Genomic DNA, 288,358 nt, shown 5'->3' on the forward strand with positions numbered 1-288,358 from the left:
TTAAATTTACATGATTTACAATATTTCTGGAAAGCTGGAAACTATAGGCCAGTGATCTTAATATCTGTAGTAATAAAGTTAATGGAACCTCTCCTGAAAAAAAAAACCCCAGGATTAATGAACATTTAAAAGCGCACAACTTGATGGACCCAAAGTAGCACGGCTTTACCAAGTGCATATCGTGTCATACTAATCTGATTGACTTTTAAAACTGTGTCACAAATGTTTTGGATGAGGTGGGTACTGTAGACATAACCGATCTGGATTTTAGCAAAGCATTTGATACAGTCCCATGTAATGTGCTCATAAAAAAAGTTGTATAGGCTTAAGGCTTAACCATTTGATGTTTCAGTGGATAGAAGTTGACTCAGGGATTGATTCCAGTGTGTGATTATTAACGGGGCTCTGTCTGAATAGAGACCAGTAATACTTGGTGTACCACAAGAATCAGTCCTCGATCCTGTTCTGTTCAATGTATTTATTAAGTGATATATTACTTACACTTATATACTACTTCAGAGTGCTTTACAGCTCTCTCTAAGCGGTTTACAGAGCCAACGTGTTGCCCCCAACAAGCTGGGTCCTCATTTTACTGACCTCGGAAAGATGGAAGGCTGAGTCAACCTTGAGCCTGTGATCGAACAGTTGGCAGTCAGCAGAAGTAGCCTGCAATACTGCATTCTAACCACTGTGCCACCATGGTGCATGGATACAACAGAAGGATGGTCTGTAGAGATTCTCAGTCATCCAGATCATGGTTGTCCCAAAGGTGCTTTTTCAGGTGGCACTTTTGGGGCAACAGAGAAAAAGCACCTTTGGGGCAACAGACAGATTGCTAGATAAGGTTTGTCTTCTTGCTGATGACACAAAAGTGTGCAACAGATTTGATGATCCTGGGGGTATTCATAACAGAAAACGATCTGGCACTGCTGGAAAATTAGTCCAACAATGTGGAGACCCTAACCCTCAGTGTTGTCGTTGTGGGGAAAACAAGAGGAGGGAGAAGCATTAATGTATGTTCGCCGCTATGAGTTATTCATACAAAAAATACCCTTAATAAATATATAAATAAAGCTTGGTAAGGTTCTAAAGCAAAACTTTAATAAATTAATAGGCATGCCCAGCAGAAGTACAAAAAGACAACTGAAAACCACAAAGCCATTTTCATTCATTCAGGGTTGCCATCTCTAACAGGAAATACACTCAAAGGCTTTACTTAAAAATGGCAATCAGAATATGTTTCTGGTACATGAACGTGTATTTTCCAGCAGTTAAATAAATGTTATGAAATCCAACAAAAGTTATCCTTCAAGTAGGAAAAGAATGACAGGAGATGTCAATAAACATTTAGAGGTTCTGGTTCTCTGGAGTTTCTTCCCCCCTCCCCCTCTGAAAGACCAATGACAAAACAGAGCAGGAAACCACCACAGATTGACACTGAGAAACATGCTAAATCACAGTCACAGGCTATTGAAGAATTCAGATGCTGACGCCTTCTCCTGTGGCCTTTGTAGGAGAAGCCTCACAAAAGAGGTGAGCAAGAAACAGACCAGGTTAACAGAAACTAGGATGAAATAGCCCACACAGCTATAATCCTGGGAAGTAGAGCTTATGATCACCTCTCCCCAATTTTTTTTTCTGTATGGGCAAAAGCAACATAAGAAACACCTTTCACACAACACAACCTCACAATAAAAATTCAGCCGCAGGAGCCGGCTCAATTATTCACAGTCCTCCGATTTTTCTCGCCATCTGCTAAGAAACCCTTGCACACGTACTCCAAAGTTCAAAATAGAATATCTTCATTTTTTATAAGCATCTCCACCACCAGTCTCTGATAACGGATATCATTCAGGGCAGCCATTGCATCCAGCCCGGGCGCTCGCATAAGGGTTGGTCCAAAAACAATGCCAAGGTTTTCTGCATTCATGAGGTTCTTTTTTTCATGGAGAGTCACCCTGGAACAAGGCAGAATATGATTAAAATGCGAGCCAGCAAAAGCCTGAACGAGCTGTAATCGTGATCTCGTGGACCCAGAAATGAAAAGGGTCACATGACGTACAAATTAAAGGTAGCTTGAACAGACATAATCGCAGCCTTTGTGCAAAACTAAAATTCTCAGTGTTTCCTAGTTAACAGTTATGGAAATGCTCCAATAAGGCTGATAAAAGAATGATGGGTAAGATGACCATGAGACATCCCCCCCCCCCGATATTAGAACCACTAACGACCTCCGCTCCTTCCGACAGAAGCTTAAGACCCACCTGTTCCAATTAGCTGGCTTAGCAGATTTATAGCTCCATCTTTCACCTCCTGGCAAACATCTTATTGTGGAATTTTTAAGGGAATTTTAATTTTATTTGTATTTTTAATTAAATATGGTACAGTATATTTTCTACCTCCTCCGTCTATGTCTAAGTTTATGTATATGTATATTTATGCACATCTATTTTGATATGTATATGGTTTTAATAATGACTGTACACCGCCCCGAGTCCTGTTTAGGAAAGGGTGCGGTTTATAAATAAAAGTTTGATTGATTGATTGATTGATTGATTGATGACAACGATAAGGCAGATTGAAGGGAGGAACAACAAAATAAAATATTAGCTGTCTTGTGAGTAAGGTACTGGAGCTAACAAAGGGTGATTCATTTATTCTCTCCCTCTCCCTCTCTCCCTCTCTCCATCCCTCCCTCTCTCTCTCTCTCCCTCCCTCTCACACACACATACTGTATATCTTAATCTTGAAAATGTTTGATTCCTTGCACATCGCACACCACTGCCAACAAAGCAGAACATTTCTTCAGCTGCCTATTATTTGTAGGTAATAGGAAGTATCATATTTTTCACTCCATAAGATGCACCTGACCAAGGTTCAGAGGAGGAAAACAAGAATAACAAAATCAGGAGGAGCCTGAGAGGACCACAGATAGGTGTCCTCTCATGTGCCAGACATTTCCACCCACTTTTGCGGGGGAGAAGTGTGTCTTATAGAGCGAAAAATATGGTAGTTTGCTTTGGACAAGTCTTTCTTGCATTAATCAGTGTCTCTTAGATCAACCCTAAGTAGAGTTGTCTTAGTAGAGGAGATCTTTCCTCTTCCTCTCATACACTACTACTAGAATTCAGAATCACTGAAGAAAGATGAACGATGAGACATTTCACGATATAAGAAAATATTTCACGCAGCATCTACTGATACTATGGATTGCGCAAATGCATGCCAGATGAGGCTTTTCGTGTCCTTGCAATGCTAAAGTTATCTGTGATTGGAAGCAAAGCAACTCTGAACATCAGATGTTGGTAAAAAATAGCAGACAATTGCTATTGTTCTCTGATTGGCTAGTGGCCGAAAGAGGAGACTGAGCTTTTATCCAACATTACTTTTCCTCTATTTATCTAATCTACCCATCTTGTGCAAGGTTCTTTAACTTTTTGGTTCCAGTTATACCACGGTGCAGGCATTCTCGCAAAACATCAGATACAGTGGTGGGTTCCTACTGGTTTGGACTGGTTCGGCTGAACCGGAAGTAGTTTGGTGGCATGTGCCGCTGGACCCGGCAGCGCCTGTCTTTCAGTTTTGCGCATGCGCAGAACAATTTTAATTGAACTGTGCATGCACGCACAATGCACACATGCGTGAACCGGCAGTAGTGCTTGCCGGAACCCTGGTTAGATGTGTTGCAAACAAACTGCTGGCCTTCAGCACTTACTATTTTAATTCCTAACAATGTTTTTGAGTCTAATACCCAAAGTATTACTAGAAATATTTTATTCTTATGACTGGTGCTATGCTTTGCAGCATGGTAGCTTCCTATTCGTGAAAATTAAAAGAATTTTACAGAATAAAATTAGGCTGAGAGGTTGACAATCACCAAATAAGGCAATGGTCAGTCGATTGCACCCCAATACCACAGCGGGGACTAGACAGACACCCATTTTCTATATGGTCAACTAGACTCTTTAAAGCCATGAACAAAGCAGGGAGAAGCGGGAGGGGGGTCAAGGAGAGAAATGTCCAACTTTTGCCCTTGTTCTGCTTGGAGAATTCTTCCCTCCACAGAGCCATCTACTTCCCGCTACACTTTGGAAAGGATCTTGATGATTCTTTATGGGATGGTGTCATTTAGTTTATTGTGTTTTAAAACATGTATTTGGATGTTACATGTAAACAAGTTTGAAAAGATTTATGTTCGGAAAGTCAACATATAAACAAGTAAAAGCTATTTTGAGACTCGCGTGCCGTTATGAATTCCACAGAGGAAGGATAAAAGTCTAGAAGTGAATAAGACCATGTGCCTTTATAAAAGGTTACCCTGGCCTCTTCTACACTCATGACATAAAGCAGTAAAATGTAATCCAATCGCTTCCAAAGCCACTGCAGAAGACGGACCGCCACAGATCCCACACCTTCTGCATCTAGTTAATGGGTACAGTAGGAACAGCTGCCCCCTCCCTGTTTCTGCTTTAATGGCATAACATACATGCAAACTGCTGCCTTGAGAGGCTATGATTTGCTTTATGGTGGCTAATTGCCTATTTCAGAAAAAAAAAAACCTCACATTTGTAAATTAGTTTTTGAGCAGACTAAACAAAAGCTCTAACGAATATTGCTGATTTACAACTCAAGAGAAATGCCATTAAGGGTTTAGTCGTTAAATAACTAAATTTCCATTATTGGAAAGTTCATGAATTATAAAGAAAACATTAGAAAAACAACCCATCCCAGAGGCTCTGTTTAATGTGGAATTAAATCACGCCAGACACCTATAACGACAGACAGGAGCTGTAAGCTTGGGAACAAAGGGTTCGGAAGTTAGACAACTCTGCCCTGAATTGACTCTCCAAGTTGGTATTTTAAAGGGCCGGAGTCAGAACTGAGAGGTGTTCTGTCCCTCCAACTGCAAACTCAGATAGTGCAATTAAATACCGTATTTTTCAGACTGTAAGACGCACCGGAGTATAAGATGCACCATGATTTTGAAAAGGTACATTAAAAAAAAGTTTTTGCACTCTATAGGCCTTCCAAAACCCTCTATATGTCTCGTTTTTTTTGCAAAAAAAAAAAAAAAAAAAGGCATGCAGAGCTTTGGGAGGCTTGTAGAGTGCTCCTGGGGGCTGTGGGGCAAAAACGGCCCGCTTTCTTCTCGTTTTTGCCCTCCCCAGCCCCCAGGAGCACTTTGCAAGCCTCCCAAACCCTCTGCACGTCCATTTTTGCAAAGGGGGCGGGGTTTCCATAGGCCAAAAATGCTGTATTCAGTGTATAAGATGCAGCCAGATTTTCACCCTCTTTTTTTGGGGAAAAAGGTGCATCTTATACTCCAAAAAATATGGTAATCACAATGAGGAAGACCCAAGACAAAGTTACTTCCAACAATGAAGTGGAACCTGGCCAACACACCAGCTTAACAATAGAGCAGATAGAGATATCTGGTAAAGTAAAATCAGATAGAAAAATTGCAAGTACAGAGATAGATTATTGTATGAAACAAGCTACCGCATTTTTTGGAGTATAAGGCGCACCTTTTTCCCTCAAAAAAGAGGCTGAAAATGTGGGTGCATCTTATACACTGAATACCGCATTTTTCTGCCTCCTGAAACCCCGCCCCTTCACCAAAATGGCCGTGCACAGCTTGTAGGAGGCTTTCAGAGAGCTCCTGGGGGCTGGGGAGGGCAGAAATGAGCAAAAAACACATTTGTTCACATTTTCCCCCTCCCAGCCCCCAGGAGCACTCTATAAGCTTCCTAATGCCCTTTTTTGCTCGTTCTTGCCGCCGCCCCGGAACACTCTACAAGCTTCCTAAAGGCTATTCATGCCTTTTGGGGGGGGGGGGGAACAGGCTTTTTTGGGGGAGGTTTGCAGAGTGCAAAACCTTTAAAAAAAATTTGCCTCTTCAAAACCTTGGTGCGTCTTATACTCCGAAAAATTCGGTAGGTAGATTGTTGGAGATGTTGCATAAACCACCAGAAGGCATTCATCTGGTAATATTTATTTATTTATTGAATTTATTTGATGCCTATCTCACAGTGGGGCTACTCTAGGCAGCCTACAATAGTAAAAAAGAAAATTAAAGGCATGCAAACAGAAGTAGAATAAGTGAACAATAAAATAAACAATGACAAAGGAATAAAATGAGAATAAATGCATTAATATGATAACAAAAAAGGAGGTTTATTTTTTCCCCATTGATATGTGATAATATGAGTGAATTTTAGTCTTCTAGTAGAGTTTCATGAAGACCATGTTGTAATCAACCACATTAAGTTACCAAGCCATGAGTAAATATAGGAAGGGAGTCTGGGCCAGAAAGAGCAACAATTGCATATTAGGTCAATTTGTGTGAAGACCTTCCTGGTGAGGCTGCTACATGCTCATCAAGCACAAGCTATGAGTCTAGGGCAGTGCTTCTCAATTATTTTCTGTCATGCCCCCCCTAGGAAGAAGAAAACATTTCGCGCCCCCCCCCCCCCCCGCGACTGTAAATAGTATCATTTGTCTATAAAATTGTTATAAGTACACCTCTGCATAACATAGCACACCGGTCTTTCCTCGTCTCCCACCGTAGTCACATACTTTCTTTCCTCTTTCCCTCTTACTTGTCTATCCTTCCTTCCACCCTCCCTTCCTCCTTCCCTTCCTTCCTGCCTCCCTTCCAGTTCCCTCCTTCCTCTTTCCCCCTGCCTGCCTGCCTTCTTTCCCTCCTGCTTATCTATGCTTCCTTCCTTCCTTGCACCTCCCTCCCTTCTGCCTGCCTGCCTTCTTTCCTCTTTCCCTATCCTCCTATCCTTCCTTTCTCCCTCCCTCCTTCCCTGCCTCCCTTCCAGTTCCCTCCTTCCTCTTTCCTCCTGCCTGCCTGCCTTCTTTCCCTCCTGCTTATCTATGCTTCCTTCCTTCCTTGCACCTCCCTCCCTTCTGCCTGCCTGCCTTCTTTCCTCTTTCCCTATCCTCCTATCCTTCCTTTCTCCTTCCCTCCTTCCCTGCCTCCCTTCCAGTTCCCTCCTTCCTCTTTCCTCCTGCCTGCCTGCCTTCTTTCCCTCCTGCTTATCTATGCTTCCTTCCTTCCTTGCACCTCCCTCCCTTCTGCCTGCCTGCCTTCTTTCCTCTTTCCCTATCCTCCTATCCTCCTATCCTTCCTTTCTCCCTCCCTCCTTCCCTGCCTCCCTTCCAGTTCCATTCTTCCCTCCTTCCTTCTGCCTCCTTCCTGCCTGCTTGCCTTCTTTCCTCTTTCCCTCCGGCGTGTCTGCTTTTCTTTCCTTCCTTCCACCTCCCTTCTGCCCTTCTTCCCTCCCTCCCTGCCAGCAGCTCCTCCAGCATCCCAGCTGGAAGCAGCAGCACAACAGTCGCCGTTACCAGGGGCGAAGGGGTGGCGGTGGCAAGATCGGGCGACCGCCGCCCCTTTGTCCCTTCCCCAACAGCGGCTGTTGCGGTGGAGCTTCCAGACGGAATGCTGGCGGTGGAGCTGCTAGCGGGGAGGCGAGCTGCGCGGTGGCGAAGACGGGCGGTCCCATGCTTCCCTCCCTCCCACCCCCGCCCGAGCAGGCTTCTTGCACAGCTCCAGCCCGCGGCTCCAATGAAAATCCACAGTCCGAAGTGCTGCCACTTCCAGGCGGCATATATTATGCCTCGCCCACGCCTTCGCCGCCGTTGCACCCAGATGGAAAGGGAGCCTTCGCGCCCCCCTTTACGGAGCCTCGCGCCCCCCCAGGGGGGCGCGTCCCACTATTTGAGAACCGCTGGTCTAGGGGGACCCCTAAGCTAAGAGCATCAACATTTCAGGCACTCTGAAAACCAGTCAGACCTCTCCCTGAAGGATATGATGATTAATGGTATCTAGGGTTGCTGAGAGATCAAGAAAACCTAGGATGGTTGCATTACGCCTACCCTGGCTCAGCAAGAGGTCATATATGTAGAGACCAAAGGACTTTAAAATGGGAGCAGTTAGCACAAGAACCTGGAATAATTGCTTGGTGGGCTTGAATTGAGGACAATCCCTTTCATTTAATACCTTTTTAAATGAGCCATAAGATAGCGTAAGGTTTCACAGTGTGCAGGCGGCAGTAGCTTCAGTGCTTCATGAAGTATTTCCAGCTGTTCATCAGGATCTGTGGTTTCTGAAATTGAAACACCTGATAAACTTTAAGCCCAAAGATACACAAAAGAAAGTTAGAGGAGCCTCCTCTTCTAAGACCCATGTTTCCTGATATAACACATTTTCAATATTGCCTGATTGAATTCCACACCAGGAAAGGAAAAGTAGGAAGCTTCATATTGAGGGTCAAATGAAGGTGGCTTTATTGATGGCTTGAGAGGTCTTCTAGGAACATTTGGTTGGCTTCCATTTCAAGCTAGTAATGACTCATACATGCCCATGCCTAGAAAAATGCTCAATCTGAACACATTCTGGTATTTTAGAGGTATGATTTACCTAAATATGCTGGCATTCGTGAGCAACCTTGTTTAATCCTCTTGCTAACTCAATCTGAATGGCTGGCCTAGATATTAAAAATACTAAAGCTACAAGCATATAGCTACGACAAGAGGACTAGCTGCTCTTCATAAATTGAACTCACCGCCTTCAAGAATGCTGCCACAAAATCTCTGATAATCAATTGTTCAATAATACTGTGTGTACTGGTAACCAACTTGCTATTTCAGAGTATTTTTTTCTAGTACTAAAAAAAGTGCTGATTTCTTCAGAAGTTGCAATATGGCTGAGCTCTTTAAAGATGAGAAAAACTGGCTCTGCAATATACATATATCCCTTGTTTCAAACACGAACAATTTAGACAAATTTCATGGTAATAAAAGTACCCATTTGAGAAATGATGCAATTTAAGGCTTACTTGCAGACTCTATGAATTTGGGGTAGGCATCATATGTGATTAATGGAATTGGCAAGTCCCTGAAGTAAAGTTTAAGTGCACCAGTGATAATGTTGATATCTTCATACATATTCACAGAAATGTCTGCTTTTTCTCCATCTGTACATAAATAAAGAGGGAGGGAGACCCGGAATATAAAATGTACGTAATAGTAACGAATGGATTTGTAATTTGCAATGATATTTAAGACAATACATACACTGTTGTACATACAACACAAAAGAAGAAACAAGGTAAAATGCATTTTCAAATGAAGACACTGTTCTATAAACAGTAGAATTCAAGAATTCTATGGAATTCTTATCTGCAAAGAATAAAATATAAAATAGAGAAAATTGCCTGTGGTCACAATAGCTGGGCTCTGTGATTTAGCTGCAGACTGCATCGCCATTTTAATTTCTATTCTCACAGAATTATAATTGATTTCAATGAAATTTTGGCGGTGTTTTGCGTTTCAAATGCAAGATTATTTTTTAAATAAATAGTGCCATGACGTAGAAAGTCAGACATGAAGCAATAGATTTCTGCTTGTTTTGTTACCCCTACAATGGAATTGGTACAATGAGAGACTATGGCATCCATAATCTCCAACCATTAGACTCAGTGAGAAGCGTAGTCCAACATATATTGAGAATGTCAGATGAGGAAAAGTTGCACAAAATCACATTCCAGGACAACCATCAACTTTTTAAAATTAATAAAAACCAAATTTTAGCCTCGTTAGCAAATTAGCACAGATGAAAAAAAGATAATTACAGTCACCTCCTAGTATTATTCATAAGAGTAAGTGCTACAGTAAGTCAGATGACTATAAGTAATCAGAGCACGGTAGCTCAAGAGGTTAGAAGAGTGGGCTGATGAAGGCTGGGCAGGCTCATGTTTGCGACCTGGTTGCAGCTGCGGGTGAGCTCCCGTCACGCACTCCAGCAGAGCAAAAGTGACCCAGCAGAGCAAAAGTGGGTGAGTATGAGTAGATAAATGGGTACTTTGGTGGGAAACTTATAGGGACACAAAAGGAGCCCTCAACTGGATGTCCCCCAGGAAAGGTGACATCACTAGCAAACACTTTCATCAGGGAAGCACTTTGGCGTTTCCAACATGGAAGCTGTAGTAGTATTAAGTAATCACAAACTGTGTGCTTTGAAAACTTTTTAAAGCCACTCTTTGAACTCAAATCTAATTCTCCATACTTTTTTATTTTGGAGAATGAGCTGTGAAATGGCTGAGATCTAAGCAGCTACTTAAAGCATGCCCAATAATTGAAATACATCTAGTTTGTTTTTAATTCTTTCTTCCCTGGACCACTGATCTAACCTGCCCAGCACTTCATATCACAGCATCCCAAGCTCTTACAGGTTAAAAATTCTTCATATTTGGCACTGCTGAGAGGACTGCTTTCACAGAACCAAATCAACTTCCTACTAGTCATGCAATATTCATTCACCGGATTCTAGCAAATACGATAGAGGCAATTGTTATGGTAAGCACTGGGTAAAGAACATACCTCGATCAAAAGCCATTTTGACATCTTCAATGAGGTCGCTGAATCCTGATACTCGGTAGAGCCCCTCAGAATTGAGTCCTTTTAAATTAAAATCATTACAAGATTAAGCAATAATTGTTTTCTGATAGACACGTACTTTACGGTTAGCAGTACATAAACCAGAGCTCATTTTTTAAAGCTGTAACTTTCTTACTCAGCATAATTTTATAATCAGCTTTCAATTATTCTGTGCAAACATATTTGTGATAATGTTTCCGGAATAAAGAAGATGCCATAGATGCATATGTACATACTCATCATGCTTTTCCTTTTAAGGTAAACAGCTTTACACAAAGTACAGATAAGAAGTAATAAACATTAAGCCCAGGAAATTATGTGCAATTGACGCTAAGATGGGTTCAGGCCCATCTGGTGACATCCATGACATACAAAAGATTGTGATGCAATACAAGATAGAGAATGTTAAAAAACATGAATTAACAAACCACCAAAATGGATATTTGGGGTGTCTTTGAAACTAAGAGAAAAGAAAAAGATGTGATGAAGGCTGTCTCTGCTTGTGAAACAGCTGATAAATACATACAGAGTGAAATTGTAGATTTAATCATGAATAAAAGGGCTAAAATGTACATAAAATATTATTTGATGTCAGCTGGAATTATAGGATTGTAAAAAGGGAGGGTTTTTTAGGCTGCTGAACACACATACAGAGAGAGAGAGAGAGAGAGAGAGAGAGAGGGAGGGAGGGAGAGAGAGAGGGAGGAGGGGAGGGAGGGAGGGAGAGAGGGAGGGAGGGAGAGAGAGAGAGAGAGACAGACAGAGACAGAGACACAGAGAGAGAAACTGGGCCATTTGGAAACCCCAAAATGAATGAGAATATTGACAGTTTGCTCAGAAATAATTGTTTATGTGCAATTCATTATGTACACACAGGAAAAGAATCAATCAAAAAGGATGATTGATCTAATTATTTATGATAAAAGTAAAAGAATGAGTGAAGGATATAAGTTGTCTGAATGCTGGAGAGACCACTCTTGTGTCAAAAGTGGGGCGTGTGGAAAAGGGGTTATGGAAGGAAAAGAAAGAAGTGCAAAAAAAGTACAAGAAGAGCAATGGCTCCTGCATAAAAAAGTATTAGAACAGTGGTTCTCAACCATTTCTTCACTATGGAGCCCCCCCCCCCCCTCTATTTGATTGTCAAATAGAATGAATGAAAAGTAGATGAAAGAATCCGAAAATAACCCTCACATATTGGATACTTACACTGATTTACATATATTTAAACTTATGTAAGTAACAAACAAGCATAGCGAAGAAAGACTTGGGAGGAGGAAATACATTTCTCACAAAAATGATTTCAAAAAAGGAATGTTAGTTCTCAGTAGCATAAACATCATCCAACTATAATGGAACAGTATTTTTCTATCTCGGTACTATCAAAGAAAAGACAGTAATACAGGCTTGCTATTTTCTAAATGAATGGAATTTAGATTTGTTTTTCTCCAAGGCCACTGATAATTTTAGGACCACCCTGGGTAAAACTAGTTAGCGCTAGCCCCCAACTGAGTGCGATCAATTTAGCAGGATGATTAGCAAGGCAACCAAATCAATTAGATATGCTTTACCTCTTGACTCAATTTCCCTAATGCACATGTCTACAACCATTGGTCTCTTTGTTAAGTGTACTTTTACTAGCGTGGTGAGATCACAGCTGTACACTTTCTTAACATGCTTCAAGTCTGGCTTGCAGTCATTCGGGACCATCTTGGAACATTGTTTATGAACATTTAAGCCACAATCTGATGAAAGAAGAAGACAAAAAAGAAACGTTAGCAAGAGATTCAGTGCAATGAAACTATACCTGTAAACTATGCAACGCACCCAAAGACGCGGCTACAGTTGTGTGGATTTATGCAGGATGTGAATCAGGACAGCACAGAATCCATTCTCACGTAATCGCGATGTCAGTCGTTGCAGATAACTAGGTGTGGGATACCTGCCAGTTTAATTTCTTAAATTCTAGCGCACTAAAATTAGGGAACCAGGTCATTCATCACTAGAGCTAGGTGATTTTGCCAGTGGCAAAATACATTTTTAGCTTTGAAAGCCTGGCAGCAGAACAAATAGGTTACATTTCTAGCTACCTACCATAAATTTTGTGGACACATCCAAAAGACACGGGAAGCTATGCTCAGTGAGCTGCCTGAGCATCCTCTAGTTCAGGGGTGTCAAACTCAATTTAATTGAGGACTGCATAAGGGTTATTTTTGATGTTGGGGAGGGGGCAGGGTGGGTGTGGCCAGCATGTCGGGGGCACTTGTGTTGGCCTGAGTGCTCTGCCAGCAAAAACGGGCTGCTGGGCTCCATTTTCGGTTGCAACAGCCTCCTGCAACCCTCTGCCAGTGAAAATGGAACACGGGAGGGCCGCTTGTGGCCCTCCTGAGCTCCAGTTTCGTTGGCAGAGGCACCGCGGGCTGGTCCACTGTTTCCAGGGATGCCCCGCGGGCCATATCTAAGCATCCTGTGGGCCAGATCCGGCCTCTGGGCCTTGAGTTTGACACCCCTGCTCTAGCTCAAGGCAGAGCTTACCCACCGTTACCATAAAGCATGAATAGGTTTTGCAAGGGCACTTTATGAAGAAGTCATCCAATATTGATTTTGGAATGCCCCACCCAAAGAGAGGTCATTCCACATCCTGCTACTGGAACTCCTTTCAGATACTGCAAACCTCCCCCAGTCCTTTCTTGAGGCAAAGGGTATGTTTTATCACCAACCTTTGTTCCCCCACGCCACCCCCGTATGTGTGTGCATGCATCTGAGTCAAAGCAGAAACACTATTATGAAAAGGAATCATCTGAATTCATTGCTACTCTCCTTCAAAGCCTCTAAAACCAGCAATCCTCTTTATCTCATTATCAGGTTACCCAAATGTTTTGTAGTTTTCTCAGACCACCGAGGCAGAGGAGATTAGACCATATTTAATTTTATTAGCTGGCAAAAAGCTTCAAAAACATTGCAAAGTGGATTTTCAGATACATTAAGCTAAAACCTCTCAGCCGAGCTGCTCTTCCTCTTTCATTTCTAGAGCAGCACAGAAAAGGTTTTCTATTTAGGAGTGGGGGGGAGGGGGATCGACTTTAGCATTTCCCAATGAAATTGAAATAATGTGCTTTTATTAATGCATGAGCAAACACAAGAACTATAAGCACTGTATTAAGGCTGCCCCAAGAGGATCTATTTCAAATATTTGCTGAGAGTACAATAAGCAGAGCTGTCACTTTCCCTTCTACTGCTGATTTGATTTTTATCATCCCTAACCTTCAACCTGCTTATAATTCATGAAAATACACAGTTGCCAAGTATGCATTATAGAAATATCAGTGTGTGTTAAATACAGAACCATCATATTTGTAAGTTACGCTAGGGGAGAATAAGTACTGTGTCAGGTTTAAGAACCAACATAAACGAGGAGAGAAAAAAACGAGGAGAAAAAAAAGCTTATATGCTATTCAAAAAGACAGCTAGAGAGGTCTAAGAGTCTAAGAGTTTTGCTCTGAAATCAGAATTGCTGCTCTGAAATCAGAATTGCTGTGAAATCAGAATTGGATTGGAGGTTTAAGTGTATGAAATAAGCTATTTCAGATATGCTGCATTCGGGGCCAATTCAAGGGCAATTTAGGACCTGGGAATACTTATACTTGTTCAGAATACAGGAAAATATGTATTTGTTGTTCTTTATATGAGCTTATCTCAATTCAAGAAAAAAACGCTATGAGAATAATCAAGATGGTACGTTTTGTTTCTTCAGTAGATATAACTGAAAACACAGATTTTCGCCTACATCCCAGTGTTAAGATTGCCATCTTAGAGAAGAATTTTGTTAAGTGAATCATGGCAGGTATTAAGTTAGTAACACAGCTGTAAAGGGAACCTACCTTTTCCATTGACTTTGCTTATCAGAAGCCCTGGGATAGAGCAACTGTCATAAATATGAGCCAGTTGCCAAATATCCGAATTTGATCACATGACCCTAACCCTAAGACTTAAATATTAGCGTAACATTTGTTTAACCCACATTCTCATCCTTTATTTTACTATGGAACCCAAAACATGTATAGTTTACCAACAGACCCACCAAGATGCGTGATAAATCCTAGTGCCCAATTCCATATGCCATCTTTCTCTTTGGCGATTTACAGGATCATTTGGACTTGAATGTTCAGTAGAATAAAAACGCAAATAGATTATTAAGCTATATTGAACTGTGATGGAGCTATTTCATGAAGACAACCAAGTCATTTAACTGAGAAAAAAAGAGTGGGTTTTAGGGCATAGGCAATTTTAATCCACACTTGAATACCCTGAACAAGGAACAGCACTTGTAGAAGACATTCACAATTTGTCCTGCTCGTTTACCTCGATCTTGATGTTTCCTCCTAGAAACAGACCTACAATCTTGGAGACACCAAAAGAACCTTGTGCCCATTCAAGCTCTCCCGTGTGAAAGGATAGCATTTGTGTCTTTTAGTGGTAAAGTAAACTATTTGGACTGTAAGACTTTCATCTAGCTCAACTTCCTTCCAGATCAGTTACAAAGGCTGCCTATGAATCTATCTTTTCAGTGAGGGTTGTTTTTGTCTTTTTTTATAGACTTCTAACTCTAGAGCTCTTTGTGTATGTGAACTGTTCTGGCAATCCTGTTTCCTTGCTCTATCCATCAGAGGTTAGCCTAAAAGCAGCCATATTGTCTTGCAGGCAGTTATGCCTTTTATATCCTTTTTCCAAGAAACCCAGGACACTGTTTTTATGCCACAACTATTCTGTAAAAAAAAAAAAGTGGTTTGCCCAAGCCATTGAACAAATCTCATGAATGAGTATGGGTATGAATCCCTACCTAGATTTAGCCATTATCCGAATCTGAAACTCAAGTCCAAGGCAGGAAATGGCTGCTAATCTCTCCTCTTAAATATTCCCTGATTAGAGATGTGTGTGGTGCTTGGCGGGAGGATAACGTAGGAAGGTGGAAATCCATGAAATGCACTAAGTTACAGAAAAACCTTGATATCCCTCACCACTGTCAAACTATTCACTAAGGCTGCATTACTATTACTATTAGTCTTCTCATCGTTCCTATCACCCATATCCTCCCACTTATGACTGCAGGACTGTGACTTTGTGGCTTGTATCCTTATGATTTATATTGATATTGATTGATTGCTTATTTGTACCCCATGATTATCATTAAGTGTTGTACCTTATGATTCTTGATGAATGCATCTTGTCTTTTTATGTACACTGAGAGCATATGCACCAAAGACCAATTCCTTGTGTGTTCAATCACACTTGCTAATAAAGAATTCAATTCAATTCAATTCAATTCTATTCTATTCTATGAAAAATAGCAGAATTAAATGCACTTGGCCCAACCCTGGAAAATTTAAGTTTGTGATGTAGAAGGATTAGCACATACTTCAAAGTAGCTCATATCCATCAGTTTCTTCCTTCTCCTTAGCTTGCTGGTATTACTGAAAGAAAATCGGTGACCTGGTTGGTATGCTCCATTAGAGGAGATATGTAACAGAGGTCTTACAACTTTGAACATAAGTATGGAGTTTTTGTTCCCGTTTCTCTTCTACTTCCTGAGGAAAAACTGTTTCTCCCAAAAGCAAATCACTAAAAAGTTAAAGGCAATTTTTAAAAAGGAAAAAAAAAAAGAGCTCTAAATTTTTTTCTTTCTTTTGCTCAAAATGTATCAGGGCCTTCAATTTTTCTTCCTCCCACTCAAAGCTTTAGAAAAATCTGCCCCTAAAGAATTATTTTAAGGTAGGTGGCTATATGCATAGAGTGTGAAACTACATTATATAAACCATATTTAAGTAAGAGACAAGCCACCCACATTCCGTGATGGAGAGAAATTGCAGGCTAGTTACCATGGTAGGTTATGCACTGTAGAAAAGATACCTATTACACTAGCTATAAATAAACTTTTATAAAGGACCAGTGCCCTTTTGTGCTATACATCTACCTATACCTTATAAGAAAATCTTCCTACAAGTAGTCCTTGGAACTAGCAGTTGGGGTTGGAACTTCTGTCACTAAGCAATGAGGTCATGCAACACAACCTCAAATGATTGCATTGCTTAGCAACAACAATCCCACAGCCCTGGTGGCTTTTGTAACCCCAGAACCATATTGGCCATTAAGTGGGAAGAAGCCAGAGTCCCAGGAAAACAGGGTGGCACATGTGGGAAGAGGCACTCCAGAGCATGTGCCATTGGAGTTGCCACAAGCAGGCACTTGGGAACACAGATACTGCAGGGGGCATGGGGGAGTGCCACAGGGAGGTGCTACTGAGCATGGCCGGTTCACAGCTGGGCAAAAAAGCAGAGGCAGTAGGAGTGACTTCCAATTTCCTGCTGCCTTTCCCAATGACTTTGCTTGCGGGAAGCTGACAGGAAAAGCACAATCATGTTGTTGCGGGGATGTTGCACTGGCTGCAACTCAGGGGATAAGTTCCCCTTTGTCAATACTGTTGCAATTTTGAACGGCTGATGAATGAATGGTCATGACTTGAGGACTCCCTGTATTATTTCCTCCCCCCCCCACTCTATTTCTGAAGAGATGCAGCATTCTAAACTCAAAGTGCTCCTTCAAATACTCTTCCCGAACCATCAAAAGCTGGATAAAAATGATGCTGATTTTATCTTACTCTTTGTTTCAAGCATTGCTTTTAAGTTGCTAGTGCTTGACATTCTATGCCATCCTACTTTTGCAAATAGAACAGCCGTCTCTTTTTAAGACGGGACATTCAAGCTCAACTAGAAAGGAGAACAGGAAGCCTCAAAGTTCTCTAATCTTAGATTGATTCGAGAGGGAACTGTCCTTCCCATTTTTCAGGCTTGCAGACATGGATCACAAAGCAGCGGTGACCTGATTCCAGCCTGGCTTTTCAGAGGAAATGGCTGAAGCATCGCGTTCACTGCTTTCTGAAACAGCCTGTTCAGCTGCACACATTTGGCTCTGGTTGTGAAATGCACCTCCAGCTGACTCTGACCTTTTGGGCTGACCCGTACATAAATCAAGATAAGCTTTTGGGGCAGGAGTAAAACTGGGTTCAACAACCCGTAGGTAGACCTACTAGCCTACACTTGTCCGTGTACAGTCCTTGAAAATACTTTCTGCTGCTTTATTCTGTAGTCCAACAGTCTTCTTTATTTTATTCCTGCATAGGAGACGTAGGGCACACCAACAACACAAAGAAACAGTTATCAGGTTTAAAACAGCATCTGACTAAAACTGTCTCATTAAGGCATTAAGAATAGGGAGGTTTATATATCAGCCAGAAACCCTAGTTTTCAAGTATCTATTATATTGTATGCTTCCGAAAGCTGGGAAATTTTAGGCTAACTAAACATATTTAGCTTACTTTGCATCCAATATCTGCCAACCTGCCAAAAGAGGTTTTATTCTCTTTTGTACTTTTTATAATTACTACTGGTCTACAAGCTCAAATAAGAAAAGCCAGCTAAATATAAGAACTTTAAGTGCAGTCCATCCATTTTAATAAAAGTGATCAACATTGTTTAAATTTCCCCTCTGACATAAGACATTTCAACACCTGCATTTTCTTCCTGTCGTAACTTAAAAATATTGCAGTGAACTTGAGTGAGTGTGATAAATGTACAAGGCAAGAGTACTCCATTTATGTACTGCTTTCTACAGAAAGATGTTTTCGCTGAAGGAACTAGTAGACTAAGTTATCAGAAATAATTAAATGGGCTAAATTATGGTGGAGTGTTACATGAGCAAATATGGCGAACACTGGCCTTGCAGATGCCCTGTCTTCCTGTCTTGTGTATCAAGAAAAGAAAATCAGATGTCTGATTTTATTCTAGCCACAATCACAGTTAATATCCAATAATCAACATCCAATTGGTTTAAATGTCATCATGTGAACAAGCCAGCCTCAAAATGCACAGTTTCACCTGAGCTTCTCTGATTTAGCTGGAGCTTCATTTAACATGAGTTCCCCAATGACGCATGTATGGGGAAACTGGAAGGTAGTTGCAGCAAAAAAAAATTCATAAGCAACAGGTGGTACTACTACTACTACTACTACTACTAATAATAATAATAAGTAGTAGTAGTAGTAGTAGTAGTAGTAGTAGTAGTCAGTTGGTAGTAACAAACTGACTATTAACAATGCCATGACTGAGTTGCTAAAATCATTCACTGGAAACTGTGCCAGAAGTTTGGATTTGAGTACAGCAAAAACCACTGGGAACATCAGGTTGAGAAGGTTCTAGAGAATGAAAAAGACAAGATCTTGTGGGATTTCAGAATTCAGACTGACAGGCACTTGGCCCATAACACACCTGATATAACAATAGTTGGAAAGAAAAAAAGTTTGCTTCATTGACATTGCAATACCTGGTGATGCGCTAATTGAAGATCAGCAGCAAGAAAAAAAATCACAAAGTACTGGGACTTGCAAATTGAAGTTGAGCGACTGTGGAAAAAGAAATCGTGTGTTGTCCCGATTGTAATTGGAGCCCTTGGAGCAATACCTAAAGGGCTACCTCGCTATTTGGAAATTCTCAATTTATCGGACTTGAACATTCTGACTCTACAAAAAACCACCCTACTTGGAACAACTTATATCCTCCAACATTACATTAACAGTTCCTAGGTCCTTGGTTAGGACTCGAGCTGTTGAGCTACCAACCAGCCCAAAGGCTGTGAATTTCACCAAAGATTAACCTCATAATAATAATAATACAAAATCTTAAGAAGGTACTTGGTTGATACCTAGGACGCTGGCAGCAACTCATATCAACCATTAGCACCACTCAATGGTTGTGAGATGCATTTTTGAATGTTCAGTTGATTGAGTTTCAATAAAGTATATAATAATAATAATAATCTGGAAAAATCATGAATATTCGACCTGGCCATAGAAACTACGTGATCATGGATGAAACATGTAACAGTGATACCCATTATCATCAGAGCACTTGGTGCCATGTCCAAGAATTTTACAAAATACATCAAGAAATTGCAGCTTCCTGCAATAACAACAGTGGAACTGCAAAAAACTGTGCTACTTGGAACACCGTACATTTTAAGAAGATACTTGGTTGATACCTAGGATGCTGGCAGCAACTGTATCAACTATCAGCGCCAGTCAATGATATTTGTGATACATTTTTAAATGTTCAGTTGACTGAGTTTCATGTTTAATGAATAAAAGAATAATAATAATAATAATAATAATAATAATAATAATAACAACAACAACAACAACAACAATAATAATAATAATTCATACATTCCTTGCCTATTTTTCACTTAGATCATAATTAGGAAGAACAATTGTTCCGTGCTCTTGAAAACATGTAACATTTCAGAAGAAGAAGAACTGCTTTTGTTCTTTTTGATATATTATGTGTAGATGTGTCTGCCTGGCGACTGCCTGGACAGGTCCTGCTGTTTTCTCTTGGCAAGTTTTCAGAAGTGATTTGCCCTGGCTTTCCTTCCTAGGACTGACAGGGAGAGTAACTGGCCCAAGGTCATCCAGCTGACTTTGTGCTTAAGGCAAGCCTAGAACTCACAGACTTCCCAGTTTCCCGCCTGATGTCTTAGCCACTACAGTACAACAAACAGAATCTCTTTTTAATATATTACGCTCTATTAAATACTAAACTGCACATTATTCATGCACCAATTACATTGGTTTAAGAAATCAAAAAATATTGAAACGGACAAAATGAACAGAAATTCACTTCAACAATAATGGCTATGTTTCACGGCAATTTCTGCAAGCAAATGATTCCACATGCCAAGTTAAAAGTGTCTTAATTATTGAGACAATTGAAGCGTCTTTAGTTTTGCAGAATGAGATCTGCTTCCCCCTCCGCCCAAGGCCCAGGGAGGTCCCCAACCACTGGGCCCAGGACCAGTACCAGTACCAGACGGTGGCCTTTTAGGAACTGGTCTGTGCAAGCAGCAGGCGAGCAAGTGAAGCTTCATCTAACACATGTGCGGGATCTAGTTTGTGCATGAAACCATCCCTCCTGATATGTGGAAAAATTGTTTTCCATGAAACTGGTCCCTGGTACCAGAAAGGTTGGAGACCACTGTTCTAGACATTTATTTGTTGCATATAGACTATGATGAGGATAAATAGGCTTGATTTGACTGCACCGTATCGTATATCTTTATTTCGATTTTGCAAATTCAGGAGCTTCTATCGCTTCCAACTCTCCTGCATTTTAGCAACTGATAATTATACATTATCTGGGAAAGAGCTAGATTTCAGGATCTTAATCCAGTTTTAATATCTGCCACTTCGGATTCAGTTTAAATATTAAGGCAACACATTCTGTTAATACATTGGGGGGGGGGGGGAAACATCATCTCCAATCTGAGTCATTGTTACCTGCACATTTCACTCCCTGAGCAATGAGGCCCCACATGAAGTTGGCACAATATTCACACCAATGTGGTCCTCTGAAGGTATGAACCTGAAAAACAAAAGCAGAAAACAATAAAAGAGAGAGAGAGAGAGAGATTTTTCAAAAGCACACCAGCTTTCTTCTTTTTTTTAAAGCTATAGCAATAATAAAACAAATTAAACTTGCTGGCACGTGTTGTCTGTTACAGGAAAATATGCCAAAATATAAATTTAAACAGAGATGGTGTCAGGTTAGATTGCTTCAAGCTCCAATAGCAGAAATGGTGGGGAATCATCACCCCGTTAGCCGCATAGTGATTCTTGCCCACTTCCAACTCCCTGTATGAAAGAGAAGCCTGGAGACCAACAGGAGAACCCAAAGCCAGAATATGCCCCATTTCTGTTGATGGGAGAAAAGATGGGGCCAAGCTATTTCTACATCGGAGAGGAAAAGGTCAGCTGATTCAAAGTCATTACAATTCGATCTGGAGGGAACTGCTGTCTCCGTTGTGTTGATGTAAGTTTGTTGTTGTTTTCCTGTGAGTGGGGTTATTCTTATCTTTGACACCTGGAGTTGTGTATTTTTAATTCTTGTAAGCTGGCCAGAGTCACTTATTTAAATCTAGGTCATATAAATAAAAACACATTTACTATTCACTACATGAAAAGAATCAAGACTGATTAAAAGGCAACGCTACCAGCTCTGTGGGCCATGAGGGGAAAAAAATACAAATGTTTGAAAAAGTATCTTTATTATTATAAGACCAACCAATTTTAATAAATTTGCTTGTTTTTGCTTGCTTTCAATTAGTCATCAGGTATTGTGATTAGCAATAGAAAGAGACGAGGTGAGGCTGATCATGAAGCTATGTCTGCACCAGCAGTACATTCTTAAAAGGAGCAATGGAGACCCTTCAGACAGGATAAACAGGCTTTATCAGGTGGTCCCTAGTGTGGACCCTTTTTCTCTGCCTACAGGATTTCAATTGCAGGCTTAAGCATGGCTTCAGACACACAGTACAAATCTTTCCATGCACACCTAGCTTTCTAGTAAAACTTGTTATTCCATGCAGTTTGCAATAATAAAAAGTGCCTAATCAGAGGTGGTATTCAGCAGGTTCTGACCAGTTCTGGAGAACTGTAGCAGAAAAGGTAGCAGAAATTTTGAGTAGTTCGGAGATCCGGTAAATACCATCTCTGACTGCCCCCCCCCCCCCATCTATTCTCTGCCTCCTGAGTCCCAGCTGACGGGGAGGGAATGGGGATTTTGCAGTAACCTTCCCCTGGAGCGGGGAGGGAATGTAGATTTTACAGTATCCTTCCCCCGCCACACCCACCATGCCACGCCCACCAAGTAGTAAAATTTTTTGAAGCCCACCACTGTACCTAATGTAATAAAAGGTTATGGCACTAACTATATTATGGGCCTTGCAGAGAAAATATAAGGTTTAATTCCAGACAGTGTGGATGTTGTTAAAGAATGAGGTCCCATATTTTAAAAAGAACCTTTCGATATGAAATTCACACTTTTTTATGCTCCACAATGATTGATGAAGAAAAAAACAGACCAAAGTAGGCCTATCGTTCTTCCTCAGATCCTAATCTCACATTTTCTGTAGGACAAAATTGCACTCCAGCGAATAAAACTCTGTTTGGGCAAAGTATCCATGGCTAATATAAAAGAAATGAAATCTCTTGCTGGAAGCAACATTTTAAGATGAGATTCTTAAAATTTGTGTTCCAACCAAAATTAACTAATGTGGATTTCATTAGACCAAGTTTCTTGTGGTACCGCAATATTCTTAACACGGAAAGGCATTACTTCGGCTATTTAGTACGTAACCTTTCAGTCTGTACAATTAAAGCTGGGCTTAAATTTCTTCTACCTCTGCTAAATTACTAAATAAAACCAACTGATTCATTCTGACATTCAAGTCAGGTTAACACAGTGGTTCTCAAATAGTGGGGCGCGCCCCCCAGGGGGGGTGCGAGGCTCCGTAAAGGGGGGCGCGAAGGCTTCCTTTCCATCTGGGTGCAACGGCGGCGACAACAGCGCAGCGGCGGCGGCGGACTGGAGTTTCCCGCCAAGGTTGCCTGTCCGACCAGCCCCCGCTGGCTCCTGGCTGAGGGAGGAGCTGCCGCTCCGCCTTCTCCGAGCGGGATCCACGCCCTGCAACTGGCCGTGAGGGGAAGGTTTTGGCCAAAAACCGGGCCATTTTTGCCCATTTGTTGCCAGTAGAATGCTTCTGGGGGTGGGGGAGGTGAAAAATGGGGTGCACAGATGCCCCAGGAGGCACAAAAAATGGGCCCCTTTTCAACCCCCCCCCACCTTCAGAAGATGATAGAGAAAGAGAGAGCTAGTGAGAGGGAGGGAGGGAGAAGTGAGACAGAAAGAGATAGACAGAGAGAGACACACACACAGAGAGAGAGACAGAGAGAGACAGAAGGAGAAAGAGGGACAGAAAGAGAGAGAGAGAGAGGAGAGAGAGACAGAGAAAGACAGAGAGAGAGAAGAGAGAGACAGAAAGAGAGAGTGAGACACAGAGAGACAGAAAGAGACAGAGAGAGAGGAGACAAAGAGAGAGAGACAGAAAGAGACAGAGAGAGTGAGAGAGAGACAGAGAAAGACAGAGAGAGAGAAAGAGAGAGGGAGACAGAAAGACAGACAGAAATAGAAGGAGAGACAGAAAGAGAAAGGCAGAGAGAGAGAGAGAGGGAGAGAGACGAGGGAGAGAGAGAGACAGAGGGAGAGACCACTTGGACTGTCTTCGCATCTGGGATGCATGGGTCTTTCCCATTGAGACGAGCAGGTGTTGTTTCTAGAAATCACTGCATGCAGGAAATATATGTGTGTGTTTGTGTGTGTATGTTACGGTGAAAGACCGAAATTGGTGAATGTCGACGTACGTTTCCCCCCCTCTTTGGGGAGGAGGAGAGCCAGAGGATCGCCTCTCTTTGGGGAGGAAAGTACGTTTCCCCCTCTCTTTGGGGAGGAGGAGAGCCAGAGGATCGCCTCTCTTTGGGGAGGAAAGTACGTTTCCCCCTCTCTTTGGGGAGGAGGAGAGCCAGAGGATCGCCTCTCTTTGGGGAGGAAAGTACGTTTCCCCCTCTCTTTGGGGAGGAGGAGAGCCAGAGGATCGCCTCTCTTTGGGGAGGAAAGTACGTTTCCCCCTCTCTTTGGGGAGGAGGAGAGCCAGAGGATCGCCTCAAAGGATGCCCCAAAGAGAGGCAAAACGTACTTTCCTCCCCAAAGAGAGGCGATCCTCTGGCTCTCCTCCTCCCCAAAGAGAGGCGATCCTCTGGCTCTCCTCCTCCCCAAAGAGAGGGGGAAACGTACTTTCCTCCTCAAAGAGAGGCGATCCTCTGGCTCTCCTCCTCCCCAAAGAGAGGGGGAAACGTACTTTCCTCCCCAAAGAGAGGCGATCCTCTGGCTCTCCTCCTCCCCAAAGAGAGGGGGAAACGTACTTTCCTCCCCAAAGAGAGGCGATCCTCTGGCTCTCCTCCTCCCCAAAGAGAGGGGGAAACGTACTTTCCTCCCCAAAGAGAGGCGATCCTCTGGCTCTCCTCCTCCCCAAAGAGAGGGGGAAACGTACTTTCCTCCCCAAAGAGAGGCGATCCTCTGGCTCTCCTCCTCCCCAAAGAGAGGGGAAAACGTACTTTCCTCCCCAAAGAGAGGCGATCCTCTGGCTCTCCTCCTCCCCAAAGAGAGGCGATCCTCTGGCTCTCCTCCTCCCCAAAGAGAGGGGAAAACGTACTTGGTGAATGTCGACATTCACCGGTGTAAGTCAGAAATAAGGGCATTTAGCAAATATTTCGGACATTCACCAAGCGAGATTGGTGAATGTCGACATTCACCGGTGAATGTCGACATTCACCAGATTTCGGACTTTCACCGTAACATGTATACATGCACATACAAGTGTCATTTCTTCAGTGTTATCACAGAAGTGAGTACACCCCTTAACATTTTGTAAATATTTAAGTATACTTAAATATTTACAAAATGTTAAGGGGTGTACTCACTTCTGTGATACTCTATATATAAATATATGTATATATATGTTCTAGCTGTGCTCCTTTAAATCTTTTCTGCTACAGTTAATAAAGCTATTCTTTGTTGTAAATTGATCCACATTTTTCTTTTTTTATTCTCTTATACGTTAATAAGGATACAGTGTTATGCAGAGGTGTACTTATAACAATTTTATAGACAAATGATACTATTTACAGTCACGCGGGGGGGCGCGAAATGTTTTCTTCTTCCTAGGGGGGGCATGACAGAAAATAATTGAGAAGCACTGGGTTAACATGTTGCAGCAGAAAACAAAAAGAACTCTGGAGTAATCCTATTCAAGGTTAACAATAGTCGTGATTTGGCCAAAACTTAGAAATCTTACATTTTCAGTCCATGCTTTAGAAGGAAAAAAAAGTATATTTGCTGTATATGCTTACATTATTGTTCTAAAAGCCATTTGAATCAATATTCATTTGTGCCATCATCTTTCTTAGGCTACAGTTTATTTTACTGAAGATTAAGGTGTAGTTGGGAATACTGTTCCCTTAGGCCTATTTTGTTCAAACACAAATCTTTTAGAAACTCAGTTGATTCTTTGATTAAAATTAACATAGTTACTTGAATAAGTAAACAATCCAATTTTTTGTTATTACCTGCATGGTAATTGCCTTATAAAACAAAATTACTTCCTAAACAAAGCAAGTTGATTGGAACCTAAGAGAAGGAGGGAGGGAAGGGAAGAGAAGAGATTGAAATAGTTATTTTAAAGGGTTGACAAGGACAAGTGTTGAATTTGAGTTAAGTGACTCTGTGCTTTAAAGAACACAACTCTTTGGAGCAGCTTGTTGGCCTAGCTAGGCATTCCACATGTTTCCCTCTGACAATTGTGACATCCTAGTCTCCCTACATAGGAAGATAAAACTTATTGTTGCTGGATGCTTTCACATGGAAGATAGCAAGCACTGTAGATCTATGCCAACAGCGTATGCCTTATCAGAAAGCCACAGTCCTTCCATTTGCTATTGTGAGTCAAGTAACGATAGGGCAAAATAAGAGTGTAAGAAGGACTTTTATAGCACAAATAGGATGGCAGTTGTATATTTTTTGTTATTAGACCCCAAATGGGTTGACTATTTATAAACATGGAATTGAATTCATGATCCTATTGGTATAGGTTTCAGCAATGTACTTGGGATGTTTAATACTTAGTTTTGCTTTTTAGAAAACTGACTTTTTCCCCCCCAAAAGAAAGTTTGGCATTATATTCAGCATGTGGTAGAATTGTACTGCATTCTTGTGGTACTGCTTGGCCAGTTGAAATTCTTCATATGAAAGAACAGTATTGTTTTACTGTAGTACTTTCCCAGACAAAAATGCAACCCATAATGTTCTGGCAAAGAATCCCATATTCAGAAGCTTTCTGAGTAGACTGAGGCAAATCTTTATCCTTATTATTAATAATAAATTATTTGTAATAAATACAGGACAACGCATATATATATAGAATGAGTACAATATTGTTACTGCAATTTCACAAATCATCTATGCCAGTGAAAATAATTTTCCTAGCCCCTAGCCATAAAGCCCAAGATTACGTGGGTCTTATCATGCATCACTGTTGCACAGATGGAAAGGACTTTTTATTATTAAATATGTGTCACCATTATAAGCCAGAAGAGATATCTGTATTTGTTTAGCATCCTGCCTGACTTTCTGTATGTTTTAGAAATAGGACTGGAGGATTGTTAGAATGGCTCTTTGTTCATCCATAACAAGATGGTGGATAAAGCTTTTCACTCTGCTCTAAGATTCCCTGCTTTTCTGACCTAAGATTATGAATCAGGGGTGCTACATAGTTAACTACTTGAGATTATCTTTGTTCTTATATTACCTAAGGGAATGGAGCGTTTTTCTGTCCTGCATGTGAGGAACTAATTATAGCACAAAAGAACAGAAGCCAAATTAGGCTTGAAAAAAAGAGTGGGGGAATAGGGGGGGCTTGAAAAAAAGAGTGGGGGTTAATATTTCATATTTCATTTGAAAAGCAAAAGATGGTAGAGATCAAGCATTCTTTTCCTAAAACAATAAGGTAAAGGTTCACCTCGCATATATGTGCTAGACGTTCCTGACTCTAGGGAGCGGTGCTCAACTCCATTTCAAAGCCGAAGAGCCAGTGCTGTCCGAATACGTCTCCATGATCATGTGGCCAGCATGACTAAATGCCGAAGGCACAACGCTGTTACCTTCTTTTTTCTACTTTACCCTCTTTTTTCTACTCTACCCTATTTTTCTACTTGCATTTTTATATGCTTTCGAATTGCTAGGTTGGCAGAAGCTGGGAAAAGTAATGGGAGCTCACTCCGTTACACGGCGTTAGGGATTAGAACCACTGAACTGTCAACCTTTCTGATCGACAAGCTCAGCATCTTAGCCACTGAACCACCGCATCCCTAAAACTATACTCAGATATTTTTGGCACGTTGCACAGCATTTACATTGGAAATTGGCTGGCGCACAATTTCTTTCTGAGTTTAGCCCTAGTGAAAATGAAAGGGGAAACCAAGAAGGGGGGAAAATTCTGATTTTTCTCCCCACATCCCAATCTCAGACTCTTTAGGGTGGGAGACCAGCATCCCATATAGTACTAGAGGGCCAAAACTTTTTTCTAGAGTTCATCCTCCTCCAGGATCCTTAAATAGGTTATCTAGTCCATGTTTTCATATTCACCAAATAAATATCTTCAACCTGCCCCTTCCAGTCAGATATAGGGATTTAACACAGCCAACTCTGACATGTACTTGCAACTCCTGAAAAAGGCTTACAGAGATAGTCATTGCTTAAAATACACTATGCACCGATAAACCTGGTCAGCACATCAGAACCCAGTGGTTGCAAACAACAACGTGTTCCTCCTGATAATATCCCAAGATTTCCATCTCCCCAAGGCAGCTATTTTATTAATGCTCCCAGATACAAGTTTTTCTTTCAGCTGTTTAGATAAGATTACTGCACTGCCTTTGCAGCTTTAATCTCCTTCTTATAATCTCTGGGTTATAAAGGAAAGACAAATAATGAGGACAAGAGATGAAAAATTACTCTCACGTGATCTGCAGTTATATATAAAACAAGACTGGTGGCCCTGGATGTCTTTTGGTGTCAGATTCATTGACTGTGTAGCATTAGAACGAGGCCAAAGGAGCATTATAAAAGAAGGTTGAAGGAGAAAGCTAGAAGAGCCAATGGCTAAATAAATATCCTGAGGTACTCAGGAACCAGTGCTACTCTTCTGCCCAAAGCTGTCACAGAGTGGGGTTACATTCATGGCATAAGCTGTAATGCAATACAGAGCATAAGGTGAGTGGGTGAGATTTTTCTCTCTCTCAGCCAGCTCAAAACATGCCAAAATGCTAGAAAACAATCCATTTTCTTCCATGTTCTTCCGTGTTTAATAAAAAGCCAAGCTCCTACCAAACTCCTGGCCTTATTTTCTTCCATGAAAAACAGCACAGAAGTCTCTGTCTAAATCCCAATGCATCATTTATGCTTTTGAAAATGGAGTGCTATCGTTCCTCACATAAATATTTTAGAAATGTTTAAAGCAGAAATAGAACACGTGTAAGTGAATGTTTTGTGAAGAAAACCTTACTCCCATCTCATAAATGAGAAGAGAAAGGAACAAAAGATGAAAAAAATACTTCCCAAATGATTGGCAGAAATGTAAAGATGGATTTTTTATTAAACAGAAACTTGATTAGCGGTGTCAAAGAAGGCGCACAGGGAAAAAACCAACAGGATATCAAAAAATAATTTTTCAGGGGATCTCGATCTAAAACCCGATGCTGAACTTGAAACGACAGAGTTCTGGGTGCCTTTAAAATTTTGGGGATATGACATCCAGAAACTGCTGAACAATGCTGTTAAATTATAATAGAATGAGTAAAACATTATATGTATTGATGACAGCAATAATGCAAGCTGGTCTTTTTAATAATATAGAAATGATATAAAGTCAATTTTGGTATTTCTTCTTGCTTCACCTCTTTTTTTATTTTTTTTTATTTGGAGTCCAGTCCCTGATATGCAGCTCAATGCTCAAATAATGCAGTTCTTGATTCAGAGAAAGGTGCACATTCCTGCTTTAAAACAATCAGCATTTGGTAGTATAGTAAATACTATGTCTAATCTGTTAGAACATGGGTGGTGCTGGAAAGCTCAGCAACACTCTTCTGTTCTCCTTTTTGCTTCTTTCGGGCAAGACTGAGCTTGCCTGCCTCTTGAAGTTGCCCAGAATCGTGGCTAAACAACTTGCTTGGTTCAGGGGACACTGAGGACATTATGCACCTGGCACCCTTCACTGCGGCATGATTATCAGAAAGGAGAGCTGCAGACCTGAATGTCAAATAGTCAAAAGTTTGTTTGCAACTCTAACTCATTCCTGGCCCGAAGCTCTTAATGACTTTCTTGTAGGTACTGAATGTGTCAGCAGGAATTGGAACAAGCGGCAGTTGTATTCCACTGAAGGGACCAAAAAAACTACTACAGGAAATAGAAGACAATGGAAATCCCTCTCCTATCTTTTTAAGGATTAAATGGTGTTTTACTAATGCAGGGTTGAAATGTACAACGTAGCTGAGACACTTGAATTTGCTGGGTTTTTAACGATGCTAATGTTTTCAGATGCACTTTCCAATCTTGAAAAAAACAGGCAACAATAAAGGTAGTCCTCATCTTACAACCACCACTGAGCCCACATTTTCTGCTGTTTAGTGAGACATTCGTTGAGCGAATTTTTCTCTATTTTAAAACCTTTCTTGCCACAGTTGTTCAGTGAATCACTGTAGTTGTTAAATTAGTAAACAGGGTTGTTAAGTGTACCCATTGACTTTGCTTGTCCGAAGGTCGCAAAAGAGGATCACATGACCTGGGGGACACTACTGTTAGATATTAACATATATCGGGATAAGTCTTCCCTCTGGTCCGCTCCTAAAGCGGGAAACAGGTATCCCTCTGATTGGTCGAGGGGCGTGCCCAATCCCTATAAAAGGGGAACCCTCCGACTACCAAACAAGCTGGATCACTATTACTACTAATAAAGAGCTGTTAAGTCACTTCGTGTCCGCAGTCTGTCTCTCGTTGCCCAGATCCAACATTGGCGACGAAGGTGGGATTGAGAGACAGATAGGACGAAGAACGCTACCTCCAGAATCTCCGGATTTGATCCAGCCCAGGAATTCGGCAGCAATTCCGACAGCCATCTCAGATCACCGCAGCGCGGCAAATTCAAACAGAGAAGATGGCGATGCATGCTCCCCCCGCTCCTTTCGACCCAGAAAACGACGAATGGGAAGCCTTCATGATTCGTTTCGAGTGTTTCCTCGAAGCGAACGAATACACGGGGATCACCGATGCGAGGAAGAAAAACATCTTCCTCGGCTACTGCGGAAAAGAAGTCTTCAATACGGCCAGAGACCTCACCGCGCCTACTCCAATACAAGCAGTATCGTGGACAACGTTGCAACAGACTCTGCAAACCCATTACGCGCCAAAACCTTCCCGCCATGTCTGCCGCAAGGAGTTCAACATGAGGACTCAGAAGGCGGGAGAATCCGTTAATCAATATGTTGCAGCCCTACGAAAAGCAGCAGCTCACTGCGAATACAGGGATCTGGAAGAACACATCTTAGAGCGGCTCATCTGTGGGATAAGAGACATTTCGTTGCAAAAGAAGCTGTTGGCAAACCCGAGTTTAACCCTACAGACAGCGTTAAACGAAGCGAGAGCGTCAGAATCAGCGGAGAAATCATCGGTGACCATACAACGAGGGGCCAGCGTAAACCAGCCAGCACCGAGGCAAACCAGAGTTCACTACGAGGACACAAGCCCCGACTACGAGAATCCCGAGTTCGAGGACAGTCACCTAATGCAGAGCAGTCACGTGAGGCCTGGGGGGAGACCCGGATCCCGTTTGCCGCCCTGCGCAAGCTGCGGAGAGAATCACCCCAGGTCTACTTGTAGGTTCAGGAACGTTGTTTGTTCGCATTGCAACAAATTTGGGCACATCGCACGAGTGTGCCGGAGCGGAGTCCCTGCCTCACGGCAGCCACCCATGTACCGCCAACAGAAGCCCAACCCAGGGGCTTGGCGAAATCAAAAAGGGCGCCCAGAGAGAAATCCACAAGTGTTTACCCAGAGAGAAAATTTCCAAAGAGCTGAACGAGCGTATCCCCAGAGAGAATACACACAGAGAGCTGAAAAAGCGTTCTATCAAGACGCTCAACAAGAGTATTTTCAGGATGTTGACGATGAGATAGAGTTGACCCAGAGAGAGGAGTTGCGAACGTATCTCACCACGATACATCAGGTCCGCCCTAAGCGGCCCAAAAGGCTGAAAGTCACAGTCCTCTTGGAGGGCTCACCCTGCGAGCTAGAAGTTGACACAGGATCAACCCTGACGATCATTTCATGGGCATCCATGAAACAGGCTATCCCTAGCCTCAGAAAGAGCCAACTGCGTGCTCCAGACGTCCTGCTACGAGACTACCAGGGGAACCAAGTCCCCATCGTGGGCCAAGGCACATTCCGCATCCGTTTCAAGGACATCGAAGCCCAGCTGCCCGTGACCATCGCCAGCGCGCCATTGCAGAACCTTCTGGGGCTTGATTGGTTTGAAGCCCTGGGATTAGAAGTCACCGGAATCAACGCCGTGAGAAACAGCAGCGCTGAAAAGATTTTTAAGGAGTTCGAGGATGTGTTCAGCCCCGGTCTTGGTAAGTATGTGGGCAAACCAATATCATTTAATTTAGACCCAAATGTGGCGCCAATCCGACTTAAACCGAGACGAGTGCCTTTTGCACTCCGCCCAAAAATAGATAAGGAGATAGATAAGTTAGTGGAACAAGGGATCCTTGAGCCGGTAGATCACGCGCGCTGGGAAACACCTATCGTGACCCCAGTCAAACCAGACGGATCAGTCCGCGTCTGCGCGGACTATAAGTGCACAATTAATGTCGCGCTACAACAGAGCGCATATCCTGTGCCAGTAGTACAGCACTTATTGCACTCGTTGGGGCCAGGAAAGGTATTTGCAAAGTTAGACATGGCACAAGCTTACCAGCAACTGCCAGTTGATAGCGCCACAGCGGAGGCCCAAACGATAGTGACGCATAGAGGAGCATTCAAATGCAACCGGCTACAATTCGGCGTTAGCATTGCCCCAGGATTGTTCCAGAGCGTCATGGAACGACTGTTGCAAGGGATACCAGGAGTCGTCCCCTATTTTGACGACATCTTGGTGTCAGCTGCAAACGAGGAGCAATTAAACAAAAGAGTCAGATCTGTTTTGGCCAGAATCAGAGAAAAGGGTCTCCGCCTTAAAAAAGAAAAATGCCAAATTAACGTGCCTAGCGTAGAATTCCTGGGTTATAGAATCGATGGTCAGGGAATACACCCCACTTCAAAGAAAATTAAGGCGATCCAGGACGCCCCCACACCACGAAATCAGACCGAGTTGCAGGCCTTCCTCGGATTACTTAACTTCTACAGCGTTTTTCTGAGACAGAAGGCGACCGTTGCTGAGCCACTACACCGTCTACTCCAGAGGAACGCACCATGGAAATGGGGACGATCCGAAGCTGCAGCTTTCGCCGGAGTAAAGCGTCTACTCACCACTGACTCATTGCTTGTTCAATACAGCCAGACCCTACCGCTGGTATTGACCTGCGACGCATCACCTTTCGGAGTTGGAGCAGTCCTCAGCCACAGGATGCCCGACGGAAAAGAAGCACCCATCGCGTTCTACTCCAGAACTCTTTCATCGGCCGAAAGAAATTACAGCCAAATGGACAGGGAAGCGCTGGCTGCCGTCGCGGGAGTAAAGCGTTTCCACGAATACCTCTACGGCCGCGATTTTGAACTGATCACAGATCATAAACCGCTGTTGGGACTTTTGGCGGGAAACCGCCCCACTCCGGTCTCCCTTTCTCCTCGCATGACCAGGTGGACTGTTTTCCTGGCTGCATATTCATACAAATTGATACATCGACCGGGCTCCACTCTTGGACACGCAGACGCACTCAGCCGTTGCCCATTACCTGACATTCTGCCAGACCCCACTCCAGAAGTACCGGTATTGCTCATTGACTGTTTGGATTCGGGACCGGTTTCTTCCTACGATGTTGCAAGGTTCTCCTCTAAAGACAATGTAATAAAGCAAGTTCAAACTTGGGTTTGGAGGGGGTGGCCAAAGGGAAATGTGGGCCCGGAATTCAAAATGTTTTGGTCAAAACGAGACGAGCTCTCAGTACTACAAGGATGTTTGTTGTGGGGGGATCGAGTTGTTATTCCGTATGCTTTACGTAAAAATGTATTAGATGCTTTACATATGGGTCATCCGGGGATTGTTAGAATGAAGGCGTTAGCAAGAAGTTACGTGTGGTGGCCAAACATGGACAGAGAAATAGAGGAGTGGGTGGCCACTTGTGACCCATGCCAGGAATCGAGACCAGCACCCCCGGAAGCGCCCGCCACAGAATGGGAGAAACCCAAAGCACCCTGGTCGCGAATACACATCGACTTCGCAGGGCCATTCCAAGGTCAGACTTTCCTTATAGTTGTGGATGCATACTCAAAGTGGCTAGATGTAGTCCTAATGACTTCAACCACGGCAGAGGCAGTCATAAAGGTTCTACGGCGACTCTTCGCCACCCATGGCCTGCCAGATCTCCTCGTATCCGATAACGGGCCCCAATTCACGGCCATGCACTTTGAAACATTTCTAGCAGGGTTGGGAATCCGGCATGCCCTCATCGCGCCATTCCATCCAGCATCAAACGGACAGGCGGAGAGAATGGTGCGATTCGCAAAAGAGGCCCTCGCCAGGATGGGTCCAGGTGATTGGCAAACACGCATTGACCATTACCTCCTCATTCAACACATTACCCCGAGCGCAACGACGGGTAGGAGCCCCGCTGAACTACTCATGGGCCGTCGCCTACGGTCTCACCTAGACCGGCTCCACCCGAATTACTCTGCCACGGCTCCCCCAGACTCTACAAGTAAGGTCCGGTCTTTCAGAGTAGGGGATTCAGTATACGCTCACAACTACACGGGGGGAACATTATGGATGCCGGCAAAGGTCATAGGCATCACGGGTCCACGATCATATTTGCTAGAGCTAGAAGATGGGCGGAATTGGAAAAGGCACATCGATCAACTGCGGGGTCGCCTAACACACTCCAACCTTAGAAATGAAGACGAAAGTTTCCTGTCTACGGAAAGTCAGCCACAAGAAAACCCCAGCATAGGAAACAACGACGCCGGCGAGCCAAGCGTGGAACAAGACTACACACACGTAGCAGAGCAACCCCCAGACAGCGCAGCTGAACAAACTCCTGAACACCCGAGCAACGAAGGCACAAGACCTCCAGAACGGGAAATAGAAAAAGCACCCGATCCTGCAACTACTTCAAACCAACCCGCACCCAGTCCTGCAACCACTTCAAGCCAACCCGAACTACGACGTTCCTCCCGAGCAAGACAAACACCCACCTACCTAAAGGATTATGTTACCTACCGCAACGTCCCATCTAGGAGGGGAGGGGTGTTAGATATTAACATATATCGGGATAAGTCTTCCCTCTGGTCCGCTCCTACAGCGGGAAACAGGTATCCCTCTGATTGGTCGAGGGGCGTGCCCAATCCCTATAAAAGGGGAACCCTCCGACTACCAAACAAGCTGGATCACTATTACTACTAATAAAGAGCTGTTAAGTCACTTCGTGTCCGCAGTCTGTCTCTCGTTGCCCAGATCCAACAACTACAATGGTCATAAATTTGAATCACTTCCCAAGCGTCTGAATTTTGATCACTTGGGACACAGCAAAGATCGTAAGTATGAACCAGCTATCATGCAACTGATTTTTTATCATATAAAAATGGGGATGCTGCAACGGACGTAGGTGTGAAAAAAAGTCATGTCACTTTTTTCACTGCTGTTTTAACTTCAAACGGTCACTAAATGAACTGTTGTAAGTTGAGGACTTCCTGTATAGGCTGCAAATTATTTTAGTCAAGAAAAAAGTGACAGCAAGTAGCAAAATATACAGCTACAGGATACTGCAAAGTTGAATATGAATAGAATGAGCTCGGCTATGATGCTCTAGTTAATCTGGAAAAAAAACCCGCTGAAGATAAGAGGCTGTGACACATCGTATCATATCCTTGAAGCAAGAGCTTTGGCTGCTTCAGTGCAATCTTTCTACACTTTGTCACATGGGAAGCCATGTGCACGCAAAGGCAAGAGACTAGAAAGCATCAATATGTCAAAGCTAGATTTACCATGAAAAATATGGATAAACACAGAAGTTTTAATTAATTGGGGTATGTGTGTGAGTCTATTTCCACAGTTTTGATTATCTTGGAATAGAGGGAAAGCAGTGAATAATGTTTCTTTTGTGTTATACATGAAACTCATGGACTGAAAATAAAGAAATGAAGCGGTAAATAGTGCCATCCTGCCTTACAGCCACTTCCCCAGAAATTGTATATAAAGGCATAAGTATATGCATAAAAAATCTTTATGACATTTCATTTCACAAAGGGCTGTGGAGAATTGTATCTCAAGATTCTAGGAGTTCTTTAATTAACTAATTAATTGAAGAACTGAAATTGTAAGGGACCAAAATAAAGTCTTGCAGATTAAAATGTATAAATGCAAACAATTACAGCTAATAAATACCTTAAAGGTAATTCCAACTATCTGGCATTCAATTTACCCATATGAAAAATGATTGGAAAGAATCTGGACTAAATCACGGACATGTTTAATGGTTTCATCACTCAAATGTAAGATTATCCAAATTGATTGGATCACCTGAATAGCTGGGGCCCAAAATAGCTTGAAATTCAGAAAGAAATAGCTAGCTGAAATCAGACGAAGAACGTTATTGAGTGAAAGAAAATGTAAATTAAGTGACCATAGAGCTTGCTCCAGTGGGAATGTCTGTCCCCCTCACATGTATACTTTTCATGGGGGCCATTACACGTGGAACCTATTACAATGGTCTTGTGCTCTTATTCCCGAGAGTAATAATTAACATTTGCTCTATATGAGACAATTCAGGCCAAAAAGATTGTTGAGACTACTTCCTAAAAGTTAAGACAACAGGAGGGAATTCTGGGTGACAAATGGCTCAAAAAGTGGTTTGAAAAGTCAAACACCCCATCAATACCCACCCTTAAAGTACAGCTTGTGGGTTCATTTGGGGTAATCAAAAGAATGTGTGTGTATGTACCTGGACCTCCATTCAAGGGTTATCAATCTACTTCCCCGTGTTGCTCCAATGGTGTCCGTCCTGCAGAAACTCCTCTGTTTAGTTTCCTGATAAACAAGGATCCTGATAATGCTGATGACAGGCCTGGCTTATGGAAGAACAAATGGAGGAGGAGTTGATACCATTTGAACAATGTGTGGGGGGGGGGGAGCACTTTTGCAAGTTTCTTTGAAAAGAACTGACTTTTAATCCTTTTATGTAGATTGCATCTTGCACACCCACTACTAGGCTTGTGAAAATCACATGATGAGGACCTCTCTGCTTTGCTCCTACCCTAGGAACACATGCATGCACAGGCATGCCCTGAAACCCTGGGAAGCTCACCAAGCAGTTAAGCCTCCAAGCACTTACAGATGCTCCAGTCTTCAAGGAAAGGATGGAGAAACATACTTTGCTCACCAACAAAGGCCTGGCTGAATTGTTTGCACAGGAAATACACACACAGTTATATAACAAACACCACATGCCAAGATCTTTATGGAGTCCTTTGCAGGGCTGTGATTTGATGCTTTCCAAGTGCTTAAACATTACTCTATAATAACTCTTCATGCCAGGGAGCCCAATTTAATCTAAACTGTTTATACCATAAGATCAGGTTATAGAAAAGTGCATTACTGTATTTAAATGAGTTTTGACCTGGTTTTATTTATTTAAGTTCAAATACGTCTTGCTATTTGCTTTTAATTTCTTGCCTTTTTCCCCCCAGAGAAAAGTGGACTGCAATATTCCCAAGAGTGCTGTAACAGAGTCCCCAAACTCCACATATTTAGAGACTCACTCTTCACCATGAATGATCATAATTTGTACAGTTAACCTAGGGCAATTTTTTTGATAATGCCTCCTGTGTATCAGAGGAGTGAGATTCTCTACTGCCTTGAAGATCTGCCAAAGGAAGCATTATTCAAACTGCCATTAAAAATAAATGGAGCAGATTATTTGGTTGCCAGGGAGATTTTAAAAAAAGAGCTGCAGTGTTTCTCTCTAATTTTAGCATTCATTTGAAACAAAACTTTTTGAAATATTAGAAAGCAACCCAAGAGGTTAAAATAGCTTTCACAAATCTAATGCCTTTAATATGAGATGGGTTTCAAAAGACTGGCTGGATATAGGAGGTATAAATCTAATACGTGTGAAGATTACCAGATTGGGGGAAATTGGGTTGTAAGAGGTAAAAGGTAAAGGTTCCCCTCGCATATATGTGCTAGTTGTTCCCAACTCTAGGGGGTGGTGCTCATCTGTTTCAAAGCTGAAGAGCCAGCGCTGTCCGAAGACATCTCCGTGGTCATGTGGTCGGCATGACTAAACGCCAAAGACGCACGGAACATTCTTACCTTCCCACCAAAGGTGGTCGCTATTTTTCTACATGCATTTTTATGTGCTTTCGAACTGCTAGGTTGGCAGAAGCTGAGATAAGTAACGGGAGCTCACTCCGTAACGCAGCGCTAGGGATTCGAACCGCCGAACTGCCAACCTTTCTGATCGACAAGCCACTGAGCCAACAATTATTGAAGGTGATGATACCATGTTTTTAGACTCTGTTGTCTATTCTTTGTATAGTTTTCATAAATTTAACTGTATTAGGAGACTTCTTTGACTATTTTAGCATTAAACTAACAGATTTTTTGTTCAAAAATGTGATCAATTTCATCTTCATTATACTTACTTTGATTTGGAAGTTAATACTGATTGGATTTAACTGATTATAGGATGATGGTGGTATGAGGTGTGGCGAGAGTTTCATAGTAGAAAAGGCCACATTGGCATTAAATCTCTTGAACAGACTGGAGAAATTCAAAGGGCATTAGTCCTAAACTGGATTTTTTTTTGAAGTCAACCTTTTAACTGAAAAGGCAATACACCAACAACATGTGTAATTCTGTCAAGTTTTAAAGCACTCTATATTCAACCTGAAATTACAAATCCTTAAAATAATCCCAAAGCAATATTATTGTCTACATGTTTCCAATTATGATTGTGGGATAAGTAAGATAGTATAACTTAACTAAGGCTACTGAGCAACTTTCTGGTACAGTGAAGATTGAAATCATGAAGCCCTCTAGACCAGGAGTGTCCAACCTTGGAAACTTTAAGGCTTGTGGACTTCAACTCCAGGCATTCTCTAGCCAACAAGGCTGGCTGGAGAATTCTGGGAATTGAAATCTACAGGTTTCAATTTGTTCTCCAAGCTTGCTGTTCAATTCCCAGACATTTCATTCCCACACTAGGTAACATCTTCAGTGGGGTTTAGGGTGAAGTGTCTTGTTCAATTTCCTTCTCTGTTTATACAGGTTCTGTGTGGTTTTGTGGTCAGTAGGTCACATGACTGGTTGTTGCGAGGTGATAAATTCAACTAGTGGTTGGTTCTGTCATTGACTGGTAGTTCGGATGGTCAGTTTTCTTATTGTTTCCTATGCTGGTTCTAATTTGATATGTTTGTGCCAAAATCTACAACGAGCTACAAATATTCTCCACACCTGTGAAGTTTACAGGTCTTAAAGTTGTCAAGGTTGGACACTCCTGCTCTAGACATTAATACAAATGAGGCACTCTTCCCCATTTAAGTTTGTTAGGACACCAAACCTATATTGGCTAGGAATCTGTAACTTTGTAGTCACAATACATCTGGAAGATGCCAGGTTGGGGAAGACATGAAAGTTGAGTCTGAAGCACATCATTAATTTGTAGATCTCTGTATCCTCACGTATGTGTATGTGTTTATTTATATTTCTTGTTCTCTTTTGATAAATTCATGTTACATTATAGAAGGGGGAGTTCTTGTAAACACATTGAAAGGCCCATGGCTAGAACAGGAGTTGGACTTGCAAAATTGAGTGCTGAGCATTTTCAGAAAGAAGGAAAGTAGAGATTTGATTTAACTTAAGATGTTGGCTAAATTGTTACCCTCACATTATGGCCAGTATTGTTAGAACATTAGATTGCTGTGGCATTCCCTCTCCAGTGATAGCTGACTGTTCTATTTATAATAACTTATGCAGGCTAAACAGACACACATTCAATTAAGAGTTAATTAGACGGGTACAACAAATGTTTACAATACCATTAGCTCAATACAAACAGAAACACTAAAAGTGTAGTTTTTGTCAGAGATCTCTCCCTGATAATGGGGAAAATGTCATTTTTTAAAAACAGAAGTAGAATAACAATAGACTACAGAAAAATAAGTAAAGACCAAACAAGCAAAGCCTGTGTTCAGAGAACTGAATGACTCCTTAAGACTTTACCAGATTTAAGAGAACGGTTATAACAATGTGACATTTTCAATATTGATGATTAATTAATAGAGAGGAAAAAATAATTAGTAAGAAGGAAATATACAGATTATATCTTTCAGTACTCAATACTATTTTACAGAAATAAAGGTAATGAAGTGGACTGAATGTTTGATTAAGTATTAGGGGAGAAGTATAAAATCATCAACCAGGAACTCTGCCAAAATATTTCCAAATAGCTTGCATTTATAAGCAAGTGTATATGTATGTACATAGACACTCTCTCTCTCTCTCTCTCTCTCTCTCTCTCTCTCTCTCTCTCACACACACACACACACACACACACACCAGAGCAATATAGAATAGTTGTAGGAAATCAAGCTTGATGCCTTTAACTTAATATTATTTGTAAGACATAATATTAATATGAATTAATATAATTTCTGACTTGAATACTTTGTTCAGCATAGGGACAACACAGAGACATGCAAATACATTACATTTCTTAACAAGATTTCAACATGCGGCTGGCTAGAAACTTAATGATGGAGTTCAGCATCTTACCTTGAAACTGTGAACCTTCTCATATTTGGGAATGTGTTCGTTTTCTTTCAGAGTCGCTCTTCTGACAAGGGATGTCAGCTGCGAATAAGCAAAGAGTTTAAGAGGTTGCCAGATTGTCACAGATGACTTTTGCAAGCCTAGCCGCATTCCCAAGGCTGCTATCAATAAATCTCTTTGACGGCTCTCCTGTTTCAAGTTGTGAACAGCAACTCTATTAGCTTTTTGCCCTGACCAGGACTCTTTGGAGGGCATTTTAAAAGAGGCAGGAGAGAAGAATATCCCACACAGAGGAGGGGGGGAAATCACTGCACAAAACCCTAGCCTCCTTGGTACTTATTTCAAGTAGAACTAAAGCAAAAGAAAAGCAGTATCACCCGCAAGTCAAATTGTAGAGAGTCTTGTAGTGCTGATGCTACAGTTTCTTTTCATTTGCTGTTAGACTTTAAAAAAAAAGAAGCTTTCTAATTTAAGCTGGAAAACTTGTACGTCTGAACAGCAAGAGTCACTGTTAACAAAAGATAGCCCACAGTGTCTTCATCCATTTACAAATTCATGTTGTAATTGTCAAATAAGAAGGACTAGGCTCCCCTCTCTCCTATTCAACCATCCTGATAGTGATTTTGTATCAAAAGATGTTCTCATACTGCATATAATCAGTTTCCAGTTAATAGGTCCTTGCTAACCTCCGTCTAGCAAGGGGGCTGGGGGGAGGAGGTGGGCTTATGCTGGCAGGAATGTATCAGGATTGGTTAGATTAGAAGAATATGTCACCAATGAAAAAGCAGAAGAAGAATTTAAGCAGCATGCCACTCAACTCTCTCATTCCCCCTCCCACAAAAGGCTATCTTGCTCGCTCAAAAGAAAAGGAACAAAAAAAAAAATCATCAGGATGATTATGAGAAATAAATGAGTCATACATCATTAGAAAATGGCATCTCTGCCATTTAAAGACTGAGATCGCAGTACACTTTTTTTTCCAGGCATTAACACTACAGAGCTAGCTGAAAAGCTTTGTATGATGTGGATTTTAAATGAAATGTGATAGAACTATTCTTAGCTTATTCATAGCTTCACACATGAAGTCATCTCCTCTGCTTTGTTTACAGTATACCCATTTTATGACATTCACAGCCCTTTCTTGCACTTCACTTCGTCCTTTTGTTATATAAAAAAAGTACTTCGCCGTGGTTTTCCTAGCCATTTATATAACTATTCTTAATGCATTTGAAAGAATGGGAAAGAAGGAATCCGGCATTACTTGCTATATATTTAGCCAAACTAAATATATAAAAACGACCCTTGACTCAAATTCCCCAGACTTGTCAATAGGTTCCGAGGTACTCAAAGGGAACGCTATATACATTTCCAACGAGCTGAAAAAGAAAGGGTAGCAGCATGATACTTTATTTTGCAAGCAAGCAAAAGAAATTAAAATAGCCTACAAATGGGATGATAATAAAGAAAGGGTTAGATCTTATGGAAGCTGTAATGCACAGAGATCCAAAAGACCAACTGGGCAAACAGAAATGAGTTCTTTTTGTTACAATGTGGTGACTAAATGAAAAAAAAAATCCCCATGTGGTTCTCAGAGCTTTGTCTTGCCAATAGGATTCTTATGTGCAGACACTGATCATGGTCAGTCAGAGGCTTCTAATCATGCAGAGTTAATCTGCTTTTGTCAGATGATACTTTTTTCTCATTGTAAGACGCTGCTCCCAGACTACAAAGCAGAAAATGATGCAATAAATCTCTGTACTCATGTAAACACCAAACACACTCAATTGAGATCACATTTAAATAGCATATCTATCTCTAAATTAATCCTTGTCGCCAAGAATAATTGTAAGTGGAAGTCTAAGGATTTGTCATTCATTAATTCTTCATCTATATCCAAGAATATACTGATAGGCATTTCTGGACCATTTACAACTAATGTGGTATAGTATATAAAGCACAGCAGAGCGAACGAATTTCAAAAAAATGAGCAATAGAGGTAGTTCTTGATTTATGACTGGAATTAAGCATGGGATTATAGTTGTAGGTTGTGGCAGTCATTAAACTGTCACCATGTGATCATGCTTGATTTGATGACATTTTTGTGGCGTCCGTTAAATGAACTCTGCTTGTCATTAAGCAAGCCTGTTTTCCCCAATGGGTATTTTTTGCTGGCAACTGGAATTAAATGCCAGCTTCCAGCAAAAATGGGCCCAAATCAGAGTCATGTGACTATGGGGCACTGCAAACAGCTGTAAATGCAGGCCAGCTCAAAATGTGATGGCATGACCACAAGGGGTATGTGGCCACTGGATCATTGAAACCTAGTCTTAATGGCTCTGGACGTCCATCGTAACTTCAAATGTTTGAAAGGTCTGTATGATTTAATATCTGTGAATTGTGAAATCTCCAATCAGTTCTGCAACAAAATTTCTTTATTTTTACATGATACATGGACAATCAGAAGAATTCAGACCTCCACCATAATAGAAGGGACACTGTCTCTTTTCAGATGGTATTTGTTATCTAACTTTTTTAAAACTTTATTTTTTTCAATTGACCCCTTGATTAATCAAATGCAAATATTAGAAACTTGTATATTTGTATATATAAACTATTTGGGTGCAGCTGAGTGTAGAAGTGTAGAAGCATATTTATGGATTGCATGTGATGCAGACAGAATATCATGGTTAAAATAGAATAACAGAGTTGAAAGGGACCTTGGCGGTCTTCTAGTCCAACCCCTTAGTCCAACTCCTTTCCTGCTTAGGCAGGAAACCCTAACCATTTCAGACAAATGGTTATCCAATTTGAGTTGAGTCTCCAGACACTGTCCCTTAACCTCCACTCATTGTTCAAAACATCTGATTAGCAGCCTATGTGCACATATCCTAATGTCTGATCAATCTGAATGTCCAGTATAGAATTCCTTTTCTGTAAGACGTAAAACTCATCTTTCATCTGTGGTAAAAATAGAGATCAGTTGTAATAATAATTTCTCTATCACTTTCATACTTCTATCCAGCTCCGTACATAGTTTCATAAAATTGCCCTGATTTTTCAGGATAATACACTATTTTCTAATTTGATAAATAGGAACTAGCAAATTATTTTGCTAGGTATTTATGTAATTGGGCTGCATGTTTTAAATTACTTAAAAATATCTTAAGCAACTTTATAAAATATTTTGTTAGGTTCCTTAATTTCCATGGCAAAAATTACGGTATGTTTATATTTTGCTTGTTTTTTCCTTTCTGTTTGTTTAAATATGATTATCTTCAATCATATTTTATCTTATTGGTAGAAAATGTTTTCTGAATTCTGAAAATTAAATATAGAGAATGCTAAAAAAATTAAACTCAACAACACCCAGTAAGGAAAGACTGCTCTTTCATCAATCTAGGAAAGATTGGTCCAAAGCTAACCAGAATTTGCTCCACTTTCTCACAAGAAACATACAAGTTTTGAGTGGAATTTTTCTAAGATGAAGCAATTCACTGTTACCGAGACTTCCCCATGTGTATTACACCATAGCTAAATCAGATTCCTATGAAACAGCATCTGAGCCTATTGAATCTGCAGAACAAATGGTAATTGACAAAAGTCATAATCTTCTCTTCTTTTAGTTAGTAGGGGTCTCTCTTCAAATTTGGTTCCACCCTGAAGCTGAATATGTCATGATAGGCTCAACCTCATGCTGCTAAGTAGATCATGAGAAAATCAAGTTAGAAACCAGAACAATGTGTTGGTGAAAGAGTGTGGAATCTGTGCCCAAGATTTAAAATGTCTGTGACTGCTTCGTGGGGATACTTTTCCTTTCCAGATCCATTTTTCAAACATTTTTGCCCTTGAGCCAATGTTAGGTTCTTAGTAGTTACTCCCAAGATGATCATCTCTATTTATAAACTCTCTTGAAATCTGGTTCAAAAAAAAATGAGATTACACAAGATGTCTGAGGGTAAGCCACAAGGTGTGAACAAGGCTTGGAAATAATTCAGAAATAATTTGACTTTATAGCAAAAGCCATAAACAAGAAAGGAGGTTGTAAGAAAATTCTGGCAGGATGGATGCGTACATGCAAGAGATAGAGAGAGAGACTCTCTCCCGCCTCTGTATGTACAGTATGTACGTACATATATGTGAAGCTTCATTAGTTTGAAACAATAAAAGTGAACAGTTCCTGGTTTTTTTGTGTGTGTGCTATAATTTCAGAAATTGAAGATGATATGAGATGGGCGAGGTTTTTGGACTTTAGAAATAGAAATGCAGCAGTTAGTGCTTTATGTATGTATGCTAGCCCTAGAACAGTAATTCAATCTAGACTCAGTGTAATTTTGAAAAATTAATATTTCATTCAAAAGGAAAATATTCCTTATTACACCTATATAACATGGCAATTTTAACACAATCATCTTTTTTTTTATTAAACAAAGTTTTATTGGTTTTTTTAGGTAATAAAAAAAATGGGATAGTGGAAAGGTTACAAATTTTGGCAGTTGCAGTGTGCGGCAGGTGTCCCCTCCCTCCATACTCATAGTATACATTTACACAAAGTTCAATACTAAATAGCAATATATAATCAGCATGTAAATTCAGTTAATGATTTCAATCAATTTATATCAAGCAGATTTTCTTACTCATTTTTGTGATCTGAGTTTTCTCGGTATTGCCCCTTCTTTCCCCGCCAGCAGAGCTCCGCCCCCCCCCCCCCGTGTCCTGTGTGTCTGTTGTGAGATCATCTGGTTTATCTAGGAGTACTTTATTTTTTTCCATAAAGGCCTGTGCCTCTATGGTTGTATTAATTCTAACTCTTGTGTCCTCCCAGAATATTAACATACCTTCAGGCATCAGCCATCTGAACCACACCCCCTTCTGGTAAAGTTTCTTCGCTAATTGCGAATAGTTTTTCCTTTTCTCCCTCACTTTCTTGGGGATCTGTTTCAGAATGGTTATTTCCCTATCTTGGTATTTCAAAACTTGCCCCCTTTGTGCACTCAGAATTTCATCTCTTGTGGTTTTTCTGAGAAATTTAATGTGTACCTCCCTGGGTACAAACACAATCATCTTGAATGTTCAGAAATCAAGAAAGCCATAGTAATGTCCTCCAGTGAACTCTTACAAATTAAACATGGGAAATGGGCTTATTATTAAAAAATGCCATGAAATTTAACAAATCTAACCGTCATCCTTTCCTGTGAAGGTGCTTCACCCATATCAAATTTTTGTAGTGTTTTTCAAAAGCGTATAACCTTAACTAGGATAACATATTTGTATTGTAATTAAAATGGTTCAGGTAAAATTGTTTTGTCCTTGAATATTTATAATTAGTCAGTTAATTTATCATTTGCTAGTGAGTCTTCCCCAAATAAATGCATAAAATTATCCATTCTGTGTTGTATGAAATTGTCATTACGCTGTCATTTTCATTCTGCAATGAAACGATCTAGTTTTACCAACAGCTGTTGTTTTAAATGATTATATCTTAAGTTGTCATCAACCAACATGATGAAGGATTATGTCCTATTACTTTTTTTATAAACAGCAAGTCAATGATTGCCTTCCATAGACAGATTCTACTGCCTTGTGGGAATGCAGAAGGTCATATGCTCTGAAAAGAATCCTTCCTGTAACATGGGAAACTGATGCACTTCATGTCAATAATATGTTGCCTAGGAAGGACTCACTGGAGAAGAGTCTAATGTTGGGAATGATTGAGGGAAAAAGAAGAAGGGGATGGCAAAGAATGAGATGGCTGGATGGAGTCACTGAAGCAGTCGGCGTGAGCTTAAATGGACTCCAGAGGATGGTAGAGGACAGGAAGGCCTGGAGGAATGTTGTCCATGGGGTCGCGATGGGTCGGACACGACTTTGCAGCTAACAACAAAAATATATGGTACAAGAAGCAACTGCACCAACCATCGTGCCTATTGAGATATCAATATGGAATGGCCACTACCTTCTCTCAAATAATTATCTCTATACTAGAATTTCAAGGGGACCAGGTGAGAGCCCGTATAATATGTTGATAGGCTCTTAAATACCCTTACCTGATGGAGGGGTTAAAACATTTGGCTCTTACGGATGTCTGATATGTAATTGATGGATCAAATACTTTGGTCCCAAAGAGCTTGAAATTATATTGGGAAACTCTGTACGTACAGAAGGTATCCTATTGAAGGGTCATGCAATAGGGCGCTGTTTTTAAAAGAAAAGAGCATGAACAAGAATTGAATGTTGGCCTTTCCTACTCCAGTACTCTGGTTCTATTTGAAAGCTCTATGTTTTTGTAACAAATCAGATTTGGGCAACTGCTTCTTACCCCATCCCACTCTATTCTGGCTTTAATCCTGGAAAACAAGTGATATCAGAAAGGTATTGGCAGCTGAATATTTTTTTTTCCTTCTTAAGTGGCAGCATCCCTTTTGTCCCTCTTATTTCTCTGAATAAGAACCAGCCAGATTAAACTCTACAGGAATCCAGATCCAAGGCGGACTTTTCCTAGGACTCAGCACTATGCTAAACAGGGACACACACACACATACACACACACCTGATCAGCTTCATCCTCCCCCAAAGCCCCGTTTGATGAAGCAGATTTTCTCTTGAAGCAGCTGACAAACAGTGCAAGGCTGATTAGACTGCAAGGTGCTGCAGAGTTGGAATGTAAGTAGCTTCAAAGATAAGGGTGCCTCATAATTAGCTAACAGGGTTGGGCAGAGCTTTGACTGAGTCTTCACTTCGGCAAAGCTTTGACTGAGACATCCCTTTGAAGCAGCTGGCAACGCAACATGCCTTCTGCTTCTAAAGACGGAAGGAAAGATATTATGTGGCTTTGTTTTTGTGATATTTGGATGCTCGAATTGCTAGTCAAAAGAACGCAGCACTTGGGCATCCCCTCTCAAGTTATGCCCCGTTGTCAAGGAGCAATAATTTTAGGGCCAAAGTAGACAGGTGTTGAGAAAATGTAGATAATTTGCAGAAATAAGCAAGCCTGCTTTAAAACACATTTTAAAAAGTTATTTAATAACGGAGAAATTGTTAAAAGTCAATATGCTAGCCAAGTATCCGTGTTATTTATATCTCCCTCATCAGTTAGATTTCTAAACCATCAAAAAGATTTAGTGGTAGTAGTAGAACAAAAGAAAAAGGGCAAGGTCTCTACAACAAGGAGGACCTGCAACAGCTTCCTACAAACAGCATGCTTGAATGTTTCCAAAGCATTTGCTTTGTTCCTGGAAGTACCAGAGAAATAACTAAGACTCTCTCTGTCCCTCCCTCCCGCTCTCTCTGTGCTGTGTGTGTATATTGTGTGTGTGTTATGTGTGCGTGCGTGCGTGTGCGTGCATCATCTCAATGATGCACTGTGTCAGCAGCACCTCTGAAGCGCAAAATTCCTTGTGAAAGCAAATTTTGGGCACTTCCACAGATCTGATTAATTACATCTGCATGATTTTGAAAGATCATCTTCCCAATTATGAAGGTATCCAGATATCCAGTCCAAAAGAGCTTTTTTCTGGTCCATGATGTAAGCCAGGTGTGTCAAACTCATGCTGTCACATTGTCGTCATGTGACGTATTGAGACTCCCCCCCCCTTTCGCTAACCTGGGGGTGGGGATGGCCAGTGTGTGACGCATACAGCCCATGGGCCATGAGTTTGACACCCCTGATGTAAGTCATTTCTTTTGGGTGCTACTCTGGTCTTCTTCCCTTTTTAGTAGAGTAGCCAAAATACAATACAATACAATAGCAGAGTTGGAAGGGACCTTGGAGGTCTTCTAGTCCAATCCCCTGCCTAGGCAGGAAACCCTATACCATTCCAGACAAATGGCTATGCAACATCTTCTTAAAGACTTCCAACGTTGGGGCATTCACAACTTCTGGAGGCAAGCTGTTTCACTGATTAATTGTTCTAACTATCAGGAAATTTCTCCTCAGTTCTAAGTTGCTTCTCTCCTTGATTAGTTTCCACCCATTGCTTCTTGTTCTACCCTCAGGTGCCTTGGAGAATAGTTTGACTCCCTCTTCTTTGTGGCAACCCCTGAGATGCTTCCCTTTCTTTTGTCTTTTAATTGTTTAACCTTAGTTGTAATATCTGGCTAACACTTTTTATTCTGCATGCTGTAGTTTAAATACAGTGGGCAACCTCTGGGTGTTTCATTGAATTGGAAGCAGAATGAAAAGAAAGAAATGCTGGGATGGAAACTGACACTTAACTTAATCTTTTGTCTGGCCTGGGAAGTGGCTCTACTTGTCAACCAGGTTGCTGAACTTATTTATTTATTTGATTTTTATCCCACTTTTATTACATTATAAGTAACTCGAGGTGGCAAACACAGATAATACTTTCCCCTCTGGTTCTGAAGCTCTGCCCCACCCCACCCCCTTGCAGTTGTGCGACATCATTTCATGTGCTCAGCAACCAGCCTGTAATTTACAGCTGTTTGCGGTACCCCACATTTTTTGCCAAAAATGTCCCATAGCAGACACGATGGGTTTGCTTATCAACTGAGAATTCATTTAATAACAATGGTGATTTGTTTAATCACTGCGCAAAAAAAGGTCATAAAACTGGGTCAGTCATGTGATGTCCTGCTTTATGACCATCACGACTCACCACTGTAATGAGCAGACACTATTATGGCTGTTAAAACAAAAGCTACTGTATTTGCAATTTGCTTCTAAAAATTCTTGTTTTGAAGCACCATCCTGTTGCATCTACTGTTCTTTGATGGAAAGCAAATAGCAGTATTAGTTTTCCTTCATGATATTGGACACCTTTACTTCTACTATTTTTTAATAAGTGGTGTTATTAAAGTCAGTTTCTGTCAATATCCTATGCTTTTAATAAAACAGTATTAAAGGGGAAAAAAGAATAAGGAAAACGTAGCTTTTGTGATTAAAAAAGCAGCAGTCAGAATGAACAGGGTTTTTTCACATTCTTTTTATCATCTGATTACATATGTATATCTTTCATCCTCAGTAACCTGCAGGAGAATTTACTGTCTTTCAGATGAATTAAATGATGAAATATTTTTAAGACTTGGAAAAGTATAACTTTAAATGAATTACTTACTCTTTTTTCTACTATGTCATTGTCTCCCGCAGAATCTTTCCCATCAACCATATCTCTCACAGCCACAGGATGCTTCTTGTTTGCTGGCTCTCTGTTTAAAGTTGTATATCCTATGTGTTCATAAATTGGATTTATGGTCATCTTGGCAATGTATTCCGCTGCCTTGGTTTCAATATAAAGGGTGATCAATCCATCTGTCACCAGGTCGTGGATAGACTCAAAACGTTTCTCTCCAACAAAGTGTTTTCCATCATAGTAGAGTCTGAAGTTTCTAGTTTGATTTCCAAATCTGCCTCAATGGAACAGAACAATACATATATACATTAAAAATAGACAACTCTGGGCATATTTTTTTTTAAAAAAAACTAAGGCTAGTACATTCTCTTTATGGTTTTTGTATGCAGGATACAAAATGGTTAGTCATTGCCCTCAATCATCAGCTTCTGCTACTTTGTCCAAATCAGAACCTCATTATAATCATAGCCCTAAAGTCAGAGAGATGTTTGGTTCTGAAAAGACGTGATTTGTTACTTAATGGGCTTGAAGAGAAATTGACATGTGTTTTGTTTTTCAGTAAAGGGAAACACTGCCATAATGGAGATTTCTTTGTTGCAAAATATTAGTGCTAAAAATCTTATGTAGATCTATATGTTTAACCCTGTTGTCTCTTTATAGGAAAAGATCATATAGATGGGGTCACGTTCTGGCAGTGTGTTCAAAAGCAACATGCTGTAACAGACTGTTCGTGGGACAGTCTAGGCCAGCGATGGCGAACCTTTTCAGCACCAAGTACCAAAGAGGGAGAGAGAGCGCACACACGCGCAGGCGCACGTCTGGGACGCAACTTGGAAGAGGAGCTTCCCAGGGGTCATGTGCGTGCCAGAAAATGAACTTCTGGTTAGGCCAACTAATCTTCCAGTTACTGGTCCGCATATGTGCCCGCCGATAAGCTGGCTGGCGCGCATGCTCACGCTAGAAAACAGAAGACCAGCTCTTCCAGTTTCCAGCACTGCCACATGCATGAAGGCCAGCTGTTTGTCGCATGTGCATGTACGCCAGAAACCCGAAAGGGGAGCGGGCGACGTCGTGCATGCCACTTTGGGCATGAGTACGATAGGTTCGCTATCACAAGTCTAGACCTATGTAAGCTTATTGAATAAATTTCTCCATTTGGACATAATATGCTTTTGAAGCTCTATCAAGAAATCTTATTCAGATTTTCATTTGTATTTTAAAAGAATCTGCAATGTCTGTAATACTAAGGCAAATATGATTGAAACTTTCAAGCTGATTTCCAAACCTGAGCTCAGTAAATGTAGCCAACATCCAAATCATGAATGCACAATTTCATCAGCTGTTGATACAGGTGATGTTGTTAACCCATTAAGCTCTGTGTATATCAGTGTGCATGTGCCCCTGTGTTTTCATTAGTTCATCAGCTCAGATCAAACAGTTGTATATTTTCACTGAAAATATATTGGGGAGATGGTTTATATTTCTCCTTAAGAAATAAATCAATATTTTTTAAAAAGAGAGAAACGGGCACACAAATTTGCTGTGATTTTCAGATTAAAGATTTAGATTTTTAAGAAGATAAAAATGGATTTGGTAAAATAAACTATGTCAAACCATTAATCTATTGGAAAAGACATATGTCTTAGAAGACATGGCATTGAAGGACAAGTATTCGACTGTGGTGTTTGGAGACTCTTGTCTCCAAATATGATAGCGTATTTGTTTTGCTATCCATATTGGTTATATCGATACACTTTTGCATATTTGTCTTTATGCTGAGTCACCCAGAGTTAGACTGTGTCCTGGTTGAATAAAATAAAATAATGAAATAATAAAATAGATTGCATTAGCTTCCCAATTTCTCTCAGTTGATGTTTCCACCCACCGATACACTATTGGTTTGCATTAAATTAATTCAATGGATTAGAATCTATGATAAATACACGGACATGTACATATAAGTATATTAAATGTACTATAAAATATAGATTACTACTGGTATTATTGACAAATTTTCAGCATGATTAATACCAATCAGTTTTCATCATATTTTATCTGAATTAATTTAAGAAAGGATTTTTTTGCCACCAAGAAATGTAACTATTCCACATTTAGAAAACTTATGTCACTTAAGAAATGTAGAAGCATTGTGGCAGTTCTATTTATTACACAGAAATGTAAGTATATATACCGGTAATTGTATATACTTTATATAGGTAATAAGGATTGTTAAAAATATCATCGCAGAAACATATCAAAGAGCTTGACATTGTCTTCAAGACATTTTCAATGAACACCTTGTATGTTGATTTCCAAGTTAAAATGAATATCTTAGCTGTATTAAATTTTTCTTTCAATTGCTGTCTGGCTTTTATAGCTAATCAAAAGAATGAACAACTGTCCATAAGTTAGAAAATGGCATTTTGGCTTTAAAAAATTGAGTCCTTGGATCTTGAGTTTCTGATCAAGCAGTGGGAGTCAAAAGGATTTAGAGACCAATAATGTGATTGCCAAATTCCTTTTTATTTCAATAGAAAAGAGCAGAGTGTAGGGTGAAATGACAGCAGAAAAAGCCTGCCAGAAGAACAGAAATGAAATGTTACAGTCTCCTCCCACCAGTGATTCTAACTGGGGAGAAAATTGACCATAGGATGGGAATAAAAGAGAGGAAGTGCTTCGTATTTCTCCTGCAAGATTTTTGTTTTTGTAAGATATGGCTGTAACTTGTATTACTAAATGCCATGAAGACTGGAAAGTAGGAACCTTGAGGTATCCCCCCCCCCACCTCAATATTTCCCTATAACACAATAATTACATCTGAGAGAGGGAGGGAGGGGGGAGGGAGAGACGGAGATGAGAGAGAGGGGAGATGACGTTTTATGGTCTGGTCTCTCAACAGAGTGGCTTAGTCAGGCTAAGAAACAATTTACCCACTCTGGCTGCCCCAGGTATAGATAATGAATAATTACTTGTCGTGCTTTCAACAAGAGGAAGAGTTACTGTTGCTCATTTTAATACTGATGCATCAAAAGGGCTTGGAATGTATTCCATGATTACTAATTGGGGTGCACATAAACATGGATTATATGACATACAAAAACTGACAGATTTAAGTTCACTTTGCTATTTCAAAAATATAAGCTGCATTTTGTATACTTGGGTTTATTCATATAATTATCTTGTTCTACATGTCTAATATATATAAAAGTATAATTTAGACAGTATTTTATGTACTAGTTTACTTTCAGTTGATCATAAATAGAAATATAAACTTTAAGAAACTTATTTGTTGATTTGTCAGTTTGACAATCTGGTGAAAACTAAAACTGAAGACAGAATAAAACAACATGATAATGAGAGAGTTATGTACTGCATTACATTTTTTTCATATTTTATATGATATTGAAGCACAATAGTTAAGAAAGGGGAAAAACTAGACGATTCATTGCACAAAAAGTGTGGTATTTTTATGATGTCTCTTCAGTTTTATTTTCTGAGCTATCCCTACAATCAGCAATTTATTTGGTTCTTTTGGCCAAAATCAACAAACATTAACAGTTGCTGCTGCTTCTGCAACAAGAGACCTTACTTTTATCCCCTTGATAGACTTTTAATACTGATAATCCAAGTACGTATTAGGACAAGTTTCTCTACTCTTTCATATTTTCGTGGCTGTGTACGGTGTTAATGTTTTTATATAAATGCTTCCCTTACAAATGATAAGAAAGCATTTGGGAGGAATAAAGTGGGAGGAATAAAAGCTAGCAACATATGGTAAATTTGTCCTATTATGTTCATTAATGTAAAAGAAAACATTTCATTTGAATGGCATTTATTAGGTATCTGATAATTATCTATTAATTATATTTAAAGCACAAAAGTAGAGAAATTCTCCTGAAAATCTGAAGTACATATATGTGAAAAATGTGGGCTTCTTTTTTTTTGCTAGCTGTAAATGAATTCTACATTTAAAATTACTGCTATACCTAACCTGAGTTCTTACTTGGTACCGAGAAAAAATACAGTGGAACACTATAAAGCTGCTCCCACTAAAAACAATCATTTTGCAATATCAATTAGTACCACGTCAAGGCCTCATACACAGTCAGTTGGAAGAGCAAGAAGCAAGTGTCCAGACCAAGTTAGGTCAAAGTCAGAGAGACCAGAGGCAGACTTGTAGATGAGTAAAGTAGATAGGTTCCAAAAGTTGGCAAACTAGGGGAGAAGAATAGAATGAAGGATGTCACAAAATTCTGTAGAGCTACTCTTGCAAATAACTTAACCAGGCTGAAGATCCAAGCCTGAACCCACAAGTATATGCTGGCAGTCAGTTTCCTGTCGGTAGCCTCAATCACATGCCGTGGCTCAGCTTTGATGCGTTCTACCCAATCTTCCGTTGTGGTATGTCACAGCTGCAAAACAAGTATCCAGCCAATAGGTTTTTCTGCTTGAGAGCTTCCTTAGCAGGCATAAGAAAAAACTGGGGCTCTGTTGCTGGGGTATTCTTTGGTTTGAGTCCCTTGGTGCCTTACAGTCCAATTCTTTTCATTTGTGGGTACTAATTACAGTATTTCCTGGCAAAAATACTAGAGGAAAATGATGTTGCCAAAACCTCATAGCAACCCCACCATTTGAGCTTTCTCTGAGCTATGCAATTCTCTTGAGTTCAGTTGAAGTGGGCAGATAGATGCTTGTTTTGCTGGAATGGATAACTGGATAAAATATGTCCTAAATGTTATGGACATTTGTAAGGAAGCCAGGTAGCTTGTCCTGTATAAAACAAAAGGAAAAAACCCTCAAATGCACGTTCATAAAATGGTCCCAGTGGAGCTAGACAGGAGCAGGAAGGGAAAGACTGTCAAAATGCTTACTAAACGCTTACTGAGATAGAGATTGAAGCCCTTTTCTTCTTTGAAATATTCCTTTTTCTGCAAGTAAGAAAAAAAAACTCAGCAGGAATGAGCCCTGCTGAAATATATTATTCAGCCTCTGAATCTCTTGCTAGTAATTGCTAAAGATGTGGGGGCAGGTGGAAGTATGTTGCTAGCACAACAGCAAAAGATGATGTAGGAGTTCTGGCCGAAACAAGGCAGAAATTATAATAAATGACAGACTGAAGTGGGTGTCAGCAGCAATGGAAAGAAGAACACGAGTCAAATGTGGCAAGAATCACATGTGAAGAAAAAAGAGAAAAAGTAGTCAGAGGGAGATAACTGGACAGGCAATTCATTCTTCATCAACTTTAGAAAATCTTCACAAAAGCAGGCTAAAACACTAGCTATAGTATTAAAGCTCTATATTGCAGAATGGAAGGCACACAAGACTTTCAAAGGCCTTTTAATAGATTACACAGTAGCAAATCTGGGACTGCCACAAATGTGCACTTTTTGTAAGAAAATGCCCCCTAAAAATAGTTAAGCATTTGAAAATATAATTTTATTACATACTGAATTTGTTATGCCGTTGATTAGTGAAGTATTGTGCTGGCGTAGAACAATAAACATCTGACATGTTTAAGTTCTAATGTCTCCTCAGAGCTACCTCATACAATCACAGAGCTCTGCTATTTTGTAGAGGAAAAAGATAAGAGAAAATTGAGAGAAAAGAGAAAGAAACTCCAACGATGGGGATGAGGACACAGAATAACCTCTGAGAACATCAGGTAAGAAGGCTTACCCTATCAGCAATATAGGGTAGCAGCTAAAGCATTAGCTGTTACCATATGAGCGATAACAGCCATCAGCCTCTCCTGCATACAAGAAACATGTCTGTATTTGTTTAGAGGGTTGGAATATATAAAAATGGAATCCAGAATGGAAGATTGTAAGAGATATGCCAGAGATGTAACACAAATGGGACACTGCAGCAATAACAATAAAAAACATATGTCAAGTTCTTTCCAGCCGAATTACAGTTATAAACCCCCAATCTCCCAGGTTCCCTTCAGGAAAAAAAAATACAATTTGACTTACATAATAGTCTACTTATGGCTTTGCGAAGCCCCCAAGAAATAAGTGGGGAAATATATTTTTGTGAATTCTTAAGGAAGAATGGATTGGATATTGTGAGAAAGAAACTGTTGAAGTACATCCAGAGGGGCATTCTTTTATTTCTGAATTTTACATCATCCAACTACCAAATACAGTTGGGAGAAAGAATTTAGGCCTGGACATATAATTCTGATTTTTGTGTTTTTTACCTGACGCATCAGCTAGAAATATCAAGAGGTTTTTTTTTACCACTATGGACAAACACTGTAGTTGCCTGTAATATTCCTAGATTAAGCAGTAGCTGCTTTAGGAAAATACATTTGATCTTTCATATCAAATATATTTTGATCTTGATTAGGATTTAGGATTCCTACATCCTAATTCATGCTTTAGGATTCCTACTTTATTATCCAGGCCCCCCCAAAAATCAATATTCTTCTGTTCCCCCCGGCAAATATATCTTCATGGCTGTTGCATCTTCATATTATGTTCTCCTACTTTCACCCTCCCTCCCCCACCCCAAATCATAGAGCTCAAAGAGTTTACTTTCATGATGGCCTTCAAACCAAGCTTCCTTTTGTAAGTAATCTCTATTCCCTCTCCTTCAGTTATTTTCCTGGACTCATTTCTCCAGCTCTGTAGCAAATATGTACCGGCGCTACTGCCTTTCTTTCATGGTCTGTGTAAGGACACAGTTAAAACTCTTCCCGTGAAAGGATTCCTCCCCAGCCCAAGCCCTGTTACTTAACTCAGCGGTAGCCTATGTCTGCATCACTATTCTCAGCAGTTACTGTTTGCTAATATTCCATGTCACTTGGGGAACAGCTGAGAGGAATCATTTGCAGCAAAAATTAATCAGCATAAAAGCACCTTGCCTTTAATCTCTTTACAAATAAGTCTTGAGGGTCAGAGTACTCCTTATATTAAAAAATTCAAATGAAGTTTCCAATCAAGTGAGTTTTCTTATGTCACATTGCAGTGTTCCCCCCGCCCTCTTGTAACGCAGCCGTACGCCTTGAAGGGAAAGCAACCATGGTAACCAGCTAAACACTGTTGAGTTGAAGTGGCAACGGTGGCGGCGGCAGCTGCAGCCATCATCTCCAAAGAACAGAGAGTGCTGCTGCCCTTCAATGCTTCCCACTTCTATTTCTCTTGGCTTTTCTTTTTATCTTCTCCCTAATTAAACAAGTTTCCAACCACAAAATTGACACTGGAGATGATGCGCTATTGTTGCTATCATCTGTTATAGGCCTTGGCATTAAGCAGGCCCTACTGTTTAGTTGACTTTAAAGGCAGATTTAATACCCTCTGGAATTAATTAGAAATTTCCTGTCCCTTTTAGCTGTAAGGAATTTCTGATTTACATAAAAATGTTTTCTCTTATGCATTTATTCTCACTACTAGCACAGGATACCTGTGCAATAATGTGCTTCGGCTACATTTTCTTTTGTCTTTAAAAAAACCCTTTTATTAAACCTTGCTTCTGGGATGCAGTCACTAACTTGCAAGATTCTTATTTAATATTAATATTTAATAACACATATGTTCTTTTTAAAAGCTAAAAATAAAATTTACTCCTCCCTGCTTCAATCATCTTTGAGGGGAAAAAATCTGATCTCATAAAAATTATATTCACTTTGAATCCAGCCTGTTATAGCAATGTTGGGATCTATGCACTTTGCAGCAAATATTCATGTCTGCTGATCCTATTCTCTACAAAAGAGGCTTACTAGATTTGCTCACCTAGTCTAATAAAACCTGTTATTTGAAATACAATCTTATTTTTCTTTCAACCATAAGTGGATTTGGCTTCTCTTCTTTGGTTGTTTTCAAATGGTCCCTATATCCATCTGATCTGCTTAAACTCAATCACTTGGACATACAGTACATATTTTAACACAGCATTGCTGTAATATGAGAGCACATAAAACTGAAATGGAAAACTACTTTATTATCATCAAAAGCTACTGTCCATGAAAACTCCCTCACACTAGTCACTAAAATCCATCTCACAATAAATAACTGAAAACACTATGCTGGCATTTCAAAACTATTGGTTATGGGAGTGGAATAAGCACTTAATCTATGAGCTGAGCACAAAGATGTAATATTCAAAAACAGGCTGGGGATAAAGAGGATACAGTGTTGCCTTATGTACATAGAACTAAAATCAGCATTTGGCTTTATAGGCAGAAACTTGAATTTATTTAATCATTTTTACTCCAGTTCTTTACAAAGCTTGGCAGTTCTGAACTAAAATACATTAAAAAAAAATACTCTTCATAAAACAGCATTTCAAAATTCAGTTTGAAACAGTACTAAAAATATTACCAGCAAACCTAAAAGACTCAAAAGCCACGGGAGCTGAAGTTATGATGAAGTTGGCCTACATTTGACTGGTTTATGAAATAAGGGAAAAAGCAAGTTTGGAATTCAGTAGGATAAAGAAAGAAAAGTACTATAGAATGTCTACCTGCTTATATCAAAATATAATAGATATATTTATATAAGTATGTGAACAGAGTATTTATTCGTAATATATATTCATTTATTCACACTGCATACACATATTTTCACATAATGTTACAGTCTAAATGCCTAGTTACCGTAACAGGTTTCTGTTGCTATAAATTATTTAATCTGTAAGAAATTAAAAGATTGCATTGCTAGGTTCCACCACTTTCAAGTACATTTTATTAATACGATTCCCAATATTATTAGTGAAATAATTTAATGGCACGGTCTTATGAAGGAAGGAAAGGAAACATAAGACTCCCAAATGAAGAGAATGAAGTAGGGAAGTAGTGGAAGGGAAGTGCTCCATACTGAAAGAAAGCAGATGCTTTCTGTTTCCTTCTAGTGGGAAGGAAAAACAGATTTGAAAAGGTGGACATTCCAGCTGCTGAAGGGTTTGGCTCAAAGATCAAACCTATTTGTAATTCAAAAATATGTAAGAAGAAAAATATATGAAAGAATAGTAGCCGCTTAGTCAGTGTAGGTAAGCCCGTCAGCTGCAAGAATACAAGAGTTTAGTTCTTCAGTAACGTGAAGTAAACCGATGGCAAGTAAAATGGCCTACATTTGATAAAGCAAATTGTTATTTATTTAGGTCAAATTATATGGCTATCGCAAATTAAGACTCTGGGCTGCTACAGAAAGCTCCCCCACAAACACCCCCTCCCCCACACACTAATACCTCAACAGCTGAGGTATTAGTGACAACATAACCAATGTATAGTTATAATGGTTATATACAATACAATCCCATCTCCTGACCCTCAGGCCCAGGATTTTAAGGCCCTGTGGAAAGCCAACAGGGTGGGGCTAATCTAATCTCTGTTGCCTGCATAATCTAATTATGCTACAGATAGTCCTTCATTTAGTGACTGTCTATGGAGATTCTCAGTCATCCACGTCATGGTTGCCCCAAAGGTGCTTTTTCAAGAGGCAACTGGGCTTTCTGTTTTTTCTTTGAAGACGTTTTGCTGCTCATCGAAGAAGCTTCTTCAGCTCTGACTGGATGATGGTAAATTGAAGGACTGATACTCCTTGCAGACAGATGGTCATTTGCATTCTTTTAGCAGGTCGTTGAGGTCACCTGGAGGTTTATTTGTGTCATCAGAATCACCTGAGTGGTGCAAATGGGTGTGGAGACTTCTTGGAACTGTTGAAAGGACTGTGTTGTAGATTGGAGATAAATGATAGTGAGACTGATGACACAAATAAACTTCCAGGTGATTTTAACGACCCGCTAAAAGAACGCAAATGACCAGCTGTCGGCAAGGCCTATAAATCCTTCCATTTCGCACCATCCAGTAAGAGCTGAAGAAGTTTCTTGGATGAGAAGCGAAACATCTTCAAAGAAAAACCAGAAAGTTCAGTTGCCTCTTGAAAAAGCCCCTTTGGGACAGTCATTTAGTGACTGTTTGAAGTTACAAGGCACTGAAAAAGTGACTTATGTCTGGTCTTCAAATGTATGACCCTTGAGGCATCCCCACAGTCACATGATTAACACGGACATGATTGGCATGTATTTACGAAGGTTCCAGCATCCTGGGGTCTTGTGATCACCATTTTCAACTTTCCCAGCTGACTTCCGACAAGCAAAGTCAATACAGGTACTCCTTACAACAGTTCACTTAGTGACAGTTCAAAGGTACCACTGCACTGAAAAAAGTGAGTTATGACCATTTTTCACACTTATGACCGTTTCAGCATCCTCGTGGTCACGTGATTTACATTCGGATGCATAACAACTGACTCACATTTATGACGGTCGCAGTTTTCCTGGGTCATGTGGTCATCCTTTGCAACCTTCTGACAAGCAGTCAATGGGGAAATCAGATTCACTTAACAATCGGGTAACTAACTTAACAAATGCAATGTTCACTTAACAATTGTGGCAGGAAAAGTCATAAAATGGGGCAAAACCCACTTAACAAATTTTTCACTTTGCAATTTTTCACAAAAATTGTGGTTGTAAGTTGAGGACTACCTGTATTTGCTTAACAAAGGTCATAAAATGGGGTGCGATTCATTAACAACTGCCTTGCTTATTAATGGAAATTCGGGTTCCAACTGTGGTCATAAGTCATGGACTACTGGGGTAGCCAATTGTTTATTTGTACACAATAAATAATATACACATGCTTGAAATTAATCATATTTCACAACTGGCTAGCAAAATGATGTGCAGGTGATCCTTCCTTCTTGAGAAAATCCAGAAGAGCTGTTCTCATCAAATCCATACTGAGCCCAAACCGCCCAAGGCAGTTAAGCATCATAAAATATTAACACATGAGTGTGATTCCTTCTTTGTTTGGTTGAGTAAAAGGAAGAGAGAAATGTGTGCTTGCCAATCTACTAATATAACTAATGTCCTGAATTTTAAAGCAGGCATCCCTTAGGGGGAAATAATTGCCTAATTGTCTTAGAGCAGCCTTTCAATTTCTAAGGAATCAGTTCAGGAATCACTGTTTTTTAACAGGAATGAGAAGACTTGGCTAGCAAGTCTTATGCAGTACTAAGCTCTCCTACACATAAGACTTTTCCAAAATGAATCACATTCTTTTTATACTAACAGAGATGCAGAAGGTCTTCGAGAAAATTAAAGGTGGCAAACAGGCATAATTTTCAGTTTTGTCCTTAATAACCACAACTGGGATTGGCAAGATATTGATTGCAATGGATTTACAACCTTACTTCTGCCATGATTATTAAATGATTGATCCATAGTCATAAAGAGAGACATCATATGACCACAACTCATAATTTTACTGCCAGCTTTCCACTGATTCTGCTTAGGGGAAGTCATGAACTGCAGAAAGGAGGATCATGTAATGGTGGGACACGGCAATGGTTGCAATACCCACTGTTTGCAGAATCTCAATCATGTGACTGTGGGGACACTACAACTGTCAAAAGTACAAGGACTGGCTTTAAAGTTACTTTTTCAACACTATGGGAACTGAGTAATCAGAGTTGAATTTCTGTATAATATAATTTATACATACAAATAATAATATTATATATTATTGTCAAATTATTTTGACAATACAGCAGGGATGGGCAACTATGGCCCCTTTATAAACTGTGGACTTCAACTCCCAGAATACCATGCTGGCTCAGAATTCTGGGAGTTGAAGGCCACAGGTCGTAAACGGGCTATAATTGCCCAGCCTTGCTATACAGGGTAGTCATTAATGGAAGACTGCCTGTATATTTCAAGTTGGCCCCTCATCTTTTATCATGTAGACAGATCATTCTGAATAAGTTCGTTTGTGTGTTGAATTTTTTATAACTAGTTGATAACCCTGTGCTGCCTGGGTATTTATTTATAGGGGGAAAATGTCAGGACCAAACGTAATTTCTAATGTTGGATTTTTCCCCTTACCAGAGGAAGCCCCCTTATGGAGTACTGTGAAGCCATTACCATGGCAACTCCACTGGGCTGTACAGTAAAGCCATTTTACGGCAGTACAGTAGAAGCCATTTTAAGGCACAACAGGCTGTATCTTAACAGAACACGACCACCCCCGAGGGGCATTAGGGGTGTCTTACCCCACAGTATTTGTTTTCAGATAGTAAGTCATTTGTGTACCAAGTTTGGTTGAAAGTGCTCAAGGCGTTCCAGAATGATGCTGGAACCCCCCCCCACACACAGAGCCATTTATATATAATAATAATAATAATAATAAATAAATAAATAAATAAATAATAATAATAATAATAATAATAATAATAATAATAATAAATAATAATAATAATAATAATAATAATAATAAATAATAATAATAATAATAATAATAATAATAATAATAATAATAATAATAATAATAATAATAATAATAATAAATATTTATTTCTTAGCCGCACCCTCTCCCGAAGGACTCGGGGCGGCGTACAATGAAACATATGAAATAAATATGGACAAAACAAACATATAACAGAGACATATACCGAGACATACACAAGGAGGAGGTCGGCTGATAAATAAAACAATTAAAATACAATATTTAAAAACCCCTAGATAATTAAATATAATTAAAATACCCAGTAAAAGCCCGTCAGGAGCGATATGGTTAGATCAAAGTTGAGCCAGGCCAGCTGCTTGGAATAGGTGGGTCTTAAGCTTAATACGAAAGGAGCGGAGGTCAGAGGTATTCCTAATATCTGGAGGGAGGTCATTCCACAGGGCTGGGCCCGCCACAGAGAAGGCTCTACTCCTAGGCGCCGCCCCCCGACACTGTCTTGTGGACGGCACCTGGAGGAGGCCCTCTCTGTGCGATCGGATTGGTCGCAGGGATGTATGGGGCAGAATACGATCCCGCAAGTAACTAGGTCCTGAGCCATGGAGCGCTTTAAAGATAGATATATAGATGTGACAAGATAACAGGACAAACAGCTGAAATTCAGAAGGTTCTTTTGAGAAGACTCTTTCCCACAACCTTAGAAAGACAGGAAAACAAACAGGGTAATCATGAAACAAATTTATCCTCAGAGACCAGTTTGAAAGTAGGACTGGGAAAGACAGACAAATAAGTACAGGGCAAAGGGAATACAAGTCTGTCTATTCTTTCACTGTTCTTGCCCTTGCCAAGTTTGAAATGGATTTCCTACTTACGATCACTCAAGTGAGAGTAAATGTTTTATAACAGTTAGGAATCTTGCTTTAGTAGGGTTGGTAATCACGTGAAAAATTTAACTGAATTCTGGTAAATGCAAATAGAATCACCCCCCCTCCCCAGATCTTCCTTTCAGCTCTTGGTGTCAGAAATAATATGATATTGCCAATTAAATAAAATACTATATTGCCTGGCAGATTGTGCACAAAGATAGTTACAGTAAGTTATGAAAAATAATGTATTACAGTATTATGCAGCAGGATGAGACTCATTTAAGATGGCAGTTCTATCAGTAAACAAGAGTCAAATTTCAGTGACAAGCAAGTTTAAAACAAAACAAAACAAGGATGACTGAAAAGAATTCTAAAGCCAAAAGCTTTAACTTGAACACAGCTGAATGACTTATTCAAGACTCTTTAGCATGCATATCAAAACATTAAGCATCACACGTGGATATTCTAAAAGAAGTGGGCATAATTAAGATTTCTGGCTTTCACCCATGGAAAATTGGACTAGTTATTTAAAACGAACAAAAAATATAAAGTCTTGCGGCAACAATACAAAAATGGTGTGCCACTCCCACCTTCAGGATTTTTTTAAAAAAACATCCCTTTAGTCATTGATGGTCTTCTATGCAAATATTCTAGTGCAGGTAATCCTAGGTGTGCAACAGGTCATTTAATGACTGTTCAAAGTTACAACGGCACTGAAAAAAATGACTTAGGACCATTTTTCACAGTTACAACCTTTGCAGCATCCCCATCATCCCGTGACCAAAATTCAGATGCTTGGCAACTGGTTCATAGTTATGACCATTGCAGTGTCCCAGAGTCACATGATCCCCTTTTGTAATCTTCTGACAAAGAAAGTCCAGGAGGAAGCCAGATTCACTTAACCAGATTACTAACTTATCAATTACAGTGATTCGCTTAATAATTGTGGCAAGAAATGTTGTAAAATGGGGCAAAACCCCCTTAACAAATTTATCACTTAACAGAAGAAAATTGGGGCTCCGTTGTGGCCGTAAGTCAAGGACTACCTGTACTAATCAGTAGAATTCTGCAGCAGTTCAGTTTCAGCTCCAAAAAAAGTGCCTTGAAGAGAGAATACAGGAGAACAAAGGTGACATTTATAATTTTTTTGTGGGATTGTATGGCTGCCCTGCACAATTGTAGATCAGAACTAAATAGGTCCAATCTAGTTTATTATGTTTGTTTAGTAATTCATTTATTTGAGTTTAACAAAGCTGCATACAAATCTGGCCTTTAATTTTAAAACTTTCTAATGTAATTCATTTAATTGATATTCAAAATTTCAGTCCTTACATTTTTTGTAACTGCATTGCAACCGAATAAAAACCCCAGCATAATGGATTCCCTTTTGTAAGCTCAGGAAGAATCAGTGTGAATTTTCCCAGTACCAGCATATATCTACTAGAAAAGGGGAAGGAGATTAAATTTTCAGGATCAAAACACTGGGAAGTTAACAAGCCACTGTATAACCTGCTCCACAAATAATCAGATATTTTATTGTATCAAAAGACAACTGAAAGGTTATTATGTTGACAACACACACACCACAGAAGGACTAATTTTTCCTCTTTTAAAAAATGTGGTCAAATGCCAGTGCTATTTTATTTTCCTTTTGACTGCACTATTAATGCATATTATTTTTCACTGGAAAACACAAGAAGAAAAAAGAAGGGTGCCTGCATCAAAATGAGCTTAAGAGATGAAAGACAAGAGCAGAAAAAGCAGCAGCATTAGAGGAGGAAATTGAATAAGATTTTCTTCAAAGGAGTAGCCATGTTAGACTTTTCCAGCAAAAAACAAGAAAGACTCTTGCAGCACCTTGAAGACTAACACATTAATTTTTCAGCCGTTAAATTCTCTTTGTTATTTTTGTATGACAGGAAGATTTAAAGCAGCTTTCCAAAGAGATGCCTTCCAGAAGTTTGGGTGACTCTTCTCAGATCTGGAGAGCAGCAAGTTGGGAAAGTCTGATGTAAGTTAACCTCTTGATTGTTTTTTAATACACCAGTTTTTCAACTGCCTATTAAGTTTAAAACACTTTAAACATGCATTAGAATTAAGTATTAATAAGTGAATTTGGTTAAATCTTGACCAAACAAAATCTTGACCATTTCAAACAGTTCCATAAATAAAATTAGACAGCCGTAATTTTAATTGTATCCCCTGCAGATGAATTCATAAATATTCTTATACTGCAGAAATGAAATATTAATTACCAACCTTAAAGCCAAAGTATATGTTCCAGGTTGTCGTTGGCTTTCACGAATAAGGTAACTTCCCTCTGCTACGCTCATAAACTGATCCGCTTCTTCTCTCGATATCATCCCATGAAACCTGGGGGGAAAAAAGTCCATCTATCTCAGCATAATTCCATAGAATGTTTCTTTAAGAAAACCATATTAGAAAAAAAAGTAAAGTCCTATTTTTTCATTAAAACACACCTTATAGATAGTCCTCGACTTACAATAGTTCATTCAGTGACTGTTCAAAGTTATGACGATACCGAAAAAATGTGACTTATGACCATTTCTCAGAGTTATGACCTTTGCAGCATCCCCATGCTTGGGCAACTGACTCATATGTATGACAGTTGTGAGGTCCAGGGGGTCCTTTTGCCACCTTCTCACAAGCAAAGTCAATGGGGGAGTCAGATTTACTTAACAACCGGATTGCTAACTTATCTAACAATTGTGGTTGTAAATTGAGGACTACCTGTACTTGATTTTTTTTAAAAGCATAAAAAAACTAAAGTTCTTTCAAATTCATGTTAATTTCTCTTCTTAGCCTGAAAATGTGTTGCTTATTTTCACCCTACAGACTAAGTAAATTCTGTTTATATCAGGTACCCGTATTTTTCAGAGTATAAGATGCCCTGGAGTATAAGACACACCAAGATTTTGAAGAAGCAAATAAAAAAAGTTTTTGCACTCTGCAAACCTCCCCAAAAGGGCCTTTTTCATGAAAACGGGCCCATCCCCCCCAAAAAAAGCATGAATAGCCTTTAGGGGGCTTGCAGAGTGCTCCTGGGGAGGGGGGGAAATTGAACAAAAAACAGACCATTTTTTGCTCATTTCTGCCCTCCCCAGCCCCTAGGAGCTCTCTAAAAGCTTCCTAGAGGCTATGCACGGCCATTTTGGTGAAGAGGCGGGGTTTCGGGAGGCAAAAATGCTGTATTCAGTGTATAAGACACACCCAGATTTTCAGCCTCTTTTTTGAGGGAAAAAGGTGCATCTTGTACTCCGAAAAATACGGTACTTCTAATCATCTTGATTTATACTTGCCCATTTTCTCTTTGATTCTCATCAACATTAACACCAACATCAAGGCTCCATATATTTCTCAACAGTGAAAATTTAAAAATCTCTGGATGGAACCTAAGGGCAAGTGTTCAATCTAAAAATTATCTCAGTAACATAATTTACATATACATTTTTTCCAGTAATATGCAAAGTCACTGAAAATGTGCTTTAGGAGGCAGGAATGAAGCACCTGTCTTTGAATTCTTAAAACAGCTGCGTCTTTTGCAAGGCCTGCCTGCTGCTTCAAAAGCTGTCCTCAGCAGATTCTACACATATGTAGAGGCAGAGCCACATTGCTGTGAGTCCCAGCAAATGAACAGTCTTGGATATGCATGCAGAGATTAAGGAGTGCCCTCCAAACAACTGTTTGACTCTTGTGAAAGATGCAGATACTTTGAAAAGGAGTACTTTGCATATACTGCTGCATATTGCAAAGCACCTCTTTCAAATACTTCACAGATCCTTAATTTAGATCAGGGGTGTCAAACCCGCAGCCCATGGGTTTTATGCATCACGCACTGGCAACACCCACCCGTTTTAGCAAAGGGACATGACGCTGCCGTGACGATGCGAGTTTGACACCCCTGGTTTACATAGTCCCTCTTTCACACAAACAAGATTTTTTGTTTTATCCATCAACAATTTCTTCTGTTCATGTTTGATACCACTTAACTCATAAAAGCAAATTAATCTTGTAACACATTTCTCCAAGTTTATAAATACCACTATAATAAGGGAGTGAATATCATGTTGCAAATGTGAAAATTCACACACAAAAATTAAGAATTCCTAGGTGCTGTCCTATTAAAGCAGGAGTTTCTATTTCAGCCTTAGGCATGAAAGCCAGCTGGGTGATCTATGGCCAGTCACTTTCTCTCAGCCCAATTCACCTCACAGGATTGTTTTTGTGGGAAAATAGAAGAAGTATTAAGTTTGTTTGCCACCTTGACTTCATTCATTCATTCATTCATTTTCTATAGCTGCCAAACTCAACCAAGTGACTCTGGACAGCTTACAATTCCAAAAATATATAAAACAATTAAAAAACATTGAAACAAAATAAATAGAAATGGAACATATACATTGGCTTAAAGATTGGTAATTAATATTTCATTGCATTTATAAAATACATTTATTTTTAAAAAGAGGTGTCTATAAATAAATCAGATAAATAAATGGTCTCAGTTAAAAAACATACTGGTAGTAAACAAAAATGTTAGGAACAAAGTACACAGTTTTTGGAGGAACTGGGAGCTAATTCATTTTCTCATTCAAGGAGGTTTTAATTTTTTTAAATACTGATTTTTATTGCTGAAAATATATCTAAATTAGGAGTGTTCTTGTTTTCTTGTGGTAATTCAAGAATTTAAAGAAAAACTGAAAAAGAGGGAAAAATTTAAAGTTTTCTCCCTCCCCCTTTCTTTGGCTATTATTTATTTCTCTTTCTTTCTTACAATAAAAGGTTAGATATCAAACTGCAGTGCATTATATATAACATCAATGTACATTTAATTTGCTATTCAATTTATATATGTCTGTTGCCTCGAAAATAAGACCTCCCCGGATAGTAAGTCCAATTGGGCTTTTAAGTGCATGTGGTAAAATAAACTATCCCCGAAAATATTGCAATAGACCAGCAGCCATAAGGTGACCACGCTCGCCACCTCCTGCACCTCAAAAACAATAAGACCTCTCTGAAAATAAGGCCAAGTGCTTATTTTGGGGTCAAAAGAAAATAAGACCCTGTCTTATTTTTGGGGAAACACGGTAGTACCACAAACTATTTTTTTAAAAAATATATTAGTTTGTTTATATTTTAATAATGAAAAATTAAGAAGTGTTAACTTCAAGGTGATAGGAAAATTGAAGCCTTGTTTCCAAACTTGCTATATAAAGTAAGTGTGAAATCAAGCTTGCTATATATACTTTTCTAAAATAAAGCAACAAAAATGTCAGCTTCCCCCCCCCCCCCCTTTTGTTCTTAAAAATAGCACATTCATTTTTCGGGGGCCAGTTAAATGGGTTCAGTAAAAAAAAATTGTTCCAAGTCCAAAACAGGGAACATTTCAGCCACACTGGAAAGAAATCTGATTTGATTACTAAGATTGTACATGTCAACATTTTATCCTGTGAGCTACTGATGGCTGAATAAGACTGCCTATGTTGAAACCATAAATAAATTATAAAATAATCCCATCTTTCTCTCTCTCAATAGCCTAAGATAAATTGAGACATTATGAGCAAGCAGACAAAAGAAAGAACAGAAAAAGTAGCCATTGGGCATATTTTTTATATTTGCTTTGCAGTTCAAGACAAAGAATTGAGAGAATCACACTACTTACTCCCGCCCATAGTATTTAGGTCGGTTCTCCACCTATTGAAAAAGAAAGAAAATAAATATTTTACTTGAATATACAGATATTTTAAAAAATCAACTCTATTTGTTATGTGATTTGCTGAATTTCTCCAACCATTAATGTTAAGAATTATTGTTTCATTTAATGCTATTAATTTCAACTGTAAAGGCAAATGTAGGGTAATTTCTAATTCATTAAAGCTTTGAATAAAGCTGGATGCGGCAACTTTATTCACAAAAGTATACCAATATGAAAGAGTAATTTCATATCTGATCTGTGCTTAGAAAATTATATAGAAGCCACATTCTACCACCGCATAACACCATATTATTTGTATGCATGACACAGTGAATATGAACTATTGCAATGCGATCCCGGTGGGTTATGACAAAACAATAGATGAAACAAGATGGGAAAAAGAATCAAACTAGTAAGACAGTTGGGCCCCAACCCTCCAATCCTTTCATAAGGGCCTCAAGACCCGACTCTACCAGTTGGCTGGGGCTCCAAGGCAGCAAGAGTGTAATGGAGATGGTTGATCAAGAACAGATCCCACCTCCTTCCATTCCATCCCCACTCTCTCCATGTATCATTATATTTTAATATTTGATTTTAACTTATGTTTTAATATACTGTATAAATACATTTTTATGACTGAAGGCCACCCAGAGTTACTCTGTGGTAGGATGGATGGCCAATAATTTTTACAAATAAATAGAAGAGTCCTCTTTTCTCCTTTGGTTCACATGAAAAATTATTTGCTCTGAGTTTCTCCCAACATGTATATCCAAATTAGGGTTTAAATCAGACATGAGCCAAGACTGTATGGCTTGTTCATCAAATCATTATTTTAAAGAATCCTAGCAGTGGTCCTGTTATAAGGAATGAAGTCAGTACATTTAATTCCAAACAACAAAGAAAGTAAAAAGTGCTTTTTTAAACAGATCAAATGACAACTTAGTCCAGCCTCCTTTTTTGCCCTACAAAAGACAAGGAAATAAACTTCTGAAAGCCAACAAAGACATAAAGGCAAGAAGTCTTTCCCACCTCCCACTCCCTACAATATACGGCATTCAGAAGCACACTGAACATAGTGGGGAGCCTATCAAATTTAAGTCTGAATCAAAATGGTGTTGATAAAGAATAAAACACAGATGAAAGTAAACAGGGAGAGAAATGTCTCTAGTGATAAAATCTATTTAAATAACAAAAACAAATTCATTTTTCTCAGACATTCATTGTATCTTCCCCGATGACTGTGATGTTCCAGACATTTGTGCTAAAACTGATTAAGCCATGGGAATTGTTGACGGTGGACACCATGTAGTTTACCTCTTCACAAAGCATCATCAAGACGTAAACTATGTAAGCCAGGATGTCCTCTGATTTTGGCAGACCTGAGCAGCTTCCAACTGAGGAGTAACTCACTAGAGTGAGCAGATGAACAGTAAACTCTATTCATGTGTATCAGAGGTGGTATGTGTACCAGCAGGTTCTGACCAGTTCTGGAGAACCGTTAGCAGAAATTTTGAGTAGTTCGGAGAACCGATATATACCACCTCTGATTGGCCCCGCCCACATCTATTCTCTGCCTCCTGAGTCCCAGCTGATCGGGAGGAAATTGGGATTTTGCAGTAACCTTCCCTCTGGAGCGGGTGGGAATGGAGATTTTACAGTATCCTTCCCCAGCCATGCCCACCAAGCCACGCCCACAGAACCAGTAGTAAACAAGTTTGAATCCCACCACTGACGTGTACACCAGGAGTGGGTTGCTCCCGGCATTACTGCTGGTTCAATACACACAAAAATTTTGCTCTGTGTGCATGCACATTTACTCATAAATAGGTCTGTGCATACATAAAACATTTAAAAAATGAAAAAAAAAATTTGTGCAATGAAAATTGTTCTGTGCATGCGCAGAACTGGAAATCAAGATGGCGCTGCCGTAGGAGAACCGGTTTGGAGGTGTGGCAGGCCTGGGTCGCTGCCGGTTCCAGCAAGCCAGGCCGCCAAACCACTACTGGTTCGGCCGAACTGGTCTAAACCAGTAGGAACCTACCACTGGTGTACACATATATGTATGAAAAGACGGTGGCAAAATTGACACCAAACAATGCTGAAATATGCCTTTCCAGTCACAACTGCAGTGAGTAAGAAGCAGAATATATAGAAGACAAATATGTAGGGAAGTCAACTACAATGAAGTATGTAGCTAAACAACAACCACAACAACAAAACTCTAAAAAGCAATGAAAACAGTTGTAACTACAATCAGGTCATTACGTTGTTTAGGAAATGTCGGCTGTTGTCCATTTTTATCACTTTTATACTATGTATTTTCTATTCTCTTTCTCCTGAGAGAGCTTTATTTCATCTGGGTTGGAAAAATCCAGATGATCATTACAGCCCGGTTTTCATTGCTATGTTTGATAATGAAACAGCATAATTGGATTAAAACTCAGCGTTTACCAATGTTCTGGAATTACCCAGTGATCTGATTTAATGCCTTGGGCATCATGCAAAAGGATGCTCATAGCCTAATTATCTTGATCAGAAAATAACCTCATTCTCCCAAATGACAAGCTGGAAATAACCTACAGATTTATTTACTTATTTTTTCACATTTCTGAACCGCCCGTCTCCCTCAAAGACCAAAATATCTTCGCTACTTTGAAGAACTAGCCATTATATAATTCACTCCCAAATTTGCTGTTATCTCTCTTTAAGAGACAGTTTTTACCTCTTATAGGTCCTCTCTGCTGTGATAATTTTTTATGCCAGAGATTAAATTCTACTCACACCTCTGTAGTCGGTCACGACATACTGTATACTCAGTCCCTAAAAATGCAATCGTATTTTTTTTTCCTCTTGTCTCTCCAGGCCCAACAAATGTTCCTTCTGAATTCTCAGCATTGGAAACAGCCTGCAGGTGTCTCTGAGGTGAGCATTCAGTGGAAGTACTGCAGCGGCTCTGAGGGCTTCAACAGGTCATTTACATGTGTGTGTCTGCATGCACAGTGAACACTTCCCTGTCAGAGAAGCAGCTGTCCTTCTAGGTGAACGCAGAGGTGATCTGGCATGCAGAACCTTCCTGGAGGAAGGGTACCTTAGTCATTTGGGAAGTACAGCTTCAAATGCTTTGCATAGTCCCAACTAACACCACATTAACAGATTTCATTCTGGATAAAAAGGTGCCAGGGTTGGGGGGTTCCCCCCCCCCCCCGAGTTAGGTTCAATTATTAGTCCAATATATTTACAGAGTGGAACTATTCCATTTCTTTGAGAAGACAGTGCTAACTTGTCCCTCTCTAAGAAAAATGTTAATTGCCAGGCAAAGGGTAAAAAAAGCTAAGCAAAAAGATCAAATGTGTTTGCAACAGAAACTGAAGAAAGCTTATTGTTATTTTATCTTTGCCCAGAATGACTCAGGGTTGCAAAGTTCTTTGTTTTTTAAATGACAGTCAAATTCAAATGTACATATACAAATTCTATTTCCTTCCTGGACTATAGTTTAATGCAAATTATTTAAGGCAAAATATTCTAGATATTGATTTGTATTACAAATGTCCTTTGTAAAAAAAGACTGGGATGTGGTTTTAGCCTTACATGCTGTTCATAAAAGCCCATTTCATGGAACTATTGGATTAAATTAGAATATTTAGTCCCACACCACTAAAGCTCCTGAAATATTCCAACAAGTATAATATAAATGAAAAAAAATTATACTGACAGATACGGAATTGTTGTTTTAAAATGGCTTCCCTTCACTTGTGACGACAATCTGATGTTTCAAAAAGCAGAAAACAGGAAGCATTCTGAACTGTTATTTATGAGACCACCCCAATATTTAACATTTAGAGGTTACATGTCCAAAACAAGTGGTATCTTTCCAAATTTGCTTTGCTAAGCTTTTGAGCACATTTAGAGGCCGCTCCAGATTAATGCTTACAGAAATCCAATTTCTGCATAAGCATGCATTTAATTGCTTTCCTGACTTCAATCCTATGGGACTGACCGTACATGAACCAGAAATAAAATGAAGCTCTGTTTTTTGAAGCTACTCTAATCTGCATCTTAGCACATTTTGAACATCCTTTTTGTATCTTTTTCTACAATTATAGTAGACATTGTTACAATAAAGGTCCACAACTTAGGGGCACCTCAGTTGTTCAGGATATTTGAAAAGTGCACCACCTTTATTACTTTACACTATAATAGGAATGAACATTAAATCTCCTGGTAAATACCCAAATAAGAACTGATTTTTGTTTCATTTTACTCCAAGGTATCAGCAGATGTCACACACACTGTAAATCATCATAAAACAACTGTATAATTTGAGATGTATTATGAATGGTGATCAGCTTCCACCACTACAAACTTCAAGTGTTTTTAAAATTAGTCCTATCGTTTAAAATAAAAATCAAATGATTACTGGTCTTCATGTTTCCATGTTAGATGTCTGTTATCACTATGATAAAAAAAGAGGCAGAAGGATATGTACAGGAACCAGAAGACAAAAGATAAGTAAAACTGATGTTGAAAAACGCAGGATAACAGCAAAGATGTTTGGAATACTCGAAAGGAAAATGGCAGATAGACAAGGAAGGATAAGTAAACGTTCATATACTGATTAAAAAGCTATCTCTATCACTATTGTCCATGAAAACAGCATCACCAACTCTATTATCAAAGCTTTCTCTTGTATGCTAATAATATACCTGTGCTTTTGCTGCATTCCCACATTCGTCTTTCTCTCTCTGGTTACATATTTAAAGATATTACATCTTAGTTATGGATAGAGGCCTTAACAACCATAACTGATCATAAGATGATTGCAATTCCTAGTCACTGAAGCGCTATCAGCACGTAAGATATACATGTAACTCATTTAGCTTCTATTTATGCAGTACTGTGCAAAAATATAATTCTTGCAGATGTATTTCTGACCAGGAATTGATCTGTGCATTGACCACTGGCCGTTCATTTGGCAGACAGAATCTTCCTTCCCCTTGAAGAGACTATAGATGTAATTCCTGATGAACTGAGCAGAGTCAAATACCATCTCAGTAGAACCTCTGAAATAAGGAAACTAGAACACTACATCTAGGAGTATATATCGTTCTAATTATAGCTAAGAAACATATACACGGAAGCCTACACCTTTGCTAACCTGAATTGAGAGTAATAAAAACAAACCAATTACTGTGATGAATTCCTGTTAAATTGTTACTAATGTGTGAAATTCAGGAATTGGAGTGAACAAGATAGTACGTTACATGTGAAGCTTAGTATCTTGCAGAGCCAAATATTATTGCTAATTTGTTCTAATCACTTTTAACTTTTATGGATGGGAATAAATGTTTGCTAGAGAAATATTAAAACTGCTTGCAATCAGTGGTGGGATCCTACCGGTTTAACAACCGGTACAGTGATTGCGTACACGTCTGATGCGCGCTGCACGCCCATGCACAATTTTGAGAAAAAGTACCTTCCGCATTACTGCTGGGGAGGAAAACAGTTGAGGGGCAGCAATCTGCTCTGCCACGCGCCCCAGCTGAAAAGATATAAGTGCAGGGGTGGGCGGATGGGCCCTCTTCATCATTGGAGTGAACTGGCTTACTCCCAGCTGATGGTCGGAGCTACCAGTTCACCCGAACCGGTCCGAGCTGGTAGAATCCCAACCCTGCTTGCAACGCTGGCAGCAACCTGGGCTTTCTTTAAAAGCATTCCATATTTACTTGTGTTTTATTCTTCATTCTAAAGGCTTAAGGTATACTTGGAAGAACTGCACAAAGAAGCTCCTATTTAATTCAATAAATTAATCCTGTTTGGTATTTAAGTGATATAAGCTATTAAAACCATAACAGGTCTCTGCACTCAGGATTTAAGTCACATTGCAAAGATTAATTTCCTCTTCTCTTGGGTGTATGATGGAGGCATTGCAATAAAATTAAAACTTTAATCATTTTCAGTACCTAATAATATGAACAGGAGCTGCATTATAACAAGTCCAAACCTGCCGTATAACATGCTGAAAAATTAAAATTGATGTTAACTTTCTGATTAAGCTGCTTACCATGTAACAAATTTGTGGGTTGAAACTGGCGTATGACATCTGACAAAAGGTAAAGTGATAATATTAAACAGTAAAGGAGGCTGTTGGCATAAACCAACATAGATGTATAATTAACTTTTTTTGCAGTAAATTTAGATCTAAGGAGATGAGGGGAGAAATATTATATTCATTCATTCATTGCATAAAGCTGCCCATCTCAAACAAGTGACTCTGGGCAGCTAACAACAATTAAAGAAACATAACAAAACCCCACAAAATTAATAGATATTTATATGAGAATCAACACAATAAGAAGCATCATTCTTATTCACTTTCCCATATATCTTGAAGATATCAGAGGGAAAAGACTGGTTTTTGAAAACAGGCACTCGGGATTAGAAGAAGGTTCATTTGCTGCTTCTCTTACAGCAATCTTGCTATGCATCAGATCCTTAAGGATGATCTTGACGGTGTTCCTTGATTATTAGTATTGGTACTCCTCGGCTTACAACAGTTTATTTAGTGACTGTTCAAAGTCACAACGGCACTGAAAAGAGTGACTTATCACCTTTTTTCACACTTATGACAGTTGAATGATCATGCGATCAAAATTCAGACCCTTGGCAACTGGCTCGTCTTTATGACAGTTTCAGTGTCCTGGGGTCAGGTGATCCCCTTTTGCGACCTTCTTATACGCAGAGTCACTGGGGAAACCAGGTTCACTTAACGACTATGTTATTAACTCAACAACTGCAGTCACTGACTTAACAACTGTGGCAAGAAAGGTCATAAAATGGGGCAAATGCACTTAATGTTTCACTTAGTAACAGAAATGTTGGGCCCAATTTGGTCGTAAGTTGAGAACTACCTGTACTCATGGATGGCATGTTTATCTAGCTGTGGTACCACTGGTTCTTTTTTCAAATTACACTGGGCAATCACTATTTCAATCTCTCACAATATGACCAATATAATGTTACTATGAAAAATTGTGGAAAATAAAATGGGTACAGGGAAAAATTGGGGAGAAAAAGGAGTCAGTCTTCGTAAGATCTGATAGAACTCTGACAGAAAACAAACAGATAAACAAACAAAAGATAATAACCATCACAGCAATGAGCCTGCAATATCTTATTTTCTTGGTACCCACCTCAGACGTGCAGGTAATTCTTCTAGGATGTGGCGCTTCTTGCTGCAGCTGATACACTAAGAAAAAGTAAACAGAGATTTCACTTTACGTCTTAACATAGATAGGAACTTAAATCAAGGATTTGTTTTGGGGTAGGTTTCTTTTTTCTTTATTTAATGAAGAAGAACCTCTCTGTATAAGAGACACAATAACCAAAGAAGTTGTTCCTTACCATGAGATTTTTCAAGTGATCTGTGTAAATGAACAGATCAGTGGTGGGTTCCAGATCCCGTTCCAACCGATACCACATGGACGTGCGCAGCATGCACATGCGTCTTACCGCCTCTGCGATGCTCCAGCTGCTCAGTGGAGCGTTGTGTGGGCGCTGTACGCACGTGTACACGTGCACGTAAGTGCCAAAGACTTAAAAGACCAGTAAGGAGTTCGGGCAGGTGGGTGGGCCCTCCGGAGCACCGTATTGGAACGGTATCCATTGCTCCAGGCAGGCTCCAGTACGCTCGTACTGAGGCGTACTGCCTGCAACCCACCACTGGAACAGATGGAATTCTGCATCTGTGCAGTGCCTTTGCTGCAACTTTTTAGAGCCGAACATTTTGTGGGGAGCATTCCCCAGAATTGAATCCCTATTCCCTACTGTGTAGCACACATTCCTCTTAGTTTTCCTGAGACTAACACTTTGGACATCATAACACAGAGATCTGCTCATATTTAACAGGGAAGCAAAGCACAAGTGCACTAAATTTTTTCAGAGAATCTTAGTAATAAGTAACCAGCTTTTCCTCACACTAATGGGACAGTAAAACATTTCCTAGCATGTGGCAGCTTATTGTTAAGAGATGACTAGAGACAGAGTACGCTTTCAAATAAAACAAACCCAATGACCATGCTGGAGCTTTATAGAGTTCCCCTCTTAGGGATGCAGCAAATGTCATCAATGCCATGGTAGTATGGCTTCAAATTTGTGAAAAAGTATTTCATATCACACCTCGATAATAGGTATCACCAGCTGACAAATATTGAGGACAGGCCTCTCTTTCTTTGGTCTATCATGACATACAAATAAAATCATTCTGTTCTTTTCAAGTAAAATGTTAAAGTCCTCCAGACACATCCTAACACATAAGATAAACAGACCTCTTTACATGAAAGCATAATACCTGGATATCAAATCATATTTGTAGGAGAAGGAATGGCAAAACCTGGAGGTGGAGTCAAAAGAGAGATCCTATGTAGCCACAAGCGAACTAAGTCCAGCCTCACTTAAATTCCCTTAGCCCTTATCTAACCCCAAGCAGGCTTTTCTTGTGGCTAGGAATGATTAGCAACAATTGAACTTTCATATATGGATCTCATCTTTCACACCTCACAATATTCCCTTTCTGACAGATCATATAAGAGTGAATCTTTAGAGAACAGAGTTCCCTAGCCCCAATAACAAATAATGCTATTTTTCATGGTACTAAATGAATAATATGAAATGCCAGAAGCATACGGTAAATTCATTTCCAAACTGAGGATGAGGGGAGAGATAAGTTCAGTTTAGGAAAAAAAAATGGCTAACATATTGGGAAAATTGGATACCATTAATGGGACCACAATATGTTACAGTTAAATGTGTAACAAAGCCACAGATACACTTTTGGAAACCAATTTAACAAACATTGAAAAAGAACATCTGAGGACCAACCCAAAACTTCCAGGTTGGCCTGGGCAAGGTGTCTTATTATCCCAATTCATAATACTTACATTTGGGCTAATCAACCTCACATTACTGTTGTTTTAGAGAAAAAAAGGAACATTAAGAATCTTGTCTTATCTAAATAAATGTTAATTCCTGTTAAGACACTTTAAAATGGCTCTGATATTCTGTCAGATGACTCCATGATTGTACATTTCATGTTGGATGATGATGCTTTCTGTTGATGATGGCGGCTACCTTGCCTGAGAAGTTGTCTCTCTTTTACTAGATGAGGAGAAAATGAGGCTTCTGAGCAATTTGCTCTGTATTTTGGATACTGCTACGGAAAGGAGAGGGAGGGGAACACATAGAATCTGAGACTGAGCTAAGATACATATTTTGAAATATGCTAAGATACATAAGATACGTATTTTGAAATAAATACACATTTTATCAATTTATTAAATAATAAAATACAACAGAAACAGTTATCCTACAATATCTGTATGACTATGGAAAGTTTCCAGGAGAATGCCTAATCTGTCCAAAGACCATTGAAAACAACTTAGGCTTCTGGACCCCCACTGGCCTCACTCTTTACCTTTTGGTAAATGGAAATGGAATTAAAAGCAGCTTTTAATTCCATTTCTCAAACTAAACTACGGGAAAAATTGGAACCTACCCGATAGATCAACATTTATTTTATCTAACACCTATGCTTCATGAAGGGACGTCACTTGAAGTAAGATGTAACCACCAGGCCATCTCATTGGTGGCACTGGAACTGAGGCATCAAACAAAACTACATATTGGTCTCTCTCTCATTCAATTTCTATATCAAGTCCATGGTAGGTCATTTGCTCAATATGAACTTTTACTTTACAAAACTTGCTGGAAGACACATTTAGGTTCTAGTCTATGCAGACAATGCAGCAACTCTTTCAAGAACACCTACTGGCCATAAAAGAGCTCTTAGAGCACTAATACAAGACCAGCTAGAACTCAGAAAACTACAATCAAGGGATTTGCTAAAAGTCCCAAGAGCATACATCATAAATCCTTTTAAGATTGAGCAACTCTCCTGTTTCAAATATCTGGGAGTAGTCCTCCATTCTGCCAACAATAGAAAACCCAATGGAGACTACATTGCTGAAAATACACAGAGGAAATAACCCTAACCCTCAACAAGGGGTGGCAACTATTTATCCATAGCACTGCAATTACTCTAAACCAAGCCAATAATACAACTTCTTTATGGTGCCCACTGGGCTTCTTCACTAATTTTGGACTATTAGACTTTTTCAAGAGGCTGGCCCTTCAAATCCCGAAATGTGTCATTCATGCCACCCAGGGACTAGATATAGGCCTCATTAAAATTGAGGCTAGAGTATGGGTGATCAAACTAAACTATTGATTCAACTACTCTTTTCACCCCTTTGGCTTTGTCCCACAAACTATGAGGGATGGTTTTCAGGCCGCATAGAAAAAGACAGTAGCAACATCTCATCCTTGGGCTTCTCTCCAGGTCTTCTAGTCAGCATGAGATATGACTTGGCCAAAACATTCATTTAACAGCGGGCGGTAGTCCCCTATCTTTATTGCCAGTGAATCCAACAGGTATTCTGCCTCCCCTATGACAAACTCAAGGTACTCAACCACAGGAGGACCTTTATTTTGGCATAATGTCCATGCCCTCCATTCAGGTATCCTTGAAGACTGATACAGGAAGATTCCACACCCAGTGAAACAATGCATGTGACTCTAGATAGAAACAACAGAACATGTGTTTCTCCAGCACCCGTATTAAGAGATATTCATACTAGGCTCATCTCACCATTATTACATAAATATCCAGGGCACACAGGACAATTATACACTTCCCTGCTGCTTTCAGATACCAACCCTGGTACAACATACAGTGTCACCAGGTTCTGCACAACAGGCTTAAAATCCATCAGATGAAGGCCTGGGCCATAAATTAATTTTAATGAGCATCTAGTTCATTATTTCAATATGTGTGAGTGTGTGTGTATGCGGATGTTTTATAATTGACTGTACCCACCTTCCTTAGGCTGGTCTTTGACTATAATAAAGATTTGATTTGATTTCATTTGATTTAGTATGACTGTGTTCTTTACGTAGGAGGAAAGAAAATTCATTCCTTGGTTCTCATTCACCCCTTAGAACCTGCTCTGAACAGATTAGTTGCATAACCACAAATCTTTACAAGATTTAGAAATAGTCACACACAAAGGAATAGCATCTTTTAGCTGCCAGCAAGATGTCATGATAATAAAAACCGAACATCCTTAGAGTATAGGTGGTATATAGCCTAATATGAACATACATGCACTTCCTTTGCAAAAGGTTATTTTTCAGCCATTTATTATTCTTATTTGCAACTGGAGACAGCAGGCATGCATTTCTATGTGACAACTGCAGGATGTGTGACTGTTGTGATTAATGAGCTTTAATATAAGCGACACAATGAGTGCCAATTTTTATCCTTTAATCATCGTTTTGAAGACAAAAGCCTGCTTCGAGTCACTTTGTGTGTTAATGGTTTTACATTAAATAACTGGCTTGGCATATGACCAGTGACTGATCGAGTAAGTTATGACTTAAATCCTGCACACTGGAGCCCTTAAGCTCTGAAGCAGACAAAGGTTCTGACAATAGCAATTATAAAAGAGCAGCTGTGGGCAGAAGATTCTTAAAGGTACGGCCGTTCCTTTGAGGCTCCAGCAAAAGGAAACCGAGTGAAAATGAAATAAAATGAAAGTTGGCACTGCATAAATGTCGGTGCCCAACTGACATAACTTGAGTTTAATTCAACTCTGATGATGATAGATCAATCTTAGGATTTTGGTACTGGGTTGAAACAAATACCCTAGAATGAAAAAAAACGAAAATGCACCACCATTTACTTCTTCAAACAGAATAGATGCATTCTTTGTTATATAATTACCATTTCTCAGTTAATAAGAATGACTGTGCTTTCATTTTTAATTGTTCTGAGTTTTGCCTTCATGTAATTATAAAAACCTGGATTGTGTAGCACAGTTTCTGAGGATTTTTATTTTTTCACACAGTTGTCTTGAAGTTATCAGATCATAGTCTTCCTCGTCAAGCCCCAAATTTTCTTTTTATTTCTATTACCTCAGGCAAAGACAAATTCCTTGTGTGTCCAATCACACTTGGCCAATAAAGAATTCTATTCTATTCTATTCTATTCTATTCTATTCTATTCTATTATGTAGTAGGGCCAGGAACTAATGCAAAATTAGTTTGGGCTAATATTCATATACAACAAATCATACCACTATATAAAAAAGATGCATACTTAGTATCATCCTTCCCCACAAAATCCACCAAGAAGCAAGACTTACAGAGCAAAGAGAGGTAGAGTTAATATAGGGCCTTCATGGGACAGGGCAGTGAGTAAACACAACTCAGGCTTTTTCAGCGATCTCAGTCCATATACCTAAATATGTGTTTGAGGTAAACTGAGCTCCTCACAAGTTCATTATTTTGCATCAACGTTGTTCTAAGGGAGCTAAAACTCAAAATGGAAAAAAATGAATTTGATTTACCCCAGAGGCTTTATTAACAGTATATTCAAGCTAAACTTTTGTTATTTTGATTCTTTGGTCCAAAATCAACTGCTGCTTTTAAGCTTCCACAAAGAATTTCTGACAGAATTATCAATGGCTCCTTAGCCAGTAACTTACTTGTTATAATTTCACAAGTTGCCTACATGACCATGGTAATGAGTTTAAAGATCCTGTTCTGATAAATCAAAGGAAAATTGAACAACTTCGAACTGATCCTCTAAAGTAAGGTTAATACAATCACAAAGTAATTTTTTGTGCATACCTCGGAGATTGTTCAGTTATTATAACAACTCTATTGTTAGATATGTAATTCAGGAATTGATCATGAACCCACATGTGGTTTAAATTGCATTTAATGTTCCATAATTGCATTTGGAGATGAGGTCAATTAGTTTATGGATATGATTCTGGTTACACATGTACCCACTACACAGAACTCATTAAATCAAAGAATTGTCAGTTGTCTGACCATGGGATTGACTAATAATTATTATACAATAAAGAAAACTATATCTATACTTTTTTTGCAGCAATGAATTTTTAATATTGCTGATTAACCACATTTTTATAAATGGCAAGTAAAAAGATTTTCAAACAATGTAGGTCACTTTTTTGAATTGCTTAGTTTATAACATATTTCCCAGGCTCTTTTCTCTCCCTCTTCAAAAAAATGCATTCACATTGGTTCATATATGAAATAAATGAAACATGCACTAAAATTTGATATTTGTCCATACTGACCCCTTATATATCACTAGGACCTACAGGAAGCTACAGCAACATATGGTGGCAAAAAATGTAAATATTAAGGAAAACCAAAAAGTCCAATTATTTTTTTCATAGAACCATAAAGTGCAAAAATGTATTACAGGTAGTCCTCGACTTACAACAGTTCACTTAGTGACCGTTTGAAGTTACAAAGGCATTGAATAAAGTGACTCATTACCATTTTTCACACTTATGACCATTGCAGCATCCTCATGATCATGTGATTTACATTCAGAGGCTTGACGATTGACTCACATTTATGACGGTTGCAGGGTCCTGGTTCATGTGATCACCTTTTGCACCTTCTGACAAGCAAAGTCAATGGGAAAACCAGATTCACTTAACAACTGAGCTGCTAACTTAACAAATATGGCAAGAAAAGTCATAAAATGGGGCAAAACTCACTTAACAAATTTCTCACTTAGCGACATAAATTTTGGGCTCCATTGTGGTTGTAAGTTGAGGACTACCTATGTAGTCAAAGAAATGCACGTAAACAATTGAACGAGGCTTGAAAAACTGTTACAAGTTCAGGTGGAAACTGGATGAAACAAACTTAGGTTTGATATGTGAGAAATGGAGTTCAAAAAAAGCGAACCCACCCACCCCTCATTCCCCATATCATGGGTGGGTAGATTTATGAATGGGGTAGACAGTGATAATATCTAATGAAATACTCACAATAAGATTTCCAAACTGGTGGCCTGTATTCATCAGTATCTGGGGAGAAAAAACACAGCAGAAAAGCAGAGAGTTTGTATAAAATACGAAACAGAATGAAAATTAACATTCAGCAGATTTATATGTAGAATAAATATTTAGATTCATTTTACAGCTTCATTTTAAAAACTGATTATGTAAAGTCATCTGGTTTGCCCATTTAAAGAAAATCCTATATCTGAGACTTCAAATGGGAGAAGAAAAAAAGGGAAACTATCATTATGACAGCACTTATGGCAGGAACCTTTTCAGGGAGTCACCAGGAATCAACATTGACTCAAAGGCACAAAAATAAATTTTAAAATAAAAGATTTTTTTTTAAAAAATGCAGCATTTACCTTATTCATACACTGGCTGAAATAAATGTAACAACAGACAACTTGAATGTTTTTGTCACACCTGAATCGGAAACACTCATCATACTTTTATCTTACATGCTATTACAAAATGTTTTATTTTGTGTCTGTATGTGTGTGTTTCTCAACATTTTATTGAATTATATAATAAAATGCAAAAATACAAAATGTTTTACTGAATGGAATTGTAACAGATTTTGTGCAGCTGCTTTGCCAAAGTTACCTTTACAAGCGACATTACTTACTAATGCAGTCAGTCCTTTACAAAAGGGGTCCCCAACCCCCGGTCCATGGACCAGCACCAATCATGCAGAAACCAGTCCACACAAACAAGAGAAGTCCCATCCATGGGATGCAGGCAGCATGTGAAACCATGCCACCCCTGCGGTCTGCAGAAAAACCTCTCTGGACAGAACCGGTCTCTGGTGCCCAAAAGGTTGGGGGCCACTGCTTCACTGCTCCACTGCTTTAGCAACCATTTAAACTCACGGCAGCACTGAACAAATAGTACTTATGACCAATGTTTGAAGGGATGGCCACCTTAGCATCCTCATAGTCACGAGACTGCAATCTGGATGCTTGGTAACCAGCTTCCAATTACGACATTGGAGCATCCCGCGATGTTCTGATCACTATTTGTGGCCTTCGTGGACAGTTTCCGACAAGCAAAGTCAATGGATAAGCCATCGATAGGAGGTGGCAAGGGGCGACCATGTCACGGTGCACTTAACAACAGCCCAAGACTTGCTAAATAATGGTAATAAATGTGAAAGTAATGTTAAGCAAGGTGGTCATATAGCACTTCATTTTACAACCACATTGCTCAGTTTGTTTATTCTGGTCCCAATTTCTGACATTAACTGAGGAATACCTGTTCCTTCAACTATGGCCCTACCTATAGCTTCTTTTAGGAAGGTGATTAAAAGTCCCTTGATCAGATGCAGGCCCTCACCAATTCATATGTATGTATGTATATATAGTACTATTATAGTTCATTCTTATCCGTCCATTGACTTCTCAATTATTGCTTGTTTTACTTTAATCTAGGACTTTAAAAATTTTTCCCTTAAGAAATTTTAAGCGTGTAATATCATTTAAATTGAGCAAAATAAATTTTGTTTCATTATTCTTTCTTGGTCTCTGCTTCCCAGTAGTAGAATGGCACTAGATGATACATTCTTATTCTTCTTGTGCCATATCCGTCATTAGATGTCGGCAATCATGCTGGCGATTCTATTTTTATTGATTGTTGCATGAAAAAGTGCTGCTGAGTTTTGTCCAAACCAGTCCCTTAGATTTTGAAGCCATGGTGTTCTTCTTCTGCCTGGACCTTGTTTGCCTTCAATCTTTCCCTGGAGGAATAAGTGAAGTGTGGCATATTTTCCCGGGTGTCGCATCACATGTCTGAAGTACTCTAACTTTTGCTTTTTAATGGTTTTGATGATTTCCCTTGGCCATCCCAGGTGGCTTATCACCTCCTCATTTCTGATTTTGTCAACCCAGCTTGTACATAACAGCCATCTGTAAATCCACATTTCAAATGCTTCTAGTCTCTTCAAGTGGCTTTCTGTCAGAGACCAACTCTCTACTCTGTAGAGCAGGATAGAAAAGATGTAACATCTGACAAACCTCATTTTCAGTCTTAGGCTTATGTTGTGACTGCAGAAGACCTTTTTCATTTTGAAGAATGCTGTTCAAGCTTTCTCTAGCCTTGCCTTTACTTCAGTGGTCATGTCCCAGCTTTCATGTAAATTAGAACCGAGGTACGTGATCCTTTCAACTTTTTCTAGTGGTATTCCTTCCTAATTTATCAGTGGTAAATCAACGGGTTGTTTGCTGACGACCATGATCTTGGTTTTTGAGGTGTTAAGTTTCAAGCCATATTTTTCAGATATTGCTGTGACTCTGTTGATGAGGCGCTGAAGGTCTTCATGTTTACTGGCGAACAGAACTGTATCATCAGCATATCTTAAATTGTTGATCTGTTTACTTTGAGGCCAGTATCTATGTTTTCTGGTGCTTCGTTGAAAATTGACTCAGAGTAGATATTAAACAACAGTGGAGACAGAATACAGTCCTGTTTGACCCCTCTTCGTACTTCTGCATCATCTGAATATTTTTGGCCTAATCTTACATTTGATGATGCATAGATGGCAGCAAAGTGTTAGAAGTTTCCTGAACCATCTTATTGTCTTCTGGCAATCATGCTGATTTAGATTTACCAGTGCATAAATGGTGCTGGTATTGGATTGAATATCAAAAGGTAGTGCCAAAATGCCTTTTCTTCCCCAACAGAAAGTTCCTTTGAGAAGCAAATTTCTGGCTAGTCTGGAATCATGCCAATCATAAAATATCCGCTCCTTCCGTCAGAAACTTAAAACCCACCTATTCCAGCTAGCTGGCTTGGCCTAATTCCATCTTCCCACCTCAGTTTTATTTCTAAATTTTTTAGGGTCTGTTTTTAATGTTTTTAATTTTTATAAATTCGTACAGGGGTTGTTTAATTTGATTTTTAGCTATGTATATGATTGTTTGTATGTTTTTAAATTTATTCCTGTACACCGTCCCGAGTCCCCCTCGGGGAGAGGGGGCGGTCTAGAAATTTAATAAATTATTAATTAATTATTATTATATTCATTTGATATCGAATGCAATATTTTTCAATGGGATAGTCTTTATTCTATTGCTGGATTTACAAGATACACTATACCTGGTAGTTAGACTAGCACTGATGATGTTACCTAGTTTGGGTAATGAAACATCTGCAAGAAAACAACCCAACTTAAAGAGCACCAAGGACCCCTCATGTCAACCCTGAGCTACAAATATTCTCCTTTATTGGTGCAGTTTACCAAGTTTCCGTTTAGTGTGTTATATGTATCCAGCTAGTGTAGTTGATAAATGATGAACTAGTGTAATTTTTGCTATATAGGTCATTCTAATCATGGTTAAACTAACCATTATTTTCCACAATGTGTGAATCTAACCCAAAGATCATCAAGAAAAATGTATGCACATATCAACCAAGCTTTATACCTAATGAAACTTGAATGGTTACTAATTATGCTTCCATAGACAACAGTTTTCTTCTTTATCAGTAACACATGCATACTGAAATTCATTTTCAAGTAAATTATTGTAGGGGAGATCCATGCGTTCATCTAAATAAATATACAGTAAAATTACAAATAGTTTTTGACTGGACGGGTAACACTATAGATGCATCTTCATTAAAAGAAATGAAGATGACTTGACTGAAAAACAAGACTATTTTTCACTAAAGTCAAAACATCTTGATTAAATCTCAACAAAGAAAGTGGAAACTTTGCATATAATGTAATATTTAAAATTCAGCTGCTGGAAGCCATGATTTATGCTATGCAGGTGTTCAGAAATGTTTTGTTTTATAATACTCCCTGTATACTTTACTGCCTTACTGTTGTATATGTAACCTTGGGCCATCCACATTAGGGAGCAAAATACCAAACATTATCTAGTAAACATATATCAATGACAGCTAAGTAAAAAAGCTGCACTGTATTGCTTTTATAATGTTTTCTAAAGGATTAGACAATAACAATACAATTTTTGAATTTTATTTTAATGTTATACTCTAATGTTATACTCTGATGCAAAGCAAAAGATGAAAGGTACGGTAAGATTGGGTGTTAGGCCCTTGTTCTTTGACCATTTTTCCCCCCTTAGCTAAAAACAATGAAGCCCCCGCTATGGAGAAAAAAAATCTATTGTACTATTGTATCTGAAGAAACAGTGTTACTTCTTGTAGTGATGGTAATAATGAAAACAGCAAAAGAGACAAGACCATTTGCTCATCATGAAACACTGTAAATCAGGGGTGTCAAACTCGAGGCCCACGGGCCAGATGCGTCACGCGCTGGCCACGCCCACCCCCATTTTAGCAAAGGGGGGAAAAGTTGTGATATGCCACGTGACAACAATGTGACGCCATGAGTTTGACACCCCTGCTGTAAATTGTAAGATATTGCAGTCAGCAAAGTAGTAAACACCTAACCAGAGATTTGGTTAGATAGATAAAGTCTAACATTAGATGAACCAGGCTGCCTCTCTGCTTTTGATTTTTCTTCTCTCTGTTTTGTTAAGACCACTAATTCTAGGGAAATAAAGAGAGAATGCTCCCCATTCTGCTAATAGACCTTGAGGTAGATCATCTCAGGTGTTTCCTTGTGATCCTGAAAAGAAATGGATAAGGGGATCTCCAAAGCCTCAAATCAATGCACAGATAGGGCTTAAAAGACTTTCTGACAGCAATTTTTATATTTATTTCTTTATTTCTATATTAAAAGAAGCAATGATTAACAAAATATCAGAAAAATATTTTTCAGGTGGCAAAAAAGAAATTTAGGCATTACCAAATTTATTCAAATGCACTTAGACATATATTTGTATACTGCCTCATAATGCTTTACAGCACTCTCTGAGTGATTGGCAATATCATCATATTGCCTGCAACAATCTGGGTGCTCATTTTACCGACCTCGGAAGGATGGAAGGCTGAATCAACCTTGAGCCGGTCAGAATCACACTCCAGGCTGTGGCCAGAGTCAGCCTGCAATATGGCATATGAATAAGGTGACCAGATGTCCCGCTTTTGGCGGGACAGTCCCGATTTTTATCAATTTGTCCCATGTCCCGCGGTGTTTTTAAAAAGTCCCGATTTTTGGAAAGAATGCACTAAAAGCGGGACGTCTGGTCACCTTAGCCCTATGTGCTTGGGCTTTAGTCACGTCAAAACAACCCTAGATGCATTCCCACCGATTCTAAAACAGCGGATCCGATTGCGAAACGGGATGGGGGAGGGGGCGCGGATAGAATCAGAACCCCTCTGCAGATTTACCCCCAAATCCCCAGATCTCTCTCCCCCCCTTTGGCGATGGGGATTTTCCCCCTCCCCGTTCACACCCAAACAAGATCTAGGAGAAATTTCCCATGCCCAGTGTGAGAGGATGGACCCTCCCGGGGGGCGTTGCGACCTCCACCCAATTTTTTAAAAAATACCATCCTTGCCTTCATTCTCACGGAAGCATCGCCCCTTTGTGCTTGGCTCCCAGCCCTCCACGGAGAAATCCCCCCTCCTGATCCCGGACCGGATCCAGACGACCACCGGATCCCCCCCGGATCCTTACGACCACCAGAACCCTCCCTCCAACAACTCCACCGCGTGTGTGGAGCCCAGGCAGAGACGGGCGACGTCCCCTCTTCAATCCGCCCCACCAGCAGCGCGCCAGGGTGGCTGGCTGACTGGGAGCCAGCGGATCGGAGCGAGGCGCGGCATGGTGCTCAGATCATGGAGCCTGTGGGCTCAGCGTGTGGCCAGGCGGGCAAATGGGGCCAGCCCCATTCAAAAGAGTGTGGGCTTCCCTCCCGGGCGGGATCAGACACAAAGCAAAAGGGATCGGGGGAAGGAGACGACTCCCCTTTGGATCCCCCCTTATCACCCAAAGCCCGTTTGTGGATTGCTCCATCGCTCCCTTCTCTTTCAGGATCGGGGAGGGAGGGGCGAGGACGCAAGAGAAAGCACCTCCTAGGCAAAACCACCTTTGGGATGGCTGAGAATCTCCATAGACTCGCACCCTTAGAATCTCCTGGAACCAAAATTTCCGCAGCCCGGATTCCCGCCCAAAGCGCCATCCCCGAGGCCCCGCTCAGGAACCGGAAGTCACTTGGAGAGAGCTGATCCGACTTGATTTACCTTCCCCCGCGAAGAGGGTCGGCGGCAAGAGATCGAAGAAGGAGCGGGATGAGCCTCGGGAGCCATTTCCAACTGTGAGCTTCCGTCCTGGGCTTCCCCCCCCCCGCTTTGGTGGGGTGGTTGTCCCGGAAAGGCCCTTCCTTTGGCAACGACCCCCATCTGCTCTCCTTGGGGTCCTTCCTGCTCCAGAGCAATTGGTAGTCAGAATAACAAGAGTTAGAAGGGACCTTGGAGGTCTTCTAGTCGAACCCCCTGCTCAGGCAGGAAACCCCACACCACTTAAGACAAATGGTTGTCGAATCTCTTCTTAAAAACGTCCAGTCTTGGAGCATTTACAACTTCTGGTGGCAAGTCGTTCCATTGGTTAATTGTTTTAAAAAATATATATTACAATACTATTTTTGCGTTCTATGAAAATTTTTGTTGCTCCATATAGACCAAATTTTAAATCAAGACACCCCCCCCCCCGTCAATGGTGTCCCACTTTACCAATGTTAAAATCTGGTCACCTTACATATGAACCACTAGGGCTCTAACTATACAATAATATAGAACTCCTTCCTTCCTTCCTTCTTGCCTGTCTGCCTGCATCTTAAGGCAGCAGTCCCCAGACTTTCCAGCACAGGGAGGGTATAAGTGGCAGACACATGCGAACGTGCACAGCTCCATTTGTGTGAGCAGCATGCACATGTGCCCTCCACTCAGATGAATGGAGCTTCATGCATGTGGCAGGTACTTGCACTTGTACATGAAGCTCCATTAGAAGCTCATGTGCAAAGCTCCATCCGCACAAAAGGGGCTTAGCGCCCAAGTGCAAACCCTCTGGTCACATGAGTGGAGCATCATGCATATGTGTGTGCTTGCCTCGAACAAATGGAGCTTTACAATTGCCCATTTCTCCCACAGCTCAGTTTTGAACAGGTTGTGGCCAGGTAATGGGTCATGGCCCGGGGGGCTGGGGACCCCTGTCTTAAGGAATAAATATGTAATTTTCTTTTGTAGTGAGGGCCACAACATTGGAAAGTTCTGTGCTAATAAACTCATTGTCAGGCCTGTAATTATATTCTTTTTTGGATCTTTGGCCTGCCACACTTTCTTAGAATTTTCTATGCTGTTTCAATAGTGTAGTAGTTGGGAGGGGGGAATAGAAAGGAGTAGAATTGTAGAATGGATTGTTGACATTCTTTTGTAGAAGCCAAGGTCATCTTTTGTCTTCGCATCTCGACACCTGGCCGGAAGAAGATGGGTGTACATGCCAGCGTGGAAGATGATGATTGGAACATGTGATGGATTTGTGGGTGTGGGGAGAGATCATGAACTTTCAACTGGTTGAACTTAGAGAATGTACTTCCAGAGTTGAAATTTCCATAGCTGTACTAACATGCCTGTGGAATAAATTGCACCATTAAGGATGTTTTGCCTTGGACAATGATTTATTTCTGCATGGTATTTAGAACCCTAACATTATTTCAACTCTCTACTTTAAAAATATTTCACTAGCTCCCTCCCCCTATCAAGGGGGAAGAGCTGGTGATGGAAGATCTGGTGATGTGGGTCTCGGCATTCCCAATGCTGACCGGGACAGCGTAAATATCAGCGAAGAATTAATGAGAAGCTTTTGGTGATAAGAAGAGGAGTACGGAACTTCAAAGGCAATGGAATGCTGTTTCCAGTTTAATTGCATCTGGAGGAATGCAGGAGGAGACGCGACAAGACGAAGGAAATCTCAGACGGACTTCTTCAGCAAAATTGTGAGTGCATGCTCCCCCTCCTTCCCCCCCAGCTTAGAAGCAAGATTGGAAAAAAAAAACACCCTTAGAACGGAGGTTTGGGCTCCTTCCAGACGGCAATAAATGAAATGGCATATCACCCTGCAACTAGATGGGAGAGAGATTCCCTTTCAAAATGGGAATTTCAAAGGAGGCAGGAAGAAGGAATTTTTCCAGCATCTGTCACTTGCAAGCCACCACAAATGGGGCTGCAACCAGTAAATGAAGCAAATTGGGCAGTAAATTGGGCTTTCCTCCCAGGACTTGGATGGAAAAGATGCTACTTACAAACTCCTTTGCCATCAGCATGGGGAAATGCTCCAAGCCAGCAGAGGGCACCTACTTGGCCCATAACTCATCCAAGCCAGCAAAGGGCACCTACTTGGCCCATAACTCCTCCAAGCCAGCAGGAGGGTCCTTGGCACGTAAAACCCCCTAGCCAGCCATCATTGGTTGAGCTGCAACCTGTGAAGCAGGCAACCCCGGGATGGGTCTTAACCCCAGGTCATGGATGGGAGGGATGCCAGTGGGCACCTGCCCTCCCTCAGCAGATGGCACCATGGCAGAAAGCTGGGCAGTGGCCAACCGAGGGATTGACCTCCCCACCGGTTCCAGTCTCCCCTGCAAGGCCCCAAAAGGTTCTTACCAGACCTTCCTACAGAGAAGAAATCTCCATGGAAGAAGGTATTATCAAAGGGAGGCCTGCGGGATGGATGGCGGGAAATTGTGCGCCTGTAAGGCCCCAAGTGGTTCTTACCCCACCTTCCTACAGAGTAGCAATCACCAACATGGAAGAAGGGATTACCAAAGCCAGGCCTGCAAGATGGGAAGCGGGACAAGGTGCATCTGCAATGCCCCAAAAGGTTCTTACTCCACCTTCCTACAGAGAAGCAATCTCCACCATGGAAGAAGGGTTTACCAAGGGGGCAGCTGCAAGTTGGAGAGCAAGGCAATGTGATGAAACGGTTCCTAAGTTTAGAGATGTAACTAGGTTCCATTCCTCGTGGGGGGCAATTAAATGCCACCATTGTTGTCAACTTGGCCACAGAGCGTCAGAGTGTTTGGCTCCAGCCCCAATGCCACAAACGTGCGCACCAACCACCACGGCGGTAAAGAGAGGGTCCCAGATGCCACCACAGAAGAGTCATCTGGGCCAACAACCTCTGGAAGAGGATCCCCAACTTAAGGTGAGGAAGTGTCCTACCAAAGGGGAGGCCTCGGAAGAGGAAAAGGGCAGACAATCTCCGGAGGAGGATCCCCAACTTAAGGTGACAAAGAGTCCAACTAAGGGGGAGGCCTCGGAGGGGAAAAAGCCTAAACGACCTCTGGAAGAGGATCCCCAACTTCAGGTGGCGAAGAGTCCTACCAAGGGGGAGGCCTCGGAGGAGGGAATTGCCGAAGAACAAACGTGTGTACCAATTGCCACGGTGGTTAAGAGAGGGCCCCAGATGCCTGCACAGAAAAGTCATCTGGGCCAACAACCTCTGGAAGAGGATCCCCAACTTAAAGTGACGAAGTGTCCTACCAAGAGGGAGGCCTTGGAAGAGGAAAAGGGCAAACAATCTCCGGAGGAGGATCCCCAACTGAAGGTGACAAAGAGTCCAACTAAGGGGGAGGCCTCGGAGGGGGAAATGCCCAACCAACCTCTGGAAGAGAACCCCCAACTTCAGGTGACAAAGAGTCCTACCAAGGGGGAGGCCTCGGAGGAGGAACAAGGCCAGCCGTGGATGATTGAATCCAAGAGCCCAGAACCTACAGCACCTGCAGCAGAGAGCCCGAAACGGCCTTGGGAAGAGGTCGCAATGGACTTCATCATGGAACTCCCAGACAGCAGTGGGCATAAAGTAATTTGGACGGTTATTGATTTGGTTTCTAAGCAGGCACACTTCATTGCTTGCTCAGGATTGCCATCCGCAAATGAATTAGCGAAAATGTTTGTGAAACACATTTATCGCCTGCATGGAGTACCCAAGAGGATCATTTCAGACCGCGGAGTCCAGTTCACAACCAAGTTCTGGAGAGAGGTCCTGAGATCCATTGGGTCCACACAAGAACTGAGCTCAGAGGTTCATCCCAGCATGAACGGCGCAGCAGAGGGAGCCAATGCGGTGGTGGAACAATACATCCGGTGTGTTGTGGACTATCAGCGGGACAACTGGTCGGACTTGCTACCCTTCGCCGAAGTGGCGTACAACGATGCGGTCCACAGCAGCAGAGGATTAGCGGGTTTCCAGATTACCAGTGGCATGGAAGTTGTTGCCATGCCTGAGTTGCCTAGAGAACCTCCTTCTTTCATGTCTTTGAGTGAATGGATGGACATGCTAAAGAAAGGATGGGAGAATACGAAGAAGGCTTTAGCAGTTGCAGCAGAAGCCTACCAGAAGCAAGATGATCAACGTCGCTCACTCCTAAACCCCTACCGTGTGGGGGACAATGTTTTTGTATCTACCAAATACATAAGATTAGAAATGCTTAGCAAGGAATTGGGTCCAAAATTTCTAGGTCCATTCCCAATAGTGAAGATAGTTAACTCAGTTACAGTTCAACTCAGTCTACCCAGAAGTCTAGGGGAAATTGACCCAGAATTTCATTGTAGTTTGTTGAAACCAGTAATTGGGTCTAACAGAAGAGCATCCACCCAAGCTCAATCTCCTCCTTTAGTGATGGAAGGGGAAATACAATCTGAGGTGGAAAAAATTGTAGATTTCAGGCTGAATAGGGGTTGCTTACAGTACTTAGTGCATTGGAAGGGTTACCCTTGGTCTGAAGTTAATTGGGTAAACAGTGGGAACCTGAAAGTGGAGAAGTTAGTAAAGCAATTCAATGGGAAGTTTCCTGAGAAGTCAAGGGGTTCCCCTGGGTGGAGAAGAGGTGGTTAATTTTGTTATGTTAACTTTTATGTTATTCTCTTTGCAGGAAACGTTTTTCTTTTGAGGAGAGGCCGCCTGTCAGGCCTGTAATTATATTCTTTTTTGGATCTTTGGCCTGCCACACTTTCTTAGAATTTTCTATGCTGTTTCAATAGTGTAGTAGTTGGGAGGGGGGAATAGAAAGGAGTAGAATTGTAGAATGGATTGTTGACATTCTTTTGTAGAAGCCAAGGTCATCTTTTGTCTTCGCATCTCGACACCTGGCCGGAAGAAGATGGGTGTACATGCCAGCGTGGAAGATGATGATTGGAACATGTGATGGATTTGTGGGTGTGGGGAGAGATCATGAACTTTCAACTGGTTGAACTTAGAGAATGTACTTCCAGAGTTGAAATTTCCATAGCTGTACTAACATGCCTGTGGAATAAATTGCACCATTAAGGATGTTTTGCCTTGGACAATGATTTATTTCTGCATGGTATTTAGAACCCTAACACTCATGCAATGTCATACAGCATTAGCATTTAAACTGTAAAGACTGTAAAGGCTTTGCTATACTTTTATTGGCTAGGATATAAAATAGACACATAATCTCTTCAATTTTTTTCCAAAGTGATTAAAAATAAAAACGTCTCTTTAGAATATACTTTAATTTAAAACAATAATGCATTCTAATTACAGAAAAAAGCAACTTGGGGGGGGGGGGGGACACAAAATTTTAAGACACTGAAATACAGTATCAAATATTTTCTCCTACATTCTACCCACCAGAACTGAACCCTCTCTCAAGGCATCTAACAATTAAAATGCAATTCCAACTAAATAGTAATTAAAACCAAAATTAATCTGTATTGAGCATAGATTTAGAACTCAGGGGATTCTATTTACAGTAGGAGTGCAAACTGGATTTAGGAGTGCAAGGTAATTATCTTAAAAGATGCAACAAGAGGTTCTAGATTAGAATTTACATATTACCATATTTATTGTAAGTGAAAGAACAAGATTATTTCTTGTCAAATATAGAAAATAATTTTGTAGCAAAGCCATATAATGTTCTATTGTCCTCACAAACAGCCAGTTTGGTATGCTTGTTAAGCCACCAAGGTAGAACCGCAAGACCATGAGTTTAGTCCTGCCTTGGATGTGAAGCCAATTGAGTGACCTTGGGCCAGTCACTCTCTCAGCCCTAGGAAAGAGGAAATGGCAAACCACTTCTGAATTCTTGCCATTAAATGTTCAAGGACTTGTCTAGGCGGTTCCCTGGGAGTCAACACTGACTCAAGGAACAAGTATTTTTAAAAAACCCTAAACATTTTTATACTCTTTACCTAATAACAAGTAAATACTACTTCAAATGAAGCCCTAGTCTTGGTGATGTCATATCCATGCGTTTTCTTGAAAAAAAATACAGAAGGGACATATTCTTCCAAGATATATTTTGAATTTCCTAGTCTAGCCTATGGCCCTACGATTTCTCAGTAGCTTTCCATCTGATTACCATTACAGTCCAATTATTATAAATTCCAACAACAGCAGTTAGCTTGGAAAATAATAAAACCAGATCACTCACTCACTTGTGGCCAGGTCACAGGCCACAAAAAGCAATCTAGTCAGACCTGTTAAAATGCACATTGGAGATTATCCAAATGATTAATTACACCAGTGGTTCCCAAACTTTTTCAGTCCACCCCCCCCTCTTGGTGCTACAAACTGATCCTCAGTGCCCCCCACCCAGTGGTGGAATTCAATTTTTTTACTACCGGTTCTGGTGGGCATGGCTGGGGGGGGTCATGTGACTGGGCGGTTTGCACGACGGAAGGAAGATAGTAACAGTAACATTCAAAACTGTAACAACTGCATATTTATTCAAAATCCAATTTAAAAACCTTTTTAGTTAATGTTAATAGGATCCAAATTGGAATGGAGAAAAATGGTTTTGTGCGTGAGTGTGTGTGTGTGTGTGTGTGTGTGTGTGTGTTTGAGTGAGCGAGGGGTCCAGTAAGGGAACTGCGCCTATTTAGAAAAGGTAAATTATTGCAAACATGATCAGTTGAAGATAAGTATGGGGACAGGTTGGGCGGTAGAGAGAAAGTGATAAAAGAGTGGGAGAGAAGGAGATAGACAAAGAGAGACAAAGAGAAAGAGGGTGAGAGAGACAGAAAGAGACAAAGAGGAGAGAGAAGGGAGAAGGAGAGAGAAAATGACAGAAGAATGGAAAAGAAGGAGAGAGAAAGAGAAGAGAGACAAAGAGAAAGAGGATGAGAGAGACAGAGAGAGAAGAGAGGAAGAGGAAAGAGTAAGAGAGAACATCTCATTTCAACCCTGAGGTGCAAATATTCTCTTTGATTGGTAATTTTATTTGTCCATTTACTATCCAATGTTCTCATTTCTCCTTAAGTTCATCAAGAATTCGCTTCTTTTTATTGAATTTATCACAATACCTTAAGAACAACCTTTTTCAGCATAGCTTTACAGCTATTTAAAATATATAGTAATTTAGGTCAGGTTTTCAGAACATTAGTCTATTTATAAGTCACTAAGTGCAAAGAAACAGAATTCAGAAAGTTGGCTTCCCTTTTTGTAATTGCCTATTGTCTTTTCTACCTACATTTTTGATAACTGATATTCACTGTTGACCCAAGAAGCCCATCATAGAAAGAAACCCTCCCTATGAACTTTGTTGGGTTTCCATGGAATGAGGTTTGATCTTTTTCTCAACCATACAGTAGCATATTCTTTCTAAGGAGGATATAATCAAGATAGTCCATAATTGTCTATCAATCTAACGGTATGGCAATTGACAATCTCTTTATATTTTAACTCTAACTCTTTCAGTCTTAAAGGTTTGGTGGGTTTGGTGGGGAGAAATCCAAAAATTCTTTAAAGAGGAAAAAAATGTTTGCACAATTGCATCCATGGAGACATGTATATATACATAACACAGAGAGAAACAAACTGTTAAGTGCTAAGTCTGCCCAACAACTAACTAACTCTCTTTATTTCTCTCTGTCTCTCTCTCTCTCAATGCGAGAGAGAAAGAGAGAGAGAGAGAGCATATGTATCCCTCCTTCCTTCAACCCAACACTCTCGTTGGCATCCCGGCCAGACAAGAGGGACTGCAGAGGATCTCCCCGAGTCTAGGGCAGCGAGTCATTCGAGGACAAACTTGCCTCTTGGAAGGAATGACTCGGCTTGGCACCCACTTTCGATCTGCCGCCCAACGACCGAACGGAGAAGCGAAGAGGCAGGAGAGACAAAGCGGGAGTCAAGCCGGGTCATTCCTTCCAAGAGGCAACTTTCCCATCGAATGACTCGCTGCCCTAGACTTGAGGAGACCCTCTGCAGTCCCTCTCGTCTGGCCGGGATGCCAGCGAGAGTGTTGGGCTGAAGGAAGGAGGGATACACACACTCGCAATCTCCCTCTCCCTCTCTCTCGCGCAAATGGCAAATCCAAGCAGCTGCTGCTGGGAGCCCATCCATGCCTTCTCCCAACCCCAAAACCCCTTCTCTCAGCTACGTTCTGCCTTGTGGACCTAGAACTGATTGCTGACTTCAGGCTGGCTCTCCTCTCCTATTATCATGGAAGGCATCTCACAAAAACCACTGCACGGCATGTTTTGTTGCCACGTGCGCAGTCGTGCACCCACGCAGCTTAGAGGGAACATTGCAGGTGACCCAAAATATCCAACAAAATTGCACAGATAAACTGACAGATAGGAAGTTTAATTAGCTTAAAAGCAAAAATATTCTCAATGACTTTGAAAATCCCAATGAGTTATCAAATATCAGGTGATGTCGCGGCTGGAGACTCAAAGATAGCTGAGATTGCAGCCAGGAGAGGTAGAACAAGGAAGATTTTCTTTGAAAGAGAGAGATCATTAACCATCAACTTTTATGATTTACTCATTAACCATCAACTTTTATGATTTACTCATTAACCATCAACTTTTATGAACTTTTACCAACTTTCTATCAACCTTTATTAGCATCCTAATTCCATTGGACTTTTAACGAACTATTTATTCGAGGTTGGACCTGCTCCGCCTGCGGGAGGCCCCGCTCTCGCAGGTATGGCCCTTGGCTCTCTCAAGGGCCTGCCTTGATGACGGGTTTGTGAACCCCGAGAGGTGGAAGAAACGGAGGCTGAGGGGCTTTTTATCCAGAAGTTTTTTATTGTTATTAAGGGGTTCCAGGGAGGGGGTGTGTGATAACCAGGCCGGGAGAGGCGCCAGTGCCAGTGCCAGACAGACAGGTGAGTCCGGGAAGGAAGTGAGCGGAGCGGGGGGGGGAGAGGGAACAAGTGATTCCAATAGAGGGTTGTTTGATTACAACGGTCGCGGGGAGGGGGGGATGCGAGGACAAGAGAAGATCACAAGGTCGGTTGGGAGACCGTGGTTGTTGGCTATGCCCGGTCGTTTGCACCAACCCCCGCAACCTAGGTGGCCAGGAACTACAGAGCCCGGGCCTACGGCTGATGCTTTGCAATGCAAGGTCCGTAACCAACAAGGCCCCCCACATTAATGAGTTGATCTCTGAGGGGGAGCTAGACCTTGCAGGGATAACGGAAACCTGGTTGGGCCACGAGGGTGGTTTACCCCTCGTGGAAATGTGCCCACCAGGTTTCCGTGCATTCCATCAGCCTCGGGCCCTGGGTAAGGGTGGTGGGGTGGCGGTAGTTATATGGGAAGGTCTAGAGCCGAGGGAGTTCACTGTTCCTCAGATATCCGGGTGTGAGTCCCTTGGTGTGAAATGGGGCCCAGGGAGGCAGTTGGGTTTGCTGATTGTATACTTGGCTCCTTGCTATACATCAGCAGCCCTGCCCGAGCTCCTCGAGCTGATCTCGGAGACGGCGGTTGAGATCCCCAGGCTTGTGGTTATGGGGGATTTCAACCTGCCGTCGACGGGAGCAGCGTCTGAGGTAGCTCGGGAGTTCATGGCTTCCATGACAGCCATGGGCCTGACCCAGTTAATTCAGGGCCCCACACATGAAGGAGGCCACACATTGGACCTTGTTTTTGTATCTGAGCAGTGGACGAGTGATCTGGGTAGAGGGGATTTTACTGTTACACCCCTGTCATGGTCAGATCACTCATGTCTCCGGCTTGACTTCCCTGGCGCTACCCCCCACCGCGAGGAGGCGGGACCAGACGGTCCACGCTGGTACCGCCCCAAGCACCTGATGGAGCCGGATAGGTTCCAGACGGAGCTTGGGCCATTACCTGTAGCCCTGACCCGCGCTCGGTCGGAGGACCTAGCGGCCGCCTGGAATAGGGCGGCGGCTGGGGCCTTGGACTGGGTTGCGCCTTTGCGACCTCTCCTGCGGCAGCGACCCACCCGGGCTCCTTGGTATACCGAGGAGCTGAGGGTGATGAAGCACCACAGGAGACGTCTAGAGAGCAGGTGGAGGTCCTCACACTCCGAATCTGATCGAACACAGGTAAGATCCTACTTGCGGACCTACCTTGTGGCATTAAGGGTGGCCAAACGTAGATATTGCGCCACCCTTATTGCGTCCGCGGATAACCGCCCTGCCGCCCTGTTTAGGGTGACCCGCTCCCTCTTGTCACAGAGGACACAGGGGGCACCCTTACAGGGCAGAGCAGAGGAATTTGGGGAATATCTGCAGGACAAAGTCACTCAGATCCGGAGCGGATGGGCCCCACTCAGTGGACCAGACGGGCCGCCAACAGCGAGTCTTGTGAGACCATCCTGGGAGGAGTTTGATTCTGTTGCCCCCGAGGATTTAGATAGGTTGCGTGGACGGCTGCGACCCACCACATGTTTAATGGACCCGTGTCCCTCCTGGTTGGTACTGGCATCTTGGGAGGTGACCCGAGGCTGGCTTCTGGGCCTGGTGAATGCCTCATTCGGTGAGGGATCCTTACCAACCGCCTTGAAAGAGGCGGTGGTGAGGCCCTTGCTTAAGAGGCCTTCACTCGACCCAATGGAGCTAGCTAATTATCGTCCAGTCTCCAACCTTCCGTTTCTAGCGAAGGTTGTAGAGAATGTGGTGGCGCAGCAGTTTCCACGACACCTTGACGAATCTGAGTATCTAGACTCACCCCAGTCCGGCTTCCGACCCGGGCACAGCACAGAGACAGCCTTGGTCGCGTTGGTTTATGATCTCTGGAGGGCCAGAGATAAGAGGTTGTTCCTCTATCCTGGTCCTATTAGACCTCTCGGCGGCTTTTGATACCATCGACCATGGTATCCTATTGCGCCGGTTGGAGGGGATAGGAGTCGGAGGTACCGTTTTGTGGTGGTTTGGCTCCTACCTCTCCGACCGGAGGCAATGTGTGTTGACAGGGGGACAGAGGTCGACCCCGAGGCCACTCACTTGTGGAGTGCCACAGGGGTCGGTCCTCTCGCCTCTCCTGTTCAACACATATGTGAAGCCGCTGGGTGAGATCATCCGTGGTTTTGGGGTTGAGTATCACCTCTACGCTGATGATACTCAGCTGTATATTTCAACTCCAAACCACCCCAACGAGGCTGTCGAAGTGATGTCCCGGTGTTTGGAGGCCGTCGGGGTCTGGATGGGGGACAACAGACTTAAACTCAACCCCTCCAAGACTGAGTGGCTGTGGCTACCGGCACCTCGGTTCAGCCAGCTGATCCCATTGCTGGCCATAGGGGGCAAACAACTGCCCCCTGTGGAACGGGCGCGCAATTTGGGCGTCCTCCTTGATGCCCGGCTGTCAATGGATGACCATGTGGCAGCCGTGGCAAGGGGGGCGTTCCACCAGGTTCGCCTGGTGCGCCAATTGCGCCCCCTACTGGACCGGGATGCCCTACGCACGGTCACTCATGCGCTGGTGACGTCCCGCCTGGATTACTGCAACGCTCTCTACATGGGGCTGCCCTTGGGACGCGCCCGGAGACTGCAGTTAGTTCAGAACGCAGCCGCGCGGGCTGTGATGGGGAGTACGAGGTACTGCCTGTGGTTTTCCGGGTGCGTTTCAAGGTGCTGATTACCATCTTTAAAGCGCTCCATGGCACGGGACCTAGTTACTTGCGGGATCGCATCCTCCCACATACATCCCTGCGGCCAATACGCTCACACAGGGAGGGACTTCTCCTGGTGCCGTCCACTAGGCAATGCCAGCGGGCGACACCGAGGAGTAGGGCCTTCTCTGTGATGGGCCCAACCCTCTGGAATGACCTCCCCCCCGACATTAGAACCACTTCTGACCTCCGCTCCTTCCGGCAAAAACTGAAGACCCACCTGTTCCGACTAGCAGGCCTGGCATAATTCAACTGTCCCTCCTGGCAAATGTATTATATCTGGTTATTTTAGGGTTTTTTAATTTACTGTATTTGTTTTTAGGGGTTTGAATTTATTTTATATCTGCTTTGTACAGTTCTTTTAACTACATTTTAACCTCCTCCATGTCAATTGTCAACTGTACATATTTAATTTAATTGTATCCTGTTATATTTTGTATGAACTGTACACCGCCCCGAGTCCCTTGCGGGAGAGGGGGCGGTCTAGAAGCATTAAATATTATTATTATTATTAAATATTAGATGCAGGAGGAAACAGATCCTGCTTCCTGCATTTGGATTCTGTGGCGCGCGCACTCTAGGTGGAAATTTAGGATCGCTGCCGCAACGCCCTGGATTTGCCAATGCAGCCTCAGGTGGGTAGCCTCGAGAGAAACGGCAGCAGTGAGCCTCCCGCCATCACTTTCTACCTCGTTGTGGAGAGGTAGAAAGCGAAGGCAGGAGGCTCACTGCCGCCGTTTCTCTCGAGTGTGGGTAGCTGTCTGCGGAACAACCCACACTCGGCTTAGTTGGCTTGTTCTTGGTTCATGACCAGCCCCCACCCCCACCCCTTATGGGTTTTTATGTGTTATTCGAGGCACGGATGCTGGAGAGGAAGGGAAGCCGGCTGCTTTCACACAATACAGTTTATCTCAGAGGCTGAATTAATCATGCGGGTCAGAAAGACAGGGAACTTTCTTTCAGCGAGTTTCGGCCAATCACTCCCCACCCCCACCCAATGAGGCAAATATAGCTCTCTTAAACTTGTGCAAAGGCAGCTGTGGGCAATGTTCCCTCTAAAATAGTTTAGAGGGCAATTTTCCCTCTAAAATAGTTGCTCTAGGAAGCCCAAGCCACCTCAAGTCCTCAACCCAGTCACATTGCTGCCCTGCTGCACCTCAAGACTCCTGTTTAGCTGGAGGGGGTTTCAATCGCGATTGTGCGGCCGCTCTGCAGACTGCAGTCCGTGTCCGGCAAACGACACTGCGTGGCAGTTGGAAACTGTTGCGCAGTGTTTACTTTCCACATGCCAACTTGGGCGGCGGGCGATTGAAGTGGCGCGTGCCCCTCTCCTGGGAGGAAGGTGGTGATTAGAGGGGAGGGTGGTGATATCCTCTGCAGCCAACACGATCTTTTTTTGCTCACCCTCTTAGCGCCTCCCTGCCGCCCCACCTTGCCTTTTACCGCCCCCCGCTTGCCTCTTACCTTGCCTCTTGCCGCCCCCCCTTTCCTCTTACCGCCCCCCTAAGTCATCTCACCACCCCTCAGGGGGCGGTACTGCCCACTTTGGGAACCACTGAATTACACTAAGAACAAATTATATGGCTTGAATAACAAAAGATTTCATAACTCATGCATGCATGCACACATGCACACACATATAAATTCGCACACACATTCTAAGCTGATAACCAGTAAAATTTAATGGTTTCCATTCGTAGTCCATGTATCAACAAATTATTCATAAGTTGCAAATAAAGCAATATCACTGAGGCCATAAATACATATTTTCAATGTTAAAGAACAGCAAGCAGAGTGCAGACAATCTATTTCCTCTGTCCAGCTATGAATTTTCAGACAGTAGATATCTGAATATATCAAATTAATACATATGATTTCTTCTTAGAGTATCTAATAAAAATCATGCATTTGAATGATGTATTGTTCTCATGGCATTTCCAATAATGCAATGTAATCATTTCTTCTTTGTACAATTTGGACTCAGTAAGTTCAAAAGAGTATTTTTATAGAAAAAGCCATAGACCAAGAACAATTGAAATTTGTGATTCAGAATTTTAAAAAGTCTCCCATTGTCTAGAGGTAATGCAGATCTTCAATTGCTTATTCCATCCAGTCTTTGAAATTGCAAATCAAATTGATTTGTTGATATCAAGTATATAAACATTGTGATATGTTTAGTCTTATAAGATAATACTTCTAATAATTTTAAGTACTTCTGAATCTAAAAAAACCCACTGACTAAATAAAGATGTCAATAGATGTTACAAATTACCTGTAAGCAGCAAAAGGATATTTGACCTTTAATAAATAGTCATCATTGCCCTTCAGTAATTAGTATAAAGTAAAACATGTCAGCATCCAAATCTTGCATACAACTATTTTTTTAAAATAAGGTCTATTATTACCCCATAACTTCAATTTAGGAAGGAAAAAAGGATTGGAATGGTTTTCCAAAAATAGTATAATAAAAAAATAAAATTAATATAATTATGAAATGCCTTATATCTAATCTATTATATCCTTAACCTCATTAGCCCAGTTAACTAAATATGCAATGGAATTACTCTTCCAAAAGGGCCTAGGATATAAAATTTTTAATGAATGAAGCAATCCAAAATTTGGTATTAATAGAAGTACCAAAATTAGAACTGTATAATTCAAAATTTGAAAAAAAAAACATTATTGCCTTAATTGATACTTAAATCTTGATCACAATATGAAATAGCTGATAGAAATGTACATAATTTTTGAAAATATTTGTCATTTAAATATGAATGGGAATTCCATTTAAAAATTAAAATACTTTGGAAATAACATTCACTTTACGAATATTTATCTTACCTCAAAAGCTGAATTTTCTATCTATAAATATATGTAACAAAATATCACTATTCCGGCCCGGTCACAGCACGGAGACGGCTTTGGTCGCGTTGGTGGATGATCTCTGGAGGGCGAAGGATGGGGGTTGCTCCTCCATACTAGTCCTATTAGATCTCTCAGCGGCTTTCGATACCATCGACCATGGTATCCTATTGCGTCGGCTGGAGGGGATGGGGGTGAGGGGCACCGTACTTCGGTGGTTCTCCTCCTACCTCTCCGGTCGGACGCAATGTGTGTTGGCAGGGGAGCAGAGGTCGACCTTGAGGCCACTCACGTGCGGGGTGCCGCACGGGTCGGTCCTCTCACCTCTCCTGTTCAACACATACATGAAACCGCTGGGCGAGATCATTCGAGGATTCGGGGTTGAGTATCATCTGTATGCCGATGATACTCAGTTATACATCTCTACCCCGAATCACCCCAACGAAGCCGTCGAGGTGATGTCCCGGTGTCTGGAAGCCGTCCGGGTCTGGATGGGAGACAACAGGCTCAAGCTCAACCCTTCCAAGGACGGAGTGGCTGTGGTTACCGGCGCCCCGCTTCAGCCAGTGGGTTCCATCTCTGGCCATTGGGGGTGAACAACTGCCCCCCGTGGATAGGGCGTGCAATTTGGGCGTCCTCCTAGATACCCGGCTGTCGCTGGATGACCATGTGACGGCCGTGGCTAGGGGGGCGTTCCACCTGGTTCGCCTGGTGCACCAATTGCACCCCCTACTGGAGCGGGACGCCCTTTGCACAGTCACTCATGCCCTCTTGACGTCCCGCCTTGATTACTGCAATGCTCTCTACATGGGGCTCCCCTTGAGATGCACCCGAAGGCTGCAGCTTGTCCAGAATGCAGCCGCGCGGACAATTATGGGGAGTACTAGGTACTCCCATATAACACCGCTCCTGCGCGAGCTGCACTGGCTACCTGTGGCTTTTCGGGTGCGTTTCAAGGTGTTGATTATCACCTTTAAAGCGCTCCATGGCTCAGGACCTAGTTATTTGCGGGATCACATCCTACCCCACACATCCCTGCGACCAATTCGCTCTCAAAGAGAGGGACTCCTCCGGGTACCATCCGCTAAGCAATGCCGGCGGGCGGTGCCCAGGAGTAGGGCCTTCTCTGTGATGGGCCCAACCCTCTGGAACGACCTCCCCCCCGATATTAGAATTACTGCTGATCTCCGCTCCTTCCGTAAGAAACTCAAGACCCACCTGTTCCAATTAGCTGGCCTGGCCCAATCGCAATTACAATCATGATCTAATTCCGACCTTCCTGGCCGGTATTTTAAATTTTTAAATTCTGGGGTATTTTAATTGGTTTTAATCATTAGTTAATTTATGACTATTTTACAGACTTGTGCTTAATTTGTTTGTCTGGGGTTTTATATTTTTGTTGTTTATTGTATATTTTATTTCTGTCTGTACACCGCCCCGAGTCCCCTCGGGGAGAGGGGGCGGTTTATAAATTTAATAAACTGAAACTGAAACTGAAACAATTTAATTCAGATTTAATTATTTAGGAAATATTACATAAGATTGGAAATACCTAAATGTGTAATGCTTTCAGCATATATAGAAACATGATCCTTAATATAAAAATAATAATTATTATTGTCATTAATTCTGACATAGACCGATTAACAGAGTCCTGCAATTTATCCAAACACATTTTTAAAATGCAATAAGGTTAACATTAAAATATATAGTTCAGAAATAAACAATACCATACCGCTAGTATATAATACTCTTATATTCTTATGACATTATAAAAAATTAAAATATATTAAGCAGGATCATTTCTGTTTCATTTAGCTCTGTGTGTCTATATGCAATGTATGTAAGTGTGTATGTAATGTATGTAGGTAGGTGTGTATGTTTGTATTGTGCATATATGATTAGCCAATCTTATTCACAAGTATTAATCTACTTTATGGAATATTTCTGGTGAAAATTCATAAGCTTGGAAGATGAAAAGCGCCATCTTGTGGAACTTTAAATCTATAGTGACGTCTGAACTAGCTTTTTGTATGGAAATTCAGGATTTCTTTTTTTTTTTAAGGATTTTTTTATTTTTTATTAAACAAACACAACACAAAAAAATAAAATAAAATCATCTTTCGTTACATATTGTAGAAGTGTATCGATTGGTTACAAATAACTTTCGTGCATCTCTTCCACAGTTATTACTTATCTTAACTTAACTTAACTTTAACTTTATTGGATTTCTAGACTTGGATTTCTATTATAATTCATATCACATTGTATATTTTAAATCAAAAGTCTTTATATATCTTACTATCAACATCCCATAATTCTCATTTGACTATAATTGTTTTAACGTCCTTTTGCATAAAATAATTCAAAATTGAAAACACAACCACATAATGACATTTCATTAATTATTTCTAACATCATCCAATAACATGACACCTTTATAACATGTTCTAAGTAAGAATTAATTATGATTGATAACAAAATCATCTGGAAATTCAGGAATTCTTATATTCTTCTTTTCACTTAAGGAAATTATCTGGAGTTGTATCAGGAGACAACAGAAAACTCACTGAGCATAAGCAAAAATGAGCACTGAGATCTCCTCCAATCTGTCACCCAAGGAGAGAAAATAAAATTACTCAAAATATGAGTAATTGTATGTCTTTCATTATAGTTCTCCAAGTTATAAATGGAAAAGTGTTGACTCGGGGAAAACTGGATTCAGTTGCCAGACAGATCACTTTGAGATTTTGATTAAGACATTCTTAAACTAAGATACCTGTTGCCTCAGGATTGTTAAAAAGAGGAAATATTTTAAGCACTTTGAAAGGAACTGAGTAAATAAAATGTTCTTTGCTATGTTTTGCATGAAGCCCATGGACTTGTCTTGCTGCAGAAAGGATTACTACACAAGCAACACATACTCTCTGTGTTTATGTATATACAAATTTATGTATGTGTTGTGTGTTTGTGTGTGCGTGTAGGTACTTCTCCAAAGATACTTGTTTGATTTGCCAGTTTGCCTCAGAGAGGAAGTCAACATGTGTGTGTTTGTGTGTGTGTGTGTGTGTGTGTGTGTGTGTGTGTTTGATACAATTTTTTTTACTACCGGTTCTGTGGGCATGGCTTGGTTTGGTGAGTGTGGCTTGGTGGGTGTGGCAGGGGAAGGATACTGTAAAATCTCCATTTCCTCCACACTCTAGGGGAAGGTTGCTGCAAAATCCCCATTCCCTCCCGATCAGCTGGGATCTGGGAGGCAGAGAATAGATGGGGGCAGAGCCAGTCTCCTGCATGAGCAGGTGGTTGGACTAGGTGACATCCAAGGTCCCTTCCATCTCTGTTACTGTTACTGTATGTTCCAGTCAGAGGTGGTATTTACCGGTTCTCTGAACTACTCAAAATTTCCACTACCGGTTCTCCAGAACTGGTCAGATCCTGCTGAATACCACCTCTGGTGTGTGAGTGTGTGTTGTGCATGTGTGTGTGCATGCGTATGTGTCCTAAAATTCAATATTGACTCCTTGGAACTGCTTCGACAAGTCTCTGCAGTTCTCTTGGCGAGATTTTCAGAAGTGGTTTGCCACTGCTTCCGTCCTAGGGCTGACAGAGAATGACTGGCCCAAGGTCACCCAGCTGACATTATTATGCCCAGGGGGAAGGGCTAGGACTCAGGGTCTCCCACTTTCTACCCTGATGCTTTAACTGCTACACCTAACTGGCTCTTATTAATAACTTACAATTTTAGGATTTTAATATCTGACAAAGTGACTCCTCCCTTATGTACCACGCTGTCAGCTAAGACTTAATGGATGCTGCATCTGTCAGGGAAATGCTATGTGGGAATTCAAAAAGAGGCATGCCATTCCATCCAGGCCCAGTTATACACTTCTCAGTTAGTCAATGACTCTTCTAAGCTTTCGTGACACTTTAGTTATTCCCTGTTCATCCAAGATTTGGAATAAATTGGTGCTTCTACACCTTTCTAGTGCAATCTGATACAGTTGCTGTGCTGATTTTAGCTATATTTGCCAATTGGCTTGGGGCTCCAGTGGGGAAACAGCGCAATGGAGATGGCTGATTGAATAATAAAGGATCCCACCTCCCCACCACTCCACCTCCACTCCTGCCCTCCCCATGTATCCTTGGTTTTAACGTCTGATTTTAACTTTTTATGTTTTAACTATATATGTAAAATATAAGATGCCCAGAGTTACCCTATGATGAGTGGCAAATGAATGAATGAATGAATGGCTTAATCTTAGGAGTTTTTGCAGATCTTAATAACTTCTCTTTCTTCACAATCATCAAATAGTTAACTAACATTTTTGGAATGGGACATTTAACTGGTCAGCATAATAATTGTGCATGGCTTTTTTTTTTTACTTAAACTTTCTTTAGGATTCCAGAGTTTCTAAAATATTTGTAGCAGAATATCATTTTGCTGCATTAGCAGAAACACTTCCTGAGCAGAGTTTGGTTCAAGTGCCTAGCCAGCAATTAGAATACAGCCGTATGAAAGCGGATTCTTTCTCCCATTTGCTATTCTGCTTGTGTTCTTACAGGGAATCCTCCAGTCAGATTGATTTGATTGCAAAGAAAACTACAAAGGAAAGGAAATAATAAATTCAATTTCCCTTTTGCCAACAGTGCAGTTGGATCAGAAGGCATTTCCATTTGTACGATATGAATTCAAGATCCACTTATTTAAATTAATGTAGACAGAAAAGCCCCTTTGGACCCAAAGGATTCATACATGACTAGTCCATGAATTATAAAATTGTGAATATTCATCATTTCCCTTGATAGTGAGAAGGGAGACATAAAAATTAATTAATAAACAAACAAAAATCATAGATAAATACTATATTTGGGCACCATTTGTAACATTCTTAATAAAAAAAGATGTATTCACTATTCCATTTTTGCACTTGAATGTTGTTTCATAATTTCTGCGTATATATAATTTGGCCTCTTGAAAATTACACAACTCTGACAGAACAGAACTTTTCTAAACTGGGAAATACAAGCAACCCTTTTCATCCTTTCACTAATCCCTGTGGCAACACAGCATTCTGTTATTTTATGAACCGTTTATTTAGATTTTTTTAATACTGTGAATCATCCATCTGTGTTGATTTTAAAAGCAATACTAATGAACAGCTGTATTCACGTTAACTTATCACAACTGTTAATTTTGCATCAAGGCACCCCCCTTTTAATTTACTATGCATGGGATGGAGTACTTATTTATTTGTTTGTTTTATTTAAAGGAATAGTATGGCTGCCCATCTTGAAACACAGCTGCGAGGCTCAGAACAATAAAAACTTCAAACTATAAAAGCCATAAAACTGTAAAACACAAACAAATCCTTAGTGCCTTAGTCATCTGTCTGGAATGCCCCCAGAATACTCGTACTCTGTCCCAGCACCTGGAGAAAGAGCCAAGTCTTGACAGGAGAAGGATGTTCAATAAACTAGGTACAGTCATGGAAAAAGCACACTTCTGAAGTCTCACTACAGATGGCAACCAGTGACCCAGAGCGTATTTATCCTTTATGATAAAGGTTCTGTGCCGTGTAGGGCTTTAAATGTGACAATCAGCACCACGAATTGCACCCAGAAGGAAACTGGGATTAGTTCAGTAGTGGTATAATGTGGGTGAATCCAGAAGTCTCCAGCTCTTGTGCGCATTCTGGATCAGTTGCGCATTCAGATGCAAGCACATTGCAATAATCTGAATGGCAAGAGACTAAGGCAGGAGTGACTATGAGCAAGGCCTCCCAGTAAAGGAAAGGGCAAAATTCACGCAGATGAATATATGGAAAGGATCCCCTTAAGCCATGGTGAATGCCTACTCACTGAACTGGAGCTGTGAGTCCAGGAGAACCCCCAAATTGTGTATTAGTTCAATCTGGGAAAATGCAACCCTATCCAGAGTGCAAGATGTCATATTACCAGATTTGGAAGTGTGTGTGTGTGTGTGTGTGTGTGTGTGTGTGTGTGTGTGTGTGTGTGTTGGTGGGAACAAAACCCAAAGCCACTCTATTTTTCAAGGTTGAGTCAAAGTTGGTTCCTCTCCATCCACATCCTCACAGCTTCCAGGCACTCAGCCAGCCTTGTAACAGCATCACCTTTCCAGCCAAGGGTGGAGATGTATAGCTGTGCATCATTAGTGTACTGATGATACTGCATTCCAGGCTGTTGAATGACCTTGTCCTATATAATACTAGTTAGAAGTGCTACTTGAAAAAATGCTTAGCTAATTGTGTTTCTCTGCTTAACTGTCAGGGGAAGATTATATCTGAGCAATGACCAGGTCTTGAATTTTGACAAGAACGGAGAAGAAGCTACAGTAAAGATTATCAAAAATCCTCAACAGATCCTTCAATGGTACCTTTACTTGTGGGGCAGCACAAGCTGTAAAAAGCATGGGAAATTCTAAGCAAAGCTTCTATTGTGTAATTTGACTGCCCGCAATTATGAAAGGCAAATAACAGGAGAAAGCTTAGATCGTCTTCCATTCGTAACCCACTCTTATTTTTCTAACATCTTACATCGTTTCTCTTCCCCCAAAAACGCAAACCATTAAATGCCTTTTGAACAACAGTGCAGATTGTGCTTCACGGTGGAACAATTCATATTAAAGGCAGGAGCTAAACTTTAAACATAAATAACTGCCCTCTCCAGCAATATTTACACCGTATACAAAAATGTAACTCTGGTCTTTGTTTATAAAAGTTTCCTCACTAGTTCTTACTTAAAATTCCTGTTTGCTTATTATTCTGCTGCAGTTTGTTTGCTTTGCTATATAACAAGCCAGGTTATTAATACAAAGGAATGAGCAGTATCTGGGGGGGGGGGGTGTCTGGCTGAACAATGCCACACTGGGAACTAAGCCTTACGCGGCAACCCCAGAATATGTGTTCATTAGTCTAGATAAGGATGAATGCACTCTGGCAGTTCTTTTCTTAGATTCAGGGTGTGTTTTTTTTAAAATATAAAACAAGAGTTCTTAAAGATCTCTGCATCCCTCTGCTGGCTACGCTAAAACAAATGCAAGCCAATACTGTATAAATGTAATTATGCAAAGTAGTCTGTCTATATGAAAAACTCCAAAAGCCAAATGGATCAAAAACATGCTTAAGACAGTAAGCATACTGAAACCTTCTGCTGTGATAGTATTTTAATAGTATTTTCAGAAATTCTTCCTAAAATCTTTACAAACTATCACAAATACCTGTCTGGATTTACGGCTCAACATTTGTGGGCAGGTTTGCATATAGCAGCCACAAATTTAAAAGAAACATAGCACAGACCCTTGATTATTCCCTCATTTTTCAAATTCATACAACTCACCATTTCCTAATGTTAGATGCTTCATAATTCCCTAAAAGCAGCTCAGCTGTCATGTAGTCAGTGTTGTATATGTAACAGTGCAACATGTTAGGAATTAAGAACCTAACATTTTGGAGGTCTAGATGGAAGGAGGAATTAAATCCTTGTAAAGCAGTATTGATCCTAAGGATCCTAAGGAAACACAAAAACCTCATTTACCCCAATCCACAGATATAAGCAGTTGGCCTCCTGCACCACAGTGGGGGGGGGTGTTTTTGCCCTCCCCAGGCTCCTGAGGCTTTCCTTGAGCCTATGGGAGGATGAAAATGTCTCCCCCGGGCTCCAAAGGCCCTCTGGAGGTCAGAAACGAGTCGGTTTCCGGGAGGGCCATTTTTCTCCCTCTGGGAGCCGCCACACAGGACCTGTACTTACGTCACATCCAAAACAAGTCGCGTGGAGACTCCTGGGAGGGGAGGAGTGGGCAGGGCCAGCCAGGAGTGGGACTTGGAGGTTCTCTGAACCGGCCATTACATTAGCTACGGGTCTTCCTGAACCTGGACAAACCCGTAGCAGTCCACCCCTAAACCTGGAGCCTTGGAAGCTGAATCTGGAGATACCAGGAACTGACTGTGATGCTTTCTGCATGGAAAGTGCTAGCTCTCTTCTTTTATTTAATTGCTTCTATTCCCGAAGAGGTGCACAATTACACACTACTGCAAGTTAAATTATGCTGGGATATTCCAGAATTATCTGGTGCATCTTCCTGCTCCCAAAATTGGTATATCTATTAGGCGACAGTCAGCTGTCTCAGAAGAGATTTTAAAAGCTACATGTAGGCTATTCAGAAAGCAGACATCTATCTGGAGCACATCTGTTGAACATTATCGTGTACTGTGATCTGCTGAAGAATACAAAAGCTGTTATCTCCCAATAATTCAAAGCTGCCAGGTTTTCTCGGTTTAAGATAATCACTATAACATTCGTGGCCACAAGATGGAGTAGCTGCCTAATGTTTCAAAATTTACTGGATTTACAGAGAACCAAGATCGCTTCTACTTTCAGATTACAAAAGATAAAGGCTATTAGTGCTCTGTTTTGAGATTTTTCAAATGTATTTTTTTTACAAAGCCATTCTTTACTGAAGAGCATGATTACATCAGCTATTTATTTTTCTGCTGGCTTCCATGTTAGATGCACTCTTGATATTATCACCAGGCCAACTATATGGAAAGCTGCCAAACATTTTCCCACAGTCAATTTTATTTTATTTCTTCTACTTGCTAAAGAAAAAGTGAAAAATACAGACATGTTTATTTTTCTGATGATCTACTAGTGGAAGGTAAAGGGGAAAGATGTCTCTCCCACACACAAACTTAAAAAAGTTGTATGCCCCCAAATAAAAACATCACAAAGAAGTGGTGGAACTGGCCAGAGGACAGAGCTTTCCTGCTAACTTGCAAGTTACAGGAACTTATGATAATAATGGAGCCAGCCCATTATGGATCAGCTGTGGAGTTGTTCAGCAAGGTGCCAATGTAATTGCCTCACTTAATAACTACAAACCCTGCTCTCTCCATTGCAATTATTAAGTACCACATAGGTTGTTCAGAGGAGCAAGGGTACCTCAGAAGTGGGGGAAGCCCTGGAGGAGGAGCCAACGTCACAACGATACGGACATGTGGTCTTGATGCTCCGAGACCGCAGCCTTTTGCGCTGGGTGGTCCAATCGGACCTAAACCGTCCCACAGAGACGGTGAACCAGAAGAATACGTCTTGCTGATCTCAGGGACATTGCAAAGTCCCTGATCGATGCAAGAGGAGTTCTTCAAGCCGGCGACAAAAAATGAAGCCAAGGCTGATGAAGTCAGGGCAGCTCAAAATGGAAGGATACGGAAAGAGAAAGTGTTTCCAGCTGGTGAGGAATTTTTAACGTTTTAAAAGAGACTGCCTATAAAAAACTTAAAATTAATTTAAATTGGAGAACAGAAGAAATAAGCAGTGGAATTAAGTATGGAATGGTTTTGGACAGTGGGTTATCTTACTTTTGAAATGCTATGTTCATGGATGGAATTTATGCAAGCCTTTTAAAACGAATGGATTAAGTTTTCTTCTTCTATTTTTTTTTCTTTTATTATTCTTTGTAACCTATGGACTAAAATTCTCCTCTTTCATTACTGTGGGTGTTTTTCTAACTCATTCAAGAATTGGACTTTTTTTTTAACTTGAAATACAAAAAAGAAACAAAAAGAAACAAAGAAAATTGCAACAATAACACTGCTACTCAGAGGCTGGAAGTTTGTGTATTGGAAATGAAACACTTTTACTTTTCTTACTGATTATCCTGGCTTGGCACTCCAAGGTCTCACTGCTTGTTTATAGAGTGATAAGAAGAAAAGCATACAGATGTCCCTTTGAAGTATATCTTCAACCAGAGAAAAGTGAAAATAAAACTTTATTGTGAATCTATGCTTAATCTTGTAAAAACCTTCCAAGCTAGAGCAGCAGTGTTTGTTAGCTGGAGATAATGGCACAATTTCAACAGCAGAAAGAAACTTTAAATCTGCAAAGGATATTCTTAGAAATTCAGAAATTATCAAACACATTTGAGAGGACAGAGAAGAAGTTGGAAGACTTTAGAGCATCTAACAGTAAAATATGATGAAGAAGTTGGAGATGTTTATCAAGTGGAAAAAGTGGAGGTTAGAATCCTAAAAACCGAAGAGGAAAATGACCATAGAGAAATTAAATTTGCTGATATTTATGGTGATTGGTTTGTTTCTGGAAATGGAAGGAGTGGAATACTGAAAGAGGAATTAAATGGAGGGGAACTCTACCCCAGATGGCAAGACACAGAAGAAGAAAAAACAAAAGAATTTATGGATTTAAAGAGAGAAATTTTATTAGTAACATCATTGATAACACTACTGACAATTTAAACAATTATAGTCAAATGAAAATGGAGGTATGATGATGGTAACATGTATAAATATCTGAGTTAAAATACTTGAGTTAATATGAATTATGCTTGATGACTGTGGAAGAGATGCCCAAAATGTCTTTTGTAACCAACTGAAACACTTTCTACAGTATGCAAAAAAGGAAGATTTTGTGTTGTGTTTGTTTTGAAAAAAAATTTTAAAACATTTTTTTTTAAAAGAAGTGGGGGAATACCTAAGAGGCCTAATGTGGGCCCAGTTCCAAACAGGCCATGGCCCGGTAGTGGGCGGTGGCTTTGGGATGCCTGTACGACAGGATACCTTTTATTCCAACAACAAATGTGAGCAGATATAATGTCCAATTAAATAAGGTAGTAAAAAAGTTCTCACAGTAAAAATAATAGTGGGCATCATGGCCTTTGGGCAAAAAATCATCCAGAGAGGCCCAAGGCAAGCAACACCTAAGGTTTCTTCCTGCCAGAAGTGGATGATAAATTCTGCTCCCCTCCAGTGGCCTATAAGAAACCAATAAGTAGCTGCTTAATTCCAATGGCGGGGAGTTTAGAAAATCAACGCCTCTCTTGCTACTCTTAGTACCATTTCATTTCACTGTACAGATTCTTGCCTGGAAGAATGGAAAATTCTTTGCTGGATGGTGATGGCTTAAGGCAGGGGTGTCAAACTCAAGGCCCACGGGTTGGATCCAGCCCTCAGGGTGCTTAGATCTGACCTGCAGGACTGCCCTGGAAACAACGAAAGACCGGAGCACGGTGCCTCCCAAGCTTCTTTTTTGCTGGCAGAGGGTTGCAGTAGGCTGTTCAAGCCAAAAACAGAGATTGGGGGCCCGTTTTCACTGGCAGAGAGCTCGGGCCACCACCGGAACCCCTGACACGAGTGGCCATGGCCACCATGGCCATGCCCCTCACACTCCCAAGGTCAAATACAACCCAGATGTGGCCCTCAATGAAATTGAGTTTGACACCCCTGGCTTAAGGGATGGGAAATCCTGGATGTTTGGAATTTGCCCACCTAATCATCAAAGTGTGGGAAAAAGGACTTCCCCCTTAAAATAAATAAATAGAATTCTTTATTGGTCAAGTCTGACTGGAATTTGTCTTTGGTGCATATGCTCTCAGTATACATTAAAAAAACCACATTCATCAAGAATCATAAGATAAAACACTTAGTGATAGTCATAGGATACTAAATAAGCAATCAAATCATACTAGGAAACTAAATAAAACAATATAAACCATAAAGATACAAACAACAAGGTTATAGTCATCAGTGGGAAGAGATAGGTAACAGGAAGATTGAGAATAATAATAATAGTAATACATAAAATACATAAAGCATGGAAGATAAAAAAATACTTCACTTCTCAGGAAATCCCTCAAGATATGACACACCACAAGCTGTTCAGCACAAACTTTTTCATTGTTAAGATTTTGTTTGATTAGAATTGTGATTTCAAATTCCAATTAGGGTCTCTGCAAGATAGAGAAACAAATAAAGAACGTCCCTTTGTAAATTGCAAAAAACTGTTGGCTTCTGACCAGCAGTGACCAGAAATAATATGGAATATTTGGGATGCCTGTAGGGAACATATCCTCCATTCTCAGCGGTAGGTAACTCAATGGTCCCCAGATATAATGGAGTACAGTGACTAATGGATGCAAGCAGCGTTGCCAGGAAGCAGAGATCACTGACATATTATCCAAAACATCTGTGGGGTTCAATACTGCATGTCCTTATTTTAAACAAGCAGATTTAAACAAGCAGAGCCCGGGGCTCACGGATTAATCTAAAATGCTGAGCATCAAGGCTGCAGTTGAGCTTCCAGGACAGATCACATAATGAAGATAAACTACAATAATCTAGGAGAGGTATACTGAAATCTCTTGGCTACATTAGCTCCATGCAGAGACAGGTAAGAATATTTCCAAGTTTATTTAACCTTCTCATTCAGTTACTTTACTAAATGTACATGTATTTGTGCGGTTTTACAGATGGCATTCTACAGGAAAAAAAACATGGAAGAATGAAAAACAGCCAAATCAAGGCATAGGATTTCTTCTCCCACATCCATTACTCTTTAGGTTTGCTATACACTCCAAAAGTTGTTATATCCGTGTATTGGGTTTCTCTTTCATACCTTTCCTCCAAGTCTGTTCCTTATCATCTCCTTCCACAAGAAGAGGATATGGGCAGAGATGAATATGAAACATCCAGATTGCCTTGTCATGTAGCAATGTGATGCTCCCTATGATGAGACTGTAAAATAACGGTCTCTAATTGAAGTTCTGGTTTGAAGTGTTCAAAGGGGACATTGGGTTCACCCATTTCCTTTCTTAATCATTAATTGGAAATGGCTTGTGGATTGCTTTTTGGATATTAAGAACTTTCAGAAGGATAAAAATGTATTACACTGAATGGTTTTCTTTCAATCTGAACAAAACAAGCTTTATATATGTTTAAAACTTAAAAGAAAAACTTTTTCATTTGGAAATAAGTAGCAAGGTGATTAGAATGTTGATTTTGGAAAGCTTTTAAACAGAACAAGAGGTCAAATAAACTGGAAATAAGATTTTTGAAATAATTATAAGAATACTTCCTGTGATTTGCTTAAAGTCTTATTAAAATATATAAAGATTTTGAGTTTACGTGTTATAATATTTTTCTTGGGAAAATGTCCTGGATGGGAGAAAAAACATGATAGCAATAGCAACAGTACTTAGACTTATATACTGCTTCATAGTGCTTTATAGCCCCAATCAGTTTACAGAATCGGCATATTGCCCCCAACAATTTGGATCCCCACGTTACCAACCTTGGAAGGATGGAAGGCTGAGTCAACCTTGAGCTGGTGAGGATTGAACCCCTGGCAGTCAGCAGAGTTAGCCTGCAATACTGCATTCTAACCACTGCACCACCACATCTTTTGATAAGAGGAGATCTTGAAAACTGGCTACTACAGGCAACCAGACAGAATTAAAGATTAAAATGAAGAGAGTAGCCTCACTGCAGATAGTCCTTGATTTATAACTGTAACGGAGCTTGCTCTTTAGTGTTGCAAGCCATGATTGTTGTTAAGAGAGTCACTCACACAATCATTTTGTTTAACCATCTGCTCTCCCTGATGTAGTCATTAACAACCACGTGGGTCGTTAAGCGGAGCATAGGGTGCCTCAGGGATGAGGGAGGCCTTGGAAAGTCTACCTGAGGTGGGGAAGAGGGTGGGGCAGAGTTTATATCTGGATAGATGTTCTACAAACAGCAGCCTGGTCATTTGTAATCTTGGAGTTAAAACCCATTCTTTTCCTTGAAGAGGACCCCATTCAGATCTACTAGCTTTACCAGTCCTGTAACTGATGTAGTTAAATTTCTGCAACTGCTTCAAAGGGAAGGAGAGACATCTGTAAGCCCATGGATCAAGGGGATTAGGAAAATAGGTCTGTGATGTCCTCACAAGTCCTACCACTTTGTAAAGAACTTCTTTGTAAACTTTATGTTATCAAAGTAAATAAGAGAGCTAGATGGAACAATCTTGTCTTTTTACATTTAGATTACTGTGCAAGGTCAAGATACTTTTTTTAAACTGCAAGAGAGATATAAGGGTGATGAACTCTTCTCATACTTGCTGTTTCCCTCTCCACCCCCTTGAAAAACCTCCCCTTCCCTCTCACGGCAGATTTATTGGAACCATCAAAATTTATATGAAGGGAAAGTAATATCATGGGAAGATAATTTTGAGAGGTAAATTGCTGACAAGGTTAGCATACCCTCCAATATTCTCAGTGCCACATTACCCTGACCTCAGCAGCTGTATTTACTACTTTTGCAAAAAACTAAATTGAACAGTCCTTACTGAATTTTCTTATCATCGCATGTGGGCTTCAGTCTTCAGGTTTCTAATCATCACTTTTGTAACCAAATTGTCAAACATCAGCAAAGATTGGCAAACATCAAAAACAGTTACTTGGCAAAATGGGACAAAAAAAATGCAGTACCAACAGGCAAGAATATATTTTAGCTGTATTTCTTTATATCAAAAGACAGAGAATTTTCTTTAGCCACTGGAAATTCTACTATGGATAATTAGCATGGACACTTCTGAAAGGGTTTTTGCCTACTTCAGTTATAGCTTTGATTATTAGAAAGGATAGACTATGGAACAAAGGAAATTGTATTGTAATCTTGGATTTGGAGAGTAAAATACTGTATAAATGCATTTATAATAAATGTTAAGATCAGAAGCCACTTCTTCATAAATCTTTTTTCTATTTTCTTTTTTATTCACAGTTTTTCTTTACTTTCTTTCTAAAATTTGAACTGTTTTTATGTTACTATTTTTAAAATAAAAATTACAAAAAAGAAAAGAAAAGCGGGACATCAGCTGATATCCCCACTGTTCTGCACCATTGAAGAAATAATTTCATGGACAGAGGGATGCAACCATGTTCCAAACATCAAACTGTGTATATGCACTGAAATACTTTGTGCCAGAGAGCATTGGTTCGTGCTCTGGGTGCCAATGCTGTTCTTAGTCCAGGCACCCCCAGGAGTCAACACTGATTCAAAGGCATAGACAAATACACACATACAAAACTATGTGAAAAAATTCCCTTAAAATAGTCAGGTAATCTTGCATCATGCATAAGATCATTTATGCTTTTATTCTTTCTTTCTACAACCCTGTTTTGCTCAGGACTACAACCACAATTTTTTTCATAGCTTCATGTTTTCTGCTTCTCTTGGTCAAGTATTTTTCAATTTCTCAGTTGCAATGTTCTCCCCTATTATCAATTCTTAATTTTGCTGTTGAACTTGTTTTGTATGTACATTTTGAATTTCTCAAATACTTCACAGCCTTTGAATGTAACAAAGTTGGTTTTCCCTCCATTTATTCTGAAAAACCATAAACTTCATAGTCGGTTTGTTTGAAATGAATTCTTGGAAAGCTGTTCAATGCAGTGACGTGCGGTGAGGGTTATGGCTGGGGAGACTGGTGACGTCATCAGGAAGGCGGGGAATGGGACCACGTGTGCAGGAGGCTGAGGCAGCCTCAGCCTCCAGCACACGTGGTCCCATTCTCCGCCTTCCTGAGTGAACATTAAGGGGACCGCGGAGTGCACTGATCCGCGTAGCATTGCTTCCTCCACCGGCGCCAGTCCCTTTCCCCCCCACTCCTTCAAGGTCTCCCACCAACCCAAAGCCCGATCCCCAGCTCCCTCGGGCAAGGCTTGAGCGGGGTGAATGGGAAAGCAACGAAAGGGGCTGCGCTTTCACCCCGCTCAAGCCTGCCTCGCTTGATCAGGCTGCCTCGCTCAAGGTTACCCCGCTTGATCAGGCTACCTTGATCAGGCTACCCCGCTGAAGCCTGCCTCGCTTGATCAGGCTGCCTCGCTCGCTCTTTCGTCCGGCCGGCCGGATGTAGCCACAGCGACGCCGACCTAAACGCCAGACGCACAGAAAAGGATTGCGGAGTGCTTTGCCGGCGGAGCACACTCAGAAAGGCGGTGAATGGGATCGTGATCCCATTCCCCGCCTTCCTGAAACGCCAAACGCACAGAAAAGGATTGCGGAGCGCTTCGCCGGTGGAGCGCGCTCAGAAAGGCGGCGAATGGGATCGTGATCCCATTCCCCGCCTTCCTGAAACGCCAGACGCACAGAAAAGGATTGCGGAGCGCTTCACCGGCGGAGCGTGCTCAGAAAGGCGGCGAATGGGATCGTGATCCCATTCCCCGCCTTCCTGAGCGCGCTTCACCGGCTCGCGTTCCGCGATCCCCAACAGCAGCTGCTTTTCTGTGCGTCCGGCGTTTAGGACATCCGGCTATCTACCTAAATGCCAGACACACAGAAAAGGATTGCGGAGCGCTTTGCCTCCAAGCCACTTCGTCTTGATGACGTCGCCGACGTCGCTGCTGGGCGCGGCCGGACGGAGGTAACCAGAGTGGCGCCGAGGTGTCCGTGCGGAAGAGAGTGAGCGAGCGAGCGATGGAGGATCGGCGGCACTCGCTACCTCCGTCTGTCTGTGCATGGCAGCTGTGGCGACGTCATCAAGCCCCTGCCACTTCTGGACGTCTATTGCAGTCACGAGGAGCGCACAAAGTACAGCGGAGGCAGGAAGGTTATTGGCGCTTCCTGCCTCCGCCGGTTGCCCAGCTGGCACCGCCCCGCGCGCGCTCCTCCTCCTCCCTCCTCTTCCTCTTATATATATGAAACTCCCTTGTGGATATTATTATTATTATATTATTATTTCATGATGAGAGGTGAGGCTCTGCCTCCCCTGCCTCCAATGACCGCCCGTCACTGGTTCAATGTAATTAAGTGGTAGTTTGTAACAATGAAAAGTCCATTTTAAGTCCAATTTTACAGAAATACTGCTTAAGATAGCGTAGACTTATGCAATTTGCGTCCAATTTAGGTACATAATATGCTTCTTGGAATATAACACATTAGATTTCTCTCCTTTTTCTTGTTTAGAGAATTCTCTTCAGTTGCAGCATTCACATCATTCTTATATGTCTGCAATTTGATAATTGTATTCTCATGAGATTTGATTAGTCTAGTACAGTTGTTCTCAACCTGTGGTCCGCAGACCCCTGGGGGAACGTGATGTTATCACAGGGGATGCGCGAAGACTTGAAGAAATGCTATGATTTAAATCTTGAGTTAAATCTTGGGAGTCTGTGGCCATGGTCCATGGCCACAAAAGCTATTTAAAGGGGGTCCATGGTGAAGAAATGGTTGAGAACCACTGCTCTAGTATATATTTATAGTTTTCTAATAAGTGTACTAATGTTTTTTGGTTAAATCATCAGAAAAGTTCACAATGTTTGTTTTAGCGTCTTCTGAATGGAAGAGATACTCTGACATATGTTCCATTAAACATCCATCCTCTGATAATTTAAGGTTTATGAATTTTAGAACATTTAAATGTTACCATTCATTCTTCAACATGAATGATGGAGAATGGAGAAAATAAATCTAGTAACCAAAATGGAAGCTTCACTCTTTATCTTCCCCTGTCTTCTAGACATGACCAGGGTCAAACCCAATTCCTCTCCGCCCAATCCCATCAGACCCAAATTAACCCTCCCTGCCCTAGACAAAGCCCCTCTGTAAACCCATCTAAACCAAAGGACAGAAGGTCCCAGCCCAGTCCAGGGGCAACCCTTACAAGGCAACTGCAATATAGAGAAGCTCCAACCTTCCATCCTCCATCAGTTGATGGTCTTGATATTCTTTCTCCTTCACAATGGACTTTCCCAGCTCTGTTTCCCCTCCTGAAAGAGCCTTTTGATTTAACATCTCCACCTATAGGGACAAAGACCTGTGTAGCTTTCCCAAACTGGCCAGTCATCACATCCCTAGGATTTTCTGCCTTGTACCCTAAATATTTATTTTGCCATGGTTCCCTCAGGCATCCAACATTGCAATGAACACGGTTCCTTTTTCTCAGTGGTGTGTTCTGTACCTCTGAATTTTCTACTTTACACATATTACTCAGTTCAGGTAGCAAAAATGCAACACTCCTTGATGTTTATTAAACAGCAACAAACTTCACAACAGTTCACAGCAAAAAAGATAAAAATCATGCAAGAGAAGGGAAAGACACCTGAATAACAGGCCTCATACTTATAACAGATATAAAGAGATGCACCAATAGTCTACATTATGTATCTATCTCAAAAAGTGCCACATTTTCCAGGGCCACTTGAAATAATACTGTGAGTAATTAGCATGAAGCAGTACAAAAGAGACAGGTCTCCTGATATTTCAGCTTTAACGCTTTTATGTACACAATAGCAGCAGAATAGAAGTGGAAAGCAGAACAACAGTGACCCCATTTCTACCCCACACCACAAAGGAAACAGTTTTGTGGGTGTGGATGATCTTGGTATCCAATACCAGGAAGGCTTTCCTTTCAATTTTGGTCAAGAAAATGCACCACTAGCAAAACGAAGCAGTTCAGGGTTACTCTCTTTATTTGCTTCATTAGGTTTTTCAAATTAGATAAACATTTCACTGCATCAAGTGAAGAGCAAATTCAATTCTCAAGGTTACACAGATAATTCAAGTGCTAAGATATACTGTTTACAGTAGAAGACAGCGCTCTTGATTGACTTCCATATGCTCACAGTACATAATAATTATTACATTAAATTATAAACTATACCCTCTGGATAGCCTATGGCTGTTTGGCTAGAAATGGCCAACTACTTCCTAGCTCTTAACACAATTTTAATTGAAGATCTCTAAACATCTTTCAAAATTGCTTTTAAAGATGCTAACAGTTCATACCAACAGGACAAGAAAAATTTACGCCAACTTGTAAATAAAATTCCATATGTGTCAACATTACATGTTTTATACAAAATCCAAAAGAAAATGCCCATAATGGCAACCTGAACATAACTGTAAATAATTGTTATATTTTTCTTCTAAGGAGATAATTGGTGAGATGTATACATTTTCAGCATCATTTCATTTTTTTCTGAATATGAACATTTAAACTTGGTAGTCCTAATAAAATTTCTAGTTCTGTGATTCTGATTAAAAGAAGTACCAATAGAATTATTTTTATTCTTTAAAATAATAAAAACTACTCTCATGAAAAAAGTTTCATACTTGAAAAATAATAGGATTAAGTACAGAATACTTAATATAGGCATAACATTTCAACTGCTGAATTTAGACAGTGACTGCCAATGTTACTGCTTTTTGGCACTCATTCTTAACATCTATTTGAAAAATAAATACTTGGCAACTTCATGCAAACTGTAACATTTCTTGTTCTATTAAAGGATGACCCTGTGCCAGTAGTGGGTTCCGGATCCCGTTGCAACCGGTACGGTGCAATGGGGCCTGGCGTCCAGCACACGAATGCGTGCAGCGCATGTGCACACATGCGCAGCATGCACGTCCGTACTTACCATCTGCGATGCTCTACAACGCCTCCATGACACTCCAGCTGCTTGGCAGAGCGTTGCGCAGGTGCTGTACGCTCCGTGCGCGTAAGCCCAAAGAGCTCAAATACAGGCAAGGACAGTGGATGGGTCCTCCGGAGCACTGTACCACAACGGTACCCGGTGCTCCCGGCAGGTACCAGTATGCCTGTACCGGTCATGACCCACCATTGACCTATGCTTAAAAGGGACGCGGTGGCTCAGTGACTAAGGTTGGCAGTTCAGCAGTTCGAATCCCTAGCACCACATAACGGAGTGAACTCCCATTACATGTCCCAGCTTCTGCCAACCTAGCAGTTCGAAAGCATGTAAAAATGCAAGTAGAAAAATAGGAACCACCTTTGGTGGGAAGGTAACAGCGTTCCGTGCCCCTTCGGCGTTTAGTCATGCCAGCCACATGACCACGGAGACGTCTTCGGACAGCGCTGGCTCTTCACCTTTGAAACGGAGATGAGCACTGCGCTCTAGAGTCAGGAACGCTAGCACATATGTGTGAAGGGAACCTTTATCTTTATGCTTATAATTCATGGATAAAGATATGAGGCTTTAGATATGAACCTTTAGAACATAATTTCAGTATGCCCATTAATAATACTGGAAATTATCATTTAGTTATTAAGTTGCCTACCTGCATACATGAGAAATTTAGTCCAAAACAACAAAGCTTTCTTGAAGGATGCAGAATTTGGCATGCTCCTTCTAATCAAATAATGATCGAGTTACAACAGTTCACTTAGTGACCGTTCAAAGTTATGTGATTAGCCCCCAAGTATTTATGACATAGTCCCGAAATTATGAATGTTGTAGCGCCACAGCAGTCATTCACCCTTATGAATGACCGCAGAGGCACTGCAACATTCACCCTGCTTATGCCCACCCCATTCCTCACAATTCCTAACCCCCTCCTATCCTGCTGTGCTGGACTCACTTACCATGTGAAGATCTGTTTCCTCTCTTGAGAAATCGCACTGCCTCAAAGCAGTCCATCAGCTTGCAAACATTTTGAGCAGAAACTGGAAGCTTCTGGGCACCGTGATCTTGCAAGCCTTCAGGCTGCAAGATCACGGCCCCCAGAAGCTTCCAGTCTCCATGCACAACGTTTGCAAGCCAATGGGATGCTTTGAGACAGCCTGAATTCACTCCATCAAAGCGTCCTGTCAGCTTGCAAACATTTTGCATGGAGACTGGAAGTCTGAAGGTCATGATCTTGTGTGGCAAAGAAGCTGGAGAGGAGACAACTCATTAGATCTTTGCATGGTAAGTGACCTCACACGGAACGATGGTGGGGGGGGAAGCAATTGCATGAGGTATCTCAATATCTCAAACTCTTGGGTGGTCTTAAGCAGGTGGCCTGTCCCATCACTAGCCCCCTCCCCATGGCCTTCCCCACCCTAAGATACCTCATATGCACCCAATGACCTGCGTATTCAATTAGCGAATGCGTGGTGAAAGCAGGAAGATCTCACATTCATTTTATGTGATTCAGTCCAACGGATCCTTGGGTTACCAATGTAATTTGCAGGCTCCATTATATTCGTAACTTGAGGACTACCTCTATTCAACAAGCAATTCCAATGCAAAACTATGTTGCCAAGAAAAGTGATACCAGTATCAGATTTAGCCCTTTCTGTTAGCAATTGGTGAGGATATTTAAAGGGTCTGTCAATTATAGCACTGGGCAATTGAAAAGAAGCACTGATACATTGGCTTTTCTTCTAAGCTATAATCTTCTCTTGATGTACAGCTGAAGTTCATACCAGTATGTACAGTGTCCATAACCACTGTCCCATTGCACAATCATCCCAAAGCAAACCTGCTAAGATAGCCTCCTGCAATTTAATCTTTCTGAACATACTGGGACTACACTTTCCAGAATTCTAGAATAGGTACCAATCTTCCCATCCATTATCTTCACCACAAGTCTTTGCTCACAGTGCAATAGCCCTGCTATGATTGCTTTTCATGAATGATCAAGTTCTAGGAAAGAATACTTTCACAGCTCTTCAAGCACTAAGATAATCATAGTCATCCTGGGCTCTCGTAATCTTTAGCAGGCTCCTCAGGAGAAAAAGCAGCAGGGGCGACTTGTTGGGAGTGACTTGCAACCTTCCCTGCCAGCTTCCCCATTGACTTTACTTTGTAGGAAGGTGGTAGGGAAAGTCACAAATGGCAATCGCATAAACATGGCTCGCTGCAATGTTGTAATCACGAGCTTGGCGTCCGAGCACCTGTCACAATCCCTTGATTGTGGAGGTGTTGCAACAGTCAGAATTTCAAGGACTGATCGTAAGTCCATTTTTACAGCACCATCGATCATTGAATGAATGGACATAAGCTAAGGATTACTTCTGTATGTTTGGATAAGGCTACATATATTTAATTATTAAATCTATATCTTAATTTCCCCTCCAAAATGGATTTAAGAAAACCAGCAATTCTTTGACCTGTTTTTAACTGGCCAAGACCACCACTGTTATCTAGTGTTTGTTTTCTATCATCTGATTTATAACTGATATCAGACACTTTACTAAGAGTAACACTTCCTAGAATGATAGCCACAGGTATAAAGGTAATATCTAGAGGTGTTACGTTGGCTGATGGGGAAAAAGTATGTGATTTAACAATGTAAAAGTGAAATGAACTCCGTCACAAAACCAGCTAATGTATGTCCATTTCTCCTCATCCCCACTGCAAAAGAAATTCAGACTCTTGACCTTCTACAGAATGTTCATCAATATTTTCAAAATTGTCTGGAATTCCAATTTGAGAACATTAAACCTTTTCCTAAACAGACCATCTGAAGGTAAAAAATGTATGAAAAATCCTTTGTTATTCTGGTTTTCATGCACAATGGCTGCTGTGCCACATCTGTTCATGTTTTCGTTTATGTGTCTCTGAACAACATATTCCATAGTAGAAACACTGTCCTATTCCATGGCAGAAATGCTATGCAATAGTTTTAAGAATATGTTGAGCCATGGTGGTGCAGGGGTTAAAATGTTGTATTGCAGGCAAATTCTGACCACAGCTTGGAGTTTGATTCTGATGGGGCTCAAGGTTGACTCAGCCTTCCATCTTTCTGAGGTCAGTAAAATGACCATCCAGATTGTTGGGGGAAATAGATTGACATTGCAAATTGCTCCGCGAGTGCTGTATAAAGCATTATGGGGCAGTATATAAATATATACGTCTAAGTGCAATTGAATATATTTGGTAATGCCTACATTTCTTTTTTGCCACCTGAAAAACTTTTTCCTTACATTTTGTTAGCGATTGCTTCTTTTAATATATTTACTGCTCCCCAGAGCTTTATGTAACACACCCAGCAGAGAACAGCAGTAAACTTTACAGATTTTTTAGTAACCCAACTGTAAATTCAAGAATGAAGGCCAGAAATAATAAAGCCCTGGAAGATTATTACGATTTCATGTCTGACTCTGAAAGATGGAGCATATGATTTTTGTTTTCTTAGTTGTTAAACAGATTACTATTTAAAAGAATAACAGGGATCCTGTAAAAATAATGCATATATAATTTTCAGGCCAGAAGAAAGAAAATCCTTGGTAAGTGTTGAAATACTCTATTGGTTCATTTCTGCTTGGCTCTTTCCATTTATGCAACAGGTGGAAACTAACCAAGATTTAAAAATTGAGCATAGTGAATGGTGGTCTATGACCGTAATAAAAAAATTGAATTGAGCATAGTACTTGAATCTCAATCCTTGTCTTCTTGCACCACTTACAAGAGAGAATTGTCAATCAGGATTTATGAAGCAGTAAGAAGCCACTGACTGGTATGGAGAAGAAAAGAAAAGAAAAGAAGCCATTGGTCTTTCATTAGCAATGAGATTTCCAGTAATCATACGAAGGCTATTCCAGCAAAGATAACAATGCATAACATTATGACACCATAATATACCATCACATTTACGATACTTAAGCTTTTATAGTCACAAGTCACACTGGGAATTAACCAGGAACAATATTCAAAATGTTCTCCCATATATTTTGAACATTGAAGAATATTCAAAGCTTTAGTGACCATTATTAAAGCAATGCTATTTTGTTGACTCAACAGGTAGCAGCACCTGGTTGGAAGCTAAGACCTACCTGAGTGTAATAACTACCAGAGAATACTGGGGCTGTGCGTTAGACTAAAAAATAAAAGCATAATGGGTAAAAATAATGACAATACTTCTGTACTGTTGCGAAGAAAATTGCATGAATATGCCAAACTTGATTGGAAGAAGTCACCTGCATTGTTTTATTAATAATTACTATCTATAAACAATTATTTTTGTAACTCACCTCTATTCCTCTCCTTTTCAACTGCATTTTTGTCCAGAAAACATAGTCTTTGCCAGTTGTTAGATGAAACAGACACTACTCCACAATAAAAAAGGTGTCACCAATATCTTTACTATAGTAACAATATAAACCTATTACAAAACTTCACTACAATCACAAAAAAACTTACCCAGGGTCATTAATTTATACTCTGAAGAATCAATTCACAATACAAGTCTGATGAAATAAATTTAATATAACCATCTTAGCCCTAGGCTAAATTATTTCCAAATATGTTAACAATTTTAAATTATATTTCCTTGGTTATATTTGGAATCTCCCAGGTTTGCTGGAAACTTTCTGTAAATAATGAAATTAAAAGGCTAGACACTCTTATAAAGAGCAAAGGTACATGTATAAAAACTATTGCAGCAGTTAGAGTTTGAAGATAAAATATTAAGAAAACACTTCAATTGTTACTAAATTCTTCATTACTATGGTATCAAACTGATCACATCCATTTTAAAAATATAGCAAACAGTATTTTTACAACTTTATATAAAGACACATTTAATATAAATTATAATTACACAAAATAAATCAGTGGAAAGCAATCCCAAGTTAAGAATACTGTGAGTTATTTATGTAATGAAATTTGCTTCCCCAAATGATATGTTAGTGTCAATATTATTTTGCTTCACTTTACTGTTACAAAGTGCTTTTTAATTAGTGTACTAAAGTTAGAGATGTGTGCCATTAAGCTTAATAATTAGTTTAAATAAATTAATGTGCCAATATATAAAACATGCCCAAATTAATATTTTATTTATAGGAACATTTTTGTGCTGCTCAAAACACACATAATCAAAAACAAATGATACAAAACCCACATCCTGTGTGTGCACAAAAATAAACAGTGTGCTTTTACCATTAGTTTTTGAGAGATGCTTTTTGAATCATTTTTTAAAATAAATCATATACCAATATTTGCATCTTCGCTTGCCATTTATCACATCGATTATCATTCATTCCGGAAGAAACACATTAAAAAAAAAAGAGCCAGCTTTTTTTGCTGCAGGGGCAACTTCAAACTGACTTCCCAGAAAGAGCAGAGAATGAACTATAAGCTAGCTGGTGTTGTTTTACTATTGCTTTGAGAAAGAGAATGGATGCCTTACAAGCTAGATTTGGAGAGTGGGGAGAGAGACTGTATGAAAGAGATGAAAGAGATTGCCTCATAGAGGAGGAGCCAATGTCGCAACGAGACGACTTGCGATCTCAATGCTCTGAGATCGCCATCAATACTTTTGTCGCTGGGTGGTCCAAACAGACCTAAACCGTCCCGCAGAGACAGTGAACAGGAAGAATATGTCTTGCTGATCTCAGGGACATCGCAAAGTCCCTGATTGATCCAAGAGAAGTTCTTCAAGCCGGCGACAAAAAATCCAGCCATTAGGCTGATGAAGTCGGGGCGGCTTCAAAACAGAAGGATAAGGAAAGAGAAAGTGTTTCCAGCTGGTGAGGAATTTTTACCGTTTTAAAAGAGACTGCCTACAAAAACTTAAAACTAATTTAAATTGGAGAGCAGAAGAAATAAGCGGCGGAATTAAATTTGGAATGGTTTTGGACAGTGGGTTATCTTACTTTTTAAATACTATCTTCATGGAAGGAATTTATGCAAGCCTTTTAAAATGAATGGATTAAGTTTTCTTCTTCTAATTTTTTTCTTTTATTATTTTTTGTAACCTATGGACTAAAATTCTCCTCTTTCATTACTGTGGGTGTTCTTCTAACTCAGTGATGGCGAACCTATGGCATGTGTGCGCACGCTGGCCAGCAGAATTCACCCTTTTTTAAAGCCATTTTTCACCCTTCCCAGGCTCCAGAGGCTTTATAGGATCCTGGGGAGGGTGAAAAGAGGCTACCCCGCCCCCCCCCAGAGGCCCTCCCGAGGCTTCAGGGACCATCCGGAGGCTTCCCTGAAGCCTTCGGAATGCTTAAAATGACCCTCTGAGCAAACCGGAAGTGACTTCCGGTTTGCTCGGAGGGTCGTTTTGAGCGCTCCGAAGGTGTCAGGGAAGCCTCTGGATGGTTCCTGAAGCCTTCAGAGCGCTCAAAACGACCCTCCGAGCAAACCGCAAGTCACTTCCAGTTTACTCAGAGGGTCATTTTAAGCATTCCGAAGGCTTCAGGGAAGCCTTCGGACGGTCCCTGAAGTCTCTGGAGGGCCTCCGGGGGGGCGGGGAGGCTCTTTTTGCCCTCCCCAGGCTCCTATAAAGCATCTGGAGCCTGGGGAGGGTGAAAAAAGCATGAAAAATGGGGGGCACCTGTAGTGTGCGCATGCACACTGGGGGTCGCGCATTGCATTATGGGTGCGGCACACCCGCACATGACCCCCCCACGCTCCCCCCACTTGTGGCACGCGAGCCAAAAAAGGTTCGCCATCACTGTTCTAACTCATTCAAGAATCAGACTTTTTTTAAAAAACTTGAAGTACAAAAAAAGATACAAAAAGAAACAAAGAAGATTGCAACAATAACCCTGCTACTCGGAGGCTGGAGGTTTGTGTATTGGAAATGAAACACTCTTACTTTTCTCACTGATTATCCTGGCTTGGCACTCCAAGGTCTCACTGCTTGTTTATAGAGAGTGATAAGAAGAAAAGCATACAGAAATCCCTTTGAAGTATATCTTTAACCAGAGAAAGGAGAAAATAAAACATTATTGTGAATCTATGGTTAATCTTGTTAAACCCTTCCAAGCTAGAGCAGCAGTGTTTGTTGGCTGGAGATAATGGCACAATTTCAACAGCAGAAAGAATTTTTAAGTCTGCAAAAGATATTCTCAGAAATACAGAAATTATCAAACACATATGAGAGGATAGAGAAGAAGTTGGAAGACTTAGAGCATCTAACAGTAAAATATGATAAAGTTGGAGATGTTTATCAAATGGAAAGTTAAAATCCTAAAAATCGAAGAGGAAAATGAATATAAAGAAATTAAAATTGCTGATATTTATGGTGATTGGTTTGTTTCTGAAAATGGAAAGAGTGGAATACTGAAAGAGGAATTAAATGGAGGGGAAATCTATCCCAGATGGCAAGATATGGAAGAAGAAAAAACAAAAAAATTATGGATTTAAAGAGAGAACTTTTATTAGCCATATCATTGATAACACTACTGACAATCAAAGATAAGCTGATTAAGGAAACAGAAGAAGGGCATCGAAATTATATGAGAGATTTTATAAGCAAGGAGTTGCTAAGAGGAGTCCATACAAAGTTGATTAAGGAGATGATTAGAGGACTGACACCACAAATGGCAGAAGATATGACACTGTTTTGCTACTGGAAAGATACAGGTTGATAGATGAAAGAGCATAATTTAAAACTAGTTAAACTTAATGAAATTTAGTGACAATAGATATAGTTAAATAAATAATTGATAATGATAATAATGTATACAATGTGTAGTGTTATGATAAGTAATAATTGGATATGAATATTGAATGGTACCCATGAAAGGAAGATTAGAAATCTTTTTGGATTATATATAAAGGTTAATAAAAAAGAACTAAGTTACATACAGTTAAGTCTTGATTATTAGGGGGGAAATGTTATGACACAGGATATAGTTAAATAAAGGAGGGATAATGATAACAACGTATATGCAGGTATGGGTACAACATAAGGAAACTGGATGTAAATTGTAAACAGTGATTTGGAAAGGAGGATTAGAAAACTTTGTTATTAAATATTATGGATGTTTAGCTAGAATAGGACATAAGGACTCAATGTTATTGGAGGATTTTAGAAATAGTAAATAAAATGCCAGTATGTGGTTATGTATTAAATCTTGGTATATTTTATGATGAAGGATGTTTAAACAATTATAGTCAAATGAAAATGGAGGTATGATGATGGTAACATGTATAAATATCTGAGTTAAATACTTGAGTTAATATGAATTATGTTTGTTGACTGTGGAAGAGATGCACGAAAGCCTTTTTGTAACCAACTGATACACTTTCTACAGTATGTAAATAAAGATGTGTTGTGTTTGTTTTGAAAATAAAAAAAAAAATAAATTTTTTGCCTGAGAACTCTAGCAAATGCCAATCAAGCACCAAAACCCCGACAGTGACTGAAGAAGCAAGTACACACCCACAGGCTCTGTTTGGAGTAGAAACAATGGGTGAGGAAAAGAAAGAAGGAAGGAAGGAAAGAAGGAAGGAAGGAAGTCTTTCTCTTGCTTAATGGCCAACCCAAAAAAGAATCCGGAAAATCCAGCAAAAGAGAGAGAGAGGGAGCGCTCCCTTCAGCCGCTTCCATCCTCCCTTCGGGGTTGCCTCCCTTTCTATTTATCTACCTGTGGAGGGAGGGAGGGAGGGAAGAAGGGTGTGTGTGTGAGAGAGAGAGAGGCAGCGCTTACTCACCAAACAAGGTGAGAGCCATCGTCTCGGCTCCGCTACGAACTGGGTCGCCTCGGAGGTTTCACTGAGCCAGAGCGGCGGACGGACCGGAGCTCTGCGGCGCTCCCATTAGCGGCGCGCAGAAAAGCAACAAAAGAGCCGGAGCAGCCGCTTGCAATAAAAGTTATCGCCGCGATCGCCTTTTGCCTGCTGACCGAGGGGGGCGTGTGGGGAGGAAGCCGTTGGGGGGAAGTCGGGGCGGAGAGAGGGGCTGCGCCCGTGAGGCCCCGAGGGAGGAAACTTCAAGAGCAGCGGACAGCTGTTGCCGCGCTGAAAGGCGCCTTGCTCCCTTTCGGACGGCGCTGCTGCTCCCACCCACTCAGGCTGCAGCCTTCAAGCTCTGGTAGCCATCTTGCCTCGCCACATGACCGGCTTCTCCTCCCCTCCTGTCTTCGCGGCTTGCAGTTCCCTGAATGGGTTCCCATGGCAACGGGGGATTCGTGGGCCACCACCTCCCTCCTTCCATCCCTACACCCTCCATCACCCCTCGGAGGGGCAGGCGCTGCCAAGCTAAGACAGACGGAAGCTTGCGGACAAGGGGTCATGAGCCTCCCGGTTGGGATTGCACAGCCTTGGCGGTTTTTGTTTTTGATCATTGAAAGGGAGCCCAGGTCTCTGCCTCTCGCTGCTCTCTGAACTGCACTTCCTCCAGATAGTGGAGGATTGAGTCCCGAGCTCTGGCTACAGGAAACTGCCTACCCCCCCCCCCCCCACACTTTCGTTCTGATGTAGCCTCTTTTAGTTCTTCTTATAGAGGGATGCGGTGGCTCAGTGGCTAAGATGCTGAGCTTGTCGATCAGAAAGGTTGGCAGTTTGGCAGTTCGAATCCCTAGCCCCGCATAACGGAGTGAGCTTCCGTTACTTGTCCCAGCTTCTGCCAAACTAGCAGTTCGAAAGCATGTAAAAAATGCAAGTAGAAAAATAGGGACCACTTTGGTGGGAAGGTAACAGCATTCCGTGCGCCTTTGGCATTTAGTCATGCCAGCCACATGACCACGGAGACATCTTCACACAGCTCTAGCTCTTCAGCTTGCTAGGAGTCAGGAACAACTAACACATATGTGCGAGGGGACCCTTTACCTTACCCTTCTCCTTATATGTAAAAACACGGTCCTCATGCAAGGCTCACTCCTTGCATCAGCACATTTGCTGGCATAGATTGACATAACTTACTTTACCTGTAACATGAAGAATACATTGAAAAAGGGGGAGGGGGAATCACTCACAACCTACATACCAAATGAGAATTAAGAAAACTTGAGAAGGTAAACTTGAATACATATTAGAACCTGATATGGTCAGTCATTCTTAAATGTTGTCCCAATTACCCCTCTCCTGGACTAGAATGATATCATTTATTCCCACACAAATCGCCTCTTTGATGGTTTTAGGTACATAAAGTTTGCCCGCAGTTTAAAGCCTGTGACAAAACTTCAATGCCTACATCCTATTTCTACATGCATAGGGTCACTAGTGGTCCACTATTGCCAATGTTTTTGTCTCGTGTCCTCCATCATAACCCTAAAATAAAATATTGTCTGGCTTTTCCTTACTTTTATTATTATGGTTGGTTGCACAGTCAGCCAGATGTTTAGGCTGGATTTAGCATTTTTGTCCTTCCCAAGGATGTAGGATAGGAAGACGTTGTTGCTTAATAATATTATTTGGAACAACTTACAGGAAGTGAGTTGTTCCAAATAAGTGTGATTGATTAGGGTAATGCAGAAGGCTTATATAGGAAGGAGGAAACATATTTCAAGGAAAGGAACAAGACAAGACACAGCAATTGTCCAGAGCTGGATTGTGGAAGTGATTTAGGATAGCCACTCGTAAAATCTCCCAGGATATATCCTTTAGGTTAGGGTCGTATAGATTTAGTCCAGCAAGATTCTATTTATATGGTGCACCCAAAAGAAAAAACTGTACTTTAGTTTGATTGTTTATGTGGTTCATGGTTAAGTCTGACAGTAAGCCTATCTTTTACAATTGACTGAAGGTGATTTTGCCATTGTTGATGTTCAAGAGGTGCTTCAGATTTTTGAAATTACACCCAAGGTGCCTATTGCTATTGGTACTATTTTTACTTTTTTTCCTATAGTTGTTTTACCTCAGTAGTGGGTTGCCAATTTTTTTAGTAACGGTTGGGGTGCGCATGCGCAGAAGCCTCTGGGTGGGTGGGCGGAGCCTCCCGCCACCCCTACTACTGGTTTGCCCAATTCGGGCCGAATGAAGAGCAACCCACCTCTGTTCTATCTCTATTTGCAGACCTTTATATTTTCTGATTTTTTTCCCCCAGTTCTTTTTCTTCTATTTTGGTTTCTCCAGGCATTGCAGTGACATTAGTATTGCTGTTGTTGGTTGCACACTCAGCCAGATGTTTAGATTTGATTCCTTCAGTTTTCACTACATTTACCTTTGTAATGGTAAAAGTGGCACATTTACTCAATCCAAATTCCACGACAGTATCTTGCTTACATATATGGACAGTGTTGAGCAATAATTCTATTTTAGATGCCATTTTTTCAAAATGGCTTCAGATTCCCTTATACCCTGGAATAACTGGATTTTCAGACAGAGTTTAAACCTGGACATGGAATAGTAGAGATAATATTGGTCATTCTTGTGGAAGAATTTTGTTGGCACCTGTATTAGGATAGTGTTATACATCCTCGTACTGTAAATATCAGGCAGCCTTCAGTCCCATTCATCATGATGTCATTTTGGGCATCCTGCAGAGTTTTGGGACTGAAGGCACTGTTTTAGAGTGGTTCAAACTCCTGGGAAGTGGGGGGAAAGAGAGAAATTATCTAGCTCAATGGCCGTTACTTTGAGGAGCTGCAGAGTTCAGTCCTATTTCGTATCCTGTATAACATTTACATGAAACTGCAGAATGGAGGTGGGGGTAAAGAATCATTAGCATACTGATGATACCCAATTGCACATTATTACCTCAGACTAGACAGGCAATGCTGTTGATGTCTCTACCCAATGTCTGAAGGCTATAAGAGTTTGGATAGGAATGAAAGAAAATGAAGTTGAACCCAAGTAAGATGGAAATTGTACATTCATCAGGATGCTCTGACAGCTTTGGTAATTGTTTCTTGATGGGATGGCACTACTCATGAGACAGCAGATTCTTTCCTGCAAGCCTCTCGTTGGCTGCATGGGCAAGTAGAGGCCATGGTTAATGGGTCTTTGCTTACCAACCGCCAGTGCACTAATTGTGAGCCTAAATGGAACAGAAGGACCTCAGAATGGTGATTCATACCCTCATCACCACTTATCTGGACTCCTGCACCGTGTTTTACATGGAGCTGCCTCAGAAGGGTACGAGAAAGGTTGTCAGGCAATTACGCAGCAACTGTTCAAATGCAGTCAGAGATGCTGACACAAACTTGTAGTTTTATGCCCATCATCCAGTCAGAGCTGAAGAAGCTTCTTGGATGAGAAGTGAAATGTCTCAAAGAAAAACCAGAAAGTCCAGTTGCCTCTTGAAAAAGCACCTTTGGGACAGAGTTTAAAAGGTAGCTACAGGACCATATTCTCCAGTTGGATTTTACCCACACAATTTGAAAATTGTAAGGGAAACTACTATTGGTTCCCCATTTTTGCAGGCTTGTGGAGTAGTGTTTCTCTGTGACTATGCTTGTTCGATGCAATAGCGTTCTGGAAATCCAATTATTCCTGAAGTTTATTTCTACTTATGAAAGTTATTGGTTGCCCATTTTACCACTAGGCAACTATGTGTAAGGTGGCTTACACTGTTACAAAGTTGTTGGCTTTTCTTTTTATATGTACGCATATTTCGGAGTATAAGACGCACTGGAATATAAGAAACAATTTTTTTTTAAAAAGTAGGTAGGTAGATAGAGGGATAGAGCATGAGAGAAAGAGAGAGAAATACAGTAGGTAGGTAGGGAGAAAGAGAGAATAGGTAGGTAGGTAGATAAAGGGAGAGACAGCGAGAGAGAGAAATACAGTAGGTAGGTAGGGGGAGGGAGAGAGAGCGTAGGTAGGTAGGAGAGGGATATAGAGAGAGAAATAGAAAGAGAGAGAGAGAGAAATACAGTAGGTAGGTAGGGGGAGGGAGAGAGAGTGTAGGTAGGTAGGAGAGGGATATATAGAGAGAAATAGAAAGAGAGAGAGAGAGAAATACAGTAGATAGGTAGGGAGAGAGAGAGAAGGTAGGTTGGTAGGTAGAGGGAGAGAGAGAGAGAGAGAGAGAAATAAGGTAGGTAGGTAGGGAGAGAGAGAGAGTAGGTAGGTAGGTAGATAAAGGGAGAGGGAGAGAGAGAGAAATACAGTAAGTAGGTAGGGGGAGGGAGAGAGAGTGTAGGTAGGTAGGTAGGAGAGGGATATAGAGAGAGAAATAGAAAGAGAGAGAGAGAGAAATACAGTAGATAGGTAGGGAGAGAGAGAGAGAGTAGGTAGGTTGGTAGATAGAGGGAGAGAGAGAGAGAGAGAGAGAGAGAGAGAGAGAGAGAGAGAGACAGGTAGGTAGGTAGGGAGAGAGAGAAAGAGTAGGTAGGTAGGTAGATGTTTCCAGGTGTATTTATCCATGTGCTGGAGAAGGAAATCGCTGACAATCTGCAGCACCTAAAACTTTGTTTCTGCTGGCACAGCACTTGATCAATCTAATTCTTATCAATCAGTTAAAGAGCTTTCTAAAAGGAAAAAAAAGTTTTTGCACTCTGCAAACCTCCTCAAAACGGCCCATTTTCCGTGAAAACAGGCCTGTTTTTTTAAAAAAAGGCATGAATAGCCTGGGGGGGGGGGGGGCTTGCAGATGTTCCTATGGGTGAGGGAGGCTAAAAACGAGCAAAAAACAGCCTGTTTTTCGCAAAAATGGGCCCATTTGTGGTCAAAACAATTGCATGCATAGCCTTATGGAGGCTTATAGAGTGCTGCTGGGGGCTTCAGTGGGACACGGTCCGTTTTTTGCTCATTTCTGCCCACTCCAGCCCCCAGAAGTTCTCTGAAAACCTCCATAAGGGTATGCATAGCCATTTTGGTGAAGGGGGCTGGGCTTTGGGAAGCAAAAAATACGGCATTTATTATATAAGACGCACCCAGATTTTCAGCCTCTTTTTTGAGGGAAAAAGGTGCGTCTTATACTCCGCAAAATATGGGTATATCATTTTCATTGAATAATTTTTTAGCAAAGTAAAATAAAATAAAGATAATAAAAATAGTAAATAAATGAAAAAAGAAAATGAAATATAGGAGGGAGGAGGGAGAGAGGGGGAGAGGAAAAGGGAGAGAGAGAGAGAGAGAGAGAGAGAGAGAGAGGAGAGATGTTTTCAATCCCTGATACGCCAATCTGAACAAACAGGCTGATCTTGTTGCTTCACATTCCAATTTGGGAAAAGTATAAGGTTATATTGCACATATCTTGAAGATGATCTGCTAGGAGCATGGAAAAGAAAAATAATGACAAATCAATTGTGGGGTGGGGAGGGATGGACAGGAGGGAAGACTAGCTAATAAATGTCCTAGAAAAGATTTTTGCTCTTATTTACTTTTCCTCTTAAGCTGGGCCCCAACTGTCCAATAAATCATGATAAGCATGCTCTGCCTTCAGTGAATGTTATGTTAATACATTCATAGGAGAAGGGATTTCATAATATTAAAACTAAAGAAAACCAGATGCATGTGAGTAGAAGTCACCTGCACTTTTCAAGGTTTTCTGTAATTTCCTTATGCAATATAGGGTTGGTCACTTAGCCCCACCAGAGAAACTTATTACCAAGACAGCATTGGGATTTTCAGCTACCAATGTAGTTATATGCTTGCAGTGATTTTCAAGTGACTTTTTTTTTAAAGCAAATAATGCTTGAGTGAACCCAAGGAGCTATTTTTGCAAGACACATTGAACCAGGAAAAACTCCAGTATGACTTAAGGCCTCTTCATTATTCCTGAAGACCATGTTGCAGTTAAAAAAGGTAGATATCCCCATAAAAACCTGCACAATCTTAACACATTGGTAGGTATTCTAATCTTGTATAAATGGAGTGTCCTGCCAAAGGTTCCTGCCCGATGGGACACCCCCCACTCTCTTCTGTTGATATCCATATTCCACTTGGTTGTGCTTTGTATTTCTTTCTTTCAGCAGTAACTTGTCCATGGATAATTTAAAAAGCAATAGGATTAGTGGTGGGTTGCTCCCGCTTCGGTCTGATTCAGCTGAAGCGACAGTAGTGGTGGCGGGAGATTCCGCTCACCCACCTGGACACTTCTGCACATGTGCAGAAGTGTCACGCGCGCACACAAGCGCACGCAGGAGCGAGCCCAAACCGGTAGTAAAAATATTTGCAGCCCACCACTGAATAGGATGGTGAGTTATCTTAAGCCTGTTGAAAAATTCACTGAGCAGCACAGTATCATACAGTAGTCTACTAGTGCTTGTATACAATGCCTGGCACAACACTGTATTACTGCTTTTGGGCAGTAGAGATATTGCATCCATTACCCATTTTAAAATTTAACTACTGGATGACTAAGTAGGGAAAATAAATCTACTCACAGGATCTGAGCTAGGATAGTATTTAGTGCTGAAAATTATCAGTAATGTACTAGTGCAGCGGTTCTCAACCTGTGGGTTGTGACCCCTTTGGGGGTCGAACGACCTTTCACAGGGGTCGCCTAAGACCATCGGAATGCACATATTTTCTATGGTCTTAGGAACCAAGACACCACTCCTCTATGGTTAGGGGTCACCACAACATGAGGAACTGTATTAAAGGGTCGCAGCACTGGGAAGGTTGAGAACCACTGTACTAGTGGTCCTGCCAACCTAGCAGTTCGAAAAAAATGTGAATGCGAGTAGATAAATGGGTACCACTCAGGTGGGAAGATAACAGTGCTCTGTGACATCAGGTTGGCCACATGACTGCGGAAATGTCTTCAGACAGCGCTGGCTCAATGGCCTTGAAATGAAGAGGAGCACCACTCCTATAGTCAGGAATGATTAGCAGAGTAAAATCAACAGAGACTCCTTTTTTACCTTCTTACCTCAGACTAGCTTTAAATATATCTTTCTGAAATCTGTTGACCACTAGGGAGGAAAGCAACGACAAAATTAAGCAACATTTAACACTTTCAAATTATGGTTACGGAGAACACCATGAACTGTAAGAAATACAAAGCAGCCAGGCCTAAACTACCTAAAATTGAAGGAGATGATCATCAAAGAAAATACACAATGAATACACAGTACATTAAGAAATAGTATCTTTGCTTTGCTTCTTTGTGTTGGGTAAACCTACACAGTGTGGTAAGTAAACAATGGTTCTAGGACTTCAATAAAACCATGGCTTAGTGCAATATAAGAACTTTGTGGCCATATATAAATAGATTTTTGAAACATTTTGAATTTTAAATAGAATATTGACTTAATAGATTTTAACTATTAAAACTCAAACACTGAATTCAATCAGAATACATTTACGAGGGGAAGAGAGTTTCTATTCAAAAACAGAATATTTTATATTTTCCTAAATATATTAATTTATACTTCAAAATGACAAGAACATTTGTGAATGGAAAAAAAAGTTATATATTAATATTGTATTAGTTTTTCCCCGAATCCTCTGAGAGATATTGGCAGAGTATGAACCTAAGTGCACATTAGAAATGTGTGGAACTTTAGTCATGATATTCTGCTGGCCGTAGCATTTTGGACACTCATGGACATAGCCAATTCCAACGCGTTATTACAGATGGTGTAGATATTGGTGCAGTACCACACAAACTTCATCTAAGTCCATTCTCCAGTATGAGAGGACAGGCTGCCTATGAAATGGCCAGCACCTATACTGCTGTTCTCATGTCCCTTTAAGACAGTGTTTCTCAACCTTGGCAACTTTAAGTCCTGTGGACTTCAACTCCCAGAATTCCCCAGCCAGGCTGGGGGATTCTGGGAGTTGAAGTCCACAGGACTTAAAGTTGCCAAGGTTGAGAAACACTGCTTTAAGACCTCTCCTTAGCCAGCACAGCAACTACTGGCTATAAAAACTGAGCAGAGAGACAGCTGGGAATGTTACTGTTGAGGAAGAGGATGTGTGTTTGTGGAAGTAAAGTAACATAAAGCAGATAGGGGAAAAAAAACTGTTCTCCAGCAGTAGGGCTCACAAGGATTGGTAGTAGTAGTAGTCGTTGTTGGAGGAGGACAAAGCAGTGAGTACTAGCCTCTGAATGCTTGTATGTGTGTTACTTAAGGACCTGTGTGGTTGTGTTGGCTCTCATAGGTTTTGGAGCCCATTGACATAGGTATTAGTAAAAGAACCTGTGACATCCAGAATGAAACTCACTTGGTGATTTTGTGCCTAAATTATTAGCTGTTAAATCTCATAAGAGTTACTACTGTAGAGAAAAATGGAGGGTGTGCTATGCAAGCCACCCTGAAATACTAATTACAGTTTGGTGCAATTGGTTCATAAGAGGGACTGTACAAACACAGAATGTGTCATTCTCATTCTGTTGGGTTAGAAACGTAGTTAATAAATAAATTGCATATGCAAATTGTGCCATCCCTACTCCCAAGTCTAATGTTCAAGAGCAAAACTTTGGCGGTTTCACACCAGAAGTGACAGCACGTATTGTTTTGAAGAAGAAGAAAATTCTATTCCAGGGAAGATTACAAATACAATATTTCATCTGCACAAGAATAAGGAATCGAAATCCACTTTTCCTCCAATGGCAACTTGGCCATAATGGCAACAACTGTAATAACCAATATACAATGATACATTGGTTTCGTGGTATTAGTATTTTGCATACAGAGGCATTTAGAGATTTCACAAAACTAGGCAGAGACAAATTAAATTACTATCTTACAACATAGGAGTTTATACAATAGCAAGATGAAATTTACTCAGATCTGATCCATGATCTTGTTGCTAGATCTGGGGAATCCACTAAGATTGTCTTGTTCAGGGCCCTTCAGAATGGAAACACCTTGTTCACTAGATTTCTCACAAGCAAAACTAAAATGTCTTACTGTCTTTATGAGGAATTTAAGAAATTTCTAATCATGGAAAACGCCTAGAAATTTCAAATAAAGATGTATTTCTGTGGAATATTTTTACTTGCCACTAGATGGTGCTTCATTTCAGAACATGGCAAAGTAGGGAATATCTCGTTTTCAAAGGAAGAAAACTCTAAAGAAAAATAGTACCGTATTTTTTGGAGTATAAGATGTACCTTTTTTCCTCAAAAAAGAGGCTGAAAATCTGGGTGCATCTTATACATCGAATACAACATTTTTTTCCCTTCTGAAGCCCCACCCCTTTACCAAAATGGCCGTGTATACCCTTATGGAGGCTTTCAGAGAGCTGCTAAATCCAAAGTACCATATTTTTCGGAGTATAAGATGCACCGGAGTATAAGACGCACCAAGGTCTTGAAGAGGCAAATTATAAAAAAAGTTTTTGCACTCTGCAGACCTCCCAAAAACGGGCCCGTTTTTTTCAAAAACAGGCATGAATAGCTTTATGGAGGCTTGTAGAGTGCTGCTGGGGGCTGAGGGACAAAAAACAGCCTGTCTTTGCTCATTTCTGCCCTCCCCAGCCCCCAGCAGCACTCTATAAGCCTCCATAAGGCTATTCATGACTTTTTGTGAAAAAAACGTGCCTGTTTTCGCAAAAAAATGGGCCGTTTTTGGGAGGTCTGCAGAGTGCAAAACCTTTTTAAAAAAATTTGCCTCAAGACCTTGGTGCTTCTTATACTCTGGTGTGTCTTATACTCCAAAAAATCCGGTACTTTGGATTTATAATGGCATACCACAATGGGATATCTTCCTTCCACTCATTTCAGAGATAAGGCCTTCTTGTTTTCTACTTTTAAATACCTACCTGGGCTGGATGTCTTTCCTCTATTGCTTAAAAGAAAAAAACAAGAAAAAAAAGACCTCCATGTAACCATTTTCTTCTAATGGAGCCAGGGCATTTCACAGTGAGACACGGGTGACCCTGTCAGGGGGAGAGGACTTATAATCATGGGTGGGATTCTACCAGTCCGGACCGGTTCAGGCGAACCGGTAGCTTCAACAATCAGCTAGGAGCAAGCTGGTTCGCTATGACAATCAAGTGGGCCTGCCTGCCCCCCCCTGCACTTTACTGACCTACATCTTCTCAGGTGAATCGCGCAGCAGAGCGGGTTGCTGCCCTCAGCTGTTTTCCTCCCTAGCAGTAATGCGGAAGGAAAGTTTTCTCAAAACTGCAAAGCACGTGATCACCGAACCGATTGTTAAACTGGTAGGATCCCACCACTGCTTATATTCGAGCGTGTCAACCTCTCTTAAGAACATTTTTTTCTGCAACGCCTCCAGCTGAAGGAAGCTGTTGCCAAACTATAACAATTAATTTTGTAGGGTTTAATAAATAGGGTACAGAGCAACCTTACATATGTCTCCAAAATGGTTATTAGTGTAGAAGATGGCAGATGTGACTGTGTTTTTAGCTGAATGGGCCACAATTCCCTATTGTCCTGGTTTGTTCCATATTGCAGACCTTTTTAATGGCCCAAGTGAAAGGGTTGAAAAGCTTTTGGAAGTGTGTAGATGATTTATGACCCTTTAGTCATAAAGTTTGGTTTTAGATCCAAATTTAGACCCAAATTGATAGTTTCTTTTTGGATGGTGCGGACCTGAGTGATAGCTCACTTATTTCCAAACTTGCTTGGTAGAGGTTTTGGCTGTTACTGTAGGAATACTACACGTTCAATGTTGCATATAGCCACTCCTAGTTTAGTGGCTACCATGTTTGGTGACTGGGAGTATGACGATAATTAAAAAAATAAAAAACAATTTTCCATGCAATATCTGCAATAATGATAAAATGTTGTGTACCTGATAACATACCAGAGTGAGAGCAAAGCTGGAGTAGCTATATGAGAGAAGTTTATTAAATGAGAAGGCAAGCAAACAGTGATTTTTTCAGTGGCTGCCTGACTGCCTCGCTGAGTGACCATTTCACTTCTGACTTAAGGAATGGATTGCAGACACAAAACAAATAGAGAGTTTAGCGGGAATGATGAACAGTATGGTTAAAACCCAATAATCTTTTCTTTGTAGGATTATCTGGTTGCCGGTATGTATGCTCAGATTATTCGGCTAAAGGACCAGGTAAATACTTGGTCACCATGTTTAATCCCAAGGATGGGTGAAGTAATCTCAGAAGATCCTGGTGAATTCTGTGATGTGAGATTGCTTGGAAACCCTCCAATCCATTATAATGTGAACCAAAGAATGGAGATCAGAAACCATTAATTAAATTACTTAAAAGCGTATTCACTGGGTTCAGTCAAACTGATTGAGACGCCTGATAGTAGATAGGCAAAGAATTATATAGGAGATTTTTAAAAGTTGCATCAATAATCATGAATAATTACTTACATTTGCACAGACTGAACACATCCTTTTACAATACAATACAATACAATAGCAGAGTTGGAAGGGACCTTGGAGGTCTTCTAGTCTAACCCCCTCCATAGACAGGAAACCCTATACCATTCCAGACAAATGGCTAGCCAACATCTTCTTAAAGACCTCCAACGTTGGGGCATTCACAACTTCTGGAGGCAAGCTGTTCCACTGATTATTTGTTCTAACTATCAGGAAATTTCTCCTCAGTTCTAAGTTGCTTCCCTCCTTGATTAGTTTGCATCCATTGCTTCTTGGTCTACCCTCAGGTGCCTTGGAGAATAGTTTGACTCCCTCTTCTTTGTGGCAACCCCTGAGATATTGGAACACTGCTATCATGTCTCCCCTAGTCCTTCTTTTTATTAAACTAGACATACCCAGTTCCTGCAACTGTTCTTCATATGTTTTAGACTCCAGTCCCCTAATCATCTTTGTTGCTCTTCTCTGCACTCTTTCTAGAGTTTCCACATCTTTTCTACATCATGGCGACCAAAACTGAATGCAGTATTCCAAGTGTGGCCTTACCAAGGCATTATAAAGTGGTATTAACACTTCACGTGATCTTGATTCTATCCCTCTGTTGATGCAGCCTAGAACTGTGTTGGCTTTTTTGGCAGCTGCTGCACACTGCTGGCTCATATTTAAATGGTTGTCCACTAGGACTCCAAGATCCTTTTCACAGTTACTACTATTGAGGAAGGCACCACCTATACTGTACCTGTGCATTTCAGTTTTCTTGCCTAAATGTAGAATCTTACTCTTTTCACCATTGAATTTCATTTTATTAGATAGTGCCCAATGTTCAAATCCTCCTCTATATCAATAAGAATTCGCTGAATTCAAACCTTGAGGCTGACACCCATAGTCTTACTCTCACCCCTGATCTACATTCCTTTACTACTCTATTATAAAACAATCCCTTGGCCGCCTGATATTTCTGTGGCCTTCTTATCTGGCTTCCTTAGGGCCACTTAAAACCAAGTTACAGTCTCAAAGGACCTCCTAAATCCCTGCAACTGCTTTAATTCGGTGCAGTTTTCTACTGCCTTATGAAACATGATTTAAATATGAAAATCTTAAACTAAGAAAACCTACTTTAAAAGAATTTTAACTTTTAAATTCCTCGTTGTCTTTTGAAACATTCATCTTATGTTCTATGGATTCATCGGGGGCAATAGTGGGTTTCAAATTTTTTTAGAACCTATTCTGTAAGTATGGCCTGTTTTGTGGGAGTAGCTTGGCAGTTATGTGACCGAGTGAGAGTAGCTTGGCAGTTATGTGACCGGGTGGGAGTAACTTGGCAGTCATGTGACTGGGTGGGAGTGGCCAAGTAGATGTCACTGAATTCCTTGCCCCAAAGAATGACCTACAAAAAGAAAATATAAAAAAAGGAAATTTATTATTTTGTGCACTTACTACTTAAATAAGAATAAAATAAGTATACAAAACAATAAAACAGCTACTTACAGAGGAAATATGGCTGTCCTTGCCGGTCTTCAACATTACTGACCACGTTACACACACTCTTCTATCCCTGTTAAGTAATTAAGCTCCCCGTTGGGAGAGCGAGTATGTAGAGAAGCGTAATGAGAGTGATATGGAAGAACACGCACAAACCAGCATACAGAGACACTGAATAGTATAAAAATATAGTAGTTTACTATGTAGAAATAATAGAAGTATTCAGAGTCCGGTTAACAGTCCAAGTCATACACGGTTCAGTAATTCAGTTATCAAGATAGTCAGTCTAACACACAAAGTATAGCTAAACAGTAGCAAACCACAATACCTCAAAATACACCTGATCAGCTTCTAACAAAACAGAGAGAGAACTAACAACCATTCTGGCTCCCTCTTATGGCTGCTTGAGGTAACAAGCCAATTACATCTCTTAAGCATTTAAAGTAACAATAAAGTAATCATAGCTTATATACATTGCCAAGCCAAGCCTAGGGTTACATCCCTAACATTCTCCCCTCTTGGGTTGTCAATGTATTTACATACAACTTCACATTCTTAATCCATAATCATCACAATCATTGTTTATAACACACAATACAGTACATAATGTAGGTTCAAGATACAATTGCATAATGCATCCCTTATCAAACATAGAACCTTTTATATCAACATCGCCAAATCTCCTAACTCATTGGGGTTTACATAATTTCCATCCATAATGGTTTACATAATTCCCATTCACTCCAGTTTTACTCTTATACAACCGTTTACGTCCCCTTGCATATTTACTTGAAGGTAAATCAGTCTTGTCAAGCACTTCAAAATCCTGCAATGACTTAAACTCACTGTTCATTTCAGCTTGCCCTACCTTTTTATCCTCAGTTGGATACGTAGTCAGTTTATGGTATGCAGCAGGTACCTTATCCACCTTACATGCAACAGATGCCTGATACCTATCTGGTGGCTGCATCACACGGGTTACATCCCTAACAATCCCCTCTGCCTCTTCCCGGTTTCACTCAGACGTTTTTTAAAACGCACAGCCTGTGCACAGTAGACACTCTACCAGCCCCTCTGCCTCTTCTCTCTTCCTGGATTCACTCAGACATTTTTAAAAGAGTGGAAGAGTGTGTGTGTGTGTGCACAGGCTGTGAGTTTTAAAAACGTCTGAGTGAATCCAGGAAGAGGGAAGAGGCAGAGGGGCTGGAAGTGTGTGTTCCTATAGTATCTTCCAGCCCCTCTGCCTCTTCCCTCTTCCTGGATTCACTCAGACGGTATAAAAACCCACAGCCTGTGCACATGCACACACTCTTCCAGCATCCCCTCTGCCTCTTCCCTCTTCCCTAACATCCCCCCCCCCCCCAGCCACTCACCAGTTCTTTCTTTTTCTGGTTCTTCTTCTGAGAACTTTTTGGCAGCTAGGTGCAGATGAGCGGGGTGAGTGAAAGAGCTAACGAGGGGAAGGAGTGTTTTGGTATGGGGCCTCCTGACTAATGAGTACAGGAAGGCACGCTAAATTTCACCATCTGGTAGGGCCGTACTAGTCCGTACCGGTTGAAACCCACCCCCTGATCGGAGGGGATAAATTTTGTCAGCCTCTTGATATCAGGAATTAGAGCCACTTTAGAGGCAGTTTGGCAGTTCGAATCCCTAGCGCCGTGTAATGGAGTGTCCCAGTTTCTGCAAACCTAGCAGATTGAAAGCACGTAAAAAATGCAAGTAGAAACACAGAGACCACCTTTGGTGGGAAGGTAACACTGTTCCGTGCACCTTCGGCGTTTAGTCATGCCGGCCACATAACCATTTTTGGACAGCACTAGCTTTGAAATGGTGATGAGCACTGCCCCCTTGAGTTGGGAACGACTAGCACATATGTGCGAGGGAACCTTTACCTTTACCTTAGACCAGCATGGCTGGCTGGGGAATTCTGGGAGTTGAAGTCCACAAGTCTTAAAGTTCCCAAGTTTGGACACCCCTGCCTTAGACTGTATTTTAGAACATAAAGCTGTTTTGTTTCCTGTGTTTGAACATGGATGAAAACATGAAGAATGTCCTGTCTTATTAAAAACACTGGGAATAATAGTTGCTTTCATCACTTATTACCAGCTTTAGAGGGGACTTTGGAGCTGGATGTAAGCTCCAATTTTAAAGCTGTGTGTGCTGAGAGTTTTTTTTCTCCAGGAGTGTCTTTTTCTTTCTGGAAGCTCTCCATATCTGAGCCCACAGCAAAGCAAGTAATGTAAATACTGTCTTTTGCATGATGATGTGTGTGGCATAATAAAAAATCCAACCTGTGATTATTCATTTGCTAAGCTTCCCAACTGCACACTTTCCTTCTTTTCTAAATCCATACAAACTAATTTAGGATGACAGTTGATGAAATGTTCTAATCATAAAAGCTTAGGCTATAATCTTTAAAGAGCTTACTTAGATAAATAAAAAAGGCACAGGCAGCCCTGTGTTTTGTAGGATAAAATTAGGCTTCATTTTGCTGTAAACTTCTTTACAGACAAGCCCAAAGAACTTTCAGATGAGGCCAGGAACTTTGCTGACACAAAAAGTATTTAAAAATTGAAACCCAATTTAGTCTTGCTTTGCTCCTATTAAACTGGCTTCTGCTCAAATACCTTGGCTGTGAGTCTGGCTGGCAGTATTGATCCCGTGCTCTAAACGAGAGCTATTTAGGGAAGCTTTTAACTAGCAAATTCACACGCTCTCACCGTATTTTCTTCAAAAGGTACACTCTCAGAGGATAGATTATACTGCATCAAATACAACGGTCAAATATCTTGGAACACCACTTTATGGTTGGTAACCTTTCTGGGAGGGGAAAAAAAGATTTATGACCTTTAATAGGTGCAGGAACCATTCCGGACCATTTTAGCTGCCACCCTACCAGTAACTAAGAAAGTGACGGGTGGAAGGGAAAACTCCGCCCTGACGCCATTCAAAAATATACCAGTGTTTAGTGCAACAATGGTGAACCTTTTGGACTCAGTGTGTCAAAAATTCAGAAAATGCCTAACTTGACTCTGCTGCCAATGTCTTTCACGCACACATACACAGCAGGCGTGGGTTCTGGCCGGCGTTACTACTGGTTCGCTCATGCACATGCTTTGTGTGCACTGCGCGTGTATGCGCAGTTCGATGGGAATTGTTCTGCACATGTGCAGAACTAAAAAAAGAGATGGCCGCAGCGGTGACCGGGGAAGTGGTTTGGAGGCATGGCAGTTCTGCAACCCAGGCCAGCATACCACTACTGGTTCAGCCAAACCGGTAGGAACCCACCTCTGATACACAGACAAAAGAGAAGCAACTTATGACAAAGAGTTGCTATAGATCATGGGTGTCCAACCTTTTGGCTTGCTTGAGCCACTTGGTCTGTATATAAAATACATAATATAGTTAATGTACATAAATGACATATTAAAAGTTTATGGCCTTGTGGGCCTGCATTACTAGGTGTCCTGCATTTAGATAGTGAGACGGGCGGCAATTACCTTTAATACTTAAGTATTTGTAAGTATTTTTTGATTTGTCTCTGTATCTCAGAAAAAAATGTCTATCCAAGGCAGCTCTGGGCTGCCAGAGGCCTGGAAACTTCAGAGAATGTTCTTGCATGGCTTTTGCAGCTTCCAAAAGGGTGGGAAATTGCACCCCGTTGTCTGGAGGGTCCATAAAGGACACAGGCATGACTTGCAGGGGGTGCAGAGGCCATCTGACAGCACACCACTCTCTTGTGTGGCCTCTGGAGGCTCTGGTGCTTTTTTGGAGGCTGCAGAGGCTGTATGGGAAAGTGGTGTGCTCCTCTGGAAGTTGTGCAAAAGGGTCTTGCTCTTGTGCAGCTTCTGGAAACTCTGAAAAGCATGCAAGAACATTCTTGTTTGATTTCTAGAAGATCCAGCGCCAACTCCAGAGGTGGTATTCAGCCGGTTCTCTCCGATTCGGGCAAATCAGTAGCAGTGGCTGCGAGAGGCTCCACCCACCCGCACTGACGTAATGCGCGAGCCCTGCACATGTGCAGAAGGTGGTGTGCATGCGTAGACAAGGCGAGGAAGGTAAGTGAATCCTACCGCTGGACCACTCATGTAAGTTCCAAAAGGTCTCCAGGGGCTGTGTGGCCTCTAGATGTATCGCCAAACTTCCCAAAAAAGTTTTGGAAGAAGACACTGGCATGTCTACGTTGTTGTGAAGAAACCTACACAAATGTGACCATGAAGTCATCAGGACGTGAACTTGACTTGAAAATTTAAATTCTTAGTTTTTAACTTGCAAACTTATTGGGGCAGAAGTCTAACTTTTTACAGAGGAATCCAAGAAATGCAATACATACTATGCCAATTTTAAAGGGCAGAACACTGCCTAATTAACATGTTGCAAATACTGTGTGGCCTCTAGGTGTGCCACCAAAAATGACACGCATGTCATAGGTTTATCATCACAAGTGTAGAACACCAAGATCATAATCATTAAAAAATTATAGTTTCTTCCATGCTTAATAACATCCACCAACACAATGAGTTTAAGACTCTGCTATTTGATGCCTTCCCAGGGTGATTTCCCTTATTTATATTTATGCTGTTGTAATTTGCAACAATATTAGTATCAGTCTAAACCCACAGTGAAATGGTTCTCCTATATATCATCAGTATTAACACAATATTGTGGATATTATGAAAGATCCTCAAGAGATTTACTTTTACAGTATGTTATAACAAGGAGCTTGGAGAGATTTATGGAATGTGTCATGTAGTTTAGTCATTAGTTCAAATTTAGGACTTATCAACGCACATTTCTTTAGCCCTGGAACTGGTAAAAAAAGCACGCCAGTATAAACGGTGCTGCCCCATCCACTGAAACCTATCTGGTCTCAGGAATTAGGCTGGTAAAAGGTGCCGTCTGTACAGGTTTAATTCATTTTATTGATTTACACAGCTACCATATTTTTCGGAGTATAAGGCACACCTTTTTCCCTCAAAAAAGAGGCTGAACATCTGGGTGCGTCTTATACATTGAATACAGCATTTTTCGCCCTTTCACCAAAATGGCCGTACATACCCTGATGGAGGCTTTCAGAGAGCTCCTGGGGGCTGGGGAGGGCAGAAAGGAGCAAAAGACGGGCCGTTTTTTGCCCCCTCCCGCAGCCCCCAGCAGCACTCTATAAGCTTCCATAAGGCTATGAATCCAATTTTTTGACAAAAAGCCGGCCTGTTTTTTGTAAAAACGGGCAGTTTTTTGCTCATTTTTGCCCCCCCCCCGGAGCACTCTGCAAGCCATTTTTGAAAAAAAAAACCAGGCCAATTTCTATGAAAAACGGGCCATTTTTGGGAGGTTTGCAGATTGCAAAAAAATTTTTTTCCTTTTGGAAAGCTCTTTAACTGATTGATGAGAATTACATTGATCACGTGCTGTGCCAGCAGAAACACCTACCTATCTACTGTAGTTATCTCAATCTCTATTTCTCTCTCTCTCTATCCCTCTACCTACCTACCTACCTACCTACCTACCTACCTACCTACCTACCTACACACACACACACACACTCTCTCTCTCCCTACCTACTATATATATATATCTTTCTCTATTTCTCTCTCTCTCTATCCCTTTATCTACCTACCTACCTACCTACCTACCTACCTACCTACCTACCTACCTACCTACTCTCTCTCTTTCCCTATCTACTGTATTTCTCTCTATTTCTCTCCTTCTCTATCCCTCTATCTACCTACCTACTTTTTAAAAGAAAAAATGCCTCTTGGAAACCTTGGTGCATCTTATACTCTGGTGCATCTTATGCTCTGAAAAATACAGTACCCATCTGCCCCCATGACTCTGGGTAGCAAACATAGGATTCAAAGTATAGGACAGATAAAAAAAGCACTTGGTAGCATCTCCTGACAAATCATCACCCAAAATCAGAATTCTGGGATTGATATTTTTTTCTAGATGACCAAGAGTCTCATAAGAGCAAAGGTGGGTTTTTTGCATGGTGCATATCTATTTGTGATGACAAAAAAAAAAAAAAAAATGAAGTCTGAACCTCAGAATAGGGTTGAGCCACTCCGAATGATAAACTACTTTGAATGGAAATAATTATTGCTCAAATCCAGCTATATATCATAAAATAATCTTTTTTTTCAAATGGTACAAATATTGATCTTTTTATTTTAATTCAATTTATTGACTGAAGTTCATATTTTCATGTAAATGCGAAAGAGCTATTTAAAATGTATTTTATTTATTAAATTTATAATGCTGTCATTTCACTATCAAAGGACTCTGGGCGGCTTTAATATTTAATCATCAAATGTTTCTTCTGAGGCCACTTATACATTTATTATTATTAGAAGCATTATTTTTAAAGCTGGCATTATTGCTTACAAAATTTGCAAGACTTTATATTCTTTGGCTTCTTTCAGATCTTGTGTTTTATCATTTTTGATTTTTTTTTTAAACCAATTTTGTGCAAAGTCTTAAATTGACATTAGGCAATGTACAAAAGCAACATTACATTTCACTAATTTAACTAGAATTAAATAATACAATTTGTTCTTATTTTAAACATACTGCAATCACAATTCGTATTATTGAGTAGAAACCAAAGCAATCATCTGACTTTCTCAGGGGAAAATTGAAGACTAACAAACCATACAAAATATTTAAGTTTTCAGAGTCATTTAACTAACATTTTCTCAAGAGACTACCATCACATCTATTGTTAAATGAGAAATGTAACAATTTTCTCATTCTAACACACAAGATTGCTTATCTATAATGGGAAACTCTGTGGTATCTCTCATTTAGCTTAATTGTCCAATATTACAAATGCATACTTGAAAACCATCTATTTTAAAACCCGAAAGCACCTTTTAGGTCTAGTTTATGTAATGTTTCTTAAACAGAAAGTCTGATGCAGTGAATACTTTGTTCATTCATTCTTCAGGCGTTTTGCTTGTCACTCTAAAATTAAGACATTTTAAAAAGTTGTATGCCAGATGATTAACAATAAAGGGAAAGTAATGGAAAGATAGCTCTTTCTATAATTGAAGAAGGGTTATTTTGAAACAATTCAATTTTTGAAAGAAACGCTTAAGTGAAGTGTTTAATAACAGAACAGGTCAGGAGTGGAATGGAGCCACATGTAGTACAAACCCCAGCAAATAAAAAACTATACAGGCATGGCTCAGCCAAAAAAAAAAAACCATTCATGCTCGCAAAATTAGGGAATTATCAATTTGTTATGATTGCTAGATTTAATTATTAATAAGGCAAAGATAAGTATTCAGTATTTTCAAATACGTAGCATACATAGAATTGCAGGAATAAGCAATGAGATATTAGATTGAATTTGAAAATCTTAAAAATAGGCACCTGAGAAGATCTGAATTGGTAAAATATTGCACAATAAAATAGATTCATTAACAGAGATACAATGGAAATTATTTCAGTGGAAGAAACTGTTAAATTTCTTCAAACATCATTCTTAGAAAAAATTGGTATAAAATGTCTTATCGTTACTATAATACTCCAGGTTTGATTTCTAAACTTGACAATTCATTTTCAATGACCAGCTTGGATCATTTTTTTTCATATTTGGTGGCAAAACTATAATACAATTCTAGAAAACGATTTATTCTAGTATGAAACAAGTCTTAAAAGCTGCATTTTATTTCAATCTATATTTTTATTAAACTTCATAAAACTATATATCCCCTGAATTAGCTTTGTATATAACTGCTACAAGGATAGGCAACTGGTATATGCTTCTTACTGGAACAATTTCCAAGTTGAAGCTACGGTATGTGCTTTGATATGAAATTGAAATAGATATGTGTTCTGACCCCCCTCTTCCCACGCCAACACAGACACACTCCGAGCCAAAGATACTTCACGATGGTTTATTGTACAGACAGACAGATCCTTGGCAGCAATCCAACACAACTAGACCTTCAGAACCCTCCGGCACTGATACGCAATAGCAGCTATCCAGCCTGCCACGCTCACAAGACTGTACTTCCACAATAGTTCCTGCGTTGACTTCTGCAAAAAGGCGTGTCCACAAGCAGTCCTTTTATAGTCTGGAGAGGAGTCTAATTATCAGCAGCTGAGAACACTTACCTCCGGTAACTGCGCAATTGCTCCTGACGCCGCTTAGCGTGCCGATAATGAGCTTTCAATAGCTCACTGCTGATGTCTGACTCGCTGTCCCGTGACTCCTCCCCACTGCTCCAAGGCCTGACATTAGGAGCACCCTCCCTTTGGCTTTCACCACTGCTCCATGCCTCAGGCGCCTCCTGGTGGCCAACCAGCCTCTCTGATCCCTGCTTGGAGTCAGAACCCTGCCCAGGGTCTTCCACATCCTCCAGAGCCGACTCATAGGGACCCTCGCTGTCGGAGTCTGGTGGCAGTTCCAACGGCTCCTGCCAGGCCACAACAGATATGTATTGAAACTTTGATATTGATAGAGATTTCAACTCAAACTGGAAACCATTTTTATATTGTAGGAATAGAGGAAAGGTTAGGTAAAGACATACACAGCACACTGCCATGATTTCAGTGGCTGGTTACTTCTTAACCTATGAGCTCACCTAATTAACAACAATAGGCAGTACCAACAGGAACTATTGAATTATGTGAGATTCTACCCTGGATGGGATGTTCTTAAGAGATTGACAAGGAAAATAGGTCAATTACAATGCTGTTGCTATATGCTCATTGCTTTGCTTGTAAAAAACTGTATAAAAAGAATAAACCCTCCGAAGGGAGAGAGGATTTTTGGAATGAACCCTGCGATGTCTGGACTCTGAATCCATCATTATATCTAATGTTTTTTGTTCTTTTTCATATTTGTTTATGTATTTTCTTCAAAGAATCCATAAAAAAAGAAAAACTTAAAATGTAAAATGATAGGTAAAATATTGTACTTGTTGCATAACTGAATTGCCTTCCAGTAGTCTACATTCCAAGGGCAACAGTCTTTTACACTAATCCCAGTCTATACTTCATGCAAAATACAGGTAGTCCTCAATTTACGACCACCATTGAGCTAAACATTTATGTTGCTAAGCAAGACATTTGTTATGTGAGTTTTGCTCTATTTTATAACCTTTCTCATCACAGATGTTAAGTGAATCAGTGCAGTTGTTAAGTTAGAACAACTTTTGTGGTTAAGTGAATCTGCCTTTCCCATTGACTTTTGGTTTGTCAGGTGGTTGCAAAAGGTGATCACATGATCTCGGGATACTGCAACCGCCATAAATATAAGTTGGTTGCCAAACGTCTGAATTTTAATCATGTGACCAGGGAAATGATACAACAGTCTGAAGTGTGAAAAACGGTCGTAAGTTACTTTTTTTCGGTGCTATAGCAATAGCAATACCATTTAGATTTATATACCGCTTTACAGTGCTTTATAGCCCTCTCTAAGCGGTTTACAGAGCCAGCATATTGCCCCCAACAATTTGGGTCATTTTACTCACCTCGGAAGGATGGAAGGTGACGTCAACCTTGAGCCAGTCAGGGTCAAACCCCTGGTGGTCAACAGTAGGCTGTAATACTGCATTCCATTGTGTCACCATGGCTCTTCAAATGGTAACTAAACGAACTGTTGCGAGTCAAGGACTACCTGTACATGCTTCAGTTTTGAGAACTTTACAGAACTTTTTCTTATAGATACCTTGATAATATATTTAGTGTTCAAAAAATGAGTTATCCAATAGGAGGATTTAGGATTTTTATGCTAGTACAGGTAGTCGTCAATTTATGACAATTAGGACCAGAATTTCGGCTGCACATTGATCTAGTCATTAAACAAGTCACTACATGACCAGACCCAATCTTATGATTGTTTTTTTTTACTGTAGTTGTTAAGCAAAACCCATGGTCAATAAATGAATCCAACTTCCCCAATTGACTTCTGCTTGTTGGAAGCCAGCTGAGAAAGTTGCAAATCACAAAGTGACCACAAGATACTGCAACCTTCGTAAATGCGATCATGTAACAATGGGAAGTGTGATGGGCCATAACTTTTAAGACAGGTTGTAAGTCACTTTCTCCAAGGCTGTTGTAATTTTGTTCATTCTGTTAAATGAAACAGAATTGTAAGTTGAGGACTATCTGTATGGTTATAGCTTTGGGGACAGGACTTATTATCAGCTTTAATTTATAAATGTGTGTATCTTGAAATTCCATGCAAACAGAATGTTATTAATTAAACTTCAACTTATGTTAAAATCTGAAATGCAAATTTGTTCAGTATTTTTTTTACTGTCGTAACATTAGAATCCTTGCTATGCTTAAAGAGCGTTTATTATTTGCAAGACTTAAATGTGCATCAATGGTAGATATGATCGCACTCTTTGCATTTCAAGGTTTTTAATTTCTATTTACATAAGTAAATCTTTTTGTGTCTGTGTATTTCTCTTCCTACTTAGCACATTATTTGAGAGAGGGTATCTAATATGCAAAAGTTTATATCCACGTAATTCTTTTAGTCTGAATGGAATTGTGGCTGTTTAAAAATTAGTATGGTCACTTCCATAAACCTTTCTCCAGGCTCTGAATCATGGGAACAGTTGTAATTTCAGTACTGCTGTTTTCAGTACCAATATCCTAATACCACGATCTCATAGACATGCCCGCTCAGGATTTGAATGATATCTCGGTATGTTAACAGCAGGATGGCTTCAGTCAAAATTATGCAGGAAACGAATCCTATTCTCTGGCACTATGCCGTGTTGTAGAGAAACGGCAGGACTTGGTCAGGAAATCTCATAAATGCAAGACAGCAGATACAATTTAAAGATAAATTTTATTCTCTTGATGATTTACTCATGCAAACTGCACAGTGAAGAAAACAGTACAGTTTGTGAAACATGTCAAATTCAAGGAACGCAAATGCGAAGTACAGAAGTAGTGACATACAGTTTAAAACGGAATCTATGGTTGTACAACTGTTTTGTTGAACATAGATAGGATTTTCACTAACCCCCTCCGTTAAAATCATTTTACATGATCTCCTCACACGTACTTAAGATTTACAACAGCAACACTTTTGTTACTAAAAACACCGTGTTACATTAAATAAGGTTTTAAAATAAGATTGGCTTATATTGCTCCAGGCAGAGTTACTGAGGCATCACCATTTAATTCCGTGAGCTGCTTCAGAACAGAAATGAAGATAGTAGAGTACAGCACAGCCCATCATATTTAGCAGAGCAAACACAACCAAGTTATTCTTACCTAGTTCATGGAATTCACAATGAGAGAGTAATCGCTCCAATTCAGATAGGGATATGAGTCCAGATCCCTTGCTTTTTACATTGTGCCTAAATTGGAGGGAGCACAGAGCAGGTGCGTACATCAGGTGTTCACAAGACCATAAATGCCACCTATCAACGATGCGTTGCTTTCAACTGGGGGCACATCCGCACCTCCGGCATGGCTAGAATTAGATTGAAGCAATCTTCTGTGGAGGTTTCTTTCAGGATTTGTATTTGCTGATGGAGACTCTTGTTTTTGTTCTGGGTTTTAAATTCTGTAAGCTTGCTTTCAGTATTACAGTTCTTTTAAAACAACCTGATAAAGCAAAGGCAATGAAGAGTGCTTCTTTGCAAACTATGCAAAAACCTGTTCCTTGTAGTTTTAATACCCAAAATATTTCAATTCTTATTTGCAGACTTAAAAGCACTGAAATGATATATACATAATTTAATGACTGCATCCAGTTTCTGTTCAACTTTGGTTGTACACCATAAAGTAGTTTTCTGTCATTGCCACCACTTAAAATTTTGACTTCACAGCTTGATGGCACCCCAGGTTAAAACAAAGCATAGGTGAAACAAGTCACACAACCCACAATAAATGCAATAAATGCTTGGTATATACATAATGGGTTTCTCCTGGTTTTTTTTTTTACTGCCAGATATTGCATTGTTTAATTTACTTCATTGTTCTACGAAGTTTTACTGATGTGAATGCACAGACCTATATTTTGAAATTTAACAATTTAATAAAATGGTGTACTGCTGTTGTTTTTAAAATAAATTCAGAATTAAAATAGATAATGGCACATTAAAAAAAACCCTCTGTATCCTACAGATGATTGGATAATGAGATGAACTGTACCTACACCATCTCATCAGAAACTACATCATGGAATGTTAATTATCCAAGTTCACACAGTAAATTACAATTCAAAATTGCAAACACCTATTCAAGCCAGCATCACATTGAAGGCATCTTTAAACATTCAAGCACAGATTGCCGGCATTAAGTACTGAATCATTCTCTATTTCACTCATGTATCTACATGCACACCCATAAATGCATACTGCGCACACACACACACTGTAATTGTTTCCAAGGTATGATAAATCCTTAATTTCCCCGCATCCAGGTATCAAAATTCCTCTACTAAAACATGACAGTGCTTACACAGGAACAAAGTCAAGTTACTTTGCAACTACAAGACAATAATCAAAAAGAAAGAAATCTTGAGTTGTTTGATGAGGGAATTTAAGCTTTTCTGGCACCCATACCATAGTAGAATGCACAAAAGCTTCTCACTTTTAAGAGTCAAGAAACCACAAAATATCAAGTTATGTTGATTTTAAAAAACAGTTCCATTTTTCAACCCTGTTAACATCTGTCCATTGTCTTCTTTGATTTTTGTAAATGGACAGCTGCAGAATTTATTTCCATGTCAGAAATGAAAGTCCTGATTTTAAAATGGAAGTGTTAGCTAAACTGGTATCAATTAAAAAGAAAATCTAGCTAAAATGACCCTGATCAACATTATGTATGTGCATAAAAGTACTGTATATCATATACTGTACTGGCCCTGTCGAACAAAATTATTTAAAAAAAAAAACATCCAAAGTTAAAAAGCCAAAATAATAATAATGCTACACAATATAATCAAATATATCTCCCAATGTTTTCTTCTCATAATGTGCAAAACAATACAAAGGCAAAAAGACTAAAAGCAAATTTACCATTCCGGTCTTTTCCCCCCTTGCCTAGTGCTTTATGATCTTGTTGACTTTACAAAGGAATCTATGTAGAACTTTGGTATAAAATATTATAAGATTATGATCACAGTTTTAGGATGAGTATTTAGTGACTGGTCTTAATTATTATTTTTGGAATACCATCAAATGAAAGAGGAGTACATTTCAACTGTACCAACACTTTTACATGACAAGCACTGAAAATAACAAGCCATCCTAGTTAGGGACCAAAGTGACTACAAAGAGACTAAAACTGGCTGTGCAATTCCTGTTTGCCAACTTCCAAAGCCAAATTCAAGTTTGTATTTTACAGATGAGTAATTATTAAGCTACAGATGTTTCCTAGATGAAGGCTATTTCCTTGGTTTCCCTTTGAAGCTGCTAAGGAATATCTAAAAACAAAGTTAAGTTTTTGATCAACTTCCTGAAGGCTGTGATTGGGACGGAGGAGCCATGACAATCTGTGACAGCACTGGCTCTGTACTCTGGTCAGGCATCTGGCTGAGAACTGACGTAGCCACTGCTTCTGCCTTGGAGGTGGAGCTTACTCCATTAGAGGTGCTGACGGAACTATGCTGAATAGCTTCGGTGTGAGGACTACTTGGCACGGAAATGTCTTCGGAACTGTCGTCTTTGTCTGTTGCTGAAAAGAAAAAGAACAGCATTTCTATTCTTTGTTCATGAAACATGCATCATGTTATATCCAAAGAACTACAGGTTGAAAATTCTGACACAAAGTTTAAAAAAGTTTTAACAGGCAGTACAGATCGTCAAGCACTTAAAGCTACTGTATTTTTTGGAGTATAAGATGCACCCCCCGCCCAAGTTGGTGAAAATTTTGGTGCGTCTTATAGACCAAATACAGGTCTGTTTTTGGCCTCCCGAACCCTCTGTGCATTGTGTTTTCACCCTCCCCAGCCCCCAGAAGCACTCTGCAGTGCTCCACACGTCCTGTTTTCCCCTCAAAAACGGGCCTGTTTTTGGCCTACAAAGTGCTTCTGGAGGCCGGGGAGGGTGAAAATGGGGCCCATGGAGGCCAAAAGCTATTTTTTTCTTGTTTTCCTCCTCTAAGTCTAGGTGCGTCTTATAGTCTGAAAAATAAGGTACTTCATGAAACAATGTGATCCCTTCATTTTTGAGAAAAGCAGCTGAATGATTTCATTATAATTTACTTCACTCCTCGGACTTCTCCTCTTACAATAACTGGAAATAAAAGGGGAGATAGGTATTAACATGAAGGGCCTTAATGACTTTGTCTCACACACACATACCCCAAATTCGCCCAGATCTGTCATGCAGCAAAGAGATACGGTAGCTGGGCTCAATAGCAGCAGTAGCAATAAGCACTGCATGACAGATCCGGAGAGATTGGGGGGGTGGGGGGGTGGAGCAAGGGAAGAGAACCAATCACCTCTTCACGAAGACTTTTCTCAGGACCCTAGATCTCCACTTTCTCTCCGGAAAAAGCTATTGGCATTGTTGGGATTTTAGCTAGTGAAAGAAGCGTGGGATGGAAACTTCAGAATGTGGAAGCTGCCAGGCTCCAGGAATACGGTGCTCCTGTATTCCAAAGTTCCCTTTCCATTCCGTGCTTGTTCCATTAGCCAAAATCCCGACAATGCAAATAGCATTTTTCCGGAGAGAAAGTGGATTTCTAGGGTCCTGAGAAAAGCCTTTGTGGAGATTGGTTCTCTTCCCTTCCTCCCCCCAAGCCCCAAGCCACCCAGATCTGTCATGCAGCAAAGAGATACGGTAGCTGGGCGCAATAGCAATAAGCAGATCCGGAGAGATTGGGGGCGAGGGCAGGAAGGGAAGAGGAACAATCTCTCAACAAAGACTTTTATCAGAACACTAGATTGGGAAGTTAAAAACCTGGAATAGGATATAATCAAGCTTGATTCAAAGGCTTTGGTTCCTGAAATCGCGGTGCTGTCACCCAGAAATGCTATTACCGCAATCTCTGCTGCCTGGAACCGCCCGAGAAGCGGCAGGAAAAGCGGGCGCTGCAGAGATCGTGGTACCAGCATTTTGGTTGGTAACGCAGCAAGCTCAGGAGCCAAAGCCTTTGAATCAAGCTTGATTGTCCCCATTTCAGGTTTTTAACTTCCCGATCTAGCGTTCTGAGAAATCTACCATCTCTGAGGCACCTTTCGTTTGCAGGAGGAGGAGGAGGGTGGCTTAAAGCAGTGCCTCCTTAAACCAAAGCTTCTGAGTAACTGGGAAAGAAAGGTGTGCTTTTTGGATGGCAGTTTTTGGCAGATTCCAAGCACGGCTTTCTTTCCCAGTTCCTCAGAGGCTTTGGTATACTCCACCCTCGCCCTCCTCCTCCTGCAAGCGAAAGGTGCCTCAGAAATTCGGCGGGCAGCTCAGGGGAGACAATGGCCACAATGACTTCATTCCCCAGCAATGTGAGGAGCCGCCACCACCACCGCCACCCCCTAAGCCCTCCTGGGAGCTGAGCCGAGCGGGAGTCCCAAAAGCGAAACTTCTCTCCTTTCCAGCTATCACAATCTCTGCAGCGCCAGCTTCACCTGCCCCTTTTTCAGACGACCCAGGCAGCTACATTTGGAATATAAGATGCGCCCAGATTTTCACCCTCTTTTTTGAAGTAAAAAGGTGCGTCTTATACTCTGAAAAATACGGTAATACAGAAGTCTCTTCAAATCCTTAGAAGGGATTTTTGGGGCATGTTATTGTATAGAATATAGGGAACAATAGGTAGCAACATTTTGTGATGTTTCTGCCATGGTATCTTTTGGGTTCTTCAAGGCTTAAGTGAATTGTGTAGCTTGTGTTCAATTTTTAAATTATAATTTAGTCACTTTGATATGGATGTAGGCTATATGTACTATACATCTTAATAGCATATGCCAAATTTTTACATTTTATTTGCATTTGTATATTCTGGTTATAGTCCGATAACTATTTCTTTTGAGTGATAATGCTATTTTAATGCTATTTTCACTGTTGACGGTGAATAAAAATAGCATTACTAATGTCTCTGAGATAGTTAAATATGCCAGAGGTGAAAAAGTTTTTTTTTACATTAATATTCAAGACAGCCAAGCTCATTCAGCAAACTAGGCATACAGGAAGCTATCCTATAGCAGCCTAAATATATGAAATAATATTGTTTTGTCAGATGGGAGCTATAATAACCTCATCCCTGCAACAATCATTGTTAATAGAAATTCAAAATATATTTTGTATGGTTTCAATTTGCTCCAAGATGCCACTTTCTATCTTGTCAAAATGACTGGTGATCAAAAGGACTGAGATTTATAACCTCAAAACTGACAAAATCAATGTGCTAAATATATACAGTCACAGAGAGTTGCTAAATCTCCAGAATCTTTTAAATTAAAAAATATTGCCCATTCTGATGAAATTGCTTACAATGGCTACAAGTAAAGATGGTGGCCATTAAGTTTTATCGCAAGCACCTGAGGAACTGTTCACATGCAATGCAAAATGTTCTTTTATTCGCCTAAATTACTGACACTGGCAAATTAAAATGAAGTGGCTACATATGGCAGAAACAATCTTCACATTTACAAATACCCTGAAACATCACTAAATCATAAAAACGAAAGCTGTGAGGTTATATATTATGAATGTTGCCTAATGCATTCCCAGCTCAGTTATTTGTTATAAATGTGTGTACAATGGACAAAATTGCCCATTTATTCTACTGCAGCGACTGCTTTCTGGACTTTTTATTATATCTCCAAATGAGACATACATTAACCTTTGAAGTGCTAAAAAAATCAGAAAGCCAACAATTTAGTTTCTCACATTTTACCTTTACATTGTCTTATCCATAAATATGAATGTTTCCCCCCACCCCCTTCAACAATACAATATATTACTCTTTTGGATGAAAATTAATATTCAATTCATATAACAGCTATTGAATATAAATATATAACATCATCAAGAGGATTTATGAAAAAAAAATTTTTTAAAAGAATTCTATGAATTACTGTGTCCCTGAACATATCTTGCCCAAGCCACGTGGAACATTTTAGCATCATTTTTCAGTATTAATGTTTTCTTGACTTGGTACTTCTAGGTATTTCACTGGTGTAACCTTAGTGCTATGGGAAATGGAATATTACTCACTATGATAGCCAGATTTCTTCTGCATGGCTGTAACAGGACAATCTTTATGAGCCAGAAGTAGCTGTTTCAGCTGTGCCACTTCATTTCTCAGCAGGGTGACTTCATTCTAAATGAAAAAAAAAAAAAGCAAGCGGTATTTTAGCTGTATTAAATTATATGCATTTTAATCTGAGGTTTACAAGATCCCGAAAAGACAAGTAAAAGACACTGTCAGGGTTCTGAGTAATGCACCCTTTGAAAGCAGAATTCTGAGGCAGATAGATTCCTCAAAGAACATGTTTATTGGATACATCATATTGGCACAGTCGGTGAAAACAACAGTCTAAAGGTTCCCGCGGTTTTCACCTAATTAAGAGTAAAACTCCCACCTCCCAGGTGTCACCAGTCACATTATCCAATGAATATAGCTGGCGACTACTCCTTCATCAGCCACCTGTTACGATGACCTTGGTTCCCACAGGAAAACTTTTTGTTTTGACTGTTAGCTGGCCGATCTACTCCCCGCCTCCCTCCCCCTCTCAGGCTTTGTGGCAACTATGAGGCAACACAAGGTGGCTTCAGCCACGTTCGCTTCATAGTTGACAGACACAGCACACACTTCCAATACATATTAATACCAAAAAAGTTAGTATTTATGAAAAGTGGGATATAAATTGAACGAATAACTGTGACGTTTGTGGCCAGATAACTTCATTTCCATTCCTTTGTTACACAAAGCCACCCAGAGTCACTTCAAAATGAAATGGGCAGCAAATAAATTTAATAAATAATAAATAAATAAATCACAGAGGGAATTCTTTCTTCCCCATAGTATTATTCATATTTGCTAATTTAATTATATTTTTGCTTTATTTTAACTATTTCCTCTAACTCTGTGATGGCGAACCTATGGCACGCATGCCAGAGATGGCACACGCGCCATCGCAGCTGCTCTTCTGGGTTCCGTTGTGCACATGTGTGCTGGCAAGCTGTTCTGACGCACATGCGCACCCACCAACCAGCTGCTGTCTTCCGAGTTCCGGCGCTCTGGTGCCTGCGTGCTCTCAGTGCCGAACTGCTCTAACCTCTATGGCCGTACAATATCTTGCACATTGCCTTTTGTTATTTAAAATCCTCACTCCTATCTTCTTGAAGATTTCATCATCTGCATTCATGGCTTTCCTGTTCTTCCTCTTCCTTCACATATTTGCTATGTAGTATTACACGTTGAATTGTGTAGTAGATAATCCCATTACATTCACTTTACTTATGCTTCTTGATATGCCCACTCTCATTTCACATAACGAAGTAGGAATAAGCATTCCTTGTAACAGACCATATGCTATCCACTATCTTTCCACTACAATGTTTATCTCTTAAAATTTCCCCATCTATTTTAATAAATATTTTATCAAGGTACAAGCTGCACTAATTGATCTAGTGTTTTGTCATTGATATATAAATTGCAACTGATCACTCCGTTTTCTTTTGGCCTGAGAAAATGGCATCTCTCCATGCTCCTTTTGGCAAAATAAAATCTAATATTCAGTTCAAATCATTTAACTTCTCAAACAAAATGGCATTGTCTGCTTATAAAAATATACATTCACTTTCCAAACCAACAAAGTTACAGACGCAGTCTTCATGCATATTAAACACAAACTTTTATGGAACCTTTCATAAATAAACCATATCATATTTTAATATTTCTCCAGTTGCAATCCTACAACTTGAAGCTCAACGATTTTTCAGCATTGTCATAGCATTGATGTCTCACTTTTCATCATTTTGCCTTGATATTAACATTTATAGTATTCATTTTTGAATTTATTTATAGTTTTTCTCTCTTAAAACCTGCCCTTTGTCCTTTCATCACAATATCACCATCTACTAGAGTATAATATATCACAAGTAATGATTCTACCTTAATAATAATCTAGAACCTTTCTTTCATTCATAATTAAACAATTTCCTACATCTATTGATGAACTTCATTCCACAAGGATCAAAAACATTATTTGCATCTCTTACATCTTTCAATTTCCTCTCAGATTTCAGAGAGGCACAATTTTCATTTATTAGTTCACATTCCTCTTAATTTCAAATTATAATGTTTCATGGTCATCATCTAATGAACCACATATTGATGTCTGCTGTTCATCATGACCTTAATTGAAGCTTACATGTAACGTTTTAGTGAGACAGTAAAATAGGAAAGATGTAGACCAGGTTATCACTATTAGTTGCACCCGTGCCACATGCAGCACTTCTTGCTCACAGTATATATTGGATACCACAAGACAACAGAAACCTTGTTTTATTCCCATATATTTGTGCTAATTTATGTAAGTTAGGATTTGTAATCCGCATACTGCTTTATGAGCCTACATATAAGCACATGAATCCCACCAATTAATAAGTATATTCACCCAACAATATCTAAATGGTAGACCAGAAGGATATATTCAGAATACATTTTCCCATTTAATTTAAAATAATCTGAAACTCTATTAAAGAATATTATATTCCTACTCCATATGACTCAAATTTTTAATGGTGTCCAACTAAAGCTACAGATCCAGACTGCAAAATCCAAATGACCCCTAGATGGCAGCAGAGTAGGGATGTGCAAAATGTTCTCAGCATACAGGCTACAGTACTGGCAAGTCAGATCAAAACACACATATTTTGCCTGAGCATGAACCTGAAACACATTTCAGGCAGGACCTGTTTTGGAATAGGAACAGCAAGAGGAAAAAAAAAAGGCCTTCAGGGGCAGCACATGTGTTATCAGCTTAGGGAGATAATGGAAACAAATATGTTGTGAAGATTGGAGAGGAATGGGCAGGCTGGCTGAATTCAAGTGTGACAAACTATGAAGAAAGAAGAAAGGCACTGAGAAGATTACAGGATGAGCAGTCGGTGAGTACTTGAATGTAAACATGTCAAGGGAATAAGAGAAAGAAGGTGCTGAATTTGGTAGGAGGGCAAGCACAATGGCCATGGAGGAACAGAGAAAGGAGAACAATGCCACCATTGACTCTATTATACCCTTCTGGATTTTGTCTCAGCTGAAATTCCAAACAACTGAAGAAATTGCAGGTTTTGATTTGGCCGTGCAACGTCTTTGTTTTATGTACTAAACACACTTTCAGCATGCAATATTTGCTGCCATTGGTGATTGTCTGGATTTTTGCAGAGTAGATCTGAGGTAGACCTAATTATACAACAGAATGAATAACAATGAGAAAGTAGAAAGGAAGATTTGACCTATGACTTCGTGATCAGGTTTTTTAAATGACCACCAATATTTATCTATCAATAGATATCAATATACATCTCAGTCATTATTAAGTTATACATAGCTGGCTCTTTTTTGTTGTAGTCTTAAATAAAAAATAAATTCCACTGCACAGATTCCAAAACATTTCTGGACTCAAGTTTTTATTTCAATATCGCAAGAGATAGTAAGGCTAGGACAAAAGCAGAATTTTAATTTAATTTCTGTATAATTAAAATTAATAATAAGCAAAATCATTTCTCTGTATGCATTTAATAATTATCTCCTTCTAGAAATTAGAAAGTATAATTTGAGGAGAACCTTTACGAAGTTTTGGGGAGCTTTAGGACAGACCTGTCAAACTTGTGGCTAGTGGGCCAGATGCGTCACAAACTGGCCACGGTCACACCCGGTTTAGCGAAGGGGGAAAAAGTTGTGATATGTCATGTGATGCCGCAAGTTTGACACCCCTGCTTTAGGGCTTCAGGATATATACCCATGCGATATGTGGAGTTGAACAAATTAGTTTAAATCCAGGTATCATTGTCAACTATTCCTGAAATAACCAATACTTGTATTTTTACATTTAAATTATATGTAATTATTTTAATTATATTACATAAGCTACTTTGGGAATAATTTGTCCTGAAAGACAAATTAAATCATTTAAAACAAATATACTATCTCTACAAACTTTTCAGAGCCAACACCTAAAATACCTAGGTAATAACCCCCAAAATGTATAATCTTCTCAATGTGGCCTGAATTCATAGGATAGCCTTTTAAATTCAATAGGAACAATTAGGATTGTACTGTTTCCTTCATCGCAACTGCTACAGAAAAAGAACTGAATATTCTACCATGTTTCCCCGAAAATAAGTCAGGGTCTTATTTTCTTTTGACCCCCGAAATAAGCACTTGGCCTTATTTTCAGGGAGGTCTTATTATTTTTGAGGTGCAGGAGGCAACGAGCATGGTCACCTCAGGGCTGCTGATCTGCTGCAATATTTTTGGGGAGGGCTTATTTTTGGGGGAGGGCTTATTTTAGCACATATGTCAAAAGCCAGATTGGATTTATTATCCAGGGAGGTCTTATTTTCAGGGAATCAGGGTAAATTTTATGAATTGTATTTGGAGGGGTGGGAGTATTAGGCACTTATCCAGCCAAACATCCTATATGACTTGAGTATATTCCAAGAAAATGTCTTGGATTGCAGAATGTCCTCTGCAGACTAAAAGATTCTCATGCAGAATAATCTCTACCTGCTGGCTGGGAAATGGCAGAATCTCCCCCCACCCTTTTCTCGCTCTTATCTATGTAAATAGCCAGTTGGCAGGCTAGGGTAAGTGTGATAGATTCAAGAATATACATTAAATGAAGAAAAGAGGCAGGAAAACAGTTGGCTCCTTATTGCAACGTAATTGTTGAAGGTAGGGAAAAGTAGTTTTATCAAGGTAGCGGTTTTGAGTGTCATGGGTACAAGCACAGATTGACTATAGTAAAGCCATTCATTAAACCAGCTGCCACACCACATATGGCCATCAGGTGATTTGACCTCAAATTGTCTTATCTGCTTATTCATTTTTTTTTCAGAATAAAACCTAGTCAATTCACTTGGCTGTTCATCTCAGCCTGGAAGCAAAACAAAAATGAATGAGATTTGTTAGAAAATACTCTTCCCATTAATTTAGTTAATATTTTTCACAGTGGCTGTAATGATCCAGGACTCTTGGCTCTGAAGAAGCTGCTAGAGCTGAATCAGTGGAATGGCAGCCTCATGGGGACACCAAGCCAGGGATCACCTGAAGCTGATCACACACAGGCCCTATCCAAACATACGGAGCAATCAATTGATGAGATATGGTCTCCATGCCCTTAGACTGTTGAGTAGAATGGAAACCATAGGAAAGATGCTTAATGAAATGCCTTGCCAAGCAAAGAGAGAATGATCCTATTAAAGATAGCTAGTTGCAGCCTCAATTAAAAATGAAATAAGTTTCTCTGTTGGAAGCAACCATCTGATTTGCTGCTCTGGTGTGTGAGTTCTGTGAATTCTGCTTGTGTAAAACAAACCCTGAAACTTTGACCTTTGGACTGGACGACAAATCTGGTTTTCTGAACTTTGGACTACTTTTCTTATTAACTTAACTATTCCAGACGACTGTCTTTCTCAGAGATTCGGTGCTGATTTACATTCCTCTCCTTGTGAGTTGTTTATCTACTCAGCTTTGAGTAAATTGCTTTTTTCACCTAGCAACTGTTCATGTTCGTGTTTGAAACTCAAAACAAAACAGTGGCAGATATGAATAACAAACTTTAACAGAACTGAAGAGTACAGTTAACTAATATTTTCTTTCTATTGTGAACTATATAAGCTACCCAAACGCATATTTAGAAGATCTAAATATGCATTTGGACAGACTATATAGTTGATATTTTCAAAGGGCCTCATTGTTAATTGGTTCTGGGAGGAATGACAAGTACTAAAAACAACAAGTACCAATTTTTCCCCATAAAGAATAATGTAAATAAATTTAATGCGTTTCCAAACCAAAGTCAAGGCTGCTACCTATCCCTGTCACCTGAAATGGGCCGAAAATGGGACAGGCAGAGGCGCGGAGGTGGAGATAGGCAGCAGCGGTGATCTCCGCAGCTTGGAACAGCTGAACAGTGGTCAATCCAATCAGTTGCTTGTGCTTTGCTGACCAGGTTGTTTGATGCAAGGAGGCAAATTGTTAGGAGGCAGAGGCCGGTGGGTGGGGGCTGACGGGTGGACAGGATTTCAGCAACATTTGCTCTATAAGGCACACAAGACATTTTCACCTACTTTTGGGGAGGGGGGGAGAGTGCGTCTTATAGACCGAAGAAGTTGGGATTTGGGCTATCTTGCCAGCATCTCTCTGTAAGTTCAGCATGCTATTATGCTGGGTTTTTTTTAAAGAATACAGGTAGTGCTCAACTTACAACCATTTGCTTAGTGAAGTTTCAACAGCATTTAAAAAGGTGACTTATGACCGTTTTCACATTTACGACCGCTGCAGAATCCCCATGGTTATGTGATCAAAATTCCGACATTTGGTAATTGGCCTGCATGTGTGATGGTTGCAGTGTCCCAGGGTTATGTGATCCCTTTTGCGACCAGATTCATTTAACAACTGTGTTACTAATTTAACTGCAGCGATTCTCTTAACCGTGGCACGAAAGGTCATAAAATGGGGAAAAGCTCACTTAACTGTCTTGCTTAGCAATGGAAATTTGGGGCTCAATTGTGGTTGGAAGTTGAGAACTACCTGTACAAGGTGCTTGAACATGAGTGCTCTTAACAATGGTTACTGTTTCTGTTATACTACTGTTATTATTGTGCGTTTCTCAACATGGATGATTGGTTTAGTCTGACAATTTTTTTCAGTCCAACTTATAGTATCACTTTCATAATGCCCAAAGAAATAAACTCCAAGGAATTATATTGAGTGTATATTTCAAGAAATATTTTCTTCTGTACCTTACAAAAATGATTACGTTAAAATCTCACGGTATAAAACACCACAAAAAAAATCTATACTGAAAGTATAAGTCAACTTATTACAGTCTAGTTTATCAATTAATGAGAAATAGAATAATAATCTTCTGAACAAAGTAGATGGGATCACTTTTCATGAGCCTAGCAATCAAAATGTGTAGAAAAAGATTATAACTGCCATTTCCCATCTTGTCCTCTTCTACCTGCCTTTGTAACGGAAAAAAGGAAATTGAAATGGTTGTCCAAACTGAGCAGGACACCAGTTGCTCATAGTTGTCTTCTGTAAAATTATGCTCAGCTACTTTACAGCCACTCCTTTCTTATCAACTGAGTTCCGTTCCAACCACCAGGTCATTAACCAAAATGGTTACTATGTGAACATGTGATACAAAGAGAGAGAGAAAGAGAGAGAGGGAGGGGTGGGTTTTGAAGATTACTGGTTGCTTCTGTCTTATTCGAATAAAGTTCTCGTACACCTACACCAGCATTATCACTCTGGCATGCATTTTTGCCAGGTATACAAAATTTGGTTGTCAATGTGCACATTGGTCAGAAAATTATTTTTTTTATTACTATCGTATTTGCAAATAGTCACTAATTGAGGTAATTTCTAAACAAGGGCTGGGTGTTTATTAGATTCAGGACATATAATTTTTATCAGTCAAAGGTTTTTGTTTAGTATCCATTGCTACCATTTCAAGTTGTACTGAAATAAAATATGTGAAGATTAGGCTGGATGCAAATTTCACTATGCCTAATACACCAGAACAAATCTATTGAGATCACTATTAGTTCAGATCACTAAGACAGATAAGCAACAGAGTGGCCCGTTTCTACATTTTTATGTCTATTGTTCAAAAATAATTACAATTTTTGATTGACTAAACTTCTTAATAAGAAAATGTAAAATTGCAAGTCAAAAAATGAAAATACCTGTAATTGACCATTTAGTGAGCTCAGGTCTTCTGCTTTTTTCTCCAAAGACTGGACCCAAACTTTTCTTTTTTGTCTGCATCTCGAAGCAGCTGCTCTGTTCCGCTCTAAGAATTTCCGTCTTTTTTCATCGGGATCTTCATTTGCTGCTCTTCTTCGCCGGCCTCCTGTATTTGGCGTTTGTGGTGCAGGCTGAGCAGGAGAGGCCTAGAGGTACCAGAGTATCACAGCTTGTTAGGGCAGATTCTGCATACTTTTTGATATCCACTATAAAGTTTAACATTTATTTTGTAAAGGTTCCAGGATTGTTACTAGTGACTCTGTTATTTGAATGTCATGTAAAATAACTGAAACTTATGAATGGGCATGCCTAAAACACTTAAAATATTGGACAATGTATGAAAGTAACGAAGTCACAGAAAATTTAAAAGTTGTCTACCCCAAAGTGAGAAGACAATTATTGTCTAATGTATAAAACTGTTTTCCAACGTAATAGTTACACAAAATCACAGTGGAATTAATTTTCATTCATTATCACCTTCGCCCCAAGACAATAATAAATTTAAAACAGTCCCTTTTAATAATTTAAACAATACAGTCAAAAGATGAAACAGAGATACAATAATTAATGTTTAACAATGATAAATGCAACATTGCACTTACAATGGTGATAAATGCAGTGAAAAGCAGGTAAATTTAAGTTAAGTCACTAAGTCCATCTTCATTTCTGCACCATGAGTACATATTCAACCATCTTACTTGTTTGTAATTTAGTTGCCATATACTCTGTCCTCTCCTTTTATCTAATTATACCAAGATGAATTGGTCTCCTCTCCATATGTTTATGACATAAAGCATAAAAGAATGGTTAAGAAATTTTTCATGTTAGTAAACTCCGTCAGATGCTAGGTTTCCTACCGGTGTTTCAGTAGTAGACGTGGCGGGCTGTTGTAGCGATTGTGGTCGTGCTTCCTCTGACTGAGTTCGAACTAGTCCACTTGTTTGTCCCTTAGTAGTATCTCCATTTGTTACCTGAGAATGCTGCTGGGTCAAAGCAGCTTTTAATCTCTAAAGAGAGAGAGACAAAACCCATACACACTCCATTTACTCAATGATGAATGATGCCCTGCAACAGAAGGCGTAATCAGCAATAAAAAAAAAAGTATTGTTATGTATACCTACAATTTTATCCAATTACTATTATAACTTGCTGCCACATTCCAGAGATTTTCATAAGGTCACCGAATTCCCCAAATGGGCTTTTCTAAGATCAGAGACTCTGATTAAAAAGCCCTCATATGTAAGCAGAATTCTTTTCACTCAGCATTGCATACAACCCATAAACTGCCTCCTACCAACCATTCTGCCAGTGGTATCTTAACCTTAAGATAATGTACACGTATCCATAATCATATTACAAATTACGTTACGGCGTAACAGGCTTACTTGAGACCTCTTACTAAATTTAGTAAACTTAACAGAGGTCTCCATCACTATATTGCACTAGAGATATAGAAATATATTGGCAGAGCAAAATCAAACACAGAATTAGTAAGGCTAAAGTGCACAGATATACACTCAAAATGGACTTATAGCTCCTGCTAAAAAAGCAGGTAGCAGCTGTGGCTAGGAGGGTCTTTGCGTGCATCTCTGGGTTGTGCACCCACTGAACACAATCCTGCACTGGGAGGTGTTGTGAAGTCACTGATGGCCTTGTGACCCCTTGATTGGATAACTGCAATGTGTATATATATATATATACTGTGTTTCCCAAAAAATAAGACAGGGTTTTATTTTCTTTTGTCACCCAAAATATGGCCTGGGCCTTATTATCTGGGTGGGGTGGGGCTTATTGTTTTGGGGTTGCTGGGCAGCTGCTCTGCTGTGAGCGGGCTCCCGAACAGCCGGACACAGCCTCAGGGGCAAAAGGTTGTGTTGCGCTGTTGCAGAAGCGCAACACGGCAACCATGAAATGATCACACTCACAAGCAGCCACCCGGCAATCCCCCTCTCCAGTCGGGCAGAGCACCACTCACTGACCTAGCAGTATCTCGAAGGTGCCAAACCGCCTTTGCCCCCTCCGGTTCCCATGGCTTGGCACCTTCAGGATATGGTGATGAGTGGCGCTCTGCCTGGCCAGAGGAAGAGGGGTTGTTCAAGGGGCTTATTTTCAAGGGAGGGCTTATAGTTTTGCCCACCCCAAAAATCTGGCATGGCCTTATTTTCAGGACATGTCATATTTTCGGGGAAACGTGGTATATATTCTCTATTGTTTTATTATGCACTTATGATGTACATTGCCCAGTGCCACTGGTTGGGATGGGCGGCTGTAGAAAATAAACAACTGCACAAACAAAATACATTTGCAATATATCTGAAATATTAACTGCTATTTAACAGTAAACAATAAAGGTGCTTGCAAAAAAATGCCTCTATCCTTGAAAATAAATCCCTATTACATCTGCCTGAATTGGCTGCACTAGATCACTCCATCATGAGTTCAAAGAAACAGTATTATTGTAAAAACAATTTATGAAAAAGTCAGATCCATATTTCATATCTGCCACAAAACCTCATCAGAGTAATAACCTTCCTTCTCCTGGGTGTTATCTTACCATCTGCTACTCTATTACTTATCTTTATTTTGCAACTAATTAACAGCATAATCTTCTCAATTCAGCAAGTTAATTATCATTATTGTGGTCTTTGCAGCATCATCAGTCCTCATGAAGTCTTTTCTCCCCCTCCCTCTCCGAGAATGTATAAAAATGAACTTAAGAAAGGGTCTGCTTCTTTACAGCAGGCTCATTAGGGGTTTGCTGATTAGCTTGGCATGCAGAGAGGCAGGTCAGAAGAATTCCACTGAATATAAGGTCCCATGTGGAGCTTAACTAACTTAATGTGAGTTTCTGAACATTTGCCAAGCTACCCTCTGTCAATTCTCTGTAGTAACCCCTGCAGAAAACCTACAGGCTACCCACTATATGTCAGGTATTTCTCAGTTTGCCACAAGACATTGCAGAGTTCCGGGGAATGCCACTTAAGAAGAAAAATGTTTTTCTATCACAATAATTCTAATTAAGATTTGTTACCTCTTTCTTTTCCACAATAAATGTTAACTCTTCATTTGCTACAATTCTGATATTTCAGAAACTATGATTATCTTTCATAACTCATTTGAGGACATCTGTATATTATTACTTCTAAAGCACCATCATTTTAGGCAGAGGTGGATTTCACATAATTTTACCACTGGTTTGCGGCGCAACAAAAAATGTGATTACATGTATGGCCTTCTGCGCTTGTGCTTTGCTTGCGCGGCTGAGAAAACGTTGCTAAATAGGACAGCATAGCATTGGGGGGGGGGTGTAGGCCCACTCAGAAGTCACCACTACTGGTTTGTCTGAATCGGTCTGAACCGACTGAATACCACCAATGATTTTAGGTGGCAATTTTAAAAACTTAAATGCATGGTATATCAAGGAGTTTACAGTATAAAATTTAAAAGCTTTTATATTTGTCCAGGCTTAGTTACAATATTCAGCATAGTTGCTAATACTTTCTAATTTTACATATTTCTACTTAAAAATATAGATTTATCCCTACGCTAATACCAGTGTTCAGGATCTTCCAGTGTGCAATTATCTAAATGTAAACAGGCAGTGGTAGGTTGCTAGCTGGTTTACTACTTCTGCATTGGCCGAGCAGGTGGCCGGAGCCTCCCGCCACCACCACTACCGGTTCAGCCAAACTGGGCAGAACCAGGAGCAACCAACCTCTGTAAACAGGTTTCTATAAGATTTACCCATAACATATTTTATTAAATGAGAAATATTTTGAAATATTAATCTTTTCTAAATTCAAGGGACAACTCTAAAGTGGCACAAATGTTTTAGTGGCAATTTTTTGCATTAGGTTTTCATTGTAATATTAATATTAAATTTTCAAGTAGCAAGAGCTGCTAAACTAAAAAAAAATCTAAAGCTGCTACAAGTTTATTATTAAAACTAATATTCTATAGTTTCCTAAAGTTCTTGCCAATGTTAAAACCTAATTTAACTTGACACATCTGATTTATATTTATATTTCCTCTTGCATCCTAATAGAGTTAATCTAATAAGATCAAGCTAGCTAATAACAAAGTAAAAATGTTAAACAGGAAAGGGCAGAATAAAAATAACACTTAAAATATTTAAACATACAATAAATATAGCATTACACTCAAGCAAGATAAACCTTGTACGGTTCAAAAAGGCAAAATGGTCTTTTATTAGTTTTAAAAAATTCAAAACAGTTCACTGATAAAATGTGTCTTAATTCCTTAAATTGGAGAAAATGGGAAGCAAAGTGGGAACTCAATTTTTGTAATAATGCAGAAGAAGATTTTCTCCCATATACACTTATAGAGAGCTACCCTTAAAGGGGCCTCAGTTATAAATTTAATAATCCAGATAACCTTGTGTAATAACAGGCCTTATTTTCAATAATCAGGTTATAAACTGTTAGGAAACAAGAACAGCTTTTTGTGTTTGAAAAACAAGTGAGAACCAGTATTAGTTTTTCACCATTATGTGAAGCTTTCATGAAGCTGCATCTGTGAAAAATTCAGTGCAAGGCCTTTTCATGTCTTCTTCACTGAAGACACTTGTGCTGGGATTACAATTGAAGTCCAGCCATTTCCAGCTTTGGAAACGTTGACAGCAAAACTGTCTTCTGAGCACTAAGAGCAGGAGTCATACTTCCAAATGGTTTGCACATCCCTTCTAATTAAGGCCAGTGTGTTAATGCTGAACTCTGATCACAGCAGAACCAGTTGGATCACAGCTGGGCAACAATACTCTTTGCCAAAACTGATGGCTGAGCATTTAACAAAAAGACTGGATTCAGGGGCATTCCCAATTCAACTCATTATTTACAGACTCCACAAATGTCTTCATGTATAGTAATAAAGCTTTAGTGTCAACATTTTAAATTTCCCCCCACTTAACTAAACCAAAAAGGGAAAAAATTGAATTGAGATATTTAAGCTGCAATGAATAATCTCTAGAGTATCATCCTAGCAGTCATAGATTTGATCAATTCATGCTTTGATAAAAAGTTCCTTAAACTTTGGCAGAAATTTAGACCAGCTTATGAGAAGAATGGGGAAAAAAACCAGTAAACTGGGCTTTGGAAAAGTATTCCAACTGGTAGGCAGGATTGCTCTGGCAGCCTTTTTGGACGCGACATCATGGCTTATTTTTGTTTTTAATTCTGTACACTTCAAGCTTCATAAAATATAAATTCCTGTAACGTTTCTTTTTTAAAAAACAGCACTCTGATTGGATATTTATACATCTGAGAACTGTTGCATAGAATACAAAAATATTTTGAAGATTTAATAGGAAATTATTCTGAATTAGGACAATTGTACAATCTATATTTCTAAAAGTATTCTCTGCACACTTCTTTTACACCAAAATGCTCAATTCAAATATAGGGATTTTTTTTCTAAAAATATACATACAATCAAGCATTATTTATCACATATGGTAATTAATTGCCATTAATTTAATTAGTCAGTTTTGAATAATATACAATATTCAAGTTCATGAAATTCTGATGAAGAAAGCAGGGCAGCAAATAAGATTCAACACCTTGTTTTGACTAAGTACAGCTGAAATAATCACAAGTTACACATTCAGTCACTATTGAGTATTTATTCTTCCCAAGAACAGCTTTGTGAGAAAGAACAGTGAATGATACTATTTTAATAAGGAAGCATACTAGTATTAGGCTACTTTTTTGACTACCAGGCCTAAAAACCATTTACTTTATAACATTATTTCAGGAAATATCACAGTTTGAATATACTTGGATGTGTGAGTGATGATTATAATAAATATACCAGCACACGTATTGACAAACATTTAATTCAAGTTTGAAAAAAGGTACAGATAGTCCTTGACTTATGACCACAATGGAGCCCAACTCAATTGTTGTTACATGAGACTTTAAGTAAGTTCTGCCTCATTTTATTTTATTACCTTTCTTGCTACAGCTGTTAAGTGAATCATTGCAGTTATTAAGTTAGCAACACTGTTCTTAAGTACTCTGGTTCCCCTAATGACTTTCCTAATCTGAAGGTCACAAAAAGTGATCACATGTCCCCAGGATGCTGCAACTGTCATAAATATGAGTCAGTTGCCAAGTGTCCGAATTTTGATCCTGTAACCAAGGAGATGTTGCAATGGTTGTAAATGTGAAAAATGGCCATAAGTCACTTTTTTCAGTGCTGTTGTAACTTTGAACAGTCACTAAAAGAATGGTTATAAGGCAAGGACTATCTGTATATTGACCTTTCTTAGAAGCTTAGTCCTCAACATGCTAGTTTAAATTCTTTTATCCCATTTTGAATGTTCTTCTCACCTAAGTTTCTTGGTTTGTGTGGATGTGCGTTCTTTTTCAAATCAGGCAGAATCTAGAAGTATACTAATGGCCTCTCTGCTGTTTGTGTGTTGCGTAATTAGTCCTGTTATATAAGAGAACACACCTACTATTGTTACTATTATAGGTAAGTAGGAACGTAAACAAAATGCACTGGTAAACAGTACTCCTAGTCAAGACATTTTATTCCCTTGCTTCCCACTTTTTAATATTCTGAAGTCTTATGTTGTTAATATTCATCTTCTTCACTCTTAGCATTTTTAAATATAAATCTGCATACATATTTTCAAACCTGCTGATTATCTTTCCTCTTGTGTATGGCCTGTGTTGATTGGGCTACAAGAAACAAAGAACTATAATTGCTTATCATTATACATGCAATATAGACAATTAAAAATTACAATAAAATAATTTATGCACTATGTGAAGTTAAGTAACAAAGGTTTGAATTATAACTTCAAAGGAACATGACTTTCTAGTTTCTCATGAATAATTTCATTTTTGTAAGTACAGTAGACTACTAACTGTAGTCACATTGGCTACTCTGAAATTATATGGCTACCATTAAATTTTGCAGGAATCCCATCCACTTTGATCATTTCCAAATATAATACCTGCGGTATTATAATCAAGTAATCAGTTCATTCAATCTCTAAAAGTAATAATGAACATCAAAGTTTAGGAAAAGAATCAGTTATTCTGCAAACTATGTTTACAAAACATAGAAACAATGGAATTCAATGCTATCAAGGGTGATGATGGCCACTACTTTCAAAATTCTTAAAAGGAGAATCGTGCTATCAATGACCACAAGTCTTAAAAGATTCAGAATGCCTTAAATACCAACTACAGCAAAGAAATAAGAGCAAAGAAAGTGTATTGCCCTCCAGTCCATATTTGTCCTTTTCCTGACTGCATGTAGGCACTCATAACTCTAACCTAGCAGGCACTTACGTTTAAACTATATATATTCATGCAGCTGAGAAAAAACAGAAACTACAATATATTTTACCTCAAGTTATACAAATGTTGAGCTGGTCATGGAATTATTTGAGTTGAATTTGAATTTATTGCAGTCACTCACCAATGCACACTAACAAAAATAGATAAGAATTAACACTTTCTACACTAAAAACAAATAACAATAAAATGAACTCACAACAATGAATTGCTAAATCATTGCCTCAACTGTAATTTTAATTTTTAAACTAGCAATTTTTCAGCCACAGTGGTTGATAAAATTATTATTTTTATCAGGAATTTTGAGGGGGCTACATTAATTTTCTCCAAATGATATAAATTACAATACAATATTATATTTAAATATGTAAATTGTGATCCAGTTTTCATGTTTCCATCAACAAAATGTGAAAAATCATTTGAATGGGATTCAGTGTTTGGACAAATCAACCCTCAACTGGGGGGAGGGGGGAATGTTAATTCACCTTGGACTGTCAACAGGTCAGTTTGTTCTATGTTTCACTAATGTGTTTTAATGCCTGGAATTTTTCTTTAAATCTTCTACCTATGTCCCAAAGGTGCTTTTTCAAGTGGCACCTGGACTTTCTGGTTTTTCTTTGAAGACATTTTGCTTCTTATCCAAGAAGCTTTTTCAGCCCTGGATAAGAAGCGAAATGTCTTCAAAGAAAAACCAGAAAGTCCAGTTGCTTCTTGAAAAAGTGGGACAACCATGACCTGTATGACTGAGAATCTCCATAGACATCTTCTACCTGCATTAGCTAATAAAGCAGCCAATAGAGGTTCTCTCCCTTCTGCTACGGTCTGAAATTAATGAAGGAAAAGAAGATGTGAAGGAGAATCAAGTTGCTAATTGTTTAAAATGTCTTGTTTTCTGAAATTAAAAAAAAAACCCTGCATAACATAAAGGCTCCCTCAGAACTCTCATTTCACTGGAGGTAAAAACAGACCTGTCAATGATTTACAAATCAGAAAGTACCAGAAGACTTCAAATCAAAACATAATCAGCTTTGTGCTGATTATTAGTATTTACATACAATTTTATGTCTGAGAAAATGATGCAGCACCTACCAATTTTGCCTCTGACTGCACCGGTTGTGGAGATGAGGGTCCTGGAATTCCTGGGATACTAGGCACCATGGTAACGGGTCTGACAAGCTGTCCAAGAGAGTCTGAGTTAAGACCAAATACAAACAAACTCTACTTCATAAGCAATTAGGATTTTCTGCCTGTGTGAATGAATGAACATCCCCTTACTTTAACTACTGTGTTTCCCCGAAAATAAGACAGGGTCTTATTTTCTTTTGACCCTCCAAATAAGGGGTTGGCCTTATTTTTGGGGAGGTCTTATTATTTTTCAGGTGCCGGAAGCAGCAAGCCCATCAGCCCCACCCTCTCCGTCCCACCACCTGCTTGCCTGCGGCCACAATGATCCAAGTTCTCCTTGGCCTTTGACTGCCCTGCTTGCTGGCCGCGGAACAGCTGACTGTGCTGCTCTGGCCTCACGGGGGAGGTGCTCTTCCTGGCAGAACGAACAAAAACACATACACACACACTCCCTCTCCAACGCAGCCACATCCCTTCACTAACTTGCTTTCCAGCTCCATTCTCCGCTCCATGTGCAGGAGAAGAAAAGTAGACTGTGTGCCTATGGTAAAAAAAATACCAGAAAATACCTTCCAAATTCTTGCAAAAAAAAAAAAAAAAAGATCTCGTGAAGTTGGGAGTAGTCCCACAAACTACTTTTCTTGCCCTGCATGTGGCGGTGGAGAATGGAGCAGGAAAGCAGGTTAGCAGAGGGATGTGGCTGGCTTGGGGGGGGGGGGGGGAGGATTTCTCTCTCACACACACCCACACACCATCCTTTCCTTGGGAACTCTGCACAGACGCAGAGACGGCTTCGGATAGAGTATTTGGGGGATGTGCGTCTGCGCTGAGATCCCAAGGAAAGAACGATTGCCAGGAAAAGGGGGGGGGGGATTTTGCCTCTTATCCTGTTCTGAGTCTATGCTGAGCTTCAGAACAGGGTAAGAGAAAGTAAAATCCCCCCTCCCCATTTTCAAGCGGTTTGCAAAAACGCCCTATTCCATGCCTTCAATCTTGCAATCCTGGATAATATGAAGGATCAGAATGGAGTGTTTTTGCAAACGCTTGAAAATGGGAAGGGGGGGATTTTGTCTCTTATCTTGTTTTCAGTCTGTGCTGACCTTCAGAACAAGGTGAGAGGCAGGAATATCCTCCTCCATGTTTTCAAGCCGTTTGCAAAAATGCCCCATTTCGAGCCTTCAATCTGAATATGCAGGTGAGAAGCGACCTCTTATAGGCATGGAAATCCATACACTTGGGGACATCGGAAGAAGCCCTGTGAGGAGACGCTGCTGCCGAAGTGCACGAAATCTCCCCCTACCACCACCTGCAGATCGTCCTTTCAAAGAGGAGTTTCACCAGGACGAAGAGGTGGATGAAGGTGGTGTTTGTGTTGCCTTCATCCTGGTGAAACTCCTCTTTAAAAGGACGATCTACAGGGATTTCCTACACATCAGCAGCGGTGTCTCCTCGCAGGGCTTCTTCCGATGTCCCGGGTGTACTGATTTCCATGCCTTCTTTTTCTGTTCCGTGGACGGAATTGCGAGCTGTGACTGTTACTGTTATGTAAGGAGGGCATGAGGCATTCGGGTTGTGTTGCTTGGCCTCCTACTTCTTTTGCAGCTGCAATTGGCTGCAAAAGCGACTGGCGTTTGCTGGAGGCAGAGGCCTGAGCGGCACCTGCGAATCAGCTGTTTGTGAATGAAGCTTCCCAGCTGATCCGATTAAGAGGCCAAGAAGCCCTGAGGTGACCGGGGAAGGGAAGGACTACCCCCTGTTCTGGCTAAACCCACCCCTTCACTAGCGCTTATTTTTGGGGGTTTATATTTTTGCCCACCACAAAAATCTGGCATGGCCTTAGTTTCAGGACATGTTATATTTTCGGGGAAACACGGTACACCACAAAGCTGTTCTATCTCAATGAGATTATTAAGATTTGACTCAGAGGATCTTTAATCCTATCTGCTGATACTAGGTAGGTAGGTATCCAGGAAGAAGAACCCCTACCAAGGGCAGTAGTCTGTTTGGGAAATAACCTTTCCAGACATGTTTATTTATTTATTTAAAATCAAATGTGTGTGCTGATGCCTTGTGGTGGCTAAAGAGATTACAAAAATACAATAAAGTATAAAAAATCGTAACAGTAAAAGCCACTGGATCCTGATTTAGATCTAATTTCAGTTTTCCAGTATTAGTACAGTCTAATTATGTACTCCTCTCCCACCATCCTTTTTGGTTTTGCCAGAGACACATATGTTCCCAGTATAAGGACTGGATGAGAGGGACTTGTCCAAACTTTGAAGGAAGGTATTACATCATGCAGTAGACTTACTGGAACTGCAGTTGGTACGTGCACATTAGAATTTGTGATTGAAGCAGGAATAGCAACAGGCATGGTTTGTCCATTAGGAAGATGCAACAAAAGGGGAAAAGGGCCTGGCACCGGTCTAAGAAAAGAAGAAAAAATAATTATAGCACGTATAGTAGAAAGAATATTGCAAATTTTAATAGTCCTCTAAAAAAGTCTAGGGTGCTGAAATATTTTCTACTCATCTCCAATGTTAGATTAATTTTAATTTGTAGTTTTGATTCTCCTTTCTACCACGAGGAAAAAAATGTCATGAAGTTTTTTAAAATTTTTTGACCACAGATAAAATTTAATTTTATTTCATAAATATTTGCAACAATCCTATCCAATTATGGAAATTATTAAAATACACAGTTTTTTATTTTAAAAAATCATAGATATACTCATCCTATGGGTTTCACCATTACAGCAGTTTGAGATTTGTTTGGGGATCATTGCTATTGGTCATAAATTATAAATAGTTTATGGAAGACTGTAACATTATCTGATGGTTTTGTAGATGGTGGGGTTAGTGGGGCCTTTCAGAACTGGAATGTCATTATAAAGAAGCAGAAGCAGAAGAAGAGGAGGAAGAAACAATCTGATCCAGCTAAAAGTTACTGCAACCTGAATTAGTCCTTCGGTTTGCAAAAAAGACCAAGAACCATTAATGGAAGAAGAAATGCTTTTATCAATTCCTCTCTTCCATCAAAATACAACTAACACATCAAATTTCCAGATGGCGCCCACAAAAAATGGAGGAATCAATGAAAATATTTTAAGAGAGGAACTCTGGAGATACGCCAGAGCTATTATGACTTACAAAACAAACATCACCATTTGTTTCCATCATCCCCCACCCCTTTTAGTCATATATAAAGTACAAAATTAAATAAAACTGACAGTTTTTATTAGAAAAATCTGGATTATTGTCCTTGCCATTTTATTGAATTCGTTGAAGCTTATACCAGCAGTTGTGAGGACATATTTACAATAGATAAGAACATGTTAGTTATCTATTTAACACTTACACTATTGGCCTATTGGAAGATGGAGCTTGTGTTATGACAGTGCTAGATGTTGGTGAAGGTATGGCTTGCTGAATAATGACACTTGAGTCAGAACTTGCAAGCAACACATTAGGAACCTGTAGAGAAGCTGGGCGTACAATTGTGGAAGTAGGCTGGGCAGTTTGCTGCAGACACAGTTCCTGCAAGAAACATGAAAGCTTCTCAATTTCCCAAGCCTCATTAAGGTAAAGATAATCAGAATTCTTTCATTATATTTAGATTTCTCTTAACTTTTTCTCAAAAATGTTTAAACCCCTCAAATTCTTTTAGTTGCAACTTACTACCGTTTCTTACATTAAGAACTACCACATGGATCTGGAATAGGCAACCCGCAGTCCTAAGGCCACATGCAACCCTTGGCCCGATTTCATGCAACCCTCAGCCTAATTTCAAAAGTTCTTCACAACTGATCAGTTCAGACCCCTGGCAAGAATGATCTGTCCCTTCCCCAGCAGATTGCTGTGAGAAAAGAAAGAGAGAAAGGAAAAAATAGCGTCAGAAAGAGATTATGAAAGAAAAAGTATGAGAAAAAAAGAGGAATTCTAGAAAGAGATTAAATGGGTCAATCAGTTCACTTTTGCTCTGGTTCTCTCTCCATGACCTGCTTCTGCCTCACCTATCGCTGCCAATGCCAATGAAATTCCCAACACATTACAACTAAACGTATGTCACTTTCATCTTCCCAAAATAGAACACCCACCCCAGCAGATATTATCTGGTCAAGACTACGAGCAAAGACAATATTCTGCAAACATGTTGTTATCAATGTTTGAGAGGGGTCTTTTTTTCCTCACACTTGGTAAGTGTCTCTACATCACTTAAATTTAAATTGTTTTTATCAGATTTTAGTAATAATTTGTGTCTGGAACACTGCACTTTGACATGGCCCAAAGCCTAATCAATAAAGTAAAGTAAGTAAGCTTATCACTTAAATGTGTAATACCGGTATGGATTCTTGATATGGATTAGGTTTGCGTGCCTAGTCCATTTAAGATACATATTGTGTAAAGATTGTGTTTGCATCTCAAACATTGCTATACTGACTTTTAATAACTATACAGGCTAATAAAACTGCATTTCTGTGCTTCAAAAACGAGACCTTGAAAAATTTAATTTTAATGTAATGTTTACATTAATGTGGGTTTAATTTGCCCTATATGAGGAATACAGATTTGCAGATGAAGTTTAGCAGAATATTTAGGATCTTACAATTATCTTAGATTTACTGGTAATATCCATAGAAATACTGTATATTTGAAGTATAAAAAACCTCTGACCTTCTCGTCACTGGTCGTAGACTCTGGATGAGGTAAGGGACTATCTTGGTGAGTTGTTTCAACCACTGAAGGCTCTTCAATTTTATTTCTTATAATTGGTGTTGCAAGAGGTGATAAATCTAGAGGCATCTGTAACAATTAATGGCAAAGATAAATTTTAAAACCTGCAAAATATAAATGTCTCTTTAAAGAACAGGGAATTCACAATAATGGCAATGTAGTAGCCAAAAATATGATTTCTTAGTTAGAAGGTATCTATTGCTAATATTAACTTAATATAAAGTGATATCTTTGAAATTCAATCTTAGGAAAAACAACAGTGTCGATTTATAAATGGAATGTAGAACTACAAAAAGCCTGTTAAGAGCTTTGTCTTTCAAGTACAGTAATATTGAATTAAAATAACATTTTTATGCTCATCCTCATTTTGTTAATGCAAAATTTCTAGCTGCAGGCAGAATTCAAGTAATCAATACTTCCTAAAGTGATATAGTTTTAATCCGCTACATTTACATACTTTTTTAATATCATCTTCAGACGCTTTTTTGAATTCATTTTCAAAAGGACTTGCTAGTTCATTGAATAAACCCACTTCTTCACAATTCTTTAAAAATCGAGTTGGCGTTGGAGTTTGATCTGAGATTAAAAGGGAAATATATGATTTTACCCCCTAATATAAAGGCATACATGTTTGGCAATAAAATCAATATTATTAATATCATGTGCACTTTATAAAATTAATATGTTCAATCAAGAGCACAGTAAGAACAAAGTTGACATCTTGTTCTTAATGTCACCGTAATTTGTTTTAACAACATTACTGAACATTCAAACATCATAGTTAAAAATATGAACATTTGATTTGTAGAAATTCAGGACAACCTATATAAGGAAGAATAGAGATACATTTTTGTATTTGAAGATGTGCTTTATCCATTACTTTGCTCATGGGGTTTAGAAAAAGCAAATACTGCACTGGAATCTCAAAATCAAATGTAACACAGAATTAAATGTTTGCTTCTCCAAAATATCATAAAATTCAACTTATTTGAAAGTAGTCTTTCATCTTAAAAATTATATCTGAGCAGTTAAAGTGAAAAAGTCAGGTATTAAGAAAAAAAATATCTTGTATGAGAAGGAGTGGCAGAACATGGGGGAGGAGTCAAAAGAGAAGTCACCTAAAGTCTCTATGTAGGCACATGCAGACTAACTCTTGTATATCTCTTGAATTCCATTGACCCTTATCTAAAGCCAAGAAAGGCTAATGGTTAGTGGAGCAGTTTCCTGGGCATAGGCGTGATTAGTAATAAATCAGTTTAATTGGAACTTCATGTGTGGTCCTGATCTTTTGTGCCTGACATCTCTTCACCTAATGTTGAGGAACAGTATCTTTCTATTCAAAATAAATAAAAAGGGAGAGAATGATAGAAACTTTTAAAAAACACAATCAGTACAAATTTTAATTTTCACCACCACTGCAGAATATAAATACCCTAAAACTCACAATTAATTTTGTACTGATGATAATGATAACATGGGATATTGGCGAGACCCAGATTTGAAGAACAAAATAATCAGAGGGTGGAGGAGCACTCATCAGAATACCTTAAAATATATTGTTCTCCAGATTGTATATCACTTCCAGTCAGCAGCACACAATCCTTCAAACACAACAGTGTTTAAAGTATTCCCAAGATACATGTGCCCCCACATCGTCCAAATCTCATTTTGTTCTTTGACTCTTATATCTAACAGTTAAAATAATTGAGAGTCAGAGATAGGACGATAACATTTAGGAAGCTATGTTAGTATTTCATTGGGGGATAGTTCATGCAATTGCAATTAAATATCTTCATGGGGCAAAAGAAGAAAATAATCTACATAATAGCTAAATCGTAACATTATAGAATTATTTTGCTGTAAAAGCTATGGTCTACCTTTCATACAGGATTTGTGTATGCATTTATTAAGATTACCTTTGGAAGATAACATTACATGTAATTCTGTTGTATTCCATACAGTACCATGACATAAAATGCATGTGAATCAGATCTATACAAGCAATAATTTCCAAACAACATAATAACCTATGTCCTGGATCACACATTACATTGAGCCATACATTAATCATGATTTGTAACCCCTATGGATCAAATCATATAACATGACAATCCAAATCCAAACAAACCATATTCTGGCTTAATGCAATGTGAACACAGTCAATGCATCATTTTGGAATGTAAGCATTGTTTTGATTACAAAATAGAGATTTTTTTTTAAAAAAAACATCCTAATTCTGTTTACTGTGTCATGCTAAAATTTTTGTTGTTCAGACCCTTTTCCATTTTTTTTATAAACCTTTTTGTTCAAAAGCAAAAATGGAAAGATTTAAAAGAAGATTTTACCACAAGGGAAAAGACCATCAAAGATATAAAGAGATTAAGCAAGAGTACATTCAATCAATTAAACTTTATTTTTAAAGCTTCTTTATAAGATATAATTAAGATCAGTAAAAATGTAAGAAACATAACAAGTTATCTCATAGCAACATGTACAGATGACTTTGACAAAAAATATATTGTGTGGATATGCATTCTCTGTATCTACAATAAATTGCTAGATGTTACTTCTCACAACAATTTTGTGAAGTTTTGTATTTTAGACTGCTCTTAATTACTAAGGCTGAATCATATATAGCCAGTAGATTGTTATTAATTTATCAACCAATCAATGTTAAGGAAAAGGTCAATACAAGACATAACTGCATTTTATTTGTAAAAAAAAACAAAGAAACTCTGACAGAATCTCAAAGCATATACAGAAAATACACAAAATCTGGACACGTTCCACGAGTTGGATTAATGAAAGATATACTAACCAGCTACAATGACACTGTCATTACGAGCTGGACCGAATTTCAATGTCATCTCATGTTTATGTTTATGGACAGCCAAATGATCCTCGTTGGTAAAACGCTGTGACAAGAAGTTTTAAAGTACAGTTATAAATTTGAATTATGACTAAACAGTGGGAATAATTTTCTGAATGGGTTACAAACCATTTGTAATGAAAAAGCTGATTGATTTTTGTTTAATTAAAAGGTTGATACAATTACGTACTTCTAAATTTGTTTTTTTTATTGACCATTCTCTTGAATATTTAAGTAGCATCATCATAAGTAACAAATGATACATATCACTCTACTTAAATACAAATTTTGACACACAATAATTCAGAGTTTTAACCACTATGATAAATTGCAAATATGAAGGACCTGCAACAGGCAGAAAGCCTTTATCCTGTAAGACTTCCTTCCTTCTCCTTTCCTTTATTCTGCCACTCACCTAGGAATCCTATAGTTCAGGAATGTCGAGGGCTGGATGAGCATTACAGTTTTCTGCAGAGTGGGGTGCGGAGCGGCAGGACGGATGCCTCCTGCAGCATCCTGTTGGCCAAAATGGGGCATAGAGAGGTCTGCGTGTGGCCCCCCTGTGCCTCATTTTCCCCCTCCATGGCCTCCTGCAGCAGTCTGCCAGCTGTTTTGGGGCCTGTTTTCAGCCAGCAGAGTGCTGCAGGAGACAATGAAAATGAGGTGAAAATGAGGCACGGAAACCCCCCCCCCCCCACGCAACCCATTTTAGCCACCAGAGGCAGGTCGGATTTAAGCACCTCACGGACCAGATTTGGCCCGCGGACCTTGAATTTGACACCCCTGCTCTAGTTCAACTCCAGAAAAATCAGGAATAAAAAAATAGATTGAAAATACATATTAAAAATTGCCTTATTTCTCTGTGCTCTGTTTTCCTTGATACAACTTTGCCATTAGATTCTATCCAATTGTCAGTAATTGTTGGGCACAATTAAATGGAAATTACAAAGAATAGATCATTTCTGTGCCAAATTCCCCAACTGCTGTTTGCATATAAGACTTAGCTTAACATGCATTCTAGTGATGGTGTATAAGCTTCCAGCACATACTGGCATTTCTTAGAATAAGACTTTGAAATTATTCAAAACTAAAATTTGATATGTTATAGATCACACATCAGGATATAGTCTGCTTCATTTAATACTACTGAACATATCAGTTAAAGCTCTTGGAATATTAGATTATTATATCTACCTATTTGCATAAGTCTGAGCCATGCTCCTGCCCACCTAGTAATTCAAAAGCATGCAAATGTGTTTGGATAAATAGGTACCACTTTGGCAGGAAGGTAACAGCATTATATGCTCTTTGTCGTATAGTCATGCTGTCCACATGACCATGGAAATTGTCTTCGGACAACTCTGGTTCCTTGGCTAAGAAACAGAGATGACCACTGCCCCCTAGAATCAGATATGACTGGATGGGGAAATCTTTACCTTTTTAATAAGCTATGACTATTTCTGAATTTTCATCCTAAGATTCCTAAACATTTTCTCTTCCTTGTCTCTTTCTATGATACTGGATAGAGATAAGATATCTATGACATTGGATCATTAACCTATACCATTTTTAAAAGGGAGATGGCTTTTTTGGTCATTTGTTGGAAAATGTGATAGCAACGATGCTTTGCAAACTCAGAAGTGTAACAGTGTGCACTGGCGGTCAACCACTCAGCCATTTTAATATTATGTTGGGGAAGGAATTAGTAGCTTCTGCCTAACGAAAAATAAAATTGTAGTACAGGTGAAACTCGAAAAATTAGAATATCGTGCAAAAGTTCATTTATTTCAGTAATGCAACTTAAGAGGTGAAACTAATATGTGAGATAGATTCATTACATGCAAAGCAAGATAGTTCAAGCCATGATTTGTCATAATTATGATGATTATGGTTTACAGCTCATGAAAACCCCAAATCCACAATCTCAGAAAATTAGAATATTGTGAAAAGGTGCAATATTCTAGGCTCAAAGTGTCCCACTCTAATCAGCTAATTAAGCCATAACACCTGCAAAGGGTTCCTGAGCCTTTAAATGGTCTCTCAGTCTGGTTCAGTAGGAATCAGAAGCATGGGAAAGACTGCTGACCTGACAGCTGTGCAGAAAACCAACATTAACACCCTCCGTAAGAAGGGAAAGCCTCAAAAGGCAATTGCAAAAGAAGTTGGATGTTCCCAAAGTGCTGTATCAAAGCACATTAATAGAAAGTTATGTAGAAGGGGAAAGTGTGGAAGAAAAAGGTGCACAAGCAGCAGGGATGACCGCAGCCTGGAGAGGATTGTCAGGAAAAGGCCATTCAAAAGTGTTGGGGACTTTCACAAGGAGTGGACTGAGGCTGGAGTCAGTGCATCAAGAGCCACCACACACAGACGGATCCTGGACATGGGCTTCAAATGTCGTATTCCTCTTGTCAAGCCGCTCCTGAACAACAAACAACCTCAGAAGCGTCTTACCTGGGCTAAAGAAAAACAGACGTGGTCTGTTGCTCAGTGGTCCAAAGTCCTCTTTTCTGATGAGAGCAACTTTTGCATCTCATTTGGAAACCAAGGACCCAGAGTATGGAGGAAGAATGGAGAGGCACAAACTGCAAGATGCTTGAAGTCCAGTGTGAAGTTTCCACAGTCTGTGTTGATTTGGGGAGCCATGTCATCTGTTGGTGTTGGTCCACTGTGCTTCATTAAGTCCAGGGTCAACGTAGCCGTCTACCAGGAGATTTTGGAGCACTTCATGCTTCCTTCCGCAGACAAGCTGTATGAGGATGCTGACTTCATTTTCCAGCAGGACTTGTCACCTGCTTACACTGCCAAAAGCACCAAAATTTGGTTCAATGTCCGTGGGATTACTGTGCTTGATTGGCCAGCAAACTTGCCTGACCTGAACCCCATAGAGAATCTATGAGGCATTGCCAAGAAAAAGATGAGAGACATGAGACCGAACAATGCAGAAGAGCTGAAGGCCGCTATTGAAGCATCCTGGTCTTCCATAACACCTCAGCAGTGCCACAGGCTGATAGCTTCCATGCCACGCCGCATTGAGGCAGTAATTGCTGCAAAAGGGGCCCAAACCAAGTACTGAGTACATATGCATGCTTATACTTTTCAGAGGTCCGAGATTGTTCTATGTACAATCCTGGTTTTATTGATTGCATGTAATATTCTAATTTTCTGAGATGGTGGATTTGGGGTTTTCATGAGCTGTAAGCCATAATCATCACAATTATGACAAATCATGGCTTGAACTATCTTGCTTTGCATGTAATGAGTCTATCTCATATATTAGTTTCACCTTTTAAGTTGCATTACTGAAATAAATGAACTTTTGCACGATATTCTAATTCTTTGAGTTTCACCTGTATGTGAATGCTACATGTGCTTTAGATGTGTTTAGCAATCATTTAAACATTATGCAAAAAGGGGGACACATATCAAAATAGAATATTCCGTGTCAATATTTCTAAATATATTAAACCACCAAATAGCATAGCTACAGTTTACCTATCTTTAACACATTAGGTCACATCTATAAATGTAGAATACAAAAGAAAACAAATCACAGAATTTAAATTGAAAAACTCCTTTAAGAATTTCATTTTCTTAAATTACTTCAGGGTATCAGAGAAAACGTTAGATCATACTGAATTTTTCATCTCCCTACCCTCTTAGTATTTACTGTACTGTTATATTACACCCACATCGAAATTTTATGGATGTTATACGATCAATTAAAACATGTTATACAATAAAATTTAAAAATATACAAATATTACAATTTTAAAACTAACATATTACATTTTGAATCATTATTAAAGCAAAAAAAAAAAAAAATCTTCATCTGGCACCAAAATGTAAGCATCAGGCTAGCACCGCTGCAGAAAGTAATGTTCTGATAAGTAATCTTAGAGGGAGATATTGCTTCTGGCAGACTGACCTTAACTGATGATTAGATTAAAGGGACTGATGCTGTTATCTAGTTGTTAATGAAACTCCTGCAACCCAAAAACCAAGCTCAGAGACCATCAGGGATTCCACAGCCTGACCTTAAGTCCTTTAGGGAATTATAGACTACTACTACCACCATTTTTTTGAACTGGCGCAAGAAAAATGGACTGATATGCAGACAGATTACAAAGCGCTGATATAACGTAGTGGTATCAGCCATTCTCAGGTAACAGCCTAGCTGCTCTATTTTTTAAATCAAACTTTCTGGACTATTTTCAAAGGGACATATATAATCCATAATGCTACCTGGAGTGAAATCAGCATGAATGAAGTTGCTAGGCTATTTTTTCTCCTGGCAAGGTTAGTTGTTGTTATTATCAGCCCAGGATGATAAAAGGTATCCTAAGTTCCTGAAGTCACTCAGGCTTTCAAATGATAATGTTGGGTCCAAAAATATTACCAAAACCATACCCTTGAACTCTAGCAGAAATACAAGTCTTTCCTCAATTAGATGAACACAATTAATCAGGTAGCCCATTTACAGGAAGTTTGCTTTCTTTGTACTGAGTGACAGTTATTAAACCCATTCCAAGCCACCATCTTGCTTAGGCTATTTATTATTTATGATTATTTTCAAAATAATTCTTCAAAAAACTACTCCTTTTCAGAACACACATGTACTGCAAAATGAGTTTCTCAAGCATATTGTCAAAGTATTTATACATACTCAAAAAGAATACAAGAACAGTGAAACCATGACTTCATATAATTGAAAACATCACTCCATATGGGCAAACATTAAAATATTCTTTATATTAAAAGAAACTGCAAGAAAATTTCTTTTTTCCTCTCCTTTGTATTATTCAGCATGGCGATAGAATATCTTTCAAAATTAAGGTAAACAATTTAATAACACTGTTTTCTGATTATGAAGCAATTCGAAAAATAAAGCAATTTGAAAAATGAAATAATTCTGTTAACAGAAATAATTTTAATATGTTTTTTCTAATCTATCTTACATTCCACTCCTAAATGACCTACTGATCAGGAATAATTGCAATAAATAAACAAACAAAAAATGCACTTGGATTGAGGCTTCATGCAGATCCACTGCAGACCTTATACTGCAGTACTAAGACTCATAATATATCTTGAAAGTGAAGGGAAGCTAAACTTGCTGCTCCTTCCAATCCAAGAACCAGAAACTGAACATGCAGCAAGAAGTGCATTATTAGACTGGGACAATTCCTTCTTGTTTAAAAGGAGATAGATGCTATTCAGATCAGACATAAACCACTTCTGACCTAACAGGTGATTTGTCTGTTGACTTAGGTGAACAAATCTAAAATACATATATTACCTGTCCACATCCAGGGGCAGTACATAGAAAGGGTTTGTCATCACTCATATTCTACAGGTTCTTGGGTTACCTACATTGGAATAGCAAACATAATTAGTTTAAGATTGGGCCAAATTTTATCTTGCATTGCTTTACATAACAAAGCCTCAAATACAAAACAATATTTCAATATACTTAATTATTTCAAGCCTATTTCTAAAATAACATAATTAAAAAATCCCAAATAATCTGGGGCATTATTCATTATATGAGATTTAAACACGGAATTATCAGTCAAGCTTGAAAACATTTTTATGAAGTACAGAAACTAGGTTTTAACCCAGGACATAAATGTGTCAATATGTCTCCCTTTGGCAGTTTCCACACCTATACAGGTAGTCCTTGACTTATAACATTTGTTCAGTGGCTGTTTAAAGTTACGACACTGAAAAAAGTGGCTTTTGACCATTTTTCACATTTACCACCATTGCAGTATCCCCAAGGTCAGGTGATCAAAATCAGGTGCTTGGCAACTGACTCATATTTATGATGGTTGCAGTGTCCCAGGGTCAGGTTTTGCAACTTTCTGATAAGCAAAGTCAACAGGGAAGCCAGATTCACTTAACAAACGTCCTAGTAACTTATCAACTGCAGTGATTCATTTAACAACTGTGGCAAGAAAGATTGTAAAATGGGGCAAAATTCACTTAACAAATGTCTTGCTTAGCAACAGAAATTTTGGGCTCAAATGTGGTTGTAAATCGAGGACTACATGTATGCCCAAAGGGTAAGGTGAACAATTTACTGAGTGCGAAAGACCAATTATTCCAGAGATGCTATATTCTTTTTCTGGTTTTGTATGAGTTGCTTTTTCCCATTTAGAGTTGGTTTATAATCTGGGAGTCCCTGAAGAACAGGTGCTACCTGTACGTAGAAGAGCCTTTCACAGCTTCATTTTGTACACCAATTACAGAATTTCCTAGATAAGAAAATCTTGCTCAAATCTTGATAATTAGGTTATCTTGATAACCTATTTGTGGGATGCAGGCATGGGACTGACTTGGAAAGTTACTGAGAAACTTCGGATGGTCCACAATGCAGCAGCCTGTGTCTATCAGCAGGTTGAGTTTATGGGTCTCTCTGTACATGTAACATTGCTATTTAGCCAATTCGTGGGATATCAGTTTGCTTCCGAGGCAATTCAAGGTGCTGGTTGTCATCTTAAAAATTCTATATGATCCAGAACCTGAGCATCTTTGTAACATCCTACTTAAAGTGGTTCTTTCTAGTTCTAGTTCATTACGATGTTGTTTGGAACTTTACTGTTAGGAAGTATAATCTATCCCCCCTTCTCTAGAACCTGGAGGTCAGATTTGGCTTGAATCTCTTGGCCTTTCAAAAAAATGATCCAGAACTGGCCTTGACAACAACCTTCTGACAACAACCTCAAACTCTGAGGAGTTTGTCCCTTGAGGAGTTTCCTGCAGAGTGTTTACATTTGTCCCTTGATGCTGTATATGATTGTGCTAATATTCTGTTATTCGTATTTTTTACTTCCATTACTATGCTCAGGTGTGTAAGGTGCTCAGAATCACTTGTGATGAAAGCAAGGTAAATATATAAACAAAGACATTACTAAGTGGTGTCTAATAGTAGTGGAACCTAATTGTTATGGAAAGTTTATAAAGCTTAATGGGAACATAAACTAAAGAGTGGATTAGATACCATTAAATCAGAGCTTCTTAAACTTAACAAAGGAAATGAGGAACTTATAAAATATTATCAAAAAATGTGTCAGTGGAATCTTTAATTAGATCAGATGGGTCTTGAATAATTTTTACTCTACTAAAACAGGTTTATTATAATTAAGCCTGACAATCAGCAGACTAAATTTATATCTTAATGAGTACAAATGGGATACTTTTTAAATAAGATTAAAATTTCAAATGTTCTAATCAATTTTAGATTCTAATGGATTCCAATGAAAAGTGTTCAGATTCAGTGAAGTGAATCTCTCTTTAATTTCAGGTGGGTAAGTTTATTTCCATTTATGAAAGATTATTCTTTTTACTCTCACTTGGTGGAATCAATTCTTTTCATGAAATGTTAACTTCCATATTTTAGGAATATAGTTCAACATCACATTTATATTTTTAGCTGTTGTTTTTATTTCCAAAATCAAACCATGTCATGATTTGAAACCAAACAAAAGCTCTAGATGGACAAGACTGAGTTCTTATAACTGATATTATGATTCCAATTAAGATAACTAGCCAAACTGAACTGCATTGGAGTTTTTGATGGCAATTCCACCTAAAACATGCAGAAGTCCAGATACTGGTAATTCAAAGTGGCCTTCCTTGTAGGTAGCACTTGTATTTAAGTTGCTGCACACACATACAATGTGAACAATGTCAGAGAATAATACAGGTAGTCCTTGACCTACAACTGTAATTTCAGCCCATAAGTACAGCTGTAAATTGTCCTGGTAGGTAAGTGGTTCAAAGTATTACTGCAGGTAAGTGGTAGGTAAGTGGTTCAAAGTATTTTATGACTTTTGTGGTAGCCTTTAAACAATTATCAATGGGCGATTTTTTTGCCAGAAACTAGAAGTTTCTGCAGGCTGAACATCCAAAATGCAACCATATAACCATAGTAGGGATGGGGTGGGGGATTAGCTGTTGGAACTTGGAATCCAGAATGTAAATAGCCCTAGGGACCAGTTGAGGATTACCCACAATTTCCATCAAAATTGCACTCTGCTCCACCAAACAATATTGCCCAGATGGACAAGGAAGGAAGAAAAATCTGCACCCTTATATACCAAGATAGTATGGGAATAATCAGTGTATGAATTTATCCTTCTCAACATGCTAGTTATATGAGGCCCTTAAAAATAAAAGTATGGGGCAATCTAATTTCATTATTGGAACACTGACCACAACATAGCTAAAAAACAATATTGAACAGTGCCAGAGTTTATGAATCAACTATAATTGGTTTCATGCCTTCTGAGCACACCTCAACCCCCTCCAATTTATTAAGAAAAAGTCTAATCCCATCTAGAAATGGTTGAAGAGCTTTGAGCTTTCATCCAGACAATTACTACTTTCATGCAATCAGTGCTATCATTAAGCTGCCAAAAAATCAAGAACCCATTAAGTCACAATTTCCTTTTTCTCTGCAACCATCCATCAGGGTAGCCGAGAAAACTTCTGGCCTGAAGACAAGTCAGCATCAGAAATGAAGATCACTACTTCCAGATAAATTTAGTTGTTTTCTGCTTCCACCATAGGTAGAATAATTGAAGTGTGCGAGGGAAAAGACTCCCATGCTGCTACTTGTTCCATCAAATCATACATATTTGGATTCAGACACAAAACCCTAAAAAGTATTTTTTATGAACCACTGCTTCCTCAGCAATAGATTATGTGGTTTTTTTAAAGCTGTTTGCTAATGAAAACATGTATCTTGCTCTTTTTATTGAAACAAATTATATCTCAATACTAGGCATATAATAATTTAAAAGACATCTCGAGAGTCTTATTTTTATCCAATAATATACAATAAAGTATTGTCAGCCACTGATGCAATAAATGCAACGAACAACTGAAAGATCACATTCATTAGCTTTCTAGGCTTCTAAACAATCATGACAGGTAGCACTATTCTTGCAATTGTTGAAAGGCTCCTTCTCCAAATTGGACAATTTGGAAAAGGAGCCTTCCAAATCATCATGAGAAAGGCTCCTGTTTGTAGAACATCCCAAGGCAGCATCTATAAGAAGGCTATATCTTGCATTGGCTGAGTACGCTTGTCAGCAGCTGCAAAAAAGGCAAAGCTAAGTGGAGAAATATGGTTGTGCTTTTGCGCTCTGCAACTGGCAGAGGCCTCCTGGGCATGGAGGGGTGGAGAATAGGCTTGGGCCTCCACAGGAATGGCAACATTGTGCACAACGGTGGGCCAAAGGGCGGCTGAGACTGAGGTAGATATAGGTGCGTGTGTGGGGACAATTACAGCAGCCTAAAGTCAGTCATGATGAGCTGAATGCCAAGTGTCCAAATTTTTACCATGTGACTGCAGGGGCTTTGCATGTTTATAATTTTGACTACAGATCGTAAGTCCATTCATTCAACATCATCATAATTTTGAATTGTTGCTATCACATCCTAATTTAAACCTGGGCATTTTACGTTGCCCAAGCCACATCCAGCCCTTTGGCTGTCCCTATCCAGCCCATGTAAAGACAATTGGAAATTAAAAATTAAATGTAAATAAGATGTAATATGTATTCTTACCAGTAGCAACTAATCAAAACCATGTAATTTACTGCTTTTTATAAAGTGGTAAAATAAATGAGCGGAATTAAGTTCAGCCTATTGGTTCAGCCCTCTGCAACAGTTCCAGTTTCTCATGTGACCCCTTGGGAAAATTAATTGCATCCACTGCCCTAATTGGTCCATTTGAGAAATGAATGCGAATAGAAACTTTTATTGTCACATGACACATAACTTGGAGAATATATTATTATATACATAGCCTGGAAACAAGTATTTATGAGATGATGAGAAATAGATTTTATTTATTCTTTGAAGACAGAAGTAGATGCATTAATATGTGCTTGTTTCAGAATTCTTCCTTAAAACACATATATTGTCATTGTTTTTTGGGCAACAACTGCAACCTGCAAAACTAGATATTCTGCCAAATATATGGCATTTCATGAATAAGCAGATTTACAACACAAGGACATTCAATAATTATGGAATTATCTAAACAAGGTGTTGGTAAACATTTACAGAGGGAAAATGTTAATTTTATGATATCTAATAGACTATTTAATAGTCTATTTCCAAAATTTTAATCCAAATTCCTATGGCTATATATATCCATGGGATCGATAGGGACACATTCAAAATTCTTTTAATAGAAAAATTGAAAACTGAGCTGAACTAGAGAAATGTATTTCCGTATTTCAAAAGTATGTGTACAGAGTAACCTAATTCTTTTTTAAAGTAAGTATTTTAAACTACAGGTAGTTCTCAGTTAACCACAATTGAGACTTGCAACTCTATGATTAAGTAACACGGTAATTAAGTGAGATATCACATAACCAAGTCTTAGGAATTTTACTGCCATTTAATTCATTCACTCTGCTTGCTAGAAGCTGGCTATGAAGTATAAAAATGGAGATCAAGTGACTATGGAACACTGCAAAGGTTATAAGTGCAACAACCAATTGTAAAGCTATTTTCAGCACCGTTGCAACTTCAAATGGTTGCTTAAGGAGTGAGGACTACCTGTACATCATTTCAAAAGAACACATCAAAATCTTTCTTCTTGACTTGGCAATCTTAATTTACAAACATTCAGAAACTACTCAAGGTGGGCTTTGGAAATTATTTGAAATAGATGAAAAATTAGCTAATTTTCTAAAAGAATAAAATGTTTCAGGAATCGCAATACATCTTGAGAGAAAAGTATCACAATAGTAACTTAATAAAATACACACATGTAGTCAGTCTTACTGACCACTCACTCAGCAACCATTTGAAGTTGCAACAATCCTCAAAGTTGCAGCTCTCACCCTGCTCTAATGGTCATGTGATTGTGATTTAGGTGCTTGGCAACCACTCACATTTATGATAGTTGCAGCATCCTGTGATCATGAGATTGCCATTTGCAACTTTCCCTACCAGCAAGCAAAATCAATGGGGAAGATGGCAAAGGTCAGAAGTGGCTCTGGCAAATCTCCCCCTTTTTGCGCACTGCACCCCCTCGCCTGGCTCCCTGTTCGTGACCCTTTCTCCTTTTCTCAGCTTCCCTATACTTGCAATACACCACAGCATCTCCTTCCCCAACTTGTCTGTGGCCTGTACCTATCACATACCTCTGCTCTCCTTACATGGGACTTCCGCTGCTTTCTGCTTAATGACCCACATGTCTTGGAGTTACAATGGCAATCGTGACTGTCTGGATTGCTGTTGCTGAACTATATGGACATTGCATTTTATGACATTACTTAGTGATGCCAATCCCAGATAGCCCTACCTGCTATCACCCATGGACTGACTATTTGTAATCATTCTAAAATGGGGAATGAACAAAACCCGGGCAATAGGGTAATGGAATACAGGTAGTTTTCATGCTTACGACTATCATAGCATCCTCACGGTCAAGTGATCAAAATTCAGAATATTAGCAACTGACATTTATTTACAACAGTTGCAGCATCCCGGGGTCATGCGATTATCAATTTGTAAACTTCCTAGCCAGATTCTGACAAGCTAAAGATAATGGGGAAAACTGGATTTGTTTAATAATGCAATCCCCTAAAAACCGGCAGTAATTTGCCTAATAACTGTGGCAAAAGGGTTGTAAAATCAGGTGTGACTCACTTAACCACCTTGTTCGGCAACAGAAATTCTGATCAGAATTGTGGTCATAAATTGAGAACTATCTCTATACAGTAAGAGTCTATGCACTAAACATGTTGATTCAGTTCAGACTAGATTACAAGCTTAAAACTTGACATGACTGATGAGATAAATTTCATAAGCATATATACACATATTCTTTATAAATAAATAATTAAGCAGACAGATTCTTCACCTTCCACTGTAGGTCCTCTATTAAGAATAACTTTAAACAGGACATTTCATTCCAGTTCAAACATCACTCAAGTAACATTTAGGCTTCTTTCAGATGGCCAAATTAAAAATGCTATCCATCATTATTTCAGCCAGCAGAAAAGCATGTTACATAAATTGTGCTGCCCTGATTGCTGATCCTCAATCTCATACTGTAACAAGGCCTTAGAATGGTGCTATGCAAACTTAGTTATTACAGGTCAAGTTTAAAAATGTGATTGGTAAACTCCTCCGGATTTGTTTCTTCTCCGACACAGCATCAACTCCAAGCAGGAAAAAAATTCTTCTTACTGTGGAGAGGAAGAAATCTAGACAGATTTATTGGATTTGTAGAACACCTGACTCCATCATGATTAAGATGCTTAGCATGATAGATTTAGCTACCTGTCAATTGTTCTAATAATAAATGGTAAGCACTTCCCCACAGAAATCAGATTGGTGGCTACTCTGGTTTCCAAAGGCAATCAAGGTGGAGTTAGTACAACAGACTTTAGAATCTTAAATTACTCCAGTTAGGCTGTCTGATTAAACGATTATGGTAGGTCTCAATCATTACCGAGCAAACTGCTGCATTCTGCACCAGTTGTACCTTCCTAATAATCCGAACCAGCATTATCTGTGAATTTTCCAAAATAAAAGTAATAATTGGGGTGGGGTGTGGGGTGGGGTGGCTGCTTAAAACCCAGCAGCTGACCCAGCAGAACATGTAATATACCCAACAGTGACTGAGCCAACAACCTATACTTGGCAAAACAGTGTTCACTTCCCCTGTTAAAACCAATCCTCTGTGCAGCATAGGATTACTGGTCTCTCAAAAGTATCCTAAATTTATGTTTAGAACATAGGATTAGCACATGTTTTTTTAAGTGCTAAAACTGAATGCTAAAAAGCCTGGGTGCAAGATATGAAAAGGCATTTTACAAAACAAAGATTTGGGCAGATAACCTTTGTTGAAGGTCCAATATTTTCTACACCCCCAAATCAAAATGGTGCCACATCCTATTAACCACAATTATGTCAGCGAGAGAAAAGTATTTAAGAACTGAAATGGCCAAGGACACCTAACACTTGCTGCTGTTATAGGGTGGAGATCAGGTGAAGGCCATGTCAGAAGGAAAAAGTTATGTTCCTGCCACGATTGGACTCAAATGAGAAAACGTTGATTGGATATAGACTATCTGCCCTACAATAAGGAATATTAGTGACACAATAAAACACCAGCGGCCTCTGCTAACACTTAACTCTCACACCTCCTTTAACAACTGAAAAAAAAAAGGAAAAGACTTCTGGGCCGAGAGCTTTATTTTGTCCTCAATTTCATTAAATTCCAGCTGCTTAGATCTCTTTCCTTGCAGGAAACAGGGTGAAGAAGATATGTGCCCATTGCTCTTCAAAAGCTACACTTGACCATCAGAAGCCAACGCTTTTTGTCCTTCTCCATCAGGGACCACGGGGAGGAAAGGTCCGAAGGCTACAGGATCCGGTTATATACATGTATTATCAATCTATATTTATATTATATCTATATATATCTATATATCTCCTATCCATCCACCCATCGTTCTATGCATCCGTGTCTGTCTGTCTATATCTATGTATCATCTATCAATCTTTCTGACTGATTGACTGCCTATCTCTGCACTCCCAATGTTATAAGAAGAGAAGGAGCCCATTCTTTCCTCCTCCAGGATTCCAAGAAAAACGGGAGGAGACGGAGGCGTCCGGGCCAAGGCCAACCGGGAACGACAGGAGAAGCCAGGCTGGCGTCGGGGGCGGCCAAAACCGGCAGCCGGGAGCAAGGCACTAGTCGAAGGAGGAGGGAAAAAAACCCACGGAGCGGCGGCGCCATGTTATACTTTCCCCCGGCTCCCTTCTCCTGTCCTCAGCCACCAGGGCCCGGCTGTTCTCTCCCTTAGCCTACCCCCGGCTAGGGCTACAGCCACACCCCGAGCCGTTATCCTTAACCTACAACGTCAAGGCGAGGCACGGCCTTCCTCTCCGCCTCCATTAAAACAAAACCAGACCGCCACGCGCGCATACACCCATACACACACACTCACAGCCAACTCACCCCTCACGACAGCCGGCCGAGCCGCACATTAAAGCCCGGGTTTTTCTCCCCCCTCCCACCCGGTTCTCGTCACATCTCGCGGGAACTCCGTGACATATCGGTTTCTCTCTCTCTCTTTCGCGATGCCTTCCTTCCCTTCTCCCTCCCCCCTCCCTTCTCTCCGGGGAGGGTAGATAGGTCAGGAAGAAACGGGGTCACGTGCCGCGCGGAGACGGGAGGGGGGGCGGCGTGCAGCACAAACGGAACGGAAGAGGAAGGAGGCGCACGCAACCGCAGGAGAGGCGGCCGCGTGGTTGTGGGGCTCCGCGAAGGCGGGGCCAAGGCCATTTCGCCGGTGCCTGGGTGGCCGGAAGCAGCCCCGTCCTTCCTTCCTTCCTTCGCTCCTCCTTTTCGCGCCTGCGCGCAGAAGAGGAAGATGTCCTTTCGAGCGGAGCCTGGGTGTTACCAAAGCGCTGGAGGGGAGGGGGGAGGGACTATTGGATTTGAAGTGCGGGAAGGCCTGTTAGCTGGACTCAAAAAATCACTACACATTCACTGCAGCCAGATGTCCTTTATTCCACAGGGCAGTCCTTTTTGGTAATATTGGTTTTGTGAAGTTTTTCTTGGTTTTCCTCCTGATTTTTTTTTTTGTAAAGCAAAGTTATAAACAATTTAAAAATATTATCCTTATGAACTTTTTAGATTCCCTCCACTTCCAAGTTTAGACTTTTTTCCCAAGAAAACATGGTCACTCTGGGTGTGTATATATATATACGCATATGTGTGTGTGTGTGTGTGTGTGCGCACACACACAGATTCATATACAGTAGAACCTCTGGTCACGATCATAATTCATTCCAAAACTTTGGTCGCATCCCGATTTTGTCATGACCTGATTTTGGAAATCTGGCACTTACAAAAGAAATGGAGTGGAAGGGGAAATCGGCTGCGAAAAAAAATGTGAATTTTTTGGTTGGAACCTGAATTGGCCGTGATTACAAGCATTCGTGACCAGAGGTTCTTATGTATGTATGTATGTATATATACACACACACACACATATATATATATATATATATAAACACACACACATGTATGCAACTATGTTGCATATGTATGCAACATATACGCAACTATGTATTTAGTATAAAATGTATTTCTGCACATGAAGGTTCAACTGTTAAATCAATTATTACACAGGAAAGGGTATGTTAAGCCTGCAATTTCTGCATATTTACCTAAAGTGGAGAGCAACATCATTGTAACTTCTGAATAAATATGTACAGATTTATTACAATTGAGCCCAACATTTCTGTTGCTAAGTGGGACAGTAAATTTTGCCTTTTTGATATTTCTTGCCAGTTAAGTAAATCATCGCAGTTGTTTGGCAACGTGGTTGCTAAGTGAATCTGGCTTCCCCATTGACTTTGCTTGTCAAGTCGCAAAAGGCGACGCCGTAACACTGCAACCATCACATGGCTATGAGCATGCTGCAATGGTCGCAGGTGTGAAAAATGGTCATAAGTTATTTTTTTCAGTGATGTAACTTTGAACAGTCATTAAATGAACTGTTTGTAAGTCAAACAGTTGTATACTCCTCTTTCTCTGATAGGAATTATGGATGTTAGAAATCCAGCAGTTCCAGAATGCAGGTAATTAACAATGGTAATTGGAACAGTAATTGCCATTGTTAAATGACAATCATAAAGCATGTCACCACATGGCTGGAGATGGCAGACCTGGTTATGGCAATTGTGGCAGTCCTAGTTATCATTAAACAACTATATTAAGCAAGGACTTCACATGAGCATGACTTCTTGCCAGCTTCCCCATTGATTTTGTTTGTGGGAAGGCAGTAAGGAACATTGGAAATTATGATTAGGTGACTGAGACTACAGTGGTTGGGATTCCAAGGTCAAGCCTCCCTTGTTCAGCACTATAATACATTTGAGCAGTCACTGAGTGGACATAAGCCAAGGGCTACCTGTACTGCTTTGAGGAAACCTAAATGAATGCTTGTGATGTAACATGAGTCTTAAATGTTGATGCTCATTTTATAGATTGTGCAAACTTTAATATTTGATGCAAACCTTCTACCAGTTTGATTTTATCTAGAGTCATCACAATCAAGCCTTGCTAGTTAAAAAAAAAGTTGTAAAATCAGTAACGATAAAAAGAATGCAGACCAAATTAGGCAACTGCATCAATCCCACCCAAGTTGCAGTTTTTGTCCCCCATACATCAATAGCTAAGGAAATAAGATCAAAAAAGAGCAGCTGAAACCACAACTAAAGCAACTAAAACTCACCTGGAGGTCATAAAACGTGCCTTTTAAACCATGATAAGCAATAGCATTAAAAACTGCTCATTGCTCCTACCTGATGGAAGGAGCAGTTGTTGAACTGAAAGTTGATCAATATTCTGCCAGGAAAAGGGCTTTGGATGATAAAATTGGAAAAAATTAAAATGGTTTCTATTTGCTAAAACATAGATGTCCTTCATGTCTACATCTGCATTGACTAATCCAACTTCAAGCAGCTTTTTGAGCATGCACAGATGTAATTTGCATGCATGATCCTCCCGACTTTTCCATTTAAAATTTCTTTCACTTGTCTTCTTTTAACACATCTGCAATTGGATTTGCTTGGCAATTCTCCATTCTTGGCATTATATTGATACTTTATTTTGAATATGAAATATTTTGTTAGTTGCAAGTATGTTTTGTCTGGCTTATAAGTAATGTATGGACGGATATTTTTTACTTCAGTACGTTCTCCTTTAAATACCTCCCTCATTTTCTATTTCATTATTCAAGAGCCACGATAAATCTACCAAATGTATAAAAGACATGTGTTAGGTTGCACCCTTTATTAAATATTTCAGGTAGACTCATTTATAATCTGAAAAGCAATTTCCATATGAATACTAATTCCCAGTGGTCCATTTTTGTATTTTTTTAAAGTGTCACACAGATTTAATTAATTCTCCCCCAAATGATGATGATTCTACTGGTGCTATTCACACAGCTGACAGCCATTCGCCAAAGGGCATTATTTCCAACTGTGGATATAATTTATGCCCATGTAAGATAAAGCAAAGTCATATACGCAATCTGAACAGATCACATTCACAATATTATTCCACTGAGCTTCAACACCAATTTTCTAGGCATGAGCTCCCAAAAGATGAATGTCAACCTCTGGTCTCTCAATAAGACTTTGAAAAAGTCAGGTAATTAAAGAACAAACCATGGTAAGTTTAAACTTGTTACCATCTTTAATTAAGCTGCTTTGGAAGTAGCATACATTTTCATGATAAACATTTTCCAAGCTCACGTTCACAGAATCACATTGTAGTTCATTAGTGCCAACACTGGAAACAACTCTCTTCACATGGCAAACAGAATTAAGAATGCAACCATGAGACAGAAGAGACCCATGGCTTCGGACAGGGCAAATCCCAGAATAGCATAGGAGAATAGCTGCTGTTTCAGAGAAGGATTCCTAAACAGAAATACAAGATAAAAGTCACATTTGGAGAAATAGTAGAAAGCAATTTTAATTTTATAGAGTACACATTTAAGACATATGCCCCTTTAGAGACCTCATAGGTAATGGCAGACCAATGAGAGGATGGTTGTGGGGTGATCACATAGCCCATGCTAGTGACACCTTAAAGCTAATAAAAAGAAAGATGTAGTTCATTTAAGGAGGGGGTGACATATGCCATGTGCTAACCCACACCAATCTGAATAACAATAGCCTAACTATTAACAACATCAAAACTCTTTTTCCAGCCTTCCAGAGCCTTCTGAAATCATACATCTGGAAATTAGCGCCATTGGCAGCCTTAAGTGTAACTTTTGATTGCTGCCCACTGTTGAAGGATGGTTCACACTTTCTAGTACAGCTGATTACCATTAAACCCATTCCCATCTTAAAAACAGATGGTGGGATTAGCTTGCTGTAAGGTATGGCTGCCTGTCCACATGCAGTTACAGCCACCCATATTTCAAGACACATCAGTCAATTTGAGATCTTAGCTGAACTGGACATGGTGAGCCACTGCATAGTTTAGGAAACTGAAAAACTTGGGAATTTCTTTAATGCTTATACACTATATTGCCAAAAGTATTTGCTCACAACTGATTCTGATTCTGTGGATGGGTGAGCGAATACTTTTGGCAATATGGTATATGTCTGATTAAGAAATCAGTTCCTCAAAAGCTATAATTCTAGTTTAGTGAACTCAGCCATTTTTAAGAGAGATTTCTTCCTATTCTTAAGTGCAAGAATGTCTCAAAATGGCACCAATTTCATATTCTTCAGCTAGGTAGGGGTAGGAAACCTGATGCCTTCCAACATCTCTGTATATTGGCACATTAGTTGAGATTATAGAATTAAGATACTAAGAATAGACTTGTTTGACTATCCTAGTCATGAAGATCCATTGTTTGGTATTATACTTTTCATGTATGTTTTAAAGGTTGGCTATCAACAGATGACTTCAAAAGCACCCTTGACTTGCTTGAAAGGACTATGACATTGATTTTGTAACTGGATGTGATGTAATATAGTAGGAAAGAGGGCATATATTCCAGAAGAATAAGAGCAATTTCAGTCCAAATATTTTGCATGAGAAAGAGGGCGAAGATAACCCCTCACTAATAGTTCAGAGTATATTGTAAATGCAGATAGAGTTCTCAGTTGGGTAAGGTTTGTCTATGTGTGTGAAAAAATAATGAACTCAATTTGGAATATTCACCATGCAACTTTGTTTTTGGGCCTGATACAGCTACTTTTTCTCAAGCAGCCTGTTAATATCCTTGAGGCCCATAAATTGTATGGTGAAACCTTATTTTTAGCTGGAAAGAAGATGGGGCCCTCTATTTCTCCAGGTATTGAATATTACTCTCACTTTCTGACCACTTGTTCAGTGACCAAAATTACCATGGTGCTAAAAAAAGATGACCCGTGATTGGTCCTTGTGGCCATCACAGCATTCCTATAGTGATATGATCATGATTTAGATACTTAGTGTATTTACAATGATTGCAGTTCCTGCAGTCACATGATCACTATTTGATCTTCACAGTTGGTTTCAGACATGCAAAGTCAAGGGGGAAGCCAGCAGGAAGTTGCAAGTAACGTCAAGGTTAATCATCTATGGTGATCTGCTTAACAATAGCAGCTGGGACTGATGTCATACGTCCAGCATGGTCTTATGACACTTCTTTTATGATGGTGTTGCTTAGTGTTGGAGATGCTAGTCCCAATTATGGTCAGTTAATAAGGACTATCTGTATAGCTCATTATTTCAAAATCCTGACATAGGTCGTATTTTATCTTCCGTTGTAGCCAGAGGTGGGCTTCACATAATTTAACAACCAGTTCACCTAGTGCAGAAGCGAAAATGTGAGCGCACGTGCCTTCCGCCCGAACCGGAAGCAGCCTGCCTCTGATTGTAGCTTACATTACTTTGCTATGAATACTTATTTTTCCTACAGATAATCAATGTATCCTAAGCTCTGTATGAAAGTATGAAGCGTTTTCTGAATTTTAGAGGTCACTTTTTTCAATCAAATACATTACAATTTAAACATTTATTTGAGTCTTAGCCAAGGTATCATGTTCGCCTTTACAAGCTTTCCTTGTCCTTGGGATAGACTTTCCTTTCAGTTCTTTTACATCAGAGGTATGTTTATAACTGACCAAAGGTCATCTTAATAAGTGTTTATACCCTTTGCAACTCTCTGAAAAAGGAAATCAGGCTAATAGCCTTCTTCACAAGGCTAGTAAAAATGTTAATTTAAGGAGGCTTTAGTGTCCTGGTTGCTATGGGAGCCAGTTATGATTTTGCTTGTCATTTTCATGCTTTCCTTTTTAAAAATCAAAGTAAAACCGCAGATATAGAAATATATATTAATTGATATATGATGTGAACTATTATTTTATGCAAGACTTTGAGACTGACAATAATCATTTGCTACCTCCCCTTTGCCTGGCATAAACAGATAATAAAAAGGAAATTTTCATCTTCCACACATATCCTAAAACTACAGTTTAAAAAATAACCAGAAAATGCAAGGAACCGGAGCTGCTACCCCTTGCATAGGTGTTTGATTTCCAGCTTATTCTGTTACGATTCAAACAAGGGCAAGCTATTATGTCATGCAGACTTTTTAAAAAGTGTGATATATATGAATGCCTTAAAGATATTGCATTATAGGTAGTCTTTGACTTACAACCATAATTGAGTCCAAAATTTCTGTTGTTAAGTGAAACATTTAAGTCAGTTTTGCCCCATTTTACGACTTTTCTTACCAGAATTGTTAAGTGAATCACTGCAGTTGATAAGTTAGTATTCCATTTGTTAAGTGAATCTGGCTTCTCCGTTGACTTTGTCAGGTCACAAAAGGTGATCACATGACCTTGGTAAATAGCAACAGTCATAAGTATGAACCAGCTGCCAATCATCTGAATTTTGATCATATGATCATGGGGATGCTGCAAAGGTCGTAACTGTAAAAAACGTCCGTAAACCACGTCTTTCAGGACAATTGTTAACTTCGAACGGTCACTAAGTGAACTGTTCTAAGTCAAGGACTACCTGTTATCTTCCATTTCTGCATACAGATTAATGTAGAACAGTAGCTTCTACAGCAAGTCATAATTTCACCTAATTGACAAAGTGTGTATTAAGATGTTGGGGCGCAAGCGGTATAAAAATCGAAATAAAGGTAAAGGTAAAGGTAAAGCTCCTCCTCCATTTGTGAAGCTGCAGTCCAACTACAAAGGGGAAGCGTATGTATGGGACACTTCATCACACATTTCATCATTCCCCATTGCTGCCCGTCATATAGCCCAGTTTCTTGAATATCAGATAAAGGGTAGGTTACCTGGCATAACCAATGATTAGACTCCCAAAGACAGTTCCAATACCAGCACCAGAACCAGCCACTCCTACTGTGGCCGCACCTGCACCAATAAATTTGGCAGCGGTGTCAATGTCCCTGTTGAGAGCACTAGTTTGGAACTCCCTTAGTGCTAGTTGATTGCCAGCATTCTGAGAACCTGTAAGGAAAGTAGTATTGCCCTACAAAAAAACAAAGAGAAAACTCCAAGGATTAATTTCAGTGTAGTTGCCCGATATTTAAAAAGCATTCTAGAAGGAAGGAAGCAACATTTTTTGAGTTAATCAAATTTAGGAAGTGTTTTTACTCTTTCTGGATTTAGCCCAAAAGCCCTAGCTAAAGTAAAATCAGTAATATTAAAAATAGTCACCATCACACCTCTGATGACCATTAATTATTTCTGCCCATATTAGTATATTAATAGCAAGATAGCTAGAATGGACAACTAGTAAGAGAACAACTGTATTTCAGCATTTGTCTTCCATTTTCCCTTTTGCTATTGGAAACCAATAAACCAGATTCTGCTTCCCAATGTGCAGTTTTAGAAGCAGGTACAATGCTGAGCAACCAGAAAGCATGCACGAAGTTTAAAGAATCTGGCTTGAGTAGTAGTGACATAGAGACCAGTGAGGTTATTATGAGAGAAATACAGTAGCAACCTTAACATAAAACATAAATTGGTTAGTGCTGCTCCTTAGTTTCTATTCTATTCCATGTTCATTAATGAAACTAACTTGCTCGAAGTGAGTAAAATGTACTATTTAAGGGAAGGAACTGGGAGGTGGGCAGAGAAGGTGGCCTGCAAAGCAAGGTCAAATTTACAGCTTGGTACTTTACTGTGAATTATGATTACTAGCACAAGAACACATCGGCTCACCAGATAACTTAGGAAGCTACAGAATTGTTTAAGGTACCTCTCCAGTCCTGACTTCCGGCCTAGACAACATCGATGCAGAAATTGGTCTGTATAGGATCCTTGATCCAGTACGCATCTAAAGATCAGAGATTAACATAATCAAGCATCATAACAAATTAAGCAATCTTAGACTCAAAAAACTTCAGAGCTTTGGGAATTAATTCCATTTGGGACTTCAGAATAGCCACCTCATCTATAAGGAAAGACTCATTCTAGCACCAAATTTTGTTACATATTTAACCATTAACTGATTCTAATACTTTTTAATTACTGAAAAAGTTGGGTTTTTTGGCAAAAGTTGGTTGCCAAAAGATGTTACAATCAAGCAATCAATCAATCTATCTATCATCGTGTATGTATGTATGTATGTATGTATGTATGTATTTGTGTTACAACCCCTGATATGCCTATACATACAATACATACCTATTTCCCTGGGTCAACTGATAAGGAGGAGAGCCTGTGGCTTAGTGGCTAAGACTCCTGCCTAAAATATAATACAGCCCAGGTTCAAATCCCAGTAAGGGTATGGCTAGCTGATGAGAGCTAATTAGCTCGAAATAGATCTATACTAGTCTCCCTTTATTTATTTATCAGTACAAATACAACATATATATATATATATATATATATATATATATGTGTGTGTGTGTGTGTGTGTGTGTGTGTGTGTGTGTGTGTGTGTATGTATATATATGTGTATATATATATGTATGTATGATGTATGCGTGTGTGTATGTATGTATGTATGTGTATATATATACATAAAGGTTTTTATTCAAGAAAATATTGCCACTCTGTGCATAAAGTACAATTGTTGATTACATAGAAATGTCCTGTTTATAATATGCAGATGGATGAATGGGAAAATATATCGTGAAAAAAGGTTGAAATTTAAATTATGATCTCAGAATTTTTTTTAGTAAAATAATGTATCATTGGTATATAACACCAGAGAAAATTTATATAATGTATAAAGTAATTTCAAATGTATGTTGAAAATGTGAACATTTCAGGACATTTTTCTTCATACTTGGTGGAGCTACAAAAAAGCTACACATATACATACTTCGAGGAGGATTTTAATTCATCTGAAACCAGAAATTTTCTTTTTAGGATTATTGTATAAAGTTAGTAAAAAAACCATGGAAGGTTATTTAAATATACAATTACTGTGGTGAGATTATATTACATACATAGAATTGGAAAGAGTCAACATTATCCTCTATGGAGAAATGGTTGCTGGAAGTTGGCAGATTTTGCTGAAATGGATTTCATTGATAAAATATATTTTCTGAATTTATTAGTAATTGGAAACTATTTGTGTAAAAATGAAAAAATGAACTTGTGATTTATGGTTTGATGGTTAGACAGATTTGCTTATCTAATATGGTATCATTTTATAGAGAGGTTAAAATATAGTTGTACTAATGACTCGTATGAAGAATAGCAGAAGCCATTTTTACAACTTTCTTTACTACTTTTCTTCAATTCCTCTTCTTGCATTTATTTTTCATTGACCTTTTTTCTTCTTTAGTTTGTGATATATATAAACATCTATCATCTATCTATCTATCTATCTATCTATCATCATCTATCTATCTATCATCTATCTATCTATCATCATCTATCTATCTATCATCTATCTATCTATCATCTATCTATCTATCATCTATCTATCTATCATCTATCTATCTATCTATCTATCTATCTATCTATCTATCTATCTATCTATCTATCTATCTATCATCTATCTATCTATCTAGGCTAGCTAGCTATCCACACACAAATTATATGAGAATGTTTTTATAATTTTATCAGCAATAGAAAAATAATTTACACTTCCCACTTAAGAAACATTTAACTTGTTTCTAGGTGACACCCCACCCCTATGATTTCCCGTTGGTCTCCCATCCACATACTAAACCTGTTGGACTCCACTCAACTTTCAACCAAAGTCTGCAATCTAAACTACTGTTTGTCTGTGAAGATGCATCAGCAATTGACTTCTGTCCAGCATGCGAGACGTCTAATTGCCTGTTGAAGTACCTTTTGGCATAATTTATCTCTTTTAAACAAATACACCACTCTTGGGAAAATACAGAAGTGTTTTAGTCAGAACAGAATGAAGAACAATTTGGGCTGTCTGTCAAAATATGCGTCAAAAGCTGTACCAGAATTTCAAGCAGACTAAACCCCAGAATACTTTGGTTATTCCAGATTATTCCTGAAACAAAATTTACAGGGTCTTACAGAGCAAGTAGAACACAACTGGTGTCTCTAAACCCTTGCAATGACCTTTGTGCCTTCCTTTCCTTACTTGTTCAGGTGCTTGTCTTTTTCCCATTCTCTCCTCTCAGGCCACATCTGCCTAGATTAGTACATAAATGAACCCCACAAAAATGTTTGCTCCCTGAGCCAGAATGCTCTGTACCTTCCTTGAAGGATTTCTTTCATCTTGGCTTTTAACTCCCTCTCTAAAATGTCAAAGCAGTTGTGTGTTTTAAGGCTTTCAGTTGATCAGGTTTAAAAAACACCATAAAAGAAATCCAGTATTTTTGTACGGCACCGACTCCCTCCTACTATCTAAAATCCAATCCCAACAGCCTTCCCCACATGGTGCCCTTGAGGTGTGTTGGATTACAAATAATCTATGACTTGCATTGTCACCCACTACTGGCTGAGAATAAAAGAAACGGTTCGGCAATCCATCGAAAAGGCACCCAAATGGGAGAAACCACCCCTAGGAAAAGACTACTACAAGATTACTACACTTGATGACCTTCAAACGTTCTTCGCATTACCCAACCCTAAAACCATTTGCATAAAAGACAGCCCCGGTTTCCCTCTCTTCAGAGCTCTGTCACACTGGGATCCAAGCAGAGAAATTCTGATTATTTTACACAGCCCCATCGTTGCAGGGCAACATTTCCCCCATTTTCTCTCCCCAGGCAGGTTTTCTCCCCCTCCCCAATTTCCCACAACAGCCCCTTCCAAACCCAAGTCCACTTCCGACAAGCGGCCTGTCAATTTCAGGGAAGGCCTTAATGAATGAATGAATGGGAAGCAAGCGGGCCCGGCCGCCTCGGCCTGCTTGGTGTCCTTGGGCCTCCTAAGGTCACGCGGATTTCCACGTCGGCCTCTTTCCAAAATCAGTTCGGGGATCTCCCAAGGCAGGATTAATATCCCCGCACGGCCTTGGATTCCCCCCCCCCCCCGCAAGAGTGCATGCACGGCGGCGGGGAGGTTAAAAGGGGCAAAAGGGACGGCTGGGCCTCTAGCCCGCCTTGCCTTTCCCTGTCTCCCACTTCCGATCCTCGCCCGCAAAACCCCTTTCCCCGTTTCCGGGAGGCCAGATCCGAAGGGCAACGGCGACCCAAGGAGAGCCACGCAGGCTGCAAAGGCTTTTTAAAAGCCTCGCCCTGCTTGCAACTCACCAATGCGGGGGAGCCGGCGGCGAGCTTGATGCAGGCGAACATGATGGCTGCTGCTAAGGCTGCGCTGCTGGGGAGAGCAGGGGCCGCGGGAGCTCTGCAGCTCCTAAAGGATCCGGGGGACCTGGTCGCTCGCTAGGGGGAAGGAGAAGAAAAGAGAACTTTAGGAGCCGGTAGAGAGCGCTTCCACGGCGGGCTGGGAACGATGGCGCCCCCGATGGAGACGGATCCGCGGACAACCCGGTCCGGATCACTCACGGGATGGTAGCGGCAGCAGCGGCGCCGGCGGCTTTCCGCCTAAGCGAAGTACGGCTGTAGAGGTCGAAAGGACCGCAAGCTCTTTGCGCAGGCGCAGTAGCCGGAGGACGGAAATGTTGGGGGGAGAGGGAGGAGAAACATTTGGGGGGGGAAAGCGTAGGGCGGGGAAGGAGGAGGAGGAGAAGCGCGCGCACCAGCCGGGGAAGGTCACTTTGCGGCACGCACGCCGCCGCCACCTATACTATTGGGCGTTTGGGGCGGAAGGGCGGCTCGGGCGCTGCTGTGGCGGTTGGAAAGAGAAGCGGGGAATGGCTGTAAAATAAAGACGCCGTCCATTTTGATCGTGAGGGAAGAGCATACAGAGGGAGAAGCAAGTCCGTGGGACTAGCTCAAGGTCTGCTGGGGCGGAGGGAGACGCTACAAGAACCAGTTTTCCCTGGTTGGATCTCAGTTAAACCGACTCTTAAAACTTTCAGTGGGCATACTTGACCTTTGGCTTAATTCAGCTGCTAAGGAGAGGCTGCGTGCTATTGGAGGCGGAAGGTTCACGTGACACTACTTTCCCCCTTTCCTTGGAATTATGTTAGGAAAGGCAAAAATGAAGTAAGTCCCAGAGTTTTATGGGCTGATGATTTGGCAGGTGAAACTTTATTCCCTAATGTTGGCCTGTAGGGTTGGCAGCGCTTCATTTCCTGGTTATTTGCTGCTCAAACAGGCTGTTGTTAAAAGCACAATTAATGGTGACGGAAAACGGGCAATACTCTTGTGTTAGGAAGCTAGTGGTGTCTTGGGTTGTGTGGAAAGTTATCACCCAGCCTCCTCCCAGGAAAATGAAATATCCTAGGAAATATTGAAATGGCACAATATTATATTTCCTTGGATGTGAAGAGGGAGAAACATGTTTTAAAAAGACAGAGTAGCTCCCTGCAGCTTCCTGCCTCCACCCACTTTGTCAATGGATCATTAAGAAGGCCAAGCCAGTCCCTTTACATAATAAAGAGTTCTCCCCTTCAGCTCCAGGGGGATGAGATTAAGGCATGATAATATTGGCCCTTTACCCAACTCACCACATGGCATCTGAGAACTCAACCAAACCTGGATTCAAAACGCAGCCTAGAGAGTTGCCCCTGCATGGCCCCATGGGAGTCTGACAACCAATCAGAAGACAAGATCAAGATCAAAGGCCAGAGAGGGAATAAAACCAGGGACTCAGCATCTCAGCCTTCCTTCTCTTTTTCTCCACCAACATTGAAACATGTGATCACCTTTTCTGTTCAGGACTCAAGCCATGTGGTCCTGTCCACCAATAAACCATCTTTCCAAGCAGCCTCCATGTCTCCAGTGTCTTTTTCCCCACTTGGAGCCGAACCCAGAAGGACATTTCTTTCAACAGTTGGATCTCAAGGCTAAGCAGATTAGGCACCAACCCAAAGGTTTTGACTGTTTTGGGAAGGTAAAGGTTCCCCTCGCACATATGGGCTAGTCGTTCCAATTCTAGGGAGCAGTGCTCAACTCCATTTCAAAGCCAAAGAGCCAGCGTTGTCTGAAGACGTCTCCGTAGTCATGTGGCTGGCATGACTAAACACCAAGGCGGATGGAACACTGTTATCTTCCCACCAAAGGTGATTCCTATTTTCCTACTTGCATTTTTACATGCTTTTGAACTACTAGGTTGGCAGAAGCTGGGACAAGTAACGGGCTCTCCCTCCGTTACGTGGCATTAGGGATTTGAATTGCCAACCTTTCTGATTGACAAGCTCAGCGTCTTTGGCATTACCTTTTTTTGGAATTGAAATGTAAACTGACCTTTTCCAATCCTGTGGCCATTGTTCAATTTTCCAAGTTTGCTGGTAAGTTGAGTGTAGCACTTTTACTACATCGTCTTTTTTAAGATTTTGAATAGCTCAGCTGGACACTGTCACCTCCACTAGCTTTATTGTTGCTCAGATTTTCTAAGGCCCATTTGACTTCACATTCAAGGACAGTGATGGCTAACCTTTTTCTTATGGCATGCCGAAATTGTGTGTGCAGGAGCTATCACTTGCGCACACGTGCCCACGCCAATTCAATCCTCTCCACCCACCTGCTCATGTGTGCACAACCCCTCCCCAGGCTCCGGAGGCTTTTCTGAAGCCTGGGGAGGGTAAAAACGGCCTCCCCTGGAAGCCCTCTGGAAGCCGGTAATGGATAGTTGCCAAATCTGGTTGGCTCGTTGGGGCCTTTTCACCCTCCCCAACCTCCGGAAGCTTTCCTGAAGCCTGGGGAGGGCGAAAAGCAGCCCCAACAAGCTAACCGGAACTTCCAGTTGGCCTGTTGTGCCTGTTTTTCACCCTCCCCAGCCTTCAGAGACTATCCTGAAGTCCGGGGAGGGCGAAAATGGCCTCCCCCGGCCCTCCAGAAGGCCGAAAATAGGAGCTGAATGCTGGCATACCAGCAAGTATGTCTCTGCGTGCCACCTGTGGCACATGTGCCATAGGTTCATCATCACAGTTCTAGGATCTCTGGTTCGAGGTCAGTGGCCATCCCATCATGGTTATCAGAGACATTATTGTATTTTTTGTAGTGTAAGACACACTTTTTTCCCTCCAAAAGGGTGAAAATCTGGGTGCATCTTATATACTGAATACCAGTGACGTGCAGTCAGTGAAGCAGGTGAGGCACAGCCTCACCACTCTCATCATGAAAAAAAAAAGTAAAAGGAAAAAGCTGAGCTAGTTGCTGCCTCACCGTGGATGACTCTGCTTAACCTCACTGGTGCTCTCCCTCCCCAAGTGTAGTGACTTCCTCCCCAGGCCCCCATTCATTTCTCTCTCTCACACACACAGCTGGATAAAACTATATAAAAATCTAGCCCAGCTTCACTGATTACAAGTTTGAAAAGGCAACGTGGCTCCACCTGCAATCAACTCTGCTTAACCTCACTGGTGCTCTCCCTCCCCAAGTGTAGTGACTTCCTCCCCAGGCCCCCATTCATTTCTCTCTCACATACCCACAGCTGGATAAAACTATATAAAAATCTAGCCCAGCTTCACTGATTACAAGTTTGAAAAGGCAACGTGGCTCCACCTGCAATCAAACTACACTTGGGGAGGGAGAGCACAAGCGAGCACTGAGGAGACCACAGGAGGAGGCAGGAAGCCAGGCAAAGAGCCATGCTGTAGTACACACACTTCCCCCCAGCCTCTTTCTTTTGGAAGGCTCGGCTCGGCTCCCCTCCGGCTTCTCTGCCTCTCCTCTCACCCCAGCCTGCCAGCAGGAGGTGGTGGGTGGGCTTTATTGTGTTCCAGGCATTTCCCACCCAGACAGCAGGCTGCATTTGCAATGGTGGAGGTGTTTGGGAAAGGCAGCAGGGGAATGGGGGGGGGGGGATGGCAGAGGAGCTGCTTTCAAGCCACTGGAAAAGATATCCAATCCAACTTTTGTGTGTGTGGGGGTTTGTTTGAGAGTGAGTGAGAGAGGGAAGGGGTAGGAGAGATAGTCCAATCCAACTTCTGTGTGTGTGTGTGTGTGTGTGTGTGTGTGTTTGAGAGAGGGGGAGGAAGGGAGAGAGGGAGGAAGGAGGGGAAGGAGAAGAAAAAGAAAAAGAAAGAAGGAGCAAAGGAGAAAAACAAATGCTGTCGCTTTAAATTGGAACTGAGCATGCCTGGCTGTGGAATTCTGGGAGTTGAAGTCCACAAGTCTAAAAATATTTGAAACCCAGCACTGTGTCAGTGCCTCACCAGTCATAAACCTCACCGCACATCACTGCTGAATACAGCATTTTTGGCCTACTGAAACCCTGCCCCCTTTGCAAAAATGGACCTGCAGAGGGTTTGGGAGACTTGCAAAGTGCTCCTGGAGGCTGTGGAGGGCAAAAACGAGCAAAAAACAGGCTGTCCTGGGAGCTCCCAGGAGCACTCTACAAGCCTCCCAAAGCATGCCCTTTGTTTTTGCAAAAAACGGCCCATTTTTTGCTCATTTTTGCCCCCCCCCCCCAGCCTCCAGGAGCACTGTAACCTTCCAAAGCTCTGCATGCCCCTCCCCCCCTTTTTTTTTGCAAAAAACGAGGCATGCAGAGAATTTGGGAGGTCTGCAGAGTGCAAAAACTTTTTAAAAAATGTACTACTTCAAAATCATGGTGCGTCTTATACGCTGGTACGTCTTAGTCTGAAAAATACAGTAAGTTCATTCTTGTATAGTTCTTCTGTTTAATTTTGTCATCTCTTCTGCCTCTGTTAGGTCCCTGCCATTTTGGTCCTTTATTATGCCCATCTTTTCCTTCATATCTCCAATTTTTGGAAGAAAATTAAAATTAAAGAGATGACAAGACTGAACATCGACATCTTAGGAATCAGTGAACTAAAAGGGCATGGATGGGTGAATTTAATTCAGATGACCATCAGGTATACTACTGTGAAGAGTATATGGAGTATTCTTCATAGTCACTAAAAGAGTAGGAAAAGCAATACTAGGATACAATCCCCAAAATGACAGAATTGAAAAGACTTCAGAGGAAACACAAGCAGCAAAAAGCAGTAATGGCACACTCTGTTGGCATGTCTACCCAAAGATTCAGTGGTTGATATATGACAACAATGGGTGTTGATGAAAATAAAAATAATCACTATGTAAATAGAGTGAAATTTTATTTTATTTTTAAAAAAAAAGTTCGGTGGCCAAAATTGTAAATATACATCTCTGAGACTGAAAAAAAAAAAAAAGAACAGGCCACCTTTTGGAAATTACCAGCCTTGTTTAGGAATCAATGAGTAATGACAGTGCTGAGAAAATATGAAAAATGACCAAATTTAAGATATTCGTAGTGTCCCTCAGTCCCTAATCACATTACAGTCAGTATGGGATTGAGTGTCCTGTGCCTGACCTGTTGTTCCCTTCCTTGCAGAGCAGAGAGATTGGAAAGGAAGGGATTACAGGAAAGTAAGCAGGTACACAATGGGGAATAAATATTGAAAGTAATGTAATGGCACCAGAATCGCAAACATGCTATGCAAACAGCATGGTGTGTTACCGTTGTGTGTCAGCCTGCATCCTTTCCAATCTTTCTGCTGAAAAATGCTGGGTTGTTTGCGTAGTGTGTTCTGAAGTGCTGGCACCAGTACATTACTTTCCCCATTGGGTGTCTAGTTACTCTCTTCTAATTTCTTTATTTCCAATGAATGTAAATACAAATACTGTAGCAATTCTCATTTTAATTATTCCAGCACCTAGGTGAGCATTCCTTAGGTTGGTGGAATGGTTAGAAGGCAAACAAAACCAAAGGTGTGAAACTGAATAGTTTTGTTAGTTTCAGGCTGGATATCCTAGTGCTGCTGGGTGAGCACTCCAAAAGATACAGGAGTAGGAAAAGAAAAGCATAGTTGCAGTTACATGATTACCTCTTAGCAATCATTTTGCTTAGTGACGGAGCTGCTGGCCTCAGTTGTCACTAAACAAGGACCAGATACCAGTATTTTGTTAGTGTGTGGTGTTAAACTCTGCCTTAAGCAATTAGGATAGCCTTCCATAATGTTGTATTCTTTTGTGTTGAACCACAGTTCCCATCACTCTTAGCTAGCAGAGATATTGGCCAAGCTCTTGGACATAGTATAAGTTATAATCTAAAATGTCTGTAGGACATCAGGCCGAGGAAAGATGATTTATATTCCTCTATCTGTGCTCTTCAGTGACAATAAAATATTTCTTTCTGCATATTGTTTATTGTCTGGTGACCAGTCTGACAATTTTTTGTTTTGTTATTCCTTTTAGTTTATCTTAGATGTGTTAAATAGTTACTCTTTATGCTTTTTATGTTGCACTCTTGAGTGATTTCTTTTTTGATGGGGAAGGTGGCATAAATTAATAATTAAAAACTTCTGACATTGAGGTGTCTGAAAATTAGTTAGGTTGGAGATACTTTGGACAGGTATTTTTAATATCACTTTGAAAATCATGAAAGCACAATCTTTTGCAGTAGCATACCTTCAGGTTCCAGCCAAATATTTCCATCCTAAGATTCATAATGTGAATGATAACATTCCGTCCCCCCCCCCAAACATACAAATAATCCACTTTTTCATTAAAAGATCTAACACAATCATTTAACCCACAATTTATTTTAAAGCTTCATGTCTGCCTGCAATTTTTACTTTCCTGGAAAGGAACTTGTCCCTAATGTTCACATTTGATGAACGTTCTTGTTCTCTGGCATGGCTAGATTCATTTCCATCTGTTTGTTTGGCATGGTTCCCACTGAAAATGTGTGGTGCCCCTTCAGCAGGGCATAGGTGTTAACTAAACATGGTTTTACAGGGGGGCCTTTATAACACAGCAAGCACCGGTTCTACTGCCAGGAGATCCTGCTGTGTGCAAATGGCTCCAGCTTAGGGCCACATGCTTCATGGCAGGAGATCCCATTTGTAGATGCCTGTAGGCATCATAAAAGCCATACACATGTACTGGAGAACTCTTTCATTTTAGCCTGGACATTTGGAATGTTGTGTAGGATAATGTCATAGTCCGGAGGTAGGAGGTTTTTATACATTCTGACAGATTCCTCCTTCAACTTGGGAAACTCTTGGAGTCAACATGGCTCAGTGGATTTTAATTAGCTATGCAGCCTTAAACTGTTGGAAAGAAGGGAAATATATGACTATATTTCTAATATTGCATCTTGGCTCAAGAGGTAGAACTAATATAACTTTTGAGCAGAACTGGCACCAAGTAATAACACATGTATGAATCCTAGACATTATTTATCTCGGTTGTCTATATTTATAAACTGACAAAATTTGTAGTATCTGTAGTCCACTGAGTTTTCAAAGAACAAAAAGGATCATCGTAATTTCAAAATTCAATTTGGGTCTCGAATTCAAACAAAAAGATCTGTGGATTTAGGAAGTTTGATAATTATTAATTAATTAATTATTAAACAGTGGGAGTGTCAGGGGAAAAATGCCCTGGGGAAATCTGAGATCAATGGACCATGGCTGATTCCCTTCCGCATATCTTTTGAGATATTGAGAAAAATAAAAGTCTTTAAAAGTATTCTAATTAATAAACAAACTTTAATAATAAAATAAAAAGTAAATGAAACAGAAATAACTAATGGTTACATTTTGATAATGAAAGCTACGTCTGCCAAGCTGGCAGCCAAACAAAGAAGAAAGTAATTTTGGAATGTGTAACGCGTGCGCAATAAATCACTTTCAGATAACATTTTGTTTTATGACCTGCGCAATAAAGCTTTCTTAGTTTAACTCTTGAGTGTCAGTTTAGGCAGTTCAGGCCTAGCAAACTTTTTAACATCGTGACACCCCTTCTTTTGCTAGTCTGGGCTGACGTCATCAAATCATCAATTAAGGCACATCTTTTGCAGATACTCGTGTTGATTTGCGGCAAGTGGTTTGTTAAGCATGTCTGCGATCTGATCATGTGTAGAAACATATTGCAATTTAACAAAACCTTGCTTAACTAATTGCTTTGTGTTTTGATAACGAATGTCAATGTGTCTGGACCTAGAACCTGTAAAATGTGACTCAGAAATATAAACCACAGATACATTATCTTCCATCACGGTGATTGGTCGAATCGGACGTGTCCAGATATCTGTGATCAAAGCATCAAACCACGTTAGAGAATTACAAGCATCTGAAACACAAGCATATTCAGCTTCAGTAGATGAACATGAAACAAAACTCTGTTTTCTCACTTGCCAGTAAACAGGACAACCATTTAGGAACATCATGTAACCAGAAGTGCTTTTGCGTGACTTCTTGTCGCTCGCCCAGTCGGAATCAGAAAAACAAATCAACTTTGGTTGATCAGCGTGTGTTGGTTCTAGCAATAACTTCATGTGCTTAGTGTGTTTCAGGTATTTCAACAACTTCTTAATGCATGACCAATGAAATTGTGTTGCCTTACCTACGTGTCGTGATAAAAGATTAACACTAAGTGCGATGTCAGGTCTGGTCCAACTACTAATGTATAATAGTGAACCAATGACTGAACGATAAAGTGTTTGATCCTCGAACTCAGGACTTGGTTCATGTGTTAAGTTGTGAAAATCTGTTTGCATGGGTGTCTTTGTTGTGCTAGCATCTTTCATGTTGCAATGATGTAGAATGTGGTCAATTTTCTCTTCTTGTGAAAGACTAAACCCCTTCTGTGTCTTTTCAATTTGAACACCTAAATAAGTGCTAATGTGTCCTAAAGATTTTAGTGTGAAGTATCTCTGCAAACTTTTAGCAAAAATCTCACTCATTTTCTTATTTGGACCAATATAAACAATATCATCAACATAAACAAGAATTATCTCATATGCATTGTTAGATCTTTTTGTGAACACGCATTCATCAGTTTCGGACTTAATAAAGCCCATTGAATTTAGTTTGTCAGTAAGACATAAATACCACATTAAACCTGACTGTTTCAGACCATAAAGACTTTTGTTCAGGAACCAGGTATCCCCTTCTTGCTTTCGGAATCCTGGAGGGCTTCTCACGTAGATCTCTTCATCTAGGTCTGCATGTAGATAAGCTGTGTCCACATCAAATTGAAAAACTTCTAAACCAAGAATAGTTGCAGTGGTTAAAGCAATTTTTACACTTTCAGTTCTGACTGTTGGTGAGTAAGTGTTTGTGTAGTCCTCAGGATAATGTTGAGCGAAACCCTGAGCTACAAGTCTGGCTTTGTATAAAGACTCACCATTTGGTTTCTTCTTGATTCTGTAGACCCATCGGGTGCCAATGACTTTCTTGTTTGCTGGAGGTTTTGCAGGTGTGAATACATTAAGTTTCTTTAAACTGTCCATTTCATCCTGCATTGCATCATACCACTTGTCTTGTTCTGAATCAGGAAGCTGTTTGATTTGTATGAATGTCTCTGGAGGAAGAGTAACGTTGCAAATCAAAGGTAATGGTGACTTTGTCAGTTGCCATGAATAACGTTGTGGAGGGATTCCTTTTGTGGCCCTCTTGGAGCGTCTAGGAACATCAGTCCAGTCTTCTTCTTCTTCTTCATCATCATCATCATCCTCGTCCTCACGTTCGTCGCTAGCATCAGCATCCGCGGCTTGCGAAGACGGAACATCAGTTTGTGAAGAACTGGTAGAAGGAATATCTGCCTGCAAATTGTTATCAGGCTGCGTGGCATCTGGAACACCATCTCTAGGAAAATAAACTTTAGGATCATTGGAATGAATCCTGGACCAGTCAATATCTTCCTCAAAATTAGCAGATTGTGAAATGACAATCACATGTTTAGTATCAATGAATTTGAAACATTTTGAATTATCATCAATACCCATAAATCTCAGTCTCTTTGCTACCGTACCTCCCTTTCTTCTTTGACTTAAGGGAGTGTTCACCATAGCATATGAACCAAAAATATGGAGGTTCTTGAGATCAGGCTTGTAGCCATACAGCATGTAGAAAGGAGTTTGATTGATTACACTGCTCCAAGTACGGTTGACAATGTAATTTGCATATTTGATTGCTTCACCCCAGTATGCGTTACTGAGATTGGCATCTTCTAGAAGACAACGCATCATGGTTTGTAGAACCCCTTGTCTTCTTTCTACGATTCCGTTATGAGCCGGTGTATATGGAGCAGATGTCTGATGAAGAATTCCATTCTTACGCATCCAGTCCTGGAAACGCTGAGACATGAATTCTGCACCACGGTCACTCTGGATTCTGCCGATGCGAACTTGGTATTGTGTAGAAACAAAAGCTGCAAAGTCTTTAAAGATCTGAAAAGTCTCAGATTTCTCTCTCATAGGATATACAAATCCATATCTAGAATGATTATCTACAATTGTTAAAAAATACTTTCTGCCACCAAGTGTTGGTGGGAAAGGACCCACTATGTCAGTGTGTACCAAATCAAAAATTCGTGTTGACAGGCGTGTAGCGTGTTTGGGAATTGCAGCCGCCTTGGATTTAGCCTTTTTGCAAACCGCACAATCCAAAAACACCTTACACCCCTTTAGATCCAAACCTTTTGCGAACTCCGGCATCTTTCTAAGAACACGGAAACTGGCATGCCCCAATCTTCTGTGCCACTTGTGAATACACCTGGAATGCAAAGGTTTACCAGTTAGTGAATTCTCAACATTAACAGTTTCATGAGGACCCTCAGGCTTGCTTTGAGCAGTCTGTTTTTGTTTTCTCTGTTTGTTGGCTTTAGGAGCCTTTGGCACAGTAACGTTTTCTCTCTCTGGGACAACTCTCTCTGGGTCTACGTTGTGCCTTTTTGGAGTTTGCATACTTGCCTGTGCTTGCCCTTTAGGCTTTGGCTTTAAGTAATAAACACCACCAATCAGCATGGTTTCAGCAACAATATCACCATCTTTAACTAAGTAACTTGCTTTTTCGAGGTGGTGAACCTGGAACTTTAAATCTCTAGACAAGTGACTTTGACTAAGCAAATTACTGGTTGCTGAAGGTATGTAATAAACATCAGGGATGTGTGTATCGAGTTCTTCAATGTAAACAGTTCCTTTTCCCATAACCTTGCAAGTGTGGTTGGTGAAGGAATACAGTTCTCGATACTCGGGCTCTGGTTCGCCCATCTCTGTGAAAAGTTCCCTTCTGTGGGTAACGTGCACAGCTGCTCCACTATCTAAAGTCCACAAAAGACGTCTGTCGAACTTTGGATCAGGTTGTGGAACGTTGGTTATGGCCAGTGTCACAAGTGGAGCTTGTGAATCACGCCTTGGACCATGACGGCCTTGTCTTCCGCCTCTACCTCTGCCTCTGGAATCTGTTCCTCTGGGCTGGTACGTGGCGGGAGCTGGAACTCGTTGGGGACAATCCCGGGTGTCATGTCCCACACGGTTGCAGGTGTAGCATTTTGGCATCCTTGGAGCGTAGCCTCTTCCTCGGAAGGGACGTCTGGCTGGAGCCTTTGACGCTGGAGGTCGTTGCAGATGTGGTGTAGCTAACCTGATAGCTTCGTCTTCCACTAAAAGTCTGCAAACGTGGTTAACTGTGCGTTGAGCAATAGGCACGTAGTTAATCTTTGCAACAGCATCTTTCCATTCATAATTCAATGAGTTAATGATGATGCTAATCATTTGGATATCATCGATTACATGGCCATTTTGTCTCAATTCACTTCTCATTCTTTTCAGTTTGGTCAAATGTCCACCAATTCGTTCACCAGGTTTCAACTTTGAACCATGGAACTCAGACATGAGCAAACATGTAGATTCAATTGAAACGGGCCTGTAGCAATCTTCCCAAATAGCCCAAATTTCTTTTTTTTTTAATTAAAAGAGTTTTGTACAAACAAATTTCCCCCTTTTCACCCCCCCTCCACAGAATATAAATCTCATACAAATGCTATACCCCCCCAACCCCCTCGCAAAAATTCACATTCAAATATTATGCCAAACACTTTACCCCCTCCCCTCCCCCCATCTTAAAATAGATTACTCATAACCCCTCTCCTCCCAACAAACACTATATAAATTTCTCTTAAATTAATAATAACACATTGATCATTTTCTAAGCTAATTTAACATCTATAACTCTTAATATAAATTTCTCCTAGCCTAACAATGTTTCATTAGTCCCATCTTCTAATTTATTCATACATATATATTGCCCCACCCTCCACCCTAACCCTCCCCCACCTCCCACACAAATAGCCCAAATTTCTTGGGCAGTTGCATCAGGTGGAAAGATACCTTGGATCTCAATTTCCATTGACATGAGCAAAGTCGTGATTGCTCTGTTTTCGAGGTCTCTTATCGCAGGTGTCCAGGGTGGAGGAGGAGGATTAAAAACCATGGAATGTGTGCCTTCTCTTCGAAGCAAGAGCGCAATTTCACTGACCCAGGCTTTATAATTCTCTCCTGACTCCTTTAATTTGGACTCACCAGTCAACGGGGTGACTGTGAATACCTGCTGAGGAACAATTTGTTGCTCTGGTTGCAAATCTGGTTGTTGAACCAGGGGATGCTGGGGTTGCATCATTGGCCTTTGCGTGGCAACATCAAATTGGCTTCCTCGAATTCGCCTTTGACTTTGCCTTTTTCCATCTAGGGAGGATTCAACACCGCCAGGGGGTGTTGAAGACTTAACCTTTGGAGGCAAAGTTTGGGCTTCTGTAAAACTCATAGACAGATCTCTAAAAATCTGGTCCAACTGCTTCATCTTTTGCTGTAATAATTTTTCTCCGCCAGCAGATGGCAGTGCAGCTTCACTTCTTGGCTGCAGCCCTCTATACATGGCCGGAAGTTCAATGGGCTCAAAGGGATCACGTGACCTCGGTGACGTGTACATATCTCTTTGTTCTAATTGACCAATGAACTCTGTGGGGTGTGTCTTAGGCTGTTGTTTTGAAGACAAGATGGCGTCCTCAGACATTTTGGGAGTGGGGGAGCTCCTCCTACTTCGCCTTATCTCCTCAAAGCACACTCTCGCGTCCCTAGCATATTTTTCGAAACGTTCTATTTGATCAAGATAGCTTTGCATTTCTTGCTCATCATCTGGGGAGATTTCATAAAATCTGCTTTCTGCATGGGAGGATTTTTTTTAAGCCGGCCATTCATCAATTGTTTGATAATCTGCGAGGTTCTGGGAATGGAGTGGCTCTGGCAGAGTGGGAAGTTTTGGCTTGGCCCCCAAAAATTCATAATCTCCTGGAGATATTTTAGAAGGAGGAACCACTGACCTCGTTTCGTGGATGTCGCGTCCTGTAGCTCCTTCCCCCACATCTGGCTCGGCACTTTGTTGCTCCTGGAATACGTTTGAAGGTTTTTGCTTCTCTGTGTCCGAGGGAGCCTCCTTGTCAGAAGAAGCTCTTTCCATTTTTCTTCTTTTTTCTTTTTCTCCGACATTGCTAATTAGCGTAGTCGGTTATCTTTAGATAGCGTGAAGGGAAAATACAGCCATAAATTGTAGCCATCTCAGCTGGTAAGTTGTCGACCAACCTCTGCATACCAAGTTGTCAGGGGAAAAATGCCCTGGGGAAATCTGAGATCAATGGACCGTGGCTGATTCCCTTCCGCATATCTTTTGAGATATTGAGAAAAATAAAAGTCTTTAAAAGTATTCTAATTGATAAACAAACTTTAATAATAAAATAAAAAGTAAATGAAACAGAAATAACTAATGGTTACATTTTGATAATGAAAGCTACGTCTGCCAAGCTGGCAGCCAAACAAAGAAGAAAGTAATTTTGGAATGTGTAACGCGTGCGCAATAAATCACTTTCAGATAACATTTTGTTTTATGACCTGCGCAATAAAGCTTTCTTAGTTTAACTCTTGAGTGTCAGTTTAGGCAGTTCAGGCCTAGCAAACTTTTTAACATCGTGACAGGGAGCTAAAAGAAATGTATTGTAAATAGGATTTGCTGCATCCAAAATGATACTGGCAATGGAAAAAATAGTTACATTATCTGTATCAGAATAAGGAACAGAATGTGTTGGTTATGGCCTTGAAAGTCCTTCAAGACATGGGCCCGGGTTACCTGAGAAACCATCTTGTCCTTATTAAGTTGACCCATCCCTCCCAGTCTGGCAAGTAGAGCATATTATGGACCCTATTGGCTAAAGAATTTCAGCTAGTGGTGTCTAGGAGAGTCTTGACAGTTCTAAAAAGATAAGTAGGGTAGCCCTGTATCGTAGTTGGATGGGATCCATCTGAAAATCTTAGGGCTATTGGCCTGATGGAGAATCGAAAAAGAAAAAGCTATTGGGAAGGCACTGGCAAATATTTCAGTAACGTAAGTAAGATTGTATAGATATGATTACCAAGGACCAAACTTCACATGACCTATTTTCTTTTAAAGGTCATCCCAAGTACTGCATTCTTATAAAAACTTTCATAATGTAGAATAGGGAAGTATAAGATAGCATTATTTAGATCTTAAACAAGTTTTGCATAACGATTGCAGAAAAAATACAATGTGTCTGCAAATATAATGTAACAGGAAAATATATTCTGGTCAAATTTCTGAGGGCAGCAGTCTTACACAATGTTGCTGGCTTAGATTCTTTATTACTTTCTCACTCAATACCTCAGGTTAGTATATGTCTAATGTGGAAAAAAAACTCCTTTCAACCAAGAACATGTAAAGAAAGAATATTGTAGCACACATCTATTTTTAAATATCAGTGTGTACAGCATGCCTTGTAAAAGCTATACTTTCCTGGAATTAGAAAACAAGAGTTTTTATTTTAAAAATGACTCCAGGCCACAATATAAAAGGCTGTCTGGGACCAGGGCCAAACCAAGACTAACTGAGCCCATGTGTAGGCCACCTGTCTTGCTGAGTCTAAGCTCCTGTTAGAGCAGTGTGCCTTGAGTATATGAAAAGCTTAGAATTGCCTCCATCCTAATGAAAGCAGGATCAGAGGCATTATTTATTATAAATTGTAATAACAAATTATTGTACGTTTCTAGGTTCTATCATATCTCAAGACCTAAAATGCACACCTAACATCAAAAACATCATCAAAAAGAGGAGGAGCCAATGTTGTGACGATACGGACGATGCTCCGAGACTGCAGCCGATACTTTTGCTGCTGGGTGGTCCAATCGGACCTAAACTGTCCCGCAGAGATGGTGAACAGGAAGAATACATCTTGCTGATCTCAGGAACATCGCAAAGTCCCTGATGGATCCAAGAGAAGTCAGCAACAAAAAATCCAGCCATTAGGCTGATGAAGTTGGGGCGGCTCCAAAACGGAAAGATATGGAAAGAGAAAGTGTTTCCAGCTGGTGAGGAATTTTTGCTGTTTTAAAAGAGACTGCCTATAAAAAACTTAAGTTAATTTAAATTTGAGAACAGAAGAAATAAGGGGCGGAATTAAGCTTTGAATGGTTTTGTACAGTGGGTTACCTTACTTTTTAAATGCTATGTTCATGGATGGAATTAATGCAAGCCTTTTAACATGAATGGATTAAGTTTTCTTTTTCTATTTTTTTTTCTTTTATTATTATTCTTTGTAACCTATGTACTAAAATTCTACTTCTTCACTACTGTGGGTGTTTTTCCCCTTTTCTTCTCTAGCTCATTCAAGAATTTGACTTTTGTTTAACTTAGAATATAAAAAAGATACAAAAGGAAACAAAGAAAATTGTTACAACAGAGGGAAAGAAAACGCTGCTGCTCGGAGGCTGGAGGTTTGTGTATTGGAAACAAAACACACTTTCCTCACTGATTATTCTGGCTTGGCACTTCAAGGTCTCACTGTTTGTTTATAGAGAGTGATAAGAAGAAAAGCATACAGATGTTCCTTTGAAATATATCTTTAACCAGAGAAAAGTAAAAATAAGACCTTAGTGTGAATTTATGCTTAATCTTGTAAAAATCTTCTAAACCAGAGCAGCAGTGTTTGTCAGCTGGAGATAATGGCACAACTTCAACAGCAGAAAGAAATTTTAAGCCTGCAAAAGATTGTTAGGGTTCTAAATACCATGCAGAAATAAATCATTGTCCAAGGCAAAACATCCTTTAAGGTGCAATTTATTCCGCAGGCATGTTAGTACGGCTATGGAAATTTCAACTCTAAATTACATCCTCTAAGTTCAACCAGTTGAAAGTTCATGATCTCTCCCCACACCCACAAATCCATCACATGTTCCAATCATATTCTTCCACGCTGGCATGTACACCCATCTTCTTCCGGCCAGGTGTCGAGATGCGAAGACAAAAGATGACCTTGGCTTCTACAAAAGAATGTCAACAATCCATTCTACAATCCTACTCCTTTCTATTCCCCCCTCCCAACTACTACACTAATGAAACAGCATAGAGAATTATTAAAAAGTGTGGCAGGCCAAAGATCCTAAAAAGAATATAATTACAGGCCTGACAAAGATATTGTTAGAAATTCAGAAATTATCAAATACATTTGAGAGAACGGAGAAGAAGTTGGAAAACCTAGAGCATCTAACAGTGAAGTATGATGAAGAAGTTGGAGATGTTTATCAAGTGGAAAAAGTGGAGGTTAGAGTCCTAAAAACCGAAGAGGAAAATGACCATAAAGAAATTACATCCACTGATACCTATGGTGATTGGTCTGGAAATGGAAAGAGTGGAACACTGAAAGAGGAATTAAATGGAGGGGAACTACCCCAGATGGCAAGACACAGAAGAAGAAAAAACAAAATAATTTATGGATTTAAAGAAATTTTATTAGCAACATTATTGGTAACATTACCGACAATTAAAGATAAGCTGATTAAGGAAGCAGAAGAAGGGTATCGAGAGACTTAATAAGCAATGAGTTGCTAAGAGGAGTCCATACAAATTTGATTAAGGAGATGATTAGAGGACTGATACCACAAATGGCAGAAGACATGAGATTGTTTTGCTACTGCAAAGATACAGGTTGATAGATGGAAGTGCATAATTTAAAACTAGTTAAACTTAGTGAAATTTAGTGACAATAGATATAGTCAAATAAATAATTGATAATAATAATATGTACATATGTATTGTTATGATAAGTAATAATTGGATATGAATATTTGAATGGTACCCATGAAAGGAAGATTAGAAATCTTTTTGGTTATATATAAAGGCTAATAAAAAAGAACTAAGTTAAATTTGGTTAAATTTTGATTATAAGGGGGGAAAATGTTATGATATAGGATACACTTAAATAAAGGAGGAATAATGATACAAAGGAAAATATATATGTATGGGTACAACATAAGGAAACTGGATGTAAATTATAAACAGTGATTTGGTAAGGAGGATTAGAAATTTTTGTTACTAGATATGGAGGTTTAGCTAGAATAGGCCATAAGGATTCAGTGTTATTGGAGGATTTTAAAAATAGCAAATGAAATGCCAGTATGTGGTTATGTTTTAAATCTTGATATATTTTATAATGAAGGACGTTTAAACAATTGTAGTCAAATGAAAATGGAGGTATGATGATGGTAATATGTATAAATATCTGAGTTAAAATACTTGAGTTAATATGAATTATAATTGATGACTGTGGAAGAGATGCACGAAAGTTTTTTGTAACCAACTGATACACTTTCTACAGTATGTAAAAAAGGAGGATTCTTTGTGTTGTGTTTGTTTTGAAAAATAAAAATAAAAAAAATTCTTTAAAAAAAGTAATAAAAAAATCACAACAAAGGATGTTCTTTCTGTGCCAATTCAGGAAGCCCAAAGAACTGCTGATTCTGTTCTACAGAGGAATCTGCACCTCTATAACTCTCTGGTTTGGTTCTGAAACCCAACAAGACAAACACAGACTTCAGAGGATAATCAGAACTGCAGAAAAAATAATTGCTATCAACCTGCCGTCCATTGAGGGCCTGTAAACTGCATGAGTTAAAAAGAGGGCTGTGAAAATATTTATAGACCTCTCGCATCCTGGACATAAATTGTTTCAACTCCTACTTTCAAAACGACACTATAGAGCACTGCATACCAAGACAACTAGACACAAGGATAGTTTTTCCCCAAAACCCATCATTCTGCTAAAAAAATAATTCCCTCAACACTATCAAACTAATTGGATTAATCCTAGTCAGCTCCACCCCCATAAGCAATGAACTCAGATCACACACATATGCACTCCCTTTAACAATGGATTTCAGCTCAAAGCATATGTCTGTATTGTTTCATTAGCTGCAGGAAGGACTACTGTTACACCTGTGTGCCTTGAATATAGGGAAAACTTAGAGTGGCCTCCATCCTAATGAAAACTGAATTGGAAACATCATTTACAAAGGACGCTTGTTAGACTTTAAGCAGTGATGAAAGATCTATGTTTTGTCTTTGATTGCATGAAATAACTTGCAATTTAATTTTCTGATACAGTTTATGTTTTCTGCAAAATTGTATTATTATGAGGCACATTATCTCTAATTGCACTTATTTTTGATTATCACTATTATTATATGCTGCACTTATCCAGTAGGGAAGAAGCTTGTCAAGCCTGTATTCTTTCTTAGTTATAGTTTTTATCCTAAAAAAACTTGCTTATATTTATGGGGGGAAATGTAGATTAAAAAGGATGGCTAGAAAAATATACTGCCGATAAAAATGATTAAATAAGAACTTAGTTAAAGCCAACTATGTCTCGAATCTTATCCTTGAACTTTGATTGCCATAGCTTATTTTTTAAAGTTATAGTTAAAGACAAGATCCACGTTATCAGACTAGCAAATGTTGCAAGAGAAGGGGAAATCAGAAAAATGGGTCATAAAATGAGCTACAATATGACAGGAAATAATCTCTAAAAACTTCTGCTTGGAAAAGGAGGAGAAAAGGTTGGATTATATAGAATCACATCTGTTTTAGCCCAGAAAAAAAATAGATTTAGGCTGTTTTCACCTTGCTTTTCCTGGAATCATGCTTGGGTGGCATTACTTCAATTAATTCCAGCTTTGTGTGTCATGGGTTCCTGTTTAAAGACTTTCCAACCTCCAAGAATAGTAAGTTGACTTAACATTAGCTGCAAGTCCATGTTTAACACACTGCAACGATATAAAAGAAACAGAGAGATGCTCTTTAGAGTGCTGTAACTTTCCTCATTTTTATTATTATTTTAATGCCAGGGCAAGTATCTGATGATTCCCAGATGTTTCTGCTCCCTCCTGCTCTTTCAGCTATGAGTCTGACCATTAAGGTGGGCAGGAGCCATAACGGAGGTGCTCCCTAGTTTCCCATAGACTTCTCTCTTAACAGAGGACCAAGCTAATTATCTTCAATTCCCGGAGGAATCCACTCAGGTATTTGTGTTGACTACTTTAATTTTCATCTCCTCTAATCATTCCTTGCCAGATGGCAGTTAAAGTTTATTGGTCCCTGTAAAAATAAACCCCTTATTTCTTTTTCTTTTAAACTATCATGTGTATTTGTTTAGTAGTTAACGGCTCACAAATCATGAAAGGACCACCCAAAATAATTATTTCAAAGTTCACCTGCATATTTTTGGTTTCAGTGGCATGTGAGGTGATGTTAGGAGAAATGTCAGCTTAGGTTTCTATTAGTGTGAAATATGCTAACTACATGTTGGACACACATCCCTTTAAATGCAGTGCTGCAAATGTGTGAATGGGGTTGTGGCTTTTCTGCTTTTGATTTAGGTATATGAAGATTAATAAATGTAGTTGATATGACACTAGCAAGCAAAATGCCCTGGGTTCATACATTAAGCTGACCATTTTATTTGGTTCTCATTGTAATGTTTTGTTTTAAAAAAATTCAACACATATGATTTATAATTCTTTATGGCTCATAATGATAGCTAAACCAAGTGACTTTATAAGTTATTGAATTGAGTATGGCTTGAAGTATGACATAGAGAAAATTCTCTACCTGTATACGTTGTACACACGATTGTGTATCATCTGACCCATCCACTGTGGTCATTAAGTTTGCAGATGACACCACTGTATTGGGTCTTATTATAGGTGGATACGAAACAGTGTATAGGGAAGAGGTTCAAAAACTTTCCACAAAGTGCTTAAAAAACAACCTGCTCCTGAACATCAGCAAGACCAAGGAGATGGTGTTGGACTTCCGTAGGAAGAGAGAGGAACCTGCCTCACTTTACATTGAGGGGGGCGTTGTGTAGAGAGAGTCTTTTCCTTTAAATTCCTGGGAATCCATCTCAGCGAAGACCTCACCTGGAAAAACAACATGATACAGGTGGCCAGGAAGGCCTAACAGAGACTCCATTTCCTTAGGGTCTTGCGTAAAAACATGGTGGAACAACAACTGATGACCTCCTTTTACCGGTCCACAATAGAAAGCGTCCTCACTTATTGCATCACGGTATGGCATGCTGGTTTGACAACCGCCGATAGAAAAACATTACAGAGGGTGGTGAGCATAACACAAAACATCATGGGCTGCCCCCTGACACCACTAGATGAGCTCGCTAGGGCTTGCTGCATTAGAAGAGTGAGAAAAATCCTCTGGGACAATTCACACCCTGGTCTGCACGTTACCCTCCTACCATCGGGAAGGAGCTATAGAAGCATAGCCAGATGCACAAACAGGCTGAGGAACCATTTTTATCCGTGGGCTGTCAGACTCCTGAATGCGAAATAACATCATAACTAAGTAGTATGACGGACTTGCAGGGCCGGCGCAATGTGTAACATGTTGACACTGGTGTAATGGGGTTGGGTGTTTGTTAATCTAATTTATTGGGTTAGGGATTTTTTCCCCCTTTGTCTTCACTGTGAGTTGTATTATGTTGGGGGTGGTGGTGCACTGAGAGAGCTCAACCGATCTCATTGTGCATACGTTGTGCACTGACAATAAAGAATTATTATTAATATTATTCATATGTGTGCTAGCTTGTTATATACAATGACCTGTCATATAGTTAGGATTTTTTCAGAGAATCTGTGGAAAATGATATTCTTGTAATGCTATCTCCAGTGACATTCATTTCATTTCATCCTAGAGGTACTAGCCTGATTCTGGTTGCAATATATGGGGGGGGGGGGGGGGGGGAGAGGCGGATTGATTGGATTCTGTATAGCTGTGACATTTATTTCAAAATTATGTTTTTACAAACATTGATATTAAGAATTTTCCATAGGTTTTAAGCCCAATGATGTCTTATTTCACTAATGCTGTTTTTCCCCTTTTTTATTGCAGGGGAAAGCAAAAAGTAATAATAATAATTTTATATTAAAAACAAAATTAAATGGAAGAGTAGTCCAACAAAAAAAAAAGTAAATATTTAAAACAGGATAAGTATTAGGAGTATAGTCATAACATACACATTTTATAATTAAGAAACTCTCAGTTTAAATTTATTCCTATTTCTGTTGGTATTTCAGAAAGCCAGCAGATTGGAAATTAAGCTTTAATAGTTGCACATATAAGCTATAAAGACTTTGTTAAGCCTCATAAGCTGTTACGGTTTTAGAAATAACACTTCCTCCATCACCAAATATTGCACTGGTATTTCAAGCCAAGTTTTGGTTGGAGACAGAGTCACGTTCAATCATGAATAACTCACAGAAAACCTGCTTCTTGCATAAGACTATCCCATAATAGGAGACTCACACGTTATTTTAAATATAGGTTTCAGTTTTAGTACTATATGTACAGTGACCATATATCCTTTATTATAAAGGATAGTCCTTTATTTCAGAAAGCTGCACTGTAGAATACTGTATGCATTTTTGCAAAAAGATCTTTGTTTTGCTCTTGAATTTTCTAAAATTATTTTTTATCCTTATGAACCTCTTTTAGATGCCCCCTTTTAAAGATTTGTTTTTTATTTTTTCCAAGAAAACATGGTCACTCATAGAGACCTGGCTCACACCTAATTTGCCTGATAGTACCAGGGGTGGGTTTTAGCCAGTACACACTAGTACGCCCTTACCCATTTGTGAAATTTAGCATGTCTTCCCGGACCCTTTCTTCCGGAAGCTGCATACTGGAACGCTCCCTCCCATGGCCTGCTCCCTTGCTCTCTCCCCTGGCCCACCCAGTCACCGCTCACTTGCCCCACCTGTCCGCACTAGGCTTACCCTGCCCACCCATTTCCTTTGCCGGAGCGGAGGATTGGGAGAAGCCCACGTGGCATGCGCTCCCTTCTCTTTGTCAGCCTCCTTGTTTCCAATTGTTGGGGGGGGGGGGAAATCCATGCAGAGGGAAGAAAAACATAGAGTTCTTCCCCCCACCCCCATTTGGAAATGAGGTGGCTGTCAAAGAGAAGGGAATGCGCCCCGCGTGCCTTCTTCAAACAGGTAAAGAAGGAACAGGAGGGGAGTTCGGCTGTTTGAAGAAGCCATGCGAGGCTTTTCCAACAGCTGAACTGCCCTCCTGTTCCTTCTTCGGCTGTTTGAAGAAGCCATGTTTGAAGAAGCCACACACTCCCTTCTCTTTGACAGCCACCTCATTTCCAATTGGGGGGGGGATCCATGCAGAGGGAAGAAAAACATGGATTTCTTTCCCCCACCCCCATTTGGAAACGAGTCAAAGAGAAGAGGTCAGCGCCCACCATGTGGGCTTGTCCAACAGCCGAAGAAGGTTGTGAGATGTCCACATGGCATGCACTACCCTCTTCTCTTTGACAGCCACCTGGTTAAAAAGCCATCCCTGCTTAAAAGTACCTGGCAGCAGCTGTTTTCCCTGGGGGCCTCCGCGGAACATCCCAAGACCAATGCCACCACATCTGCCCTCTTCAGGGACAGGCCCTCTTCAGCAGGTCCTCTTCAGAAGAACAAGGCCCCACTGGTCCCCCTCACGTTCCTCGTCTTCCCGCCCCCATGGATGGGTTCCAGAGTCATTGCCGGCTGCCCTGCCATCGGTACTGCAGTTCGGGCCAGCGGCTTTGTTGTCACTCACTCCCCGCCTGGTTCCTCTTTTTATGTGCTTCCTGAAAGGTAGCCGCTAATGGCCCAAAAGAGCCTTTGTAACGGCGGGAACTTGTTCTCATTCACCTGGGCTTGTGCAGAGGCTTCCCCCTAAGAGTCTCCGCCAGAGGCAGCAGGACCTAAGCCCCTCTCCCAACTGGCCCTTCCTTCCTCTGAGGGTGAGGGACCCACCTGCCCCGCTGCCTCTGGTGGTGACTCTCGGAGGGAAGCCTCTGCATAAGCTGGGGCGAGTGAGAAAAGTTCCCGCTGTTACGAAGGCTCTGGGATGAGGGACAGAATCTTCGCCATGGAACAGTAAAGCCCCGTCCACCAGAAGCAGTGGGGCAACCGGGTCTCTCACCCTCAGAGGGAGGAAGGGCCAGTTGGGAGAGGGCTTTGGTCCTGCTGCCTCTGGCAGACAGGGCTTTACTGTCCTGCGGCGAAAATTCAATCCCTCATCCCAGAGCCTTCGTAATGGAGGGAACTTGTTCTCACTCGCCCAGGCTTGTGCAGAGGCTTCCCTCCAAGAGTCTCCACTGGGGCTGTAATTGTGTGGGGTGTGTGCACACCTATGTTTTCCATGGCGTGGGGCTGCGGCCATCTTTTGGGCCACTAGTGGCTATCTTTCAGGAAGAGCATAAAAAGAGGAAGCTGGCAGGGACAGAGTGGGAACAAAGCCGTTGGCCCGAACTGCAGGACATCATGGGCAGGGAGCTGGCGAGGCTCTGCGCGGCCGGCGATGACTCCAGAGCCCATCCACAGGGGCGGGAAGATGAATGCAAGGGGGACCAGGGGGGCCTCGTCCTTCTGAAGAGGACCTGCCAAAAAGGGCCTGTCCCTGAAGAGGGCAGATGTGGTGGCATCAGTCTTGGAATGTTCCACGGAGCCCCCCAGGGAAAAACGTCACTGCCAGGTACTTTTAAGCGGGGATGGCTTTTAACCAGGTGGCTGTCAAACAGAACAGGACAGTGCACCATCTGGTTTCCAATTGGGGAGGGGGAAATCCATGCGTTTTTCTCCCTCTGCATGGATTCCTCCTCCTTCATTGAAAATGAGGTGGCTGTCAAGCGTGGTGTGTCTTTGTGTGCGTGTTTGTGTGTGTATGTGTGTATGTGTGTGTGCGTGCGTGCGTGTGACGTATGCCTTCTGTGGCGTGCCCAACACCTCGGACACTCACCAGGTTATCCGCTAAGCGGCAGAGAAATCAGGCTTCGGCAAAAGGAAAAAAAGCCGTTTGAACTCTGCCCTCTCTGCCGCTCTCCTAAAAAGGCAGGAATCAAGGCCAAGAGATAACAGGATGACTAACCATATTTGGTTAACCCCCAGAGCGGTAAGAAGCTGAATTGGGAGCTCTGTGAATTGGCTTGTAGGACACAGAATGCCCTGATCATAGGATTTATTGGGCACCGGTTTTAGTTTATAGAATATATCTACAAATATAATTGGAAGGGATGTTTGTGTGTGTGTGTGTGTGAGAGAGAGAGAAGGGGGGGCAGAGTAAAAGAGAGAAAGAAAAAGAGGAAGGAAGGAAGGAAGTGGGAGAGATACACACAAGGAAGGAAGGAAGGAATGCAGGGAGAGAGAGAGAAAAAAAGAGAAAAAGAAGGAAAGAGAAAGAAAGAGAAAGAGAAAGAAGGAAAAAAAAGGAAGAAAGAAAGAAAGAAAAAAGAAACAAAAAGAAAGTGGGAGAGAGAGATGAAAGAAAGGAAGAAAAAAAGAAAAAAGGGAGAGACAGAAGGAAGGACGGAAGGAAGGAGAAAGAGAACCTATGACCATAATTGAGCCCAAACTTTTGGTTGCTAAGCAACAGCGTTGTTAAGTGAGTTTCACCACATTTTCCAACTTGGCCACGCCCACCCGGTCACATGACCGCTGAGCCACTCCCACAAAACAGGCCACACCTACAGAATAGGTTCTAAAAAGTTTTGAAACCCACCACTGGATAGTACTAAGAAACGTACATTTTGAAATAACTTGCGCCCTTGGTTTTGGCACCAGCTTTTGTAGGACATGTCATGGAAAATTCAGAAGAATTGGCAAAGAGAGGAGATAGGTTGGACCCTGGTCCATGAAAAGACAGAGAGGAAAGGTGTGCAACCTCCATTTTGTTTGCTACATCTATGTTACTCCACCAGAGTAGGCTCTATTCATATGGAACAGTGTTGAGTGTTATCAGCTGTTTTGAATAGAGGGCCTAATACAGGGGTGTCCAAACTTGGGAACTTTAAGACTTGTGGACTTCAACTTCCAGAATTTCCCAGCCAGCATGGCTGGCTGGGGAATTCTGGGAGTTGAAGTCCACAAGTCTTAAAGTTCCCAAGTTTGGACACCCCTGGCCTAATATAATGTCAGGTGTATAGGGCTGCTTCAGTAAAAGGAATGTGTAAGGTGGTGTTCCTGAAATTTCCTTCAAGGCAAGTATCTTATCCTTCAGTGCATGGTTTATTAATACTGTTTTTTAAAAAATAACCGTTGATACAATGAGCCAAGCATGAGAAAAGTGACTGTAGAGAGAAGATAAAACATGGCAGCAAACAAAAATGTTTTAGCAGCTGGTTGACCAGTCAGTTTGCTGAGATTAGTGTATTTTGTTTTGGCTGCATGTAAAAAACAAATCCCAACATTTTGTACATTGTGTGCAAACTTTAAAAATGAACTTTCATCAAGTGTATTAGATTTTGAATTTGTTCATTCCAGAATAAAGAATACCCAAATAGATTCTTGTTTGAGGCAGCATTGACAGGTATAATAATTACCAAACATGATATCAGATTTAAGGAATGAATCAGTGGTGGGTTTCAAAAGTTTTTACAACCTCTTTTGTAGGTGTGGCCTGCTTTGTGGGGAGTGCCTTGCTGGCCATGTGACCGGGTGGGAGTGGCTTGCCAGACATGTGACTGGGTGGGTGTGGCCAACTTGTAAAATGTGGTGAGACTCACTTAACAACACTCTTGCTTAGCAACCAAAATGTTGGCTCAGAAACTCTGGCATTTGAAGCACGCAAGTCTTAAAACTGTCAAGTTACAACACCCCTAACCCTTTAGAAAAAAACCCCCAGGGGTGTTCAAACCTGACAGCTTTAAGACTTGTGGACTTCAACTCCCAGAATTCCTCCTCTCGCACTTCATCTTGATGATGTGAGGACGGGCGAGGGGAGGGAGCTGGAACCGGTTCTAAACGGCACTGTAGATTTGTGGAACCTCTTGTATAGAAGAGGTTAGAACTGGCAGGAACCCACCCCTGGAATGAATGTAGTAAGCATGCTAGATGGTTCAACACAAAAACAGTGCAAGTAAAGTGCTAGGAAGACACAGTCCTTACCAAAGTTGATGTTTATTGTTAGGCGGTCTTATCTGCATGCTTTTTCCATTGTAAAAAAAAAAGACATGGCATTCTTCTTTTACCTTCCCCTAATGACATTGTTGCCATGGTGGTGCAGTGGTTAGAATTCAGTATTTCAGGCTAATTCTGTTGATTGCCAATTGCCAGCAATTTGGCAGTTCGAGTCTCACAGTCTCAAAGTTGACTCAGCCTTCCATCCTTCCAAGGTCGGTAAAATGAAGACCCAGATTGTTGGGAGAAATATGCTGTCTCTGTAAACAGCTTAGAGAGGGCTACAAAGCACTGTGAAATGGGATATGTAAGTCTAAGTGTTACTGCTATTGCTGGTGATCTTATGAGCCTATATTACTTCCACAAAGTTTTTCCTTCCTTCCATATCTAACGTTAGATCACGGGTGTCAAACTCGTGGTGTCACATTTGCTACCACGTGATGTATCGTGACCTTTTTTCCCTTCATGGAGCTCAGGTGGGCATGGCCTGCGTGTGATACATCCAGCCCACAGGCTGCCAGTTTGACACCCCTGCTTTAGAACATGACCATATTACCTTCATTATTTTGTTGCTGAAGTTACCCATAATATCTTATTCTAATGAAGGACTTCATGCACACAGATACAAAAAATTAGTATTCCCAAGACTGCAAAATCTGTTTATCAAGTGGTCCAGCAATGTGAATTTGTGGCTGACAGTTGATTTTAAAACTCATTTGATTTCAAAAACCTGGGCTACGATTGGACGTTATATCAAATTCTTATTTAGCAAATCCTGCATGCCCTAATCCTAGCCTTCTCCAACTTGCCCAGAAACAGAAGTCGGAAAGCTTTTGATTCTGATTAATAGCATATCTTGCTGTGCCATCTGAAACTTAAACTGAAGTTAATCTTAATCCTAACTATGAATAGTTGAAACCAGAAGTCAACAATCTTAAGACAACAAATAAGCAATATGCTGTTTCATTTTTAGTGATACTAATGTGTATTCTAACTTTATCAAAATTTATATGTAAGTAAATAAAGAAAACAAAGTGTTTCCAAAGAATTATGTTAAGCTAAACAAAATAACTTCTAAATTTTGGTAACATCTGAGTAGAAGGTTCCAAATACTGCAAGATATTGTGGATGGTTTCTTGTCAGCCATGGATTTCTTTCTTAGAAGAAACAAATAAGATCAGTAACATATTAAGTTTGTTTATTTAAAACCTGCCTTAATAATTGACCACATTTGACTGCATCTGTTAAGACATCATAAGTGTGGTTAATGAAATATGGAAGCAAATGTTTCTACATTCCTTCCTGTTCTTACGGAGGGATCAGTATGCATGTCTGCATGCTGGGAAAGACCAGAGTCAACAGGAAATTTAATAAACATTAATGTGTCATATATGAACCTGTGAGTGAAATGTTTCAAGAGAGGGGAGAACTTCCACAGTGTCTCCAGTAATCATACAAGATCTGTGACGGGACAAAAGCAGACATCACAATGTGTGCTCTGTGCTTCTTTGTTATTTTGCTCTTTTAAGCAAGTATGGGAGAATTGATAAAAAATTGGGGAAAGCATAGCTTGGAAGAGTGGCGTTCCACTTACCTGCTGTTCCTTTGGACCACTGTCATCCAACTCTCAGCTTCCAAATCCAGATTCTACATATTTTCTTTTAATTTGGCTAATGGGCACAATCTTAATTAGAGGCAGGAAAACTGGTTGGAACCATGACGTGAAAATAAGCTGGAATCTTTCCATATTCTTACTTGAAAAAGTTTCCTTTGCAAAGCAAGGCTAAGTGGGCTCTTGCTTCACAATATTTACTTGTTTTTCTTACTAGTTTCCCAAGATCCTGAAACGACATCCTTGGGCAGAAGACGTTCACTTACAATTAAAACATGTAGAGCGCAGACGTGATTTAAAGTAACAATGAAACAAAGCCTAGAAGCTTCCCGCTCAAAAGGTTCAACATGTTTTGAAGCCTGTTACCTAAAAATTCCTTCATGTAAGCAGTGTTAAGCATGTTGCTGATATTAAAATAATGAGTACCACAACTCTAGGCCAGGGGTCGGCAACCTTAAACACTCAAAGACCCACAAAGGTCCTAACCAGAAGCCCCCCGTTCAATTCTGGAGCCGAGCGGAAGTCCGGTTTCCCCACCATAGAGCCTCCTCCTAGAGCGGCATCCTTTTTCTTCCACCTGTCCCAACCGAAAGCCCTATCAATTGTGGAGCCGACCGGAAAACCTGCCCCTTGTCATAGAGTCTCCTCCTGGCGCGACCTGCTTCCCCCTCCCCCCAAACTGGAAGCTCCTCTCAAAATTGTGGTGCCAACTGGCGGCAGGGACTTCAGCAGAAGGATAAACAGCCATATGCGGCTCCAGAGCCACAGGTTGATGACTTCTAGGCTGATTTACTGTTCTTTTCTCAGAGATATAGATATTCCTTTTTTCAACCTCTACCTTAGTGTCCAGTGTCTTGAAAAAGTGATTGCTTAGCTTAACTGTTCACGTGTTCAATTTGTAATATCAAAATAATACTGATTTATTTTAGAGATAGTTGCCAGGATCATGAAGATTATCTATTTCAGGGGTTCCCCCAACCACTGGACCGTGGCCACTACCGGGCCTTGAGCCCTTTCGAATTGGACCTCAGAGGGTAGTAGGTGAGCGTGCGTGCATCCCTGCTTGTGCGAGCAGCCGGCAAGTGTGGGCGTGCATGCTCCATTTGCACGAGTGGCAAGTGTGCTTGCTCGTTGCTTGTGCAAATGGAACTACGTGCATAAGCAGCCTTGTCCGCTGTTCCCGCAGAGCTGTCCTCTCGTCCCTCTACCCCCCCCCCAACCCCGGCTGGTCTGCAAAACCAGAAAGGTTGGGAAACACTGATGTATGTGATGAGCCTGCAAAACGCTTCACGCTATTATAAGGGAAAATTTTAAACTGACTTTGTGCAGTGCGGTTAAATCCCATGCCTCACGAGACTTTGAATAATTGCACGCTGTCCTATTGCCAGATACCCCCCACCATAAATTCACTGCCTGATACAAATTTGTGCATTGGAAAATTTATTGGACAAGATGTTACAGGAATAAATATTGGTGTCTGTGCGTGAGGTTTGAGCGGGTAGCAACTGAGATGGCACATTATAATGTGAGATCCATTTTAAAGATGCTATCACAGTTGTGCAATAGGAAGAATTATGGAAAAACATCAATAAAATTTACCCAAAGTTATAATTAAAGGAAAAAATTGGTATAAAATGTTTTACAGATGGTACATAACTCTGTCAATGATTGCCAAGATAGATAAAACGTACCGCAAATGTTGAAAATGCCACAACAAAGAAAAGACACCCTACCACATGTGGGGTTATGTAAAAAGCTCAAAAGTACTGGAAAGAAATGCATCAAAATATTCAAAAAGTCTTAAAAATAAATTTGAACTGAAACCACAGATGCTTTAATTGGACATAATTCCAGAAAACATAAATGAAAAATACCACAATTTACTAAGATACATGTTGGCAGCTGCATGAAAAAAATCTAGACAACCGAAACCTTGTTGATGGTATCAGATTAAGAGACTAAAATTGGAGAATATGCTGCAGTAGCAAAATTGACTGTGCATATTCATAATAGAAGTTTAACCAAATTCAAGCAGAAATAGTTCCTGTATATATGACACATTACAGAGCAAGGCAGATTCAGACATCTGGAATATGGCTTCTAGGATTTTAAAAAAACCCCAGTAACAATGTCTAATGTTTAATAAAAAGTCAGATATCTAAATTGTGGTTTGTGGTTAGGGACACAAACAAAAGGGGAGACATGTTACTAGAAAGTCTTTTCCCAATGCTGTTAGTTGTTACGTAGTAGTTCTTTCATTTTTATCTTATTCTTTTTCCCATTCTCTTTTGCATTTCATTATTTTAACAATAAAATAACAGAAATGTACAGTATGTACACATGAGATCCATCCTGTATAAATTGTCTCTGTATTATGAATGCTATACATAATTCTTCTGATATATTGAATTAGCAAGTTAAAGGTAATTTCCTTTTTAACTTGAGCTTGACTCCTATCGGGCTTTTTTTCTGCTTTTGGCAATGATTCTTGCCATAGTGCTTGCATTTCCTTCATCCAGGATGTTTTTCAACATGCTAATCTACTCTAAAGCCTAGGATTGTCAGATGGAGTCCATCCAAATATTAACCAGGTCTTCTCTTGCTTTGCTTTTTTGCAATTGAGGAGCTAGGTAAAGGTAAAGGTTCCCCTTGCACATATGTACTAGTCGTTCTCAACTCTAGGGGGTGGTCCTCATCTCCATTTCAAAGCCAAAGAGCCAGCATTGTCCGAAGATGTCTCCGTGGTCATGTGGCCAACATTATTAAACACCGAAAGCACACGGAACTCTGTTACCTTCCCACAAAGTGGTCCCTATTTTTCTACTTGCATTTTTAACGTGCTTTCAAACTGCTAGGTTGGCAGAAATTGGGACAAGTAACAGGAGGTCACTCTGTTGTGGCACTAGGGATTCGAACCGCTGAACTGCCGACTTTTCTGATCGACAAGCTCAGCTTCTTAGCCACTGAATCACCACGTTCCTCAATTTAGGAGCTACAACTGCCAAATTGATCTGGACATGCATGAGAAGGGATTATATATCAATGGTTATATATATATATATCTTTCTGAAGGAAGCTCATTGCACTGCATGGGATACAATCCTTGAAAATTCCTGGAATTTTCTTCCTGGAATGGCTTCTACCAACAGGTGGACTCATCTCAGCTATTTTTCTTTAAATTATGACTCAACTGACACTTATTGATTAAGCATAGCAAGGTCACAGGCAGGAAGAGAAGCAGTAATTTATCCATAATATTTATTAATTCTTTGCAAGGCATGCTCATCAAAATGTTAAAAGGGCACCCCCTACCCCACCCTTAAATATAAAGAATTGAGAAAATCCTGGAGGTTTTGTCCTGGAAGGTCTTGATCAACTTGGGTATCCTCCAGATATTTTGAGAAACACTAGGCTCAACATTTGGTACCCTCTGCTGTTGCTTCTTTGGGGTCCATGCTTATGATTTTCTACAGACTCGGAGAGATATTAGCAAACCAACTTTAGAAATTAAGGTTAAAATCTCTGAGAATGAAAGTAAAGCTAAGTATGTCATTCGCAATGTTCCTGATCACTTTTGGTTTTAAAGTATAATGAAACACTCAGAGCCTCTGGTCTTAGCTGTGAAATTTATATTCATAATACTGTGCTATACAACCAAAGTTAAACTGTTTCTGGGAATAGTCTGTCATACGTATTAAATTACCCATGCAACTATGATATATATGATTGTTTTTCCAAGATACAATTTTTTTCCCCAAAATGTTTTCCTCTTGTTTTCTTAAAAGGGGAGAAAAAAAATCAGGAGGTATCATTTGTCACATTTCAGACTAAAATTGGCTGATGCTCAGGGAAAAACAGAGCTTTTTATATTCACAGGCATACAACTGATAGGAGACATCAGGAATTCACATTATAAAACTCTAAATGAAGCTGCTGTCATCCTAAAGAGCAGCGTCTGAAGAAAATGGCAATTTGATTTTTTACTGAAAAGCAAACATCTACAGAATAGATGGCTATCCCACCTATCCACAGGGAAGAGAAAGAAAGAGAAAAGCAAAATAAAACCTGAGGCCACATCCATAACCAAAATGTTTATATTCTGTCGATTTAATTCTGGGATTTGTACTTCTTTGCTTACAAGAGTGTTTCCATTATCCAAGCAGAGTAGTCACTTCCTTTGTGCCTTCATCCAAAATTTTGCATTTTCTCCCCCGAAATGCAGCCCATTGCACTTCAGATTCTAGAGGGACCCGAAGAAAGACTTCACAAATCAGGTTTCAATGCATGATTTTTTTAATGGGAAAAGACAGCCCCTTCCACTGTTCTAAATTGAAGGCGAAAAAGAACAGATGCCTTTAAATCAGGGGTGAAATTCAGCAGGTTCTGGAGAACCGGTAGCGGAATTTTTTTGTAGTACAGAGAACAGGCAAATACCACCTCTGGCTTGCCCCAGAGTGGGGTGGAAATGGAGATTTTGCAGTAACCTTTCCCTGGAGTGGGGAGGGAATGGAGATTTTGCAATATCCTTCCCCTGCCACGCCGACCAAGCCACGCCCAGAAAACTGGTAGAAATTTCTTTGAATTTCACCACTGCTTTAAATGTATATATTGATAACTCTGCCTGGGATGGATGGATGGATAGAACTCAACTTTAAACTTTTAGGCATTATTAAATCTAGCCATATGGGCCATCTACTGCATTTACTCCACCTCCTCAGTTTTTATACATTATTTCAGTACATACTGAAATAATACTTGAAGTACAAAGAAAATTAAATGAAAGACAAAAAAGAGATTCAAAAATTAAAATGAGGGAAAAAAAGGTGCTGAGTTTCAGACTTCCCCACTGTTATGCATCTGCTACTTTACAATGTGTGCAAGGGTTTCGGACCCACTTAAAAACCAAGTAGCTTTGTTGCCACAAAGAAGAGGGAGTCAAACTATTCTCCAAGGCACCTGAGGGTAGAACAAGAAGCAATGGGTGGGAACTAATCAAGGAGAGAAGCAACTTAGAACTGAGGAGAAACTTCCTGATAGTTAGAACAATTAATCAGTGGAACAGCTTGCCTCCAGAAGTTGTGAATGCCCCAATACTGGAAGTCTTTAAGAAGATGTTGGATAGCCATCTGTCTGAAACGGTATAGGGTTTCCTGCCTAGGCAGGGGGTTGGACTAGAAGACCTCCAAGGTCCCTTCCAACTCTGCTATTGTATTGTATTGTAGTATGTGATTACTGGTATATCTGCAAGATTGCATGATGAACCCACACTGCATATCAGACATTAAAACAATCGAATGAGTCCAGAGATATTTCACCAGAAGAGTCATCCGCTTCTCTGCTCGCAACAGAATATCTTATGACACCAGGCTTGAACTTTTGGGTTTAGACAATTTAGAACTATACCGCCTTCGGTCTGACCTAAGCGTAGCACGTAAAATTATCTGCTACGATGTCCTACCTGTCAATGACTACTTCAGCTTCAACTACAACAACACATGAGCTCACAATAGATACAAACTGAAGGTGAACCGCTCCAAACTTGATTGCAGAAAATACGACTTCAGCAACAGAGTGGTCAATGCCTGGATTGCGTCACCTGACTCTGTGGTTTCTTCCCCAAACCTCCAAAACTTTAACCTTAGACTGTCTACTGTTGACCTCACCCAGAGGTGGGTTCCGACTGCTGCTACTGCTGTTCACTCAGGGACGTGTTGCGCATGCACATTTGATGCACACTTTGTACTCATGCGCAGTACTAAAAAATGCTTTTGTGCATGTGCAGAAGCAGAAGACAAGATGGTGGCACCTATGGTGCTGCCGAGAGAACCAGTTTGGGGGGCTGGACGCCGAGTTACTACCTACTCGGCCGAATTGGTCCAACCCGGTAGGAACCCACCTCTGACCTCACCTCATTCCTAAGAGGTCTGTCAGGGGCATGCATAAGCACACCAGCGTTCCTACTGCTCCTGTCCTAATATTCCCTTGTATTTGTATCCATTTCATGTATTCATAATCATGTTTATACACATATCTGTTATCTAATTAATGCTTGATGAAATAAATAAAAGAAATAAAATATATGTGTGTGTGATCCATTCTTGCTTAAATGTAAACTTCTATTGTGTAAATAAATGGTTAATTTTGACATTGCTGCATATTCTCCAAGCTTGCCCAGTCAGGTATTGTTAGTTTTGTGTCTTTCTTCCAATGTTAAACGTAATTTATTCTCTCTGCTGTAAGAATTTATCTCATTAAATTACAATATTTCTTTCCCAATAAAAAGTTGTGGTTTCATTTCAGTTTTATAGTCCAAAGTTTTCTGTATTGTGGTATGTATATCTTTCTAGTAGTTTTGTGCTTTTTTTAAACATGTCTACCACATGCGATAAGGCATTCCTTCTGTTCAAAGCATTTCCAACATTTATTACTGTGTGATTTGTCTCTTATATATTATTGCTGGAGTTGTGTACCATCTGTAGAACATTTTCTACCAATTTTCCTTTAAGTTATAGCTTGGTGTAAATTTTATAGATTTAGACCATAATTCTTTTCATTGTTCTATAGTAACTGTTTAAAATTTTGCATCCATTTTATCATATAGGTTTTTTTTTGTTCGTTCTGTTTTTATATTATGTCTAAGTAAAAGTTTATATATGTGTCCCAGCAGATGGTGTTGGCTTTCTAAGAGCATTTCAAATTCAATCTTTTTTCTTAGTTCTTGCTGTATTTTTAAATGGATAGATCAATGCTTTCCAAACTTTTCCCCCCTTCTTTACCAAAAACCAGGGATGAAATCCTCCCGGTTGAGCCCAGTTCAGCTGAACCGGTAGGGATGATTACCCTTGGTTCTGCGAACCGGTAGTAAAAAAAAAAAAAAAAAAGCTTCTGAGGATCGCGTGGCTCACAGCTGCAGACTCACCGACTCAGATCAACGGAAGCTATTTTTAAAAAACTTTTTAAAGCATTTTTTCCCCAGCTGAACCGGCAGAGAAAAAATGCTTTAAAAAGCTAAAAAAAAAAGCTGAAAGTGAAAAAAAGCTGGCCATACCTACCCAGTCACATGACCCCCCCAAGCCACGCCCACAGAACCGGGGGGGGGGGATTAGATTTCACAACTGCCCAAAATCACATATCAGAAAGTTCGTTTTACCCAACATAGGTAAAATACTGTTAATCAATTTAAATGTCCCTATTGTGATTGGTAATAGGTTTGTGTGTTGTTACCGAAAGAAAAACTGTAGGACAGTGATGGCGAACCTTTTTTGGCTCACGTGCCACAAGTGGGGGGAGCGCAGGGGGGTCGAGTGCGGGCGTGCCGCACCCATAATGCAACGCGCGACCCCCCCATTTTTACATGTTTATTTTGCCCTCCCCAGGCTCCAGGGGCTTTATAGGAGCCTGGGGAGGGCGAAAAGAGCCTCCCCCGACCCTCCGGAGGCTTCAGGGAGTGTCCGGAGGCTTCCCTGAAGCCTTCGGAGCGCTTAAAACCACCCTCCGAGCAAACTGGAAGTGACTTGCGGGTTGCTCGGAGGGTCGTTTTAAGCGCTCCGAAGGCATCAGGGAAGCCTCGGACGGTCCCTGATGCCTTCGGAACGCTTAAAACGACCCTCCGAGCAACCCGCAAGTCACTTCCAGTTTGCTCGGAGGGTCGTTTTAAGCGCTCCGAAGGCATCAGGGAAGCCTCGGACGGTCCCTGATGCCTTCGGAACGCTTAAAACGACCCTCCGAGCAACCCGCAAGTCACTTCCAGTTTGCTCGGAGGGTGGTTTTAAGCGCTCCGAAGGCTTCAGGGACGGTCCCTGAAGCCTCCGGGGGGGGGGGCGGGGAGGCTCTTTTCGCCCTCCCCAGGCTCCTATAAAGCCCCTGGAGCCTGGGGAAGGCGAAAAATAGCTTTTAAAAAGGTGAACTCACCTGGCTAGCGCGCGCTGGCCAGCTGACAGGGCAGCGCCTCGCGTGCCCTGACAAATGGCTCCGCGTGCCACTTGTGGCACGTGTGCCATAGGTTCGCCATCACGGCTGTAGGAGAAGGGAAGGCACGATCTGGGGCAAAGTGAAAAGGGAGATCAGCCTAGAATCTTAAGTAGCCACAAAAGAACTAAGTCCAACCTCCCGTGTGTGTCATTGACCCTTATCTAATTCTAAGCAAGTGTCGATATGAGTTGAGAAGATTAATGTCAGGGGTGGAAGTCAAATGAAGGTTCAATTAAACCAATTTATTGCTAAAAGCCTATGCACAGGAATCTTCTCAACTAATAGTCGGCATCTGCTTAGAGTTAAATAGGTTTCAAGGGCACTCAAGGAGGGGTTGGACCAGTGGTGGGATTCAGCCAGTTTGCACCACTTCAGGAGAACCGATTATTAACTTTCTGAGAAGTTTGGTGAACTGGTTGTTGGGAAGAATCATTAGAGCAGAGAACTGGTTGTTAAATTATTTGAATCCCATCACTGGGTTGGACTTGGTTCTTTTGTATTTATGTAGGGATTCTAGGATGAATTCCCTTTTCATTCCACCCCCATATTCTGCCACCCTACCAAAAAATAAAATAAAAAAATAAATCCCACATTTTTTTACTAAATTGTGGGTATTTTATCTAGGTTTAGGAACCAGTGGATTAGATTCACTTTTCATTGCTTAGTAAAATCTCTGGTAAGAAAAAGAGGAGTGGAGCACAGTGACTTAAGTCTAAGTTGCTTCAAAGACTCTACAAACATCCGCAGGAAAATCTTTTGTCTGCAGCAAAGTACAATATAATTTAATTCTGCCCAGAGAAAAGAAGGATTCTTGAAGTAAAATATGGTACTCTATGTATATGATGTTTCCATTGATTCCTTTACTTAATTATTGGCCCAATGAAATTATTCTTGGGAACTGCCCTGATTGAAACTGAAATTGCCTTAAAAGTGATAAAAATTGTATTTGTCCATACACACTGTTTCAAATAAATGAATAATTGAAAACTGTAAAAGAAAGAAAAGGATAAAAATGCAGTTCTACATGCTTTTAACTTATCAGCATTACTTGATAAGTAAATCTACCTAAGTGATTGGGGAAAAATAATAGTTCCATATATACTGACTATTCCTATTTTAAATATACAGGGCATTTCATTTGTAGTCTAAAATTGTAAACCTAATGGTGGAAGGAAACCATTTCCATTACATAACACTCATAGGATTTAAAAACTAATGGATCCAGTATGCCAGCATTATTTTTAGCAATGCCATTTTGTCAATCATCCATTTTTATCTGCCACAATTCCCCATGATCAGTATTCTGCCTGTCTGGCAAAACTGATCCATGCAACAAATAAGAATATTAATGAAATGCCTCTCTTTTATCTCCTCCAACCATTTCATCTCTTGCACCTTTGATGTAAAACAGAAACAAGCAAGTTTCCAAATGTTTCTTCCTCAAACACATTTATGGAAGCTGTTAAGAATGAAGGTCAGCATATGTTTTAAACAGCCTTGTTACTTTACAGAATCTCTTGTCAATGTACGATATGCTGAGGTTAATTTCTGAACTTTCAGAAGGAATCATAATTTGTTAGCAGTTCCTCCATAAGTAAAGATACTATCCCAAATCTCAGAGTTATCTTTCCTTTGGGTTTTCTTCATTTAGAAGAAATTGTTCTTTTCATTTTTTGACTGATGGTTACAATGCAAAATGAAACCTCAAGATTTGCACCTTCTGATAAAAGGAAGGGTTTCTTGGGAGCAGCTGAAAGCTCTTGGGCCTAAAGTTACTAAGTACAGTATTCTAGATGATTGTTGTTTCAAATCAGGGGCTTGAAAGCCCAGTTGTTTCTGATTTGATCTTTGTCAACAGTAGCCTAAGGCTGCTTTAGATACTCTCCGTCGTTTTGGGTAGATGGAGGAATAATTAAAATAATTTATTGGGTGTTCCACCTGTCCCATCTACCAATACTTATCTATTGGCCATCAAGCAATGAAGTACAGCTTCATTCAAGTTCTCTTCTTCAGCAGTTTGCAATATTTTACAAGGGAAGTGACAGATCCTGAATGGCGATGGAAAGAAAAATGAAGTGCTGTCAATTTAACTGAAGGTTAGTATTCTGGTTAGAATGAAGGTACTGATACAGTTTGTTGGTGGTCAGGACAAATGTCTATCATCTTAATTCTCGTTTTGGCAGAGTGATGTAAAGAGCAAAGCATATGGAAAGAAAATATGTTCCATGACATCATATCTCTATGCTGAAGGAGAGAGGAGCCCTCATCTCCTGGGCAAAATTGGATAGCTGCAATTGGAAGAATTATATCTGGGTTACAGCTCATTAATCCGTATCATGGATTACAAGGTCCTCACTCCAATAACAAAGGCTTAGTTATGTTTAATTTTGCTTAAAATTAGTAGATATTTCTTACTGCGGCAGTTAAGTGAACCAGTTCTCAGTTTTTTCACTTTGTGTATTGATCCAAATCAGTTCATTGGATCGTTCTTTTTTGTAAAATTCACACCCGTTTTCCTAATGTATTTTGGTGCTCCTCTTATGAATGCATTTTTGTTTGCAGTTTTGTGATATAAACAAATCTTTCTAATATTTCCACTGAATTTCAGAATTGCATTACATTCTATGCATTTCAGAAGAGAGTTTTACCTAGTCAACTTTTTTAAACAGACGAACTGCATGGCAAAAGTTCGAGAAGTATAAATTTAAAAGGAGATCTAAATTTTGACTTGTGTGTTAGTTCAAAAAGGCAAAAAAAAACCCTATAATTGTACTGCAAAATAATTTCTTTACCATCTTTATTTGTTGCAACATATAAATATTTACCTGGGCTACCAGATGCTAAGCAGTATACAGCTAGGTGGCTCCATTAACAATTTTCCAATGTTTGTGCTACAATTTAATGTAAACTCCACTTCATTTCCTAACCTAAAGGACTACAGGTGACTCTCTGTGACTTACAATACAATACAATACAATAGCAGAGTTGGAAGGGACCTTGGAGGTCTTCTAGTCCAACCCCCTGCCTGGGCAGGAAACCCTATACCAGGGGTGGCGAACAAGTTCGACAAAAAGAGCCAAAATTTTAAACTGTGAGAGTCAGAGAGCCACACCACGCAGTGACCTGCCAAAACAGACAAACACTCACACAAAAGCATATAATTTTAACAATAATATATTAAACACATAATATAACATGCTCAGTCAGGTGTTTTTTGTTACCTTGTTGGAGTGTGAGTGCCCTGCAGAAGGATGACCTATGAATACTAAGTATACCCCATCTTGTTGGCACATAGGTAAAAGTAAAAATAAGACGTCTCCTCTTCAGTTGAGCCCGACTCTAGGGGGCAATGCTTATCTCCATTTCTTAGTCAAGAGAGCCATGTTATCCAAAGACACTTCCGTGGTCATGTGGCCAGCATGATTTATATGCCAAGGTGCACAGAACACTTGTTACTTTCCCATAAAAAGTGGTACCTATTTATCTACTTGCATTGGCATGCTTTTGAACTGCTAGGTGGGCAGGAGCAAGGGTGAGGACGGGAGCTCACTCATCACATGGCACCTGAGTCTCAAACCCAGGCTGCCAGCTTTCCAGCTGACAAGCTTAGAATCTTTTAACCACTGAGCCATCACATCTCTTTGATGGCACAAAATCAATCATTCAGATATGTTAGGCAAACACAATCAAAAGTGATGTCCAAAGTTTTACTAATTCACAGCTCCGGGGAAAAAAAGTTGGAGATAGAGATTAAATAAATTAGGGAATAATATAGAGCAATATCTCTTACTCTCAGCAATGTTCAGGTAGGTGGACTTCAACTCCCAGAATTCCCCAGCCAGTATTAGATGTTCAATCATACAAATGGGTAATTGCAATATTTGAATACTGCCAATTTCACATGAAAGCTTTCCTATTATCTTCAATGCAAGGTTTACAAGATACAATGACTTTCTGGAGGCTCGGATCGCGCGCTCCCTTTCGGCGCTAAACCCGGAAGTACGGTCGACGCGACGATGCTTGCCTGCGCTCCACCAGCTCGGCTGGGAACGGAAGCCGAGCTGGTGGAGCACAGGCAAGCGTCGTCGCGTCGACCGTACTTCCGGGTTTAGCACGCGATCCGAGCCACAGTATACTAAATAATGATAAGAGGCAAAGAGCCTCATTCATTTTGGCCGGGAGCCGCATGCTCCAACATCTTCTTAAAGACTTCCAGTGTTGGGGCATTCACAACTTCTGGAGGCAAGCTGTTCCACTGATTAATTGTTCTAACTGTCAGGAAATTTCTCCTCAGACTTAGTGTTGATAGTAGAGATGGATTTGTATTACTTTGATATTCTCCAGAGTGTTAGTGTGCCTGCCTAAAAAAGATCTGAAAGGAAGAATGGCAAGGTTTGGCATCAATTGATGTCCCCAGCATCCTCTTCCCCACATTCAGTGTTTAGCTTTCAAGAATAGTATAATGACCACAATGATTCACTTGAAAATGATTTTTTTCCGTTTTACGGAGGTCTAATGAACTTTGCTGTTTTTCTTTCGTAAAAAAATTACACATCCATTGTAGTTGCCTCCCATTTCATGAATAGGTAATGTCTTATCAGTATTAATTGATTGATGTCCCACCTTCCTATCCGACAAGGATGTTCAAGGTTGTCTAATTAAAGAAAATACGAAATAAGTAAAATAATAATGCAATTAAAACTGAATTAACAAACTATTCCTGAATAATGACATCAGTAGCTGGACAAGCCAGGCGCAGACATTTGCAGTGACAGTCTTGCTAAAATGGAGGATATGAGGAACTAAGGCCAATTTCTGAGAAAGTGTTGTAATAATTTGGGAATAATATAGGAAAAGGGCCTGTCTTATTTATTCCTGGCATATGGAATTATCCAAATGTCCATAATCAAAACAGCCTCTCCTGCAGATTTTAAACTCTGATTTGTTTGGAATGAGAGACATGGGGGCTTCAGAGAGACCACACCTACGGCAGGTACAGCTTTAATGATGAAAACCAACACAAATCATATCTTTTAAAAAATGGTAACATTATTTCAGTTTCAGTGTCTTCTTTTTCACTACCAGGAGAGGGTGCTATGAGGATTAAACTACACGACTCTTATCCTGATAAATCTACTAAAAAGGAAAACAAAAATCATAACTAATCTATATGGATTTGTCTAAAAAAATGAAATTAAGTTCTTAAGGGCATCACTTCATGCTCATGTAGTTAATGAGATATCTTCACACAGGTTGCTAGGCAAAGTGTGTAAATTTGCAGCAAATTCCAATATTGCTTGTTAAATTTTAATCTACAGGGAGAGCTTTGTGTTACAGAATTCTGCACATTTTTTAAAAATGTCCTAATTCTTATTACAATAAAAGCTGCAGTAACTATATGTCAACTAGTATTATATGTTTGGTATTAACAGTGATACCTTAGACAAAGGATCCTCAAACTCAGTTAATTGAACTCTTCATAATATTTTAGTATTGTTCATCAACCCACAAACATTTACTATATAAAAATAATTTAATAAATACTAGTTTAATTATGAACAACAATAATACAACAACAATAATGGATAATAATGGACCTCCATTAATAGATAATAAAGAACCCACCCCCTTGAGGGTCAATATTGACTACTTGGGAAACCCTGCTCTAGACCTTTCTCCTCAGTGGTAAGTTGTATTTTTTTCAATGGGATTTACTCTCAGGTAAAGATAGCTAGAAGTGCAGCCTCAGCAATGTGCCTGAAGTAAGATGAGGAAAAATACAATCCAGAATTTCCATTCATTTGTCAAACAATCAACATTGGCCCCCCCAAAATGAGCAAAAAATGGCCCGGTTTTTGTCAAAGAAGGGCATGCATAGCCTTTAGGAGGCTTATAGAGTGCTTCTGGGGGCTGGGGGGGGGGGCAGAATTGAGCAAAAAACGGCCAGTTTTTCACTCATTTCTGCCCTTCCCAGCCCCCAGGAACACTCTATAAGCCTCCTAAAGGCTCTGTATGGCCATTTTGGTGAAGAGGCGGCAAAAAATGCTGTATAAGATTTTCAGCCTTTTTTTTTTTTTGAGGGAAAAAGGTGTGTCTTATAATCTGAAAAATCCAGTATATCTGTCACAATATCCTTCAGTCACATGATTACCATTTGTGTGCTTCCCAACTAGTTTGTGACAAGCAAAGTTAATGCAGGTCACAGTCATGTGATGTCTCACTTAGTGACTGCAGTGATTCACTTAACCATCAAATAGGAACGGATGGCGTAAACTGTTGCACTGTGTAATTTTCTGATTAGCCATCACAGTGCACAGCGATGGAGTTGCCAGTCTCAGTTGTGGTCACTAAGCCCCAGATATCTATATTGTTAGCTGAAAGTACATAGTTTAAAATTTTACATAAGTGCAATTCCCACTTAAATAAATGTTTCTTCTTTTAGACAGTATAGATTTGTATTCACTGCTCTAATCCCAGTTAAACTGAAGGGGTAAGAGTGCACTTGATTAGAGCAGTGATGGCAAACCTTTTTCTTATGGCGTGCCAAAATTGCGTGCACATGTGCCCACACCAATTCAATCCTCCCCGCTCATGCACACATGACCTGCTCATGCACACATTACCCCCCTGCGCATGTGCGCACGACCCCTCCCCACGCTCCGGAGGCTTTCCTGGAGCCTGGGGAGTGCGAAAACGGCCTCTCTTGCCAGTCCTGGAGGCCCTCTGGAAGCCAGAAATGAATCATTTCCGAACTTCTGGTTGGCCCATTGGGGCTGTTTTCTCCCCTCCCCAGGCTTCAGGAAAGCCTCCGGAGGCTGGGGAGAGTGAAAAACAGGCCCAATGGGCCAACCAAACATTCCTGAAGGTTCCTGAAACTCTGGTTGGCCCATTGGGCCTGTTTTTTGCCCTCCCCAGCCTTCAGAGGCTTTCCTGAAGCCTGGGGAGGGCAAAAGCAGCCTCCTCCGGCCCTACGGAAGCCCAAAAATCAGCTGGTCAGCGCACACATGAGCGGCATAGCTGACAGCTAGTGTGCTAGCAAATATGGCTCTGCATGCCATCTGTGGCACACTTGCCATAGGTTCGCCATCACGAGACTAGAGGGATTGCAGCACAAAATGTTTAAAATGTTGGCTCAGGTCCAAAGGGTAATTGGATTGCATGTGTTAGATATCCCATCAGTCAAGGAAGTAACCCAAGAGAAGTTAAATGATGTCATGGTCATTTCCTGTTTCTTAAATGACATTGGGGAACGCTTGCATTAATTATGATATTGGTTGTCTTTATTTCCAGATTCAGAATTCAGCAGTTGTTAACTTGTGTGTTCTTTACCTCATAATGGCAGTAAATGTGTTTGAAGCATTTCAGAATGTGATTTTTGAGGTGTTAAAATACAGCCATTCCCCACTTCCCCTTAGGCTAAGAGCTGTCCATTTAGATCGCATTTACTTAAGTAACCAGCCATTTGATTCGTCCCTCGAGAACATTTGGCATGGTTTCTTTTGATCTTCTCCACAGTTCACAAATGAATCCTTGAAAAATTTAGAGTTAATATTTGTGTTTATCGGTAAAAGCCTATGCAGTGTATGGTGAGCTAAATGGAAGCAAAGTTTATAAACTCCAACTTTAAAAGTCTGCATATAAAGAGACAATTATTACTCTTTACTCTTTGTTTATTAAGAAAATTTATATGGTCACCCAACTCACACATGATAACTCTGGGTGGCTTACAGAAGCTAAACCACAAATATAAACTCTGCCTCCCCCCCTCCTCCACACATACATTGACAAAAATCAAACAAACCACTCAATGGGCTCCATATCACCCTGGGGTCTGCAGCAGCTTTTCTGACTAATAAAATTTATTAAAAGGCACAAACTTTAGTGAGCTACATCTCACTTCATCAGATGCTCATGAACGTGATTTCTGGGGAAGAAATGGTGAACTGAATATGGCTCCAAAAAAAGTGGTGGAATGAAGAACCAGCAAGTAGATGGGTTCTTCCTAATTCCCTTTTGGACAGGGAGAAGACTTGAGATAACCCACAAGTGCTCCAGAAATTTGTTCCTCAGGAGGAGACCACTTGGTCTCAGGTGGATTTAGAGCTGTGGGAGGTGAGGAAATAGCCATCTTGCTCAAATTGTAGGCAGTATCTTTAAAAGTACAATGGGTTCACATCAGTGGTGGGTTTCAAATTTTTTTGGAACCTACTCTGTGGGTGTGGCCTGCTTTGTGGGAATGGCTTGCTGGTCATGTGACCAGGTGGGAGTGGCTTGCTGGCCATGTGACCGGGTGGGAGTGGCTTGCCGGCCATGTTACTGGGTGGGAGTGGCTTGCTGCCCATGTGACTGGGTGGGAGTGGCCAAGACGATGTCACTGAATTCTTTGCCCCAATGGATGAACTACAATAAGATTAAAATAAGTACAAAAACAATTAAAGAGCTACTTACAGAAGGAAGATGACTGTTCTTGCCAGTCTTCAGTATAACTGACTCCAATGAATGGGCTGCACAAAGAAGAGACACAGAAATGAACTCTTTCATTGCATGCACTGCATCGAAACCAGCACACAAAACAATAAAGACAGCTACTTACAGAGGGAAGATTACTGCCTTGCTGGTCTTCTGCACCACCACCTCACCACCTTGCTCCAATTACCTGCACAAAGGAGAGACAAGAAAGCAAGACTTTAATTGCATGCACTGCATTAGGATGAAACAAGCACAAAAAATAATAGAAAAGGAGAATTACTGTCCTTTTTTTGCGTCTTCTGCACCACCACCTTGCTCCAATAACCTGCACAAAGGAGAGACACAGAAAGCAAGACTTTACTATCTCAAGGATGAACCCAGCACAGAGCACACCCAGCAATAAAGACAGCTACTTACAGAGGAAGGATCTCACTGGCTTGACGGTCTTCTGCACACCACCTTATTTCCTTTTTCTGAAATTTAGTTCTCAGTTCCAAAAAACAGGAATATATGAATTAGGTTCACTACTTAGGTCGGTCCAAGTAGCTATTCAGAAGTTAGTGATTAGAAGCAATGGTAAAGCAAGATATGGAATTAAAACCAGAAATATTTTGCTGGCTATTTGAAAGGGAGTACAATATATATTTAATTTTACACATGTTAGCAGCTGCTGGAATTGTGTTTGCACAACAGTGGAAAAACAGATACGAAAATGAATAAATATTACAATGTGCAGGAATAAATAAATTGACAATTAATATCAAGAAGGCTTTGAATACTTTTTCTCGTGGGATTTGTTTTAGCAATTGCTAATTAAAAGAAACAAAAATTAGAAATCCAAAAGTATGAAAGAAAACACCAATTATGTAAGGAAAGGTCACTAAAATGTATAAGGAAATATTACTAGATCATTATTAATGCATAGGACATTACACACCCACACAAACTATGACAGTGCCAGGACAACACCAAAAAATAAGAATCCCCCCTCCCCCAAAAGACTGCAAATGAAACCAGGTTTTTCCTCCTAACCCTAAGGACAGGAAAGACAAAGCCACTGGAATAAAAACCATCAAAGCATTGTGGGAAATTATAAAGGACAGTGCCAGGAAGCTCACAGAACCAGCAACCACCTCAGAATTAGCTAAACAACGAGGGTGAACACAAAATCTGGCAAAGCTGCCTTGCACCTACCTGGCCTGCCCATAGAAAAGCAGCCACTTTGAGACACATAAACCTGGTCGGAACACTTAAAAGCAACATATTGCATCACAAAGAAAACATTTGCAAAAAGGAATAACATTTCTTGTAGTAAATATATTTTATAAACAATTAAAAAATAAAAATGCCCTAAAAATAATTTAAAAAAAAGATATTCTATGAATAAAAAGTCCTTAAAAACCATTGTTAAGTATTTCACCAGCAATAATTTATACTGTAACCATTTTAAGGTATTGTACCAGCAATAGTATACTGTAATCATTATTCCACCAGCAATAATTTAAATTTATTGCTGTACATAATTTATACTGTAACCATTTCAAACTATTCCACACACAATAATTTAAAATGAAACCATTAAAAATATTCCATACAAAATAAATTACAATAAAATGATTTAAAATAATTCTATGCACAATACATTTAAAGTATTGAGTATAGAATTTTTAAAAATGGTTTATTTTAATATATTGTGGATAGAATCTTTTTTTAAATAGTCTAAGACAATTTATAAAAAGAATCCACACACTATAAATTGAAGTAAACCATTTTAAAATATTCTATACTTTTAAGTAAAATTATTTTAAAAAATTCTATGCACAATAAATAAAATATTATTTTAAAATAATATTATTATTAATTTTAATTTTAACTTATTTTAAATGTATTGTTTTTTTTTTTTTAATTCGGTTTGTTTTTCTGGAAATGGATTTAATCTTTTTTAAATTTTGGGATGTGTGTTTTTTAATGTTGTACGCCGCCCTGAGTCCTTTTGGAGAAGGGCGGCATATAAATCCAAATAAACCAAAACCAAAACCAAACCAAACCAAACCAAAAAAATAAAATAAAATAAAAACCCGGGTTACTTACCAGCAGGCAGAATCAGCAGCACTCTGATGCGATGGATCCGACTCCGATGCAATGGATGGATACAACAGGGAACAGACAGGCAGAGAGGCAGCAGGACAGGTAAGACACTGGACTGGAGTGACAAGGCCAGGGTTGTCACTAAGCTGGTCGCCTGGCAGGCTTAGCCAGCTGGGCGAGACTGCAGAGGGAAGGTGGGTGGCTTTCGGCCTTCCCTCGTGGAAGCCAGTCACCTGCCGCCCGCAACGCCGCAGCCAGCCCGCAGCTTTAGCGAGGGAAGGCCCAAAGGCCTTCCAGCGTGGAAGCTAGCCTCCCGCTGCCCCCCCTCGCGCTTAGTTGCTTACCTGAGGGAAGCAGCAAGCTCCTGGAAGGTGGAGGGAGGAATGTTGGCCGTTGGCGCCACGCTTTTAAATGGGTCACCTCCAGCCCGCTCACTGATTGGCTGGACTCCAGCCAATCAGTGAGCGGCGGGCTGGGCTAGCCTAGTTTAGTGCGGACGGGCGGGGGAGCGAGCGAGCTGCAACGGGTGTGGGAGCGAGTGAGCTGCAACGGCGATCGAGCGACAGGGCCGCTGCCCGTTCCCAGAAGTTACTTCTGGGTCCGGTTACTTCCGGGTCCGGTTACGAACCGGTTCGCCCAAACCGGTGCGAACCAGCAAGAACCCACCACTGGTTCACATACTTCCTTTTCTAATCAGGTTTGGAAATTGCTTGTTAACTACTTTTAGGAACCCTTGGATCAACATGTTTAACAGTAGTGGATGAGTTTCTTTCATTCCTTAGCAAAATAAGTTGTAAATACAAGTTTAAGGACTTTTTAATGGAATAAGTAGCAAATAGGTGATTAAAAATTTCATTTTAGAAAAGTACAAATGGACTGGACTAAGATAAATTTGAAAGATGATTTTGGAATGATTTATTTAAAAAAACCCTTCCCATGAGGAAATGCTTTTGTTTTGAATTCTTTAAAAAGAAAAGAGAAGACTTTAAAAGTTGGAGATTAGAGGGATCTAGAAGAAACTAATTATTACAATTGCTTAATTACAACACTTAATGGACTTTTGCTGATCAGGATTGAATGATGAGGCTTTAAGGATTTGTTTATAGAAAAGAGATGGGATATGGGATCAAGAGATTATTTGCTGTATTTTAAGAGAAGGTGATAAATTACTAAAAATGTTTATATTTGTTGTGATGAAGGGGGTAATAATGTCTTTATACAGTTCTTTTGTTGTCCCCCCCCTATATTCTTATATCTTTCTGTTTTTCTTTTCTGTACCTTCTATTCTTTCTTTTTCTTTTTTAGATTGTATTCATTTTATTGTAAACTGTAATCTTTAATAACATTACTGTAAAGAAGTTCATGGAAGAATTTGTCTTAATAAAAAATCATTAGTTGAAAAGGTACTACCAGTCTACTGATTTTTGGCTACTATAGATTAATATGTTTTTCTTTCTCCTATGTCTTCTATAGGCTTCTGATCTCTCTCTCTCTCTCTCTCTCCCTCTCTCTCTCCCTCCCTCCCTCCCTCCCTCCCTCCCTCCCTCCCTCTCACCCTCTCCCTTTTCCTCCCTCCTGCTTTCTCTCTCTCTTTCTGACTTCCAGCTTTGGTAATCATTTAGGAATGTCTCCCACCCCCTGCCAGGATTCTGAAATCCTATTAGTCTAAAATACTAACATACTTACAGATGTAAAAGGGTTGTGTTATAGACTATGGAACAGTTTTATGTTTTATAACCAGATGGTTTGGCATGCATCTTTATTCTTGTACTGACAATCCATTAATTCTTTATTTTCAATTATTATATATTTTAGTAGGGACGTTGATTAATTCAACTATAACTGTTTCGGTTGAGCAAATGGACATAAATTTTCATCCGGGGAAAAAAAGATCCATGACCCAAATAGCCAATTAAAAAACAAACATAATAAATGGAAATGACAAAATCTCAGAAATGTGAAAAGCAAGCTCACAACCTAAACTATGCAACTTACTTTGATCTCTTTTAATCAACAATCCAAATTTCCTATTTCTATCTTTCAATGCAAAACTATACATATCCTGTGCCTATATTCCAACAGGAACCAAGGAAACGCCTTACAAATCAGTTATTTTCCAAATATCATAAAAAAGCAAAGTCAACCAATGACAGAACTGGCACCCTGATGATTGTTTTACAGGGAAGTATTTCTTTCATCATCTTCAAGGACCACCAGATTTATAATCTTAAGCATGAGCTTCCTTAACAGGATGTATTTGAATTTCATTTGAAAGGAAAAACAAATAGCCGGGTAGCTTCGCTAATGAAACACGCTTGACCTTTTCACTTACTTGATTGTCTCATCTAGGATTTTGTTGATGTGACTGAACGCTTTAATAAAGTGCCCCTTCATGTGTTCAAAGAGGTGGAGCAATTTTGCATGCCTGCATGTTGGAATCAGAGATGGTGGGAGGATGATCTTTTCCATCCCCTCTTAGAGCTGAATTAATTAACCTACCTCCTAGCTCAGACTGCCCATAAACAAAGCCTTTGTTGTAGGCTCAACAGCTGTTCCATATCAGTAGCAAGTAAAACAGCCTCAGAATTCCAGAATGTTGGAAGACTTTTTATAAGCACTGTAGTAAAAGATAACTGAATTTATACCCCCTTCTCTTATCATACAACCCACCCGTTCCTAACTCCCCCCCTAACAGGACATTTGTTATTGGTTTTAAAAGTATAAAGTTAAGGGGAATCATTATCTAGAGATGTTGCCACACAGCCAGAGATACAGCCGAGAAGCAGGACTTTTCAAATTCAATCAGTGCAAAGGAGAAAAATAAAACCGAAACACACCCAAACACAAGTTCCTTGAACATCTTTCCCCTTTTCCATGTAGCGCATAACATGTGCAAAACTGTTTAAGATTACAGGTGGTCTTTGATTTACAACAGGTCGTTTAGTGACCATTCAAAGTTATAACGGCACTGAAAAATGTGACTTATCACCAATTTTCACAGATACCACAGTTGCAGTGTCCCGGGGTCATGCGATTCCCCCTTTGTGACCTTTTGACAAGCAAAGTCAATGGGGAAGCCAGATTCACTTAACAACCATGTTACTGACTTACCAACTGCTGTGATTCACTTAACAATTGTGGCAAGAAAGGTTGTAAAATGGGGCAAAATTCACTTAACAAATGTTTTCCTTAACAACAGAAATTTTGGGCTCAGTTTTGGTGGTAAGTCAAGGACTATCTGTACTATTTTAAAGTTTAATCTGTATTATAATTCATTGCTAAATTCCAGTTAAATTTCAGAATCACAGCCATGTTAGGATCTCAGAAATGTACATTTAGTTGAATATCTGATTTAGCAGCTGCCTCGTCCTTCTGGGGACATTTTAAAAGACTGTCCTCCTCCCAACTTTTCCTTTGCATCTCACCATCTGAAACTGATTTAACTGTGTCCCCTGTCTCTATATAGTTCCACTTTCATCTGAAACCTCTCTGTTAGCACCAACTGAAGAGAGACCTACCACCAAGAATCATTGAGGGAGTCACATCTTCTTCCTCTGCTGAGTGAATTATCTCCATTTAACATTTGCTCTTATAGATGATTTATGCATATTTTTTTATAATTTCATGAAGTTCTTCAAATTCCCAGTTTTCCATGATGTCCAGTTCCAAAGTTACAGTTAGTTATACTGTTCTTATTTTAGAGTTCTGATCCACCTTAAATTTATCTACTTCAGCTGCTGTGGGGAAGAGCGATGGGAGCCATCTTGGACTTTTGTTCTTCCTTAATGTCCAGTTCCAAAATTCCAGTTAGTTATACAAGTCTTATTTAGAGGTTCTGGTCCACCTTAAATTTAATTCAACTACTGTGAAACTGGAAGAGAAGCTGGGGCCATCTTAATCTTTTGCAGAGAAAAAAAAAAGACGAGAGAGGGAAAAAACCCCTCGCATTTCACAATTCTTGACTCCGTTATTATTCTTTCCCCTGCCACCTTCCACCTTCGGTCAATCACAGCTGCTCAAAACATATCAATTGGAACAAACTTGCAAACAGGTTTTTTGGGGGGTGTTTCAACTCTCCATTTTCCTTTCCTTTTTCTTTCTTTCTTTCTTTCTTTCTTTCTTTCTTTCTTTCTGTCTGTCTTTCTTTCTTTTTTCTGTCTTTCTGTCTTTCTTTCTTTCTTTCTTTCTTTCTTTCTTTCTTTCTTTCTTTCTTTCTTTCTTTCTTTCTTTCTTTCTTTCTTTCTTTCTTTCTTAGAAAATCCCAATCTGATCATCAATATTATTTATGCTCTCAAGATTTCTTTGCCTTTTCCAGGTTTGATTTATGGCTGTGGGTTAGATTAATTTTCTTACCAGACTTTCTCTTCCTCACCGTCCTGTTCATTTGCTTTGACTGGAAGTCAGCATCTTGTCAGCCATATTGCAGGCTGCCGCCCCCACTCCAATTCATAAGGCAAATCTCCAACCTGCGAGGGACCTGTTGCCTCCCTCTGGATCTGATGAGACTCTGCCCTTCTTCGCCCCCCCTCCAGGAGGGTTCTGATCTAAAAAAGGATCCCCGGAGTAGGTTTGTCAGACAGGGTTCATGTGAGGCTCTTCAGAGCTAACATCCCCCATGTCTGTCCAGATGGAGAACTTCCTGTCAAATCATTAAAATCAAGCCTAAATAGAATTCTGAACCCAGAGAAGCAGAGATCTAAAGAAGAATTCAAAGAAGAAGGGGGAGGGGGGGCAAGACAACAAAGGGGTAACGGAGGGAAATAAAAAGCAGACAAAAAACTCCATTGGTCTTGGCAGTGGTATAGGGAAAACTGTAAAAAAGGGGAGGTGTCCCAACAAAAGGGAATAAAACGCAGACAAAAGACGTTGAGGTTGCTGTGGCATAAGGAAAATTGAAGTAGGAGATTATGCCCCAACAAAGAGAAATATAAAATATCCTTTTGTTGGCGGCCTGAGGAAAATTGAAGAGAGTGGATGTGTCAAAACAAAGAAAAGGGAAAAGACAGGAACAGAGAAGTGGGACAAAAGACTTATTAGGAAAAGATCAGACAACTAGAAACTGTTATATGGGAAAATATAAAGTTAAGATAAGGGTTTTATTCCTAAATATGACAATAAAATGCAGTTGCTAATTGGTTGAATATAATAATGAAAAGATAATTAAACAAAGGTTAGAATATATGGAATATGGATAAATGTGAAACTGATATGGGGAGGTTGTAAAGCAGAGGTTTGGATTCACTTTTATACATGATAATTAAACTGAGTTGCGAATTGACTGAATATGACAATGGAAGGACAACTAAGCATGGGTTAAAATATATGAAACATGTCCCCCCAGCATGGCTCTCCAAAATGTTTAAAAATCTGGCCCCAAATTGTTGGAAGTGTAAAAAAATACCAGGCACTTTTTAATCATATATGGTGGACGTACAATGAGGCAAAAAAATATTGGAAAATGATTCAATCATAGTTAGAACAAATGGTGGGAGACCAAATCTTGTTTAAACCAGAAAATTTTCTCCTAGGTATAGTACTGGAGGGGTTTAAGAAAGATACACTTTATCTAATTATACATGTACTAACTGCGGCGCGCATAACTTATGCACAATATGTATTTTGAAAAAAGAAAATACACCATCAGAGCTAAATATAATCAGAAAAGTGTTGGCCTGTGCGGAAGCAGATAAGCTCACTCTTGAACTTAAAAATAAGGGGGAATCAGAATATTTTGAAATCTGGAACAGATTTTATGATTGGTATATGACAAGGTGACAAGACTGGAACAAACTGTATATAGTGATTGGACAGAAGGATAGACAATGTATTAAGTAGGCTAATTGTTAATGGTTGAGACTAGCTGTATATAATGTGAATGTATGGTCACTTCGACTTCGCGGTACTGCATTGTTTTAAATGTAAAAATAATAAAAAAACATTCTAAAAATATATGAAACATGGACATATATAGAACTTTTAAGATGATGAATAAAGTGAGATGTTTAAAGATTAAAGGAATTGTAATGAGCATTGAACAGCGAGGATTGCCATTTATAGACAATGAAGAGTAATCTAATCCAAGATTTGGAAAAATGGAGAGAGAACATGAAATACACCTACAATGGGAAACTATTGAGATTTAAAGGCAGAATCACAAATTGGAGGCGTGTAAGGATGTATAATTATATAAAGATAATGATGAGAATAGCTGGGAATTGTAACCAGGTCTACATCTCGGCCAAAATTAGGCTGGGGGTGAGGTTTAAAAGCACAATGACTATATATGTATACTTTTTTGTTCTATTTTTTTAAAAGGAGAATATATGTTAAAACTAAATATGTATATTGAAAAGGAATTATAAATACCCTCAACATAAAATGGAGCTTGCTCAGAAGCTGAAATACACCAAGTAAATGAGATGAAGAGTGGGAAGTAGAGGAGAGGAGTAAGGGAAGAAGAGAGGGATAGGAGAGAGGGCAAGGGCGGGGGGGGGGGAGAAGGAGAGAAATGAGGAGTGGAAAGGGAAGAGAGGAGAAGGAGAGAGGAAGGGGAAGTAGAGAAGTAGACAGAGGGAAGAAAGGAGGTAGGGAGTGGGAGGGGAGAGGGAGAAGAAAGTGATGGATAAGGTACAAATATGGTGTATGGAGAGCAGAAGAGCCAATAATTGTTTTTGGGAGTTGATGGTAAGATGAATTGATGTAAACATTTAATAATATAATATGATGTTGGCTATGTAGTAGTATACATGTGGATTATATGTTATGAGAATAAAAAAATAAAACAAATTATAAGAAAAAAAACAATTTGCTCTTACAGAGCTGTGAAGACTGAAGGTCCAGGAATTTAATTGCCAGTTTATTGCTCTGCTAGCCCATCTCATTTGGGAAAATGTTGTCTGGAAAAGAGTTCCCCAAAACAGGGGTGAAATCCAGCAGGTTGTGACAAGTTCTGGAGACCGGTAGCAGAAATTTTGAGTAGTTTGGAGAACCGGCAAATGCCACCTCTGGCTGGCCCCAGAGTGGGTTGGGAATGGGGATTTTGCAGTCTCCTTCCCCCAGGAGTGGGGAGGGAATGGGGATTTTGCAGTATTCTTCCCCTGCCACGCCCCCCCCAAGCAGATCATGCCCACCAAGCCACGCCCACAGAGTAGTAAAAAAATTTGAATTTCACCACTGTCCCAAAGCAATCACTTTTCTACTGGACAGGACTTCTAATTACTTCCAGCTTAAATGTACATTACATATCAATTCTTTGATACATCTTAAAGTGACACAAAAAGAAAGTGATCCACTTTTTCAAATGATTTTGTTAATCCTAATAAGTGGTGTAGTTTCCATATCTGCCAGCTTCTCTGTTCATTTAGCTTCAGGAGCTGTTCTTTGCATTTCGGATAGAGGTGATTTTCAGTTTTTAAGTCAGAATGAACGCGGCTGGGGCTAAACTTTTTGCTTTCTATCTAGACTATTCACATCAAGTGGGGAAGCATCTGAGTGTGTACAATTGCAGTTTTTCACCTGTCATTTTGCAAATTACTGGAGTCACTTGCAAACAAAATTAAAATTGAAAAATTTAGAATAGGAACAGAAATCTCATTGTGGGTCTAGTTTATAGATGTCTCATTTCTGGCTGCTGAACATAATTACTTGCTATTCTACTCAGTTTTTAAGCAACTGGGAAACATTATATAGAACAATCTGAAAATTGCCTGTTAATGCCATCAATTTTCCTTTATTGGTTGTCAAGAAGGCTAGCTTATAGTAGCCTAATGTAATTTTTTTTTTAAAAATAGGATTCTTACTTATCTTTTAAAGTCTAAATTGTTAAAATGTCTAATTAGTAGTGATGTACTACTGTACTGTCCAATCCTAAGAATTTGTGTTCCCCAGTTAAGGGCAGGCAGCAGTTGTACGTGTCTTAGTGTTTCATGTTTCCTTACTTTTGAATGAACAATACTTACCCATGCATCTCTTTCCTGCCCAGAAAATCTGAAGTGTGGGCTTTGACAATAGCTCATAATCTAAGAAAACCAGAATTTTATCTATTTATTTATGAAGAAAATTTATATGGCTGCACAACTAAATCAAAGTGACTCTAGGTGGCTAGAAATAAAACCCAAATATAAACCCCACCCAACCAGACGTGGTACTCAGCCAGTTCTGATAGGTTCTGGAGAACCAGTAGCGGAAAGTTTGAGTAGTTTGGAGAACCGGCAAATCGGCTGGCCCCGCCCCCGCTGCCTCCCAGCCTCCCAGCTGATCTTCTTTTGTTGCCCTCAACAGGAGAACGGAGCTGGAAGGCAGGTTAGTGGGGTGGGGAGGGAATGGGGATTTTGCAGTAACCTTCCCTCAGGACTGGGGAGGGAATGGGGATTTTGCAGTATCCTTCCCCTGCCATGCCCACAAAACCACGCCCACAAAGCCAAGCCCACAGAACTGGTGGTAAATTTTTTTGAATCCCACCACTGCACACAACCCCATTCACCTCCCCATAACAATCAGACAAATCATTTTATAGGCTCTATATGGGGTTCCTGGCAGAACCATATTTTCAGGGCCTTTTGAAAGAGGATATCAAGATGAGGATCAATCTTATGTCTATGGGGACAATGTTCCACAGGGAGGAGCTACCACAGAGAAGGTCCTTCTTCTTGGTCCCACTAGAGAGGGGACCTATATACGCTGCCTCCCTGCTGTGGTGTCAAAAAGAAATAACTGGGAAAAGATGGACCTTCAAATAACCTGACCCCAAGTCATGTAGGGCTTTAAAGGTGACAAACAGTACCTTGGATTGGACATGGAAGCAAATAGGCAACCAATTTCATAGCCTGTTGCAAGCTGCTTGCTCTACAACATATTCTGCTACTTTTTGGAAGAAAGGTTTTGGATCCATTTATCTTCCATAATGTGCCATGTTTGTAGATATCCATCGTTACAAATTTGATCAAGTGCTCTGGAATTGCATCTACTGAAATGGGCTGCAGCTCATTAAAGTGGAGGCTCTTTGATAAAATGCATTAGTCTGAAAATGTACTACCAGACATCTACCGATTTTTGTCCCTCCCATTGCTTCTCATTGCAGAACATGGGCAGGGTGGGGGCATTTCCTTTGCTTATTATAGGAAATGATGGAGAAGAGATTTTAATTTCTCTAGAACCATTATAAACCCAGATGTCTCTAATTGAAGGTCTTTATGCACTGTTTTACTGGTTAACTGAAGGGAACATCGACTGGCTCATAGTGATATCAACCTGTTCCACGCATTTTGAAGCCAACAGCAGTGAATCAGAGGTGGTATTCAGCCGGTTCTGACCGGTTCTGGTGAACCCATAGCAGAAATTTTGAGTAGTTTGGAGAACTGGCAAATAGAACCTCTGACTCACCTCCCCCCCTCCGATCTATTTGCTGTCTCCCGAGTCCCAGCTGATTGGCTGAGTCTTCTTTTGTTGCCCTACACAGGAACTGGAAAGCAGGCTAGTGGGGTGGGGAGGAAATGAGGATTTTGCAGTATCCTTCCCCGAAGAGTGGGGAGGGAATGGGGATTTTGCAATAGCCTTCCCACAGGAGTGGGAAGGGAATGGGGATTTTGCAGTATCCTTCCCCTGCCACGCCCACTAAGCCACGCCCACAAAAGCGGTAGTAACAATTTTTGAATCCCACCACTGCAGTGAATTCAATTAAAGAGCAGTTTTAGTATGTTTTGGGTAATTGGAAGTGAACATTTTGGTTTTGAAGAAGTATCCTATATTACTATTTCTGTCTCTGTTACTGTCCCTGCATCTACAATGTCATTTATAACTATTTCTGTTGGAATAAATCACAAGCCACAAGGAAATATTTCAGGTTGGTTTTCATTCTAAACCTTTGGCTAGTAACTAAGTATTAATATTACAAGTATTCAAATAGTCAAGTATTCATGAGGTTTGATAAACTTCTTAATTTGAGTATCTTCCTGGATTTGAAGAAATGGGAATTACCAAGCCTTTGGAGTAAACTTGGATTTGCTGATAATGGCAAAATCACTGTCATTTAAAAAAAAAAAAGAAATCCAGATGCGGGTTCCTAATCAAGAGTTGAGACTGAAAAGATTTAATTTTTATCTTTGGAAATTATCTGCTAAACGGTCAGTTGCTATAAAAGTGTCTTTTGGCACAGTGGAAAAAGAGAAAAGAGAAAACTGTCAAATCTCCTTCTGTGCTACGTTCCCAATTCTGAACAGGGTTTCCTGCAGGTACTCCTTAAGACACAAAAAGCAGAAATAAAACGCTCAACAACACATGGTGGCAAGTTCTACATGAATATTCCTTTGTGTTCATCTCCATCTCATTCTCCCAATAATACAATTGTTTATTGGTGGGCATGTGTTCATGACAGTGGTGCAAATTGTTTGAAATCTGAATAAACAGATTTGGATATGGCTAGTACTTGGATAGGAAAAAGGTAAAGGTAAAAGTTCCCCTCGCACATGCGTGCTAATCGTTCCCGACTCTAGGGGGGGGGCAGTGCTCATCTCCATTTCAAAGCCGAAGAGCCAGTGCTATCCAAAGATCTCTCTGTGGTCATGTGGCTGGCATGACTAAACGCTGAAGGCGCACAGAACGCTGTTACCTTCCCGCCAAAGGTGGTTCCTATTTTTCTACTTGCATTTTTACATGTTTTCGAACTGCTAGGTTGGCAAAAGCTGGGACAAGTGACAGGAGCTTACTCTGTTACCAGGCGTTAGGGATTTGAACCTCCAAACTGCCAACCTTTCTGATCGACAAGCTCAGAGCTAGACAAATGCTTTTTTTTTTAATGCCAGAAAAATACAGTGGGAAATCATTTCCATGTTGTGGCCAAGAAAACACCATTGTGTATATGAACTACTAGGAGCTGAATCTCACTCAAAAAGAACTTTGCCACGAACTTTTAAATTGATACGTGCTCCTAACTAGTGTAATGCAAAATTCAGAAGTATGGAGCACAACACTGTGGACAAGAACCATGTCTGTTGGAACAATCATTGGCTGCTGCTTTTTGGAAGCTGGGAAATTTCAGTGTTAAAGGAGAGGAAACATTCAGGTCATCATCTGATAGAGAATGGAACACCAGGGACCTATTTTTCCAATTAATGTCATTAGGTGAGGACTAGTGTAAGTCAGTGTAGTCATGTGACTTTCAATTTATGAACACATCACTTAGTAGTGGAGTAACCAGTTCCAGTTGCAGTCCGTAAGTAAGGAGGACTACCTGTAATTGCAAATGTTCTTCAAGCATTATGACAACCTAAACAACTCCTAAGCAAGATCCCCAATAAATATAATATCAAAAGCATCATAATGCTTTTATGATGGAGTAGTGGTTAGAATGCAGTATTGCAGGCTGACTCTGCCCGCAGCCTGGAGTTGGAGCCTGACCGGCTCAAGGTTGATTCTGCCTTTTACCTTTCCAAGATCGATAAAATGAGGACCCAGATTGTTGGGGGCAATATGCTGACATTTGTAAATTGCTCAGACAGTGCTGTAAAGCAGTATGGAGTGGTATAAAAGTCTAAGCACTATTGCGATTGCTAAATCATAAATCAAAACACAATAATCACAAACCATACAGTGTAATCATAATATGTACTAATTCTAGCATCTTCCACTGGGTAATTGAGAGAGAGATAGAATAGAAAATGATCAGAAAATCGGAGACAGAAAACATAGCTGAGTAGTAATAGTAACCAATTTCGTTGTACTTATTTTGTACAATGACAATAAAGGCTATACAATAGAACTAAATGACAGAAGTTAGTTGTGGAAGCACACAACTACTTGCTCCATGGTGAGCTATCCTGAGGAATGTAGTCCAGTAGTATTTGGAGAGATGCTGCTTTTCCATTCCTATTTAAGGAAAATGGGAAAGGAAAAATGATATACCAGAACAAACGGGGAGTAAAGAGAAAATACCTCAGGCAGATCCTAAAGCACAGGAGAGACCATATGCTGTTTCTAGGCAACATGGAAGAGGCAAATGACATGGCAGACAGGCACCCCTGGATTATGTGTGATGGAAGGACTTGATAAGTGAAAAATGGGTTTTGTGTGCATATGTGGGTGGGAAAGTACATTCATTAGTATGGAATAGGACATCAAAGCTTGGGCTTTAAATTGTTAGTGCTGACATATTCCTCTTGCTTTTCATAATGGCTTCATTTATTTGGCTTGGGCTTTGTCATTTTCCTTGTTTTCTAATTGTGGCTCAATGCAATATTGTGGCAGACTAAAGAATATCTCTTTAATCATAGGCTTTGATTGCCACTGTCATTCTTTCTAAGGTAGCTTTTAGCTGACAAACACATCTTTGATTTTATTTGCTGTGTATGGTTGTCCTCCTTCATATTTCACAGTTAAGATGCATCCGGACATGTTTTGTGAAATAGGAACCTGTGTGGTCTTTGATAGAATAGATATTTTATTTGACAAAGAAATATGAGACAGTGCCTTGAATCCACATTTAATTGATAGAGAGCTTTTAACTTTTCAACAAGACAGATTCTCATCCTGAATATCATAGTAGTAGCATTTTCTTAATCTTCTCTTTGGTGGATTAAATAGAGATAGATAAATAGATCTAGATTTACTATAGATATAGATATAATTTTTGATTCCATTCACAAAAACTCTACATGTGAGATGGTATTTTTTCCCTTAGAAAAAAATAATTAAGATTATGGATTTAAGTACCCTAGACTAACACATAAAGGTCTGATTTAGAATAGATGCTGAGAACCACTCTGCTTTTTCAGAGGCCCTTTTTTAGAATTTGGTATCTAGCTAGCATATTACCCCAGCTGACTAATCTGAATTTTGTAGATTGAATGATTGAATGAGTGAGTGAGTGAATGGAAATTGACTAATTGCAAAGCAAATGGCTAGCCATGAACATTGGTATTTTGAAGAAATGAGAATTTTTAGAAAATTAAAGAGTGTATGATTCCAGCAGCCCAGGCCTTTTAATGGAATCATCCCCAATTATCTGAAAAAAAATCATACTGGCTTGACCTGGGAGTCTGGAGGAGATGATAGGAATTCTGGTAAATGTGTGATTTGACAATGGCCAAGTTTCCATTGTAAAGGTATGTAGGAAGTTCAAACCCACCCATCTCTTAGAAAAATGAAATATCCTGGGAAATATTGAAAGGGCAGAATATTATATTTCCCTGGATAAGAAATGGAGAAACATGTTTTTAGACAGGAGACAGACTCACTCTTAATAGCCCCCACCTTTGTCAATGAGCCATTAAAGCCTGAGCTAGTCCACTCTACATAACAAAGGTTGGATTAACCCTCTACAGAAACTCACCACAAGGCACCTGGGAAAATTACATCATCCAGCAAGGCAACCAAACTTGGACTCAAAACACAGCCTAAGAGTTGCCCCTGCATGGCCCCATGGGAGTCTAACAACCAATCAGAATACAAGCTCAAGATCAAAGACCAGAGAGGGCATACAACCAGGGACATTCAGCATCTCACTCTCTTTTCTTCTTCACCCAACATCTTGAAGCATGTGATCACCTTTTCCCCCAGGACCTCAAACTATGTAGTCCTGTCCATCATTAAAACCATCTTTCTAAATAGCCTCCATGTTTCCAGTGTCTTTTTCCCCACTCAGAATTGAACCCAGAAGGACATTTCTTCCAACAGGTACCTACAATATGTCCTGTTTCAAGTACAAAAAAATTATGTACCTGACTGCTTTAGAAAAATTAAAAAAACTGCTAAATGAAAACAGGCCAATTGTCTAATTCACTTTTGTGGTTTGTCAAAGAGTCTGCTTGCAATGTTGCCACTTCCTTGGAGTTACTGAACAGAAGATATCTGCTCTCAAGAAAACTCAGCTGATATTGATCCAATGGCTTATATGTGAAATGCTCCATATATCCATTACTAATTCCCTGAGCCAGACTATCTCCATGGAGACTCTTCCCGAGTCTTCCCCAAGCTCATATTATTTCCAAACAATCTTTCAGTGCTACTGATGAGTGTGGATCAGTTTCAGCTTTCCTGGCTTTCTGATATTTGACAAATATTAGGACTTAGAGCCTCAAAAATAAAAAAAGTAGATATCCCAGTTCTTTTGCTGTGATGCAATCTTCCTTTGCCTGAAATTCTCAGTATTGTTCAGGAAATTGCAGCTGGAATGTGGGTGATGTTTTTTTTTTTAAAGGATCAAATGTGAACTTTCAAACTATTATTTCCTGAGTTCTTTATCTCAGAAAGAAATTGAATATACTTAATACGGTGAGGTTTAAGGAGTAATTCACTTGGATCAGCCTAAGAAAATAGATATAGGATTGAAGCGAGCATTATGGGTACTTGAGTCCCTAAACAGAAATATTATATAGGTCCTTGACTTACAACAGTTCATTTAATGACTGTTTGAAATTACCGCACTGAAAAAAAGTGATTTATGATCATTTTTTACACTTATGACCTTTACAGTATCTCCCTGGTCACATGATCAAAATTCAGATGCTTGGAAAATGATTCATATTTATGACGGTTGCAGTGTCCCTACAACCTTCTAACAAGCAAAGTCAATGGGGAATCCAGGTTCAGTTAACAACCGAGTTACCAATTTAATAAATGCAGTGATTCACTTAACAACTGTGGCAAGAAAAGTCATAAAATGGGGCAAAGTTCACTTAATAACCGACTCCCTTAACAACAGAAATTTTGGACTCAATTGTGGTCGTAAGTCAAGGACTACTTGTAGTTGCTTTCCATCTCCTCACTGTTTGATTTATCCAGGAAGAATGGAAAAGCGAAACACACTTTATTCCTAAACATGTACATCGGATTCCACTGGATGAACTTAGTGGAAATTACTTTTCAACACCTCAGTGCAACCAAACAATCCAAAAAGGCAAGAGAGCCTATTAAGCAAATGATAATTCTTTATTCATTTCAGTGACGATGAGAAGAATAAGAAGCATTTCGTTCCTTCCCATTGGCAAACAGGTAGCTATGGACTAAGCAATAGATCTGCATATTGCAGATACACTTCTGAACCCAAGTATCTTGCTAGATTTACTTTGTAAAGATGTTTGAAGCTTGGTTACTGTTTTGGCTATAAAAAGCATCTTCGGCTAAAAGGAGAATAATGTGATCCACTGGTGTACAAAATTACTTACAGGTTGAGGGCTGCTCTTTGCCACTGAGTACCATGCGCATTGTGCTGCAAAGTAGTTAGCCACAGTAGAACAAGGAATTAGGCAAGGCCGGGGCAAAAATGAACTGTGATTCAAGAAAATGAAATGTAACATTGCTCAATATTAAAATGCAGTTAATCTAATTGTTCTCCCATTTATTTTAAAATGTCTTCCTTCTGTTGCATTAAACTTATAACCGGGTGACAATATTTGCAGGGACTCTGGAGACCAAACCAAAGTGATGAGAGGCCTGGGGACCCCCTGGCTGTCATTCTTGTTATATCTGAATGAGGGACATCTCGGTTCAGACCATCTTCTCACCATCTGTTTGGCTTCTGCATCAGTTCCTCATCAGTAAATTCAGGTTATTAATTCTATTTAAGCAAGATATGATTTTTTAAAAACACACATGTACAAACATTACTGTAGAATAATATATCCTAATAAACTTAGGAGCATTACTGGCCACGGGGCAAGAATAATTAGAGGGCATAGCAGTGGTGAAATTCATTTTTTTTTTTACTACTGGTTCTGTGGGCATGGCTTGGTGGGCGTGGCAGGGGAAGGATACTGCAAAATCTCCATTCCCACTCCACTCCAGGGAAGGATACTGCAAAATCTCCGTTCCCACTTCACTCCAGGGGAAGGATATTGCAAAATATCCCTTCCCACTCCACTCCAGGGGAAGGATACTGCAAAATCTCCATTCCCACTCCACTCCAGGGGAAGGATACTGCAAAATCTCCATTCCCACTCCACTCCAGGGAAAGGATACTGCAAAATCTCCGTTCCCACTCCACTCCAGGGGAAGGATACTGCAAAATCTCCATTCCCACTCCACTCCAGGGGAAGGATACTGCAAAATCTCAGTTCCCACTCCACTCCAGGGGAAGGATACTGCAAAATCTCCGTTCCCACTCCACTCCAGGGGAAGGATACTGCAAAATCTCCGTTCCCACTCCACTCCAGGGGAAGGATACTGCAAAATCTCCGTTCCCACTCCACTCCAGGGGAAGGATACTGCAAAATCTCCCTTCCCACTCCACTCCAGGGGAAGGATACTGCAAAATCTCCGTTCCCACTCCACTCCAGGGGAAGGATACTGCAAAATCTCCCTTCCCACTCCACTCCAAGGGAAGGATACTGCAAAATCTCCGTTCCCACTCCACTCCAGGGGAAGGATACTGCAAAATCTCTGTTCCCACTCCACTCCAGGGAAAGGATACTGCAAAATCACCATTCCCACTCCACTCCAGGGGAAGGATACTGCAAAATCTCCCTTCCCACTTCACTCCAGGGGAAGGATACTGCAAAATCTCCGTTCCCACTCCACTCCAGGGGAAGGATACTGCAAAATCTCCGTTCCCACTCCACTCCAGGGGAAGGATACTGCAAAATCTCCGTTCCCACTCCACTCCAGGGGAAGGATACTGCAAAATCTCCCTTCCCACTCCACTCCAAGGGAAGGATACTGCAAAATCTCCGTTCCCACTCCACTCCAGGGGAAGGATACTGCAAAATCTCTGTTCCCACTCCACTCCAGGGAAAGGATACTGCAAAATCACCATTCCCACTCCACTCCAGGGGAAGGATACTGCAAAATCTCCGTTCCCACTCCACTCCAGGGGAAGGATACTGCAAAATCTCCGTTCCCACTCCACTCCAGGGGAAGGATACTGCACAATCTCCGTTCCCACTCCACTCCAGGGGAAGGATACTGCAAAATCTCCATTCCCACTCCACTCCAGGGGAAGGATACTGCAAAATCTCCGTTCCCACTCCACTCCAGGGGAAGGATACTGCAAAATCTCCATTCCCACCCACTCCTGGGGGAAGGATACTGCAAAATCTCCGTTCCCACTCCACTCCAGGGGAAGGATACTGCAAAATCTCGATTCCCACTCCACTCCAGGGGAAGGATACTGCAAAATCTCCGTTCCCACTCCACTCCAGGGGAAGGAAGGATACTGCAAAATCTCCATTCCCACTCCACTCCAGGAGAAGGATACTGCAAAATCTCCATTCCCACTCCACTCCAGGGAAAGGATACTGCAAAATCTCCGTTCCCACTCCACTCCAGGGAAAGGATACTGCAAAATCTCCGTTCCCACTCCACTCCAGGGGAAGGATACTGCAAAATCTCAGTTCCCACTCCACTCCAGGGGAAGGATACTGCAAAATCTCCGTTCCCACTCCACTCCAGGGGAAGGATACTGCAAAATCTCCGTTCCCACTCCACTCCAGGGGAAGGATACTGCAAAATCTCCGTTCCCACTCCACTCCAGGGGAAGGATACTGCAAAATCTCCCTTCCCACTCCACTCCAGGGGAAGGATACTGCAAAATCTCCGTTCCCACTCCACTCCAGGGGAAGGATACTGCAAAATCTCCGTTCCCACTCCACTCCAGGGGAAGGATACTGCAAAATCTCCGTTCCCACTCCACTCCAGGGGAAGGATACTGCACAATCTCCATTCCCACTCCACTCCAGGGGAAGGATACTGCAAAATCTCCATTCCCACTCCACTCCAGGGGAAGGATACTGCAAAATCTCTGTTCCCACTCCACTCCAGGGGAAGGATACTGCAAAATCTCCGTTCCCACTCCACTCCAGGGGAAGGATACTGCAAAATCTCCATTCCCACTCCACTCCAGGGGAAGGATACTGCAAAATCTCCGTTCCACTCCACTCCAGGGGAAGGATACTGCAAAATCTCCATTCCCACCCACTCCTGGGGGAAGGATACTGCAAAATCTCCGTTCCCACTCCACTCCAGGGGAAGGATACTGCAAAATCTCCATTCCCACTCCACTCCAGGGGAAGGATACTGCAAAATCTCTGTTCCCACTCCACTCCAGGGGAAGGATACTGCAAAATCTCCCTTCCCACTCCACTCCAGGGGAAGGATACTGCAAAATCTCCGTTCCCACTCCACTCCAGGGGAAGGATACTGCAAAATCTCCGTTCCCACTCCACTCCAGGGGAAGGATACTGCAAAATCTCTGTTCCCACTCCACTCCAGGGGAAGGATACTGCAAAATCTCCATTCCCACTCCACTCCAGGGGAAGGATACTGCAAAATCTCCATTCCCACTCCACTCCAGGGGAAGGATACTGCACGAATCATTTTCTGGAGGATAATATCTTGTAATAAATGGAAGGAGGAGTCCCAATAGCATGTGGCCAGCGATCATGCCAACTTCTCGTATTACTTCTTTTGCACAAAGAGAGCATTTCAGAGAAAATCCATTTTACAATTTCTTCCTTCTTAAATCATCATATGGGGAAGCTCTACAGATTGATAATGTTCCTAGATCAGTGATGATGAACCTGGTGTCAACCCTGGCACTCTCAGCGGCTCGGGGCTGCCATTCCTCTGGTGGGGAGATTCATGACTGGGGTGTTTCGTGACTTGGATTGCTGCTGTGCCACACTTGTTTCCCTGCCGCGCTAAGAGCTTGAAGGACCTTCAGATCCTGCAATGACTTTCATACGGAACGACACCTGCACAGGCATGGCAATGTAAACCAGCATGGTCTGTCACATCATTGGAGTATCTTGGGTGTATTGCACGTGCATAGGAGAGGGCGGCCCACTGGAGGGTTTAAATGATGGAGGGAAGTATGGAATTACAGGCTTGACTTTAATTCACTCGTGTTTTGCACTGTGTGTTTGTTGGATGTACCGGAACAGGCTTACAAAGATTATATTCACCATGGACTACCTGCTTAGTTGTCCTGTTTGTTTTCTTTGCTTGAATAGAACTGACACGTGGGCTCAGTGTATAAAAAAAGTTGAAAAAGCATAACTTGACTCTGCTGGCATGCCACCCCCTCCTCCTGAACGAAAGAGAAACAACCCTTTCTCTCCCCTAACCGCCTTTTGGGCTATCCTGAACAGTGGCGCTTAGTGGCAGCATGAGGCTGGGCCTGAAGACAAGGCCCAGGACTCATATTTCACCTGGTGTCACAACTGCCACTCAAAAGTGTTTACCTGTTTACCTTCAGTTAGTGTTCTCTTTCTGTTGAAAGGTTTCTGCGGCCTACTTGAGGCTCGTCCGGGTGGCACAAGGCCTTCATTCTCGAAGCAGCTTTGGAGAATGCTCTTCTATGGCCTCTGTGGTCTATGAAAACCATGCAAAAGCACACCTCATTCTTGGCAACGTTTGGAGGCTCTGAAGGCTGAGCAAGAACATAGCCTTGTGTGATTTCTGAAGGTTCCAGAAGCCAAATCAGAGCACACCCAATTCTCACATGGCTTCCATAGCCTCTGAAAATTTCTAGAGAATGGGACATGCTTCTGAGAATAGCTATGGTCAGATCAGTGGTGGGTTTCAAAATTTTTAGAACTTCTTCTGTAGGTGTGGCCTGCTTTGTGGGAGTGGCTTGCTGGCCATGTGACCCGATGGGCGTGGCTTGGCAGTCATGTGACTGAGTGGGCATGGCCAACTTGTAAAATGTGGTGAAACTCACTTAACAACGCTCTTGCTTAGCAACCAAAATGTTGGCTCAGAAACTCTGGCATTTGAAGCATGCAAATCTTAAAGCTGTCAAGTTACAAGACTCTTTCACCTCTAACCTTTTAGAAAAAAACACCCCAGGGGTGTTCAAACTTGACAGCTTTAAGACTTGTGGACTTCAACTCCCAGAATTCCTCCTCTTGCTCTTCATCTTGATGATGTCCGGACGGGTGGGGGGAGGGAGCTGGAACCGGTTCTAACTGTAGATTTGTGGAACCTCTTCTATAGAAGAGGTTAGAACTGGCAGGAACCCACTCCTGGGTCAGATGTTGATGAACACTGGCATGTCATCCAAAATGTCGTGGCAGGACACCTTTGACACATGTGTCATAGGTTCACCATCACGTGTCCTAGATGATGGGGTTAGGTTCTGCCAAAGGAAGAAGGCCAATGCAGCTGGTAGGCCACAGCTCCCCAAGGAAAATGTGGAAGCCAAATTGTGGGTTGTCCTTGGGAGTGATAACGCCAAGCAATTTCCCTCTATTTAGAAGATATGCTGCAATTGTTTGGGAGCCATTTAGAAGCAGACCAAACCATCTTGAACAATGAAACATAAAAAAGAGTCCTGCTGGAAATTTAGCATTCTTTACTGGTGTCGGAGAAATGATGATAGGACATCCTTTAGGGCTGGGGTGTAGAAATAAAAAAGCGGACAAAACTATATTAGCCAGGGAAGCTGCTTTTATTTTAAGTAAGTTTGTTCCCAACTTAATCTTGAATAATCGAATGGTCAGCCGCAGCCATCGTGCCACTTTTCCCTGGCTTTAGCAATGGAATCACTTCCTTGGTGCCTTTATTCACTGCAATAAAAGAAATCATAATAAAAGAGCGAGAGCCATTGGCTGAATTCATAAAGCAAGGGCTTCTTTAAAGGTTTTATTATAGAGCCAGTGTTTAGGCCATGATGAATTGCTGAATGGCTGATTTCCTGAATCTCTTTCTCACTAACCTTTCCTGACAGCTACTGGATTGCTCTGCCCGGTAATTTGCACAATCGTAATGACTAGAGTGAGATGTCTCCTAACTATTTCCTTCACTTTTAACAAGGATTCTGAACACCCTCTGTAGGTGACAAAATGCAATTACAGACTTGAAGTGTTCCCTTGGGTAGGCAGCTGTTTAGATGCTACCAAATCTTTGGCAGCACAACTGTTAAAAAAAAAAAAAAAAGAAAAAAAGAACGGGGGCTGATATAAAAACGAAGTATTGGATTCTCTAAATATTCTGTCCAAATAAATAATAATAATGAAAAGTTATGAAGGCATTTAATTGATTAGCAATCTTAGTAATTAAATACTGTCATTGGCTAATATTTTTTTTCCTCTTGAATTTGTTCTTCCTTGGAGATCTCTAATTATTGTAAGGCTTTACATTTATTGATAACTCTGTTTGATGAATACAGATGCCACCTTTTAAAGTCCTCGTTGACAGAGTAATCATATTGTGAGAAACACCAGGCTTATGTGGTAACAGCTGTTGCATTTAGACATGCTGATATCCACTGGGAAAGCCTGTTTGCTGCTATCCTGGGCACACAATAAATGGAAGGTGCAATAAAGCATGAGCTAACATTTTGAAAATCCTTATAGCTCGAGGAACTTTATTGCAGATTACCAGCACTTTGATCTCCGTCCAGTACTTAAGTCTTAATTATCAGACTAATTGCACAGACTATGTTCATTTTCAGTGGTAATCCTTTTGTGATTAGCTTCTGTGTTCAATAACTGACTTATCCCTTAATTAAAAGGACTATTAACCTTAAGGATGTTGCTCCAGTTAGGGATTAAACCTATGCAGAATTAATATTTAATATCATTGTTAAAAGACCTTGGTGTATAGTACAGAATGGAAATATATATAGGGAGCTGCCTGCTCTTGTCAGTTGCTGGACAAATGAGGAATAAAGCTATGTAGGTTAGCATGTACTTTCCCTGGAGATCCTTCAATATTACGTCTATAAGGGCACATTCATGTTATTCCAGCAGGTCCCGCAGGCAGGATAGCATCTCTCCGTTTATATATTAATATAATATTAAGGGCCAGAGGGAAGACAAGACTGAATGGGGATGGTTTTTTTTCATTCCACATGCATTAATCCCTTCTATAGACAAAAATGCCCAGATTGTTCATAGAACATATGTGCGCAAAAAAAAAAAAAGTGACACTGGCCACGTGCTCTTGGCTACTTTTCTTCGCCACCAATGGCAAATTTGCCTGACCAAATAACCTGCCAAGACACTGCCAAGATCTTTTGTTTTGTTTATTGCAATAAACGGGGAGAAGCCATCATAACTTCTCTTCCTGGCGCCACATCCCTCCTCGTTCCCTATTGGCTGAAGTACTATGAGATTATGGTTATGGTTTTCCCAGTTGCAAGGTATGGCTGTGAAAGTCGGACCATAAGGAAGGCTGAGTGTCAAAGAATTGAGGCCTTTGAACTATGGTGCTGGAGAAGACTTCTGTGAGTCCCTTGGACTGCAAGGCAATTAAACTGGTCAGTCCTAGAGGAGATCAATCCTGACTGCTCTTTGGAAGGCCAGATCCTGGAGATGAAACTCAGATACTTTATCGACCTAATGAGAAGGAAGGACTCACTGGAGAAGAGCCTAATGCTGGGAACGATTGAGGGCAAAAGAAGAAGGGGACGACAGAGAATGAGGTGGCTGGATGGAGTCATCGAAGCAGTAGGCATGAGCTAAAATGGACTCCAGAGGATGGTAGAGGGCAGGAAGGCCTGGAGGAACATTGTCCATGGGATTGCGATGGGTCAGACATGACTTTGCAACTAACAACAACAATAACTATGAGGTTATATTTTTTTTCCTCCTACATATTTCCTGAGACTCTCCCTAAACCTACTACATCACATATCACATGTGCATTATAATTAGCATATCAATTAATATTTTAATCATGTGCTTTGCTTACTACTGTGACGCATTTCTTACTTCTTAGGAAAAAAAGACCATCTATTTTTCAGAATATCAGGTATCTGCCACAATTTATATGCCCGTCTCATGTGGCTAAGCTAGCGATTTCCTCTGGCAGCTTGGTATTTTCTGAAGACCCTTCACTGATCTTCTCTGTCACCAGCTATACCCGAAGTGTTGGAGCACTGGAATATTCCCCACATACAGGGTCCAATCTAAAACACAAACAATCTAAAAGATTGCTTCATCTGAACAGAAGGGTTGGCCAAAAGATTGGTGAGCCGGTCTCCCTAACCCAGTTCTAATTCCCTTTCTCAATTATGTTATTAATAAAACTGAAAAATGGCACTCTTGTGGTATTCCTATTGTTTTATTGGTTGAGGAAGGAAGGAAGATTCAGTGTGAGTAACAGGAAATCATATATTCTAGTCTGACATTACCCAGGGCCACAGAAATCTCTCTAGCTGAAAGATTAGGAGGGGAAAATAGGTAATTAATGCAACAGTATTTTGTTTTCGTCAAAATGCCAGATGTTGTTGGGTGATACAAGACGAAAGCAAGATGTTGAAACCCAAACTGTAGATTTTTGAAAAGGAAACAAACAGAAGCTTTTTTTCTTTTTCATCCATAGGTATTGAATGAAGTTCTTAACACACACACACACACACACACAGCCTGGAATGAAAGCAAAAATAAAATAAATCATCCTTACTTTTGTGTCAATTTATTTCATGAGAAGAAAGGACATAGTAAAAGGTAAAGCTTCCCCTCGCACATATGTGATAGTTCTTCCCAACTCTAGGGGGTAGTGCTAATCTCTGTTTGAAAGCTGAAGAGCCAGCGCTATCCGTGGTCATGTGGCCGGCATGTCTAAATGCCGAAGGTGCACGGAATGCTGTTACCTTCCCACCAAAGGTGGTTCCTATTTTTCTACTTGCATTTTTACATGCTTTCGAACTGATAGGTTGGCAGAAGCTGGGAGAAGTAACGGGAGTTCACTCCATTATGCGGTGCTAGGGATTTGAACCGCCGAACTGCCAACCTTTCTGATCGACAAGCTCAGTGTCTTAGCCACTGAGCCACCGTGTCCCCTTAAAGGACATAGAATCATATGGATTTTGCAGGTGAGGGCAAAGTCCAGGTAGCTCATAAAAAGAAGGCGATATTTTGATCTTGAAATCATGCTAGGCACATTGCATCCATCTCTTTCAAATCACTGCCTTAGCTTTTTGTGCCTTGGAAAACACCAGAGATGAAAATAATGGCATACAGCCCTCTGTATGTTGCAACCCTTCCCCCCAAAAGTACAAACATTTGACATGGTATGATCACAGGGGAATGCAAAATTGTTTTCTGAGCTTATTGTGGCAATTCTGGACTCATCATGTGGCAAAACTGAGGACTATTGCAACAGGTTCTACATGGGCTGCCCTTGAAAAATGGTTAGAAACTTCAGCTTATAGGCAACAGAGTAAGCTGTTATATTTGGATGATGCCTGGTTGCTGTACTTTATTTTTTTTTTCATTCTATAATTTATATATTTTATCTTTTTTATTGTAAGCCAAGTATGTGAGGTGGGCAGCTACATAAATTGAAATAATAGCAATAGCACTTAGACTTACATACCGCTTTATGGTGCTTTACAGCCCTCTCTAAGTGGTTTGCAGTCAGCCTATTGCCCTCAACAATCTGGGTCCTCATTTTACCCACCTCGGAAAGATGGAAGGCTGAGTCAACCTTGAGCCTGGTGAGATTCAAACCGCCAAATTGCATACAGCTGGCAGTCAGCAGAACACAGTACTGCAGCAAAAAGCCTGCAGTACTGTGTTCTAACCACTGCGTCACCACAGCTCTAAAATTATTGAAATAATTATAAAAATTATATTTATTATTATTGAAATAATAATAATGTCGCTGCTGCAAGACGATTGCATAGACTGACTACAAACAATGGCATGACAAAGTTGCAACAAAAATACATTGGAATGTCTGCAAGAAATCCCATTTGCCTGCAAGCAGGAACTGCTGAGATCATGAAATAGACAAAATAATAGAAAATGAAAAAGCTAAACTGCTCTGGGAGTTTAGAATTCAAACAGACAAAATATCTCACTTAGCCAGTGTCAATAAGTAAGATAAAAAGATCTGAATAGTGTACATTGCAGTACCTGGAGACAGCAGAATGGAAGAGAAAGAAGATAACAAAATACAAAGACCTACAAATAGAAGTAGAATGACGATGGCAAAAGAAAGCAAAGATAGTACCAATAGCAATAGGCACTTTAGGTGCAATCCCAAAACATCTGGAGTACTACCTGAACAGCATCGACTGACAAAAATCACCATCAGTCAGTTGCAAAAGGAGCTTTACTTGGAACAGCTTACATCCTGCGACAATAATTTTAACACCATCAAAGAACATCTCCCTGTCCCAGGTCCTTGGGAAGGACTTGATACATGGATAAAAAATGCCAAATCTAGTTTAAACATCCGGTTGATTGTGCAACAACCATGATAATAATAATTTGATTATATGATATCCATACCGAGCAAAGTAAAACCTTGTTGCAAAATAAAATCTAGGTTATAAAACCTAGTCTAACATCATAAGAGTGAATATATTAACTGAATATATTAACAGAAATCAAGCCAGCCTTCAGACCTTAGCTCAGAAAAGTTTTCTCCCTAACAAGATTGCCCATGGTACTAGAATTTGAAACTCAGCCAAAACTTGTTAAGGCACCATCTGTCAGTGAAATCAAAGTCTCTTTATGGAAGGTTTCAAAGACATGTATATGTATGTTTATTTCTCTGAATAAAATAATAGATAAATTACTGGATCAATTGATAGGTGGAGAAATAGAAGATCCAGCTCAGTTGTGACAATAACCACTGCGATTGTGGTGCACGTTAAATAAGTGGCTTACTGGTGGCTTTCTAAGTTCTTGAAAACAATGCAAAACAATCTGAAGAATCAGCTTTCTCATTTTAAAGATAATTTATATCTTAAAGAGCAACTAAGCTGATCAAAGGCCTGGAGACTAAACCATATGAAGAACGGCTGCAGGTTTTGGCTCTGGCTAATCCAAAGAAAAGAAGAATTAGGGGTGACATAATAGCAATATTCCAGTATTTGAGAGGCTGCCACAAAGAAGAGGGAGTCAAATTATTCTCCAAAGCACCACAGGGTAAGACAAGAAACAATGGTTGGAAACTAATCAAAGAGAGAAGCAATCTGGAATCAAGAAGAAACTTCCTAACAGTGAAAACAGTTAACCAGTGGAACAGCTTACCTTCAGAAATTGTGGGCGCTCCATCACTGGAGATTTTTAAGAAGAGTCTGAACAGTCACTTGTCTGAGATGGTATAGGTTCACCCGCTTGAGCAGAGGGCTGGACTAGAAGACCTCCAAGGTCCCTTCCAGCTCTATTCTATTCTAAATTCTATATGCTGAATCTAACTGTTCAAAGAGAATTTACAAGCAATAATAAATAGGCAGTTCTCCTGTCAATCTTCTTTAAGCCAGACTGTTGGGGTAAAACTAAAGAACAAATGAGTCAAAAATGAAGCAGCAGGAAATTATATCATGACTCCCAGTTGCTCCTTGAGCTCCCCTCCTTGCCTATCCCTGCAGTAGCCCAGGGCAACCACACATGATTTGTGGAGTACACAATGCAAGAGCAGCAGGTACCTTACATCATTAGGATGGGAAATAACATTCTCTAACTGTCAGTGTTTAAATTAATGTTGGTGGACTGAATTAATCTTTATAGCCATCATTTTAAACCAGATTGGCAAAAAGTGAAAGATTAAAAAAAAACATTTTAGTAGTACAATCTCTTTTAAAAGAAGCCCTGATGTCTCTAGCATGTTTTAGGATCCATTTTGCCAATTTAAAGAATATCTATGCAACAGAGATGTTAATGCTGACTGACAGTGGCTTTAACCCATGTGGCTAATATCACTGATTTGTCATACTAAGTGATATGGGTAAATAAACAATTGGTGCCTGGGTTATTGGACATTTCAACCCAGAGCAGATTTGGCACATCTGATGCGGGGGTGGCTTCCTGCCGCCATTACTACCAGTTCGGTGCCCAAAAAATTTTGTGCATGTGCACAACATTAAAAAAGGAAAAAAATGCATTTTTTCAATGAAGATTGTTCTGCCCATGTGCAGAACAGAAAATCAAGATGGAGCAGCCGAGGATAGAAGCGGTATGGTCACATGTCCACCAGAGTTACTAGCTATTTGGCTGAACCGTACCATACCGTACCGGTAGGAACCCACCTCTGATCTGATGACAAATTATTCTATTATGCAGATGTTCTTGCATATTATTTTCCCTCCACCCCCAAAACCCAATTCTTTGCATTGCTCATTATATTCCATCTTATTAGTGGATCGCTATCCTTCTCCATAGTCTCATGTGGACACATATATTGACTTCAAAAGAGCTCCAGGTAAGACTGCATCCCAAATGATTCATGATTCAGTTTTGTACATATCAGTTTTGTGATTGTTGGGTTTCAAGCAACAACTTTATTTACTGAATGGCTACTAAAGTCCTGTAGATGAAGTATGCACCATTCAATTAGCACAATTTAAAAATATAATTTTCCCCCCTAAGCGAACTGGTCTTGTGAATGGTCTGGCTGTTGAAATAGAAAATAATTCACATATCCACAGATTTTTGCAGAAATTTTGCATGATATTGATGTGTGTGGAAAAAAATGTACTGGAGTTTCCAGTGTTTTAACAAGTGTTTAGAATAGAATAGAATAGAAAATAGAATAGAATAGAATATATCTTTATTACGGTCATAGACCAGCAATAGACATCACTTTTTACAATATATTAAAAAAATAGTACTGACATTAATAGTGGATAATAACATCCCTGTTAAGAAAATACAGGTTCTGAAATTGTTAGGGTCACTCCCTAGTTTACGTGGTGAAAAGCCGATAAGTATTGAGTAAATATAATGTTCCAAAAATTGTTTGAGATATCTCCAAACAATTGGTACAAGTTGACAGCTATAATTCTGTAATCAATTTTTTTCTTATGGACATTGCAGCAACACAGAATTTTGCCACTGGATGCGTGGTAGACGGGTTTGAGTCCTGGAGGAGAAAGCCTACATAAAAATTGTTTGCCCTCCCTTGCAGTCTCTCTAGTAAGAGAAGAATATATACTGACCTATAAACTCTGTATAACTCACAGTACAATAAAATATGTGAGATATCTTTGACTTCTCCTTTACCACTTATACTATCCGTTCTACTATTGGTGTTCTCTTGTACCTGCCCTGGAGGAGTGCTGAGGGGAGAATGTTAAATCTGGCTCTGAAAAATCTATTCTTTGTTTTGGGAAGATCAGATCATTTAGAAGTATTGGAGTTTCCAGTGTTTTAACAAGTGTCTATTAAATAAAATTGTATAAAAGTTACAGACTGGAGGGAGAACTGATTAGAAAGTTACATACATTACAGGCAAGTGGGCCACACAGGTGGATTCTTTAAAGTAAAACCACACAATGAAATCTGTAGAATGAAATAAAATAAATGACATCCATGACATCAACAAAGAGTAGACATCAAAACTGTTGCAGTGCACAGCAAGAGAATCTTCAACTTGCTGAAATCATAGGTTTATTTTCCTAACACGTATCAGTAGTGGATAAAATAATTCCACATTAAACTAGAAGCTAAACGTGGAGTAAAAATGTAATTTGATTGTATTGATGCATGATATAATAATATACTGTATGGTAAATGATGGGGCAAATTAGGGTGAAACAGCAGTGGCCTAAGTGTATTAAGAGGTTTCAGATAGTAATCCTGTGCGCATTTATCTGAGAATAATATTCACTGAACCCAAGGGACTTCTGAAACATTTCTGTTTCTGCTGCCATACAATTAAACTTTTAAAAATCTTAAAATATGTTAATAGTATTTTAAGAATATTTGTCAAATTAAAAAAAAATAAGCCCCCTGCCATTTTTTCAGTCAGAGGAATAAGTGCCAAATGCTTACCAAACCACTCTCGAGCTAGCAAAATAAATTACTCTTGCCCACAAATTTGTCCTCAAGCCAGCCACTTTCAATGCCAACCAAGAAAATAAATGCAGCCCATATGCCCACTGTCCACTCAGGCAAGCAAGAAGTCATCTAGCCTCAGCCAGCTGGAATAAAACCCCACATTGAAACCAGCAAGGGAGGAAAATAGAAAAGTTCAAAATGTCTCCATTCTTCATTGGCCAATATAGAAACAGAGAGAAGAATAAAGTAGGTTATTTTTGTTAGTTTATAGACTTATTGGTCAAGGTAATATCAGAGGTGGTATTCAGCAGTTCTGACCAGTTCTGGAGAACCGGTAGCAGAAATTTTGAGTAGTTTGAAGAACCGGCAAATAGGCTGGCCCCGCCTCCCAGCGGATCTTCTTTTGTTGCCCTGAACAGGAGAACGGAGCTGGAAAGCAGGTTAGTGGGGTGGGGAGGGAATGGGGATTTTGCAGTAACCATCCCCTGCCATGTCCACAAAGCCACACCCACAAAGCCACGCCCATAGAACCAGTGATAAAAAAAATTGAATCCCACCACTGGGTAATCCCTATGTTGTCTCCCTGGTCTAAAAGGTGAGATCTCTTTACTTCTGAAGAAGAGGTCATATTGGGAGTTACTTGAGCAGTTTTTTTTTAAAAAAAATGTCTCAGTGAGGAGAGGAGTTTATTTGTCAAAGGCTCACATTTTATCCAGGAGCATATCAAATAGCATTAAAAAACTCCCTTCTTCAGTTCCTCCTCGTGATAATAACCCTGACTTAAAACTCATGCAGTGAATTTCTATGGCTGAGAATGGACTTCAGACTGGATCTACTACTCCAACATCTTGTCAGTATACTACACTAGAATTCCAACCCCTTTTCTCTAAAATGAATTGAAATTTTAGGATAAGTATTTGGAATACTATGGGTTATTACAGAGAATCAGAGTATTCTCTGGTGTACAGTAATACAAACCACAATAAAATTTGTTTTTCTCCAACATTATTAGCCTTCCAAAAAAAACTGAAAATAGAACTTTTCCTGAAGACTTTTGGGGGTTGACACCATGTGTTGCTTTGGAATGCTTTAATGCATTTGTAAGATTATTAGTTTGATTATTATAATTTTTTTGTAAAAGAGGACTTTTATTGTGAACAGCTGAGAATCTTTTATGATTGTGAATATATATATATATATATATATATATATATATATATATATATATATATATATATATATATATATATATATATATATATATATGTATATATAATTGCTGGTTTTGTTGTATTCGGGTCCTTTCCTGTGTAAGATTGCGATTGTCTTGGCAACGTTTCAGCGAGATCTCACTCGCCATCTTCAGGCTGTTGTCTTTGGCTTAAAGTGTGAACGGAGCTGCCGTCTTTCTGCAAATCTTGGTGGGAGGGGATGGAGTGCTGGCTTTGTTTCAGTAAGTGGAATGATTGGTTGTGTGGTTGTACACCGCCCCGAGTCCCTTTTGGGAGAGGGGGCGGTATATAAGCGCTAATAAATAATAATAAATAATAATAATAATAATAAGTATCATGATTGGTAGATTGGTGCTGATTGGTGCTGGCTGTGTGTGCATTGTTGTTTTGTATTGTAATGGCCTGGGTGGTGGGTGGGGTTCGTTTGTTGACTAGGGCTGGTTTCCAGATGTTTGGTAGGCGGGAGGTATCAGCAAAATTCTCCACAAGCACAATATCAAGACAGCCTTCACCACTGACCAAAAAATAGCCAACATCTTAAGAAAGCCCAAAGACAAAATCCAGCTAGAAAACCTAGGAGTCTATGAAATACCATGCAAAATCTGCCCGGCAACATATATAGGACAAACAAATAGGAGAATAAATGCATGCATCACAGAACACAAGAACGCAGTAAGAAAAAAAGAAAAAACTTCCTCCCTTTTCCAGCACCTTAAAGCTACAGGACATGAAATCAATTTTGAAGGAACCAGGTTAATCTCCAAAACAGAACACTTCAACAAGAGAATAATTATGGAAGCCATCGAAATAGAGAAACACCCTCACAACATGAATAAACATGATGATAACTCCCACCTACCAAACATCTGGAAACCAGCCCTAGTCAACAACCGTAGAGGTAAGATATTTGTTTTCGTAGATTTTCACAGGTGTAGGTATGCTGGTCTTGTTGTATTCGGGTCTTTTCCCGTGTAAGATTGAGATTGTCTTGGCAACGTTTTAGCGAAATCTCACTCGCCATCTTCAGGCTAGGTTTTGAGCTTAAAGTGTGATCAGAGCTGCCATCTTTCTATAAATTTATAGAAATGTATATGTTTATTGTAGATTATACTTGTAGGCAGCAATTTATATGCATTGGAGCAAAGAGGGAAGAGAGAATCAGGATGTCAAAGCAAAAGCCAGACAGAGCCATGCCAGATAATATTGTGCTATTATCCTTGAGGCCAACAAATGTTCAAAAAGATTTTGCCAGCCGCACTGCAGATGTACTTGATTGGTGAAACATCCTTGTTGCAATTATGATGTGGATACATAAATTTGCAGAGGTAACTGTCAACCTTTGATTGACAACCTTAACCCATTTGGAGAGAATAAAAGGGTGAAAGCACTGAAATAAGTGGACACAATCCATTTGTGCACAAAATTCACTGGCAAGGAAAAAATGTTTTGGGTAAAAAAAAAACGCTTCCAGCAGCTCACTCCTAATTAACATAAAATCAAAGAGGGAAGAAAATTAGCATATTGTAACTTGCGGGATTCTGCTACAACCTGTATAGCTCTAATAAATGTAGTTTGGGATCTTCATGGTGTCTATTGCTCAATCTGGCTTATTTAATAGGGCTGACATTGTCTAAGTGGGAGCACCTCCTGTCTTGAAGATGTTTATTCTGGGGTAATATTTCACATTATTTTATTCCTACAGTGAAGAAGGCTCTGGAACTGATGCCCACAACTTATCCCTCCATCCTCCAATTTATCTTCCTTTCCTTTTCCACTCCCTAGTCCTCTTTGCCTTCCTTCCACCTGTTGGACCTGGAAGCCATATTTTGCATTGGGCCTTCAGGCCTGCCACAATTTCTACTGTGGAAAAATGGAGGGGGGATTATATGGGATATGGGTGAGATATAGTCAAAATAACATTCTTTCTCAGAAGGTCAAGGTCATCTGGTCCAGCAGTTGCGATGAGGTGACTGGGAGGCATCTCCAGTTTTGGATGGTGCCTGATTGGATCATGTGACAGACATGTGGGTGCTGGGCAGGGATTTGAACTTTCATCTGAGTGGGGAAAATCTGGAAGCTTTCAGATTCGGGTTTTTTAGCCTCCTGAAATCCTGCCCCTTTTGCAAAAATGACCATGCAGAGCCTTTAGGAGGCTTATAGAGTGCTGCTGGGGGCTGGAGAGAGCAGAAATGAGCAAAGACTAACTGGTTTTGGCCTCCCAGCCCCCAGGAGCACTCTACAAGCCTCTAAAGGCTATGCATGCCCCTTTTTTTGACAGAAAACAGGCCAATTTTTGTGAAAAATGGGTCATTTTTGGGAGGTCTGCAGAGTGCAAAAACTTTTTTTTAAAAATTGCCTCTTCAAAGTCTTGGTGCGCCTCATACTCCGTTGCATCTTATACTCCAAAAAATACGGTAAATAAGATAAAACTAATGGGAAAAACTAATAGGAAAATATTGTGAAAAGATCTAAACCGCTTCGAGAGAGCTGTAAAGCGCTGTGAAGCTGTATATAAGTCTAAGTGCTATTGCTATGATATAAATAATGCATATGTTAATCTGCATATATAAACCCGCCATCTTGAGCCCAACGTTTGGGAAGCCAGGCTCTGCCTCTCACAAACCAGGACAAAGGGTGAGTGATGGAGGAGTAACACCTCCTTAAAAAACCTTGGTCCAGCTGCCCCGGCTGGTAGCACCTTGTAAGGGCCCCTTTCCAGGGTTACAGAAGAAGACGGCCAACAGTTCTGAAGGCGGAAGAGGGCTCTATGCCCCAACGGAAGAACCATCTTCTAGGAGAAGGGAAACTCTGATTACAAACCTCCAACTGCCTTGTGGCTATATCCACTACTGGAAAAGGCTTCAGGAGTCAACCTCGAGGCAAAATCCGGACCCAGAGGCCCGGAAGCTGTTT

At 40.1% G+C, this 288,358-nt stretch overlaps 3 protein-coding genes and 1 long non-coding RNA gene across 6 annotated transcripts; 1 reads left to right on the forward strand and 3 right to left on the reverse strand.

Annotated features, from left to right (window-relative positions):
* Nucleotides 1-1,079: 1,079 nt before the first annotated feature.
* CHN1 (chimerin 1) lies at nucleotides 1,080-130,806 on the reverse strand. 2 transcript variants are annotated; one of them, XM_081935447.1, is made up of 13 exons: nucleotides 130,412-130,806; nucleotides 81,816-81,854; nucleotides 75,075-75,130; nucleotides 67,852-67,883; nucleotides 64,431-64,544; nucleotides 49,050-49,338; nucleotides 39,982-40,059; nucleotides 20,828-20,912; nucleotides 12,015-12,188; nucleotides 10,390-10,467; nucleotides 8,847-8,984; nucleotides 8,009-8,114; nucleotides 1,080-1,958 (listed from the first exon to the last, which is right to left on the reverse strand). In XM_081935447.1, the coding sequence occupies exons 1-13, from the start codon at nucleotides 130,428-130,430 to the stop codon at nucleotides 1,787-1,789; spliced, it is 1,380 nt and encodes a 459-aa protein (XP_081791573.1). In that variant the 5' UTR covers nucleotides 130,431-130,806; the 3' UTR covers nucleotides 1,080-1,786. The 2 variants fall into 2 exon arrangements, with proteins under 2 accessions (XP_081791573.1, XP_081791574.1); XM_081935448.1 differs by lacking the exons at nucleotides 75,075-75,130; nucleotides 81,816-81,854; nucleotides 130,412-130,806 and adding an exon at nucleotides 70,666-70,685.
* Nucleotides 54,606-72,284, forward strand: LOC309383206. The gene is made up of 4 exons (XR_014173795.1): nucleotides 54,606-54,726; nucleotides 64,091-64,182; nucleotides 70,747-70,806; nucleotides 72,152-72,284. It is a non-coding gene; the product is annotated as an uncharacterized lncRNA (long non-coding RNA).
* Nucleotides 130,807-154,119: 23,313 nt separating the features above from the next.
* On the reverse strand, nucleotides 154,120-198,640 carry ATF2 (activating transcription factor 2). 2 transcript variants are annotated; one of them, XM_081935445.1, is made up of 13 exons: nucleotides 198,283-198,640; nucleotides 196,174-196,501; nucleotides 189,583-189,652; nucleotides 184,236-184,332; nucleotides 181,875-181,993; nucleotides 181,358-181,486; nucleotides 180,042-180,220; nucleotides 178,996-179,110; nucleotides 176,649-176,735; nucleotides 169,092-169,241; nucleotides 168,174-168,380; nucleotides 160,461-160,566; nucleotides 154,120-156,981 (listed from the first exon to the last, which is right to left on the reverse strand). In XM_081935445.1, the coding sequence occupies exons 3-13, from the start codon at nucleotides 189,628-189,630 to the stop codon at nucleotides 156,755-156,757; spliced, it is 1,464 nt and encodes a 487-aa protein (XP_081791571.1). In that variant the 5' UTR covers nucleotides 189,631-189,652; nucleotides 196,174-196,501; nucleotides 198,283-198,640; the 3' UTR covers nucleotides 154,120-156,754. The 2 variants fall into 2 exon arrangements, with proteins under 2 accessions (XP_081791571.1, XP_081791570.1); XM_081935444.1 differs by lacking the exon at nucleotides 196,174-196,501.
* A 2,874-nt stretch (nucleotides 198,641-201,514) lies between these two features.
* ATP5MC3 (ATP synthase membrane subunit c locus 3) lies at nucleotides 201,515-209,944 on the reverse strand. The gene is made up of 5 exons (XM_081937108.1): nucleotides 209,783-209,944; nucleotides 209,528-209,659; nucleotides 206,089-206,166; nucleotides 205,160-205,356; nucleotides 201,515-201,764 (listed from the first exon to the last, which is right to left on the reverse strand). Exons 2-5 carry the CDS (start codon nucleotides 209,567-209,569, stop codon nucleotides 201,650-201,652), a joined length of 432 nt encoding a protein of 143 aa, XP_081793234.1. The 5' UTR covers nucleotides 209,570-209,659; nucleotides 209,783-209,944; the 3' UTR covers nucleotides 201,515-201,649.
* Between the last annotated feature and the right edge of the window lie 78,414 nt (nucleotides 209,945-288,358).

Source organism: Natrix helvetica (genome assembly GCF_964273705.1).
Source record: "Natrix helvetica genome assembly, chromosome: 1".
NCBI classification, from domain to species: domain Eukaryota; kingdom Metazoa; phylum Chordata; class Lepidosauria; order Squamata; family Natricidae; genus Natrix; species Natrix helvetica.

Bases quoted from the DNA above. Each gene is read 5' to 3' on its own strand.
- CHN1 (XM_081935447.1), bottom strand. The intron at 75,131-81,815 runs GTGAGTATTTCA...ACTTTTTCTTAG, and splicing joins ACCAGTTTGGAAATCTTATT to TGTATCAGCTGCAGCAAGAA. The intron at 1,959-8,008 runs GTATTAAATGAA...GCCTTGTTCCAG, and splicing joins CTTATGGCTCATTTAAAAAG to GGTGACTCTCCATGAAAAAA.
- ATF2 (XM_081935444.1), bottom strand. From the start codon at position 189,630: ATGAGTGATGACAAACCCTTTCTATGTACTGCCCCTGGATGTGGACAG. The intron at 184,333-189,582 runs GTAATATATGTA...TTCTTGTCACAG, and splicing joins CTGCCCCTGGATGTGGACAG to CGTTTTACCAACGAGGATCA. The intron at 160,567-168,173 runs GTATTTTCATTT...TTTTTCATTTAG, and splicing joins CACTAAATGGTCAATTACAG to AATGAAGTCACCCTGCTGAG.
- ATP5MC3 (XM_081937108.1), bottom strand. From the start codon at position 209,569: ATGTTCGCCTGCATCAAGCTCGCCGCCGGCTCCCCCGCATTG. The intron at 205,357-206,088 runs GTACCTTAAACA...GTTTTTTTGTAG, and splicing joins CGGAAGTCAGGACTGGAGAG to GGCAATACTACTTTCCTTAC. The intron at 201,765-205,159 runs GTAACCTACCCT...ATTTCTGTTTAG, and splicing joins CTAATCATTGGTTATGCCAG to GAATCCTTCTCTGAAACAGC.